Raw genomic sequence first — 253,168 nt, forward strand, 5'->3', positions numbered from 1 at the left:
ACTAAGCATGCGCGCGACAAACCAAGTCTGCGCTCTAGAGTCCACCAGCCTCAACTACTGAAGCCCATACACCTAGAGCTTGTGCTGCAATAAGAGAAGCTCGTACACCCCAACAAAGAGTAGCTCCTGCTCACCGCAACTAGAGAAAGCCTGCACGCAGCAATGAAAATCCAGGGCAACCAAAAATAACAAATAAATAAATAAAATTTTACAATAATAAAAATTAAAACAAAACCTGGAAGTGTTAATTAAATTTAAAACAAACAAACAAACAAAAACAATGTACATAAAGCAGTTTATAGGTGCCTGGCATATTGAATACATGGTGCCTAGAATATCTAGCCTGCTTAATAAATGTTTACTTTTCAGGCAAGAATACTGGAGTGGGTTGTCATTTCCTCCTCCAGGGGATCTTCCCGACCCAGGGATCAAACCCCCGTCTCCTGTATCTCCTGAACTACAGGTGTATTCTTTACCTGCTGAGCAATCAGGGAAGCCCTTTAATAAGTGTTAGCTGCTATTATTAGTAATAAAAATATAGTGGCAAGATTTTGGTAAGTCAAGTCACAGTTTAAATGTTTTAAAGAAACTCAGAGAAAATCTGAAGGAAATTCTTTATGAAGAGAAAACCTTTATCATGTGAATAGATGCCCTCCACATCCATAGACTCATAAGGCTTTAGCATCCCTTCTTAAACCATCTAGTCCCTCCTCCTATTTTATATACAGAGAAATTGAAAACCAAGGAGGGGAAGGATTCACCTGTCCTAAAGTTTCTTACTTATTGCTGTCAGCACATCTTACTGATTATAAGGTGGGTCATCTTGTCATGTTTGATCTTACCTGAGTAGGAAAATGTATGTGTGATGTGAACATATGAGAGAAGCAAGCTTCTTAAACACAGAGAATTCTATAACAAGCACTCCAGGACTTACCACCAAAACTTAATGTGGAATTTAATGACCAGATTCTAAGCTCTAGCTTTAAGTTTCTTGGTTCTGCAGACTTTCTCATAAGTAAATCTCTACCTAAAAACTCAGACAGCTTCAGGGAGTCCCTATTTCAAGAAGTCCTAAAGGAAATGCAAAGTGTGATTTGTAATTTATCTCACGGTAATTTTTAAATTTTCAGATACGGGTTTTAAAAACTCAAATACAGGTTTAAATAACTTTGAAAATTATAAAATAAGAGTGTTTTATAATTTAAACAGGGATTTTAAATACTAGTGGCCTTATTTGAGATGTTTTAATTCTGACTGATTAGGTTATTTCTTATGATAATGAAATAAGATAAACTTTTAGAATACTTTTGGGGCACCTTACAGAAGATGCAAAATTACTTCTTAAATACAGTTATCCTTAAAGCTTCTAAGACCCAGTTCAGTGATTCAGCAAACCTTACTGAATGTCTCCTCTGTGCCATGTACTGAGCAAGCTGTCAGGCTGCAGAGGTGAACAGATGTTTGTCTCTGGGTCCTGTGTACTGTGGGCCCATAGAGATATGCACATCTTTATTGGAGGGAAATAACATTTAGACTCTCTACACCCTGCTGCAGCCTCCCCAGGCTGATTCCACCCCTGCTTCATGTTCTGATATCTAGAAGCAGAATGTGGAGGGACTATGTGAAGGTGGGGTCTCAAGTTAACAGTAAAATTAGGCAGCAATATTGGGTGGAGGGAGCTGGTGGAGGGAGTTTGGAGCAAACAGATTGGAAGTCAGGCAAGGTGTCTCTGGTGTGATAAGCAGGCCACAGCATGAACTTGTCTGGAACAGAAATAGCCACATAGTAAGTTCACAAGCCATAGTTCATTGTCCTTTCCCTCTGCAGTGAAGTCTAGAGTAGTTAGCGGAATGTATCACAGAATGTTAGGCATTAAAGACTGAATATTTTTAACGAATGCTGCCTCTTTCTAGAGTTATTTATATATCTACAAGATACCTCTCTCTAGGCCACAAATTCTCTGAGGGTGGAGACCACTCCCGATTCACCTTTCTATTCCCAAGGTATAATACAGTAGGAGTCTTGGCCCAGAGCAGGCCCCATAAATGCCCTCACTGCTGTATGCAGTGCCAGCTTCATGGGCGTGCAGCCTGTGCAAGTACTTTACACACTCAGAGGGGCTGACGCTGCTGTGACTTAATTATAGTAACACCATCATTTGTTCCAGAGTTCTTTCTACTGTCAGTCACTCACTGGCCCTGACCCATGTGCTGAAGACATAGCAGTTAAAAGATAAGTCTCTGCCCTTACAAAGCCTACATACTAATGGGAAGAAATCAACAATATGCATATAAATAAAAAGATGTATTATTATCAGATGGTGGTGAGAGCTTTGGAGAAAAGTGAGCAGGGAATAGGAATGAGGATAGGATAAGGATAGGATAAGGAATGAGGGAGAAAAGCTGCTGGTAGTTGCTATTTTAAACAAGGTAACAGTTGAGCAGAACTGGAGGAGACTGAGGAGCCAGCTAGGCAGCCCTCTTGGAGAACATATCAGCAGAGAGGCACTGGTGAATGGCCCAAGGTGAGGGAGTGGCAGGAGGTAGGTTCTGAGAGGGAGCTTATTGCCCCTTGTAGGGATTTTGACTCTGAGAGATGGATGATCATGGGATGGTTCTGAACAGAGGACTGATGCCATCTGATATATATATATATATATATATATATATATATATATATATATATATATATATATATATATTTGGCTGTGCCACCCAGCATGTAGGATCTTAGTTCCCTGACCAGGGACAAAACCCAGGCCCCCTGCAGTGGAAGTGTGGAGTTTTAACCAGGGAAGTCCTTGACATATTTTTAAAGGATTATTCTGTCTATTGTGTGAAGAACAGACCATGGGGACAGGGTGAGGAGTTGGAAGCAGGGAGACCAATTATAAGGATCACACATAATCTAGACGACAAGGCTTGGACTGTAATGGGAGTGGTGAAGAAGTGGTCAGACTCTGGAGTAGCTTACAAACTGGATATGGAATGAGCGATAAAGAGGCAAAGACAAGGTTTTGGTCTGATCGACCAGAAGGATGGAGTTACCATTAACAGATGAGGAAGACTGGGAGGAACAGGGTTGCAGGAGATGATCAGGAGTTTAGTCTGGGACATGCTGATAGACTAAGGAGAAAACAGCAAAGGAGCAGCCAGTGTGGGTGAGAATAACCAGGGAAGTGCAGTGTTCTGGAAGTCAAATGGAAAAACTGTTTCCAGGAGGGAGTGATCAACCATATCAAACTGTGGTAATAGGAAGGTAGAAGAATTGAGAATTGTCCTAAGAATTTAATTAATTGTGGACTGGAGCCCAGAAAAGTTAAGTGACTTGGCCAAGGACACACGGGCAGGACCAGTGACATAATTTACAGGGCCCAGTTCAAAATGAAGATACAGACCTCCTCCTTCAAAAAGCGTTAAAAATTTCAAGACAGCTACAGCAGAATATCAAATGCATCACAGGGTCCTACTTCCATATGTGCTTGCCTGAATCTTTGCAGCAAACTTATAAAAGAGCTGTTAGTATCCTCATTTTCCAGAGTATGGCACTGGTGCTCAGAGTGTTGAGTGGCAGTCTCCGTGTGAAACCTGAGCCTGCAGCCTCCAAGTCTGGCCTTCTTCCTACTCAGACACTAGATATTGAGGGAAAGAACTGCTTTCCTGTCTCCTGACCCGCGCGGAGCAGGCTTAAGTATTGAGGCCCTATTCATGCACGTCAGAGGTCTGGTTGAACTGGGCAGATGTGTAAAGAGGGAAACATGCTGCTAAGAACTTCTGCCCTCGGACTCTTTATGACATGGATGAAAAGGGAGCATTGGATACTACTCAGTGAGAAACAGGACTTGATAAAAAAGTACCCCCGAACTCATGTAGTTTTAGGTCACATTGATAGAAATACAGAAATGAGGATGGTCACTTCACGTTGGCTTGTCATCCCATACATGGAGGGTTATACTGTGAAGACTGCATGAATGGGATTTGAAAGCATGTAGGAAAAAAAAGCAAGGGATTTGGGGCTCTACCATTTCCTGCTGTGTAACTTGAAGGGAAATTGCTCGATTCTTTCTGGTCCTCAATTTCTTCCCTTATAAAACAGAGGAAAAGTAATACCTCTCAGGGATTCTGGGAAGACAGAAGAAATCGTGAGAGCTTTCTATAAAATGAAAAGCAGTGCACAGACAGACATGCCATAAACGCAGGCAGCATTAATAGTATTATTAGAGAGTTCTTATGATGCACCTGGGCATTTTCCTGAAGTGCTTTTGGGTAGAAAAAAGGAAAGAAAGGGAAGCTATCATATGCCTTTTTCCCCTTAGTGTTCTTTCCTTGCTAAAATACTTTTTCAAAGCTTTTAAATTCTTTTCTAAGAGTTGATCAAGTTTTGTTTTCCTGAGTGGAGAGGGAGAATTTCTCAGTTTCCTCTTGTCTCATAGCCTGTTGATATGTGATAAATAAGTCCCCTGTCTCTGCTGAAACAGATGCTGCCGTACACATACAGATAACATGGTCTCAGACTTTAGAATGGTTGTAACCTGACTTTCAGTCTAGTTTGTTTCGAATTCCCTCCTCTGGCCTCCTCCACCAATATTGCTTTCTACTTCTTAATGTATAGACGGTGAGCATCTCTGGATAAACACTGATGTGTGGTCATTTAACTGGGGAAGAACAATACTGCTCCCACCTTGATCCCCTATCACATCGCTGTCCTTACATTCCTGAACTTTCAGAACTAACAGTACACACTCATGTCTACTGCTTCCTTTTCCCCACATCACTTCTTCTTTCCTTTGCATCTGTAATCTAGTTTTCCCTTATACACATTGTTCACTCATAAGTCAGCAATGACTTCCAAATGGCCAACTCTGGTGGTCCCTTCTCAATTCTCTCTATGACCTCACTGTAACTCACAATTCCTCTGAACACTTCTGTCACTCTCTTCTTGGTTTTGGTAGTGATGCTCTTCATCCCCCGCTCCTCCCCGTCGTCTTCCTCCACACACTTCTCTTCCACTCTTCTAGCTGCGAGAAGTACTACTCAAGGATGACTCCTGGAGTCTCTTCTCTCTCACTCTTAGACAGTCAATCCAACTGTATACCTTTAGTTATTCTCTCTATGCAGATATCTTCTAAATAATTATCAGTCTGAGTTCTAAGATCACATTTTCAAGTGTCTCTTGAATATCATTCTTTACCTGAATATCCCACTGCACCTTAAACTTAGCATATCAAAAAGCAAATATATTTTCCCCCTAAAGCCAGGCTCTCCTGTGCTTTCTTTCTGCCATTCTTAACTATTCTGCTACAGAAGAATAAAGAGCAGCACCACGTTCCTCGCTGTCCTGTTCTAACTGGCGATCCAGTTCAGAATTGTCTTTGCCTCTGCCCCTTCACTTAGCTTTTCACATCCAGCTGGACACCGTTCTGTGAGTTCATTCTTCTCAGTGTCCCACACGCCCATTGCTTTCTTCATTCCCCAAGCCATCATCCCAGTGGGGGATCTCAACTTTTCCTTGGAAGTACTGGAGAAGCTTCTTAAGTAGTTAATTTCCTTCTATCTCTCCTCACCTTCCCCAGATTGTCCTGCACAAACAGCCAAAACATTCCCCATAAAATAAAGCTGGCTCTGAGGGCTTCCTGGGTGGCTCAGTAGTGAAGAATCCACCTGCCAGTGCAGGAGACATGGGTTTGATCCCTGATCCAGGAAGATCCCACATGCCAGGAAGCAATGAAACCCATGTGCCATAACTATTGAGCCTGTGCTGTAGAGTTCCAGAACTGCAATTACTGAGCCCATGTGCCACAACTACTGAAGGCTGAGTGCCCTAAAACCCATGCTCTGCAACAAGAGAAGCCACTGCAATGAGAAGCCTGTGTATGACGATGAAGAGTAGCCCCTGATCACCACAACTGGAGAAAAGCCCAAGCAGCTATGAAGACCCAGCACAGTCGAAAATAAATGAATAAAATTTAAAAAAAAGAAACTTTGGCTCTGAACTGGTCATTACCCTGCTTAGAAGCCTGTAAAGTCTCAGTATTACCTGTAAAATAAAGACTAAGTTTGTCAGCCTGGTATTTAAAGTCAGTTTCCCAATCCTCTCTCCCATTACTTTCCTGAAAATACCCAATGATCCAGTCAAATAGTGCCACTTGCCCTCCCATTTTGGCTTTGACTCTATCTAACACCCACAGCACCTTTACTCACACCTCCTGGCTGTTCAGTGCTCCTCCCTTGTGTCTGCGCATCCATATAGTGAGTGCCTCTATCACAAAGCCCTTGATGATGATAATGATGATGGCGTGCTGGTTACTCTACAAACCATAATAGGCAGCGACATGTTACAATATGTTACAAACACTTGAGATCACTTAATTCTTCTAAGGAGTATTATCCCCATTCCTCTGATGAGGAAATTATGGTTTAAAGAATTTAGATTACATGTCAAGGTCACATAAGCTCATAAATGCTGTAGTTAGGACTCAAGACCAAAGCAGTCTTGACTCCAAAGCTCACAGATTTAACCATTCATTCTTGTCTACTACCTCTCCTACATAGAGGTGATTTCTCCTTTCTGAGCTGAAGCGTCACTTGATCTGAGCCTCTTTATTATAAATATCATGTAATGTTTTTCATCTTACTGTTCACGTACACATATCTTTTCTATAATATTCATTCAGTAAACATTTATTGAACACTTACTTCATGCCATCCCCTTTACTAAGAACTGGAGAAGAAACAAACAGGAGTCCTTTCCTCCAAGGAACTCAGGCTAGTTGAGGGTGGTAGACCACAAGTAACTAAATTTAGAATATAATTCAGTGTGATAATTTCAATATCAGTATTTCAGGATGTTCTGAGAGTAGAGATAGAGTCTTTAATTTTGCTGTCATAGAAGTGGAAAGATAAAGATATTAAATAGTGCATCCTCTAAGCTGTAATTCTCTTTAATTGTAACTTCTTTGGAATGACTCTACACTGGTCAACAAGTAGAATTGGGAAAATGATGAGGTTCTATGTGTGTAATAGTACTACGTGTTTTCTTCACTTTACAATATTATTAACCCTTTCCCCTTTTATTACGGAAATAATAATAGCCAATATTTATTGAGTACCTGCTTGTCTTATCCCAGGCAGTCTCCTAGGTATGATATCTTTACATATGATAATTCATTTAGTCTTCACAACAGCTTTTAAGGCAGGTGCTATTGATATCTCTATTCTGTAGATGAAGAAACCGAAGCACAGGTATTGAACCTGTGCCCTAAGTCACACATCTAGTAAGTGCAAAATTGGGTGGTTTGGATCTGGGAGGCCATTTGCTTAACCACCTTACTGAACTGCCTCTCAATTCTACTCCTTTCATATTTAATAGAACAAGGCAAAAATATATTTTATTTTTCAGTCCCTTCTCTCTTTCTTTCCCTTCTCCCTGTCCCTCGTCCTCTCCCTCTTTCTGCAATTTGTTGACTATGTAATCTGTGCCCCCAAAGTATGTAGGGTGCTGGGAATACAAATCCAAATAGAAACCTCCATAGAAAATTAAGGGAACACAGAGGTGGGACATCCAATCAAGATGAAGAGATGAGGTCAAAGGAGTCTTCCCGGAATATGTGATCTTGAGCTTAGTTTTGAGAGTGAATAGGAATTTGCTACTATGACACAGCCAGGCTCAGAGGAACAAACACAGGCTCCAGAGTCAGATCTAAGTTCATTCAAACCAGGTTCTGTGCAGCCAAGATATTCCAGCATCAATTCCCTCATATATGAAATGGGTATTACTACACTTACCTTCCATGACTATTATGAGAATTAAGAATGATGACTCTTGAGGACTTCCCCCGCCATTCAGTGGTTAAGGCTCCACCTTCCAATACAGGGGTGCAGATTCAATTCCTGCTAAGGGAATTAAGATCCCACATGCTATGCAGTGCGGCCAAAAACAAACAAATAAATAATTTTATAAAAAGAATGATGACTGTTGGAAAGCATCTGGCACATAGCAGACTTTCCTGCTCTGGCTGTCATTATGATTGTTCATAATCTCAATAACAGTAAGTGAAATAGAACCATTAAATAATAAAGCTAAGTCAGGCATGAGAGTTATTTTATAGAGGGAGCCAATGTCATACAGGCCTAGTGGCAGCTGGAACCGGAATCCAGATCCTCTGAGAATTCTACCATTTTCCCTTTACCTGACTGCTATTCCGAACCCTTCTGTCTACAAGTCAATCTACCGTATCCCCTGGTTTGATGAAGTATTTCCCAAACTTTCCAATTGTTACATTCTCTCTTCATGATTTTTGCCATATTCTTGTCATAACATCTTCTGTATTATTATTTATTTAATGATTTCTTCAAATAAACTTATTTTTACTGAAAGTGTTTAAAATGAAAATTTCATATCACCAATGTCAATGGAAAACCAACAATATCACCTGTGAAGTGACAGGTTTGTGCTAGAACAAATTCTTCTAAGGTACATTCAAATAAACACTAAACTATTAAAGTAAAAGATATTTCATCTGAAATTTTCTGTACTACCCCAAGTGGAATGAGTGCATAGCACCTCTTGAGAAATCCTAGCTTATGCAATTAATCACTAAATTCTTTTTATTTCACAGAATTTCTAGATCATGTCCAAATTATCCTAGAACCAAACTTCCCTTTACAGTAACTCATTTATAATTCAAAAAGGACAGAACAAAAGACTCAAAATCATTCCCTGTCCTGCCACTGACCCACTGTTATTCATATCAGCTACTCTCCCCAGGGTTTCTAGTTGAACATTAACCTCTCCCATTTTTGCTCTTTCTTCATCCCTTGGAGTTTTAGCTACTCTGGCATAGAATATGTACTAGTACCTAACACGATGCTTTCATCTTTTAAAAAATATTTTTTCATAATTTAAAAATATTAATTAACTTGGCTGTGCTGGGTCTTCATTGAGGCGAGCGGGGGCTATTCTCTAGTTGCAGTGCGTGGGCTTCTCATTGCAATGGCTTCTCTTGCTGTGGAGTACAAGCTCTAGGTGCACAGCTTCAGTAGTTGCAGCATGCAGTCTCAGTAGCTATGGTACATGATCTTAGTTGTCCCGCCTGAAGCATGTGGGATCTTCCTGTATCAGGGATCAAACCCATGTCCCCCGCATTAGCAGGCAGATTCCTAACCACTAGACCACCAGGGAAGCCCCACATTAGTCTTCTTTATTTGGAAACTTCACCTCCCTGCTTCCAGCAGATTACATCCCCTGGGCTTGATGTTTAGAGTTAGAATAACCTAGACGAGTCCTTGAACTCGGCTGATGAATTGCAACCTTCCAAATGGTTCAGACCCAGTGCCTGCTGAGGGCCCAGCCCAAGGTATACATTCAAGTAAACGGTCATCACCTGAACCAGTTGAGGTAGAGGGGACTCTAGCTAGAACTGCTGCCACTAGATGGACATAAAAGGCAATTGCACCATTCTCACCTGTCAACTAGGCTCTGGCATTTCCCCTTAGAGGCAGCCGACCTTGCTCCCTTATTCTCTTGACACTTTCTGTTCCCCCTCCCTACAAGTCCTCCTCTGAATGAATTAGCAACAAGGATGTTTGCATACTGAACACTAAGCTAACTGATATTCTGCCACAATCTGTTCAACAAATGTTAGGCTTTTTTGTATTTTGTGTGTGTGTGTGTGTGTGTGTGTGTTTTAGTGACACTTTGGTTGTATTTTTAGCCAGGTTGGAGAGGGAAGAGAGGGAATTACTTGGGCAGGTAGAAAACATATTTCCAGGTCTTTCCTCGTTGGTATTCTCCTAAGCGGCTCTGAACACTCTCAACAGATGGAGCTCAAGATGTAATCAGATCTGATTTTATCAGCATGTATCCTGGGCAAGTTCAACGTGAGGATGAAGACTTCCTTTGTGCTTCTTTATGTTCTGTATTGTCACCCTCTATTGTTAATACTCTCATCTCATTTTAGGAAAGCCAGCCTTTCTCAGCTGTGATAGACACCAGTGTGGGAGTCATGCAGCAAAGTCTGATATTCCACTGGAAGAGAAAAGCAAGCAGTTCTGGCCCAGCGCTTTGTAAAGATTTTTTTACTATTATTAATTTTAAATTTTCTCATATTTATTTTTTTATATATGGTTGCACTGGGTCTTTGTTACTGTGAGCAGGCTTTCTCTCTAGTGTGGTGAGAGGGGGCTACTGTTGGCTGTGGTGCAAGGGCCTTTCACTGAGGTGGCTTCTCTTGCTATGGAGCATGGACTCTAGGTGCCCGGGCTTCAGTGGCTGCACCACGAGAGCTCAGTAGTTGTGGCGCATGGGCTTAGTTGCTCCAAGACATGTGGAATCTTTCCGAATCGAACCCATATCCCCTACACTGGCAGGCAGATTCTTATCCATTGCGCCACCAGGGAAGTCCTGGCCCCGTGCTTTGTGACGAGCCCTCCCCTCCCCATCAGCAACAAGAACATCTTATTTTTAAGTGTCAGAATGTCCTTGGTAGTCAAGAGAGAAATTAAAACAAACCCCCACAGGACAGCCATCTTCAGAGATATCCAGCAATATACCCCAAATTACCCATAGTTCTTCTATCTGATGGACTTGGTCTTCTTGATGAAAATAAAATAGGCTGTTACATGTTATTATTGCTATAGCCTTCATTACTGAAATTGGATACCATACTTCACTCCTCAGGAAACACTAACTAATGGGAGCAATTATCACCCTGAAGAGTATGTGGTGCAGCAGATAGAGCCTGGACTCTTGGATTAGAAGATAAGCAGGGTATCTATTTCCACAGAGCTGCTATTAACTTCTGTTTTTATCCAGTTCAGATGGGTGTACAATACTTTGTTCTCAAGCAAGGAGACTGGACAGAATTATCAGGCAGAATTTAAATAACTTGGTTCATCCAACCAAGACAGACTTTCCTTTCTAGAAAAATCCTACTCCTACCCTGATCTATGTAAAACTCCATTCCTATATCCCTCTACCAAATATGGCACCCGCAAGGGTTCAGACATCTCTCTGAGGAGGAATGAGTACCACAGAAAGTGAAAGAAAGTGCAGTTGCTCAGTCGCGTCTGACTCTTTGCGACCCCATGGACTGTAGCCTACCAGGCTCCTCTGTCCATGGGATTTTCCAGGCAAGGGTACTGGAGTAGGTTGCCATTTCCCCCTTCAGGGGATCTTCCCAACCCAGGGGTCGAACCTGGGTCTCCTGCATTGCAGGCAGATGCTTTACCATCTGAGCCACCGGTGAAGCCAATGAGTACCATGAACCTTCACTAATCTAGTCACTTCAATTCCCCTTTAGTGGAAATTAAATTAAGATCTCAGTAATACATGGTGACAGTTCTGCTTTCTAGTCTTACATAGAAATTATACCTTTAGCTCTATATTCCAGTTATCTCTGACAGAGGAAGTGAACAACTGGCCAAGTAATAGAGTTGCCACAGAGTAGGGAGTTACAGTGGAAAGAATAGATTGATGGCTAGGTGATACACTAAGTAAGAAATGGGCTTGAGACTTTTTGGTAAGTCAGACAGGGATGCTTAAATGGGCAGGAGAGCTATTTGTTTTGGAAATTACTTGCAAACTTATAATTGTACTATATGGAGTTATGTGAACCTGGGACAGAGTAAAAAACAGTTCATAGAATTTCAGAGCTGAAAGAAATCTTTCATGTCATCTAGCCAAATTTCCCAAGAGATGTCTGAAAACCCTGTACAGACTCAATTTACTAGAAAATGTTTCTCATTTCAAAAATTTTCTCAAAGAAAACTCCACAGAGACTTCTACAAATAACCCCATGAATTATAGTTCTGATTATTACTTCACAACCAACCCTGGGAAAGTCGCTTCATTTTTGTGGGTCTTTGCTCAAAACATGCCCTTGGGCAAGTCACTTCCCCTCTCTGGATATTAGTTTCCTTATCTATAAACAACAACCCAGTTCTGTCTTGCCTGCCCCTCAGGGTGGATAATGGGCTCAAGAAGATGATAGAAGTGCAAAGTCTTGGTAACCACTGGATAAGCTGTATTTCCTAAAACATAAGAAGCCTTGCTCCCAGCACCTTCACTCCCCTGCCAGTGACCTCCCCTTGCTAAGCAAGAGTAGCAATGTGTCATCCCTCTCCATTCTATTAAGATGTTTCTCCCCCTTGCCCATAATTCTTCCCCATAGAGTTTACCCACAGATATGTCCCTTCAAGAACATTCTCTAAGGGGCCCTGTGTCTTTTTCGTGAAAGACAATGATTGGACTTGTGCAGGTCACGGAGTCTGCGAGGGAACAAGTCGCATGCATACAGGGAGGCTTTCAGTGGGAGCAACTGCAGGCCTCCTGCTTTTCCACCCATCCTCAACTACCAGTGCCTCTTGGCCCTCAGCCTCTACGAGTGTGGGTGAACCCTGAGGAGCGAGGCAGCAAACCACACAGAGGATCCTCATAGCAGAACCTCATAATGGCACAGATGGTTGTTCTTTCTAGCAGGCATTTAGTGTTTGTTATGAGTCAGGTCCTGTGCTTGCCGCCAGGGGTAAAAGAAGAGTCAGACATGCTGCCCGCCCTTGAGACCTCACAGTTTAGCGGGAGAAACAGACTCAGGAGGGTTATGTACAGGCTATGTTATGACCAATGCCCCCACAGTGTTTGGGAACAACTGATGGATCCCTTGAGTCTGTCTGAGGGGAGGGTGGGCTTCTCAGAGGCTGTAAGATTAACATCTAAATAAGGGTGTAGACATTCTCCAGGGGGATTAAAGGTGGTAGTGGTAAGGGCAGCATTTCAGACAGGAAGAGCTGTGAGGATACAAAGGCAGCAGAGGGATGTGAGAGGGCAACTTGGTTCTGGGTGCAGTAACAGAGGAGCCGGCATGTGTGCTACACATCAGAGATTGAAAGGACCTGAAACCCAAGGGCTAGCTGGGGGCCCAAGGAGGAGCTTTATGACATTGTGGGGTTTCAGGAAGGAGAATGTCATGGTCAGCTAAAGTTTTTAGGGCATTATGGGGGCTGGGTGAGAAAAGACAGAGAAGATAAATTTACTGAGGGTATTAGAGGAAGGGAGGATTCTAGACAGATTTAGAGGGTAGAATCGATAGATCTTATGAGAAATTCCAAGAGCAACAGCACAGGAAATTAAAAGAGAAAGAAGGCAGACTGAAAATTTTGTGAGGGCCCACAGGTAAGATGACAAGATATCTTGCATCAAGCAAATAACACTCCCTGATTTCCATTTCTTGACTGCCTGGCTGAGATGGCCTATGTAATGTTTATGGACAGGAGGTCAAAAGCTTTCATCACAAATTATTTTTAAAGCTACAGTGGTGGAGTCAGCAGTCCTGGCTGACTACGCCAGAGTTCCTCATCCTTCCCTTCCTGTCCCATGAGTCTTAGCCCCAAAGCTAATTATTTTGTCCAGGAAGATGCCTTCCCCAGATAGAGAAAGGCCACGTTTTGGTTGCGCTGTGCTGTGCTTAGTCGGTCAGTCATGCCCGACTCTTTGTAACCCCATGGACTGTAGCCCACCAGGCTCCTTTGTCCATGGGGATTTTCCAGGCAAGAACACTGGAGTGGGTTGCCATGCCCTCCTCCAGGGGATCTTCCCAACCCAGGGATTGAATCCAGGTCTCCCGCATTGCAGGCGGATTCTTTACCATCTGAGCCACCAGAGAAGCCCATGAATACTGGAGTGGATAGCCTATCCCTTCTCCAGGGAATCTTCCAAACCCAGGAATCGAACCAAGGTCTCCTGCATGGCAGGTGGATTCTTTGCCAGCTGAGCTACCAGGGAAGACACACATTTTGGTTAAGGATTGACAAAAAACTGTGCCGGGATCACCATACTAAGTCCTGCCTAGACCTATGCATGACCACTAACTGTGTAACTCAGAATGCTTGGCAGTCTATAGCATACACTCACAGATCATACATGTGGTGAATTCCCAGAAGAAGTGATGTTTGAGCTGGGTTATGAAGGGGAAAGCAAAGAGAATATAAGTACATTACAATGATATCCTATCTGTCTTGGCCCTTATTTATTTATTTATTGGCCACATCATGAAGCATGTGGATTCTTTGTTCTCCAGTCAGGGATCAAACCAGCACCGTCTGCGTTAGAAGCACAGAGTCTTAACCTCTGAACCACCAGGGAAGTCCCTAGCCCTTTTTAAGAAGTATATCTAGAATGTTCTAGACCAGAACTGTCCAATAGGAATTTCTACAATGTTGGGAATGTTCTTCTGTATGATCCAATATGGTAGCCATGAGTCACATGTGGCTTTTGAACACTCAAAATATGGCTCATGTGACTAAAGAACTGATATTTTAAATTTAATTTTTATGAATGGTAATTTAAATAGCCACCTGTAGCTAGTGGCTATTAAGTTGGACAGCACAGCTCTGGAGCCCACTTAGCAAGCTGAGATTCTGTTTCATGTGGTCTTTCTTTGCTTCACTCCTTATGCTCGTCTCTGTTCTCTTCTGCCTAGTCCCTCCAGTTTGATGTACTAATTGACTAACTCCTAACTTCTAACTTTGGTCCTGTTTCCTGGTTATTGATTTCCTCCCATCACAGCAGAGCCCTGGACTATCTTCCATGTGACTCATACCTTAATACCCACCCCAGCCTGTGTTGGTGTGTTGGCCCAGAGAAAATAGCTTCAGAGAACCTGTTTTCCCATGCTGGGCCCTTCACCAGGCCTTATCCACTCCCTCCTGTCTTTTTCTGTTTCTTTTCTAAGTCGCTTTAATCGGCCAGCTAGTAACCTGGAATATCCTTCGGTGTTTTCCCTCCCTGCCAGCTTGAGTTAGAGTTGAATTGAGGTGTGCATATTTGGATGGGAAGGGAGAGAGACATAACTGGTTGAATGAATACTTTGATTTCAGGTCTCTGAAAAAAGGTGAAGAGCTCCATCCTGAGACCTCTCCTGTCAGGCATTTTAAGCTTTCATTTATAAACAGATAGCAATATCGATAGGTTGATTACACATGTTGATGGAAAGGATTGATTCAGGACACAAAAAAGGTTCTTGATAAACCAAAGCACTGGGCCAAATTTAACAAGATGTAACGTAATGGTGATAAATCTCAGATCCTGTTCTGGGGTCTAAATGGATAATTGCCTAAGTACCAATATATGGCTTAAAAGATTTGGTAGTTTTAACTAATCAGGAATCAGTGATGGATAATGAGAGAGATAATATACTCTGGGAAGCACTAATGGAATCATATCCAACAAGAGCATTCACATCCGACAGAGACCTACTGATTTCCACCCTGACCAGAGCACGCCGGGATCGTTGCTTCAGGCTCTGAGCGTCTCACCGTTTTTATTTCAAGAGGGGACACTGACAAGTTAAATCACCGCAGTGGTAAAGGGGCTGGTGACCTGTCCCATAAGGACCTGGGGCAATTGAGCCTTACAAGAGCAGACCGTGGGGACAGTGTCACCGTCCTAAGTCTCTACAGGATAGTCACAGGACAGAAAGCAGACATGTTTTACATTGCTCCAGAGGGCAGAGCAAAAACAGATACGTGAAAACTCGAGCAGATTTCAGCTCAGAATGAGGAAAATGTTTCCAATTGACAAAACTGTGATTCGGGTGGTTTAACCTCTGCAGACGCGAAGTTTGTTACAGACCCTGGAGAAACGATGTTAAACAGGCCCCAAAGCCAGTCTGCTCAAATATTGATCGTCTCCGCAGTTATGGATAACTAATTCAAAATGTGTAGGCCCTGTATGTGCTAACCCATTTAGCTTTCAGGTTCTATATTAAGTGTCACTTCTCTCATTCTAGCTCAGCATTCTCAGTAAATAACCTTGGCTCCTTGTATGTGGGAAACAGGTTTCAAGCACGGAGTCTCTAGCACCAAGCAAAATGGCAACATAATTTTAGCTCCTGAGCAAAATGGGTCTCACAATAGCATCAGTTTGGTGTGCACATTAACATTTGAATATGCTGTATAATAAGCGTGCTAATTACTCTGAGAAGAACACTTGAAGAATAAAATAAGCTTTGATCATTAGGGGAGAAAGGGGCTAGCAATTTACGGCATGGCTGCTGCTTGATATTCAAAAGTACATGACAGCTCTCATCGCAGGTAACAGGTAATTACTGTGATTATAAAATGTAATGACAGTGGCAGGAAGTGATCAGAAGTTTATTGGAAATCAGTTTGTGGTACAGTTTTTTAAAATCACATTTAGATTTATTACTCATAAAAATGTGTCCTCATTTGATGGTTTGGTTCCTTCAAGCAGTTTGAACATGAATCCACTGCTGTTACTAATCTCAGCTTTGCAGGAAGTAGCCAAGTTTTCCTTGTGAAGCTGAGGTGGGGAGGCCTCAGGTTGGATATGGAGACATGACCATCACTTTGTGCTGGGACAGAAGCTGTCATGGGGAGCTGGCTGACACCCCACACCCTGGATGACCTAGACCAGCAGTTCTCAGAGTCTGCTCTGCAGACCTCTGGGGAATCCTGATACCCTTTCAGGGGGTCCGTAAGGTCAAAATTATTTTCATAATAATCTTAAGATGTTAGTTGGCTTTTTCACCATATTGAAAGACTTCAAATTATATGACTCAACTTATATAAAATCTGTGTGTGTGTGTGTGTGTGTGTGTGTGTGTGTTAGTCGCTCAGTCATGTCCAACTCTTTGCGATCCCATGGACTGTAGCCCGCCAGGCTCTCATGGGACAAGCCCATGGGATTGTCCATGGGATTCTCCAGGCAAGAATACTGGAGTGGGTTCCATTTCCTGAGAGGCATCTATAGAGACTTCTCTGTTACTAGTCTCAGCTTTGTAGGAAGTGGCCGAGTTTTCATTGGAAATGAGAAGCTGAGGCGGGAGGCCTCAGGTTGGATATGGAGACATGACCATCACTTTGTCCTGGTAAGGAGTTTCCAGGGGTTAGGGGAGGCCAGAAGGGGGAGTGACTGCTTAATGGGTATGGGGTTTCCTTCAGGGGGGAATGAAAATGTTCTGGATCTGAGTAGTGGTGGTGGTTGCACAACTAAATGCTACTAAATTGTCTCTTTTTATACGGTTAAAATGGTGAATTTTGTTATATTTTACAACAATTAAAAAAGAAAAAAAAAAAAAGGAAAGGTTGCACATTAAAGGAAACATGAGGGGAGTTCCCTGGCAGTCCAGTGGTTAAGGCCTCTGGAGCTTCCACTGCAGGAGGAATGGGTTTGATCCCTGGTCAGGGAACTAAAATCCCACATGCCACATGGCACAGCCCCCCAAAATAAAATTTAAAAAAATAAAAGAATCATGAGAGCTTCTTTCCATCCAGAATATTAAAGCTGCTGGAGGGTTTTCTAACCCTGGAAATTCTCTTTGCTAGGTCTTTCAATAGCTGTAACTCTGAAAGTATGAAACATTTGTCCTTATTTCCCTAACATGCTAAGCCCTTCAAAACTACTTCTTTGAACTTTGCCTAATGCTAGTCTATACTTGAAATATCCTTTCTCTCAACCTAGAAGGCTACTACCTGTTGTTTGAAGTCCATTTAAAATGACATTCCCTTCAACTGATGAAGCCTGCATGCCCTAAAGCCCATGTTCCACAACAAGAGAATCCACTGCAGTGAGAAGCCTTCACAGTGCAGCAGAGTAACTACCGCCAAACCCCATGCAGCAGCAAAGACCAAGCAAAGCCATAAATACATAAAATTATTATTTTTTAAATGCCATTCTCTTGATGAAATCTTCCTGGGCCTCCACCCCTAACCCCACCCACCCCAGAAAATTTGGTCCCTTCCCCCAGTCTAGGTTCTTACAGAGCTTTGTTCCTGTTCGTTATGTGGTACTCCTGACATAAGATCTTTTCACCTTGTATCACAGTTACAATACATAACGTCACTTTTTGTCTCTCTTAAAAGGTATTTCTTAACAGTATCTTCTTCTTGTCTCTGAAGCCCAGTACACACACACACACACACACACACACAGAGCGCTCTCCAAATGTACTAATTAATAACTTTATGTTAAGTACTTTTCAAAAGGCTTTATAAACATTGACTAATTTAATTCTTATAACTTTACATACATTTTATAGATGGTTAAACTGAGGAAAGAAATACTTTTGGACATGAAGAGATGTTAAAACAGCAAAACGGTGTGATAGCAAAACCACATGCTGGTATTTGGTGTCACACGTGGCTCTTGGTTGGTGCTCAGTAAATGGCTGTTTCATTTGACTGTGAGTAAAAAAGTGTTGCCTGCCACATCAGCAAACAAAGGATGTTGCAGCCATCAAGTTAGCACCTTACAGCACCCCAGTGGTGAGCCCTGAGGGAGCTCAGGATACAAACCAGATGCCAGCTATCAAGCCAGCAGCCTCTGCAGCCGCTCGCAATCGTCTGCCCTGAGGAGACTCAGGATAGGAAACCCCAGGGCACTGGTCGCAGGAAAGCTGGGGTGCCTATCAAAGGAATTATTTCACTGAGCCCAGACTTCTGCATCTTCCCACACACAGAGAAGTATTAAATTCATTAACTTGAGTTGTCTGGTTTTCTTTAGTTAACAATAATATTTTGGACTTCCCTGGAGGTCCAGTGGTCAAGACTCTATGATTCCACTGCAGAGGGCATGGGTTCCATCCCTGAACATGAGTTTGAGCAAATTCTGGGAGATAGTGAAGGACAGGGAATCCTGGCATGCTGCAGCTCATGGGGTTGCAAAGAGTTGGTCACGACTTAGTGACTGCACAACAAATCTTTTGAAGTTCCGACTACCTGCCCTTTGTTGCAAATACTCCTATATATCCTAGCTCCTCCTCCCTTACCTCCTCAGAGCAATCTCAGTGATATCTGAGAGGCTGTGTCTTGGGCTTAAAGCTCTGTTTTGAAAGAAAGCATAATTCTTTTCTTTTTTTTTTTTAGTTGCTCAGGTGTGTCCAACTCTTTTACGACCCCCATGAACTGTAGCCCGCCAGGCTCCTCTGTTCATGGGATTTCCCAGGCAAGAATACTGGAGTGAGTTGCCATTTCCTTCTCCATGAAACATAATTCTTGACTTTTACGTTGTGTATATTTTTCAGTTGACATGACAAAAGAAAAAAATGGCTAATAATATTAAGTAAATGAAAGAGATTCATTCTTGTGACTTGTTAAATATTTCCATATATTTTTTAGACCTCATAGCATGTGAGACCTGGGAGAGAACTTGGTTGTCTCCTCATGCAAGTTGGAGATGGGGCAGGGGGAACTCCAAGGTGATCCGGTGGAAGAAATATAGATCTGGAGCCTAAGAGGAGAGATCAGGAGTAGTAGAGCAGAGTGCTCAAAATAATAAAGAGAGAAAGGGCAGCTTTAAATTATTATCAACTAGCATTTAAGAAACCCCCTACCCAGAAGAAAGAGAAAGGCCAGAGAACTAGGAGATGGGAGAGTCCCAGAGCAGTGCAAGCTGCCCCAAGATATGCATTATCAACGGGTGATACACAGAGTTTCAAATTAAAGAGCACTTCAAGGCTTCCCAACAAAACCAGCTGCCTTGTCTTGTCCCATCCCACCCTGATGGGTCTCCCCAGAGGCAACTACTGCCAACGTTTTTAGCTATTTCTTCTGATGTTTACCTCGTATTTATAGACACATGCTTCTGTTCTATGCTTTTGTTTTTTCCACTTTAGATATTATCTATTGACTATTATTAGAAGATTAGGATTTAGTTCTCTTTTAGCACCTCTAAAAGCTGAGTGGGCACTAGTAAGCTGGAAACAAAGTGACCCGTCTTAAAGAGAGGCAACTGCTACTCAGCAGATTGTTGCCAGAGAATGCAGCTCCCCATTGGCAGAATGTACCAAAGTAACACTGACACTTATGTTCATATACACATAATTAAAACACAGCCAGAAAACTGACTTAATGAAGTTCACATCAAAGTACCACATCCAAGTGTGTAGTGTTATTCACTCAGTCATGTCCAACTGTTTGCAACCCCATGGACTGTAGTCCGCCAATCTTCTCTGTCCATGGAATTCTCAGGCAAGAATACTGGCGTGGGTTGCCATTCCCTTCTCCAGGGGATCTTCCTGACCCAGGGATAAAACCCGGGTCTCCCACACTGCAGGAAGATTCTTTAATGTCTGAGCCACCAGGGAAGCCCATAGTGTTGTTTTGACTCAGCCTAGCATCCACGTCATCAAAGCTGACCTCCATGTGAGATGGTTCCAGACAAGCCCCAGAGCTCCTCGACCATATCCAGATAGATACAGGTCACTTCTGGAAGCCTTTCTCTCAGCGGTCCTAGCAAATCTCTGTGGACTTGTACCTGTAGGAGACACAATGGGGGTTTGCCCTGATCCCCTCTTCAGGGGAACACATCTGTCCCTCAGCAGCTGGAAATAGTCTTGCTCTCAGCCTCAGGAAACCATGCCCCCAAAGTTTTACACCCCCTCCCAGGGTGCAGCCTAAGGCCCATGACTGTCTGATGTGGGAACTCAAACGTCCAGCCCCCTCACTTCAATCTGTGACAACTCTGAAGGGTCATCCGCATCCTTGAGTTCTTGGGGTCAGTTGAGACTTGGGTTGTAACTGCCACCGCACCTACTTTGCTGGTCAGTTTCTCTCCACACCCACCTCTGTCTTCTTCGCATCCCGATCGGTAACCTTCTCTCTCAGTAAACCTTCAGCATCCAAGTCTCATCTCAGATTCTGTTCCCAAGGAACCCAATCTTACAACAGTGCTTGTTTCTGAATCAATAAAGATAACAAAGGTAGGATTATGCTGATGAATTCAGGTAAGTTTGCATGCCTGTTCTAGAACCAGGGATGGGATCCACCTCTCCAATCCACATAAGCTGAACAAGAGGAGATAGAGACTTTACTAAAGGGCGGAACTTTAGTAAACTTTTGTTTACTAAGGGAAGAATCATTGGTGAGGCAGCTACACAGATCTTTGGATCTATCAGGAGAAGTCAGAAACAGTTTATGTTAAAAAAACAAAACAGGGACTTCCCTGGTGGTCCAGTGGCTAAGACTCTGAGCTCCCAGTGCAGGGGGCCCAGGTTCGATCCCTGGTCAGGGAGCTAGATCCCACATGCTACAACTAAGACCCAGAGCAGCCAAATAAATACATAAAATTTAAAACAAAACATGCCTTTCTTTAAAGTTTTTTTTAATGTAGACTGTTCAAAAAGTCTTTATTGAATTTGATACAATATTGTTTCTGTGTTTATGTTTTGGGTTTTGGGCCAAGAGGCATGTGGGACCCTAGTTCCCTTACTAAGGATTGAACCTGCACTCCCTGCATTGGAAATCGAAATCTTAACCACTAGACCGCCAGGAAAGTTCCCCTCATGATGTTTTGATGTCAAAATATAATTGAAATATTTTGAAACATGGTCTAATACTGGCCCACGTTTCAGCAGTTTGTGATCCTGGCCAGAGAGAACATAGGTGTATTTTGCAGCCCAGAGAGCTAAGTTGGCACTAATGGCGATCATGAAGTCAAGATTTCAGCTCAATCCAAAAGGTTTCCTATGCAATGAAGCACCTCAGGAGGTAGCGAGTTCCTTGGCACCAAAGGCCATTTTTTGAGTCTAGTTAGAATTTGAATTATATGATTTTTGAATTCCTATTCATTGATATCCATATAAAGTGCTGTATATACATATCACCCATATACTCCAGCTAACATCAATAGCAAACAGCAATGGGATTGCACCAATGGTTCTACTGAAACACAACTCAATTTCCTTTTCCTAGAAAACACGCTCCACTTGACTCATGGCTTCTGGATACTTCAGCATCAAAGGAAATAAAAGGTGAAAAGAGAAGCATGTGTTTCATTGCCCTATTCTAGTCTTAGATACAAAAATGTCACCAGCAAATCCATTATGAGACCCTCTGTTGCTTAGAAATTAGCATTATATTCTAGATATCAGAGCTGGAAGCATCTGAAAGGTCATGCAGTCTTGCTTTCTCATTCAATAGGAGAAACCACAGAAAAGAGAAGGAACCCACCTGAAAGACACAGAAAAGCCAGGACTAGGACCCAGATCTCTTTACCCTTGAAGGTGAGTTCTTGCTACAACGCCAAACCCATTTTTTATTTTTTTTGTCATTAAGTTGCTATCAGCAAGTTATCCTGGAGTGATAGGACTTCTGGGCTAATGGATCTCAAGAGTCTCACAGACAGGAGGTAGCCAGACTCTGTCTTTTTCAGAGGTCTAGAATGCCTAACCATTTATAGAGACAGTTTATTTGATTCTGTTTAGAATTTTTTGTAAAAGGTAATATGCTCACATGGTTTAAAAAAAAGAGGTATACACTAAAAGTTTCACTCCCACTTCTTCCCCCAATACCTCTTCCCCTTCCTATAGGTGATCTTTCTTATTAGTTTCTTGTGAATCATTATAAGAAATTTGAAATTACTTCCCCTGATTCTCAAAACCATCTTGGTAGGGTGGGGATATGCACTCGTCTTCATTTTACCTATGAGGAAACCAAGACTTAGGGAGCCTCAGTGAATGAAAGAATGAAAAACTAACCAAATCCAAACTCAGTGTTTTTTCCAAAATGTCACTATGACTTTCAATAGCCCCAGCATGTATGGTAAGAGCTTAGCTACTAGGCGCAGGATGAAAGTACAAGTGGGCCCAAAAGGCAGGTTGAGCTGCTGACCAGAACCTCCTTACGTTTCCTAACACAACAGAGCTTGCAAAGGGAGTGATCAACCCAGGTCCTTCTTAAAGAAAAGAAGGACATACCAGGCAAATGACTCCCTGGAAACAGCACTTGTTTCATCCTGCTCCTTCATCCCATACATGTCACAAAGCCGTGTCAAGCTTTCCTGTGAAATATTTAATCCATTTGTCCCTCCCTTTCTCTTTTTACAGCAAAAACACTGGTGTAGGCTTCAGTTACCTTACATGTGGGTTGCTGTCACAGGCTTTTAATTGGTCTCCTAGTGCACAAATAGTTTTAACTTAAATGAGCATGCTGCTGCTGCTGCTAAGTTGCTTCAGTCGTGTCCGACTCTGTGCGACGCCATAGACGGCAGTCCACAAGGCTCCCCCGTCCCAGTGGCACCCCACTCCAGTACTCTTGCCTGGAAAATTAGCATATATTACACCTAATTTCCATTTGTAACATGGGTGTAAATTCTGCTGGTCCTTTAAAAAGTCTATTTTGTAATCTTTCAACTCCATGCTGTGGAAACGAGCCCATTAGTATGTTAGTCGGGGAAAAAAAAAAGGTCATGTAAAGAAGACTTGCTCCAGCTCAGAAATAAAGTTAGTCATAAGAGAGAAGAGACTTGTTTAGAAAATGGATAACTAAATCACAATGTATCCATATGCTGGAATAGTACTCATAAATAAAGAGAAATGAGCTACTATTTTACTCAACAATCCAGATGAATCTCAAAAATATGTTGAGTGAAAGAAGTCAGACACACAAGAGTACAGGTAGTATGATTTCACTCATATGAAGCCTAAAAACAGGCAAAATTGCCTCTTGGGGATATAATTGAAAACAAGGGTTGCCTCTGATGGGGCACTGGAAGGAGTACACGGGGATGCTACAGCAATGTTTTCTGTCTTGACTGGGGTGCCAGTTACACAGTTGAACACCTTTGTTATAAGTAGCCAACTGAAGATTTTCCTGGTGGTCCAGTGGCTGAGACTCTGTGCTCCCAATGCAGAGGGCACAGGTTTAATCCCTGGTTGGGAAACTATGATCCCACATGCCGTGCAGCACAGCCAAACAAAAAAATTTTTTTTCAAATTTTTAAAAGTTACCCCAGCTTACACCAATTGTAAGTTTAACATCTGTGCATTGTACTGTAATTATTCTTCAATTTAAGAGAGAAAGATAGGAGAAAAAGCAAGCGAGAAGGAGGCTGACCTTATTAGGCTTTTGCAGAAAGGAGAACCGGATGTCCAAATACAGTGGCTTCAGAGTAATCCCTGCCCTCTCTCAACTTCTCTATAAAACACATTTGAAGAAATTGGGAAATTAGAGATCTCCCAACACTGTACAAAACCTGAAAGAAATGTCATGCCAGAAACTTAGCAACATCTCTGCTCTTACAAAGTGTGTGTTGCACCTGGATGGAGCAAATCTGACCCAATTTTGAGCTCCTATCACGCCCACCTCTATTCCAGAAGCAGACCGCCTCAGAAAGGGTGGAGAGGCCCTTGGTCCCTCCCACACCATCTGTCCTCTATGCTCTGGGGTCTTCCAGCCCTCTTGGAATAGATCTCAGGCAGACAGAGCACCTTTTCCCACCATCCATACCCACAGTCAGGAGCCACCTCTGCCAGCTTGCATGCTTTTTTTTTTTTTAAGGAGACTCTACTCACCCTTTTTATTTATTTATGATATGTACACACTGCTTTATTTATGTATTTAGTTTGGCTACACTGGGTCTTCATTACTGTGAGCGGGCTTTTCTCTAGTTGCAGAGAGCAGGGGCTGCTCTCTAGCTGCAATGCACAGCTTCTCACCGTGGTTACGGAGCCCAGGCTCTAGGTGCATGGGCTTCAGTACTTGCAGTACAGCGGCTCATCGGTTGTGACTTGTGGCCCTAGGGCGTGCAGGCTTTAGTAGTTGTGGCAGGTGGGCTCAGTAGTCGCTCCACTACATGCGGGATCTTCCAGGGTCAGGGGTTGAACCCATGTCCCCTGCACATTCTAAGAGGTGAATCCTTTTCCTCAGAATTTCCTCAGGAGGCATCAAATGCTCCACTGTCTTCTAGTTACCCATGTTCTATTAAGTCTCATGCGTTTTGATTTTTGAGCTTTTCATTATAACTTTTTTCTCTCTTAAGACATTTGCATTTGTTGTTTCATTACAATATGCCTTGATGGGCCATTTCAGTCTGGAAATCCAAAGGAACTGTGTTGTATTATTGCTTGATAATTTCATCCTTTACAACTATAGGTACTGAAAATACTGGCATTTAGAGGTCTCTCCATGGAAATGCCAGCTTGCTTCCTGATCACCATGGAGTGATACCCACTAGTCTCTAAGACCTACCAGCACGTCAGAGTTTCTGATCGTCTTTTAAGTCCCTCTCTTGTAAATGTGAATGGATATTCAAGGATGTCCACATACTCAGGGAAGACTTGTGAATATTAACAAAGAGAAACCGCACTAAAACAGAGTTGGGAGGCCAGAAGGGGAGCTCTCATGTATGTACTACACAACATCAATATAGAGCCCCACAGGTAGAGACCTCTTTTGCATCTCTGGGAGGAAGTGACACTATTATACTACCTTGGGAGGAAGAAAAATTTCTCCTTGCCTGGTAACATTTCAGCCAGTTTCCTCCAATGGACTTTTTGCTCTTAACAGCGCATCCCAGTTTCTCCTCCTCTTCTGTAAAAGAGTTTCCTCTCTTTTTCTTAACTGGGCTGGCCGGTGGGTCACCACAGCTGTGTGTCCCAAGCTGCTGTTCTTTTCTGGCCCCCAGTAAATTCACTTTGCTGGTAAAATAACTGGCCGTTATTGTTGCCGGTTAACAGACTCTAACACAAGAGCCAGAAATCTGAGCTAGTAAAAAGGAACTTGGAGGGGACTTCCTGGTAGTCCAGTGGTTAAGAATCCACCTTGTAATGCAGGGGACATGGGTTCAATCCCTGGTCAGGGAACTAAGATCCCACATTCCATGAAGCAACTAAGCCTAAGTGTCACAACTAGAGAGTCCCTGTGCCACAATGAAAGATCCTGAGTGATACAATAAAGACCCTTTGTGCTGCAAATAAAACCCAACACAGCCAAATAACTACAATTTTTAAAAAAAGGAACTTGGAGAAAATGGAGACAATTCAGATATCAGAATAAAACTTATCTCCTCAAAGATAAGTGGTGTTACATCAATGAAATAAAAACAAGATGCTATAAAAATAATTATAAAGACAAAAAAAAAGGGCCCTCCCTTGGAAATTACAGCAAAAAACAAAATTTGGTTATCTTAGATGTTTACTCTTAAACCAGTCACTTTCCTCAGAAAAGAATCCTCCAATCTCCTGCCTTTGGAGATAGCTATTAGCATTCTGGAATTAAGTGGGGAAAGGGGAGTCAGAGGGGTACCTATATTTGGGATGTGGATCCATTTTATCTTGTTTCTATTTCTTGAATTCTGATTAGTCAGATATTGGACCTTCTAGACTGATCCTTTGGTTTTATTTGTCCTTTAGTATATTTCATTATCTTTTTGTTCAGTTTCTGGGAAAATTTTCCCAACTTTATCTTTAAAGCCTTTTGAGGATTTGGGAGAGTGTGGTGATAAGCGTATGAGTTAAATTCAATACTGTTTTTGTTCACTAAGTTGTGTCTCTTTGCAACCCCAGGGACTGTAGCACTCCAGGAATCCACCATGACTAACCAGAAATCCTTCTGATACCATTTTACATCTTGTCTAATTATCCAGTTGACTCTTGAACAACACAGGGGTTAGGGTTGCCTATCCTTCCTAAAGTTGAAAATCCGTGTAAAACTTTAGAGTCAGCCTTCCATATCCAATTTGCATCCATGGATTCAGTGAACCTTATATTGTATACAAATGTAATTCATATTTATTGAAAAAAATTCACATATAAGTGGTCCCACACAGTACAAACCCGCACTGTTCAAGGGTCAAGTGTGTATTCTTTGGGGGACGAATGATAAGAATTAGGAAGGGAGAAATATGATGGGAGCATAGGACTAGTGGTGTCACTGTGCATTCTGAAAGGTGTGTTCTCCATCTTTTACATGGTTAGTGGAGATGCACTCTCACCTGGGCCTGATGTCCCCAAGTCCAGGGCCACTCCAAGCCCACGTCTCCAGAGAATAAATTTCTGGTCTTCTGCCATTTGTCCACTGGCTTCCCATTTGCTAAACTGTCCCAGAGGGTATAGACAGAAAAATAAGTGAATAGAGAAGGAGGTCCAGAAATAGACTTAAGAATATGAAGAATTTAGTATGTGGTACAGGTTACATTTCATATTCATTGAGGGAAAGATGGTTATTTAACACATAGCTAATCATTAAAAATAAAGAAAATTAGACCTTTACTTCAAGCCATACATTAAAATATTAATCAATATAGATTTCACATAAAAATGAAACCAGAAGTATCAGATGAAAATATATGTGAATACTGATATAATCTTGGGATGGGAAAAGCTCTTATGACATGAGAGCAATAAATACATAAATTAATTTTATCTTAAAAATTAAAAAATTTTCATCACCCTTACCAGTGTGTGTATGTATATGTTTATTAATACATACATACATAAAATTTTAAAAGCAAACAACAAGTGGGGAAAAATAGCTTGAACATGAATATCAGGCTAAGTGTTAATATTCTTAACATATATGGAGCACAGGACATAAACATGTAACTTACAAAAGAAAGCAAACAGCCTTAAATACTTGAAAAAAAAATTCAGCCCCATTAGTTATACACATAAGTACAAATTAAAGTAAAGATGATATATCAATGTCAACTTGCCTAATTGATTAAAATTTTTTACAGTTTTATTGAGATATAATTCAGATACCATAAAGTTCACTTCTAAAGATGACAATTTAGTAGTTTTTAGTGTATGTTTAGAGTAGTGCAACCATCAGTATCAAATTTCAGAGCATTCCTGGGGACTTACCTGGTGGTCCAGTGGCTGAGACTCTGCACTCCCAATGAGGGAGCCTAAGTTGGATCCCTGGTCAGGGAACTAGATCTCACATGCATGCAGCAACTAAGACCCAGCACAGCCAAATAAATAAATACATTTTTTCCCTAAATTCCAGAGCATTCCTGCTACACCAAAAGAAACCCCACACTCAGTTCTGTCTGACTTTGCGCGAAGCTATGGACTGTAGCCCACCAGGCTCCTGTCCATGGTGTTCTCTAGGCAAGAATACTGGAGTAAGTTGCCATGTCTTCCTCCAGGGGATATTCCTGACCCAGGAATCGAACCTGCATCTCTTCCATCTCCTGCATTGGCAGGCAGGGTCTTTACTGGGAAGCCCTCTTTGTACACGGGTGCCAAATCAAATCTTGCAGACAGTTTTGGGTGAAGTAGCAAAGGATAGCTTTAGTGCTTTGCCAGACAAAGGTAGACACACCAGGTTTCTCCCTCAAAAACTATGTGTCCCACTCCCAGAGAACTTGATTCTTGCTTTTTGTAACAGTGGGTCAAAGGCGGGGTCTCTGACAAGATTAGGGTGTAAGCTGGTCTTGCACTCCCTGTCTCAGTCTCCTCTCAGGTGGTGGATCTCCTAGTCCTAAAGAGTTTCTCCGGTCCCTTTAATCTTGCCTCAGGTGATTCCTTGGCTTGATTAGCAACTGTTCAAATCTGCCCTTTGGAACTCACGGAAGGTCACTCAGACTCATGGCTGGAGTCTTGACTATAAGAAATGGGAGACAGAAAGGCCTTTGTGCTTGGGAGCCCCACAGGGCCCCACTCAGATTCATTAGCAGTCACTCCCGATTACTCCCAGCCCTTGCTGACCACTAATCTATTTTCTGCCTCTATGAAAAAGTGAAAGTGTTATTTGCTCAGTCGTGTAGGATTCTTTGGGATTCTGTGGACTGTAACCCACCAGGCTTGTTTGTCCTCATGTAACCCATGCACGCTCCTCTTGCATGGAATTCTCCAGGCAAGAATACTGGAGTGGGTAGCCATTCCCTTCTCCAGGGGATCTTCTTGACCCAGGGATCGAACATGGGTCTCCTGCATTGTAGGTAGATTCTTTACCGTCTGAGCCACCAAGGAAGTCTGCATGGATTTTCCTATTTTAGATACTCCATATAAGCGGAATCACACAGTCATCTTGTCAAAGTTCTTTCAGTTAGCATAATATTTTTACAGTTCATCCATGTTGTAGCACATATCAGTACTTCATTCCTTCTAATAACTGAAAAAATAATCCCATTGTATGTATATACTGCATTTTGTTTATCCATTCATCAGCTTATGGACATTCGCGTTGTTTCCAGTTTATGACAATTATGAATAATGCTGTTATGAACATTCATGCACAAATTTTGTAAGGACATATATTTTTATTCTGTTGGGTATATACCTAGAGGTGATATTGCTGCCTCTATGTTTAACTTTATGAGGCACCTCCAAGCTATTTTCCATAGCAGCTGCATCATTTTACATTCTCCCCAGCAATGCACAAGGGTTCCAATTTTTCCACATCCTCACCAACACTCATTGTCCATCATTTTAATTACAGCCATCCTAGTGGGTATGAAGTGGTATCTCATTGTAGTTTTGACTTTCATTTCCCAAATGCCTAATGATGTTAAGCTTCTTTTTGTGCTTATTGGCCATTTGTATATTTTCTTTGGAGAAATGTCTACTCAAACTTTTCTGTCCATTTTCAATTGGGTTTTCATTTTGTCATTGAGTTCTAATAGTTCTTTATTCTGGATACAAATCCCTTATTAGATGTATGATTTACAAATATTTTCCCTCATTCTATGCATAGTCTTCTCATTTTCTTGATGGTGTCATTTGAAGCACAGAAGTTTCAAATTTTGATTAAGTCAAATTTATTTCTTGTTTCCTTTGGTTTGTTGTGCTTTTACTGTCTTATCTAAGAAAGCTTTGCCTAATCCAAGGTCATGAAGATTTACTTGGTTTCCTCTGAGTCTTATAGTTTATATCTGTGTGTGTGCTCAGTTGCTCAGTTATGCCTGACTCTTTTCAACCCCTTGGACTGTAGCCCACAAGGCTCCTCTGTCCATGGAATTTTCCAGGCAAGAATTCTGGAGCATGTTGCCATTTCCTACTCCAGGGGATTTTTCTGACCCACAGAGTAAACCCTCACTTCTTGCATCTCCTGCATTGGCAGGCAGATTCTTTACCACTACACCACCTGAGAAGCCTCTTATAGTTTTAGCTTTCGTATTTAAGTCTATGGTCCATTTTGAGTTAATTTTTGTATTTGCTCAACTTCATTCTTTTGCATATGGATATAAGAGAATTGATGCTTTTGAACTGTGGTGTTGGAGAAGACTCTTCAGAGTCCCTTGGACTGCAAGGAGATCCAAGCAGTCCATACTAAAGGAAATCAGTCCTGAATATTCAATGGGAAGATTGATGCTGAAGCTGAAACTTCAATACTTTGGGCACCTGATGCGAAGAACTGACTCATTGGAAAAGACTCTGATGCTGGGAAAGATTGAAGGCAGGAGGAGAAGGGGACAACAGAGGATGAGATGGTTGGATGGCATCATCAACTCTATCAACATGAGTTTGAGTAAGCTCCAGGAGTTGGTGATGGACAGGGAAGCCTGTCGTGCTGCAGTCCATGGGATTGCAGAGTAGGACACGACTGAGCGGCTGAACTGATATCAGTCCAGGCACATTTTGTTAAAAGACTATTCTTTCATGTTGAATTGTCTTGGTACCCTTAGGTCTTCCACCCTGTCATTAGGTGAAAAATGATAAAGATTTTTAAAGATAATATCCAATTTAGGCAAGAATGAGGGGAAGCATTACACACTGTTGAGGAACAGCCTCTGAAGGGTGATTTGCCATGTATATCGGATTTGAAAAATATATACTGATTCAGGAGTTGTACTTCTAGGAATTTATTTCGAGGAGATAACTGTAAAAGGATGTATGAATCAACTGTTGCTCAGTTGTGTCTGACTTTGTGACCTCATGGACTATAGCCTGCCAGGCTCCTCTGTTCATGGGACCCTCCAAGCAAGAATACTGTTTTGGGTAGCCATTCCCTTCTCCAGGGTATCCAATGGTAAACAACTGAAGTAACATAAATGTCTATCAGAAGATGAGGTGAATAAATTGTGTTACAGCTGTACAATGAAATATGATGCAGACTTTAAAATGAAAAAATGATTTATTGACTTGGAGCAATAACTGTGAGTTACTGCTAAGTGAAAAATAAAAGCATGTTACAAAGCACCCTTTCTAGTAGTATTCCACTTATCTATTTTACATATGCATCTACATTCATAGAAACAGCTCACTGTTAACAAGAAATGTTAACAGTGGTTGCTGCTAGGTAATGGGATTTTAGCTAGCTTGTATTTTCTTCTTTGTACTTTTGGTGCTTTTTATGCATTTGCACCATGAATATGTATTGTCTTTATATTCAGAAAGAGAAAAGCTATTTTCATTTTGCAGAAGAATGTCCTCAAGGAATATATATTGTAGAAGATTATTCAGTGGCATGGAAATATGTTCATAATATGTTAACTGAAAAAAGCAGGTTATAGTACCATCCCACTTAAATTTTTAAAATGTAATGTACACAGTATTTCCTAGGTACTATGATATCTTTTTTCACCACTATTTCTGAAATAAAAATGTCTCTTGCAATCAATATGAATATTTAATGTAGTGGTTTCCCCCCTCCCTGCCTGTCTGCAAAGCTGTTATTAATGAGATGATCCTTCTGGCAATCTGAGACCTGAGAAAGTGCCATATGTGTGTAGAGAAAAGACTGGAGGAATAGACACCAAAACGTGAGCAACGCTTAGCCCTGAACTGAGATTTTAATTTTTTTGTTCAGCATACTTTCCAAGTTTTCTGTAGTATGTGCATAAACAAACATAAAAGAAATCAGGAAACTGGCTGCTCCACTTTTCAAAGAAGCAGAGTGTGAGGGTATTTGGGACTTTGGGCCTTTATGAAATAAGAGACTAGCAAATTAGGGTCACACGCACCACCTCAGTAGTGTCAGAGTCTGAAGTAAGGGAGGACTACCTTGCGCCCATCAAGGGGCCCGGGCTGGGCAGGAGCTGCTGTTCTAAAGCAAACTTTAGAACAGATGTTAGAGCTCAGTGAGCAAGAGCAGGGCTCTTGGGTCAATCTTAGTTCTGTGTGGACAAGGAAATCCCTAAGAGGTAGGAGAGAGTCCAGATGGTGGGGACGCTGGCTAATTATGGATGAGGGTGCCCAACACTATGAAGCCACACAGATATTTTCCAAGAGTATGTTCCCAGTCACTCAAGAGAGACCAAGGCTGCATGAAAGAGAACATGAGTCCACCCATCTTAAAAGTCAAAACTTACACTGGTTAGGGAATTCCCTTGGTGGCCCAATGGCTAGGACTTGTCATTTTAACTATGGTGGCTCAGGTTCAATTCCTGATGGGGGAACTAAGATTCCACAAGCTCTGCAGCACAGCCCCCTAAAAACAAAACAAAACAAAAAATACCTTATATTGTTTTGAGGTGAGCCCTTCCCTCAGCCAAAGGGGCAGAGTAAATACAGGAGATGAAGGGCATGGGGCAGAAGAGGAAGATTAATGGTCAGAGTAGAACTTCAATAGCCCCTCAGGAGGCCAGCAAGCTCTGGGCCTCTGCTAAGGAGAAGGGAGGGGTGAGTATTAACTCATTGCTGCTGCTGCTGCTAAGTCGCTTCAGTCGTGTCCGACTCTGTGCGACCCCATAGATGGCAGCCCACCAGCCTCCTCCGTCCCTGGGATTCTCCAGGCAAGAACACTGGAGTGGGTTGCCATTTCCTTCCCCAATGGCTCAGCTGGTAAAGAATCCTCTTTCAATGCAGAAGACAGAAGACATGGGTTCGATCCCTGGGTAAGAAAGATCCCCTGGAGAAAGAAATGGCAACTCATTCCAGTATTTGTGCCTGGGAAATCCCATAGACAAAGGACCCTGGTGGGCTACAATCCATGCAGTTGCAAAGAGTCAGACATGACTGGGCACATAAAGTCATCACGTATCACAGTAGGTGAAAAAACAAGTATCTAATGTCAATATTGTTTTAAAAATATGTATAATAATATAAAAAAGTTACAAGGATATACATCTTAATGGTGGATATGTCTCAATAGCAGGAATCTAATTTTAAAATTTTTTCTTTAGTTTTTTTTTTTAACTTCCTCTCCACCTCCTCCTTGAGCATGTAAATCTTCTTAAAATAGAGAAAACAAAAAGGATTTTCTAAAGCAGTTGTAAAGACTAGTGGATCAAAGTAATGAGAATGAATACAGTGAGATTTTAATTACATAGAAATCCAGGTTCTTACTAGCTATGTGAGCTCTACTTGGCTTTGCTAAGCCTGTTTCCTAAACAATGAAATGGGATTATAAAGTCTTGTCCCAGCCAGCCCGTTGCCAGGATGAACTGAGATGCAATGTACACGAAAAGTCCCAAGCACAGTACTTGGCATAAAGATAGTGCTTAATAAATATTAAACTCGACTCTTGGTGGTTAAAGCTCTCCCTTGCTGCCCCCGGAAGGCCAAGCACCTACAGCTGTTTCAGAGAGCAAAACGGAATCTGGCTCTCTTGGCAGGGCCCCTTACTGGACCTGCAGCTGCCTGCACACCTGACACTCTCCCATCTTCTTTTTCTTGCCATCTGGAGATGAACAGGATCTCATTCCTTAACCCATTTTCACCCATTTGCCTTCCTTCTCTGTCTCAGTGTCTCAGCTGTCTTTCGATAGTATTTTTGAGTACACATGACATTATGTCAACGTAACACACAATTGCAGGGCACCTATGTTCTAAAGATGGCCCCAGGCTCCTGCTCTCCATTCATATCGTCCAGAAATATTTGTATGAGCTCATAGTCTCGCTGAGAATTTAGATCCTTCAACAGCTCCCACGTGTTGCCTAACTGCTATAAAAGGCACACACACCATGCTGTAGAGACTGAGGGTAGACTTACCAGTGCATGCACATGTGTATGGGAGAGGAGGGAAAGATTGGAAGTATTTAGGATTTAAGGAGTAATGATCTCTTCACCCACATCTGTTTCATATACTGTCTTTCCTAAAGAGAAAAGGTGTCCCTTCTGCTAAACTAGTTTCAAGGCCAGTTAAGCCAATGCCTATGTGGGGCTCTTTCCTCTCATCTTCAGATTTGTTAAAGTCTGTACATATACTTACAGTTTGTGGAAGGCTCTGGTCATCTGATGATGTTGCTGGGATGGAGAGCAGGTCCAAGGAGTTACAAACTAGCTCAGAGTGTTCTCAGACATTTTGGAGATAGTTGGAATACATACATTCTGATTAACAAGCAGTTTTAAGACTCAACGGAGTGCCCAAACAAGGTGTTGTTTGATATCTGTATTACTTATTGGACAAACATTAACATCAATAGAAATAAAAAGAGATTTACCCATAGTTCAGATTCCCTCACAAACTAAGATTTTTTCTCTTTTCCTTATTCCCTTCTAGTCATTTCAAATCACAAATTCATGGTCATGATAATAATTGGGCCTTAGATGCAGTTTAACATTCTACTTCTTTCTCACAGCCAGATGCATACGCAGAATGATGTTAAGTACAGCAATATCCAAAACCAGGGCAGTGTGACAACAGCCCCTTCAGGCCCGTGGACGGACAGTCCAGTGGAAGATGTTGGCAGGGCAGTGAGACACACCCTGTTCTGCCTGCGTTATTTATGCCTCTGGCAGTGAAGCCCCTGACAAAGAAGCATGTCACTGGAACACATGCTCTTTGTTCACAGAGGTGCATGCCAGCACCGGCTGTGTCGGAAGGGACAGTACTGGGTCTGTAGTCTCTCCTTTGGCTCGTTTGCTTTCTTTTTATTTGCTGCACATTGTGGCTATGTTTATTAATTACTTTGTAGCTTAATCTCATAAAACACACATTTATCTTTTGAGTCCTCATACCCTTCAGTTGGGCTTCCCTTGTGGCTCAGCTGGTAAAGAATCTGCCTTCAATGCAGGAGACCTAGGTTCAATCCCTGGGTTGGGAAGATCCCCTGGAGTAGGGAACGGCTACCCAATCCAGTACTCTGGCCTGGAGAATTCTATGGGCTGTGTAGTCCATGAGGTCGCAAAGAGTCAGACGTGACTGAGTGACTTTCACTCACTTCACTTCACCCTTGAGCTGCCCATAAGGAGAGGATAAGGACCCCAAGATTTTGCCCTCTTTCTGTAAGGATTGATATCACCTCTCCCATGAGCTACCCAGGTTCTACTCTAGCACAGAGCTGCCACTTCTCCTTCAGCATCTCCCCTTTACCTACAAGATGGCACCTGCGGCCTCTGTTTGATATTAAAGGCTCTCTACAGATTGTACCCTACCTACTATTCCAAAGCAGACTCCCACGCTATATGACTTCACTCCAGACTGATGGTGTACCAGAAGAGATGACGCCTTGGAGTCAGGCCCATCCAAGTTCAAACCCTGGCTCCGCCTCTTGTTGGCCACTTCTGCATCTGTAAAAATGAATAAAATACAATCTACTCGACAGGGTAATCTGAGGCTTAAATTAGAAAGAACAGTATTAAGCCCTAAAAGTGGATGCTCAACCATTGCTTGTCAACACATGTAACTAATTTGCCACCTCATCTCACCGGCCCTGTGGTTCTCATAAGCTTACAGTTACAGACTTCCTGTGACATCCTGAACAGCACTTCCCTCATTTCCCTCACTCAGAGATGTCTCTAAGGCTAACATTTTAAAGACTTAGGAAACAACATACTGGAATTTTTTTTTTTTTTTTGCTTTTTTCCATAATCCTTGTAAAGTTTTTTTGCTTTGGCACTTTAATGCATCTGATGTTTTTAAAATTGATACAGTTTTGTTTGCCACTAAATGAATTTAGGTTAAATGGAAGAGCGCAGTCTTTCTTAACATTAAGAAAAACTGAGGTTAACGCACAGAATTATGCTTTTCTCTATTCATAAGTTGTTCTCAATCTTGGAGGCCCTCGTCTATACTAGAATTAAGATGGTATCTGATCTGACATGTGACGTATTTACTTATTTTAAGCAGAATGTAACCTTACATTACTTCCTGGAGGTCTGCAAAGCCGGCCTAGGGCTCTAACCCTGTCTCTCAGGGAGCTCTCAGAGGCAGCCCATTACAAAGGCTACCTGCCAAGCTTCCCTGAAATGGAGCCCATCAAGAATTCACACATCACAGGGGTGCCCTTAAAGATAAAAGTATTCGGGGAAACTCTGTAACTCCGAGGCCCCATTAGAAATGCTAATTGCTGCCTTTGTTAGCCCATATTTATTTTTTTACAAACAATACAAATATTTATTAGAGAATTATCTAGCTTACTTTCAATATACTAACATTAAAAGAAAAGAGAAATAGAAAGCAGAGAAAACATCACCAAATTGGGTTTTGACCAACATCCTGACTTAAATAGTACTGAGAAGTCTCATGTCGCAGTACATCTGGAATCCCAACTGGGAAAAGGTCCCAGGCAGCAAGTCTGCTCTATGGGTAAAACTTTAAAGATTGCAGTTCAGGGTTCCCATTTATAATCCCAGGAGGGCTGCAAACTGACATTATCATCAATCTGTGACCAAATCTGGTTTCATGTTAATACTGTTGGTTTTGTCATGTAAAACTTGGAATGTTGCTAAGCCTGGGGCTTGGCTGGCCAGGCCCCGTCCAGGGGCTCAACAATCTCAAGATCCCTCCCCCATTTTATCTACGGTGCTGCAAGTCTTGCTTTCACAGCAGGCAGTCACTCATAGTCACTCACTGTCAGGACAGTGTCCAGAAGGTTGGAAGCAATGTCAGAGGCCTGCTTTGTCTCTGAAGCCTAAACAAGACTATTTATTTAATTTCCCAGCAGATGCAAAGATTGCTCAGACTCATCAACTGATCCTATTCATCTCAAACTTGAAATATGATTATAATGATGATGATGACTTTCACCATTTCCATTATATTCACAAACATCTGCTCTGTTGATTTCTTTCAAATTGAATGATGAAATTGTCACGCGAGTGTATGTTCCTCGGTTCTTTGTCTCGTCACAACAAAGATTTGGAGCGACGGACATTAAAGTCCCCCCTCAAGAGATGGGAGGCCCAATTCTTTGGGAATAGGGGTGTCGAGGTCTTTCTGGCTACTTCCTGCTGAAATGGGACGGCGAGGGGTATTGGGCCTCCCCCTCTTGCTAGTCTCAAGCCTCAGAGTCCTTATAGCAGTGTCCATCTAAGGGTGTGTGATATTTTCCGTGGTCGGCTGTAGTTTTATATCTTTGTTGAACTGGCACTGTATGTTGTAGCTTGTTGACCTTAACTGGAGGTCTTCTGGGATCTGAGACTGGGCCACCTGAGCTTTCTGCTGAGTTTGTTTTTCACTGTCCCGGTTTCCAGCACGATGGGCATTCCCCTGCACTGGATTTTCTTCACGTTCTGCCTCTACCACGGGAGCTTCGCTGAATTGGGCTCCTGCTGTACCCGGCCTCTTCCTCATGGAAGTTGTTTCAGCCAGGTTATATCCGAGTCACAGCACCATAGATGTCTCGTGAGTGTATGTTCCCTGGTTCTTCGTCTCATCACAACAAAGATTTGGAGCGACAGACATTAAAGCCCTCGGCGTGTCACAACTCTCAGGTCTTGGACAAACTGTGTTATAGCTTTTAGGCAAATCAGTGTTACAGCTCTATTTTATTTAGAAGATAGCAGGAGAGTCCATCCTCCAAGCGTGAGGGGATGCCAACCCAAAGACTTGAAGACAGTGGAGGAGCGTGTGGGGGAGGGAGGGGGGGGAGAGACCCCACGCACGCGGGAGATAAAGAGAGAAGCCTATATTTAAATGTTAGAAAACCCAGGGAGATCCTCCAGGACTGGGGGACTCTCGGCTCCTCTGTGGTTTGGGCAAGCGGCCCGGGCTACCCGGTCCCGCGGGCTGCGAAGGTCGACTCCGCCCGGTGCCACGCGGTACAGCACCAGACCGCAGCGCTCCAGCCGCCGACTGGGGTCTTCGCAGCACTTTCAGACCCATCCGCCCAAACAGACGCGCGGCTCGGGCTGCTGGCCGCACACGGTGCGGAGGCGCGGAAGGTGAACCCGAAAGCCCTTGGCCCAGGCTCGCTACACCTTTCCCGCCTTCGCGGGTGTCGGGCTGGCCTGGTCGAGTCTTCGAGGAAGAACTTGGTCTTAGGGACCCCCAAAGCCGGGCAGTAATTTACTGCCCCCAACCCTCCCAGCAAACGTCCAAGCGAGGGGGTGGAGACCCGCCTCCGGACGCGTGGAGGAGGGACCCCCACGGTCTCAACTCGGCAGCAGGCGGGGAAGCCCCCAGGCGGGTCTTACATCAGCCACCCCACGTACGATCCGAGGGCGGGAGTAAGTCGCTCCAGTCCCCGGGGCTGCGCCTTTCTCCCTCTCCCACCCCCAGCCTCCGCCCCTCCCGCCGCGCCTCTTCCCCGCCCCGTCCTTGGTGCACAGCGGCTGCCGAGCCGAGCGGCGCCGCGCGGGGCCGAGTCGAGCCGAGCAGCCACCCGCGCCGCGTCGCCGGTTTAAGCGCAGTGCGGGGCCGCGGCCGGGGGCGGCGGTAGTGAGACCAGAGCTGCGCTCCAGCCCTCTTTTCCCTCCATGGTTTCTCTCCGCTCCCGCGAGTAACTTGGCTCCGGGGGCTCCGCTCGCCTGCCCGCACGCCACCCGCCACCCAGGACCGCGCCGTCGGCCTGTGCCTCGAGCAGACCCCTTCCGACGGCCCTCGCTGCGCAGGCTGGGACGCCTCTCCCCCCTCCGCCCCCGCCGCGGAAAGTTAAGTTTGAAGAGGGGGGAAGAGAGAGAAACATGGACATGAAGAGGAGGATCCACCTGGAGCTGAGGAACCGGACCCCGGCAGCTGTAAGCAGACCCCCTTCGGGCGCCCTCTTCCCCCGATGACTTGCATGTAATGGTGGCCACCTGCGGGGCCCGGACCGCGGGTCTGCCGGCCCCGGCGCGGGGAAGAGCGCAGCTCGCGGGCTCGGACGGGGAAGGCGGGCGGGCGATGAGGGGGGAGCCAGCGCGCGGGGATTAACTCTTTGGCGCCCGCGGGTGCCCGCGGCCGTCTGGGGAAGGCAGTGGGGTAGGGGAAAGCAAACTTTGAGCTCCTCGCCCGCCGGGGTCCTTTCCCTGAGGAGCGCGTGTGCGTGTGGCCGGCAGCGAGGGAGGGAGGAGGGGATTGTGTAACGCTGGGAGCCATGTTTGCAGCCTCCCGGGATGCGCGGCCGGGCGGAGGTCGGGCCTGCCGAGGAGCCGCGCGGCCAGCCGGAGCCGGGCCCGCTGCGGGCCAGGTTGGGCTCCGCGCGCCCCAGGCCGGCGGGGGACGGGGCTCGAGGTGGGGTGGGGAGGGAGGGTCTCCTCCGGCCAGGCCTCGCGGTTGGCGCCGGCCGGACTCGGGCAGGGGCCGAAGGGCAAGTAGGGGGCTCCTCGCCTCTACAGGGGACGGGAAGCCCCCCTCGGGCGCTAGGGGGCTTGAGCGGGTGCGGCTGGGCGCGCGCGGAGCGGGGGAGGGGCGAGTCCGGGCGGCGTAGGTGGCGCAACCGCCGCCCTTCCCCGGGCTAAGTTTGAAAAAAGGACGCGGTTCCCGCCATTTTTCAAGCCTAAAAATAAAACTTTCTCCCCCATTTCTCTCGCTCCCTTTCCGCCCCCCGGCCTTCCGCGGTCCCAGCCTCCCAAGGCGGGCGTCGCTCGGCCGAGCCGGCCGTTGTGGCGTAGACGGCTTCTCCCTCCCCCCGCGCCGCGGCGGCGGAGTCCGGGGGCCCCTGCCCGGGAGGTTGGCCCCTCGGTGTGGGCGGGCGGCGGCTCCTCGCGTCAGCCCGGCGCGCCACGAGCCGACACAGCGCCATGTTGGCTAGCACTCGTCTCCCTCCGCCGCGTGAGCCAACATGCTGGCTCGGCCTGCCAGGCCCCGCTCGTCTGTCCCGGCGGTGGCTGTGGGCCGCCGCTCGCCGGGCCGAGCTTGCGGCTTGTTTGGCGCCCGCCTCGCCAGGGCTCTGCTCGTTCTGGCGGGAGCTGCGCGCTCCGGCCGCCGCCGACTCATCTCTTGGGCTCACTGCCGTCCCCTCCCCCCTTCTTAAAAGGGCAACGCCAGGCGGCCGCCTCCGCCCGAGTCGGGCGTCTAGGGGGTACTGACGGGTTTCGGCTGGGCTTGCGGGCCGGGAGGCCTCTGCCCCCGCACGTGCTACAGGCCGTCGACCGAGGCCAGCACTCGCCTGCCGCGGTGGGTGGGCCTTTTAAGAACCGTCTTTCTTCTCTTCCCCGGGCCCTCCTCGCGAACTAGGGCAGCTTCTGCGGCCCTCGCCGGGGGGCCGCGCCTCTGCCAAACCCCCTTTTCGGGTGAGTGGCGTCCTCTGTTCCTAGGGCAGCCCAAGGGAAGTCCTTCCATCTCCGCTCGGGCTGACGATGGGCTCGCTTCGTGCAACCGGAGAGTTGTGGGTAACAAGTTGCCCACTTGTGGAAATTTGTCAACCCGACCTTCCCTTGTGCGCACGAGGTTTTGAATCCGAGGTCCCCACAAATGAAGTGTGGGGTTGTGGTACCTCGTGGCCTCCCCACTCGACCCTGGAGGACCTCGAGGGGTGAGCGTCTCGACTCGGTCCTCCGAGTTTTAAGGTTGAGGTTTGACCACGGTCGTCCCCTCCGTCCATCAGTCAGACATTTTGTTTCGGCCACGTGCTAGTATCCTGAACTGTTAAGCTTCTTCACACCGTAAAACTTGCAGAATTGTGATCTCATTTTGAGGCGTTGTTAATTTAAGATGTTTGAATTATTACTGCGTAGTTCCAAGTCAGTAGAATATGGAGGTATTTGATTTAGCCAAATTTCCAAAAGAAAATACACAAGAATCTTCACAGTGCCTTAAAATGTGGAAAAAAAAAAACACAACCATTTGAATTCTTCAAGTGTGCATAAAGCGCTGTTAAAATACTCAGCTAAGAGCACCGTTGTTCCTTCTGGGAAACACAATTGGGCTGGTTGTATATGGATTTTTTTGAATTTGAAATAACTACTTACTGCTTTTAAAAATACATATACATGTGCATGTGTTAATTTCTCAAGAAATCAACTTAAGCCTTGCCCTTTTGCCAAAAACTGCCTAAAGTGGCGTGGCTATTTAACTTAAAAGGTTAATTTGTCAGTTGCACTGTTCACATATCAGGTACTCAAGCCACAAGTGACTATTGGCTACCTTATTGGACTTCACTCTCCTACTGTAATCCATTGGTTTTATTAAATAAATACTTGTGTACCAACAGTATGGCAGGGCCTGGAAAAGCAGTGTGAACAAGGCAGAGAGCAGCCTCTTCCCTCCTGAAGCCCTCAGAACCCGGTGGGGCCCGTTGCATTGTGCAAGTTAGGGGCCTTGGGAGAGTGTCATGGGAGCCAACCAGGATTGTGGGGTAAGAATGGCTCCCCTAAGGACTTAAGGGAGACTGAGTAAGCCTTAGATTTTTTAAAACATCAATTTAAAAATGTTTTTTGCACAAAAGCATCACCCTTAAGGTAAGTGAGAAGTTACAAAATGATTCTAAGTCAGCTAGTCACGTGGCTCCATGTCTTGTGGAGCCAGCTGTTAGAGTAGGCTTGACCTCTGGGATCCTGTAGACTCTTTTCATCTGGGAAAAGAGGAAGAATTCTGTCTCTTGTAAACCTATTGGTATAGGACAAGAGGCTCTTAAATGCGCATCAGTATATTCCTTGGTTGACCTTGATGTCATCGAGTGAGATAAAAGACTGGGGAGGGTAAGTGGAGTTTGATCTGCAGTGTTTTTGTTTGAAGATCAGATGAGCTTTTTTTTCCTATGAGTACGGCTTCTTTGTTTTAATTTTTTTATTTGGAAGTTTGAAGATGACCCTGGTAACACTTTACTGTCTTGTGTTCTTTAACTAAAATACATATGACAGACCAAGAGAATAGGTTCCATTTCACCTGTTACTAACAGGTGTGCTGTTTACCTAAGGGAGTGACTCATAAAGAAGTACATAATTGAGTTTTATCTGAGTCCAAAACACCTCTTTATATCAGAAGTTTGTTCTCATAGTGCAAAAATGGCTTAAAATGGCATTATAAAGTAATCTTCAAAAAGAATAGTGATCAGTATTTTAAAATACAGGCAAAGAGTAAGAATTATTTTATATAAAATATTGGTGTCGTCAGTTGTTTCATTGAGAGCAAATTGTATAGCACTAGAACATACCAGGTACACCACAGAAATTGATGGTACTGTCAGAAGTGGAAGGAGACACATGCAGTAATGAGATATTGATACAGTCTGTATCTAGATCTGGAATTTAGATATATTCCAGAATTGGAGGAAAAATGTCTTTATGTGAGGCTATCATTTTCCTATTATGCCAGACATGCACCTCATTACCAATGAATCTAGGGACATCTGTCCTTGATCTTCTAGTCTGTTCAGAGTTAGAAAGTCATGCAGTTACCGTGGTTTACAGTCTGTGCGCCTGGTGGGAACACTGGTAGCCTGTATGTGAGGGAACTTCCCTGATGGTCCAGTGGTTAATACTCCATGCTTCCAATGCAGGGAGCATGGGTTTGAACCCTGGTCAGGGAAGTAGATCCTGCATGCCGCATGGCAGTGGCCTTTTAAAGAAAAAAAAAATCTATAACATGGGAAAAACCTTTCGCCCAACTTGTGGCATTTATTGTGTCTGTCGTGATTTTAAACTCAAGGGCTTATTCAGATTTGCTGCATAGCAGCCAATTGGATTCTTTTTCTTGTATTATATAGAATATATATTTCTTGTATTCTTTAGTTTACAGCTTCATTGAATGAAAAATTAGATACAGATAAGCTAAAAAAAATAGATATAGGTTAAAAACCTAAAAAAAAACAGAAAAACAGGAATCTCACACACACGCATTCTACCAACAAGATATTCTGGTACAGTCCACAGGAAAAGTTTTTTCCAAACTTGGATCTTGCTATTAGTGAATATAATATCTTGTTAAAGTATAGTACACATTTATCTTGCATTGTTAATGTCTGCACAGATCATAATTTAACCATTCTCATTAGGTGGTTAGAAAGTTTTTGCTGTTTTAATTAGTATTGTAACAAACATTTTGTAATGTGAATCTCTGCCAAATTGCTTTTTAGAATGATTCTCTTTTTTACCTACCCAGTAGTAGGATGAGTGTTTCCTTCCTTCATATAGGCAGTTTTGCCACTCAAACATATTTCAGTACTACTGATGTTCTATTGTCATTTTGCAGACATTCTTTTTAAAATAGTAGCAGGGTGGAAGGTCTGAAGGTTGTTTAACTCAGAAGGATGGGAATTGTCCAGGGTGGCAAGAGTTACTTTCCATGTGTTTGGATTATTTCACTCACTAAATAATTGATAACTTAATGATCTTTAATTCTCCAGATTGTCTTTCCCCCTCTTAATAACTGTTGTAACTGATAATTGGGGAAGGTCACTCCAAGAGTAGCTAGGTGGCTTGTTCAGTAAAGAACCAGCCTGCAGTGCTGGAGAGGCGGGTTTGATCCCTTGGTCAGGAAGATCCCCTGGAGAAGGAATCGGCAACCCACTCCAGTATTCTTGCTTGGGAAATCCCATGGACAGAGGAGCCTGGTGGGTTACAAATCCATGGGCTCCCAAGAGTCAGACACAACTTATCGACTAAACCACCACCAGCCAGGGAAATAGGAAATGAGACTTAAGTGGGGAGGATGAAAGGAAAATTCCTTAATCTCCTCTGTGGCTCCTAGCCCCAATCTCTGTAATTTGGCTACCATCTATTTCAAATTTTTCATGGGAAAACTAGAGTATTAGCTTTGCTGATAGCTATAGAAAACTTAACAAGTTGCATAGGAAATAGTGTGGATTTTTGTTTTTAATTCTTAAGTGTTTACCTTAAATTCGTGTTTGAGGAAAAAGAACTAATTTAGTTGGAAAATAAGGGATGAGGAAGAGTGAATTTGGCCCCCAAAGTTGTCATGTATCTTCGAGCAGAAGACCAAATAACTGTGCCTTAGATCAAATAGTGGTAAGTGGTACACACAGATGTACAAGTGCCTGCCAACATTCCCTCCTGGGAGGGTTTGGGACATGAGGAAAACTAGGGCTGTTTATCCTTGATTCGAACCTCCCATTTATTCTCGGTCTATATCAGGAGGCAGTGACGACATATGTCTCCCATCCTGTACACCCTCCCTTGAAAGGTATTCTCGATCCTGTCACACTCAGGAAGGACTTCAGGGAGAGGGAAGGCCTAATCTCATATGCTGCTGACATAATGCCTGAGAACAGACACCTTTTCCCCAAAGTCCTGTTTAGAACTTTAGGCTGGCTAGAAGGGTGCTTATGGCAGGCTTTCCAGGCCTGTCATCCTTGGGCACAGCCCTAAGTGAACCCTCCTTTGGTCTCTGCTTTCTGCAGTAATTTCCACTCTGCTGTGTGCTTTTTTGTGGCTCATCTTCTTGCTGTGACTCTGGACTTTGTTCTGGGGTTAACACATTTTTTTTACTACATCCTTAGCCTTGCTGGAAAAGTTCAGAGACATGACTTAACTGCTGAGCCATACAGCCCTTCCCTGTAACTCACCCCAATAAATTGTTTCCTCCTACTCATGGAGAAAATTAAAGGTCTCAGGTATGTATTCCCTGACTTCTTTTCACTCCCCACTTGTAAACTTACCAGCTCCTTTTCTTAATCCTATCTCTTCTCCATCCTCAAGAGAGTGGAATGACATCTCATTTTTAATCCGTCTCTTTTATGATTTGTTGTAAACAACTGAGTTTGTTTACTGATTACCTTTTATGACTTGTCTGCTTTTTTGTCAGTATTTCTTTTGGGGTGTTTGTTTTTTTTCCTCAGGGTAAAACCAATATGCTCAAGAAAAAGGTAACTATATGCATATACCTAGAATTTCCATATATCAAGAAAGGTAACAGAAAAATCTTGAGAGAGGTTGATTGTCATTTTAAGATAAAGAACTTGTAACTCAAAAGATTCTGATATTTGTTTTTTTCACCTAGCAATAGATTGTGAGGAGATAATTCTTATTACAAAAGAAATTTCATATAAAAAGATAGCATGGCACTATTTATAATAGTGGAAGTTGGGCAACATGTTCAGTAGGGAGTATGGTAATTTATTTTACATCATACCTTTTAATTTCTTTAGCCATTAAAAAGTATAGTTGTTAAGTAATATTGTTCCATGTTACTGTATTTAAAATATACAAAGACTGAAAAAAAAAACCCACAATATTAAGTGACAAATCACATGCTTTGCATGTGATTATGCCTATCATCAGAAAGTAGTTTCTATATCCAGGTTTCCTGTTTCATCATTTCCTCAGTCCCCTACAATCCTGACACAAGCTCCTATGCCAGTTTTTCTGTGTTGGACTGTTGTAAATACTCTTTCATATTGGAATATCCAGTTCAGTTGCTCAGTTGTGTCCGACTCTGCGATTCCATGAACCGCAGCACGCCAGGCCTCCCTGACCATCACCAGCTCCCAGAATATGATGGTAACTAAAATAGGCATGACCCTGCTATCGTGATGCTTGATGAAATTTAAAATCCAGCACTGACTCTTTTTAACCTTAATTTTTTTTAATAGATCAATAATCTCATTGTAAAAGCGTTAGATAAGATTATGGGAAAGTTCTCAGGACAGTCACTTTTACTCCCTGAGAAGAATATAAGAAAGTGAATGTGTGACAGGTAGGTTACATGAATGAAAGCATTTTATGTATTCATCCCCCAGTGTCTCCTGGAGATGTCTCTCCTTGATGGACAAATGACCTAATTTTTTAAATCCTCCCCCTTGCCCCAGTTACTTTTTTTTTTTTGCCCCAGTAACTTCTTATGCCTAATTTCATAAGCCTTTCTACGTATTTGAAACTAATGCTTCACCTTTGGGTACTACCACTACTAATTCTTCTCAGGTTTCCTTCGCAGGATCCCCAGGATTCCATCCTTGATTCTCTTCGTAGGAATTCCATCCTTCCACTACTCTCTGCTCTGATTACTTCCAAATACAGAACTTAAACCTTGAGCTCCAAATTCTCTTGTCCAACTCCTTGGGGATACTTTGACCTGGACTTTTCATGAGAACCTTAAACTTGATATCCTTTGTAGTATTCATTACATACCTGCTCCCCTCTCCGTGCCCAAAGCTGTTCCTTCTTATTTCCATCCAGTTGCATAGTTCCCATGTCTTTAAACCAGAACCTTAATTCCTCTCCATCTTCTTTCAGACCCAACAATTCAGTTTGCAGATTTGGACCACTTTAAGATCTTTTTTCCCCCTACCAGTTTCTCTTTCTTGATTCCTATTCTGCTGTTTGCTTCAGCAGACTTGTTCTCTTTGACTCTAATTAAAGTGGAATTTTACCAGTTGAGAAAAACGTCCAAGAGGTGATTTCACCCATGAGCTGGGAGGCAAAATGGCCATTTAAATTGCTCCTTATTTGGCTTTTGGCATATTGGTGTCATTCTGTATAACATTTTTGGATTCTTTGTCAGATATAGTCATAGAAAACCCCCAAATCAAATGGAAACATTTAGTTATATTGCAATATACTGCTTAGGTTGGTGGGTAGTTACAGTTGGCTTTTTTTTTTTTTAATGATTTGTTGGTTTTCCTTTTTTTTAATGCAAAAGAGATACATGTTTTTAGAAGATTTAGCACAGGCAGGAATAAAGTAAGTCACAAAGGTCCTTGTCATTCTTCTACACCTTTTCTCAGAGGTTATTTTCTCAGCTTTCACTGTGTCTAAAGCACTACTTTCTACAACAGTTCTACTTCACCTTGAGGAAACTGAGGCACAGATAGGTTAAGTGACTTGCCTAAGGTCACAGAGGTTGTAAATGGCAGGGCTAGAAATTGACCCTGAGCATCTGTCTCTGGTGCCCAGCTCTCCTCAGTTTACCTTAAGTTTTCAGATAGGCTAATTTTAATCAGAAGAGGGGAAGACTGTCCATAAAGAGAAAAGTGGAAGGAAGGGAAGAAAGAAACAAAAAGATGTAATGGGCCTGTGTGCATCTTGAGAGCAAGGCTTCTGAAGAGGAAGTAGAGTAATAGCGAGTGAGAAGTTGTGGCGTTGTGGGTATCCCTGACTCTCTTAAATCTGTTTCCTTCTCTTTAATTGGGGGGAGGGGGGTATGGTGGTAAAAAGAATAATGAGTTAATTCTCCATAAATGTTAGCAATTACTAGAGTAGTATCTTTGAATTGTGTATGGGAGGATAAAGATACTAACTCCTATTTTCATTTTAGAGCTATCAGCATCTCATACATGTTTAATTGCTCATTAATGCCATTAAATGTGTTAGATTCACTGCAAGAATGCCTTTGGCAGTTAAAACTTATTTGCATCCGTGTAAATTTATCAAAACGTGTTTAAAACTGGGAAGTGTCAGAGTCAACCACAGAGCAAGAATGGCAATAGAGATTAGCATGGTAGATATTTACACAGTAGACTTTATTAAATAATCAGTGTTCAGAATTTTCACATGTGATACTCTTGGATGGGTTTGAATTCTGAATTTCAGGACCTCTAAAGGAGGAGATTTTATGGCCTGAAAAAGGAATCTAATAGCTAACTGTTCTCTTCCCTAGAAATATCTTTTTTACATATAAAACAAAATGATCTTGGCTTTGAATTAAAGAGTTCTTGCATCTTGGTCTTTTCTTAGTGTCAAGATAATCTTAGTAAGGATTAATAAGACCAGAGGTAGAAGTGTTAGTCCAGAAACCTGTAGCCACAATCTCTTAGTGACCTTGCTGGAAAAGTGAAGTTTTCGTCCTCTTGTGTCAGTCTCCTGGGCCTTGTGGCCTAAAGGAGTTTATGGGTGGGATGGACCAAGAAGGGGGTGGGTATTTTCTCCTGTACTTGTAGTTAAAGCGCCTCTTGGAACAGACTTGGGAAAAGGACTAAGGGGTGGGGGGTATTGTTTCTTCACTTAACATCTTAAGAGCTGTAGTTTCTGTCTGGAAAGTAGAGTTAAAATCTTTATTTGTAACCATGGTGTGACATTTCACCCTTGATATCTATTAGATTATTGTTATTAAGGGCTTAATCATTTTTTTCATTTATTTATAACTGATCTGGGTCTAAGTAGAGGCTGCCCCATATGTGAGTGATTTGTTGGGTATTTATGGTTGGAGGTTTTGCATTGTTCTTTGTTTTCCGTATGTTTTTTAAAGTTTTTCTTCCCTGCTTTGTCACCCACAGGTTCGAGAACTTGTCCTGGACAATTGCAAATCAAATGATGGGAAAATTGAGGGCTTAACAGCTGAATTTGTGAACTTAGAGTTCCTCAGTTTAATAAATGTAGGCTTGATTTCAGTTTCAAATCTTCCCAAACTACCTAAATTGAAAAAGGTAAGTGCTTTTTCTTTTAACAATAGAAGAGAACCATTCTGGGCAAGGGAAAAATAAACAATTCTATCTGTAAGGAAGCATTTAGTGTAGCAGAGACCACATGGCCTTTGTAACTGGGCAGATCTGGAACTCACCATTCCATCCAGCTCTATCATTTCCCTGATGGTGAATCTTCTAAGACTCAGTTTCCTCACCCGTAAACTGGTAACACCACCTGATCTTGCAGAATTGCTATGATGTTTGGAAATAATACATGTTGGATGCTCAATAAATAGTTATGATGAATAATTTAGTACTCAATAATTGTTATGGATTTGTTGCTATAATGTCACTACATTTTGTTTTTAGTATGCTCTGGTTTAGGAACCATGGGTTCCTCCTGCTTTTCATGTTTAATGTAGATTAAGGGAAGATTTAAGTAAAGACCTTTCAGATTTGTAGCCTATGATATTTCAAATCCATTATGTAATTCTTAATGACTAGGGAATTTAAAATGTGTTGTGACTGACTGAGAATCCATTTAAACAAAACTGCTATATTTCCCTTGCCTAGTTAATGGTCCATTGTTAGGGCTTTATTGGTCTAATTATAAACCAATCACTATCCTGTCTAACACTGTCTACCCACCCCCCTGCCCGCAAATAGCCACACACACCCATCCCTGCCACGCACCAAGAAAAAAAAATTCCCAAGAAAAATGTTTTTTTGTGTCTTTGCACGTTAACCTGTCACAAAGCCTCTGCCAGAACTGAAAGAAACTAAAGATCTTCTAGCCTTGTTTATAGGCACAGACCCAGCAGTAGACCCAGACAGGTACAGTAATTTCCCTAAAGCCACCCACAGAAGCGGTATAGTACTAGAGCCAAAACTAGAACCATCTCTCTTATTTGCTAACCCACTACCTTTTCCATTACATATGAAAATGTGTGTGGTCTTGGCGGTGTTGCAGAATTCTCCACCGTTTACCTAATCTCTTTATTAGGGAGTTTAAGTTGAAGCTTCATCTAAGAAAGATACACATAGAAAACCGAAATGAAATTTAGGCAACAGATAGGTAGGCTGTTCCTATATGCTTGCTTGAATCTTGAGAGGGACTTGTTTTTTGGTTAAATACATGAATTAAAATCCAGAAGTGCTATGTGTTTTAAATGCTTAAGCAGTCCTCATGAGTTTCAGGGCAAGTCTGCTATTAAAAAGAATTCTGTTAAATTTGTAAATTTCTTTTCTTTTTTCTGATAGGTATCTGCTTTAGAGGTTTAAGTGTAATCCATTTTTGTTTATGTAGATTGTCATGACATTGGAAACTCTTAACTTGGCGTTTTACCCTGTATCTCCATAAACTTGATACTAGCAGATCCCTACTAGGTGTTCTGTGTTCTCTTCTGCTTTTCTAGCACCCTGGTACATTGTCCTGAATTACTGTGGTCTCTGTACTGTCATACTTAATTCAGAAAGCCACAAGAAGCAGGTTCTGAAAGAAATGTCACGAGTTTCCTAAATTACACATTGATTTCATTGCAAAACAAATACGCCACTAACTGTTTTGGCAGATTGCCTTGTTATCTCTCCTCCCTAAGATACTCATGTTGAAAGGTTGTGAATATTATATATGTCGATATTCCAACCACCCAAGAGAAATTTTAGGTATTTTACTGGACTGCCCATCAGAACGGGAAAAAAATGTATTGAAATGTTGTATTTTTCTCTTCTGAAATGCTTAAAAACACCTAAACAGACTTCTTGTCTTTAAAACTCTTCCTTTCAGTGAATATTTAAAATTTTAAGAGTTCTGCTCTGCATCGTATACTTCATTTCATTGCATGCCAGACTAAATTACAGAAGTTTTCATTCTATTCTAGGTACCTAGCATAGGGAGGAGCACACTGAAGCTAGGCTCCCGGCTGCAAAGCATAGGCTCACCACTGTAACAGCTGTGTAATCTTGGGCATGTTGCATGGTCTGTTCTTAGTTCATTTTCCTCATCTGTAAATGGGGGTAATAATTCTACTTACCCATAGGGTGATTGTGAGATCAAATGAGTTCATGGATTTCTAGTTCTTTGAGCAATGCTGTAAGAACTTGGGTACTTAACACTTAAGTACTATGTAAGGATTAGATACAGTTACCATTGTTGTTGGCAGTTAAAGTAGAATTAAAACCAGCCGTCTGGCCTTAGTTCTCTCATCTGCGAAATAGAGTTTGAATTAGATGCTCTCGATGGTCTTTACTTTTCCAGGCTCCAATTTCTTTCCCTGTAATATTCCACGGTGAAGGCTCATTCCTTTGTTGGCATACCACTTACCACTCAACTTGACCTGCAGCAAAGAAATTAGAATTCTTGTAAAGGCTAGTGATAGATCTGTAAGAAGTGTCCTCTGGGGAACTGGTTTCCCCAGCCCTGAAGCTATTGCCCCATTCCCTTTCTTGAAGTCACGGAACTTCTTTAAAGGCTTGTACCATTCCTGTAGCCTTCAGGGCAGCATTCCGTGGTGGCTTCCAGATGTAGAACCCCATGGCAAGTCAGCACTGTATAGAAACAGATGAGGTTTCAAGTGGGCATCACGAGTTTTGACACAGAGAATAGCTGCTTAGAATGCATTTACCTTTCCTGCCACATATAGCGTATGGCAACTTCACAAAGAATTCTAATTTGTTTTGACCCACTTCTTAGGTTAGAAAATGTATTCGTTGATGTTAGGGGCCAAACTGTTAAAATTGGCAGCTGATTAAGAGAATGCAACTCTCTCATCCTTACATGTCTCTCCTTCTCTGAAGTGTTCCTAGGATCTGTAATTTGGGTTTAATCAAACAAAATGAACATACGTGCCCTAATAAAAAAGAGGTCATTTGATTTTGGTAAGTGTTTGAGAACTGTCTTTGTTATTTCTAACACTTTAATGATACCTGTTTCTCTGTGTGTTTGTGTGCTGTGTGGGTTTTCTCTTAACAGCTTGAGCTCAGTGACAATAGAATCTGTGGAGGTCTGGATATGTTAGCAGAAAAACTTCCAAATCTTACACATCTAAACTTAAGTGGAAATAAACTGAAAGATATCAGCACCCTGGAACCTTTGGTAAGTAATTGAGAATTTGGAAACCAGGACTTATTGGTCATTTTCATTTTCATATTTCTTTATTGTGAGGGAAATAACTGGAAATAATAATTGAGAAGGTGGTGGTTTTTTAATAATACTTTTTATAGAAGGAGTCCAGAGTAAAAGATCAGAACCTTTAGTTACATGTGTTCCTGTGACTTCCTCCCTCCCTGTTAATTGTGGCTGCTAACTTCAAAGGGGAATTCTTTTCTTTTTTGATCTTTTTAAATGTCATATATTGACTATAGCCTTAAACATTTATCTTAAAAAATTTTCCCCAGACTGGCTGGGCTATTCTATACTTTTATAGAAAAGGCTGTCTATATTGGGTTGGGCATCTGATCTGCTGGAACAGGCCAAAGGCAGCTCCAGTGAGTTTTAGGTCTTCTGATTCACAATTTTGAGCTCCAGCTGGCTCTCTTTGCATGGGAACCCCCAAATTCTCCTCCTCTTACATGCTGGGATAAATTATGGAAAGTTACATTTAAGTGCCAGTTGGGTTATAGACTTTGTTGTGTGACCTTGGGCAAGTTGCTTCTTCTCTCTGGGCCTCAGTTTCCTCCCTTAAGAAGCAGGAAGGATAGTGATCCCTGCCTTACTTACCTCACTTAGGAGTTCTGAGAATAAGGTAATGTACTTACTTTGTGAAGCTGTGCTGATGGGGGTCTAGTTAAGTGGAAGTTATAGTGACCAGAAAAGAGCTTACGAAGCAACGCCGGGGGCCTGTTGCTCTCCTTTGCTCCAGGAATTTTGCCTCCCCCTTTTTCCCCGTCATAGGTACACTCAGATACTTGGGCTCCTTCCTTTCTCACTAATTCTGTTTTCTTCCCAGTTAATGGCAGGTGGGGGGATGGCCCCACAGACTCTTTTCTTTTGATGCCACCTGGAAATTCCTATGATTTCAAGATTGTTAACTGACTTTTTCCCCTAAACACAACATTCTATTCACAGACATAGAATTCAATTTTAATGAGGCTGATGAAACTCAGACTTGTTTCATATCACCCAAAGAAGCCTGTGGCAGCTCTCTTTTTTTCTGTTTTACGTAAAGTCAGTATTTCCATTGGAGTTAACTTGTGGACATTAATTGGGAGAGGGGCTAGTCAGGAGATAGGAGCTGTCTTTTAGGATCCAGCAGAGCAGAACTCAAGAGGAGAAGGCATCCTTCTGCTGTCTCTTATCTTTTCTGACATCACGATATATTAAAATATTTGAACTTCTTATCATTTGCATAGAATATTGATATTTCAAGGGAAGATAAGAGTTAAATTATGACTTCCTTTAATGAAGATTTCCTGATGGAACTAATAGAGTTTTTTTCTCTCCTAATCCGTAATCGAGGCTGTATTCCAGTGTAAATTTAATCACTGTTTACCAAGACCCTTTGTTTTTATGTTTCGTTAAGTGGACCGCATTTAGCTTATTTCTCATAAATGTTGGGAGCTTGTTGCTCACCTTTACTCCATTTTTTGCCCCTTTTTTTCTATTAGGTACACTCAAGACACCTGGGCGTCTTCCTTTTTCACTGTTGTTTTCCTCCGAGTCAATTCCCATTTCTTGTGTATAAGCAGATTTTTATTGCAGTTTTCCTTATTCAGAGATGTTAACATTTGCCCTTTGTATCCTCATGTAATGCAGAGCAGAGAGAATATCATTTTAGAAATGAGGAGACTGCGTTTAATTACACAGCATCTTTAGAATAAATGGTGAGCAGAAATTCAAGTCCAAGGCCATTCTTTCCACTGCCCTTGGAACCTGTTCTCTTTTTAACCTGTAAATTTACTCCATACCCCAAAAGATCTAAACTGGAATTTCCAGTGTTAAATTAAGCCCTGATGGTCTCCCTTCAGTCCCATGGGCTATACTAAACCTTTGTGTGTGTTTAATGACAGCCCTGTCAATTCACAGTAACTGTAAGCATAGGAACCCCTTTTCCCTAGAACAGAGTACCAGGCCATACCTTTCCATGCTAGATCACTGGCCATGGCCTAATTCTCATGGCAGCCTTAGTCTTCTTTGATGTTTCATCAGAAGCATTTATCAGTGTCCTAGCATTCAGAGGCAGAGCAGAAGCAAACATTGTGTAGGAATCGTTTGCATGAGTATTCCTGACCTGATAAGTGATTTATATAGTAGGACCCTTCGGCAGTGAAAGTCTTAATCCCCTGAAACAGTGAAATATGAAAAATAATCATTATATAATATTTACCATTTTTGGAGGATCTACTGTGTGCCATACATGGTAGTGGATGCTTTATGTACGTTATCCATTAATAATCTTCAACATTTCTACAAAACGGATAGAAATAACATGGCCCTTATTTTACACATGAGGAAGCTGAGGCTTAGGAGAGGCTGAATCCCTTGTCCAGAGTCACATACTTGGCCTGCCAGTGACAGAGCCATGGCACCGCACACCCAGGACTGTCTGGAGACGGCAGAGCTCCTGCTATTCTCCTGAACTTGCTGTTCCAATTCCTGGGGGTGCTAGGTGGGTCTCCTGAAGTTATAACTTCAGGATAAATAAAACTGTAGGAGGAGGTGAAGGGGGGAAGTGTTGGGTCCATTTTAACTTCTGAAAGTGTTCTTCAGTGGGGAAAACACCATCTCATCCTCATCAACCACATGCATTTTGAACACCGTCTACGTTGAGCCCAGTTCTTACAGTCAATGCAATGATTGTAAATGCCTCTGCTTACTACAGGGACATTAATCGAGAGACAAAGAAGGCATCAATTCAAACTTCCTTGGACACCTTTTTTAAGAGACCTGGGCCATCCAAACCATCCCCCAAAGCCCTTCTAAATTCTAAGAAGGCAAGCAAAATTATTGTTAATAAAATGTTTACTGTTTATTATGGCTAGCCTATTAGTTTTAGGCCAAATTTCTGAAGTGGTAGAGTTGTGATTTTTTTTTTTTTTTAAGCAGTATTTGCATATTACATTGGGATCCTGAGTAACCTGTGTGTAGTGTATTTGGGGTCTTAAAGCACAATTTTAGAGCTTTAAAGTTCTAGAGTACTCCAGTTATTTAGGGTTTTGTTGTTTATTTGGTTTCACTTCATTTCTAGCATACTGTTCGACATGTCCAGGTTATTCATAATGGTTCTGTTCTGAAGAAGTAGCAAAAAGTGTTATAGATTCAGAGTTTCAGAAACTGGAAAACCTTGGAGGCCCTGTGTGCTAGGCTAGTCAAAGGAGTTAGAAAACGGGCTTGGAACACTGTTGAGCATGATCAGGAGTTGTATGTATTTTTGCACGTCCATTCCTAGGAAATAATGTTGACCAGTAAATGGCTTGTTCCTTTGAGCGAAGAATTTTATACTGAGCCTCTGTGGGAAAGCTACCAGATTTACTCATGGTTCTATCTTAAGGGGTATAGTGGCAACATATTTGTGAAGAGAAAAGTTTCCCCAGTTACCAGGTGTGCTATTTCAGCATTTTTTTCCTCTTTGGCAAGAAGTCATACCTGGACTTCTGGGGCTCGGGCTGTCCAGTAGGGAGCCTATTCTGAAAGCTACATGTTTCTAAAAGTCATTCTCCCTACAATTAGGACTGGGGACAACTTTCTTAAGACTTCAGGTACTAACTTAATAAGCACATTATTGGATCCACAAACTCTTGGATAACTGCACATTGGTGTTTTGAGAAATACATTTTCCTGTTGCTATAACCCTGTTCTGTGTTCCCTGCCTGGCTCTATGTTCCCAAGGGCAGTTCAGTGAGAATAAAGCCAGTGTGGGAACCTTTTTGATAAGGAATATGAAGGTTTGTGAGTGCAGGGGTCAGCAACCCTTGCCACTACAGAACCAGGTAGTAGGTCTTCTAGGCTTTGTAGGCCGTATAGTGTCACAACTTCTCCACTTTGCCATTTTAAACATAAGAAGCCGTACATAATACATAAACAAGTGAGCGTGCTGTGTTCCAGTAAGACTTAGTTTACAAACACAAGAGGCAGGCCAGAGTGGGTCAGCCAACTGTCATTTGCCAAGGTCGGCTTTAGAGCAAAGATTTTTAAGTCATTTTGTAACTCCCAGCAATTACACAGATACTTCAAGTCCTGAAGACAGAGTTTTGTTTGATTTCTGTGTCTTCCCAGGTGCTTGTGAACGTTGAAGTAGATTTCCCAATAAAGCATCAGTCTTTCAATAACATTTATTTTTTGTAATTTACTTCATAAAGAGATCCTCTTAGTAATATTTAGAGAATGCCAACCTTTTTGTATTGACTCGGAGCCATTAAAAAATTAAGTTTATGAATCCATATATCTGTGTTCCCCAACCCCACTCCCTGTTTTAAAAGGCACCAAGCCATATAGTTGTCCCCATTTTGTGTTTACTGTATCAATTTGCTCCTTTGTTTCCTCCCTGTGAGGGTCTGTTGTCACTTTCTGTTGCTATCTGCTTACTTGCCTGTGATACTACCTCTGCCCTCCCGATCTCTTAATTTACCCTTAATCTAAACTTAATAGACCTGGTATTGAAATACTATATACTGAGGTAATAACAAATGATCTGAGTAGAATACCCAGTTATTTTCCTATCAGTCTGGCTGCTCAGAAAACTTCCTGGGCCAAGTTTTTAGGTCTTAACTATTTTAGATAATGAAACAGATTTCAAACAAATGAAGTATTGCAACAAAACTTTAAGGTATGGTAAAATCAGAAGAATTTTGTATCAGGAAGGTCTGGTAATAGTATCAGTCTTTGCCCCCAAAACTAAAAAAAAAGACAAGAGTTTCTCTACTTTCCAAGTTTCAACTCTGAGTTCCCCTTGTTTTCCCCCAGCTTGCATTAACTCCTGTCTTCCCGGAAAATACTTACATCCCCACACCTTGTGCTTTACTTTGTTCCGTTCTCGAGTGCTTTTTTGCATCTGTGTCCCCAAGTAGAAATGTCAGGGACCTTGATGCTGACTGAATTGGTATGACTGAGAAAAATGTTTCCCCGATTATCCTACCACCCCAAAAGTACTGATTACTTGATAACCCAGCATGGTCTTATTGGTCATTTGATTACTCAAGTCTCTGATTTGCCTCATACTGTATTAATTCATAGTGCCAAAAGGAAACAGCTCTCTGAGAGGATAGAGGTAGAAGGGAAGACTAGTTAAAAATCTAGTGACCAGTCATAAAGGTTGCGATGGACTTGAGATGTTTTCCTAGGTACAAGGCTGAATAGGTAGTAGCTTATTGAATTCAGAGCCTAGAATTTTACCTCTTTAGGAGATGGTTTTTGTTGCTTATGTTCCTTTGGTTTAGGAGGTATGTTTCTTGATCCTTTTCTTCAGAAAAAGTTGGAATGTCTAAAGAGCCTGGATCTGTTTAACTGTGAGGTTACTAACCTGAATGACTACCGAGAGAGTGTCTTCAAGCTCCTGCCCCAGCTGACCTATCTGGATGGCTATGACCGAGAGGATCGTGAAGCCCCAGATTCAGATGCCGAGGTGGATGGTGTGGATGAAGAAGAGGATGATGAAGGTGAGTCAGGGTCCTGAACGCTCTTGCTATCAAGAAAAATAATCCATGCACGTAAGCCTTCTGTTAAATTTGGGGTTCTTAGGACGTTGAATCTGCCTGCAATGCAGGAGATCCAGGTTCAATCCCTGGGGCGGGAAGATCCACTGGAGAAGGAAATGGCAACCCACTCCAGTATTCTTGCCTGGAGTTTCCCATGGACAGAGGAGCCTGGCAGGCTACAGTCCATGGTATTGCAAGAGTTGGACATGACTTAGTGACTAAACTACCAGGACTTTGAAGTCTTCAAATGATTCAAAATAGACAATGATTTGTTAGCTAATTAGTTTTGAATTTGGAGCCTAGAGATCATAAACTGTGCTCCAACCCATTGAAGTGGTTTATGGTTTACTAGAAGGACCATTGCCTCAAGCCTCTTGCCTTTCTCCTAGCAGTTCCCCTTTCTTGACTACTGCCTATTTATCCTTGCCATCTCACCTTTGTCAGCACTTCCGGGAAGCGTTTTGTGACGCTGGAGTTTCTGTGTATGCCCGAGCATTCCCTCGCTTACCTTTCTCATACACTTGTTGCTCTGCTATTCTTGTCTGTTCTGACTTTGCTATGATTATCTTCTTATCTGTTTATTCACAGGCCCTTGCACTTAGTGGGTACTTCATACATGATTTTTATATTCGAATATAAATATCTTTCCTACTTTTGATATATAGCTAGAGTTTTAAAAGGTAATGATTTGAAAGCACTGTATGTTGAATTCCATTTTCTCTTTGATAAAGGAGATAATCTCTGGCTATAAAATGGAATTAGAATGTACTTTTTACTTTTGACATTTGATCAAGGTTTTTCATCCTGTTACCTTTAAGGATCTTAATATATTTTGTACCCAAACTAATCCTCCTGCTTAGCTTGTGCTTTCCTTACACAGTGACTTATTTAGTAAGAGTCACTCTTAGCATAAAGGTTTTTCACCTGAGAGGCTTAGAGGAAGCAGAGCTATTAGTTATCACATCAGTCAGCATGAAGAAAATTTACTTTCCTAGAATTCCTCATGTTGCTGGAATTCTCAATATTACTATATTTGAAGTATTATTTTTGATATCTCTTTAAAGATAGAAGTTTATAAGGCAGAAATAATCAAGAAAAATGAAGAACACCATCAGGAACCTTGGTTACAATCAGTGGCATAGTACTCAGGAAACGTTTTACAGTTTTGTTTTGCAGCAGATTTGAGACAAGGCAAAAAGACATGGGATGTTAGATGGTAAAGTGAATAGGACACTGAATAGGATGCTTCAGCTTGTTCCAAATGTTCATTTCACTTAGTGCCTTCACTGCTGGTTCTCTGTTTCTCTTACGCATCAGTCTGGTTATCTATTTAAGTTCACCCTAAATGGGTAGAGCAGCCACTTGTATGCAGAAACCTGAAGGGTGAAAGGCAATTCTTAAGAGCAGGATCAGTGAGGTGAGTATTTGAGAGTTTCCTGCATGCCAGGCTGTAGGAAATAGTTTTAAGAAAAAACAAACATGGTTCCTGTCCCCTTGGAGCTTACTGTCTATGCTGCTGCTGCTGCTAAGTCGCTTCAGTCATGTCCGACTCTGTGTGACCCCATAGACGGCAGCCCACCAGGCTCCCCCGTCCCTGGGATTCTCCAGGCAAGAACACTGTGGAGTGGGTTGCCATTTCCTTCTCCAGTGCATGAAAGTGAAGTCGCTTAGTTGTGTCCCGACTCTGTGCCACCCCATGGACTGCAGCCTACCAGGCTCCTCTGTCCATGGGATTTTCCAGGCAAGAGTACTGGAGTGGGGTGCCATTGCCTTCTCCAGAAATGTTAAGCAATCATAATAAATAATCATAAGTGAGCAAAGTTTGTGGTAATGGAGAAGGACCCAGGTATTTGTATGAGAGCATATGAGCTGAGATTGCGGATCTGGCCTGAGGAAGTGATGTTTAACTGAGACTTGAAGGCTGAGCCAGTGTTAGTCATACAGGAAGGAAAGGGAAGAGGCAGGAGAAAGCACAGTGAGCTCCAGGACCTGGAGAGGTAAGAACTGCTTGACTAGGGGCCTGCACCAAATGCAGTAAAGATACAGGACACGGGTGCCTGGCCACCACCACATCACCATCGTGGAGTTGTTATGGGTGTTCTCCAGGTTCCTGATTTGCACGGCTGGTTTGTGGTGGAATGGGTTAACGCCAGAGAAGGAGGTTGGTGGGGGTTTTTTGGTTGTTTGGGGTTTTTGTGACTTTGTTCTATGGAGAATTCGAGACATAGACAAAGGTAGAAATAACAGTAAAACTATTACGTTCCCATTACTGAGTTTCAGCTGTGATTGCTTCATGCCTGATCTTATTTTATACACATGCACTCCTACCCACTTCTCCCCTTCCTTATTTTGAAGCAAATTCTAGACACTGTATCATTTCATCAGTAAGTATTATAATGTACATAGGACTCCTGGCCTCTGGATTTTATGGATCTCAGGTCAGAAGAACTGAGCCTCAGCAGCTTTTGAGGAAGGAGGTGACTGTGGTTCATGGTTTTTGCTGGTACTGGTGTGGCCCAGCATTTGTCCATGGGCCAACCCACAGCTCTCTGCCACCTCAGTAGGTATACCTTGTGAGACACACAGGGTGTTTGATGTGTTCCTTTTGGACTGTTTTCAGAAGGAGAAGATGAGGATAAGGAGGAGGATGAAGATGGTGAGGAAGAAGAGTTTGATGATGAAGAGGATGATGATGAAGACGAAGATGTAGAAGGGGAGGAGGATGAAGATGAAGTCAGTGGGGAGGTCAGTGCACCTCTTGGCTGCCCTGCTTTTCTCTCGTAATTAAAATGTGGGTTGTTTAAAAAAGAAAAGTCTGAAGAAATTAGTATACTTGTAAATAGACTAATAGTGGTCTGACTAGTTTAGCTTTTGTCCCCCTTTTAGTAAATATTAATACTAAATGGAATACTTACCGAGTGCCAAACTAGACAGTGCTTGGCTCTGCAGAGTAAGTTTTAACCCTTTAACTTTGGGAGGCAGTAACAAGTTGAGTATTCATTCATTAGGGTGAGAAAGCTGGGAACATTGAGAACTGATGAGATGTCCTTCCTTTTGTTGTATTGAAATGAAAGGTATCTTTACCAAGTCTAAACTTCTTGTATATCCAGCTTAATGAAATAAATACATTATGTACCTTCTGTGATAAACAGTTAAGGATGCAAAGTTGAATAAAAATGTGGTCATACTCTGAAGGAGCAGGGAAAGGGGTCTAATTTATGGGATATGTAGTAATAACAGAATCTCTGAGGAGCTGAAGAAGCAGCCATAGCTATCCTTCTAACCATAGCAGGATAGGAGAAAGGAGTGACTTTGATCCTAATGGGGATTTGTAAAAACAGGCCAAGAAAATTAGATGTCATCAAAAAAAAATGTGCTTTTATAGTACAAATATAAGACTGAGCATTTGTATAGTCTTGCAGGTGGCTAATGAAATTAAGTTTCTGAAAGAAGCATTTTATTTAAAAAAGGTGGGGGGTAGATATAGAAATATTTGTCCAGGGACTCCTGGTGGTCCAGTGGCTAAGAATCCACCTGCCAATGCAGAGAACATGGGTTCAGTTCCTGGTCTGGGAAGATCCCACATGCCTGGGAGCAACTAAGCCTCTGCGCCATAACTACTGAAGCCCACAAGCTCTGGAGCTCATGCCCCACAAGAGAAGCCACTCAGTGAGAAACCCGGTGTGCCGCAACTGGAGAAGAAAAGGAAGCTCTGTCCAAACCTGCTTTGAAGTTGAAGGTTTTAAAATTAATTCTAGAGTTATCCATTGTAAGTTGTATACTAATGAAAAACGTCTGGCAAATAAAATGCTTTTGAAAAGCAGTTTAAGAAATTTTTTAAAGAAAAACCAGCAGCTCTCAGTATCTTAAATAGATAAAAGTAACATTACAGTTTTCTCCTTGAATGAACTGTTAAGTTTATTGACAATTCTTATTTTTCTTTGTACTTCTCAGCTGGGCAGAATTAATCTAATGGTATGCTGTTCACCATTCTTTAGGAAGAAGAATTTGGACATGATGGAGAAGTTGATGAAGATGATGAAGATGAGGATGAGGACGAAGATGAAGATGAAGGTGGGTTAAGGCATGCTCTTTGGTCCCCCTCAGTTAAAGGTCAAGGGAAGTGTTCATTAATACAGAATTTGAAATCATGGAGAAGAAAATAAAATACCTTTGGCCCTGGTGGTCTTCAGAGGCACGGATAAAAGGCCTGTTTGTGTGTGTGTGGCTCATCCCTGCTCTACAGCAGTTAGTAATGCCTGTGAGGGAAGGAGGCCCTGGCCTCACTCCCTGCATGTTGTGTTTTTAGACCCCATCATTTGTGTTACTGTTAGGCATGAGATTCCTATGTTCAGAATTTATTCATTAAAGAAAAAAATTTTTGTAATTGAAATGTAATCTTTGTAGGATAAATAGCATCGTTCCAGTTTTCCTTTCCCCACCACAATTAAAACCAAAGAAATCCTTGTTTATTAAAAAGTAGATTTTAACACTTGTGTAAGTTTCAGAGCGCTGGATTGTTTGCTGCACTTGAGTTTATATTTTCCAGCAGCATCTTTGCTCTGTGCTCATCTCAGAACTAAATTTACTTTGGATACAGCAGTGATCCGGGCCTGGTCTCTGCCTTCAGGGAGATTTTAAAAACACAGTTTAGTGCAGATTTAGTTAACTTCATAAAAATAATCATATGAGTGTACTAGTTAAAAAGAACGATATGAAAGTCTCTGTGTCTCAAATACCTAAAGTCTAAGAAATCTCTTAAGTTAATATGAACTACAGTTTGAGGCTTGCCATATTCTAGGCTAAGTACTTTGCACTGGTTCACTTAATCCTCAGAATAACCCTATGGAGTCAATGCTATTGTCCCCATTTTACTAGTGAGAAAATAGGCTTAAGGAGCTCATCTCCTAACCATTAAATTCATTGTTGTTGCTTCCATTTGCAACAATTAGGCAGACTATATATGCCTTTCCAATTGTCTCAAAGTGAATTTTTGTTCTCGTACAGAAGAGGAAGAAAGCGGGAAAGGTGAAAAGAGGAAGAGAGAAACAGATGATGAAGGAGAAGATGATTAATAAGACCCCAATAACCTGCAAAAAAAAGAACTGTTCAGTATTGGTTGGACTGCTGACATGGATTTGGTAGCTTTTTTTTTTTTTTTTTTAAGAAAAATAAAAGGGTAGCTGTGATACAAACCCCAGGACACCCACCCACCCAAAGAGCCAAAGAATAGTTCCTGTGACATTCCACCTTCCTCCATTTAGTCCCTCTTGGAAATCCACCACCAAGCTTGGGGACTTCACCCCAACAAAATTGTAAGCGTTGTTAGGTTTTTGTGTAAGACTTGCTGTAGCGTGTGTAGCTGTGATTGGTGAGGCAACTGTCCGTGGCTACCAGTTACACCAAGATTGTAACAGCATTTTTACTTTCTGTACAACAAAGAAGCTTTGTAAATAAAATCTTAACATTTTGGGTCTGTTTTTTCATGCTTTTCTTTTCAAAGACTTTTTTTTACATTAGGACATTGTGACAACTGGCAAAAAAATATTTTTAAGAATTTAAGTGAAATAAACACATTCCTCTTTGATAAAGCCTAGTTGTATGCTTACATTTGTAAATTAAGACTTTGTAAGCCTATGTTTAAACACACTAAAGAACTGGTTTCTTTGGTGTTTTTTTTTATTGGTGGTTGTTGAGAAATACACAAGTGTGTAGGATCTGTGAGCATTTAAACCTAATCCTCATTCTTGATGACTCTGGGAGTGAATGAGGTAGACTTCTGCAAATGATGTTTGAACTTCAGTGCTGTGGAACCCCCAAAAGGCAGTGAAAAATCACATTAGGTTCAGATAATAGATGAGTTAAGGAAAGGAGGGCTGTATAACGGAGGAGAGTCCCAGGCAATCTGAGTTGTAGCTCTGGCTCTGCTGCTGGTTTCCTGTGTGACCTTACGTTGCCCTCTGGATTACCTCCCAGTCTATAAAAGCGAGGGGGTGTGACCAAGTGGCTTCTGAAAGTCTTTTGCAGCACTGATGGTCTCTGACCCTCACTGACAGGAAGGTCTGAAGGAAAAAATGAGCTTTGTGCTAAGGCTGAAACACGTAGGGGTTGACTGACAGGTGAACAGAGTACGGTTTGTTATCAAGACAGGCGTGCTAAGGAGGAATGACATGTGAAAAGCTTGGCTGGGAGTGGGTAGGCACTGCCTGAGGTCAGCTCAGCTTTTTTTTTTCCTTTGCAGAAAGATGGAAATTTGCTCTCTTACAGATCTTAAAAGGATTTGGAGGAGGAGTGAAATACTCTGCAGTCTGTGTGCACTGGTTCAATACACGAGTGACTGTGTTGTCAGTAATTTTTGTAGTGCAAGATCTGAGGATTATTTTGGTAACTCTTAGCTGTAAGCTCCCGGATGAGTGGGTTTTTACACATGTAAAAGCAGTGTTAAAGATTGGAACCTAATCTGAATTTAGTTGTAGCAGAAGTTACATAGTGTCAGTGGAGCCCCCTGATACTGGGAAAGATTGAGGGCAGGAGGAGAAGGGGGCGACAGGACGAGATGGTTGAATGGCATCACTGACTCAATGGACATGAGTTAGAGCAAGCTCCCAGGGATGGTGAAGGACAGGGAAGCCTGGCGTGCTGTAGTTCATGGGATCACAAAGAGCTGGACATGACTGAGCGACTGAGCAACAACTAGGCTTTAGAGTGGAAGTTGCTTTTTACAAAGGAATATCAGGAAAATTAATTTCTGATTTGACATTTTCCCCAAACACAAGGTCTTAATCCGTGCCCTGTGGCATACCTTCAATACATTATGAAGTGATATGTACCACCTAAGCGTCCTTAGGTTTTGCATATATTGTCAAATAACAAACAGTAACTTCGGATGACTTTTGTTTTCCTGCTTTTTCAAGTTTATGGAACTTTTTGATATCTTTCAAGCTCCTGGGATATGCCAGGCTCTCCTTGGCTGGGCAAGAGGGAGGGGATTGGGATAGAGACAAGCCAGCCCTTTTATGCTCACCAGAAATGTAAGGAAGAAAAGACACATGGGAGTGATGCTTACCAAGACTTAGAACAAGTGGTCCAGTAAGAGGGTCAGTCAGAGATAGGAAGGGTAGCTTTCAACTGGGAGGATTAGGGAAGTTCCCTAGAGAGGGAAGTATTTGAGCCACACATGCGGATATGAGTGACTAGAAATACGAATGGAGAAAGGAGGGAAGAACGTGATGGACAGAGGTCACAGGTAGGGAGTTGTGTACGCTTGGCTTCAAATAGGCAAGTTGGACTAGAGAATGAAGAAGAGAGGAGTGGCAGGTGAGACAGGAGCAGTGATTTGGGACCTTATCCCAGGGGGGCTTGAACGGCAGAGCTTTTCTGTGCGTTCACTTTACAAAATGTCATTTTGACCTATGACCTGTGGCCAGTGAGGATTTCTAGGGAACTATCAGACTTGCTTTTCCTTGTCTTAAAATGAAATTTTCCAGAAGCTTGTAACGTGCAGACCTCTGAGGGCCTTGAGGCCCAGGTACTCTCAAATAAAGACTTAAACTTCTTGAGAAACAGGCTTTTTGGTGATGAGGTCACAGAGCAAACCCTGTTACTGGAGTTCTCTCCTCTGAAGGAGACGTTCATGGAGTGGACTTGCTCCCAGCTTTTGCAGTGAATGTTTTAAACATCTGAGCTGGGTGGGAGCTGTGATGGGCTGGATAACTGGTCCTTAACCTGTTCCTGCAGGGTAGGGAGAGGGGTCTCTCCCACACACAGCTGCCCTCCAACCAGAGTAACGACCCTATTCTGTGTGACATGGAATGTCATGATTGCATTTGTCTTTTAAAAACAAAGGAAGGGTTAGGGACTTCCCTGGTGGTCCAGTGGTTAAGAATCAGCTTTGCAATGCAGGGGGCGCGGATTCAATCCCTGGTCAGGGAACTAAGATCCAACATGCTGCAGAGCAGCGAAGCCCACATGCCACAGCTACTGAGTGAGCCTGTGTCCCATCAGTGGGAGATCTCACATGATGCAGCTAAGACCTGAAGCCAAATAAGTATTTGGAAAACAAAGTATTGCTCCTTGTATAGACAGGGAAACCGGCGCAGGAAAGCATCAAGGCCTGGCCCAAGGTTTCCTGATGAAGTAGTGAAAGAACCTGGCCCTGTTCTCAACTCTGCTCTTCCCTTTAGTTTACTCCTGCTGTAGGAATCCAGGCCCTAAAGAGTGAATGACACTTCTGAGGGAAATGCAGAGCAGTTTGTGTAAAATGTTAGCCCACGCTGCTCATCACCACCGCTGGGGCCTCCACCCAGTATTCATGCGAGCAGAGTTAGAGCCGTTTTCATTTCTGGCATCCTATTTGGGCTGCATCACCCTCCCATCAGAGAAAGATGAGACAGAACCACGTGGCTCTGTCCCTAGGCTATGACCTTCCCTTTTCTCCAGTCCTGTCAAGTTGTGCTGACATTAATTTTAATGAGACTGGTGATACCACTGTGTTGACAGTTTAAAAAGGGAGTCAAGTTACCAACTGACTTAAGCTTCACCTGCCAAACAGTTGCTCTGCAGGAAAACCACCAAGATTGAAGCAAGTGTAGAAGTTCTTTCTAGAGCCAATTAGGTCAGCCTCGTAATCTCCAAGTATATTACAACTTGTCCCAGAGGTGTCAGAAGGGCATTACAAAGAAAATGACCCTGACTCTGTCTTGTTAAGGGGACTTGACCCAGACCAGCTTGTGTATGTTTGTTAGAACACTGCCTCAGCCCAGCCCTGGAGAAGAGAAGTGGAGATGTGGTGAGGGAAGCCTCAAAGAGAACCCAGAGATCTGTTCTAGCCCCAGCCTGGCCACTAGCTGGTATTTGACTCTCCTGAGTCATTTCCCTTCTGGGAACCTTCAGTTCCTTGACTGGAAATATGGAGCCCAAGCTTAAGTGAGTTTGCAGCCCTGACATAGCTATGTACATCAGAACGAGGTATATATATATATACTCCAAAGTTCTAACCAGCAATAGACATGATAGTAGTTACTCAAGCTGTTACTCCCACCTTACCCTGCTTTCTTGAGCAGGTAAGGATTTGGGCTGGTGGAAGATAAGAAAGCTGTGCCTTAGGCTGATGGAGTAGAAGGGGATAGACCTGTAGCAAGAGGTCAGTGAGGAGGTGGTTACAGTTATCTGGACAAGTGTGTATGAGGGCTGCACCGCTAAGACTGATGGTGAATGAGGTGTCTTCCAAAAACTGCAATAGGGATACTAGTAAATCCATTTTACTACTGTGGTGTTGGAGAAGACTCTTGAGTCCCTTTGGACTGCAAGGAAATCAATCCAGTCAATCCTGAAGGAAATCAACCCTGAATATTCCTTAAAAGAACTGATGCTGAAGCTCTAATACTTTGGCCACCTGATGCGAAGAGCCAACTCATTAAAAAAAGACCCTGATGCTGGAAAAGATTGAAGGCAGGAGAAGGGGATGACAGAGGCCAAGATGGTTGGATGGCATCACTGACTCGATGGACTTGAGTTTGAGCAAGCTCCAGGAGATGGTGAAGGACAGGGAAGCCTGGTGTGGTGCAGTCCATGGGGTCACAATGAGTCTGACACGACTGAGCGACTGAACAAGTCAGACTAGTTGGTCTGGGGAGTATCTGGCATTATAGACTCACCTTAGCATGTGCAGGATGTGTATCTGCCCCTGGGGGGCACTAATGTTCTGAGTTGGAGGGAGGGAAACTGTTTTCACAGCTGTGCAAACTCCAGGATTTAGAGGTGAAGAGCCTCCAAAGTCAAGTAGCCAGTAAATAGCCAGCCTGGCTGGAGTTCCAACCCAGCTCTGCCCAAATACACAGCTTCTGCTGATGGCTACATGCTCCTCCTTAGGGCTGTCTGGCTCCTGACTCTGTTCTAATGAGAAAGTTAGTGGACCTGTTTCTTCTCAGTCTGGAGCAAAGTAGATGCAGGCTAACATGAGGTTCAGGGCAGAGTAAGAACAGAGCTAGCTTTCAAAATTGGGACCAGGAAATGCTTTAGGGGTGCGGGCAAACTGAACAATCTACAAATGCAACTACCACTCTCAATCATAACACTTCCACACTGAGAGGCAGCCCTGCCATATACCAACTCAGTGAGCCAGCCAAAGACGCTCTGCTTCTGGGAACTCAGTTTTCCATTCCTAAATTGGGGCTGCCCTGCATACTCTCTGCGTTAAGTTAATGAGTGTGAAAGTGCTGGACACCAGGAGGGGTAATGTGGAGAACTGCTGGGAACAGCCTACACCGTGGGCTTCTCTCAGTGGCAGACTAGGCTGGCCTACACGCAGCCAGGGTTCTGCACAGCAGTGCACCAAGGAGCTGCTGCAGCAGCAGCAAGCGGGTGAGACGTGGGCATCCTCGGGCACTGGAGGAGTCGGAGTGGGTGACAGGACCCTGGGGAAGCAAGTAGTCCTCAGGATCCCAGCCAGCCCCCAAGGAAGGGAATTCCTTGACTTTGCCCATTCCAGTGCTAGGTCAGGACCCTGCCTTGTCCCTGACCTGTCATTTCATTCCCTGCCTGCTGGGACACCAATCCATTGTTACCCTGTTTCTGTAGCCACCTGGTGCTCCCTGCCTGTCGACATCCTATTCTACAACCTCTCTGCCAAGCTCAGGCCTGACTTGTCCTAAGCCCCACTTCTGACACAAGGATGATGGTCCCAGGTTTTCCATAGTATGCTGCCGTTTGCAGAGCTCACATCCATTATCTTGTTCCAGAGAGTCAGTGTGAGGATTCCCACCCCATCTTTCAACTGAGGAAACAGTCAGGGTGACTGTTGCAAGGCCCCCAAGTGCAGAGCACTTGTACTTCTTTCCTTGCCTTGGACTAATCGAGAGGAAAAGGCCAAGGGTGAGCCAGTAACTAGACTACAGGACCCAGTCCACTGAGCTTGGGTGAGCTCATCTCAGAGGATCCCTTACGTGGGTGGGAACTTCTGAAACTTAGAGCGCTCCAAAATACAGGTGCTTCAGCAGGAGGAAGATAGAGGGAGATGGAAGAAATGAGGCTGAGGAAATCCAAGTTCCCACATCACGGGCCACTTGGGGTCTCTCAGTGTCCCACCCAGGACCCATCCTCTCCAGGCTGCTCAAGGGACCTCAGCACAGTTGCGCTCTCCTGACGCCACTTGGGCACTTTCAGTGACTTTCTGGCACCACACCCTAGTTCTCCTTCCCAGCCTTCCCTTCCCTGGTCCCCACACACCCTGCTAGCCAGCTGAACACTCCTGTGTGTTTCGCCTTGCTTGTGCCGCCTCCTCTGTCTGCACTCTTCCTCCATCTGCATAAGCAAACTGATCCCAGGAGCTTCCCTGGTGGTCCAGCGGTTAGTCTGTCTACCAGTGCAGGGGACACAGGTTCCATCTCTGGTCCTGGAACTAAGATCCCCCATGCCGTGGGGCAACTAAGACCATGCACAGCAACCACTGAGTCCTTGTGCCTCAGCTAGAGGGAAGCCCACGTGCCCCAGCAAAGATCCTGCATACTGCAACTAAGACCCGATGCGGCCAAAAATAAATATTAAGCAGACAATACAAGCCAAAGAAGACCCATCCCAGTTTCAAGAGCCAGTGCAAAGGCATTAGCCTCCCCAGTGACCTCCCTGCGTTCCTTGTTCAGTGACTCTGATGGCCTCGTTCTCACTGCCCTGACTCCCTCCCCTGCCAGGAAGTGAGAGCTCTGGGCTGTAGGCCTGAGTCCCTTTGCTGTGCCTCCCACACCGGCACTCAGTGCACATCTCCTCAGTGATTTTTACCCACGTGTATTAGCTTCCTGGGCCCTCCGTAACCACATACCAGAGCCTGGGCGATATAAACAGCGGACATGTGTCATCTCACAGTTCTGGAGGCTGGAAGTCCAAGGTCAAGGTGTCGGCAGGGTTGGTTCCTCCTGAGGGCTGTGAGGGAAGGATCTGTTCCAGGCCTCTCTCCCTGGCTGGTAGATGGCCATCTTCTCCCTGTGTCTCTTCAAGTGGTGTTCTTGTGTATGCGTTTGTGCACAAATTTCCCCTTTCTATAAGGACATTTATCTTGGATTACAGCCCACTCCAATGAACTCAATTCATCTGCAATGACCCTTTTTCCATGTAAAAGGTCACATTCTGAGGGACTGGGCATGAGGACTTCAACATATGCATTTAGGGGAGGGATCATAATTCAACTCAGAACACCAAACACAAGAACTGTGAAAACCTCTGGGCAGAGAATGGCAGTCACGTGCTGAAAAGCCCCCACTTGGGTATTTGGACTTATAAGCAATGCGATTAAAAGGTGGACCTGGGTGCTCAGGTTTGGAGAGGAGAGTCAAATACAAATTTTTTGTGGACACATTTTTTTATTTCTCTTGGGAATATATTTAGGAGTAGACTTGCTGGGTCATATGGTAATGAGATGATTAACCTTTTGAAGAACCACCAGACTGTTTCCCAAAGTGGCTGCACCATTGTACATTCCATCAGCAGTGTATGAAAGTTCCAGTCTCTCCACACTTTTATTTGTCTTTCTGATTCTAGACATCCTACTGAGTCTGAGGTGGTATTTCACTGTGCCTTTGATTTACATTTTCCTAATAGTTAATGACATTGAGCAACTTTGCATGTGCTTGAAATATTGGAATATTATCTTTTAACACATTAGGATCAATCTGGTTGGGCTTGAGTTGGCAGTATCACATAGTTGAGACCGGGTTGCTATAGGGTGTTCTGATATACTGGGGCTGTTTCTAGAGATGGTTGTGAATTGAGCAGGCAACCACGTAAGCAGTCAGACTGGGGTTGGTGATGAATATCTGGGAGTTACCCATGAGGGTGTACATCCTGAAGCCCTGTAAATGGATGATATTCTCAAGGACAGCATGAGGGAGAAGGAGTGAAAGTTGTTAAAGTTTTGGGGACTCTTGGAAGTTAAGAGTGAGAGGACGAAGGGGAAACAACAGATTCATTTTTTTTTTTTTTTTTTTTTTGGCTGCTCTGCACAGCTTGCAGGATCTTAGTTCCCTGACCAAGGATTGAAACTGGGCCACCACAGTAAGAGTACCTAGTTTAATCACTGGACTGCCAGGGATTTCCCTAGACCCACTGCCCTTAACTGGGGTGGTAAGGGGGTAGGACCTTCCAGACAGTGGGGTATGGTGAAGGGTGAGGAGGAGAGGAGGCTGGTGACAGGCACAGACTGTCAAGATGAGATATGAGGACGAGGATGGTCCTCCAGGCCACAGGCAGTGGAAGCAGGCCAGGGGGCAGGAGCTCAGGACGAGACTTCTTTCTCTCGAAGTCTCTGGGGCGAGAACTCTGGGCAAGCAGGTTTCACACGGTTCTCACCACTGCTCTCTGGTGGTGGTGGTGGTTTTCATTCAGCAGGAAGTTGAGAAGGAACAGGGCTGGGAGTAGAACCCCGGCTTCGCTTATTCCGAACACTGCGATTTTTTTTCCAGGACACTATACTGTTTCAACCTCCTGTGGGGGCCAAGCTTGCAAATAGATTATTATCATGTGGGAGGAATTTGGGGTGGGGTCTGAGCTTCAGTGTTGATCCTTCAGACAGACCCTTGCTGACAACCTGTGTGAAAAATGTCCCCCGGTTAGTCACATACAGCGCTCAAGTGCTTTCCTTCATGCCCTCCTTATGACAGTTCATGATTTTATAGCTATGTGTGAATATAGTTTACTCTTATCATAAACTACATTTACTGTAAAATGCAGTTTATAGGAAGAGGCCCCACGCTCTTTGTTCCCCATTCTATTCCTGGTTCTTGGCATGGTGCCTGGCATGCAGCAATCCAAGAATCATTTGTTGGACGGGTGAGTGAGGTAGCAATTTGGAAAGTGGAGGCAGGTATGGTGTGTACCCCAGGTCAAAATCCTTCCAACAGAGATAGTGTGAAGTGACTTCCACCTCCCATACTGCCCCAGGTGTGACAGTGGGCTTGTTTGCTCAAGGACAGTATAAAAATGATGCTTCTGTTCCAGGTACAAGGACCAAGGTTGAGGAAGCAGGAACTGGGTGTAAGTCAGGGGGTGTCCATCAATGGTGCCTATAAATGGAGCAACTGAGAGAACCTTGGGAGAAGCAGACTTTGGCCATTTGACACCAGGGTGGCTGGGGGTTGGGGAGCTTGGGTGGATTAATACTTCACGTCTTCCTCAGAAGAACTTTCCAGAAAGCTGACTTCAGGGAACGGTCGTGCTCACCTAAGAGGCTGAATGCAGCTTGAAGAGTAAATATGTGAAGTCGATTATGCCTCAGTCTTCACTGTCGTATTTCCTTTCCTGTGCTTAGCCATTCAGAAAATGTTTATCAGCACCTATGAATTGCTAAGTTCTGTGTTTGGTGCTACGGATATAAGAGGAAACAGCTGAGGCCCTGCTCTCAAGGAGCTCTTTGTCCTGGAGGACTCAGTTATAATACAAGGCTCCAAGCCACATAAGGGCAGAGGCCTGGTCTGTCTTGTTTGTTCAACATAGTGTCCGTAGAACTTTGCCCTGGGTTTAGCACTGGCTAGGCGCTCCAGATAGTTCCAACCCAAAGGAGCTCGCACTCTATAGAGAGAAAGACAGACAAGAGGCAGTTCTATAAAGGGGGGAATAAAGAGGGTCTTGCAGGAACGTAGAGAAGGCTGTTGGGGAGATCAGAGAAGGTCCTGAGAGGAAGTGACTTCTACCCTGAAGGACTTGCAGAAGGGCCTGCAGAAAGCAGGGGCTCAGCATGGTGGGTGTAGGGAAAGAGGGAGTGTGCAGGTTCAGGAAACCACCTGTGTCAAGGGCTGGAGGAGAGAACACGATCCTTTAGAGGAACTCAGAATAGTCCACTGTAACTAGAACATGGAGCGGTGACAAAAAATTAATCAGAGTTCTAGGTTGGAGGAGACTTTGCAGGAATCAACTTCAGGAGGGGGCCAAGCACAGCTGAACTAGCTACTGAGGTCCCAGGCCCCAGCATCTCAGTTCTAGGAACTATAGCCAATCCTTGACCTTGACCCTTATGACCCAGCACTCTGGGTGCCCTAGTTTCTCCAAAGCTAAGTTCTTCCTTGCCCTTTCCTGCAAAAAAAATAAAAAATAAATCCCTCATTGGTTTTGTTTTTAAGACCTTCCCACATGTCCTCATCCATTTCAACAGACTGAACATTGACTCATTACCCAAGCATGGAAACTGGCTTTAAAAACAAGAACAAGAGTAAAATAAAAATTGCATCTTTTCCTCCTTATTTGTGGTAGGTACCAAATAAGTGTGTATTTTAATGTATTGAAAGTTTTTATTTAACCACAAGTAACATTAGCCCAACTTCCTTTCATGGTATCATATTTCTAAATGTGACATCACCTTTTTTTCTTTAAACTTAACTTCCACTTATATATGAATTATGCAAAACCATAATGGTTTTCCAAGTCAAGTGACTGAGTTACTTTAGTGCTGGGTTTAATTTTCTCTGTAACCAAGGCCTGTTGCTCAACCTCACCCAGCTGTGAAAGGCCATTTAAACTTGAGAGACCTAAAGCACGTGGCCTCTAGTCTAGACATATTGCAGATGAATGAACCCCGCTGAAATCTCCTTGTTCCTTGGTTACTTTCTTGCTGTCCATCCAAGCTCCTCAACCCCAGCCACTGAAGACCTGCTCTGGTGTCAAGTGGCCAAAGAGCCTGCTTCTCTCAAGGTTCTCAGTTACTCCATTTATAGGCACCCTTGATGGTCACACTCTGACCCACACCCACTTCCTGCTTCCAAATGTGCACTTCTTTGGAACCCCTTAACTTTAGGACAGCTGCCCCCACCCGCAGCCCATTTTCCAGCTGCTTTTTAAAAAATATAAAATTGTATTTACTTATGTGTGGCTGTGCTGGGTCTTCACTGCTGTGCAGGCTTTTCTTTAATTGCAGCGAGTGGGCTTCTCGTTGCAGTGGCTTCTCTTGTTGCAGAACACAGCATCTAGGGTGCATGGACTTCAGTAGCTTTGGGTCATGGGCTCAGGAGCTGTGGTTCCTGGGCTGTAGAGCATAGGCGCAGGAGTTGTGGCCTATGGGCTTAGTTGCTCTGAGGAATGTGGGATCTTCCCAGACCAGAGATTGAACCTGTGTCTCCTTCACTGGCAGGCAGATTCTTTACCACTGAGCCACCAGGGAAGCCCCTTCCATCTCTTTTAACAACTGAACTTTTTCAAGAAAACATCTATTTTGCCTCCTCTGTTTTTCCATCGTCCCTTGGCCACCAAATCTGTTTTCTCTAGCATTCCCCCTGCTCCCATGTTCCCCACTGAGTTCTTGCTCCTCATTCTCATGCACTGCTCTGGGCCTTCAGCTCTGTGGGTCTCTCCTCCTCAGGACACACCCTGCTTCTCTGTCCTTCCAGGGCAGCTGCACAATGCTCAGTCCTCCACTGCTCAGTCCTCTGCACACTCTCTCCTTCAGGAGTCTACCTAGTCAGTCTTTCCTCACTCAGAATGGCTTCTGGATTTCTATCTCCAGCCCAGACCCACACTGAGCCTCAGAACTGCCTCTTCTCCTACCTAATGAACAGTTTCACCTGTATATTTATTTTTTAATATTTATTTACTTTGTCTATGCCTTGTGGGACCTTCAATCTTCTGTTGAAGCATGTGGGATCTTTAGTTGCAGTGTGTGGTATCTAGTTCCCTAACCAGGAATTGAACCTGGGGCCCCTGCATTAGAAGCCTGGTCTTAGCCATTGGACCACCAGGGAAGTCCCTCACCTGCATATTTATACCAAGTGTCCCAAACCTACCCTTCTCTCTTCCATCCAGAAGTGCCTCTTCCTCTCCCTTCCGTTGTTGTTACTTTGCTCATTAGTTCTGGAAGTCAAGCGGAGAATCAAGTTTGCTTTTTCCTTCAAACTTATTTCTCAGTTTTGTTTGCAACTCAGTATAGGGTATTGCAATACATGAACCATGAACTTCCAGATGTTCAAGCTGGTTTTAGAAAAGGCAGAGGAACCGGAGATCAAATTGCCAACATCCGCTGGATCACTGAAAAAGCTAGAGAGTTCCAGAAAAACATCTGTTTCTGCTTTATTGACTATGCCAAAGCCTTTGACTATGTGGATCACAATAAACTGGAAAATTCTGAAAGAGATGGGAATACCAGACCACCTGACCTGCTTCTTGAGAAACTTATATGCAGGTCAGAAAGCAACAGTTAGAACTGGACATGGAACAACAGACTGGTTCCAAATAGGAAAAGGAGTAGGTCAAGGCTGTATATTGTCACCCTGCTTATTTAACTTATATGCAGGGTACATCATGAGAAATGCTGGGCTGGAAGAAACACAAGCTGGAATCAAGATTCCCGGGAGAAATATCAATAACCTCAGATATGCAGATGACACCACCCTTATGGCAGAAAGTGAAGAGGAACTCAAAAGCCTCTTGATGAAAGTGAAAGAGGAGAGCGAAAAAGTTGGCTTAAAGCTCAACATTTGGAAAACTAAGATCATGGCATCTGGTCCCATCACTTCATGGGAAATAGATGGGGAAACAGTGGAAACAGTGTCAGACTTTATTTTGGGGGGCTCCAAAATCACTGCAGATGGTGATTGTAGCCATGAAATTAAAAGACTTACTCCTTGGAAGGAAAGTTATGACCAACCTAGATAGCATATTCAAAGCAGAGACATTACTTGCGAACAAAGGTCTGTCTAGTCAAGGCTATGGTTTTTCCTGTGGTCATGTATGGATGTGAGAGTTGGACTGTGAAGAAAGCTGGGCGCCAAAGAATTGATGCTTTTGAAGTGTGGTGTTGGAGAAGACTCTTGAGAGTCCCTTGGATTGCAAGGAGATCCAACCAGTCCATCCTAAAGGAGATCAGCCTTGGGTGTTCATTGGAAAGACTGATGCTGAAGCTGAAACTTCAATACTTTGGCCACCTGATGTGAAGAGTTGACTCATTGGAAAAGACCCTGATGCTGGGAGGGATTGGGGGCAGGAGGAGAAGGGGACGACAGAGGATGAGATGGCTGGATGGCATCACCGACTCAATGGACATGAGTTTGGGTAGACTCCTGGAGTTGGTGATGGACAGGGAGGCCTGCGATTCATGGGGTTGCAAGGAGTCGGACAGGACTGAGCGACTGAACTGATAGAGTATTGCAAGAGCCCTAGGCTGGAAGGCAACCCAGGGTCCTAATCCCAGCTCCACCGCCGCTTTCTGGATAGCTTGTGGACAAGTCAGTGAACTTTTTGAACTTGTTGCCTCTCATATAATAGGATCAGCAACCACTTATAGAAAGCTTACAGGCCAAGTACTGTGATCATGGTGATCTATACGCTATGTCACGAACCTTAGGATGTAGAGTCTATAATTTTTCCAGTTCAGAGAAAGAGGAAAATAAAGCTCAGAAGGGTAAGGTATTCATGATCAAGAGCAGGGGTGGGCGCTAACCAGCTCTGTAATTATAACTCCAGAATTCATTCTTTCCATCACACCGTAGGGCGCATTCTCTTCACGCCCAAGGAAGCCAGCCTTCAGCCTCCTTAGGGAAATGTTTGCTCACCGATGCACGCACCCTACGACCGTCAGAGGTTACGCTCGCGGCTGTAAGCCATACTCCAAGCTCCAGGCAAGGCTGCTGGACTTCCTCTTTCCGCCGCACCGCTCTCCTAGAGGGTGGCTCCGCCCCCTAATCTGATTGGCTGTCGGGAGCGAGGCCGTGCTTGGGGGTTGGCTGCCCGGCGGCCAAGGACTGACGTGGCGGGGCCGGTGTGTGGGTCCCGCTGGGCTGCGGACCTAACCCACCGAGGAGGTGGCGGGCCCCTGACTGCTGGTGCAGCAGGGAAGCGTGAGCCGCCACCATGCCGCTGGAGCTGGAGCTGTGTCCTGGGCGCTGGGTGGGCGGGCAGCATCCATGTTTTATCATTGCCGAGATCGGCCAGAACCACCAGGGCGATCTGGAAGTGGCCAAGCGCATGATCCGCATGGCTAAGGTGAGGGGGACAGTCTAGACAACTCGGGCACTAGCCCGGGGGCGGGGGGCGGGGTAGGGAAGGGCCTGGAGGAAGAGCGGCCTGGGCAGGGGTGGGGCGGGGCTGCGCAGAGCCCGAATCATCCTCGCTCTGCCTCTCGGTGCCCTGCATCCGGCCTGGCGTCCAGCTCTCCAGGTTCACTTCCAAATGTTTCGAATCCTGTTCTTCATCTCTTTGCCACCCTCCTGATTTGTTTGCATTACTACAGTTGCCCCCTAACCCGACCTCTCTCGCCCCTTTCTGGTGGCAGAATGATCTTTCTGAAACACAGATTTGATGAGCCTTCAGTGGCTATGCACTGCCACTGTAGAGTCGAAACCCTTTAATAAAGTCTTCAAGACTTTAATGACCTGACCTCTTTCAGCCTATCATTTTTTAAATCTCTGACATTTTCTGCGACAGAGAATTACTTCAAGGAAGTTCCTGAAAGATGCCGTTGTCTCTCTCATTCCTTGTAATTACTTCATAGAATTTTGAGAATAAAGTAAAGATGTAAAGCTCTTAGTACAGTACTTGGCAAATAGGACTCAATGCATGTTAGCTACTAGAGATACGATGTTAATGAACGCTCATGCCCCCTCTTGGATGCTCTCTCCAACTCCTCCTTTCAGAGTTGGGTTCCTGTAATTTTTCCCATGGGATTGCATTGTCAGGGTCTGTTTAAACTCTCTTTGTTAAACTGTGAGTGCTCTGAAGGGGGGACCTGTCACATTCTTTATTGTAAACGGGCAGTCCCCAGCATAAGATCTGCACTGATTCCTTGGTTTAGAGGTAGTTCACTAAATCTTTTTTTTCCTTTCACTTCTCTTCAGCCAGAGCTGTTCTGTCATTCGTAATTAGGTTTTCTTTTACTCTTTCAGGACTAACTCTGCTTTTATGGAACCCTACAGAATCATAAAGATACTTTATTTTGGGACTTCACTGGCAGTCCAGTGGTTAAGACTCTGCTTCTATTGTAGGGGATGTGGATTTGATCCCTGGTTGGAAAACTAAGATCCTCGGTGCCACGTGGCCAAAAAAAGAAATACTTTTATTTTAAATTTTTATTTATCTTTTCATTGAAGTATAATTGATTTGCAATAATATTAGTTTCAGGTATAGAACATAGTGATTCAATATTTTTATAGATTATACTCCTCCATTTAAAGTTATTGTAAAACAATAGTTGTATTTCCCTCTGCTGTACAGTATATCCTCGTTGCTCATTTATTTTATACATAGTAGATGGTACTTCTCAATCCCACACCCCTTTCTTGCCCATCACTCCTTCCCTCTCCCCACTGGTATCCATTTGTTTGTTCTCTAGATCTGTGAGTCTGTTTGAAACCTAAGTGTCCATCAACAAATGAATGGATAAAGATATAGTATGTATGCACAATGGAATATTATTCAGCCATAAAAAAGAATGATATTCTGTCATTTACAACGATGTGAATGGACCAGGAGGATATTATGCTTAGTGAAACAAGTCAGAGAAAAACAAATACTGTATGTTATCACTTATGGGTGAAATCTAAAAAGTAAAATATACTTTTAAAGAGTAACAATTGCTAACATTTTTTAATGCTTACTGGGTCAAGTGCCTTAAATGCATCACCTAACTTTCAAATTTGATGCAAAGGGTGTGTTACACCTTGACTTATTTGGCAGTTTGCTTTTTTGCCAGTAGAGAAGCAATAAAAGCTTGAACAAAGAAACAAAAAGGTCACTTTCAGTCTAATGTTCTTTGAATTTCTTTCTAGCGTCAAGTTCTGACCGTGCCATTTTGTGGCTTTTCCAGGAGTGAAAGTGACACTCTGAGCACAGACATTTCTGGAGCCCAGGTTTCCAGCAACGTGAAGACCTGGGTGTCTACAGCAGTGTCAGTGAGCTGAGACTTGAGAGAGTTTTCCTTATCTTTCTACTGAGTGGCTTTACAAAAAACAATTTTGAGAGCTTGGAGGCTAACTGGCAATAAAATTACAGCTTTTATAGTCAGACAATCCAGCTTTTATATTACAGCTTCTGTTCAGTAAAGCTGGGGCATTTTTCAATTTTTTTGCTTGCCTTTGCCCCAGAACCTCTTGTTCAAACAAGATGCCATACAGAAACCACATGGGCAAAACAGCTAACCCCACCCCCATCAGGGGCTCCGCAGAAAGTTACAGGCCTTGGAGCTGTTCCACACGGCCATTTGTACAGACAGAGAAACTGAGGCCAGAGATAGGGAGTGACTTATCCAGGAGAGTCAGAGTTAAGGCAGATTCTTTTCCCCCTAAATTCTGGTCCAGTGCTCATATCCTTTGCTGAGTTATACAACTTAAAATCTTGATTGTTTAATTAATTATTCTAAATATTATAATGTAAAGCAAAGTCCCCCCTGCTTTTTTTTTTTAATTGCATTTTAAGAGGAAAAAACAGAGGGGAACCCCTCTCCGCACCCTTCTTCTTTTGAGACTTCCTTGCTTCTGTTTCTCTTCTTTGGGAGTTCTTAAGAACTCTGTCACTCGATGTTGGCATTTGTTTGTTTGTTAAATATTTGTTTATTTACTTATTTGTTTGGCTGCATCAGGTTGTAGTTGCTGAGCCTGAGTGAGAGAGTGAGTGGTCTTAGTTGTGGCATGCAGGATCTTTTAGTTTTGAGGTATGCGGAATCTTTAGTTGCGGTATGTGGGATCTGGTTCCCTGACTGGGGATTGAACCCTGGTTCCCTGCATCTGGAGCAAGGAATCTTAGCCACTGGACCGGCAGGGAAGTCCCCTTGATGTTATTTTTAAAGATAATGGTTCAATAGCAGTTGCCCCAACATTTCTCTTCTCTCTGAGAGCCCGTGACCGAAAATTAAAGGAATCCTAATATGTGTTGCAGGAGTGTGGGGCCGACTGTGCCAAGTTCCAGAAGAGTGAGCTGGAGTATAAGTTTAATCGGAAAGCCTTGGAGAGGCCGTACACCTCGAAGCATTCCTGGGGGAAGACATACGGGGAGCACAAACGCCACCTGGAGTTCAGCCACGCCCAGTACAAGGAGCTGCAGAAATATGCCGAGGAGGTTGGCATCTTCTTCACTGCCTCTGGAATGGATGAGGTGAGCCCTCTGCCATTTTAGCAGACCTAGGGGACAACAGGTGGCCTGGTGTCTTGGAGTCTTTGACTTCAAGCCAGCTGCAGTCCTTGTTCACTTTACACTGTTCTGTGTTTTCTGAGCTAGAGTTCCCCATAACGTTGACCAGGTAAATGTCCAACTAAACAGGAGGCCAGGGGGATTGGAGGCCCAGTGAGATTTGGAGGAAAGAGAACTATGGTTTTCAAAACAGGCTGACTCTGGGAGTAGGGGGCAACTACCCTGGCAACCCAGAGTCCCTCAAGCCCTTGGGAGATCCCACTGGGCCAGTTTGCTCCCAGTGGCCTAGACTCAGAATCAGGAAACTGCAGTCCTAACAGGGTCCTCCTGCTGGGGCGACACTGCATCTTTCGGAAGGGAGTGGCTCCCAGGATGGCCGTGCCCACATCCTGGAAGAGTCCAGCTGGTGCCAGGTCTCAGGTTCCATCTGCTCTGTGACCTGCCTCAAGACTCCTTCATGGGCTCTTTTTTCAAATATAAAAAAATTTAGTTATAAAAATAATGTCACAGAAAGTTTAGAAAACAGGAAAAAAGGAAGAAAAACTGACTCATAATCTCTACCCGGCAGCTCCTTGTACATATTTCCTCCTGAACTTGTTTTATATACCTGGTTGTTATATTTGTAAATGTTTAGTTCTGTGTTTGCTTCTTCCGGTTAATATTATACCACAGCTTTTACCCATATCCTGGTTTTCTTTCTCAGCTTTATTGAGCTATAATTGACATGTAACTCTCCATATCTTTTGCTGAAAGTTATTAATGGTGGTGTAGTATTTCTTTTGAGGATTTATAATATATGTGACCATTTCTTTATGTTTGAACATGAGGTTACTTTCAGCTTTTTGTGCTTTTAAATGATGCTGAGATGACCATCTTTCCGTGTTTTGAGTTTCCTTAGGATAACTTTGCAGAAACGGATCAGTAGACAAAACTTAACATTTTTAAGGCTTTTGGCTTGTGATTCTTTTAGTCAGCTAGGGTATTTGAAGAGACTCCAGTTCCTTCTGTAGGCCTCTGACCTCTTGTGTTACTGTTCCAACCCTAGGCTGTGTCTGTAAATTAAGTCAAAAGAAGCATCACTCTAGTCTAGACCATTAGTAGATTAAAAAAGGAGGGGAAGCAAAGAACCTAGATGTCTGGGAAACTTGACAAGTTCAGGGATCAGTTCTGTAGCCCAGATTCATTCTTTAATTGACAGCACATTCATAAGCATGACATTCTTCAGATCTAGTTGTTCATCTAATAATCATAATTTCCTACATCTGAATTCGATGTTATAGTTTATGAAGCATCTTCGCTTACAGTAACATATTTTATCCCGGCTATGTCCCATTTTACAGATGAAGAAACGGAGGCTCCAGGGGCTAGAAAGTCTATGCGATGTCGCACAGTTGGGAAATGGGTCTTGAGGGCAGATCTGACACCTTTCTGGGGTTCCCCAGCAGCCACCCAGGTGCCGGTCCAGGCATGTACGGCTTCCCAGAGCTCAGCAGAGCCTTTGGGCATCCCCCTGTTCTTCACCGCCCTCCATGTTGGTGGCTGGAGAGTCTTGGACCCAAGTTGCCCCCAGGACAAGGGGACTGATTTTTTCTTTTTTCTTTTTGGCCTCATCATGTGGCTTGCAGGATCTCATTTCCCACCAGGGACTGAACCCGAGCCAAGGCAGTGAAAGCGCCAAATTCTAATCACTAGACTACCAGGGAATTCCCAGGGATAGATTTTTTTTTAAATAACAGCTTTATTGACGCATCATACAATTCACTCAATTAATTTTAGAGCATTTTTATCGCCCAAAACGAAGCCCTGTGCCCGTTAGCAGTCATCCCTCAATTCCTTCAATTCTCCCAGCCCCAGGCAACTTCTAATCTGCTGTCTGTCTCTATAGATTTGCCTTTTCTGGACATTGTATATAAAAAGAATCAGACAGTATGTGGTCCTTTGGGTATATATATATTTTTATGGTAACTCAGTGTTTAACTTCTTTGAAGAACTGCCAGACATTTTGAAAGTGGCTACACCATTTTACGTTCCACCAGCAATGTATGAGGTTTTGGCCTCTCATTCCTGGTAAGTCCGGGTGGAGGTTATGTACCTTCTTTGTGCTTCTGTGTCTTCAGCTGAACTCACCTCGCAGGGTTGTCGTGAGGATTAAATGTGATCACCTGCAGGAGGCGCAGCACACAGCCAGCGCTCAGCGACATTAGTTGCAGTTGAGGAAGCAGCCCAGGCTGAGGGTCAGGAAATCCAGGTCCTTGCCCTGCTCTGCTGAGTTCATCTCCATGTGAGCTTTTCGGGTCGCTTCCCTGCTCTGGGGCCTCCATTTCCCTTCGCGTGTGAAGACGCTGCCCTCCAAAGGCTCTCCCTACTCCTTTGTCCCGAGTCAGCATAGACTCTGGCAGGGTCACTAAGGTGACTTGGACCTGGAATGAGGACTTTCCTGTTCAGACTGTTTCCAGACACCTGAGCTACCGGATGTGGGCTCTGAAGGGAGTGCCTGGCGTCTGCTTGCAGCTGGGCAGCCGCTGCTCAGGAAGTCACTTCTTTAGGTCTTTCGCTGCCAGGTGGCTTTGAGGTTAAGAGTCAGGAGCACACAGGGGAAGGAGAGGAGTCTGGGTGTTGGTGGCTGGGGCTGCCTGGTTTCCCAGGGAGCAGTTTGGTGTGTAAATTTGAGCTCTGCAGCCACACTCAGGTGCTGACACTGTCACTTACTCTGTGAGCTTGGGCTGGTCACATAACCTTTGAGCCACAGGTGTCCATCTGTGACAATGAGGTAATCAAGATGCCCACCCCACAGCTACAGTGAGGACCTGGTGAGATGAACCTGGGGGCTTGCAAGATTTGTATCCACTGACTGACAGCTGTTCTGTTGCTTAGAATCCTTTTCTCTGCTTCACACTTAACGGGGCAGGGAGTCTTCTCTGTCTTAGGAATGCCATTTGCTCCCCACTGGTGTCCTGACAGACCAAGGCACAGCCAGTGAGGAGAAATGTATTCTTTTTTTTTTTTTAGATTTATTTATTTTTGCTGTGCTGGGTCTTTGTTGATGTGCATGGGCTTTCTCTAGTTGCGGAAAGCAGGGGCTACTCTTCAAGGGCTTCCCATTGCGGCATTCTTAAGAGCCTTTGCAAGAGTGCCACTTGCTTTGCCCGCCAGGTCCCTTTTTGCTGAACCAGCAAGTCCCGTCTACCCGGCTGTTCGAGGTGGGTTGGTCGCTTGTTCCGTGTTTGTCTAGCAAGCAGCTCTGAGAACTCACCCCCCTGACTTCCTCTGGGCAGTAGGCATGTACTGAGTGCCAGCTTTCTCCTCTGTGTGTGCTCTCCTAGGGCGTTCTTTGTGTGCTGAGGAAAGGTTAAGGCATGGTGGAACTTTATGAAGACCAAGAAAATACCAGGGCACCTGGTCAAAAGCTGCACAGAGGCCTGTGGAACTCGACTGAAATGAGCAGAGTGCCTTTGGTCGAAATGGAGTTTTGTTGAGAAAGCAAATGGGAGCCATGACGTAGAGGCGGCCTTTGGAGGACCCATTCCAGCAGAGCCACCCTTCCCTCCTCGTGCCTGCCTCCACAGTGCCTGCCCTCGTTCCTCCAACACCCCTGCTCCAGAGCACCCCTGCCTGTGTTGTGGTATACTCTGACTGGACTGAGGGCAGGCCAGGCCTTTTTGGCTCCATGCATCCTCGCCCTCCATCCTTTCCTCAGCCTGAGCAAGCCCTACGACACCTGTTCTCCCAGCTCATTGTCATAGATCCGGAAATCAAGGGGAGTGGAAGCAGCTTTAGAAAAACCCCATCCCCACTCCTGTCTTTTCTGTTACCCCTTAGATCAGCAGGCTCCCAGATTTCTCATGGGATACATTGTGGAAAGGGGGTTCCTCATTAATTCATTAATTTAGAGTCAAAGTCCCTTCCCCAAATAAACAAGGGTTCTGTGCTGAATACGTGTGGGAAACACTAGGAGTGAAACAGCTAGAGGAGTGTATTCACTAGGACCCTCCAAGGTGAGGTCTTACAGTGCAGTGTTTCACCCAAACCAGTTTGCTGGTAGGACCCTTTGCTCTGTGTGTAACCCCTGGATGCCTAGGGAGGGCCATACTCGATTGAGTTCCTTTCAGACAGGCTCAGAAAGCCTTTGTGATGTGGGGCAGAGGAGAGGAGAAGTTATGAGGCTGCCTGGCTGCGTTGTATCGATATCCCATAGATGGAAGGGGGACTGAAAGCAGCATAGAGAGAGGAAGCCAGGAAGTCCACAGAGAGAAAAGCAGCCACTGGCGCTGACCCAGCCTGAGGACGCCTGGGCCCAGTAATACTGCCTCAGCATGGAAAGCGAGCATCTTCCAGATAACTACTGAAACCAGCACCCTTTGCAGAAATTAATCCAAAATGGCAGTTTTCTAAGTGGCCACTAGGTGGGGCTGGCTCCCTAGGAAGGTTGCAAGAAACCAGCTGCACCTTTCTCTGCCAACAGGAATTTACCCCTTTGCTCGCTTCAAAATTATAGAGCTCCATGCATATTTTCCTGGAGAAGGAAATGGCAACCCACTCCAGTATTTTTGCCTGGAAAGTCCCATGGACAGAGGAGCCTGGCAGGCTGCAGCCTACGGGGTCGCAAAGAGTCGGACACAACTGAGTGACTTCACTTTATGTAGATTTTACAATCAGCATAGGCAAGCTTTTCCAAAGCATTTTTCCTACATTTGGCCCCTCCTTGCCCCATGTGCCCTGCGCCTCTCCTGATTGGGCTCATTCATCTCTTTATGCCCCTGGGGACTCTGATCATGAGCCATGCTCTCTCAAAGTGGAGTATTAGAGATGAAATTTTGCATAGGATTTTCCCTCTTAAAATAGAAAACACTCTCTTCATCTGCTAGATAGAGTGGGGAGGGTGGAGACACTAGACTTTATTCAATAAATATGTTTAAAACAAATGCTTTTCAGTTTCATCTTAGGGCTGGTTAATAGTATGAGAGACACATACACAGGAGAGAATGACATAGAAAACTGTGGAAGGGGAGAGAGAGACAAGGAAGACATAAAACAGAGGGGAGGAGGAGGCGGCGGCTTAGCACCTTGGAGGTGAGTGGTGCTTTGGCCATCCTGAAAGGTGTCTCCTAGACTGAGGAGAGTGCCATCTGCCTTTGGCCTGTTCACTGGCTGGTTAGTCACTGTATGTCTCTCCAGCAGCTCTGCTGCTGCTAAGTCACTTCAGTCGTGTCCGACTCTGTGCGACCCCATAGACGGCAGCCCACCAGGCTCCCCCATCCCTGGGATTCTCCAGGCAAGAACACTGGAGTGGGTTTCCATTTCCTTCTCCAATGCATGAAAGTGAAAAGTGAAAGTGAAGTCACTCAGTCATGTCCAACTCTTTGTGACCCCATGGACTGCAGCCTACCAGGCTCCTCCATCCATGGGATTCCCCAGGCAAGAGTACTGGAGTGGGTTGCCATTGCTAGCAGCTCTAACCCCTACCACTTACTAGAGGAAAGTGATTCTCTGAGTGAGGAAAGTGATTCTCTGAGTGAGGCCAGTGATTAGAGTAGCTCATCATCTGCTGGGAAGATGGGAGAAAGCTCAGGCAGTACTGGTTTGATTCAAAGAATCTGCTGGCAAGAACTTCCCTGCTGGTCCAGTGGTTAAGACTCACCACTTCCAATGTAGGGAGCACCAGTTTGATTCAATCCCTTGCTTGGGAACTAAGATCCCACGTGCTGCATGGTAAGGCCAAAAAAAGAAAAGAAATAAAAAAATAAAGAACCTGCTGGCAGAATGACCTCATACTATTCCTTACCACCCCCGAACCCTTTGGATTTCCATGCCAGTAACCTTGCTCCTTGCTAATCTAAATATGTTTCACAGAGCAGTAACAGTGGTATTACTGAGGAGCTTACAAGAAATGCAGACTCTTAGGCCCCACTCTAGATCAACAGAATCAGAACTTGTATTTCATTCGTCCAAGATCCATGGCGGGTTCGTGTGCCTGTATTAAAATGTGAGAAGCACCGACCTAGCTAACTTCCAAACTTACTTCTGAGACTTGGCCAGCATTTTAAGATAGATGGAACTTAGATACTTGGAAATATTCCAAGGCATTGACTCTCCCTACTTCTGATTTTCAACTTCAATTAAAAAAAAATTGTAATGAAAAGTAATTCGGGAAGTTTTGGTAATTGTACAGCAAATTGAGATTTTACTCTTAAAATTTGTGGTCCACTAATTCCTTCAGCAGGCATTTGCTGACATTTGCGTTTCCTGAGGGTTATTGATGAATCCCAGATAAGGATGGTGAAGGGCCCTAGAGAGGTAGCCTCAAACAGTCAGATTGGTTTTTTTCTGTGGGCAGCATTATTTGAGGTCTGAAAGGGCTTGGGTTTGATGAGCCCTGCCAGCTGTGGATCAATGTGTCAGGGCTGGGCCTTGAAACACTTCATTTCTTCTACTTTTGGCAGGGATTGAAATGGCCTCTTTTCCTGGCTGTTCGGTCCTGAGGCAAGGATAAGGCCTTTGAGGGACACTCACTTTCTCAGTGCCTACTTGTCTGAGTCAAGATTAGGTCATGACCCTTTCTTGTGTGTTCACTGGGCCCCAGGCCACCAGGGAAGGACGGTCTGGCCAGGGGTCTGATTCTTTCCCAGATTCTCATAGACAGTGTGCACCAGGGCGCAGTCTTTGTTGGATGAGTGGATGGGTGGCTATGAGTGAAGGAATGTCTGAATTTGAATGAAATGACTGCTAACGAATCTGTGTCTGCTTTCAAGCTGCTGGGCAAGAGAAGGGGTGTTTCTCTTTGTAGGTGGCTCCTCGCCTGTCTTAAGGACCATGATTTTGAACTGTGGTGAATGTGAGCTCCCCCTTTGATTTTTGTAGATGGCAGTTGAGTTTCTGCATGAACTGAATGTTCCCTTTTTCAAAGTTGGATCTGGGGACACCAACAATTTCCCGTATCTGGAAAAGACAGCCAAAAAAGGTGAGTGTTTAATTTTCGTCATACAGTCTGAGTCCAGACTTTTTGTGTTTTTACACCATTGGTAATAACCCACTAAAGGAGTCTCCTGAAGACAGATTTTCCAATCAGCATACACTCCCACTTTTTCCTGTGCTGAGTTGAAAGAAATTAAAGATATACAGTTTCTATAGGAATTTTTAAAGATTTCTTTTTTTGATATGGACTATTAAAAAAAATCTTTATTGAATTTGTTGCAGCATTGTTTCTTTTTTATGTTTCAGTTTTTGGGCCATGAGGCATGTGGGATCTTACCTCCCTGACCAGAGACTGAACCCATATGCCCTGCATAGGAAGGCGAAATCTTAAGCCCTGGACCACTAGGGAAGTCTTCATAAGAATTTTAAAATGAAAATTATTTTTTAATTTCTAATAAAATATTTATATAAAATGAAGGATATTGACAGTATAAATAAAACTCCTTAGAGGCAGCTCTGACTTTGAGAAGTACTCTCTAGGTATATTAGAACATCCAGCCTCTGCACATCAGAGCTTGTACAGTGGTTCTACAACATGAGTGATCTCATATGGTCCTCATGTCAGTACCGGGACTGAAGCAGGTCATATGATGCTGATGCTTTCTACTTAGCTCATAGCCAAGAATCTGAGACCATACAGGTAGGACTTGGCAGCTCAAGGCCTCACCCTCTTGTATCTGGGGCATGCTCACCCTACCACGCTGTGCAACCTCTTAATACAATGAGATGCTCATCTTTCTCTAAAGAGTGTCAGATTCCTCTTAATTTGGTTCACTTTGCCGCACAATAATGTTGTGGGGTTAACGGAGTCTATGTTTCCTGTGGTTGAGGACAGAAACCCACCAACCTCACCTGTGTTCCCCCACTGTGTAAGAGTTGTTTGAATGATGAGACCAACAGCAGGGGTGTGTTTAAGGGAGAGTTAGAACCCCTGAAAGTAGAGTGATGATGGTACTGGTGTTGGGTCCTTCAGGCCGCCCAATGGTGATCTCTAGTGGGATGCAGTCCATGGATACCATGAAGCAAGTCTATCAGATTGTGAAGCCCCTCAACCCCAACTTCTGCTTCCTCCAGTGCACCAGTGCCTACCCGCTCCAGCCTGAGGACGTCAACCTGCGTGTCATCTCGGTGAGCACAAGGGAGGGCCCTTGTCTGACTGGCTCATTGGCTGTGGGAAAGATGCAGCCAAAATTTTAACCAGCCTTGACATGCTTTGTAATTGGGACATCCTTCCAGTGTCCTGGCCTGGAGAATTCCATGGACTGTATAGTCCATGGGGTCGCAAAGAGTTGGACATGACTGTGCGACTTACCCTTCCACTTGATAGTCTTGCTGTTCCAGAATCAAATTAGAACCAACTATGGAGTTAAGCAGTCAGATACATTCTAAAGATTATAAATTAAATTTTCTTAATACCAATCTTAATTTCTTTCATTATAAAATTTAAGGTGGAGTCTTTCGGGGGTTTTTTTGTTTGTTTTTTTATTTGTTTTTTGTCGTTTTAAGGTGGAGTCTTTGTAATTGGCCATATACATTTTCTTTACCTGTGTGTTTTGGTCATTAGGGGTCCCTTTTCTGTGAATTGCTGGCTTTTATCTTTTCTTAATGAGTTATGGATTTGTTTTTGTAAAATATACATAAAATTTGCCATCTTAGCCATTTTTTAGTGTCTAGTTCAGTGGCACTAAGTACGTTCACATTGTTATGCTACCATTGTTATGTCCATCTGAAGAACTTTTTCTCATCTCAGAGTCATATCATATTCTATACTCTTTAACACTGAGTGCCATCTCCCCCACCCTGTCAGCCCCTGGCAGCTGTCATTTTATTTTCTGTCTCTATGAACATGACTACCCTAGGTTTCTCAAATAAATGGAATCATACAGTATTTGTCCTTCTGTGTCCATCTGCTTTCACTTAGCATAACGTCGTCAAGGCTCATCCATGTTGTAGCATGTATTAGCATCTCATTGCTTTTTAAGGCTGAATATTTCATTGTATGTGTATACCACTTATGGTTTTTCTGTTCATCTGTTGAGGGGCATCTGGGATGGTTCCACCTTTTGGCTAGTGTGAATAATGCTGATATGAATGTTGGTGAGCAAATATTCATTTTTCTTCATATTGAATTGTAGGAGACCTTCTTGAAACTTCTGGTTTTTCCTGTTCTGTTATTTACCAGCTCTCTGATATTTTAAGTACAGTATTTGACATTCTGAGGTTTTCTCCCCCTGATTATGTAAGCTCTTATACATTTTTCTAGAGAGTCTTTCCTATTTAACTTTTTAAAAAGTAGTCTTTTTTCGAAATGACATGGCTGTCTTTTTAACTAAAGTTTTAGTCCCTCCCAGTTTTGTAGTCTTTTCTCCATTGCTCGCTCATCTCTAAATCATATTATTTTTAAAATTAAAACATGATTTAAAAAAAAAAACTCAGCCTTGACGTATATAACATAGAAAGTGAACATCGTCTATAATCCCATCCCACAGAGATTACCATAATTGACAATTTAGTGTGTATGATGCCAAATATTTTCCTCAGTTTTCTTCCTTTGTAAAGCATGGTCCTGTTTCCCTTCCACTGTCCCCGCCCCTACCCCTCACCTCCCTGGTATGCTCATGTCCTTTATTCTGAGAGCAGGCCATGATCAGAGTTAAACTGCCAGCCTGCCCCCAGCCCCTACCAGCCCAGCCCACCCCATCACGGCAGGGTGAGTATTCTGACCCACAACCTGCACTTCCTTGTCCATCACACACCCTGAAGCCTGGTTTCTGAGGCCATTGCCACTTAGCCGTCCTAACCTTCTGTTAACTCCCATCTGGGTCTTTCTGCTGTACTTAAGCCTCTGGTCGCCCTCCCTGACAAGGCTCACTCGACTTAGCATGCCTTTTGTTGCATCCAGTGAATTATAGATAACCAATTAATTAATTATTTAACATTTCCACCGAAGGATTGAGATTGGGCTGTTTGTATTATTGATGGTGATCTTCGTGCATATAGCACATTTGCTTTCAGTAGCTCAGCCTAATTAAATGTGACAGATGCTTTCTGAGTGAGTCTGGGCATTCGGTTATAATTCTGGTGTTATTCCTGGTGGTTTGCACAGTGTGACACATTCCTCAGACGTGTTCCTGATAAGAGCAGCCATTAGTTTTGAGACTTCACAGTGTGCTGAGTGCCCTCCACATGCTTACAGCAGCTCCCACCAGCTACCGTCATCCCCAGAAGGAGAGGCTCCAAGAGCCTCAGAGACTTCCTGGAGCATCACAGATAGTGAGCGGCTGAATGGGGCCTCAGATCCATCAGCCTGACTCTGGATTGTATGCGGAAAGCACCACACTATTTAACTTTCTTTTCCTTTTTCTATTTTAAAGGAATACCAGAAGCTCTTTCCTGACATCCCCATAGGGTATTCTGGGCATGAAACTGGCATAGCGATATCTGTGGCTGCAGTGGCTCTGGGGGCCAAGGTCTTGGAGCGTCACATAACTCTGGACAAGACCTGGAAAGGGAGTGACCACTCGGCCTCGCTGGAGCCTGGAGAGCTGGCCGAGCTGGTGCGGTCCGTGCGCCTCGTGGAGAGGGCGCTGGGCTCCCCGACCAAGCAGCTGCTGCCCTGTGAGATGGCCTGCAACGAGAAGGTGGGTTCTCCTGGCCTGCCAGGTGCCAGTGTTGAGAGGAGCCATGTGGGCTTACCTGAGAGGTAGTGGGAACCAGCCCTACCTGAGCCCAGAACAGTGGGGTGATGCAGGGATGTTGCTGTGAGCCCCTGAGGTTTTTGGAGTTCATGTGAGCCGTGGGAGGAACTTTTTGAAGGAACTTAAGCTTTTCCTCTGGTTCGCTGGCATCATATTATGGTTTTCCATTAAGCCTGTGGCCCCAGCACTGAAGACCCTGCTGGTGTCTGGGGCCTTATGAGGCATGCGGAGAGGTAGAGTCTGGGGTCCCATGTTGTAGGTAATCCTAGAGGCATGTTCAGGTGGAGGGATTCCATGAGGCGAGGGGAGGAGGGCTGTGAGAAGCCAAGGAATCCCTAAGCGCGGGGAGACACTGGAAGCATGGGGCAAGGGTTCTCATGGGCTTGCTGGAGGATGATGCACACATTCCCTTGGGAGCCCTTGGAGCGAGCTGTGCAGCATTAACCTTCAGAGTGGACGGGGGGAGGCCAGCAAACTCTGCCTGGCACAGGGGCCATCAGGCCTTCCTGGAAGCCATGGCCTAGACCTGGCTCAGCCTGTGTGTTGGGGCTGCCAGGGGAGCAGGCACTCACTCCTCTGATGCTGCAGGCTGTTTGGGCCGAAGCCAAGATGCCACACCAGGCCTGCTCCAGGAGGGTTGTCTTTTATTCCAGTGGGGCCTACTTGCTGCTCTCAAAGATGTATATACACTGGAAAATTAAAATAACAGTAAAAAGAAATTTACTGCCTTATAGAAGAGAGGAGAAAGCTGGCTCAGAAACTGGAATAAGTTTCAGCAGCTGAGCACTGAATTGGTTCTGAGCATCCTGGCTTTGTGGGTAGACAATGAGACACCACAAGACGCAACATCTGATACTCATCTGCCAACAAGACCTTGTGTCCTGACATAAATTCCAGAATGGATTCCTTGGCCCTCACCTGGAAGATGCAGAGTTAGATAATTTGTGGAACAGCATTTATAGACCAGACCTTAGAAATGCTGGTTCTGAGCTCCAGGTTTCCTTCATTCCCCTCATTGCCCAGCCTGTCTACCCCTTCCATGCTTGTGAGCCCTCCGTATTCCTGTTGTACTGAACGAGGAGGCCGTAAGGTTTGTGCCTGTTGAGCCACGGGCCAGGGGTCAGGGATCCCAGGTTCTCCTCCTGACTCCTTGCGACCTTGGCTAGCTTACCTGCCCTCCATACACCTCCGTTTCCATGTGTTTAAAATGTGATACTGAACTGGATGATGACAAAAGTAATCACCATTTTTATTTACCAAGTCTGTGTTCTAGGTAGATTACGGGCATTATCATCACTAATCCTTACAGTCCTCCGACAGGATAGAGGCACTGATAGTTCCCATTTTACAGAGACTCTCAGCCTCACCTTGTCCCCAGCTGCCTGGGATTCGGGTCTTGCTCTCTTTGGCTACATAACCTGAGTCCTTTATTGTAAAGGCCACCCCTCTGAGTCTGAGTCCACCCCGCACTGGCCAAGACCCTGCTGTGTGTGAGCTATTGTTCTAGGCACCGAAGGGGAAAACAGACTCCCTGCCTTCCCAGTACCTTGTGTGAGAAAACTGATCAGGGACCCAGGGGATAGAACAACATGCACTAGTTATTTGTGTGGCTGGCACTGAATCTTAAATTTTATTCACAGCTGGGCAAGTCTGTGGTGGCCAAAGTGAGAATTCCAGAAGGCAGCATTCTGACACTGGACATGCTCACTGTGAAGGTGGGTGAGCCCAAAGGTTACCCTCCTGAAGACATCTTTAGCCTGGTGGGCAAGAAGGTCCTGGTCACTGTGGAAGAAGACGACACCATCATGGAAGAATTGGTAGAGAATCATGGGAAAAAAATCAGATCTTAAAATAAAGTGCCATTCTCTGAATTCTGAATTGCCTTGCTGGTACCATCAGGTGCATTTGGGTGAGGTGGGGCAGGATTGCTGGTCTCTGGGGATCCCAAGACACCAGACATTTTGGGGCTAGGCCTGGGGTCAAGCCCGTTGGAGGGATACAAAGAGCAAATATAGGCAGCCTCTGCGTCAGGTTGGAGAAGGCAATGGCACCCCACTCCAGTACTCTTGCCTGGAAAATCCCATGGACAGGGGAGCCTGGTAGCCTGCAGTCCATGGGGTCGCTACGAGTCGGACACGACTGAGCGACTTCACTTTCCCTTTTCACTTTCACACATTGGAGAAAGAAATGCCGACCCACTCCAGTGTTCTTGCCTGGAGAATCCCAGGGACGGCGGAGCCTGATGGGCTGCTGTCTATGGGGTCGCACAGAGTCGGACACGACTGAAGCGATTAGCAGCAGCAGCAGCAGCAGCCTCAGGTTGGCTGGTCCAGAAGGGGCAGTGGGCTCAGAAGCTTCTCATCATTGCCCATTGCAGAGGGGTGAATGCTAGCTGTATGGGCCCTTCCTTTCAGCCTGCCTTCTTCTGGCCTGCAAAGCCAACCCTAATGACCCCAAATGTCCCTTCCTTCCGGCTCTCTCCCCTTATCTCCAGCCTGCCCCCGGGGTTGAATCCAATTAGCTGTATAGTGATCACTTGGCATTAGAGAAGAGGGGGTTGGTCAGTGTCTTACCGGCAGAGGAATGAGCAAAGAGAGGGAAACGGCATTTACTCCTTCTTTCAACAAGTGCAGAGGGCTTGCCACGTGCCAGGCCCTGCTCTGTGGCCTGAGGAGGCAGGACTTCCGTTCTGATGGGGATGAATGCCTCATAAACCAGGAGCACGGGAAGTAAACCACAGTGTGTTAGAAGGTGACGTGCAGTGAGGCATGTGAGGGAGATGGCGAACGTGGGGCTTGGCGTGTTTGCAGCTTCTGGTGACTTTTACGTATGCCAGTGATGCTAAAATCAGCCTTCCCATGCTCTGCAGTGAAATTACACCCAGCTAACAAAATAGCCTCACTGCCGGACTTCCTTGAACTACAGCATGAACCTTTCACAGACATTCCGTATCATATTCCTCTTTGTTCTTTTGAACCAATACTGAGATTATTTTCAGATTTTTAATCTTTGTTCGTATTTATTTGACCTGGTTACTGTAACTCGTGTTTCAGAGTGTGTCTTGGAGTCTCCCTTCAAATGTGTGAATTTGCCTTCTGAAGATTCTTTACTTGTGAAGATAGGGCCTCCCTCTCCTGTGGGTCCCAAAACAGTTTCTGGAAAGGCACCTACCTGCGTGTGTATGTGTGGGTGGGGTGGGGTGGGACTCTGGGGTCATATGAGAATCCATAAATTGATATGCTAAGAGCTATAGTGTGACAGCATCCATTTCTGGCTGCTGTTTACTCCTTTCACTTCTCCCTATAAACTATCATGAGTAGAAAATCAAATTCTCTGATTCCATAACCTTTTTTTCTACAAGAGTAGAGATGACATTAAACTAAATATCTGAGACTTCCTAGTAAGAGATTTGACATGGCAGCAGACAGATGTGTTCCAGGGCCTGGAAACAGGATATGGGTCTGAAAGGAAAGGAGGGAAGAGCCTCGCTGGGGCTCCAGCTGAGAATGTGCAGCAGGCGGTCTCTGGGCAGCTACCTCCAGGTCCTGTCAGACTGGAATGTTAGTTCCCAGGCTGCTCTGCAGACCTCAGAGGGCAGAAGCCAGGGAGCCTGACACTTTGAAGAGCAACTGAGGGCATAGGTCTTTGGGTAACACGCTGGAGAGGAGGAGGGCCATTACCTAGAACATGCTTCCCACTGGCACATAGAGAAAATGACAGCCTGTGTACGATGTGTGTGGGTAAAGTATGGGGCTGCCTGCATACTCTGCCAGGAGGGCTGCCGCCTCACGCTGTGCCAGGCCCTGAGGTCAGGAGGATGGATATCTGGGCACAGCTCTGGTCCATTTGCATGTCCTCAAGTTCCTGCCAGGTGGGAGGATTCAGTGCTGGGCGTACAGTGTGGCAGCAGAGTCCCTGTCTGCTGGCACTTCCACAAGCAGGCCCTGCATGTGTGAACTGCTGAATGTTTTCCAAGTCACGGGAGCTGTAAGAGTGGGCCTAGGAGACGAGGCGTTGGCCAGGGAAGCTCTCCTGGAGTTTGTGGCACTCTTAGATCAGTCTTGCAGGTTCACAACTGACTGAGGGAGGAACTGTGGGATCTGAGGCATGGGAGGGGCTGTGGGTGTCCAGGTGATAGCTGGGCAGGGATGGCCACATGGAGAGGAAGGAAAATATTTGGAAGGTGGTCAGGAAGCAAGCAAGGGCTTAAAGCCTGCTGACTTGGAACTGCATTCTATAAGCAATGGGAAGCCATGGAAGGCATCAGAGCAGGACATGGGGAACTCAACCTTGGGCCTCTCACTCTTAATGCTCATCCACCCCACCCGTATGCAGCCTGGCTTCTTGGGCAGGCGGTCTCCTCCTCATGGTTTGGGCTCCTGTCCACCAGGCCTGGCTGCGCCCTCTGCTAGGCTGCCTCCCGCAGGCTATCATCACTGTCCCCTTCTCCCTGACAAGGAACAACTGCAGAAACAGGAGAGATGAGGGAGGGTCCCTGAAATCTCTAAATATTAGTAAGTGACCACAGATGGCTTCAGTCTCAATCAAAAATTACAAATATTATCTTGGATAGGAACAGCTGGAAGGCAGGATTTATTTCCACATGAGTGAGAACTCAGTGAACTACCTTTAGAAATAGTGACCTCCTCCTGCTATTAGAGATACTCCATCAGGGACCAACTGAATGCAACAAGGAATTTGTGGAGGGGGTAGATGAGAAAGGCCCCATCCAGGCCTAGGTGCCGGGTACTTGAAGCAACACAAACTGCCAATGAAGAACATGGTTAAAAAGGATGGTATTCGTGTTTTATTAAAACAAACCACATCTGCAAGCCATCTGCTCTTATTAAGAAAAAAAAATTTCTACACATTTAAGTCTGCAAAGAGAGTAAGTGATGGGTACCGTTTCAGACCTGGATCCCAAGAAAGCTCAGTCCTGTGCTGAATGCTGCCGGAGGCGCCTGCTCCTGTCAGATGGCAGCTAGGAGTATCGGCTGTCTTAGCACTGCCATGCCCAACAGGAACCCACTGGCATGCCAACAGGTCCTGGCATGGCACAGCACTGTAGTTTTCAGGATAGTTCACGTCCTCTGGGCTCATTTGAGCCTCACAGCGCTGCTAGGTAGGGTCATTAATCCCACTTTACAGATGATCTCCCATCAAGTACAGCGTCTCGCCTGAGGTCACAAATGATTGTGGACAAAAACTGCAGTTTTTGTCCTTTATAGTTCAGCTCTGACTCTTGCTACAATACATGATTCCCAAAACCTCATATCTCCCTCGGGGTGTAAGACTTCCTCTAAGAGCCCATGGAAGGTAATCCAAAGGTAGACTCAATCCCACAGAGTAACCAGGCAAAAACAGGGCATCACAGGCCCCGTAAGAGAGGGGCCAGAGCAAGCAGGCACTGGCTAGACTGGCTGCATTCACCTGAACACGGTGGAAGAGCACAGGCCCCAGCCCCACCACTGGCTGTGAGATACTGGGCATGTTACTCATTCTCTTAAGTTCTGCCGTGTGTACAACTGCCAAACTATCTTTCTCCTAGGGGTGATGTAAGGATCAAATGAGTTAATAGTTGTAAAGCATTAGAACAGTGCCTGGCAAAATAGCAAGGATTTTTACTTGGACCCTGTGGCTGTGAGTCTTGGAATAAGTCATGCAGAGATGAACAGAGATATGGGGTCAAGCGTACCCATCTCCCTTTGTCAGGAATGCCCTCTGCCTGTCAGAATTCAGCTCTGGGCCATCCCCGGTAGAATTAATTTCCCTTTTCCTGAAGTGTAGTGTTTAAAACATCTAGCCAAGCTAGAGTTTTAAACGAATTGATTAGGACTAAAGAAGTTCCTTCTGCCTTGTATTCTACTTGTATTACACTGCCTCATATGAAATTACTGTTTTTAGGTAAAAAAAAAAAAAACCAACACTGGATATGGACAGTTTTATATGGTTCAAACTAATTAATGCACTGAGAGTCTGTTTAAACCACGAGGGAGATTCAGCCTTGCATTTTCCTCATCCTACCACTGCCCTCCTGCCAAGCACCTAAGAAGATAACTTAAGACAGTATAACTTCAAAACCACATAAGGAATTTGACAAACAGAATGGTGAACGTTCAGAACCGAGGCATAGACCCTAGAAAGAGGCCTATCCCTCCCTCCTGGAGGAGCTGACTTTCCTGGAAGTCCTGCTGATTTAACCTTCTCTATTGACAACATCACTACTTTCTGGAAAGCAGGGGCTCTCCGCATTTCCTTGGCAACATTTTGGACCTGAGGAAAACAGGGATGCCTGAGCTGTCCAAACCCCACTCATGCTAAGTTCCTCTCCTTTTGATTCCAAGACAGTTGGGAAAACTGCCTGTGGTTGCTTAGCAACAGTCATCTGCTGATTTCTTCCCAACATCCCGTAAGAAATGAATAAGCAGTCAAATCTTCCAGGCTGAAAGCTAGGCTGGAAGGGCTGGGCCAGAGACACATGGCTGGGTGCTGCTGGGTGGCCCAGTCCTTAATCTCTGTGGGTGACTTGCGGCAACTTTCTTTCACGACCTTATTCTCCCCAAATGTACAATGAGGTCAGGCTGGGTGATCTGTGAGGCTCTCCCAACTCAGCTGTTCTGATTCACTAGAAGTCAGCTAGTGGTCATCGACTCACTGCCTTGGAGGGAAGGGACCTTTTGAATTTTTCAGGGTGAGGAGGGCGTAGGACACGGCTGCCCTTAGAAATCTTCCAATCTAATTGGAAAGACAGGTCCCAGACTGTGGATTTCTTGTAGTTTGGGGAGATTTCCTGGGGCAGTTAAGCCTGGGGAAGACAGACAGGCAAAAAGAAGAAAGGGCTTTCCTGTATAAATGTGTGTGTATGGGAAACGGCAAAGGCAAGGGTATACAGGTGGAACTATGTGACCCAGTTCTGATTGAAGGGTCTCTGAAAAGAGCAGTAGGAGCTAGATGAGGGTACATACTTTGGGGCAGACTAGAAAAGCCTTGAATGCTAGGGTAAAGTGATTCCCCAGCCCCCCTCCCCACTGTAGTCCTTGTGAAGCTTTGATAGTTCTAAGAAATTAAGTGAGGTTACAGGCAGATCACTCTGGCTGTAAGGTAGAAGATGAGCTTGGGAAAGTGTTCAGGCCAGGAGGTGACAGGCCAAGAACCTATTGCAGCTGCTCGTAAGGAAGGTGACATGGACAAGCTGAAGTAGAGTGAAGAGGAGGAAGCAGATCCAAGGGACATTAAGGCATAGAAGAGTCCTAGGGACTCTCACTCAGTCACATATTTATCTTGCACCTACTATGTGCCAGGCAGTTCTGGGTGCTATGTGAGCTGATGCTGGGGATCATGTTCACTGACATGGTCAGGGTGCTTAAGGCTCACCTGTGGGCGTGTGCTTTCAGGAACCTGAACTAAAAGGCAGTGTAGTATGAGTGTCCTGGTGGCGGTGGCGGGGCCGCACGAGAGAGCAGCAGGAGAGGACCTGCAGGTTTAGGGCTCGTTTGAAACTCGCCTACTAGGAGAGGAACTATACAAACCACAGGGCAGGACTGGTCGGGGAGACGATGGGAATGCTTACAGAGGAGGTCGTAGACCAGCTCCGTCTGGATGCGGCAGAGTAGAGCCGCGGAGAGCCTAAGGCGGTCACTAGGGTCTCGGCCACTAGGGCAGCCGGGAGATGCTGATGGCCCCTTCCCAGAGCCGCAGGGCCGGGTAGAGCGGCTCCTGGAAGGCGGCCCGGAAGGTGTGTAGGTGGCTCATGCCGTCCGTCACATCGTAGAAGGCCAGGACGCCGGCCTCGTAATCCAGGAAGACACCGAGCCGGTCAGGGTCGTGGCGGGGCCGCAGGCGGCTGCGCTGGCAGTCGTGGAAGGCCCAGTACTCGAGGTCATAGCGTTTGAGGCACCAGGACTGGCGGTTGCAGCCCAGGCGGGCGGCGTCCGAGGCCCCGTGGCGGCGCAGGGAGCCGTAGGCCGCGCCCACCCACCAGCCGACGCCCGCCTCCTGCACATCCACTTCCCAGTAGTGGCGGCCGGCGGCGAAGCAGTCGCGGCTCAGCACCTGCCACAGCGCGTCGAAACGCAGCGCGGCAGTGGGTCCCAGGCGTCCGAGGAGGCCGCAGCGTACCGTCAAGAGGTCAGCAGAAAGGCGCAAGCGCGCGTGCATCGTGTCGGGCTCCAGACAGGGCGTGCGCGCGTCTGTAGAGGGCGGGGACACCGGGCCTAGCCTGAGGGGCGGGGCCAGCGACCCGGGCGCGCCCCGCCCCGCCCCGCCCCCGGGAGAACGACCGAGCGTGCGCAGGCTGTCCTGCGCTTGTTTACTGTAGAAAACTGGCAACACGCAAATCATCAGTGGGGAGGTGATCGGGGAACACGGGGAGGAGACAGCATTTTAATGCACATCCGTTGTACAGCTTGAATTTTGTACAGTAGAATTTGTTGCCAATTTCTAAAAATTTAAAAATAACGCTATTCACTATTTTAACACTTGGGGGTGTCCTTCTAAATTTTTTTACTTGCCCCTTTATGGTTTTTTTCTTAACATTGGTGTCATACCATACAGACTCTTGGTAATTTGTTTTTTTAATGTATTGATGTATTTATGAACATTTTACCACGTTGTATAATATTCTTTTATAAGAGCATTTTAATGGCAACGTTAAGATTTGATGTATAGATGAATTCGAATTTAACCTATACCTTCCCCCTGCTTTAAAAAAATATTTAAGCTTTTAAGAAGACTTTTAAAAACACTAATGAATACATCTTTATATATCTGATTATTTAGGCTATATGCCTAAAAGAATTGCTGGGTCCATGGCGATGATTGCATTTTTAAGGCTTTTGCCAAATTGTCCTCCAGAAAAGTGGTGGTGATTTGAACTCCCAGTTACAGTTCTTGTTGCATTATACACATTTGGAGACATGAAGTTAGAGAAAAATCTAGGTCTTAGGGCATGTGCATGTTCAACTTTAGTAGATAGTACCAGATAATTTTCTTGGTAATATTTTGGAGTTTTCTGGAGAGTGGTTTTAGGTATCTTTGTTAGATTTATTCCTAAGTTTTCAGAAAGTGTTACTAAAAATAATGTTTTTAACATTTCATTTTCTAATTGTTTATTACCAGTACATGACCTAAATCAAATCCCTTATGATTATACAGTGGAAGTGAGAAATAGATTTAAGGGACTAGATCTGATAGAGTGCCTGATGAACTATGGACGGAGGTTCGTGACATTGTACAGGAGACTGGGATCAAGACCATCCCCATGGAAAAGAAATGCAAAAGAGCAAAATGGCTGTCTGGGGAGGGCTTACAAATAGCTGTGAAAAGAAGAGAGGCGAAAAGCAAAGGAGAAAAGGAAAGATATAAGCATCTGAATGCAGAGTTCCAAAGAATAGCAAGAAGAGATAAGAAAGCCTTCCTCAGCGATCAATGCAAAGAAATAGAGGAAAACAACAGAATAGGAAAGACTAGAGATCATTTCAAGAAAATCAGAGATACCAAGGGAACGTATCATGCAAAGATGGGCTCGATAAAGGACAGAAATGGTATGGATCTAACAGAAGCAGAAGATATTAAGAAAAGGTGGCAAGAGTACACAGAAGAACTGTACCAAAAAAGATCTTCAAGACCAAGATAATCACAGTGGTGTGATCACTCACCTAGAGCCAGACATCCTGGAATGTGAAGTCAAGTGGGCCTTAGAAAGCATCACTATGAACAAAGCTAGTGGAGGTGATGGAATTCCAGTGGAGCTTTTTCAAATCCTGAAAGATGATGCTGTGAAAGTGCTGCACTCAATATGCCAGCAAATTTGGAAAACTCAGCAGTGGCCACAGGACTGGAAAAGGTCAGTTTTCATTCCAATCCCAAAGAAAGGCAATGCCAAAGAATGCTCAAACTACCGCACAATTGCACTCATCTCACACGCTAGTCAAGTAATGCTCAAAATTCTCCAAGGCAGGCTTCAGCGATACATGAACCGTGAACTTCCGGATGTTCAAGCTGGTTCTAGAAAAGGCAGAGGAATCAGAGTGCAAATTGCCAACATCCACTGGATCATGGAAAAAGCAAGAGAGTTCCAGAAAAACATCTATTTATTTCTGCTTTATTGACTATGCCAAAGCCTTTGACTGTGTAGATCACAATAAACTGGAAAATTCTGAAAGAGATAGGAATACCAGCCTACTTGACCTGCCTCTTGAGAAACCTATATGCAGGTCAAGAAGCAACAGTTAGAACTGGACATGGAACAACAGACTGGTTCCAAATAGGAAAAGGAGTACGTCAAGGCTGTATATTGTCACCCTGCTTATTTAACTTATATGCAGGGTACATCATGAGAAACACTGGGCTGGAAGAAGCACAAGCTGGAATCAAGATTGCCGGGAGAAATATCAATAACCTCAGATATGCAGATGACACCACCCTTATGGCAGAAAGTGAAGAACTAAAAAGCCTCTTGATGAAAGTGAAAGAGGAGAGTGAAAAAGTTGGCTTAAAGCTCAACATTCAGAAAACTAAGATCATGGCATCTGATCTCATCACTTCATGGGAAATAGGTTGGGGAAACAGTGGAAACAGTGTCAGACTTTATTTTGGGGGGCTCCAAAATCACTGCAGATGGTGACTGCAGCCATGAAATTAAAAGATGCTTACTCCCTGGAAGGAAAGTTATGACCAACCTAGACAGCATATTCAAAAGCAGAGACATTACTTTGCCAACAAAGGTCTGTCTAGTCAAGGCTATGGTTTTTCCAGTGGTCATGTATGGATGTGAGAGTTGGACTGTGAAGAAAGCTGAGCGCCGAAGAATTGATGCTTTTGGACTTGGTGTTGGAGAAGACTCTTGAGAGTCCCTTGGACTGCAAGGAGATCTAACCAGTCCATTCTAAAGGAGATCAGCCCTGGGATTTCTTTGGCAGGAATGATGCTAAAGCTGAAACTCCAGTACTTTGGCCACCTGATGTGAAGAGTTGACTCATTGGAAAAGACTCTGATGCTGGGAGGGATTGGGGGCAGGAGGAGAAGGGGACGACCGAGGATGAGATGGCTGGATGGCATCACGGACTCGATGGACGTGAGTTTGAGTGAACTCTAGGAGTTGGTGGACAGGGAGGCCTGAAGTGAAGTGAAGTCGCTCAGTCGTGTCTGACTCTTTGTGACCCCATGGACACCAGGCTCCTCCGCCCATGGGATTTTCTAGGCAAGAGTACTGGAGTGGGTTGCCATTTCCTTCTCCAGGGAACTTCCCAACCCAGGAATCGAACCCAGGTCTCCCACATTGTAGACAGACACTTTACCATCTGAGCCACCAGGGAAGTCACTTGGCATGCTGCAATTCATGGGGTCGCAAAGAGCTGGACATGACTGAGCGACTGAACAGAACTGATCTGAACAATTGATTTCTGTATGCTGACATTACATCTGGCAGCTTTTCTAATTCCTTCGTTAACTAATTTATAGCTTAAATTGGATTTCTGTAAAGAATCATGTCACCTTTGCATAAGGATCTCTTTTTACTCTTTTCCTGTCCTTAGAGCTTGCATTTCTTTTTCTTGCCTCAAGGCACTCTCTAGGACATCTAGAACGATATTGCATACTAGTGGTTATACTGGACATCCTTTTCTCCTATTCCTGGGTAAATATCCAACAGAAATGCATATAGTTGCATCAAAAGATATGTACAAGGATGTCATAGCAATGTTATTCAGTATAGGCCAAAGCTGAAACAATCCATAATGTCCATCAATAGGCACTAGGTGTGCTATGTTCAAACGATGGACTACTACACCACAGTGAAAATCAACAAGCTACTGCTACACACGATCATATGGCTAAGTCTCACAGATGTTATGTTGTTCTGTCGAAGAAGACACAAGAGTACAGCCTGAGTGATTTAAGTATATGAAAGCCAAGGACAGGCAAAAGTAATCTATATTGTTAGAAGTCAAGAGAGTAGTTACCCTTTGAGGATAGTGAACTGGCATGAAGAAGGGTTCTGGGGAGCTGGAAATTTCCATTTCATGGTCTGAAGGAAGTTATTAAATGTGTTCACTTTTTAAAATCATTGAGCTGTAACCTTTGATTTGTATTCTTTTATGTATTTTGTATCTGTTAATGATTAGTTTAAAAAAATACATGCCCAGTAATTCCACTTTGAGAAATTACTCTTAAAAAATAATTCAAAAATGAGTTAAGGTGTATTCAATCACTTATTAATTCAACAAAGAAGTACAGGAATGGATCGTTATTGCAGCATTGTTTACAGAAATGAAAGTGTAAAGCTGCCTAGATGTCCAAAATGTATGAGATTGATTTAAATATGGCATATTCAATGGAATGCCATGTATCCTGTAAAAAAAATGATATCTGTATTTATTGAAGTAGGAAATTGTTCAACCTATACTATTAAATTTTTTAAATTACACAAGAATATCTATAATATGATTCCATTTTTAAAAATCTGTATACACATGTACTTTTAAAATGTCTGGAAGAACATATGCCAAAATATTAACATTTATCTCTGGGGGAGGCAATTGTTTTCTTTTCATATAAGTAATTTGTAATTCTCTACAAGAAGCATGCATTACTTGTATAATTTTTTAAAAACAAAGATATCCATAATATATCAATAAATGAAAACACAAATTGCAAAACAGAATGTATAGCATGACACCATGTTTGTAAAATATATATATATTAAATATTTATCATTGTATGTATATATAGATATGCCAAAGAAAGTTAAAAGGGTAAATAGTAGCAGTTATCTACTACTACTTGTCTGCTTGGTAGGTAAGCAGAAAAATTTCCGAAGCTCTTCAGTGATTTATGAGTTATTTTCTTTTAAAAAATTTTGTTTTCTACAGTGAACATGTATTATTTCTGTATTTAAAAAAAGAAACTGATAATAAGGGTTGGAAAAAACCAAAGGTGTGTCTCTCAGGAAAAAAGGGAGGCCCCTCTACTTCAGTGACCCTCCTTCCCCACCATTACACCCCGCCCTCTTCCCCCTCTCCCCACACCTGGGGTCTTACATTTTAAGAAGAGTGATCGCTCTGGTGAGGGGCTTGTTTTCAACAAGGAACCGGGCTGGACGCAGGAGGAGCCCGAGAGCTGACAGTTCCTACCTGTAATGAATTGTGAGAAATCAGTGCCTGGCGTCTAGGCAAGCAGCACAAACTACAAAACATTACTAAAAATATTACAGAACTGGAGATTCACATAATCTCTCCCCCAAGAATGGCATGCAAATTTAAGTAGCAAATGCAAATTCACAGTAACAGGAAAACTCCAGGACAAGTCTCAGATCTACAGAGAAAAACATACTTTCTAAGATTGGAAGCAAATTAAGCACTGGCAGGGCAGTGTGAGTGAGCCCTGGACATGGGGAGGAAACTGCAGGCTCCAGGACCATGCAGAGAATCAACCATGTATTCAATGGTCAAGGAAGGGGCAATTTCATGGCAGACATGCAAATTCTAGGATAAAGATAGAAAACAGGAACTTAAAGCTAAGCCCTCAGCAAGGTCATATTCATCCAGGTCAAAGGGAGTTCAGGTAAAAGGTCCTACTCCTTTCATATTCATCCAGGTAAAAGGTCATACTCATCCAGGTAAAAGAGAATTCAGGGGAAACCCAGGTCACAATCCCTGTCTCTAACAATTCAGTCAGGTAAATGAGGAGAGAAATGGGCATGCTTGAACTATACCACAAGGCAGAAAGTGCTCTGGATCCAAGAAGTGACATGAAAGGGCTCCAGGGCTTAGAGGGGTCAGTGAAGGCTTCCTGGAGGAGGAAGCACCTCAGCCGGCCCTTAAAGATTGGGGGAAGGTTTGGACACCCAGAAAAAGGATGGGAGGCTTTCCCAAGAATATAGCAGGAGCAAAGACAAGTGCTTGGAGTATTATATAAAGTGAGGAGCCAAGGAAGGTGTTTGAAGGAGCGTAGACATGAGCAGAAGAATTTCTAAGGCTCCCTCTGATGGGGAATGGACGGGAGAGGGTGAGAGTAGAGACAACCTGTGGGTAGGCTCAGGGCTGACCTGGGGCAGCAGGAATGGAAAAGGAGCCAGGTTCAGGACATACTGCAGTGGTACAAGTCCCAAGGCTTGACTCTACTGGGAGCGGGGAATGAAGAGTAGATTGGAGGCAAGCAGCAGTGGTTTGGGGGTTAGTGGGTGGAAGATGCTGGATTCCATTTCGGCCTGTTGAATCTGCAGTGTCTGTGGAACTCACAGGGAGGACGGTGACGCGGGATACTGGAAGGGCAGTGGGGGCTGCAAGACCCCATCTCCTTGGAGCCTTCCTGGGAGGCAGTACCTCTCGGTATTACCTGTGACAGTGAGAATGATGGCCTCATCTGGAGGTGGATGAGGGTGATGGCCTGGGAGGAAACAGACTCCAGGGGAAGGGAACACAATTGCTGGGACCAGAGTCTGTCTTAATTCTGCCTCGACTCCTACCAGCTGTGTGACCTAGGGCAAGTCAATTGGCCTCTCTGACTCTCAGCTCCCTCATCTGTAAAACGGGGGATAACGCAGGCGTCTACCACATACATGGGGTGGTGCTGCTTGTTGTGCTTTTTTAGCAAAGCGCAGAGAATACATGGAGCAAATGACCGTTGGTAATCTCGCCATCAACGTGCGCTTCAATCATTGTCTGCCATTTTTTGATCATGGAGCGTATTTTGACATGGATAAGATCCAAACCATGAAAGGCAGTTTTTGCCCTTAACATCTTCGGGAATTAGCTTTAATTCTCTAAACGCAGCTTCATCATTCTACAGATCAGCAAGACTCACTTCAAAAAGTGACCTTCAGGGCCATCAGATGCAATTTGGGTTGCTACAGTTCTTGTGACTAGGGTTTTTCCAGAATTTCTTATTTGGAACATAGCTGCTGGTTTCACAACCTTTCTTAGAAAACGGATCAACCACTCACGGATCAACCCAACCACTGGGTTTCTTCTTGGCTTCCTTTTTGCTGCCTTTTGTCAAGCACTTGCTCTTGCAAATCCCTATAGTGCTACTCAGACAGCCAAAAGGGCTGTTCCTTCCAATTAATTCTAAGTGCTCTTTTTTCATCTCTGAATATGACAACTTCTTTCTAGTTGTTCAGTTCAAAATCTTTGGAGTTTCCTTGGTATCTCTCTCTCTTCTTCCCTTCTTGTGCCCACATCTACTCCAATTGACTGCTTCCACCCCCTGCCCTTTGCTCTTCCTCCAGCAAGTCAAACTCACAATTGCCTTGTGCCTCAGGACCTTTGCAGTTGCTTTCCCCTCTACCTAGAAGACATTTTCCCCCAGATGTAACAGCAGCAGTAACAATAATAGCTAGTGCTCACAGGTGCTTATAACGCCTGAGCACTATTCTGAGCACTTTACATGCTCACTTAATCCTTACAACAACTCTATGAGACGGGACTATGTTATCTTCATTCTATGGATGCAGAAACTGCTGCTGCTGCTGCTACTGCTAAGTCACTTCAGTCGTGTCAGACTCTGTGCAACCCCATAGACCGCAGCCCACCAGGCTCCCCCGTCCCTGGGTTCTCCAGGCAAGAACACTGGAGTGGGTTGCCATTTCCTTCTCCAGTGCATGAAAGTGAAAAGTGAAAGTGGAGTCGCTCAGTTGTGTCCGACTCTTAGCGACCCCATAGACTGCAGCCTACCAGGCTCCTCTGCACATGGGATTTTCCAGGCAAGAGTACTGGACTGGGGTGCCATTGCCTTCTCCGGCGGATACAGAAGCAGAGGCATAGAAAAGTTAGGTGTGCCATCTGTTCCAGATGGCAGGGTTAGGAAGTGGTGGGCCTGGGATAGGAGCCCAGGCAGTGTGGCTCCAGAGTCCATGCCTGTGACCACTAAGCTCTCTGGCCCATGCTTCAAGCCACCTCCCCTTCTCAGAGACGCCTTCCCCACTTCCCCATAGAAAATAGCTCTTTCTCCTGGTCACCCTCTATTCTCCTTACTCAGCATTATTTTTTCAAGGCACTTCTTACTGCTGATACGTATTCATTAGTTGACTGTCTTCCCCTTAAAAGACTGAGCACCACAAAGGCAGGGTCACTGTTTTGTGCCCTGCCATGCCCAGCACATACAGGGGCTCAATAGCTGTTCTGAACGAATCCTAATAACAGAGATGAAGGGATGGATATTTCTGAGCACTTGCCTTGTGTCAGGCCCTATGGTGACCTCAGAGATGGACCCAAAGTGGTTCCTGCCCTCCAGGCATTTAAGAGAGGCAGAGAAGGGCCCATATATCCAGCTTACAAACACCCCCAGGCAGGAGATGGAGCGGGCCCAGGGCAGACGGGCGGATGGCTGAGAGAGCAAGGGAGCCCATGGAGGCGCTTCCCAAGTAAGTGCAGCTGTGGGCCTTGACCTGGCGGAGGAGGTTGGGGGAGTTGGTCTGTCCAGCTGGGAGCTGAGTGCAGGCAAAGCTGAGGTGAGGCAGGAGCCCAGGAGTGACTGAGGGGCAGGAGTAGAGCAGAGAGGCTGTGAGAGACAGGACCTATCTCGGGATGAGTAGGAGGTGAGGTTGGCAGGGAGGGTTGGGCCCAGCCTTGGGCCTCTGTGCGGGAGAGACATGATTCAGATATGACTGCACCATCTCTAACGACGGCACTAGGGAGTGAAGGACCCAAGCTTGGTCACACAGTGACTTACTTTCCTTAAGGCGGACATCCAGTGGCGTCTGCAGCAGGCTCTGCATGGCTTCCACGAGGTCCTTAAAGAAGCTCTTGACGGGCTCGAATGAGTGGGGCACAGGGTGGCACAGCTCCCCCAGGCTCATCTGCTGCTTTATCTGCGGCTCAGCGGCTGTGTACTCCTGCGAGGGCATGCGGGGCTCAGGATAGCTTGGGGCCATGTTCTAGTCTCCACCATCACGCCCAGGAACAAACCCAGCCAGCGAGCATAGGCCCCACCTGGCCCTGACACCTGCTGCCAGCCCGGACCCCCACCCCCAGTGCTGGGGGGCTGTTGGTTCTTCTCTCCATCCCTGCGGTGTGCACTGAGGTCCACTCTGTGCATTAGGGGCCGAGGGAGGAGGCAGGCTGATTGCCCTTGCCTTTAGCTCACCGCCTTGAAAGGGACCGCAAAGCTTTACAGACACTGTGACAGGGATTGGTCTGAGGTACAGGGGAACAAAAAGAGTGAGGGGCCAGCTTTCCTGGGGGGGAGGTGCTCCTGGGGCATGTCCAAAATGGGCAACAGAAAACCACATCCCCAAAAATGAAAGCCAATGATTCTGGAAGCTCAACTGGAAAGCTGACTGAGGGGGCGTGCCCACCAGAGTGGCGGGCTGTCCTGTTTTCTATCTGGACAGTACCTTTTATTAAATACCCTTCCTGTGTTAAGTGTGGCTTTGCTAAGTAGAAGCTTGAACACGGTCCTGGTCCCCCTTGCACCCACAGCATCTTCACTCCAAGTTCTGGATGTGGAAGTGAGGGTGGGTGGTGACAGTGGCGTGTGGCTGTCAGGGACACCAGTGGTGAGGTTCCGGGAGGCGGCCTTGGGTTGGTGGTGTGAGCCACGACATCTTGCCCGGAGGAGAAGCAGTAGAGTCTACACTGGAGCAAGCCTGTGCCACAGCCTTGGCTTCACTCCTGTGGCTGGCCTGGTCTTTATCCCGACTTTCTGGCCCTCCTACAGATCCTGTGTGATACCGAATACTTTCATAAACTGCTTTCTTGCTTAAAACAGTTACAGAAAATTCTCTTGTTCGCACCTAAGATTCCCTGTCCGCACTTTCTGGAGAGTTGTCCCAGGCAAGGATTTAGAAGACAGCAGATTGCCTTAGGCGAGCAGGCCCTGGCTGGTTGGCAGAGCTGCCCAAGATGGGAGGGGCAGATGGATTCCTCAGGAAGGAAGGAAGGTGGCTGAGCACTTGGCAGGAGGGACGCTGGGCCTTGGGAGGGGTTGTGGGTACTCTCTAAGCCCTGTCTACCTAGCAAGCTACAAGTCTAGAGCCCATCTTCATCTGGGTGGGGAGAAGGGAATTTGTGGGGAAAGAGGGCTAAGGTCATACACAGAGGGCTGGACAGGGAGTCAGAGCACTAGCAGAGAGGGCAGGGAGCAGCTCGGGGTAGCAAGAGGGTGACCAAGAGGGTAGATGGGTGCGGTGCGGCTGGGAAGGGGAATGAGGGACAAATGGGACCACCTGGTAACACCAAACTGCAGCATTTAGCATAGGGCCTGACACATAGAAGGTTCTTGCTAAACGTTCATAATGGAATAAATGAATGAAACCAAGCATATCTACTTCTTGCCTTGGCAAACTCAAAGAACAGCCATATAGCCACGTATCTCTCTGCCAGAAACCAGCTGTCATCTTGGATTCCCCTAATCACCAAGCCTGTCACATCTCTCAAACCTGCTTGCTTCTCCGCATCCCCACTACCCCTTCACTGGTCCAGCCCCTCATCATCTCTCTCCTGGATACCTGTGGTCTCCTCCCCACTTCCCTTCCATCCTCCAACCTGTCACAGTGATCTTTCTAAACCATTGATCCGACCATGTCATCCCTCAGTCCCAAACATTCCCCTGACCCCTTTTCTCTTTACAAGACAAAGTCTAAACTCCATGACTAGGCATATAAGATCCTGCATCAACTAACCCTGGCCTCCTTATCCAGTTGCATCTCCTAACAACCCCTCCCCTCTCGTAACCCTGCCCTGCCTCCAGCCAGGCTGAACCCAAATGCTTCCCCAGCCTGCCAAGCTCTCGCAGGCACACGGTTCCTTCTGCCTGGTATGTCCTCTCTGCTCCATCCCTCTGTATATACCCAGTGAGCTCCTCCTTATCCCCTCACACCAGCTCCACCGTCACCTCCTCCTGGAAGCCTTCCCTGATTCCCCATACAGAACCGGACTTTTTTGGACACACCTTTACTTGCTAATTTGAAATGGCCAAGGCCACATAAAGGTATAAGAGTGGAAATATCCTCCAGGGACTGGCTTGACTAGTTTTGTACTGACTTATTTGCCTGCCTTATTTTGCAGCCAGAGCCCATGCTCATCTGTGGTTATTCTCAGTACCATCTTCACTTAGTTGTACTCTGTCTCATCCTACAAATCTTTAAAGCATCTTACAGAAGTTATCCAATGCTGCACAATTTGCCTTTACTGAGAAAAGTGAAGCCAAGAGAGAACCAGGGTAAGAATGTAAGCTAGAAGCCAGTGAGATGAGGCACAAACCATATGTACAAAGTCTATCCCAGCTATATGAAGCATATTTGGCTCTGAGCTTCCCAGAAGCCATGCCAAAGAGAAAAAGGAAGAGTCAGATGAGTAGAAAAGCAATCCAAGAGCACAGGTGACCGCACAGGAGCCTGGTGGATCAGATGGTAAAGAATCTGTCTGCAGTGCAGGAAACCCGGGTGTGCTCCCTGGGTTGGGAAGATCCCCTGGAGGCGGGCATGGCAGCCCACTCTTGGAGAATCCCATGGACGGAGGAGCCTGGTGGGCTACAGTCCGTGGGATCTCAAAGAGTCGGACACTGAGCGACTACACTTTCACTTTCACTGACAGAAGAGTTTCTCCTCTGGCTCCCTGAAGACAGGAACTCCACCCTCAACAGCAGGCTTTCACTCAGTGTAGCAGTGAATCTCACAGGACTAGTTTTTAGACTCTCCTTCAGTATAACAGCCTCCAACAGAGCCCAGTGGCCAAGGAGTCCCGTCCTTCTCTCCCCTTTAAGCAAACTGTGACTCAGCTCTTGAAGTCTGCTTAGTAGATTTTGCAAGGATACCTGATTTTCCAAGAGTGATGTTTCCATTAAGACTGTATAGTCAGAGGACCGGGCAGAGATGTCTTGTGGCTTTAGATTCAGACAGACCTGATCCCTGATCTACCATCTACCAGCTGCATAATCTTGGATGAGTTCCTGCATCTCCTGGAGCCTCAATTTCTCCTTAGTAAAATGACATGAGAATATCTAATTTGCAGAGTTCTTAGTAAATATTAGAGCTAAGATAACTAAAGTGCTTGAAACACAGAGGCCCTCAAAAATGGTGATTGATAATATCATTTAACTAGTCCAAGATGTATATTATCTTCCTAACAATGTATATTTTCTGACTTGTGTGGGGGCAAGGGAGTCTACATGCTGGCAAAGAAATTCTCTGTGTATTTACTCAATGTATGAACACTGTGTTCAGTGCCGCATTAGCCAAGATGAAATATGATGGCCAGTGTCCACTGTGGAGCAGAAACCCAGCATTACCTGCAGCAGCTGTACAGGATTGGTTTCTTGGCTGATAGTCCAGACCCTGTTGGACAGAGTGTTCATGACATCAATTTGTTCCCCACAAGACTTGATTTGCTCCGTGTACGCCTGCAGGGCAAGCTGTGTGTTTTTATCAATGAATTTCTTGGCCAGAGCTTCCTCTTCTTCAAGTAGTAATCTGAGTTCAGTAAATTTTCCGGTCAGCCAGGTTTTACTTGACTCTGCATGAGCCTAAAAAAAACGAATAATACGAAACCAGTTGTAGATGATATAATTGCCAACCAGGAAATCTAAAATAATCAACATGAAAAGAAACTATTACAACTTCTATAAAGAGAGTTCATCACTTTAGCTTTTTTATAAAAAGCTTTCCTAAGTACTAGCTATAACCAACTGGAAAATGTATGGAGAAATAAAGATCATTTTTAAAGCAGCAGAAAAAACAGCAAAATATTTAAAATTAAACCCAACAAAAACTGTAAAGGCCTAGATAAATAAAAGCATAACATTGTATGGAAAGACAAAATCTGAATGCATGGAAGAAAAACCATGTCTTGTCTGGAAAGACTGATTACTATAAAAATGTCATTTGTCTCCAAATTGGTGTATAAATTGGATACAATCCCAATCGAAGTCTTAACATGCATATTAACCAACTGTTAAATTATTGTGAGAGAGAATAAGTATAGGAAAAGTCAAAAACTGTTTTTTAAAGGATCAATGAAGGGGAATTCTCTGGCAGTCCAATGGTTAGGATGCCATGTTTTCACTATTAAGGGCCGCATTTGATTCCTGGTCAGGGAACTAAGATCCCGCAAGCCTCATGGCATAGACAAAAAATAAAGATCAATGAAGGATGAGCTGCCTTGTTGGTGTTTAATCGCTAAGTCGTGTCTGACTCTTTGCGACCCCACGGACTTGTAGCCCAATCAGGCTCCTCTACCCATGGGATTTCCCAGACAAGAATACTGGAGTGGGTTGTTATTTCCTTCTACAGGGGATCTTCCCGACCCAGGGATGGAACTCGGGTCTCCTGCTTTGCAGGCAGACTCGTTACTGTCTGAGCCACCAGGGAAGTCAAAACGAACTGTAAAGATACAGGATTTAAAACTATGTGGTTCAGGCATAGGCAAAAAGATCAAGAGAAAGAATAGCTTAGAAAAGTTCAGTTAAGTTCAGTCGCTCAGTTGTGTCTGACTCTTTGCGACCCCATGAATCACAGCACGCCAGGCCTCCCTGTCCATCACCAACTCCCGGAGTTCACTCAGACTCGCGTCCATCCAGTCAGTGATGCCATCCAGCCATCTCATCCTCTGTCGTCCCCTTCTCCTCCTGCCCGCAATCCCTCCCAGCATCAAAGTCTTTTCCAATGAGTCAACTCTTCACATGAGGTGGTCAGAGTACTGGAGTTTCAGCTTTAGCATCATTCCTTCCAAAGAAATCCCAGGGCTGATCTCCTTCAGAATGGACTGGTTGGATCTCTTTGCAGTCCAAGGGACTCTCAAGAGTCTTCTCCAACACCACAGTTCAAAAGTATCAATTTTTTGGTGCTCAGCCTTCTTCACAGTCCAACTCTCACATCCATACATGACTACTGGAAAAACCATAGCCTTGACTAGACGGACCTTAGTCGGCAAAGCAATGTCTCTGCTTTTGAATATACTATCTAGGTTGGTCATAACTTTTCTTTCAAGGAACAAGCGTCTTTTGATTTCATGGCTGCAATCACCATCTGTAGTGATTTTGGAGCCCCCCAAAATAAAGTCTGACACTGTTTCCACTGTTTCCCCAACCTATTTCCCATGAAGTGATGGGACCGGATGCCATGATCTTCGTTTTCTGAATGTTGAGCTTTAAGCCAACTTTTTCACTCTCCTCTTTCACTTTCATCAAGAGGCTTTTTAGCTCCTCTTCGCATATCTGAGGTTATTGATATTTCTCCTGGCAATCTTGATTCCAGCTTGTGCTTCTTCCAGTCCAGCGTTTTCTCATGATGTACTCTGCATATAAGTTAAATAAGCAGGGTGACAATATACAGCCTTGACGCACTCCTTTCCCTATTGGGAACCAGTCTGTTGTTCCATGTCCAGTTCTAACTGTTGCTTCCTGGCCTGCATGCAGATTTCTCAAGAGGCAAGTCAGGTGGTCTGGTATTCCCATCTCTTTCAGAATTTTCCACAGTTTATTGTGATACACACAGTCAAAGGCTAGAAAAGTATAAATAAATATATTTGTTGAATTATATATAATTATATATTTATATTTGTTTATATAATTATATATTAATATTTAATTATATATAATTCAAGAGATGGTGTTGGTACAGCATGCAATTAATCATCTATTTGATAAAACTGTTAGATACTTACTTTATTCTGTATACAAACATAAAGTCAGACAGAATCCCACCTGTGAAGTACTCTTGTGAAAAACGTAAATCTGAATCTGATTAAGCCTCTAGCTCTAACTTATAATTTAGAAGACATGTAGAGGACAGAGGAGCATGTTTACCATCAACTTAAGAAATACATCAATCAACTGCATTTTGAAAACTTTATTTCACTCGTAATTCAAATGAACAAAATATGACATTTATAAAACAACTGGGAATGTGACTACTGGTTGGATAGTTGATGATATTAAGGAGCCATTGTTAATATGGTGATATTAATATGATATTATGATGATGCTACCTGATTTAAAATACTTTTTATGTATTTAAAATTGATACTTGATTTTTTTCTTTTTTTTAATTTTAATTTATTTATTTTTTAATCTTTAATTCTTACATGTGTTCCCAAACATGAACCCCCCTCCCACCCCCGTCCCCATAACATCTCTGTGGGTCATCCCCATGCACCAGCCCCAAGCATGCTGTATCCTGCGTCAGACATAGACTGGTGATTCAATTCTTACATGATAGTATACATGTTAGAATGCCATTCTCCCAAATCATCCCACCCTCTCCCTCTCCCTCTGAGTCCAAAAGTCCGTTATACACAGCTGTGTCTTTTTCCTGTCTTGCATACAGGGTCGTCATTGCCATCTTTCTAAATTCCATATATATGTGTTAGTATACTGTATTGGTGTTTTTCTTTCTGGCTTACTTCACTCTGTATAATCGGCTCCAGTTTCATCCATCTCATCAGAACTGATTCAAATGAATTCTTTTTAACGGCTGAGTAATACTCCATTGTGTATATGTACCACAGCTTTCTTATCCATTCATCTGCTGATGGACATCTAGGTTGTTTCCATGTCCTGGCTATTATAAACAGTGCTGCGATGAACATTGGGGTACGATACTTGATTTTAAAAATGAGTCCTTATCTTATAGATAAAATATGCTCAGAGTTTTACCAATGAAATTATATGTCTAGATGACATGTATGTACGCTTGAGGTTTTCCACAATAAAAGCCAAACAGACAATTCTAAATAAATTAAAGCACTATACATTAAAAAATAATAAACCTATCAAAATGAAATATAGAACAATTTTTTTTTTAAAAACTTGGGAAGGGAGGACCTCCATAAGACTCAGATAGCAAAAAGGGGGTCATGACAAGTTGAATCACATGAAAAAAGAAACTCTTCATGAGAGGTAAGACACTATAAACAAAGCTACATGACAGGTGACAAACTACACAGCTTACTGTCCATAACATATCGTGCAAAATAAATCATTCCATTGAAAAATGGACCAGAGGTATACAAGCGTCAATAGACATAGGAAGAGGTGCCTCAGCATCCCGAACAATCAAGATCAAGGAAGTGAGCAGCACTATATATATATATACCGGCCATCAGACTGGAAAAAATGCTAACTGATAGATAACACCAAGAATCCCTAAGGGTGTGTGGAATAGGCATTTACATACATCGTGAGTGGCAGTGTCTATTAATAGCTATTACAATTTGTAGAGGGTGATATAACATCGAAATTTTAAATGTTAAATCCTTTGATGCAGCAACTCCTCTTGCAGGAATTGATCCTAGAAAATGTTTTCACATGTGCATAGAGATTTGTGTAACAAGACACTCACTACAGCACTGTTGGTGACAGAGAAAAGTTGGATAAAAGTTTCAATATGAGAAGTATATGTATGTTCATGGTACAAATTATGCCGCATTCACACGCTGAAATAACATACAGTGATTAAAACGAATTCAGTGTTTTGATATGTGCTATAATTCGGATGAGTCTTGAAGATATGATGTTAAGTGAAATAAGCCAGACACAGAAGAACAAATGTTGTATGATTCCACTGATATGAAATATCTAGAATAGTCAAATTCATAGAGACAGGAGGTAGACTAGAGGTTACCAGGAGCTAGTGGGAGGGGAATCAGAGAAGGCCATGGCACCCCACTCCAGTACTCTTGCCTGGAAAACCCCATGGACGGAAGAGCCTGGTAGGCTGCGGTCCATGGGGTTGCTAAGAGTTGGACACGACTGACCAACTTCGCTTTCACTTTTCACTTTCATGCACTGGAGAAGAAAATGGCAACACACTCCAGTGTTCTTGCCTGGAAAATCCCAGGGACGGGAGACCCTGGTGGGCTGCCATCTATGGGGTTGCACAGAGTTGGACACGACTGAAGCGACTTAGCAGCAGCAGGAGCAATGGGAGGGGAATGGGAAGTACTTGCTTAGTGATTACAGAGTTATGTTTAGGGTAGTGAAAAAGTTTTGAAAACAGTGCTGATGGTTGCACAATACTGTGAATGTAATTAATGCCACTGACTTATACACTTAAAAATGGTTAAAATGGTAATTTTTGTGTGTATTTTGCCACACACACACAAAGAATGCAGTGGACCTATATATCCTGTCCTGGAAAGCTCTTCAAGACATCATGTCAAAAGGGGCAAGCTGCAGAATAATACATACAGGATGGTCTCATTTATGTAAAAAATCACAAAATAAAAACCATATATGGATATCTGCATCTGTATGTCTGCACGTGCATTTAAAATATCTGTCTGGTCATGTTTGGGGAGAGGTGTAGGGTTGGGGAAGATGGTCAAGAGGGATTCTTACTTTGTACTTTCCAAAGATCTACACTATATTCTAATACACTATTTAAATTTCAAAAACTGAAATGTGTTTATGCATTATTACTGCAATTAAAAACTAAAATCATTAAAAAAATTAGGCTAGAATCTTTCCTCAGACCAAACATTTATACAACCCACAAGCAGGAAGATCCTTGGTATCCAGGCAGGCGTGGGGGTGAGCAGGCTCCCCTGTGGTGCCAAGCAGTGTCCCCGGTGGTGCCATGTTCTCTCCTTAGTTGGGCAAGAATGTGTGGTTTGTCAGGATCTAGGGGATGAGTTCCCAAAGTCTGTGTTTCCCATACAATGTTCTACGCAGTGGTCAAGCTCTGAGTCTAACTTATACCACCACATGCCGTAGAGATAGTAAACAGTTTTTGGCTGCCTTGGGAATTAGTCTACAATATGGTTTCTATGAGTCACCAAGCCTGGAAAGTACATCTTTGTTGAATGACTAAGTGAAGGAAAGAAAATGTATTCTAAACCTTTGATTTATCAACACATTTTGGAGGCAACGTATGTACATGGAGAACCTTTTTCTAGAAACTGAGAGCAAATATCTTCTCCCAACAAACCTGTACTCCAAGCAGTTTCTACAGATCCACTTTTTAAAGAAGAATATACAAAATAAACTTAATGACACTACACAATGTTATAAATCTCAACATAGAAAACTTAAGGTATAAGCAACCTGAGACTGATTATGCAATATGGTTTAAAAAAAAATTGAGCGAATTCTGCCAATGAAACAGAGAAGTACACTGGTTTGGGCCACATCAGTTCAAAGTGAACCAATATACTATATATATATTATATATATTGTTGTTTAGTTGCTAAGTCATGTCCGACTCTTTGCAACCCCATGGACTATAGCCCCCCAGGCTTCTCTGTCCATGGATTTCCCAGGCAAGAACACTGGAGTGGGTTGCCATTTCTTTTTCCAGGGGATATTCCCAACCCAGGTGTCAAATCCAAGTCTCCGGCTTGGCAGGAAGATTCTATACACTGTGTATTTATATACTTTGTTTGTTGTCATTTACAAAAGTATCAAAAGCTCACTGTAGAAAATTTGGAAGATTTGAAAGACTATAACCACTCTGACATATGGTCATCTTATCCCAGTTTGAGTAAAAAGTTAGGGCAGCAGGTAAGTGCTGATTTTCCCTACGCCTGGATGTATCAGCCCCCACAGAGCCGTGATGGGGAAGCTAAGAGCCTATTAATGAAAAATCATTCACAGGGTATTGGGTGGGGACTCAAGATCAAGCCCTTCTTGATTGCTCTCTGGAAAGGTGTGGTTGGGTAGGCCTGGTTGTTGGCTTCTGATCAGTAGACTTTGGCCAATTATGAACTTTATTGATTTTAATTTGTTTACCAAGCTGTTTCATGGGTTAATTTCCAAGCAGATGATCTTTGCCCTAGTACTGCCTCTGAGAAAGCAAGGATGGAGAAGCATGGTTGCCCCAGACCTCTCTGCCACAACTAGGCCTGCTGCATTTCGGTACAATGCACCAGAGTCCCCACAAACGTCTGCGCCTGTTGAGCCAGGTGACTCACTCTAGGAACGTATTCCAAAGGAAATAAATCAAGGTGCCAAATATCACTGCAGTGTTGTTTCACCTGAGTGAAAAACTGGAAGGGATCTAAATGTTCAGCATTAGGAAAATGGCTTCATGAATCATGGTCGAGCCATATAATGGCACATACAGACTCTAATACCAACACTGATAAACAACTTTTAATGACATAGGAAAGGGTTAGTGTCTTAAAAAACAACCACAACACCCTACCCCAGTAATGACATATGTGCTGTGCTTAGTCACTCAGTTGTGTCTGACTCTTTGTGACCCCATGGATTGTAGTCCTCCTGTCTAAGCCACCAGGGAAGCCCAAGAATACTGGAGTGCGTAGCCTATCCCTTTCTCCAGGATCTTCCCGACCCAGGAATCGAACCAGGGTCTCCTGAATTGCAGGTGGATTCTTTACCAGCTGAGCTAACAGGGAAGCCCAAAATGACGTGTGTGTGTGTGTGTGTGTGTGTGTGTGTGTGTGTGTGTGTTAGTCGCCCAGTCGTGTCCGACTCTTTGTGACCCCATGGACTGTAGCCCACCAGGCTTCTTTGTCTATGGGATTCTCCAGGCAAGAATACGGAGTGGGTTGCCATTTCCTTCTCCAAAATGACATAGTTTAGTCAAAAAAGGGAGAAGGAGCAGACATGGGAAATCTTCCTTCCTACTGCTTTCAAACACATGGAAATGCAGAGCAAATTTTAAAGTTACATGACCAGATTTAAAAAAAAAAAAAAAAAAACCTATAATCAAACAAACAACAAAAAGGAAATCCCCAGGTTCCCCAAACAAAGAAGGAATTTGGTGTCAGAACGACGGTGAGTGACCTGGGTGGCATGGAGGGGAAGGGGCGTGAGAGAGCCACACCATGCAGGAGCCTGGGTCATCTAGGAGGGTGCTCTGGGCAGCTGGCATCATTCCAGTTGGGAGGGGGAACAGGGCCATCTGACCCGAATCGAACCAGATTCACAGAGGGCAGCTCCATCCATGAACTAGGCACCAGTAAAAGTCTATCCCACTGGCCTGGGGAAGGGGCAAGGAGTCTTGTCAGCTACCCAGGGTCATGCACTACTTTTCCAACTTCCCATAAATCTGGTAATTACTTCAAAATAAAGTTTTAAGTTGGGTGAGTGAGTGTGTTAGTCGTTCAGTTGTGTCCAACTCTTTGCGACCCAATGGATTGGGGCTCACCAGGCTCCTGCATCCACGGGATTTTCCAGGCAAGAAGACTGGAGTGGGTTGCCATTCCCTTCTCCAGGGGATCTTCCCGACCCAGGGATCAAATCCGGGTCCCCTACATCGCTGGCACTCTTTACTGTCTGAGCCACTAGGGAAAACTAAACTTGGGGAAACCTTCAAAGAAAACCATTCTTTAGATTAAGCTGAAACCTGCCCCCCCTTAAGACTTTCCACACGGATCCTAACTTTTTCCTCGGGAGCCTCCAGACTATGTCTGCTCAGAGATTTAGCCTCAGACAGTCAGCCTGTTCTTGGGGCTACACATCCCCAAGCACCTCCGCTATCCCTTTGGGTGTGCCAACTTTTAATTCCCATATTGTCTTAGTTGCCAGTTGCCTGAGCCCAGAGCCGTGCTCTTGAAGACGACATGATTATTAAGCCAGGGCCACAGGTGTAAGACATCTGTCCTCAGTAAACTGGGGCAGGCTGTCACTCAAAAGATAATGGACGCTGGACAAACAGGGGGCCAATTCTGTGACCTAGTCTGGGTACTAACTATTCTCACGGTCAGAGGCAGTCTCACTGCCTGACTTGAGGTAGCCAGTCCGGGTTCACAGAGCCCTCAGTGAGACAGGGCTTGGGAGGGCATCCCACCCCAGCCCTCACTTTGAGGAGGCAGCAGCAGTGGCTGAGAAGGGAAGGGACTAGCCAAGTTCACCTGCTGCTGCTGCTGGTGCTAAGTCGCTTCAGTCGTGTCCAACTCTGTGCGACCCCATAGACGGCAGCCCACCAGGCTCCCCCGTCCCTGGGATTCTCCAGGCAAGAACACTGGAGTGGGTTGCCATTTCCTTCTCCAATGCATGAAAGTGAAAGTGAAGTCGCTCAGTCGTGTCCGACCCTCAGCGACCCCATGGACTGCAGCCTTCCAGGCTCCTTCATCCATGGGATTTTCCAGGCAAGAGTACTGGAGTGGGGTGCCATTGCCTTCTCCAGCCAAGTTCACCTAAAAGGCTCCTAAAGAGCAATAATACCATTCTCACAGTTAAAACAGCAGCTAGGATCATGTCAGTCCCAACTTCCTACTTAAAACTCACAGAAGAATCCACTTAAGTAAACATTGTTATGATAGGATAAGCCTGAAGAACATGTCATGAAATATATTTAAACCTATTTGCTTTGTTTCAGCAGTGAAACTGAAAGTGTGATTTGCATGTTCCTTACCTTATATTTTCTTTGCTTAAGGCAACTCGGGGTGCAGGGGGTGGAGGACTAGTCTGTCTAAGAATATGGCCTTGGTGATGGAGGGAGAAAAGACCATTCCTCCACTGTGTCAGGTGTTTCGGGACAAGGCTAGGGCTCCGGGTGGAGGCAGATTCAGTGCAAAGCCAATGACAGAGAAGCCCCAGGCCACTCTCTAGCATGACCCCTTCATGGTCTTGCAACTAATTTTGTGCTCTTTTTCTTCAAAAGGGTCCCCTAAATTACAGAAACTCCAGGCCCCACCAAACCCCCCTTTGAGGTTGGTTTTCATTTTCCCTGGCTCCATATTGGGGAGAACCCTGTGTCGGCGCGGAGAAGTGGATATCTCGACTCGGATCAGGAAGAATCCCCCACTTGCCTTGAGCTTCTCAGCAGCATCTTCTATTTGGGTTATGTTGCCAACTTCCTGCTGCTTCTTGGTTGCCAAATGCTTTAAACATTCTTGGGTGAATTTCTGTATGTGAAAAAGTTAGGACAAAAATCTTAATGTTGTCACTTTTGAGATAACAAGTCACTCCAGGGGTCATCTCCTCTCACCCCTGTATATTTTTCAGTGGCGCTATCTGGAACTCAGAAGGTATGGCGACTTGCCCAAAGTCATGAGGCAAGTTGGAAGCTGAGCTGGGACTAGAGCCCCTCTGATCCTCAGAGGCCCACATCAGGTATTCTCCGAACCTTGAGGTGCTCCCTTCTTTCTAGAACAGTCCTACTTGTGACCTGCTTTTCCAGGCCCTCTAACAGGATTTTAGGGAAGCAGCTTGGGGTTAGTGGAAGAACATTCACTTCTAGAGTGAATCCTGAGTACTGTTAGTGCTGGGCCTATTCTAGGAGCTGCCTTCATGGAACCTCCCTCCAGGGTTGGTCTGTGGTCCTCTGGCCTGGATTGGTGTTCAGAGGACCTGCATGTGGAAGAGGTCCCCTCTCCCACCTACATGGCACCCAACTCCCTTCCATATCTCTGCTTTTTGCAAATGCCGTTTCTTCAAAGACCTGCTCTGTGGTCTCCCCTACAGCTGTGACCTTACCTCCACCTTACCTTCTTACGGCTCACATTACGTTCATCTGCTGGACCAACTATGAACTTTCTGAGGGCAGATCTGCTCCATTCTTGGCTCCTGCTCCCCCACAGAGACAAGAGGGTGTCCCTAAAGTGTTTGCTGAATTGAACAGAACTACCAGGGGCTGCCAGCTTCAGGTGGAGAGCTGGAGCAAGCTCTGTATGAGCCCAAGTCCCAGAGTCGGACAGGACCTGTTAGGTCTGAGTCCTAGCTCTCCTTCCATATGACCTAGGCAAGTGGCCTCATCTTTCTAAGCCTCGGTTTCCTCAGCTGCAAAAAAAAAAAAAAAAGGTGTGTGTTGGGGGGACAACCCCACAGAGTTGCTGTAAAGAATGAGGACACAAAATGCTTGGTGTAGTGCCTGGCACACAAAATGCTCAGTAGGTGTAGCTTATATGGGGGATTGGGAGTGAGCGGTGGGGGTGGGAACACAATAGTAACCCAAGGATAAGCCATAGCCTCACCTTCCACCTTCCAGGAGCACATCCTCCATCCCCCCCACCCACCCCCACCACTGCCTTGAATCTTCTGGTCAAGCTCCTGTCTGTCAGCCAAGGATAACGTGGCAGCCCTCCAGTCACAGGGTGCCTCTCCTGTCTAGGTGCTTGGTGAAGCTCCACTTACTCTTCATGGCCAATTTCAATGGCACCCCCTCACCCAGGAACTCTTCCTGGGCTTCCTGTCCCTGGTTCATATATCTTCTCTTTGGCTCCCACTGACTACTGCCTCAGGCTCCCCAATTACAATACTTATCATACTGTGTTGCCACTTGTTTGTTCTTCCCCTACTAGCCAAGGAATGCCTCCAGGTTGGGGAAGAATTGGTCTGTTCCTTGATCTTCCCTGGTGGTTCAGAAGTTAAAGCGTCTGCCTCCAATGCGGGAGACCCGGGTTCGATCCCTGGGTTGGGAAGATCCCCTGGAGAAGGAAATGGCAATCCACTCCAGCATTCTTGCCTGGAGAATCCCATGGACGGAGAAGCCTAGTAGGTTACAGTCCACGGGGTCGCAAAGAGTCGGACACGACTGAGCGACTTCACCTCACCTCACCCTGACTCATGGCACAGGTATAAGCTGAATGGATGTCTAATGAATGAATGGGTGTGTGGATACAAGAGGTAGGTGGACCTACCTCTTAGAAGATGTTATCTCTGAAAGTAGCCTTGTTAACTCTGAAAACAGCATTTTGAGGAACTACTGTTATTATTAACTATTTTATAGATAAGAAAAAGAAGATCTTGGAGGCAGAGGAAAGCCTTGAATCCTGGGCTCCACCTGCTAGATTAGCCCAAGGTGGCCCATTCTCACCTTGGAGCTTCAAAGTCACAATGGCTAAGTCAAGTGCAGGGAATGGCTGTAAGGCTGGATTAATCACAGGAGGCTTCCTGAAGGTAGAGTGGTAGAATCAAATCTGTCAGGGGAGCATCTGTCTAGCCCAAAGAGGGCTTTGCAGGGATTTGGCCAGTCACTGGACAAGTTGGCCACTAGGCTGGAACAGGAGTCCAGAGCCCCCTTTCACTATTAGGATTAAGCATGGATGAGAGCTCCAAAGTGAGACTGGGCCCGTGGGGAGGAGTCCTGGGTTCAAGGCCCAGCCTCTGCCTCCAGAAGCCTCTTTTTGTCGGCGAAGCGGTTGACCTCTCTCCCACTGGCTGTTAGGCGCCTGGAATGGAGCATAGGGAGGTCGAGGGGCGGGGTTGGGCAGACTGGCCCAACCCCAGGGCCATGGGGACCCACAGCGCCTCCCAGGAACTCCAGGAGGAAAAACCAGAGGAGTGTGTGTGTGTGTGTGTGTGTGTGTGTGTGTGTCCAGGAGGAAAAACCAGAGGAGTGTGTGTGTGTGTGTGTGTGTGTGTGTGTCCAGGAGGAAAAACCAGAGGAGTGTGTGTGTGTGTGTGTGTGTGTGTGTGTGTGTCCAGGAGGAAAAACCAGAGGAGTGTGTGTGTGTGTGTGTGTGTGTGTGTCCAGGAGGAAAAACCAGAGGAGTGTGTGTGTGTGTGTGTGTGTGTGTGTCCAGGAGGAAAAACCAGAGGAGTGTGTGTGTGTGTGTGTGTGTGTGTCCAGGAGGAAAAACCAGAGGAGTGTGTGTGTGTGTGTGTGTGTGTGTGTGTCCAGGAGGAAAAACCAGAGGAGTGTGTGTGTGTGTGTGTGTGTGTGTGTGTCCAGGAGGAAAAACCAGAGGAGTGTGTGTGTGTGTGTGTGTGTGTGTGTGTGTCCAGGAGGAAAAACCAGAGGAATGTGTGTGTGTGTGTGTGTGTGTGTGTGTGTCCAGGAGGAAAAACCAGAGGATGTGTGTGTGTGTGTGTGTGTGTGTGTGTGGAGGGGGGTGTGTGTGTGTGTGTGTGTGTGTGGCTTTCCTGAAACACAGTTGTTTTCTAAGCGGGAGGGATTTTTTCATCTTTGTTAACGGCAGCTTTTCTTTAGGTCCAAACGCCGTGGGGTGGACCCACCGTGGTGGATGAGGTCCAGGATACCCGGCCAACTGGGTGCCCAAGTTCTTACTCCCAAACCCACCTCTTCTGATGCTTAAATGATGGACTTGGCTCGCCGGTGCCCTTCCTCAGTCTCTTTCTGAACAACAGGTCGGCCTCCGAGATGGTCCCCGGGCCGCCTTGCCGGTCCTGGTCCCAACCGGGAACTGCCAGTGGGACCCGGCACGCCCCTCCCCGCCCGTTGCTGAGGGGCTCGCGCCCCAGCGTCCCCACCTGCACGCGCGCCGCCTCGTCCAGCGCCAAACCGATCGGGTGGCCGCGGTGCGAGCCCAGCACCGGGCAAAGCGCGCACACGCAGCGGCGGCAGCGGCGACAGAAGAGCTCAACCACGCGGTCGCTGTGCTCTGAGCAGGGCCAACCGCGCGCGCCTTCGGGCTCCGCGGGGCCAAACCCCCCAGGAGTCCCCTTGAGCACCGCCGAGCCCGCCATTCACCCTCCAAGTTTCTGGGCCGCGGCCGAGCAGCAGCGAGAGGCCCGTGGCGAATCGAAAGCTGGGCGCTGGGGCGGGGCGCGCCCAGTTCCGGCGGGGAAAGGCGGGTAGCAAGGCGCCGCACGCAGGCCGGCTGGAGGCGTGGGATGGTGGGGGCGGTGGCGGGTACGGCCGCAGCATCAGCACCGTGAGGACTGCGCAGTGCTGTCCAGCCCGGCTGCCCCGCAGTGAATGAATGCTCAGGCCTGGGCTCCCGGCTCAGTGTCTGGCCCAGAGGCAGCCACAGCAGAAACGAGGGTCACATCGAATGGGCTACCCGGAAGGAGGTGGGCTTCCCCGCTAAGTGACCCTTGTCTTGATCAGGAAAACTGCAGCCCTGTGGGTGGGACCAAAGTTGGCTGTGGCCTTCTGGGATGTTGCGCATTACCTACACTTTTCATTTGCCCATAATTCTCTCTTGCCCTTTCCCCAGTAGAATTAACCATTCCTGCAATTGTGAGAAACCGTTCTGGAAACTCCAATTGCCCCCACGCTAAAGTCTCAGCTTCTATGGAATGTCAGTTGGCATTATGGAAGTTCCTCAAAAAATTAAAAATAGGACTATGGTATGATCCAGCAATCCCACTTCCGGGTGTGTATCCAAAGAATATGAAGTCAGAATCTGAGGTATCTGCACTCCCACAGTCACAGCGGCACTATTTACAATAGCCAAAATATGGAAACAACCCAGGTGTCCATCAATGGATCACTGGAGAAAGAAGATGTGGTATATGTATGTATGCTGCTGCTAAGTCACTTCAGTCGTGTCCGACTCTGTGCGACCCCACAGACGGCAGCCCACCAGGCTCCTGTCCCTGGGATTCTCCAGGTAAGAACACTGGAGTGGGTTGCCATTTCCTTCTCCAATGCATGAAAGTAAAGTGAAAGTGAAGTCACTCAGTGGTGCGCGACTCTTAGCGACCCCATGGACTGCAGCCCACCAGGCTCCTTCATCCATGGGATTTTCCAGGCAAGAGTACTGGAGTGGGGTGCCATTGCCTTCTCCATATGTATGTATAGTGAAATGTTATTCAGACTTAGAAAGGGAAATCTTACCATTTTCTAAATAAATGAGCCTAGAAGACATTATGCTAAGTGAAATAAGCCAGATGGAGAAAGACAAATACTGTACCATATCTAAATATGTGGAATCTAAGGGAAAAAAAAGTCAAACCCATAGGAACAGAGAGTAGAAAAGTGGTTGCCAGGGGCTGACAGAAAAAGGTAGGGTGGGGGAAAAAGGTACAAACTTTAAGTTACAGAACCCATAAGTTCTGGGGACTTAATGTACAGCATGGTGACTGCCATTAATAACACTATATTGTATACTTGAAATGTGTTGAGATTGGCTCTCAAATGTTCTTCAGTTCAGTTCAGTTCAGTTGCTCAGTCGTGTCCGACTCTTTGCGATCCCATGAATTGTAGCATGCCAGGCCTCGTTGTCCATCACCAACTCCCAGAGTTCACTCAAACTCACGTCCATTGAGTCGGTGATGCCATCCAGCCATCTCATCCTCTGTCGTCCCCTTCTCCTCCTGCCCCCAATCCCTCCCAGCATCAGAGTCTTTTCCAATAAGTCAACTCTTCGCATGAGGTAGCCAAAGTATTGGAGTTTCAGCTTTAAGCATCAGTCCTTCCAAAGAACACCCAGGACTGATCTCCTTCAGAATGGACTGGTTGGATCTCTTTGCAGTCCAAGGGACTCTCCAGAGTCTTCTCCAACACTACACTTCAAAAGCATCAGTTCTTTGGCACTCAGCTTTCTTCACAGTCCAACCCTCACATCCATACATGACCACTGGAAAAACCATAGCATTGACTAGACAGACCTTTGTTGGCAAAGTAATGTCTCTGCTTTTTAATATGCTATCTAGGTTGGTCATAACTTTCCTTCCAAGGAGTAAGCGTCTTTTAATTTCATGGCTACAATCACCATCTATAGTGATTTTGGAGCCCCCCAAAATAAAGTCTGACACTCTTTCCCCATCTATTTGCCATGAAGTGATGGAACAAGATGCCATGATCTTAGTTTTCTAAATGTTGAGCTTTAAGCCAACTTTTTCACTCTCCTCTTTCACTTTCATCAAGAGGCTTTTGAGTTCCTCTTCACTTTCTGCCATAAGGGTGGTGTCATCTGCATATCTGAGGTTATTGATATTTCTCCCGGTAATCTTGATTCCAGCTTGTGTTTCTTCCAGCTCAGCGTTTCTCATGATGTACTCTGCAAATAAGTTAAATAAGCAGGGTGACAATATGCAGCCTTGATGTACTCCTTGTCCTATTTGGAACCAGTCTGTTGTTCTATGTCCAGTTCTAACTGTTGCTTTCTGACCTGCATATAGGTTTCTCAAGAGTCAGGTCAGGTGGTCTGGTATTCCCATCTCTTTCAGAATTTTCCAGTTTATTGTTCTTACCATGCACAAAAATGGTAATGTGAGGTGATGGGTGTGTTAATTAACTTGATAGTGATGACCATTTCACAGTATATTTATATATTAAGTCATTACCTTGTTCACCTCAAGAAATCACAAGCAACATAAATATATACAATTTTTGTCAATCACACCTCAATAAAGCTACAGGAAAAAAGTCTCAGCTCCTGCCTACAAGGTCCTTGCCTCTTTAAAATTTTTATTATTTATTTGGTTGTTCTGGGTCCTCGTTACTGCACATAGGCTTCTCTTGCTGTGGCTTCTCTTGCTGTGGAGCACAGGCTCTAGGGCACATGGGCTCAGCAGTTGTGGCACGTGGGTTTAGTTGCCCCATGGCATGTGAGAATCTTCCAGGAACAGGACTGAACCTATGCCAGGCAGATTCTTACCCTCTGGACCACTAGGGAAGTCCCTCTTGGCTCTTAATACCCATGAACTCTGCCCTGTCTATGCTACCCTTTTCTTGTTTCCAGACCAGGAAGTAGGTAGTTTTCTCTGTGTGGAACACTGTTTTCCTCAAATGCCCTTTGCCTTGTTTACTCCTATTTATCCTTCAGGTTTCTGCCTAAATATCGTTTCCTCCAGGAAGCCTTCCTTGCTTCCCCTCCAAGAGCAGCCTGCAATGTCCCCTACCTTGGCCTCCCTTTCCTTCCAACCACAACAGTGGACTCTTTGGAGGCCAGGAACCAAATCTGTCTTGCCTGTTTCCCAGGCTGGTTTCTGGCCCAAACAAGTAGGTATTGTTGTTGTTGTTGTTTAGTTGTTAAGTCGGGTCTGACTCTTTGCAAATCCCATGGACTATAGTCCACCAGCCTCCCCTGTCCAGGGGATTTCCCAAGCAAGAATGCTGGAGTGGATTGCCACTTCCTCCTCCAGGGGGATCTTCCTGACCCAGGGATTGAACCTACGTACTTCCCTGGTGGCTCAGATGGTAAAGTGTCTGCCTACAGTGTGGGAGACCTGAGTTCGATCCCTGGGTTGGGAAGATCCTCTGGAGAAGGAAATGGCAACCCACTCCAGTACTCTTGCCTGGAAAATTCTGTCGATGGAGGAGCCTGGTAGTCTACAATCCATGGGGTCAGAAAGAGTTGGACACAACTGAGCGACTAAACTTTCCAAACTTTCTCCTGCATTAGCAGACGGATTCTTTACCTCTGAGCCACCAGGGAAGTCCCACCTGTCCTCTAGTCTCCCATAATTCCTCATCTACCAGTCTCAATAACACAACATGGTTAACACACAAGGATTCTCTACATAACCTTGCACTTGGTTCCTGGAAGGCCAAGATCACATTTCTTCATTTCTGCACCTCTAAGTCCTTGTGCATGCAGATGGCTCTCAGCAAAAGTTGGTTGTTTGAAAGAATGAAAGGATTTATTTTGGCTGAATGAAATAGCTCAGTTTCTGAGGCTGTTGGCTTAGCTGATTCTAAACTCTGAGAAAGCAGTGACTGTCTTGCTTACCTGATATTATTCCTAGCACTTTGCCTGGAACCTGGCACTTGTGGGTAAGTACAAGGGCAGATGAGAATTCCAGGGAGAGCCCATTCAGTATAAGGAGAAGCACTTCAAGTTGCTAGAAGTGGGTGAACCTCACTGGTCGTCTTTCCCCTGGACTGTGGGGGGCAACTGGTACTACTCATCACATCTCCCTGAAACACACTTTTCTCTGACCTTCCAAGATCCCACATCCCCTGGATTTCCTTGCACCCATACTCACTCTTCTGATGTCATCTCATTCTCCTCGATCTCAAACTGTCCAAAGAGCTCTTAACCATCTCTGCAGGACACTCCCTAGGCCCTGCACCTCTCCATCCAACTGCTTTCCTGGCTTTTCGAAACAGATCTCTCCTGCATCTGTCCCTACAAAATATCCTCCTCTCCCAAGCTCCCTCCAAAAGTTCACTGTATGCCATCTTGCTTTCACAAAAGACCTACATTAGTATTTGTTTTCACTGACAGAAAACTGAAGCGGATTTTCGGTTTTATTAAAAAAAAAAAAAAGGTAAAAAAGCAATAAAGAGAAATTCAGCATTTGTTTTGTGGAGTTATTATAGAGGCATCAGGCACCTCCTAGCACCCCAGGCAGTTAGAGTGGCACTGTCAAACTCCTTCTGCAGGAATGACACTCAGCATTCTTAACATTAAGCTGTCTTAGCTTTGAACAGTGTCTGTGAGCATCTTGCTTCACCTTGACTTATTTTGCATTAAGATAATTGCTTCTTCACTTTTTAGCCACTTTGGCTTATGAAAGGTTTCATGAGCACCTTCTACTTTCAGATAGCGCGGGAAACTTGTATTTGTGAAACAAATCAAGGAAAACTCCATGTATTAAAATGTCTAGGCAGATGTTTATTATTTTGTTACCTTCTTTTCATTGCACAATTCCACATCTATTTATTTTTACTTTTAGTTATTTTTTTTAATAAAGATACAAGGAATTTCAGAAACAATATTAAAACAATCAAAGGATTTCAGGCACGGTTTTGTATTAAAAGTATAGCTCGATTTCTGACTTCCTGCTTCCCTCTATGATACAATCTCAAATGACTGTAGATACACCCCAGAGCTCATCTCCCAGTGCTGTCTTCACTCTCAGAAAGTTCCTGAGTCAATAGTCAGGGGGTTCTTAGGGTATGGAGTAAGGAGATGAGTACATAGTCTGCTTGTCCTGAGCCTGAGGCCCTGCAAATGCTGGGCAAGTCCTACTTCATCAGCCAAGAACAAAAACAATTTTTAAAAAATGGCTTAAAAAAATATCTGATAAAAATTACCTATCCCTCTCCCTTGCTGTGAAATAATTTAAATAATTTATTGTAAATGTAAAAAAAAAAGGAAAAGAAGTTTGTTCATGGATGCCTTCGTATTGTTTTTAAGCATGAGGTACGGGTCCCTTAGGGGTGGGGAGAGCTTGAGCAGGAAGGCTCCGTGTGGAAGAGGCATGTGGGCAGCTCCCCAGATAGGACCTCACCTTCCTGCCTTTCAGCTTGTGCCTTTGGGCTTGATGATTCTTCATTCTCTTCAGGCTAGGTATTCCCTTTGAACTTGGGGATAACAGAGCCTAGCTCACCTGTTTAGAGTAGGACGGGTCAGTGAGTGGGGCTGAGAGGGCTTTGTAAACTGTGAAGAGCTGGTCACAGATGAGGTGGGGGGAGATAACCCCATTCAGTGGAGCTCTGCTTCCCCAACAATGCCTGAGATTCGGCCTTTGGCAAGCTTGGCAGGACCCAGCAACTTAGTAAACACGACAGGGAATGTGGGCATCTGGTGTGTGTGTGGGCAAATGAGGCGACTCAGCCATGGCAAGGGGAGGGGGCCATCAGGAGCACAGAGCCTTCATCGTGCTGTAGTCAGGGGTCCCAGAGACCCCCAGGATGATGTTTCCTACTATATAGGAGCTTTCAGCCTGGACTTAGAAGATGGGGTTGGAGTCCCAGATCCTGTCTGGCGCTCACTATCCTCATCTTCACTGAAAATAGGTACAGATGAACCAGTCCACTGGTTCTCTGTCCTGACTGTATTGCAGAATCATCTGGGAACTTAAAAAACATATACCAGGCCAGGCCCTACTTTGGAGATTCTGCATCAATGGTCTGGGGTTGGGCCTATACATCTGTGGTTCCTGAAGTCTCCCAAAGGAATTCAAAGGTACAGCCTGGGTTGAAACATACCAGGCCTGAGTGGCCTCTGAAGTTCCCATCTTAGTTCCAGGATCACCCTGTGCTTTGGGCAAAACTCATGGCTGGCACAGCCTTGGTAAGGAGGGGCACATTTAACTTCCAGCATTCCCTGCCTCTAGCTGGGCTGTTGTACTGACCACTGTGAGAGAGAGCACCTTAGAGAAAGGGCTTAGAATATACAATAGAGAGACACAGAAAAACTGTCAGTCTGGAAGGGAAGTCAGGGTCATCTGGTCCCATTTCCTTGCCCACTACAATCATCCTTCTCCAGAAGCCCTACTGGGTGGGTGCCCATGGGGCTCTGCTGCCACACTTCCAGAGCTGGGGCTCCCCACCTCCTGGGGACCTCTCCTGTTACCTTGGGCTGAAATCTACCTGCGTCATCCTGGAGGAGGCAGGCTCTATGACCTCGGGGCTTTGGTGGTGGCAGTCAGTGGTCGCGGGCACCACTCTGCTGTCTGCATCCCCACCTAAGGGACAGTGTTTACACATATTTGGCTGATTCTGGCTGAAGGGAGAGAGGATGGCCTTCTGTCTGTGTTCCATCATTAGGCGGAAACTTGACTTACTTCTTGGAAGTTAAACTTCCTCTGCCCTTTTGTCAATGTCTTTTGAGTTCCTGCAGCAAACCCAGATCATCACCCTGCAAAGTAGCTTTCCTCAGGTCAAGGCCAGTGTTTTTTCATCTCAGGTGGCAGATCCTCTAAAGGACAGCACATTCCAGGGGCCTCCTTGCTCAGATGGAGAAAGTGAGACCAGAGAGTGAATGACCTCCAAGAGGTCACAGAGCAAGTCAGGGACACAGATGAGGCCAGAACCAACGTATTCCTGCCCTGTGGGCTGAGAACCGCACACGTGCTGCCTCACAAACAGAAGATAGACCCAGGAGACCAGGAGCTCAGTCCAGCCCAGCCATGGACTCTCTGGAGACCTTGATTACTTGCCCTTCTCTCTGGGCCTCAGTTTCCCCACCTATGAAATAAAGAAGCTGGACCATGCCACTTCTTCGCAAACTTCTAATTTTTAGTAGGAGAATTATGTATTCCATAGAAGCCAATATTACAAAACAAAACAGCCCTCCTGGCTTAATCTTCCCCACCCTGCCTTGCTATGAACCACAGCTTGAAAATCAGAGGCAGCTTCACTTCCTAGGTCCTTCCAGCTCTAACTTTGTACAGCATTGTTTTCCCCTTGAGAAATTATTGTGGACCCTTCAAAACAAGTAAACCGAAGGCAAGATATCATCTAAAAAGAGTCAGTTCAGACACCATTGTTTTAAGAAGGCAAATGGAAAATCGGCAGCAGGTCCCACTGGAATCTTTCAGCGACCAAGAGTTTCATTTCTGGTAAAAAATATAGAAACAGTAGCTATTCTTGGAGGACCTGTGGTTTGGTTCTGGACCTCCTCATGGAGCCGACTGGTGTCCCTGAGGGCGAGGAGGACAGAGGACTCTGCTCAGAGCCTCGGTGAGCTCATACGCAAGTTTCTGATCTCCAGTTCCAACTGTTTGGCCTGGACCTCGCGCTGGGTCACCAGCTCCCGGAGCCTTCGGATCTCATCTTGTTGCCGATAGAACATCTGCAGCAGCTGGGAGAGCACAGAGCAGAGCGGAGGGTCACTGGGCTGTCCTGGGATGCAAGGGGGCAGGACACCAGCAGAAAGCATTGACATTGCCCTTTGTCACTCAGAAAGGGGGGTGATGATATTAACATGGATGAGAATTGAGGGGGCAGCCATGGTAGATTTTTTTTTAACAAAAATCTTGTTTTCTTCACCCAATAAATGAAATTCAAAAAAGAACTGACATTTCAGATATTTCTTGTCTCCTTAGATTTCCCCATGGGTAGAGAAAAGGATACTTGACCCTGAAGTCCTGGAGACTGGAGTTTTCACCACCACTAAACTGTGTGACCTTGGACAGGTTACTTACCCCTTCTGAATTTCAGTTTCTTCCCCTAGAAACTGGGGATCAGAAAACTAACCTCAGCATTATTACAATTGCTGCCAGTATACATGATGGCACTAGATGTTAGGTATTTCCCTTAAGGATCTCCGTTATTCCGCTGAATGCTATAACACCCCATGAGGGCGGGAAGTAGTATTAATGCTCCCAGGTCACCACTGTGGAAACTGAGGCTGGGGGAGATTCAGCCCCTGAGTCCCAGAATTAGTGCTCAGGAGAGCCAGACTCAGAATCCCTCCATGAGACACCAGCCCTTGTATCTGTTAGCTGCTACTTACTCCCCGGGCTGTTGAGAAAATACAATCAGATGATATGAGTGCCTATCTAACTGGGACCTGGCACACAGTAGGCACTTAACCAAAGTTGACTCTGAAAGCACAGAAAATCCTAGAGAGTCAGAACTGGAAGGGAGTTTAATACCCAAGTCAGACCCTTGTCTTTTTACAGATGGTTCCTCACCATCTGTAAGTAAACCCACCATATCTTGGCATGTGGATGGCACTCATGACCTGCTTGTTAAGTGAACCAGCAAGGTGAGTTAAGTGGCCAGGCCAGGCCACATCGCAGGTCATTTTTCTCACCCTTTCTCCCTCGCCACCCCAGCTGCTCCCCTCCCCTGGTGGACCCAGCCCTGCCACATTCGCACCTCGTTCTCTGTCTTTGGTGGGGGGCATTCGAAGATGTCAAAGCCATCTGAGAGCCAGGTTTTCTTCTCCTCCTGTCTGTATTCTGCCGACCACCTGGGCGCCTTCTCCTCTAGCAGGGAGAAGGGCCTCCGGCCATCCTCTGCAACCAGCCTTTCTGTCTGGTTGAAGAGATGAGGCGAGGTGGGGGCCGTGGGCACGGAGAGGGTTCTCTCTGAGGGCAGAGGCTGTGGGCTCAAAGGCTCGGCACCAGGCCTAAGGGACATCAGGACGGGCTCTGGGAGGGAAGCAGAGGGCTGTGAGAGGCTGGAGAGCTCCTGAACAGACGGGCCCGAGGGGCGCTGACACACACGGAGCTACACACAGACATGCCACACATGCGGCCCCATGCAGACAGGCACAAGCCCACAGGCTAGAGCAGAGTGCAAATGCACACTCATGTGATTAAGCGAGGCTTGAGTTGCAGGGGCTGCCCCAGAACACCATGAGCTCCTCCCGCCTGTGCTGCACTCTGCTTTCTACTAGTTCATGAATTCTCCCAACACCCGCCTCCCACTGTGCAGGCCCTTGTGTTGACAGACCCAGGAGGGAGGGTCAGGGCAGGGGCCACTGCCTACAGGGTCTCTGGGGTCAAAAAGTAATTGCAGAAGTGGTGGGAGGATGGGCAGGGGATCCAGCTAAGACTGTCCAGTCACTCTGCACAGCCCAGAGTTTAAAAACATTTTTCATGGAGCAAAATTCCTTGAACTGGGGGGAATTTCCTGAGCCACTTGGCGCAAGCCCGAATCCACGTGTATACATCCTAATGGCTGGAGTCTCACCCACTGGACCCCCAGGAAAGGCCCCTGGCTGCTTTTAACCAACTGTCAACCACCAATCCTCTGGGGTCATGGGTTACGGGAAGACACAAATATCAGCCAGACCCTCTCAGTCACTTGGGGCCACTGGACACTCCAGTGTCCCTCACATTCACCTGAGCCTTTTCTCTGCCTTCCTCACCTTTATTCATCCCACTGAGCCACTCCTGGGCTGTCAGAGAGGGCTGGGCACTGGCCGTGGGCGGGTAGATGTCCTCTTGGTAGGATTCTGACTGCGGAAGCAATCAGGACAGTGAGAATGGGGATGGTTGGGGGAACCTCTTAGAGAGCCTGGGGTGCAGACTCTCCCCCAACCCCTGTGAGTGGAGGAAACTGAGGCCCAGAGCAAAGGGAAGTGCCCCAGGTCACGGAATAACTCAAGAGCAGCAGTGGGAGGGAGCACACTGACCATGAGAAAGGCTTCCCTTTGAGGAGGGGCCATCAGCCTCCCGGTGGCTCCCCCAGGGGCCTGGGCTCCAGGCTCCAGGTCCCAGGCTCCTTCTCCAGGAGGGGTTTCCTCCCTCCCTTGGAGATGGCTCCCACCACCCTTACCCGTCGGGGTACAATCATGGATACGGGCTCGATGAGGCTTTTGGTTGTGATCAACTTGTAGAAACGGAAGATCTCACAAGAGGACACGTCAAGACCTCTCTTTGGCATAACACCTGTGGGTAGATGACAGAGGAGGGCCAAGAGATTCCTCAGCTGGGGCCTGGGGCAGCAGGGCCCCAGGGTGAGTGGCAAAGCCAGACTGCACACCTGGATGTGAACAGAGACCACCCTCCTCCCACTGTTCTTCCCTCAACAAAGAGTCCTACATTGGGTCAGGCCCTGTGCTGGGGAGATGGGGTTGGAACCATCAGACTTTGCCTCCCATCTTCAAGGATTTTAGCCAGACTTTTACAGGAAGTGTGCTCTGCTCAAGGCCCTCCATCACTATGCCCACAGCTCCCAACCCAGATGGTCTTTAAAAAAAAAAAATTTATTTAGGTTGTGTTACTTAAAAACAAAAAAATTTAGGTTGCACTCAGTCTCAATTGCAGCATGTGGACACTTAGTTGCAGCATGCGGGGATCTAGTTCCCTGATCAAGGATTGAACCCAGGCCCCCTGCATTGGGAGTGTGGAGCGTGACCTGCTGGACCACCAGGGAATTCCCCCAGATGCCCTTAATACAGCGACTCCAGCTTCCCTCTGATTAATGTCAGCACGCTATCTTATCTTTCTCCATTTACTTTTAATCTAGCTGTGTCTTTATGTGTAAGTGGCTTTCTTGCAGAGGGCACAGAATTGCATCCTGTCTTGTTTTGTTTCTTACCCCTAAACATGCTTAAAACTAGCGATCTAGGTCAGTGTCCCCCATCTTCTTGCTACTGTTGTAACTGCTCATCTTTCAGCTACAACACCTTCATACTCTCCCCATGCCTTGCTCTGCTCCCCTTTTGGCTCCTCAGGTCTTGCCTCCTCCAGGAAGCCCTCCCTGGCTTCTTCCTGTGTGCTCCCAGAGAACCTCCCACATAACTCAAGTAGAGCTCCCATCGACTCAGAGTGTTGACCCGCCCTGCTTTTAGGGCAGGACCTGCAGCTGACTCATCCCTGTCTCCCCAGGCCCCACGTGGCCTCCGTGTCCCACACTCACCGATCCCCTTCTGTGGATTATAGGAGTGGTATTCCGTCAGGTAGTTCAGGTGAGGTTTGTTGGCACTGATCTCATAGTAGTGGATGTTCCTGTCTCCCTGTGGAAGAGAGGGCACCATTCAGAGCCGGGTGCCCCAAACCCCGCTCCTGGCCCCACTGCCACACAGCAGAAACCTGATGCTCACTATGAGTGACGAGTTGGCAGAGCCACCTCACACAAGGGCACACCAGGGAATGGTCACCAAGGCAGCAGGGGGCCCTCACTTCAACACTCAGTCCCTTCAACCATGACCCAGAGTCCACCCATGTGCCTCCAAGGCAGAGGCTTGGGGAGCAGAGGCCTGAACCCCACTCCATCCAAGAGCTGCACACAAAGGTCAAAAGTGCAGTGTCCTGAGACCATCCAGTGGGTCTTACCCCTGGGGTGCTTCAAGTTGTCATTGTCATAATGACTGGGTGGGGAGGTGGCTGCTGTCCCTGACACTGGGGGGAGGGGCCAGGGATGCGGAGTACAGGACAGTCCTACCCGGTGAAGACCCCCCTCTGCCCCAAATTCGAAGGTGCCCCTGCCAAGAAACACCAACTGGTCCCTCCTCATCTGGACCCAGAACTGGCGGGGGCGTCAACTAGCTCAGGGCGTCCAGCCAAAGCCCTGGCCCCAGGTGTTCCGGTGGAGCCAGGAAGGTGGGAGAGGACTGGGGGCTCCCCACAGGGGTAGAGGACCCAGCCACTCTTGCCTGGCCCTGCCCCTGCCTTGCACTCCAAGGGCCCTAGGCCAGTGGGACCAGGCAGCGCCTCCCTCCTGTGCCAGACTGACCTTCCCCACCACGTAGAGCATGTTGGTGTCCGCATCATAGAAGGGAAATAGCACACCTGAGGAGCCATCGAGGTCCACCTCTGTGACAGGCACAGAGAGGTCATCCTGCAAAGGAAGGAAGACCAGGAAGGCCTGTGGGTCGCTCACGGAGGACCTTGGTGGTGCTAAGATAAGAATCCCTGCCCCAGGGCTCTGTGTGTGTGTATGTGTGTATGTGTGTGTGAGAGACAGACCACCTCCTTTTGCCTTGCTGGCATTTTGCCTTTAACAAATCACTTCTCATACGCATGACATCACTCCAGCCTTCCTCCTCCTGTATTATATCTACTATGAAGCAAGGAGATTCAGAGATAGAGAAGAAGCAGTCTGTTCAACTCTGGACAAGAGCTCCTTGAAATCAATACTACTTGGCCCGGTCCTCACCCCCTTCCTCACCCCCACCCGCGTTGAACTGGCAGCTCTTCTTGCTCACATAATGCCTCTCTATTTCATCCTAAGTTCTTGCTCCATCCTAAGTCCTGGCATCCTAAGTCTGGATGGCCACCCCCCATCCAGAAGGCCTTTTCCTTCTCCCACCCAACCCTGAGTCCTGGTCCAAGGCCCAGCCACCTCCCCTCTCTGACACTGAGGCTTCTTCTAAGTCCTAACCCCTCCCCCTCCTTGAATGACAAGATGCACAAGGTCTGGGTGAGTGCCATCAGGCTGCTGGCACCTCCCTGTTGTCATCAATCAGTTTGGTCAGTGAGTGAATGCGTGAATGAACAGATGAAGCCAGCACTCGGCTAAGGGGTGCTGGCGGCGGGGGTGGGGGGTGCAGAGAGGGGCGCTGGTAGGGCTGCTCTGGTGACTCACCTGGTCCCAGAGGGCCATCTGACGGTTGTTCCACCGGGATGTGCCTGTGGACAGCAGCTTCTTCAGGTTCCCCAGAAATAGCACTTTGTTGGCCCGGTGCCCTTTATAGTTGGCTTCCTGGAGTGACATGTGTGGTCAGGGACTCCTTGTCTTCCACTCAAAATGCCTTCTTTTCTCATCCCAGCTCTGCCTGGGGAATCCTTCCAGAGGCACCACCTCCAAGAAGCCTTCCTGGTTCTTTTCTATCCACATAAAGTCTCTCCCACTATTTTTGTTGCGGGTTCTTTTTTAAATTAAGACAGAGGCAGACTTCAGCCCAGCTCCACGTTTTTGCTAAGATTATTATTGAACATCCATTACATGCAAGCGGGTACTGTCACCTGGGTTATTTCATTTAAACTTCCCAGAGGAAGGACTAATGTCCTATTGTTGCAGATGAGAAAAAGGCTCAGAGAGCAGCAAGCGCTTGTCTAAGGTCACACAGTGGATAACAGTGGTACCTTATGGTCTCCTGACTCCATGTCATGCCTCTTGACAGAGCCGAGGCATATTGACAGCTTTGGAGTTAGACCAGGTTCAAGTCTCAGCTTTCAGTGTGGGCAAGTCCGTTAGCCTTTCTTAAGTCTCACTTTTCTCATCTGAAAAATGGGTATGATATATTCAACACCTCCCAACAGATGGGGATAGCATGCATAAAGACTTTGGCTAGAACACTGACAGCATCACTGCTCTGTTCTCAGAAGCCCCGATGCTCCCCCCATGCCCACTCCACTCCTTGCTCCTCCGACCCCAAGCCAGACCACAGCCGAGCACTAACCTGGAGGATGGTCCCTGCTCGGGGGTCTAGAACCCGAATCTTGCGGTCTTTACACGCGGTGGCCAGCAGGCTGCCGTTGGTGTTGAAGGACATGGAGAGGATCACGTCTTGGTGGCAGCTAATTGTCTTCACGGGGCTCATGATTACAGACTCCTTTGAATCCAGGTTCCAGACCATCACCTGCACAGCAGAGAGCCAGCTCTGAACCCAGCCCCACCCCCAGCCCTGTCCCAGTCCCCACAGTCACACGCCAGCCAGGCTGCAGTGAAACATGGTATCCCCGGAGGGAAGCCACAGATGGCAGTCTGGCCAAAAGGCCGCGGGTGAGAGGATGGATCTGCCCACTGAAGTGGCCACGTGGTAGGAGGGGGAAGTCAGCAGTCAGGCTGTCTAGCAGTGAAAAGAAAACACCATCTGCTTGGAGCAATGAAACATCCATGCTGGGAGGACCCCAGGGAACCAGCTAATCCAGGGGGTTTCAAGCAGTCATTAGCAACAGTTTCCACCACATAGTTAATAAGGGATGCCATGTTTAGCTGCACAGGCTGTGCAGTGCACAGCTGCAGGGCAACCCATTCCCAAAGTCCAAGATGTGAACAGAGCCCCCTGGAGTCGTGTACAGATAAAACTGTACAACCATAAGCAGTGAAGTGAAAGTCGCTCAGTCATGCCTGACTCTTGGCACCCTATGGACTATAAGTCCATGGAATTCTTCAGGCCAGGATACTGGAGTGGGTAGCCTTTCCCTTCTCCAGGGGATCTTCCCAACCCAGGTCTCTCGCATTGCAGGCAGATTCTTTACCAGCTGAGCCACAAGGGAAGCCCATAAGCAGCAGCACACCCTACCTAAACAGATAACAGAGCACTTCTGATCAGAATGGGGTAGAGGACCTTTCAACCACTCCCATCCCACCCTCTTATCCATCACAGAGGCTTCTGAGGTGCCTCTGTAAAGCCTTATAGAGTTGTGAAAGGAAGAGTTTAGAAGTTACGATGGCATCAACCCCATTTGTGTACAGACTGAGGCCCAGAGGAGAACAGGGACTTTCCCAGGTAATGCTGCAGGTCAGAGACTGAGTGGAGACAGAATCAAGATAGCCTGTGCTGTGAGCTTTCCCATTCCACGGGGCCCACAGCTTGCTATCCTGGCAGTCAATGAAGGAGGCTGAGGCATCTTTGAGCAGGGGCCAGCTCACCCCCGCCAGCAAGACTAATGGACTGAGCAGTGTCCCACACCAAAACTTATGTCTACCCGAAACCTCAGAATATGACCTTATTTGGATATAGGGTTTTCACAGATGTAATGAGGTCTTGATAAATCTGTATGCAGGTCAGGAAGCAACAGTTAGAACCGGACATGGAACAACAGACTGGTTCCAAATAGGAAAAGGAATACATCAAGGCTGTATATTGTCACCCTGCTTATTTAACTTATATGCAGAGTACATCATGAGAAATGCTGGACTAGAAGAAACACAAGCGGGAATCAAGATTGCCGGGAGAAATATCAATAACCTCAGATATGCAGATGACACCACCCTTATGGCAGAAAGTGAAGAGGAACTCAAAAGCCTCTTGATGAAAGTGAAAGAGGAACGTGAAAAAGTTGGCTTAAAGCTCAACATTCAGAAAACTAAAATCATGGCATCTTGTCCCATCACTTCATGGGAAATAGATGGGGAAACAGTGGAAACAGTGTCAGACTTTATTTTGGGGAGCTCCAAAATCACTGCAGATGGTGATTGCAGCCACGAAATTATAAGACGCTTACTCCTTGGAAGGAAAGTTATGACCAACCTAGATAGCATATTAAAAAGCACAGACATTACTTTGCCAACAAAGGTCCATCTAGTCAAGGCTATGGTTTTTCCAGTGGTCATGTATGGATGTGAGGGTTGGACTGTGAAGAAAGCTGAGCGCCAAAGAATTGATGCTTTTGAACTGTGGTGTTGGAGGAGACTCTTGAGAGTCCCTTGGACTGCAGGGAGATCCAACCAGTCCATTCTAAAGGAGATCAGTCCTGGATGTTCTTTGGAAGGAATAATGCTTAAAGCTGAAACTCCAATACTTTGGCCACCTGATGCAAAGAGCTGACTCATTGGAAAAGACTGATGCTGGGAGGGATTGCGGGCAGGAGGAGAAGGGGACGACAGAGGATGAGATGGCTGGATGGCATCACCGACTCGATGGACGTGAGTTTGAGTGAATTCCAGGAGTTGGTGATGGACAGGGAGGCCTGGCGTGCTGCAATTCATGTGGTCCAAAGAGTTGGACACGACTGAGTGACTGAACTGGACTGAACTGAATGAGGTATCAATACAATGAGGCTATACTGGATTTGGGTGGACCCTACAATGACTGATGTCCTTATAAGAAGAGAAGACACATAGATACACAGAGAAGAAGGCAGAAGATGGAGGCAGAATGCAGTGATGCAGCTATAAACCAAGGAATGCTTGGAGCCCCTAGAAGCTAGAAGAAGCACAGAAGGACTCTTCCCTATAGCTTTTGGAGAAAGCATGGCCCTCCTAACATCTTGACTTTGGATTTCTGGCCTTCAGAACTGTGGGAATGCATTTCTGTTGTCTTTACCCACCCAGTGTGCTTCTATGTCAGGGGAGCCCCAGGAGATTAAATAGACAAACCCACCTTGTAGTCATAGCCGGAGCTGAAGAGGATGTTGGCAGCTGTGGGGTGCCACTCCACCAGGCCCACTTTGCGGGCATGGCCCACCAGCTCTTTCCTGAAGGCTGTGAGGTTCTTGGTCAGCAGCTGCTTGGGGATGTCCCAGATTTTAATCTGTCAGGAGAGACACGGCCCAAGGGGAGTGTTAGCTGGCATCCTCTTGCAACCCTGAGCAACAAAACTGGCAGTGCCCCACAGAAGGGCCAGGGCAAGTCTCTCTGTATCTACCTGTCATTCAGTGGAGAGGCAGCTGGGGCTCCTCAGAGGGACAGGGGCTTTCCCAAGGTCCTCCAGCCCAAGCAGAGGCTGGAGATGAGCCCAGGCTTCTGGGAATCTGTGCCATCCTAACCTGTAGGTGAGTGGATGGGCCATAGGCCTGGTTCCCAGGCTCGAGATCACAGCAAGTCCACCTCTTAGCCTAGAATATCCCTCAGAGTACTGTGGTCCCAAAGGCTCAGGGGAGAGCTCCGAATGCCAAAAAGAAGGATTTACGCTATATCCTCAGGGTACTGGGAAGCCAGCGCAGTCTCTGGAGCAGGACAGGGCAGGGACAACCCCCAACCCCTTCTGTGAGAGGGGCCCCCTTGGATGGCCCAGAAGAGGAAGACTAAAGGTGAGAAGGTAGGCATTTAATGCTCCCAGTCTTATCCTTTTAAATCTTCCCTCTAAGCAAGATCTTCCCTCCCCACTGTCTATGAGATTATATGGCATAATATTTTCAAGCCACAGTAAAAATGCCCTTCACAGCATTTTTTTCCCCCCTTCACAGCATGTTATAGTTTCCCCGGAAGATGTGCATTCCCATCAGGAAATGACACCTATCCACATTGGATGGTTGGGAGCTATTAGGCCCATTTTATAGATGGGGAGACCGAGGCCCATAGAGAGGAGGGGCGGCACCCCAAGTTCCAAGGAGCCCAGAACTTCTATCTAACTCACGCCCTCCTCACACAGTGACCTCACCTTGTCAAGGATGGAGAAGTCAGGAGTGTCAGAGCTGCGTCCAGATTCCATTCTGTCTCCCTCCACCCCAGCCCCACTCCTCTCAGGAAAGGGGCACTCACCGTGGCATCTTCAGAACAGGAGGCGATCTCAAAATCATTGAAAGGGTTCCATTTGACATCTAAGACATTCCCTCTGTGCCCGCAGACCTTCGGGTAGTGGGGGTCCAACTTTCCTGTCTGTAAAACAGTACCCAGGGAGGTTGATGAGAGGATGCAGCCAATTCCACTTTAGCATCTGGAGGAGGGTCACTCGGGCAGCCAGCAGTCACTGAGTGGACAGGAAGACGTAGAGGGCAGAGCTAGTAGTGAATCCAGGACTTACCACTAATCCCTGTGGGATCCTGGGGGAGTCTCGACACCTCTCAGAGCCTCAGGAAAATGGAGGCAGTAATAGATATTTCAGAGAGTTCGAGTGAGGGTCATAGGAGGTGAGGTATGGGGAGGGTCTAGCTCAAGTGTCTAGCACATGCTAGGTGTTTAATAAAAGGACGTTTCTCTTCGTATACTGCTAGCAGGAATGCAGAAATGGTGCAGCCATGGAGGAAAACAGGCTGGCAGCTCCTCAAAAGGTTAGACAGAGTTACTGTATGACCCCATAATTCTACTCCTAGGTATAGACCCGAGAGAAATAAAAACATAGGTCTACAAAAAAATGGTACACCAATGTTCACAGCAGCATTATTCAAAATAGCCAAAAGGTGGAAACAACCCAAATGTCCATAAATGGATATCTAAAACCATATTCATACATAGTGTATTCATACAATGCAATATTTTCCAAAAAGGGAACGAAGTCATGTCCAACTCTTTCCAACCCCGTGGACTATAGCCCACCAGGCTCCTCTGTCCATGGGAGTGGGTTGCCATTTCCTCCTCCAGGGGATCTTCCCAACCCAGGGATAAGAACCCGTGTCTCCTGCATTGCAGGCAGATTCTTTTATCGCTGAGCCACCCAGGAAGCCCCAGTATATTCATAAAATGAAACACGTTCAAAAAAGGGAAGGAAGTACGGACACATGATCCAATGTGGGTGAACACTGAAAACATCGTGCTAGCTGAAACACACCAGACATAAAAAGCCACGTACTGCATGATCTGCTTAGATGATCTACCAGATGTGGTTCTGCTGCGTGAGCAAAGGAGCACACCCCCTGGTACCTAGAATTCTGAACCCTGACTGATGCATGTGAGAAGTCCAGGACAGGGGTAATTCCCTGGCTGTCCAGTGGGCAGGACTCTGTGCTTTCACTGCTGGGGGCCTGGGCATGTCTCAAGTTGGGGAACTAAGATCCCAGAAGCTTCTAGGTGTGGCAACAACAACAAAAATCCAAAATAGTTACATCCATAGAGACTGAAAGCAGACTAGTGGTTGCCTAGGGCTGGGGGGAGAGGGGCATGGGGAGTGACTGCTAACGGGTATGCGGTTTCTGGGGGTGATGAAGTTACTTTCAAATTAGTGGTGATGGTTACCCAACATGTGAATATCTAAAACCCACTGAATTACACACTTAAATGGTGAATTTTACAGTATGTGAGTTATAAAAGTGAAAGTCACTTAGTCATGTCCAACTCTTTGTGACCCCATGGACTATACAGTCCATGGAGTTCTCTAGGCCAGAATACTGGAGTGGGTACCCTTTCCCTTCTACAGGGGATCTTCCCAACCCAGGGATGGAACCCAGATCTCCCAGATTGCAGGTGGATTCTTTACCAGCTGAGCCACAGGAAAAGCATGTGAGTCATACTTCAATTAAAAAGAAAGGGTGGGTTTTTCCTGGGACACAGTGGATAAGAATCCACCTGCCAGTGGAGGAGAAACAGGTTCAATCCCTGATCCAGGAAGATCCCACATGCCATGGAGCAACTGAGCCCGTGCACAGCAACTACTGAGCCGGTGCGCTAGGGCCAGGGAGCTCCAGCTACTGAAGCCTGTGCACCCTTAGAGCCTGTGCTCCGCAGCCAGAGAAGCCACCACAAGGAGACGCCTGCGTACCGCAACTAGAGAGTAACCCCCATTCACCGCAGAACAGCCTGCGCAGCAACGAAGGCCCTGCACAGCTGAAAATAAATAAATCAAAAAAGAAAAAGGAAAGGGCATTTCCTCCCTTCCCCTCTTTCCTGCTGAGAATTCCTGTCTAGGGGCTGGGAGGACATACAGGTTTCACAGCCCTGCAGCTGAGAACTGCTGGGTCATAAGAAAACTACACCAGTTCAAGCACAGAAGCTGGCAGCTGGCAGGGACCAACACACTGATTTTACACATCACACTGCATGGCCCTGGCAGTACAGGGCCCAGAACGCCCTCTGCCTGCCAATGCAGACACCGCCCACATCCGCTCCCCAGCCTCAGGTTCTAGAGCCCACCCACCGGCAGGCTCCACCCTTATATCTAAGTGAAGGAGACGGGAGAAGAAAACTGGCTGACACTTACCCATCTGGCAGACCATTTCAAGAAGCCTCGAGGACAAGCCCGATGCCAAGTGCTGGGTGAACATGAGACGCAGTACTTGACCTCACATAACTAATAGTCTCGAGGATATTTAAAACCGTATTTTCAAGGACAGAGTGAACTCAGGGAACACCCACGGGCTCTTCTTCCCTCACCTGCCCGACTCTGCAGAGCCCCCTGCACTCTTGTGGAATGTCCTGAGACCATGCCCAAGGGAGAACAAGCAAAGACCAGGGACGCTCTACAGCCTTGCCTCCTAGGGCTACAGAGAGGGCAGCTGCCATGACTACAGGCATAGGACATCCCATTACCTCTGGCAAACTAGGAGATAGACACCTGAGCCTCTGGTTCATGCATCTTAGCTCTGAAAACAGGCCATGGTCCCAGGCTCCCCTTCAGAAATCCTCTGCCCAATTCTGATCTCATTCCTTGGGAAAGGGTCTTAGACATCTCTCCCTAGACTGGATCCCTTCCAGGAGGGGGAACCCTATAAAGCACATTATTTGACAAATTGGGATGTGAATGGTAGATAAAAGTACTGTAAAGCTCAGTGGAGTGAATTTGACAATGTACTGTGGGTACGTAAGAAAAAATTCCTATTTTTAGGAAACATACTAGTATTTAGGGATAATTGAAAAGCAGAGACATTACTTTGCCAACAAAGGTCTGTCTAGTCAAGGCTATGGTTTTTCCAGTGATCATGCATGGATGTGAGAGTTGGACTGTGATGAAAGCTGAGTGCCGAAGAATTGATGTTTTTGAACTGTGGCATTGGAGAAGACTCTTGAGAGTCCCTTGGACTGCAAGGAGATCCAACCACTCCATTCTTTTTTTTTTTTTTTTTTAATCACGTTTTCCTTTTAATAAGGCTTTTTACTCAAAAGTGTAGCTTTGAAAATCTCTAGCTTGTTGTGACAACCAGAGAAGCCGGGAGCGGCCTCGCCTGAACTCGGCCGTGGTGCTCTCCTCACCAGGGTGGAGGGCGAGCGCACCGCTTCACAATCAGAGCCAACGCGGAAGTTTAGGAGCAGGATACGCATATCCTACTTTGATTCCAGGAGAAAGGACACGTTCTTAACACAGTAAAACAAAACACAAAGTAAACAAATCTTTAGAAATCACTAGGGGTGTGTGTGTGTGTGTGTGTGTCCGCGTGTTTATATCATTAGGATTATCATCAACATTTTAAACTATTAAAAATAAGGTTGCCACCTTTCCTTTTCTTTTGGTACTGGGGCATTTCTTTTTTTTTTAGGAAAAAAAAAAAAAAAAAAAAGGATTTCATCTTTTTCGCCCAGACTCCCAGGTTTCCTAACCTCGAGCCCGTTTTCCGCTGGGCATCCGCGGAGCGCCCTCATCAGGCAGGAGGCGGGGCGGGCCTGCCCCCTGGCTGTGGAGAGGCGAGGCCCACAGCAGCACCGCGGACGGGGAGCTGCATTCTTTCCCAGGCAGAAAAGGTGTCTGCCCGCAGAGGGCCTGCAGAACCTTCCGAGGCGCCTCTCCCCTCTGTGTGCTGCTTGGTCAACTGGTTGGTTTGGCCTAGAAGCAAGATGGCAATCATAATCAGAAAGGGAAGCTAGATTTTTTAAATAACTTAAAAAAATCATTTTTATATAAAGCAGCAAAAACATATTTTTCTCTCAGCAGAAAGAAAACCGTGAACAGGGAAACAGCGATGTAAACGGGCCCGTTCATAAACCTCGGCCGAAGCCGGGGCTACTGTGCAACGTCCTCGGCGCTGTCGGAAGAAGGTTCTTTGGCGTCTCCAGTCGCTCTTTTACTTTCCTCTTGAGTTAAAGTTTCCTTCTCTGACCTGGTCCCGTTGGGGATAGCGCTTTCGCCATTGACGAGCCCGTGCTCGGCGGCCTGGGCCCTGCGGACGGCCTCGCTGAGGGTCAAGGCCTCCTGCGCGCCCGCCTCCCCCTCCAGGCTCCTCAGCACCAGCGGCAGCCTCGAGTCCGCCACGCCCTCCAGCAGCCCCGCGCCGCCCTCCTCGTACTTGGGCAGCGGCGCCCGCTCCTCCATCTGCCGCCGGTAGAACTCCCGGTTCGCGGCCGCGCTCTTGACCGCTCTCTCCAGGATCTCCTTCTCACCTAAGCGCAGCTTGATGGCCATGGTGGCACGGGCGGAAAGGTCGTGGTTTTTCAAGAAGGACTTATCTTCCTCGATGGTTGTCTTGTATGTTTTTAGAAGAAGCGAGGCTCGGTCTTCAAGAAACGCCCACAGCCTGACCTCGTTGTCCCAGCTGACAGGGTACTCAGAGTTCCCCAAGGTGAAGATTCTGTCAATGGCACTGTCTCCCAGCAAGTGTTCTTTCAGCTCCTCTTCGGTCATGCAGAAAACTCGGAGAAAAGCCAGCAGCTGGGCGGAGATGGGCGGCTCGGTGAAATGCAGGGCAAAGACGCTGGAGGTTGGGATGCCAGCGCGAGCCAGGACCTCGGCCTTCATGGCGTAGAGCCGGTCACCTCTACTCACTCCAAGCTTTATTTTCACTCTGTCGTGTGAATTATTGTCAAAGAAAAAACCACTGTGGATCACAAACTCTGCATTTGACCGAGTGCCATAAAAAATGTAAATCTGCTCTCCGGCCCGGAAGTCCTGCTGGGCCACACACTCGCAGCGGTCATCCTCCAGGTTGTAGCCGGTGGTGATCAGGCCGCTGGTGTGGTTGCACATGTCCCACAGGGGGATAAGCGCGAGGGTCACCCGGGAGCCGTCCTCCGTGGGAATCTGGTTTTGTCGAGTCATAACGGAAGAGACCGCCCGCCTGTAGTCCTCGTAAGTGAAGGAGTCCTTCAAGGGCAGTTTGTGGGCATGAGGATGGGTCTGGATGACCTTGTAGAAGTAGGCGTACTGCCGCGCCGTGTTCTTGTACTGGCTAAAGACGTCGTGTATGGCCTGTGTGGACTGCAGGTAGCGAACCTCATCCTCCTCGAAGTAGAGGGGGGTGTCGTACTCGCTGGGGAGGGTCTGAATGTAGGGCTGCCAGAACGAGTTAGGGTCGGCCCGCTCACACAGCAGATGGAAGGCCAGTGTGATGTTTCCCATGGCTTGAAGAATCCGGTCTTGAGAATACAAGGGCCCCAACACTGAAGTTTTAGCAGATTCAACAGTCATTAGTAATTTTCGTGGAACCCATAAAAATAATTCTTCTGCCTTGATATCTCTTGTTGCTCTCAAACCGAAGCCCTCTTCTTTGAAGTTCACTATTTCAAAACCCTCAACAGAGGCTCCATTTTCAGAGGCCCATTTCATTAGATCAGGAAAGTAATCTTCTCTTTTTCCATCAAAAGTAACAGACAGACCTTTTTGCTTTTTTCGTATTTTCTCAACTAGAGACCGGATCTGCACATACTCTTCCCATTCTTTTCCAGGACCAGGGGCAGGGCTACTGCATTTCTGCAAAAGCTCGCTGGTCAGGTTCAAGGTTTCCTTCGGGGACACGCTTGCTGCAGCACCAGTGCCTGATTTCTGCGTTTTCACTCGGCTCTTCTTACCCATTTTCTGACTTACAGGAGCCATATTCCTGAAGTTTCCTTCCAGAAAAAGCAACGTGTAACAAACACTAGTGTTTGGAGGCACTCAAATGGGGGGGAAAATGCTGCTTTGTAGTCTCTGGAAGAAAAGTTCACTCCTGTTCACCTATAAAAACTGCCCACTTTTGCCCCGTCGCGCGGCGGCGGCGGCGCCACACTCCGCCGGGACCCACAAGCCACCTCAACCAAGCCCCAGGCAGCGGCGGCGGTGGCGGCGGCGGCGGCCGGACGGGAGGGGGCGGGACGGCTGCCTCAGACAGCCCCGCCGCCGCGGCCCAACCCCGCTCCGCCCGCCCCCGGGCCCCCCAACCACTCCATTCTAAAGGAGATTCCTGGGTGTTCTTTGGCAGGAATGATGCTAAAGCTGAAACTCCAGTACTTTGGCCACCTCCTGCAAAGAGTTGACTCATTGGAAAAGACTCTGATGCTGGGAGGGATTGGGGGCAGGAGGAGAAGGGGATGACAGAGGATGAGATGGCTGGATGGCATCACCGACTCGATGGACGTGAGTTTGGGTGAACTCTGGGAACTGGTGATGGACAGGGAGGCCTGGCGTGCTGCGATTCATGGGGTCACAAAGAGTCGGACACGACTGAGTGACTGAACTGAACTGAACTAATCATCAAAGCGTTTAGAAAATAAAAAAGTACTTTCACATACATTGGAAAAGACCCTGAGGCTGGGAAAGATTGAAGGCAATAGGAGAAAGGTGGCAGAGGATGAGATGGTTGGATAGCATCACCAACTCAGTGGACGTTAACCTGAGCAAACTCTGGGAGATAGTAAAAGAGAGAGGAGCCTGGCATGCTGCAGTCCATGGGGCTGCAAAGAAGTGGACATCGCTGAGCGACTAAACAGCAGCAGACATTCTGAGGGAGAGACAAAATAAAGACTTTGGATGTGTCATTTGACAGTGCTGTGTGAGGAGCCGAACAAAAGATCAGTTTCTTTCAGATGGTTTAGCCTTCTTCATGGATGAGGAAAACGGGCCCCTGGGCAGAGGGCAGCAAGGCAGCACCTGGAGTGAGGGCCCTGCAAAGAGATCACCACACCCACAGGCCCAGCTCAGGTCTCCATGGGACCATCGCTCCAGCCACCAGGCCATTCTCTACTCTCCTAAAATATGACCGATAATCTCTCCCTTGCAGGGCGATGAGGGTGAAATGACGTACTGTAGCTGAAAAGTCCAACAGTGATCTCCTATAGTAAGTGCTCAAAGAAGAGCTTTTATTATACGTACATTTGTGTGCAAACACACGTGCATGCGTGCTAAGTTGCTTCAGTCGTGTCCAATTCTTTGTGACCCTAGGCACTGTAGCCTGCCAGGCTACTCTGTCCATGGGATTCTCCAGGCAAGAATACTGGAGTGGGTTGCCAACATACACAAACATCTACATATGTGTATATATACATATATTTATATATATTTTTTTTTTTATAAAAGTTTTTGGTTGTGCTTCTTGGCATGAGGGATCTTAGTTCCTCCTTGACTAGGGATGGAACCCACATCCCCTGAATTGGAAACAGAGTCCTAACCATTGGATGGCCAGGGAAGTCCCACACATGTACCCTAAAGTTGAGGGAAAAAAGACTGGAAGGAAATGCATCAAAATGTTATTCATGGTTATCTCTACACGGTGAGTTAAATGGGTGTGGCTTTAAAAAAATCATCCTCTGTATCTTAAAAAGAATTTTTTTCTAAACTATAAAAACTGTAAAATTTTGCAATAAAAAAGGTATTTAAGAGGGAGGTTCAAGAGGGAGGGGACATGTATACCTATGGCTGATTCATGCTGATATATGGCAGAAACCAACACAACATTGTAAAGCAATTATCCTTCAATTAAAAATAAATAATTTTTTTTTAAAAAGGTATTTAAGACAAGACTTTCTGAAAAGATCGGGTCCTTGCAGGATTAGCTAAAAATTTCTGATAAAGCTGCAGAGCCTGAGGGGCTCTGCAATCAGGAATGGTAAAAAACACAGCAAAGCTCAACTAGCCTGCACCTGTGGCAGGCATTACTAATGGATCACTGACCACCCTCACCCCTCACCCCCCAGACTGGCGGAAGAACTTGCCCAGGGTCATGGGGAAGGGGAAGGGCAGAGTTGGGCTGGAGCCCAGGGTGAGCCTGTGGCATACTCACTGTGGTCTGAGGGAGCACCAGCCCTGTCTGAGTCAGTGTCCTGACCCCCTTCCTGCACACAGCCTTTCCCTTTTCTTGGATCATTTCCTGGGCCAAAGGGCCGAAGCAGTCAGCAGCACTGTCTTTGGCTGTGGCGTACCCAGGTGCTTTCAAGGTCTTGATCTTTGCACTCCGGCCCAGGGCCAAGCCCCAGTTTCTGCCCTAAGAAGGTTTCTCTAGAGAGCTGATTGTCCCTGGCCTTGGCTAACTGGAAGCAATGTGCCCAGGAGCCCCATTCAGACTCCAGCCTCCAGCTCTGTGAGCTTCAGACTCAGAGGTACCTGAGAGCCAGGCCTGGCTCTGGTGGGCACTCCTCCCAGGCCTCCAAGAGCAGAGGCCCCATCCCCACACAGCTTCTCTTACTTCTTAATGAACAAAGGATGGCAGGTGGTCCCCAGAGGCTGGTAGGCCCTGTGCCTAAGAGGGTTTCTGTGGGAGGACCCACATTAATAGACATTAGCCAGTCTGATGGGCTATTGACCGGGCTGCTAAAAGCCCTGTCAAGACAGGGATATTTATAATCCAGAGGCCACTGCTGCCTTTCAGCCCATTAGGCCAGCAGTCAGCCAAGGACAGGACTCTGATTTATGGATGTGTGTGTGTGTGTGTGTGTGTGGGTGCTCCAAATGGGGGCTTCCCAGGTGGTGCTAGGGGTAAAGAACCTACCCGCCAATGCAGGAGATGTAAGAGATTGGGTTCAATTCCTCAGGAAGATCCCCTGGAGGAGGGCATGGCAACCCACTCCAGTATTCTTGCCTAGAGAACCCCTATAGACAGAGGACCCTGGAGGGCTATGGTCCATAGGGTTGCAAAGAGTCGGACACAACTGAAGTGACTTAGCGCACACAGCACAGACTCTAAACCAGAGCAGACACACCTGTCTTCCTCCTAGACGCCAGGGAGCTGCTCAGCCTGGAGAGACAGCACCTCCAAGTCTCTGAGGAGCGGCTGTCCTGGGGCAGATGGAGTGGACGGGACTGTAGGACCCAGAAGGCAGGAGCCCGGTGGGGTGGGACAGGAGAGGCTGTGGGGTTACTGTCGTGACCTTAGGGCTCACAGGGAACCTGCCTCTTGGTCAGTTTCCTCATCTACAAAATGGCAACAGTAGTAGAATCTCAGGGTGGATATGAGGATTAAATGAGTTCATACACATACAGTGCTTAAGACTCTGTCTTGGGAATTCCCTGGTGGTCCAGTGGTTAGGACTCAGAGCTTTCATGGCCAAGGCCTGGGTTCGTTTCCTGGTCGGGAAACTGAGATCCCACAAGCTGTGTGGCACGACCAAATGAAAGAAAAAAAAAAAAGACTCTACTTGGTACATGGTGAGCTTTCAGGATATTCACTAATATAAGTTCATCAGAACTAATCACAGTTACCCAGCTTTATTGTTGCTCAGTACTTTGCAGGGGCCAGGATGTACTTAGTGAGGCCAAGGTGTCCTCAGTGAATGCACTCAAGCACATTATTACATCTATAAGGAACATGTTTGCAAGTATTTTTCTTTAGGAACCATACTTTCAGGAGTGATTTATGTGCCAGGCCCTGTGCTAGGGGCTCTGCTCAATTATTTAGTTATTTAATCATTCCAGCCACCCTAGGAAGCAGTGCAAGAATCCCCATTGAGAACATAGAAGCTGGAGATAGCAAGGGTTTATAATCAGAGCCACTTCAACCATGGCAGAGCCGTGAGAACTGGGAATGCTTTCTCTCACTTATGGTCTGCCTCTTGCTATCCCCACACCATAGTTATCATCAGCGTTATGCAGGCCTTTCAATGAGGACCTCCTATGTGCCAGATCTTATGTCCCATGCAAGTGGCAGCAGAAGATGGATTACTCATGATCTGTGCCCTCCAGGGGACGCCAACCTGTGGAGGAGGCAGGATATAGTGTACTCAGGGCTCAGAGGCAGAAGAAATGCCCTGGGGGATCAATCAAAGAAGGCTTCCTGGAGTAGGATGCCTTTGAATTGGGCCTTAAAGAAAGACTTTGACCAGACTAGGATGAAGGGGAGGCACTGCAAGCCAGAAGGGTTGGGCCATACACAGATAGGTTTCAAGTAGAGAGATCCTAAGGCAAGCAGGCAAAAAGGTAGACTGATGGGTAGGAAGATAGAGAAGTCCAGACAAGAGGGGACAGGTCACCTTGCATAGAGCGAGATGCACATGGAGAGATGGACAAGTGGACAGATGAGACATGTCCTAACTAGAGTCGGTGAGACTTAGCCAGAGGGCTGCCCAGAGGAAACAGCTGAGCAGGGAAAAGACAGGAGTGTCCCCTAATCTTGCAAATACACGTGCTGCTAAAATGCAAATCATGTTCCCAGGAGGATTTAGGGAACGTATCATTTACCAGCCCTCCTCTCACATGCACAGATGAGCCTGGGGAATGTCCACTGCAGAACCCCACACCCAGGGCTGGAAGTGGTGAACAGCGGAGGCTATCTGGTAACCTAGCTTGGTCACCTCCAGAGGGTGGGGAGCCCATGTCCCCACTAGGTGGCTTATTTCACTTTCAGACCTTGTTACAAACTGTGAGCAAACACTTCTTACTCGGAACCTAGTATAGCCTCCCTGTGGCCCTCCCCACTCCCTTTACTCTCCACTTCTGGTTCCAGCTCTGTACTTTGGACCCCAAAGGACACCTCCACCCCACGCCACCTCCCTGGTCCCAGGCCAGCTCCCTTCCAGGCTGAACAGACCCTTAGAACTGGAACAGACTTTCTCCCCTAAAGAAAAACAGTAAAACAGTCTAGCACACACCCTGCATCTCTACATTTCTAGCAGGGGAACCTGACTATGGAGGGAACAGGTGTAGGCTGTGGAGGGCTCTGAGGTTTACAGCGTCAGCTGGGATGTGGATGAAGAGTTCTGGTGAGAAAGGCAGGACTTTGTGTGCAGGCAATGGGAGAGGGGGTGGGTCCTAGGAGTGATGTGGCATGACACAGGCTTAGGCAGGGTCTGGCTGGCCTCCAAGAGCACAGCAGTGAAGTGCTCCCCTCCCCCTGCTCCCAGGCACCTGTTCACCATGCGTCCCTTTGGCCCCCCAAGCCCATGCCCTCCTCTGGCTTGGTCTACTCCCAGCGATGCTGCAGGGCTTGACCCCAGAGCTCTGCCTGTTCTTGCTGGCATTCCTCCCGACCTCCACACCTCACAGCAAAGTCCACCTCCCACCTGATCAGGTGGGTCTGCCGTAGGCCTGGTGCCAGGGTCCAAAGCCCAACCTGGCATGTCCCCCAGGCTCAGGGCGGGCGTGTCCCCAGACCTCCCCACTGAGCCTTTGTTCCCTGAGTGCAGCCCTTGGTTGCCTAGGCTGCCAGCGCCACCCTGCTGTGGGTTCACCCTGGGTCACAGGGTGGAAGAGAGAGACTGTGGAGTCACTCCCTTTGGGACACCTGACACCACATGGGGCAGCCTGGCCCTTCTGAGAATAAATCCCATACACGGTGGTAGAGCCAGGAATCTTCCAATCCTGCGCTAAAATAAAGAATTTGCTAGCTTGTCCCTTCCTTTCTTCCTTTACTGACATTCTGTGTGCCTGGATGGGACTTACACCCTGGTAACTGACAAGGAACCGATGTCAGCCAGAGCCAAAACTCAGAAGTGCAGGTCGGCTGAATGAAAGTGGGGCCCCAAGACCATGTCCAGGTCTGGGCCCACACCCTTCCTGTTCAGGGTCCTTCAGACAGTCAGCTCGGCATCCTTATCCATATAACGGGGCAATACCTCCCATAAAATGGTCTAATAAAGGTGCAGCGTAAGCCCTGGCCCTGCTGACCACATGGAAAAGGGCCTGCAGGCCTGTCTGCCCAGGTAAGCACTGCACCATGGGACCAGCAAGGGTCCTTTTCCTCTCTCCGCCTCTCCCTCCTGCTTCGTCACACTGGATGTGGTTACTTAGGAAAATGTCAACGAGATGCAACGTGTGGACCTTCTCGATGCTGTTTCAAACAAACAAGGAGCAAAGAGGCATTTATGAGGCAATCAAGGGCTTTTTCACATAATAGGAAATTGCTGTGATCCTGGCATTATGGTTATATCAGAATAAACACATTTGTTATGTCACATTCTGTTATGTCAATAACAGAAAATGTTATTATTTTATAGAATTGCAAACTGAACTCTGTGGGGGTAAAATGACAAACAGTCTGGGCTTTGCTTTAAGATATTTCAGGAAAAAAAAAGGGATGGATGAAGCAAGCATGGCAAAGTCTTCAAAATTCTTGAATCTGGGTGTGAAGAGGTCACGATATTGTTTTCACCTACCTTTGTGTTTGAAAATTCTTTTTGTAATGATAAAAAAAGAAGAACTAGAATAGAGCCTAGCTGCTGAAAAACAGCAGCATTGGCATCACCTGGGAAGCCAGATTTAACAAATAAAAAGAGGATACCTGGTAAAATTTGAATTTCAGATAAACAGCAAAGGACTTTTTAGAAGTTATGTTCCATGTAATACTTTACTTATGCTATAAAACTATTTGTGAAAATAGCTTGGCAGTTTCCTCTAAAATGGAACATGTAACTACTTTATGATCCAGAGATTGCACTCCTAGGCATTTATCCCAGAAAAATGGAATTTACTTATGTGCACACAGAAACCTGTACACAAATGTTTATAGCAGTTTCATTCCTAACAGCTCCAAACTGGAAACAGGCCAGATGGCCTTCAACAGCCAAGGGTTCAACAAACTGTGCAACCACACCACAGAATACTACTCAGCAATAAAAAAGAACAAGCAATTGATACAGACAACAACCTGGATGGATCTCCAGAGAATTCACTGAATGAAAAAAGTTAAGCCCGAAAGGCTACACACTGTATGGTTCCATTTGCGTGATATTCTTCAAAAGCAAATGTATAGGAACGGAGAACAGATTTGTTCAATCAATGAAAATGTATAAGTATCAACTGTGTCTGCCCACGTGATATGTGGGTAAGCAAAGTACTGGTTCTCCCCAACTCCTCCCACATTGCAAGTACATTAAGAAGTACTACCACAAGAACACAAGTGACTCTAATTCAAAGCACTCAGGGCATGGTATCCTAAGAAAGCAATGTACTATGGAATATATAATGAAAAGGAGAATGCTCTGGACATTTGGAGGAGGGGGAAAAAGTGACTAATCATGAACATGGCACACATTTCCATTTACTTAGGTCATCTTCATTATTAGCCTGTCAATGATGCTCTGCAATTTTCTCCTATTCAGTTTTGCTTATTAATTCCTGGGTATTTACTCTTTACATTCTACTGGAAATATTTACATTTTCTAAGCACTCTTGTTATGTAAAAATGCAATTCTGACTTGGATTCTGATTTTTCATCCAGTCACCTTCCAAACACTGATTATTTTTTCTAGTAATTTGACTCTAGTTCTTCCGATTTTCTATGTAGACAATCACATCAGTAAATAATATGGTTTTATCTCTTCCTTTTCAATCCTTATACCCTTAACTTATTTTTCTAGTCTTACTGTGCAGGCCAGCACCTTTCATATTCTTTTTTTGGGGGGTGGGGGTGTCAGTTCCCTGACCGTGGGTCAAACCTGGGCCACGCTATTGAGAGCTGAGTCCTAACCACTGGACAGCCAGGGAATTCCCTGAAGGGATGTTTCTTTTTCATAAGTGATGTTTGCACCATATTAACAAAGAGATTAAATACCACCAATATCAGCAATAATGGGACAAACTGACCTCATGTGTCATACGACATAATGAACTGAGGATACAACATCACTTATTTAATATTCTTGCCAAAAACATACAACATGAATCTAATCACAAGAAAACAATGGGTCAAGTTCAATTTTAGCAACATCCTTCAAAACAGCTGGGCTTTACAGCTGTAAAATGTCAATATTATGAGCTGAAGTAGACTATGTAGTCTAATGAGTAAAGTGACAACTGAATATAATGCATGATCCTGGGTTAGACTTGACCAGAGATAAAATTTTTTTCTACACACATTGTGAAAGATATGTAAAAACAGACAAAAGGTAAATTTGGCAGAATCTTAACAACCAGTGAATCTTGGTGAAGGATAATCATTTATTCAACTATTTTTGCAACTTTTCTGTAGGGTTGAGAGTCTTTCAAAACAAAAAGTTTAAAAAAGTCTGTTTCCTAGCAGACAGGAGCCAGGTGGGGTGGGACAGGAGAGGCTGTGGCGCTACTTCCCTAGTGGCTTAGCGGTAAAGAATCCACCTGCCAGGGCAGGAGATATGGGTTCGATCCCCGGTCTGGGAAGATCCCACATGCTGCAGAGCAGCTAAGCCCCTGCACCACAACCACTGAGCCTGTGCGCCTTAGAGCCTGTGCTCTGCAACAAGAGAAGCCACCGCAATGAGAAGTCCGAGCACCGCGACTAGAGAAAAGCCCCTGCACGGCAACCCAGCACAGCAGAAAATAAATATATTTTTTAAAATTCTGCTTCCTATGTTAGTGAGGATCCTTTTTCCTAGTTTGCAAAGAATTTTTATTTTGATCGTGAATGGGTCCTGAATTCTGTGTGTGTGCGTGCTCAGTTACTTTAGTCGTGTCTGACTCTTTGCGACCCCAAGGACTATAGCCCGCCAGGCTCCTCTGTCCGCGGGATTCTCCAGGCAAGAATACTGGAGTGGATTGCCATTTCCTCCTCCAGGGGAACTTCCCAACTCGGGGATCAAGCCCACGTCTCCTGCGACTCCTGCACTGGCAGGCAGGTTCTTTACCACTGAACTACCTGGGAAGCCCCACATAAGCATTAGTGCTGCAAATTTCCCTTGAAGCACCACTTCCCTGCATCCCCATAATTTTAGTGATATATTCCATTTTCATTCATGCGCAAGTATTTTTAAATTTCCATTTTGATTTCTTCTTGGATCTAGAAGTTATTTAGAAAGGTATTTTTATTTATTATTATTATTATTTTTTTGGCCAGGCTGATCGGCATGTGGAATCTTAGTTCCCTGACCAGTGATTGAACCTGTGCCCCCTGCAGCAGAAACATGGAGTCTTAACCCATGGACCACAAGGGAAGTCCCTAGAAAGGTGTTTTTAAACTTCTAAATGAATGAGAATTTAAAATTTCTCTCTTGTTATAGACTTCTAACTCAATTGCATTGGGATCAGAAAACCTGATCTGTGAATCTGTTTTGTGTGCGGTTTTAACTTCTAAAGGCCTCTAGGGCTCTAAGTCTGTTGTTGGTTTCTTCAGCTGATGCTTACTCAGGGGGGCTTACATGCTTGGTAGCTCTGTTTATGAACTTCCCTAGTCTTAATCTGTGGGAGTCCTGTTCACACTGAGATACTTTTCTCTGGAGAAACTTTCTACCTGCCTCCGCCACAAACCAGAGGCACTACCAAGCCCCTCCAGTCCCTTCGGAGATGCTGCCTCAAGGCAAAAACTCAGGATCCTGAAAAGATCCGCTGTTAAATTAATCTATGTGAAACTGCCATTTTGGGAATCAAAGTCTGTTAAATATCAGCAACTGCATATGTCCCAACTTCTGCTGTCAATGATTGCCACAAGACAAGCCTATTCTTCGTGTTCACTTGCTGCTTACCTCTCCTACTTAGATTTCGCCTCAAGGTCCTTTTCTCTCTTGGAGAGAGGAGCTGGCTTTGGAGACTTCCCCAATGCCTCGTGAGCCTGGCAATGCATTTAATGTTATTCAGGAATGAATTCCTTTGCAGTGGGGTCCTAAACATAGGACTCCTCATGGGAGCCCTAAACAACTGCAAGAAGCTGAAATCCCAGGAGAGGCAGACTTTTCCAGTGAAAAAACCAAGACGGAAAGGAGTGAAATGACTTATTTATGGTCACACAGCAGGGCTCGGACGTGAACCCATGTGTGGGATCCAAACTGAGGCTCTTTCTACTTCCCCTCTGTCCTGTGCTGCCTCCAGAGAGCTGTTTGGGTCTGGGCCTAGCAGGCTTCCTTACCTGGTGCAAGGGGATGACGAGGAAGGCACCCCCACCAGTACACTCAGTCACGACTGCAATGAAGTGGGGGTTCACAGCACAGAAATGATTGTCTTGGACGCTGTGGGTGATGGGCACAGAGTCGTAGCAGTTCTCCTTGCTGGCTGGTTTGCCAAAGACGTGGCGGAACTTGGAACTCCGGTACTGGGGGTTCCATGACATCTGTGAGAGACAAGTGGGACAGTAGAGACATGAGGTTCGCCAGCTGAGAATAGGACATACGGAGTCTCACCTCCTCTCAAGGTGAGGGTGTGCGCAGAACAGTGGTCAGTTCTATGAGGACAGTGGCGTGCTAGGAAATGTATCCAGGTGAAAAGGCTAGAATTGTGGCTATTTGAAAGGGCCTGGTGAGAGGGTGTACAAGTACTTCTGAACCGTTTGCTTTTCATTCCTTCGAGTGCAAACACAAAAAAGCAGAAAAACTGGAGAGAACTCACCCCACCCCTTTCCTTATTCAGCACCTCACCAGACAGCCCAGCCTCCAAGCCCAGCCCAGCCCAGCCCAGCCAAGTGGGTTAACACTGCATCCTCTGGGGCCAGCCTGCCCGGGGTTCCAATTCCAGTTCTGCGCTTACCAACTGGGTGGGCAAATAACAATTTCTGAAGCCTCGGTTTGCTTATTTATAAAATGGGGATAAAGAAAGTATCTGTCTCAGATGCATCAAGAGATTAAATGAGATGATACACTAAGATCCCTTGCTCAATAGTAATAATTACTACCACTATTATCATCCAGGCATCTTGACCTTCCCTCACTCCTCATCCAGCCTTCTATTTGTTCACTCAATATGTACTGAGCACCACAGTGCAACTAGGCCCTGTGCCAGACACTGGGGGTTTGGAGGAAGCAAGCCTGAGCCCAGCCTTACAGGAGAGAAGAGTCCCATGAGTGAGGCCCCTAGGGGAGTCTGAGCCACTGGGACCCAGTGTGTCATAGGTAATAATGGAGGTTTGTACATGGCAGCCAGGGAGGACTTGCTGCCCTCAGAGGAAGTGACATGTGAGCTGTGATTTGAAGGATGAGTAGGAATTGGCCATGTAAGCTAGACCAGGGTAAGCTGGGGAAAAGGTGTCCTAGGCAGATGGAACAGCCTGGGCAGAGGTCCTGAAACAGAGGCCAACATGGAATGTTTGGAGAACTATATATGTTATACATGTAAGATTGGAAAGATGCTAAAAAGAAAAATAAATACACACACAACACACGTATCCATGTAAACTGGATGATGTGAATGAGGAGAACAGAAGCTGGAGGGGTAAGCAGGGCTATATTGTGAATGGCCTGTAAGAGGACCCAGGGCTCATTAGTGGCCAAATCTACGGTGCCATGTGGCCTCCTCTTGTCCCTGCTGCTGCTCAGTTCAAACCCCTTCCTCTTGGTCTTGTTGACCCACTGGGCCCTCCCACCCTCTCTCCCCATGCAGCCAGGAGGACTGTTCTGCACAGCAAGCCTGGCTGTATTCCTCCCACCTACCCCCTACCTCGACCTCCCTCTGATGCTCCCCATTCACTGCTGCTTTATAGGATCAAGGCCAAACTCAGCTTGGGTCCCACCCCATATTCCAAGATTCCCTTTTCCTTGCTCATCTTCTAAACGGCACCTTCCAGATAAAGAACACCACCCAGTCTCCCTGGTACCTACTCCTGCATTTTCAGTCCTCTGGGTCTTCACCCTTGTCTTTCCCTCTGCTTGGCTTGCTCTTCCCAGGCCCTGGTTGTCTGTACTTGTCTCTCCTCTCCCCCAGCTCCCAGGTGGCCTCCACCAAAGCCAAACCGAGTAGCAGAGATCTCATTCTTCTGTCTCTCCTCCCTGCTCTGAACTGGAGTTTGGTGTCAGGGCTCCTCTACCAGCTTGCAGGTTCCTCAGCGGAAGGCCTGGGGCTGCCCCAGGAATGCCCGGCACAGTGCTTTGCCCACCCCATGCTCCCAGGCACTTCTCAGGGGAAGGCATGTTTGACTGAGAGGTCAAGACAGGGCTGGCTCTGGCCCAGTTTGGGTGGTCGCCCCTGAGGCTCTTCTCTGTGCTTAGTCCAAAGGCACAAAAATAGGCTGTTGATCTCAGGAGGTCACAGTGATCAGGGGCCTGACACATGAGCCAAGCCCCTTATACAGCACCAGGTAGCCCATCAGCCTCATGGTGGCAGGTCTGTCCTGTGAAGCTCAGACATTTCAACCTTCTTTTTGGGAGCTTTGCCCAAAACACTGGTGGCATTTGCCAGAGCTACAGGAAGCAGCACAGAATGCAGGGACTGCTTAATTAATGCCCATTTGATCTCAGAAAGGATTCGAGAAGCCTTACAGAAATAGAACACAGATAGAAGGAAATAAAAGGAAAAAGCCATGGTGAGGAAATAGGGACAGAGGGAAAATGCAGGAAAAAAGAGATCACTAGGAATGTAGGGGGAGCAAAGCTATGAATGTGGGCTGCCCGATCCTGTACACAGAGGAGGTGGGCCTGGGGGATCTGTGTCTGAGCTTCCTAGCTGTCAATTCGACATGGGAAACAGAATCAAAACGGGATTTATTTACTCAGTGCCTGTAAGACAAATGCCACCATTTGCTAAGGAGCCAAACGGCTCTTCTCTGCACTGAGTCCTGAGAGAAATAAGTCCTATAGATTGTCTTAGGAAAGAAGAGCAAAAATAATGGTCTCCCTTCAGTTCAGTTCAGTAGCTCAGTCATGTCCGACTCTTTGCGACCCCATGGACTGTAGCATGCCAGCCTTTCCTGTCCATCACCAACTCCTGGAGCTTGTGCAAACTCATGTCCATCAAGTTGGTGATGCCATCCAACCATCTCATCCTCTGTCATCCCCTTCTCCTCCCACCTTCAATTTTTCCCAGCATCAGGGTCTTTTCCAGTGAGTTAGTTCTTCACATCAGGTGGCCAAATTATTGGAGTTTCAGCTTCAGCATCAGTCCTTCCAATGAATATTTAGGACTGATTTCTTTTAGGATGGACTGGTTGGATCTCCTTGCTGTCCAAGGGACTCTCACGAATCTTCTCCAACACCACAGTTCAAAAGCATCAATGGATTCAAGGGATTAGATCTGATAGAGTGCCTGAAGAACTATGGACGGAGTTTCGTGACATTGTACAGGAGGCAGGGATCAAGACCATCTCCAAGAAAAAGAAATGCAAAAAAGCAAAATGGTTGTCTGAGGAGGCCTTACAGATAGTTGTGAAAAGAAGAGAAGTGAAAAGCAAAGGAGAAAAGGAAAGATATATCCATTTGAATGCAGAGTTCCAAAGAATAGCAAGGAGAGATAAGAAAACCTTCCTTAGTGATCAGTGCAAAGAAATAGAGATCTCTTCAAGAAAATCAGAGATACCAAGGGGACATTTCATGCAAAGATGGGCTCAATAAAGGACAGAGATGATATAGACCTAACAGAAGCAGAAGATATTAAAAAGAGGTGGCAAGAATACACAGAAGAACTATACAAAAAAGATCTTCATGACCCAGATAATCATGATGGTGTGATCACTCACCTAGAGCCAGACATCCTGGAATGCGAAGTCAAGTGGGCCTTAGGAAGCATCACTATGAACAAAGCTAGCGGAGGTGATGGAATTCCAGTTGAGTTATTTAAAATCCTAACAGATGATGCTGTGAAAGTGCTGCACTCAATATGCCAGCAAATTTGGAAAACAGCAGTAGTCACAGGACTGGAAAAGGTCAGTTTTCATTCCAATCCCAAAGAAAGGCAATGCCAAGGAATGCTCAAACTACCGCACAATTGCACTCATCTCATACATCAGTAAAGTAATGCTCAAAATTCTCCAAGCCAGGCTTCAACTGTACATGAACCATGAACTTCCAAATGTTCAAGCTGGATTTAGAAAAGGCAGAAGAACCACAGATCAAATTGCCAACATTCGTTGGCTCATCAAAAAAGCAAAAGACTTCCAGAAAAACATCTATTTCTGCTTTATTGACTATGCCAAAGCCTTTGACTGTGTGGATCACCACAAGCTGTGGAAAACTCTTAAAGAGACAGGAATACCAGACCACCTGACCTACTTCTTGAGAAATCTGTATGCAGGTCAGGAAGCAACAGTTAGAACTGGACGTAGAACAACAGACTGGTTCCAAATAGGAAAAGGAGTACATCAAGGCTGTATATTGTCCCCCTGCTTATTTAACTTGTATGCAGAGTACATCATGAGAAAACCTGGGCTGGAAGAAGCACAAGCCTGAATCAAGACTTCTGGGAGAAATATCAATAACCTCAGATATGCAGATGACACTACCCTTATGGCAGAAAGTGAAGAGGAACTAAAGAGCCTCTTGATGAAAGTGAAAGAGGAGAGTGAAAAAGTTAGCTTAAAGCTCAACATTCAAAAAACTAAGATCATGGCATCTGGTTCCATCAGTTCATGGCAAATAGATGGGGAAACAATGGAAACAGTGACAGACTTTATTTTGGGGGTCTCCAAAATCACTGCAGATGGTGACTGCAGCCATGAAATTAAGACGCTTGCTCCTTGGAAGAAAAGTTATGACCAACCTAGATAGCATATTAAAAGGCAGAGATATTACTTTGCCAACAAAGGTTCATCTAGTCAAAGCTATGGGTTTTCCAGTAGTCATGTATGGATGTGAGAGTTGGACTATAAAGAAAGCTGAGTGCTGAAGAATTGATGCTTTTGAACTGTGGTGTTGGAGAAGACTCTTGAAAGTCTCTTGGACTGCAAGGAGATCCAACCAGTCCATCCTAAAAGAAATCAGTCCTGAATATTCATTGGAAGGACTGATGCTAAAGCTGAAACTCCAATACTTTGGCCACCTGATGTGAAGAACTGGTTCATTGGAAAAGACCCTCATGCTAGGAAAAACTGAAGGTGGGAGGAGAAGGGGATGACAGAGGATGAGATGATTGGATGGCATCACCAACTTGATGGACATGAGTTTGTGCAAGCTCCGGGAGTTGGTGATGGCCAGGGAAGCCTGGCATGCTGCAGTCCGTGGGGTCACAAAGAGTTGGACATGACTAAGGGACTGAAATGAACTGAACTGAACTGATGAAATATTTCTCTTCACAGCATCGGACTTTACTTCCATCACCAGTCACATCTACAACCGGGTGTTGTTTTTGTTTTGGCTCTGTCTCTTCATTCTTTCTGGAGTTACTTCTCCACTGATCTACAGTAGCATATAGGCCACCTACCGACCTGGGGAGTTCATCTTTCAGTGTCCTATCTTTTTGCCCTTTCATACCATTCATGGGGTTCTCAAGCCAAGAATACTGAAATAGTTTGCCATTCCTTTCTCCAGTGGACCATGTTTTGTCAGACCTCTTCACCATGACCCTCTGTCTTGAGTGGCCCTACATGGCATGGCTCATAGTTTCATTGACTTAGATAAGGCTGTGGTCCATGTGATCAGATTGGTTAGTTTTCTGTGATTGTGGTTTTCATTCTGTCTACCCTCTGATGGAGAAGGATAAGAGGTTTATGGAAACTTTCTGATAGGAGAGACTGACTCAAGGGGAAACTGGGTCTTGTTCTAATGGGCGGGGTCATTCTCAGTAAATCTTTAATCCAATTTTCTGTTGATGGGCGGGGCTGTGTTCCCTCCCTGTTATTTGACCTGAGGCCAAACTATAGTGGAGGTGATGGCGACCTCCTTCACAAGGTCCCATGCACGCACTGCTGCCCTCTGTGCTCCCGACCCTTCGGCAGGCCACACCTCCACCAGGGACTCCTGGACACTTATGGGCAAGTCTGGGTCAGTCCCTCGTGGGGTCACTGCTCCTTTCTCCTAGGTCCTGGTGCGTACGAGGTTTGTGTCCTCCAAGAGTCTGTTTTCCCAGTCCTGTGTAAGTTCTGGGGGCTCTCTGGTGGGGTTAATTGTGACCTCCTCCTAGAGGGCTTATACCATACTCAGGTCTATTGCACCCAGTGCCCCTGCCCCTGCAGCAGTCTACTGCTGACCTGTGCCTCCGTAGGAGACACTCAAACACAGTTCTGTCTCAGTCTCTGTGGGGTCCCTGGGTCCTGGTGAGCACAAGGTTTGTTTGAGTCCTCTGAGCGTCTCTGACAGGTATGGGGTTTGATTCTAAATGTGATTTCGCCCCTCCTACCTTCTTGCTGGGGTTTCTCCTTTGCCCTGGAACCTGCGGTATCACCTTAAAGTTGCTCCAGCACCATGCAGCCACTGTTCCAGTGCCCCGAAGCCGCCACTTTGGCAACCCGCAGGTAATTAGTGGCAGCTGAGGAGTTGCCTGGGGCCTGGGCTGGGGGTAGCAAGTCAGCAGGCTCAGCTCCTGGCCCACACCCCTGTATTGAGCAGCAGTACCCACTCCAGTACTCTTGCCTGGAAAACCCCATGGACAGAGGAGCCTGGTAGGCTGCAGTCCATGGTGTCGCTAAGAGTTGGACACGACTGAGTGACTTCACTTTCACTTTTCACTTTCATGCATTGGAGAAGGAAATGGCAACCCCCTCCAGTGTTCTTGACTGGAGAATCCCAGGGACGGCGGAGTGGGCTGCCGTCTATGGTGTTGCACAGAGTCGGACACGACTGAAGTGACTTAGCAGCAGTAGCAGCAGCAGGGGAGGGAGGGGCATCCGTCTATGGCCCTGATGCTCACCAGACACTCCATCACTCCCCATATATCCCAGCCGCCCTGCAGTTAGTCCTATCCTGGGCTTCCCAGGTGGCTCAGTGGTAAAGAATCCGTCTGCCAGCGCAGGAGAGGCAAGAAACTCAGGTTCGATCCTTGGGTCAGGAAGATCCCCAGGAGAAGGGAATGGCAACCCACTACAGTACTCTTGCCTGGGAAATTCCATGGCCAGAGGAGCCTGGTGGGCTATAGTCCTTGGGGTGGCAAAGAGTCGGACGTGACTGAACACGTTAGTCCTAGCCAGTGGATCGTGGGCAGATGTGGTATATCACCTGCCTGTGACCCTCCAAAACTCTCGTCCTCGGCTGGAGGGATGAGCAGTCCACAGGTTCCGGGGATGGTGCAGATTCCCTTATCCTGAGTCCCCCGGGCACTCTGTGAACACAGTACCTCTTGCCAACTGACTCATGTTGGACACACAGCATGACAGAAAATTAAATTTGTATAGTGAACCACTGAGAAACAGCAGATAGGGATAATTTGTCACTGAGCATAGCCTACCCCTGGTGGCTATTGGGCTTCCCTGGTGGCTCGGCTGGGAAAGAATCCGCCTGCAATGCAGGAGACCTGGGTTCGATCCCTGGGTTGGGAAGATCCCCCGGAGAAGGGAAAGGCTACCCACTCCAGTATTCTGGCCTGGAGAATTCCACAGACTGTACAGTCCATGGGGTCAAAAGGAGCTGGACACAACTGAGTGACTTTCGCTTTCACTATAGCTTACCCCTCCTGACTAACACCAAGAGCTGGATATGACTTAGTGACCGAAGAACACTCACTGCTCCTGCGTGCATGTATTTATCAGTTCACGAGTGAGTTTCAGGGCTCAGCAATTCAGAAAGCAGAAGTTTCACTTTCCCCAGGAGCAGGTACTTGCCTGGAAATGAGTACTATAGCGGGTTCTTAGCACTGTGAGGCCCTTGCCCACAGGCTGGGCCAGAGCACAGATCTGGGCCAGGTCTACCCCATGTCACTTGTCCTGTCCTGCCTGGTCCCATCCAGCTGGGCCCACATCAAAGCCATGGCATGCCTTCTCAGGTGGAGCAGGCCAGCCCCCTGGGGCACAAAGCAGAGGGTGGCTCCTTCTGCTGCTACTATCCCAAGGGTGCTTAGCGGGCCAGATGCCACAGGATTAGGCTCTTTGGGCTGAAATTCCCTGCCCTGCAAAAAGATTAGTCATCACTGGGTTTAACATCCCACTGAGGTGTTTTTTTTTTTTTTTTTTTAATTTTTAGTTTTTGGCTGGCCACGCAGCATGCAGGATCTTAGTTCCCTGGCCAGGGATTGAACCCACACCCCCCGCATTGGGAGCACGGAGTCCTAACCATTGGACCACCCAGGAGTCTCCATTGAGTTTCTTTCTTAATGCCTGACAGTGAACTAGCTCGATGCCCCTACAACCCTCCTGAGGCCTGCTGTCTTCATTCGGTGCTGAGGGAGTGACTTGAGCAAGGTCACAGGAGTAGGAGCAGTGAAGTGGGTAAGCAGAAGCCTCTACCTGGTCTAGATGCCGCTCTTCCCAACTCCTGCTTCCCTGGGACTTTTGAGAGAGATGGAGACATAGATAGGGCACAGAGACCCAGAGATTGTCGTGCCTGGCCCCAGGGGCCTGTCTTCCCAGCCCAGCCCTGCATCATTTCGGGACAAGGGTTAGCTGCAGGGTGGCTGGGTGTGGTACAAAGCAGCAGAGCAGATTATTCATTAATGGTGCTGATCCTGGCTTCAGGGAGAGAATGAAATTACCTGATTTGGTCTTTGAATATCAGGGGTGGGGTTGGGTTATCCAGGCTACTATTGTCCTCTTAGTAAGCTTGTGTTCCACATTTAATATTTGGAATTACATTTTATTCTTTCCTTTAAAACCCAACCTTGTGGTCATCAAGCTGCCTCCAGACACACCTCCTGGGAGGGTATGAATCACCACACTTAACTTCAGCCACTGTTAATAGAAGGAGATTAGAATCAAAAGTTTCTTAGCTTCACAAAGTGAAAAAAGATGATCATAACTGTATTTGAAGGTGATCTACAAAGACCAAGAATTAATACAATATGAAGAATTAACAGCTGTTTCAAATCCTGAAAGATGATGCTGTGAAAGTGCTGCACTCAATATGCCAGCAAATTTGGAAAACTCAGCAGTGGCCACAGGACTGGAAAAGGTCAGTTTTCATTTCAGTCCCAAAGAAAGGCAATGCCAAAGAATGCTCAAACTACCGCACAATTGCACTCATCTCACATGCTAGTAAAGTAATGCTCAAAATTCTCCAAGCCAGGCTTCAGCAATACGTGAACCATGAACTCCCTGATGTTCAAGCTGGTTTTAGAAAAGGCAGAGGAACGAGAGATCAAATTGCCAACACCTGCTGGATCATGGAAAAAGCAAGAGAGTTCCAGAAAAACATCTATTTCTGCTTTATTGACTATGCCAAAGCCTTTGACTGTGTGGATCACCACAAGCTGTGGAAAACTCTTAAAGAGATGGGAATACTAGATCACCTGACCTGCCTCTTGAGAAATCTGTATGCAGGTCAGGAAGCAACAGTTAGAACTGGACATGGACCAACAGACTGGTTCCAAATAGGAAAAGGAGTCCGTCAAGGCTGTATATTGTCCCCCTGCTTATTTAACTTATATGCAGAGTACATCATGAGAAACGCTGGACTGGAAGAAACACAAGCTGGAATCAAGATTGCTGGGAGAAATATCAATAACCTCAGATATGCAGATGACACTACCCTTATGGCAGAAAGTGAAGAGGAGCTAAAGAGCCTCTTGATGAAAGTGAAAGAGGAGAGTGAAAAAGTTGGCTTAAAGCTCAACATTCAGAAAACGAAGATCATGGCATCCGGTCCCATCACTTCATGGGAAATAGATGGGGAAACAGTGGAAACAGTGTCAGATTTTATTTTTGGGGGCTCCAAAATCACTGCAGATGGTGACTGCAGCCATGAAATTAAAAGACGCTTGCTCCTTGGAAGGAAAGTTATGACCAACCTAGACAGTATATTCAAAAGCAGAGACATTACTTTGCCGACTAAGGTCCGTCTAGTCAAGGCTATGGTTTTTCCTGTGGTCATGTATGGATGTGAGAGCTGGACTGTGAAGAAGGCCGAGCGCCGAAGAATTGATGCTTTTGAACTGTGGTATTGGAAAAGCCTCTTGAGAGTCCCTTGGACTGCAAGGAGATCCAACCAGTCCATTCTGAAGGAGATCAGCCCTGGGATTTCTTTGGAAGGAATGATGCTAAAGCTGAAGCTCCAGTACTTTGGCCACCTCCTACAAAGAGCTGACTCATTGGAAAAGACTCTGATGCTGGGAGGGATTGGGGGCAGGAGGAGAAGGGGACAACAGAGGATGAGATGGCTGGATGGCATCATGGACTCGATGGACGTGAGTCTGAGTGAACTCTGGGAGATGGTGATGGACAGGGAGGCCTGGCGTGCTGCGATTCATGGGGTCACAAAGAGTCGGACATGACTGAGTGACTGAACTGAACTGATGGATAGGTCCCATATCTTGACTTCAATCCTGGGTTGACAGTTATGGAACAGGAAGGAAGAGGGGAAGATACAACCTTTGAAATTATGTCATAGCCCAAGGGCACAACATAAACTGATTAGAAGCAAATGGGTCCAAGATGGCAGACAAGTCAATCTGACTAGACCCTGATCCTCAGGATACTCTCACTAACACATCAGCAAGCTAGCTGACACACCCAGGGGTGCCAAGACAGTTCCAAGGTCAATCATTAAAGACCAAAGAGTGGGCAGTGGCCCAACCCCAGAAATCTACATCCTTTCCCCAAAATAGTTGGAATAATCCTCCCACTCACCAACCTATGAAATTACTCAGCCCATAAAACCTAACCGCACCGTATTTTGAGGCTGCACTCACTCTCTGCAACGGCCCACACTCTGTGGAGTGTGTTTCTCCCTGAATAAAAGCCACTTCTCACGTATCAGTTTGTCTCTCATGGAATTCTTTCTGAGATGAGACATCAAGAACCTGAGCTTCCTTTGGCTCTGAAACCAGGCCTGTGATCGCAGTTGGAAGACCATGGGTTTTGACTGGGTTCAGGTCCCATATATTGAGTTTTGGCTGGGTTGGAATCCCAGCACATGGGTTCAAGTCAGCTTTCCATCAGAGAGTTTATTTTGATCTGGGCTTTGACCTTAAACTTGACAGGAAGTTTCTAGTTCACTCTCTAATTCCTTTCTAATTCACCCTCTCAGATCCCCCACCCTCTTCCCCAGGACTGGGTAAGATATCTGGTTCAGGAAGCCAAGGCCCAGTTGAGGTCAAGACCCCCTCTTGCTGTCAAGACAGGTCTCTGCCTAACCATGGAGCCCTCCCTTTGTTACCAGGCAGAAAGAAGAAACCACAGGTCTCAGCTACTTCTGAAGTCAGGCCCTGGCTTAGCTGTCACTTCTTGGCACTAGGTGTCTTTATTTTTGCCTACAACAGGCCAGTGACAGGGTCTGAAGTGATGGGGGGTGGGGTGGGGGTGGGGCAGAATCCAGGGAACTGGGACCTCAGGGTCTCACCCCACAGGCTTAGTTTTCTTCCCTCTTTCGAAGCAAGGAGAGTCCTTGTTGCTCCCCACAGAAGCAGGGACAGCAATTGTTCTGGTTTGTCTAGGTTGGGGTGTGGGGTGGGTATTCCTGGGATGCAGGACTCTCAGTGCTAAAATCAGGAAACTTTTGGACAAACAGGGAAGTTGGTCACCTTGCCACCCTCCCTAGAGGCCTCCAGAAAACTTTTATCCTATTCACATGCAACAATTCTACATAAATCATGAGAAGCCTTGACTCTGACAACTTGCCTATGAGACAGAAGGCTCCAGAACAACTTCTTAAAGAGCCCATCATACTGAATTGAAGAACAGAACATCTCAAAGCAAAAAAAGCCAAGGTCTGTAAAGTGAAAGTGAAGTCGCTCAGTCGTGTCCGACTCTTTGCAACTCTATGGACTGTAGTCTACCAGGCTCCTCCATCCATGGGATTTTCCCGGCAAGAATACTGGAGTGGGTTGCCATTTCCTTCTCCAGGAGATCTTCCCAACCCAGGGATTGAACCCTGGTCTCCCGCATTGTAGGCAGATGCTTTACTGTCTGAGCCACCAGGTAAGTCCCAAGGTCTGTAAAGAGAGGTGAATATGCATACATGCTGTATACTCAGTTGTGTTCCCACTCTTTGGCACTCCTCTGTCCATGGGATTTCCCAGGCAAGAATACTGGAATGGGTTGCCATTTTCTTCTCCAGGGGATCTTTCCGACCCAGGGATAGAACCTGAGTCACCTGCATTGGCAGGCAGGTTCTTTACCACTGAGCATCAAGCAATAATTTAATTCAATCAGCAGATTTATCCGCTACTGACTTAGTGCTAATTCTGTGCCAGTCCAAGGGTTGAGGACTGGGGTAAGGGGGCAGTTCACTCACTGTTCTCCACCTATGTGTACTTCTCAGGGATGTGGCTGAGAGCAGGAAAGGATGAGATGCCACAATCTTAACAGGATGCGAAAGCACAGGGCAGTGGTTTGCAATTTTGAATGCACATCAGACTCACTTAAATCATCCATTAAGGGACCCAGGCACCAGCTCTGTCCAACATGGGAGTCTCTAATCACACATGGGTTCTAAATTAAAGTTAAAATCAATCAAAATAAAAATTGGCTCCTCAGTTGCACCAGCAACATTTCAATTGCTCAGCAGTCACACACGGCTACCAGGTACCCAACTGAACAATGTAACTACAGAACACGTCCACTGTGCCTTTGTGACCTGGGGCCAGTAACTTAAGATGTCTATTTCTCACTAGTAAAATCAAGGATAATAACAAATAACAGCTAACACATTACTTACTGTATGTGGAGTATGTTCCAGGTACTAACTTGATCCTCACCAGGTAAGTATAGCTGTTAGGGAGCTATTGACTGAAGCTGCCCTCCCTAGCCAGGCATAATATTGACCATTTGCAATAGTTATCTCACAACAGGAGGGCCCAATAAGGAACATGCTATCTCCAGACTGAAGAAATCAGGAGGGGCCAAAGGAGGGCACAGACGCCAGTCCCTAATATATCCTACCAACCTCCCAGAAACCTTTGGACATTTGGTTTCCATCTTGGCTGAGAGATGCACGTGACACCAGGAAGGACCTTGAGTCAGACCAAATATGGCCATAAGGAAGATGACTGCCCGGAGACAACCCAGAACGTAACCATTACCATAAAACCTGAGACTGCCGTCCGTGTGGCAGAGCAGTTCTCCTGGGTTCCCTCACCCCACCGCTCTCCCCTCAGGTGCCCCTTTCCAATACAGTCTTCTGCTTTCTCAGCACACGTGTTTGCTTGGACAATTAATTTTTGAGTGTTAGACAAGAGCCCACTCTCTTGGGCTCTGGAAGGGGACCTAGAGCAACATTATTATCACTACATTATTACAGATGAGAAAACTGGGGCACAGATAGGTTAAGTAACGTGCCCCAAATCATGCAGCAAGTAAACAGATGAGCTGGAATCCAGAACCTAGGAGTTTGGTCCTGGTCATACTCTCCTGCGGGGCTGCCCTGACAATTAGAAGAAATAATCCATAGAGTACATGGGCCAATGCCAGTGCACATTGTTCCCAACAGATGTTTGCTGTGAACGTTAGGGGAACAATTGACTGAAACCGCCCACACTGGCTGGGGACCATAGTAACCACTTGCATGAGTTGTCTTAAACAGGAGGTCCTGGTAAGGAACGTGGAACTAACAAACTACTACCAACTGGAAGAATTCGGGAAAGGTCAAAAGGAGAGAGGAGACGCCAGTCCTACCAACCTCCCAGAATTATTCTTACTGGAATTTATCTTGGCTGGCAGATGTGCAAATTGAGACTATTCACCTGACGCGAAGAACTGACTCATTGGAAAAGACTCTGATGCTGGGAAAGATCAAAAGCAGGAGGAGAAGGCGACGACAGAGGATGAGATGGTGGGATGGCATCACCGACTCAACGGACATGAACTTGGGCAAACTCCAGGAGATGGTGAAGGACAGGGAAGCCTGGCGCGCTGCAGTCCATGGAGTCACAAAGAGTCGGACACGACTGAGCGACTGAACAACAAAATGTGATTTAGTACATGACAGGGACTTGCTGAGGGCCCAGCATTTTGGGGATGTGAGTAAAAATCCCAAATCAGAAAGGGCAAAGCAGCCTGCTAGGTGCAGAATTCTGACCCTCAGTAATCATCACATTGATGAGCCACATAAAAAACTAACAGCCCCTGTGGATCCAGAAGAACCTGGAGAGGAAACGCATATATTCGCGCATGTCTCTGGCGGCACTCTCTAGGGTACAAAAGCCTGCAGCCTCCTAGACTTCCCCTTAGCTCCAAAGGGCAGATTCAAACACTTATTAATCTTGGAGGTGAGGAAATGCAGAAAGAAAGGAGAGGCAGTCAAACAATAGCACAGTGATAAAGCAGAGTTCTGGTGCATCCTTAAGGGATAGACGTAACAATATATCTTTGAGCTCTCCTACAGGAACTAAGGCTCCCCCACCTAGATGAACCAACTTTTAGGCTGAGCACAAGATTCCTGGAACACCACTCAATTGCCTCACCACCAACCAATCAGAAAAAAGTCACACACCCTGAAGCCCTCATCCTAAACGTTGCCTATAAAAACTCTTCCCCAAACATCACTAGGGAGTTTGGGTCTTTTGATCAAGGACCACCCATTCTCCTTGCTTGCCCCTTTCTCTGCTCCAAATTCTGACTTCTCGGTATGTCTGGCCTCACTGTGCACTGGGCACATCGACATGGGTCTGGTAGCAGAGGCCAGCAGCCTAGTTCGCCCCTGTGCTGAGGGGACCGAGGGTCTTGGTGGGAGTGGGAGAGGAGGGTGGAAGGGCAGAGGAAGCCCTTTGGTTCTCTCCATGGGCACAGCCAGGGCTTCCCTGATGTGGTTCAGCGGTAACGCATCTGCCTGCAGTGCAGGAGACCCAGGTTTGATCCCTAGGTAGGGAAGATCCCCTGGAGAAGGGAATGGCAACCCACCCCAGTATTCTTGCCAGGAGAATTCCATGGACAGAGGAACCTGGCAGGACTACAGTTCATGGGGCTGCAGAGTCAGACACCGAGTTACTAACACTTTCACTTTCACACGGGCACAGCCCAGGCCGGAAAGCTGAAAGATGCTGCCTGGGGACGATTCCCTCACCAGCTGCCTGGGTTCAACAGCAGCGGAGGCTGAGAAGCCCTGCAGCCAGCATGCAGACACAGTCCTGTCCCGGGTTCTCTCTGCCTCGACTACCCTCCCACCTGTCTTTGTCACCCCTCCTCCAGCTCTACGGTCCTTCTGGTCCACACAGATGCCTCCCTGCAGGCTCACAGGAAATACAGATTGAGTCCGAGAGAGCCAAGAATGCCTTTTTCCTTTTGATGAGATTATGCCTGAGCGAGTGCCTCCTCCGGACATCTGATACTGCCCAGAGCCAGGTCCCTGGGCCTGAGGAGGAGCAGGGTATCTCCTGAGATGACCCAGCCTCCTGGCCCCACAGGGCCCTTGCTCTTGACCCTTTGCTTAAGCTGTGCAAGGCCTGGTCAGCCTTTTTTCTCATTGACTCTGTTTCTCCTCCACCCCAGCCCAGGCCTCCTACTCTGCCCCGACCCTAACCCTGTCATCTCCCATAAGAGTTCCCCCTACCCCTGCCTCACAGATCACCTCCGTCCTCAGGATAAAGCCCTCTGCTAGACTTGCGTTTTGAGGCCCCTGCTCATTTCCTGATAGCGTTCCCCTCTGCTCCACACACTGCCCTTTGAGCCACACTGGTTTATCTGAGCTCCTCTCAAAGTGTTGGCTTTCCCAGACACCCTATCTTTGCTCACACCCCTTCTCTCGGCCTAGACCCAAGTCAGCCCAGGTAATGCCAAGGTTGGCCCTCAGCTGGGTTCCTAGGATGCCCCCTCCTCTCATTCCACCTTCCTGGGATGTCTCAAATAGGACTGCCCCCAGGGAGCCTCCCAAGCTCCAAGGCCTGGGCAGTCTCTCTAGCCCATGAGGTCCCCCATCCTGATACTCAGGGAGGGGAAGAGGAGGCACCTGGTTCAAATCCTGGATCCCCATTTGTCTCAGGGTCTGCCTGCAATGTGAGAGACTCTGGTTTGATCCCTGGTTTGGGAAGATCCCCTGGAGAAGGGAATGGCAACCCTCTCCAGTATTCTTGCCTGGAGAATTCTATGGACAGAGGAGCCTGGTGGGCCATAGTCAATGGGGTCACAAAGAGTTGGACATGACTGAGTGACTAACACACGTCTCCCTAACGGGGCCTTATCTAGGATTAAAGGAGGTAACAGATGTAAAATGCCTTGCCCATGTCTGGTACTGTAATTGGACACAAGTTCATGGTGAGGCCAAACCAATGCAAAGTACGGAAACACTGGAGTTTGGAAGAGAGAAAGTTCCACTGCAGGGCCAAGCAAGGTGCTCATGCTCAAAAATCCCAAACTCCCCGATGGTTTTGGGGGAGAAGTTTTTAATAGGAAAATTTTGGGGTGAGGGCTGAAAGGTGTGTGACTTTTTTCTGATTGACTGGTGGTGAGGTAACAGGGAGGTGTTCCAGGAATCTTGGGTCCAGCCTGAAGATTCCATCCTCCCCCTGGGTGGGGGCCTTTGTTCCCACAGAAGAGCACAAAGGCATTGTTATAGATATCCCTTGAGGAGGAACTCAGATCTTGCTTTAGCTACACGACAGCTAATTTTTCTGTTTGAAATATTTATTTATTTGGCTGTGGCAGGTCTTAATTACTGAACGCAGGATCTCCGATATTCGTTGTGGCTTGCGGGATTTGTAGGTGAGGCATGTGGCCCACGTGATCTAATTCCCTTACCAGGGATCGAACCCAGGCCCCCTGCATTGGGAGCTGGGAGTCTAAACCACTGCACTCTCGTTTCTTGATCGTTTCTCCTTTGTTTCTGAATTCCTTATTTCCCTAATTAATAGCTTTTTGCATCTGCCCTTTGGAACTCTGGGAAGATCTAGGAGACTGAAGCCTTTATCCTACAAAGAAGAAATGGGAGAGCCAGAAAGGCTTTTTGTGAGACGCGGGGGGGCCTCACAGGGTCCTGCTTGGTTTCAGTACTAAGTAGAAGCTCAGCTGATGGATGTTTCATTCCATTTCTCCTGTCCTGTTCCCTGTGTTCCTTCCTTCTTTCATCCAAGACATCCAAGCCCAGATGGTCCTCTCCCTTCAGCTTTGGCCATCCACAGGCCAGACCCCACAAGCAGGTACCCAGGAGGAGACTGCCCTAGCTGCTCTTCTGAACACAGGCCTCTCCTGAACACCCTCTCTCTGGGTACTAGGAGCCAGGGACTGGGCCTGTCATTTCCACAGGAGGTTTGCTGGTCAGGTTGGAGAGTCCTAATTCTGATGCCAATTTGCTACATGACCTTGGACAAACTTGTCCCCTCTTGGGTTCTGTTTGTCTACTCATAAAATGGTAATGCCTCTGCCCTACCCACCTGTTGGAACCATTCGTTGAGGGTTCTGCAGCCTGCAGGTGCCAGACCCCGGGGCTGCAAGGGCAGTGGGACTGTGAGCCTGGCAGCCACCCCAGCCCCCAGAGCTGTTCCTACCTTGACCTCTGGAGAAACAGAGCAGGGCTTCTTCCTGTCTATTCCCCCTGACCAGGCCCCGACCAAAACTCCACAAAGATTTATTGCCCCACAATTTCCTTATCTGGGAGTTTCGAGAGACAAGGGTCACAGAGACTTTTTAAAGATGCCTCCTGGAGGTTGAAAATCTGGTAGCTTCACTTCCTGCTCAACTATCTACTCTCTGGCACAGCCTCAGGATCTGTCTTTGGACAGAGGGGGACACTGAGACCCAGAGAGGGAAAATGCCTCATTCAGAGCCCCAGGGTGACCCTGGGGGAGGGCTGAAGCAGCCCTGGGATGGGCACCCAGCCAGGGGGCCTAACCTCTGTTGTCAGTGGACCCACACATCACCCTGCCCAGCTGCAGGGACCTGGGGCCCAGAGTGAGTCCAGGTAGCATCCCTGAGACCCTCTCTGAGCCCTGCCTGCACCAAATGCTGTAGGGCAGAGACAGGAATAATCCTTATCCCCTGGGAGCCCAGACTTGAAGGGAAAGGCCAGCAAGCTCAGTTCAGGGCAATAGGGAGACTGAAACCCAATGAGTGGGTGAAGACCACCAGGAGGCTCTGTTTGATCTTAGCCTTCAAGGCTGAGCAGAGTAAGCCCAGGACACAGCAGGGCCAGCACTGCAGGGGGAGGGCTAAGTGAAGGCAGAGCAAGGGGCTCACGGTAGGGGGATGGGCAGGCAAAGGCATTTTCTGGGCACCCAAGGGCCCAGTTCAGCTGGGGCCTGAGCAAATGCAGAGGAGCAATGAGGGCTGAGGGCTTCCTAGGTTGCGCGGTGGTGGAGAATCCGCCTGCTGACGCAGGAGATGAGGGCTTGATCCCCAGTTGGGAAGATCCCCAGGAGAAAGAAATGGGAACCCACTCCAGCACTCTTGCCTGGAGAATTCCATGGACAGAGGAGGAGCCTGGTGGGCTACAGTCCATGGGGTGACAAAGAGTCGGACATGACTGAGCGACCAACTGACTGAATGACGGCCAGAAGCTGGCTGGGTGAGGCGCTGAACACCCGCTGAGCTGGCACTTGAGTCCACGGGGTCAGGTGTCAAAGTCTGTAACCAAGGTGTGGCCTGTTGGGGCTGAGGCAGATTAGGAGGGCAAGAATTTTCTTTCTTCAACTACGGGCTGTGTTCAAGGAAGAAATAAGTGGGTTCGTTCCATGCCCAGCTCCTATCTGCTGGAGGGGCTGTGGAGCACGTTGAGATGAGGAGGATTCTGAGGCCTTCCTTATCTGGACTCAGGACGAGAGGAGCCTCACTGACCAGGGAAGAGCTGGCAGAAAGTTGACCAGGGGTCAAGACCTGACTGCCCCGCTGCCACCCCCTAGACCTCAAACACTGAGTCAGGAGACCCTGCCTCCAGGTCCATTCCTGGGCCACTTCTCAGCAGCTAGAGTTTTAAATCAGAAAAATAGCTTCCTTTCATCATTCAACCCATCTCCCTGTGGAAAGAGTCCCCAGGTATGACTGAGGGCTGCCTGCTCCTGCCTGAGCCTGGGCAGCCCAACATTTCATTTCTTGGTCAAGCCATACACACACAGGAGGGTGATGAGAAATTCCTACCTGCTTCTCCCCCACTTGCTTATCCACCTGGAGATAAATGCCCCTGCACAGCCTTAATCAATTCCCCAGGCACTGTCTGCAACAGACACCAGGAGAGGATGGTGAGGCCTTCTCCCCATTTCCAGCCTCCCTGGACTCTGCCCTCATCTGTTCAGGCTGGTCCTGCAGGCCAGGGTGGGAAGGAGGGTGGGAGATCCAGTGTAGGACAAAGAGTAGAGGAGAGATGTCATCACCTCTGGCTGAGGAGGCCCTTCTGCTCCCGGACTGACTCTGTGACAGTATCTCATTTACACTTTGTAAGAATCTCTCCGGAGAAGGAAATGCAACCCACTCCAGTGTTCTTGCCTGGAGAACCCCAGGGACGGGGGGAGCCTGGTGGGCTGCTGTCTCTGGGGTCGCACAGAGTCAGACACAACATTTCCCTGGTGGTCCAGTGGCTGAGAGTCCATCTGCCAGCACAGAGGACACAGGTTCAATCCCTGTTCCAGGAAGATCCCAAGGGCCACGGAGAAACTGAACCCACGTGCTACAGCTACTGAAGCCCAGAGGCCTAGAACCTGCGGGCCTGCAGTGAGAGAAGACGACATCGCAATGAGAAGCCCGAGCCCCGCATCAAAGACCGATCTCTCTTACAGTGGTTCTCAGACTTGAGAGCACATCAGGGTTTCCTGGAAAGCTGATTACTACCCAGACTGCTGGGCCCATCCTTGAGTTTCTGATTCAGCAAGTCTGGGGTGGATCCTGAGAATCCTGCATTTCTAGCAAGTTCCCAGGCAGCACTGATGCAGCTGGTTCAGGGACCACTGTGAGAACCACAGCTTCACAGCCCTGCTCTGTGATTTACAGAGCCCTTCCCATTCACTGTTTAATTCACTCCTCACAGCCAGCTTGGGGTGGGGAGAACTAGCCCCACTTCCTGGATGGAGCAAGCTGCACTCAGCTGGGTGTGATGGAGGCACTTTCCTGAGGTTACACAAGGAGGAGGGGACCTCCCTGGTGGTCCAGTGGTTGAAACTTGGCCTTCCAAGGCACAGGGTGCAGGTTTGATCCCTGGTTGGGGAGCTAAGATCCCACATGCCCTCTCGCCAAAAAACCAAGACATAAAACAGAAGCAATATTGTAACAAATCCAATAAAGATGTTAAAAAAAATGGTCCACAACAAAAAATTATTAAAAAAAAAATGGCGGGGGGAACCTGACCTCCAACGACTCTGTGAGCACACAGCCACATCCTAACTTGGGGCTACTGGAGGCCGTGGTCCTGGGCTTTCTTTCAATAAGGCCAGCATCAAGAATTGGACAGGTGTTCTCATGACAGCTTCCGAACAGCTATCTGAATAACAGGCATTGAGGGCAGGTGGTCAAGACACTGGCTTCAGAGTCAGAGACCTGGCCACCAACCCAACTCACCTTCCCTGTGTCTCGGCACTGCCCGGCACCTCCCAACAGCCAGGCTGCTGTGAGATGAGGCAAGCAGTGGGACGGAGACCCTAGCCTTGGCACACAGTGAGGCCTCAATGAACCAGTGGGCACAGACAAGAGCAGTGAGGGATGTAAGGAAGATCCAAAACCTCTCTGCGTTTCAGTTTCCTTAACTGCAGACTAGGGTCAAAACCAAAAACTACCTTATAGGGGAATCATAAGGATTCCATGCATTTATCCATTCATATTGCCTTAGAACAGTACCTGACCCAGGGCAAACTGCGTTAGTGCCCTACCTATGGTCCCTTTGCTAAGCATGATAGTTTGGCACCGAGCGCTCACTGTTCATCCTCACATGGAAGCAAACCATTCAAGAATAGAACACAAAACAAAAAAGAAAACATTAAATATAAAATCAAAACCAAACAAACGAATAGAGTAGGCTGTGAGTGCAGGCGTGCTAAGTTGCTTCAGTCGTGTCTGACTCTGTGGAACCCTATGGACTGTAAGCTCATCAAGCCCCTCTGTCCATGGGATTCTCCAGGCAGCAATACTGGAGTGGGTTGCCATGCCCTCCTCCAGGGGGATCTTCCCAACACAGGGATCGAACCTGCATCTCTTGTCTCCTGCATTAGCAGAGGGATTCTCTACCACCAGCGCCACCTGGGAAGCCCCAGAGCAGGCTGCTGCTGCTGCTGCTAAGTTGCTTCGGTCATGTCTGACTCTGTGCGACCCCATAGACAGCAGCCCACCAGGCTCTGCTGTCCCTGGGATCCTCCAGACAAGAACACTGGAGTGGGTTGCCATTTCCTTCTCCAATGCATGAAAGTGAAAAGTGAAAGTGAATTCGGTCAGTCGTGACCGACTCTTTGCGACCCCATGGACTGCAGCCCACCAGGCTCCTCTGTCCATGGGATTTTCCAGGCAAGAGTACCGGAGTGGGTTGCCACTGTCTTCTCTGCCAGAGCAGGCTACGGGCAGTCAAAATGAATGTGCTTCATGACACAGAACAGTACAGTTAAAAATGGTTAAAACGATACATTTGATGTTTTGTGTATTTTACCACAATAAAGAAAAAGATAAAAAGAAACAGCAGCCCCATACCAGAGTGCCCAGCTCTCCTGAACTCCTCCACTGTCTCTGCCCCCTGCTTCCATGCTTGTTTTCCCAGTGAGCTCCTGCTTCTTTCAACCCTCCCTGAACTCTATCCTTACAGTTGGTCCCTGGTGTGACATCGGGGGGTGCAGGACAGGTTGGGTCCCCCCTCACCCTTTCATTCCGGGCTAGTCAGGGCCTCCTCTGCCTAGGCCTCCGCAGAAGGGGCCCTGTGGGGGACGAGCCTCCCCACTCTACTAGGCAGGTGCCTTCAGGACAGCCTCGCCCTCCTCCCAGGGAGAAGGTGGATCTTCCACCGACCTCCCTCTGGCTTGCTGGCCCTCTCTGTGGAGCTGGCTCTGCTCCTCATGGTGAAGGAAGGGGCCCCTTGAGGGAGCAGTGCCCTCAGTGACCAGCACATCTCCCCCAGGGCTTCGGCTGGAGCCCTGCTCTGTGCAGGGAAGGTGCACAGTTACCGAGACCAGGGCTTGGGCTCCAGTCTGCTCTGCTGTCATTTGCTGTGTGACCCTGCTCAAGTCATCGTCCCTCTCTGGGCCCCAGTGCCCCAGCCATGAAATGCGAACGTGCATCCCTGCCTGAGACCCTCCTAAGACTTTAGGGAAGCACTGAAGGGAGAACAGAGGCAAAGGTGTTTGTTTCTTTCTTTATTATATGACATAACCATGTTGAGAGGTGGCAGAGCAGTGGTTACAGACATGGTCAGGAGCCCACCTACTGGGCTTGAACATCAGCACCTCCTCAAACCAGCTGGAAGACCTTGGACAGGTTAGTCAATCTCTCTAGACCCCAGGTTTTCCATCTATAAAACGGGGTGGTAATTAGTGAATGAATTCGTATCTGACAAGCACTTACAGTACTGCCTGGCACACGGTAGTTAGTCAGTCATTAAGTCGTGTCCAACTCTTTGAGACCCCATGGACTGTAGCCTGCCAGGCTCCTCTGTCCATGGAATTTCTCCAGGCAAGAATACTGGAGTGGGTTGCCATTTCCTACTCCAGGGGATCTTCCCAACCCAGGGATCGAACCTGGGCCTCCTTCATAGCAGGCAGTTTCTTTACCAGTAGTCTGAGCCACCAAAAAAGTGCTAGTTGCTCAGTTGAGTGCAAGATGAATTCAAAATAAGTAACAGCAGCTACACCGTGGGACAGATCGAGAGTACTATGCTAAAACCCAAGAATGTATATAACAAAACAGAAACAGATTCACAGACAGAGAGAACAAACTAATGATTTCCAGTGGGGAGAGAGAATGGGGAGGTGGGGCACGGGGTTAAGAGACACAAACCACTATGGATAACATAAATAAGCACCAGGGATATATTGCATAGCACAGGAAAATAGAGCCATTATTTTTTAATAGCTGGCCATTATTTTTTTATACTGGTGTATACTCTATATAAAGATATTGAATCACAATGTGGTACACTTGAAACTAATAAAATATTTTAAGATGCCTATACTCAATTAAAAAAAGTTTAAAAAATAAGTAATAACTTCTATTGACTACTCACCATGAGGAGGCATGGTTTTAAACTGTTTACCTGTATTAATGGATTGAAATGAACATTTAGCAAAAATGAGTCAGGACTTTGAACAGGGCTTACAGATTAAACCAGAAGCACAAACAGCCCATGTTCCTTTTCTCTTCAAAGAGGTGACAGCTAAAGACCTAAAGATCCAGGGATGGGAGGGGTCATCTGTGCTCAGAGCCAGGAAAATCTCCTTAACTGGAGGAAAACAGAGGAAGCCTTGCGCCCATCCCCCACCTTCAGCAAAGATTTCGAATCTAAAGCTCTAATTCTTATCTAATCTAATTCTTAGCCAGGCCCACTAACTCCCTCTGTCAAGTGATCTTATTACATCTGGAGGCAAGAAACAGCATCCCAGAACTGCCCAGGGGTCAGGGACCCAGAGGGGGCACGCAGCCCAGCTCTCTGCTCTCCTTTTCCACGTCATTCCATCTGAAAAGTCTGCAGATCTAGGCTTGCCCCATTCTACTGTAGAGAAGCTCACCCCTTCCGGGGACAGAAGAACTCAACAGTTAGACTTCCTCCTTTTACGGAGCGGAAATCTACAGTTTCCTCCGCGGCCCTGTCTCCATCCCTGGAGCCCCACCAACCACATCCGTTTCTCTGCCCCACAGTGGCCCTTCCAGAGATCACCTGTCCCCGGGGTGGCTCTGCTCCAGGTTGGGGAGTTTCTTGTGTGACTCAGTTTCCCATCTCCCCATTTTGGTTACCTCCCAGTACTGCTCCAAGCTGTCCCCATCTCTCACCCAGTTTGGAAGGATCATAGCCAAACCCTCCAGATGGAGGCTAAGAACCACTCAGCAGAGCAGGTTTCCAAAAATATTCCAGACTTTGCATCTCAGAGAAGCAGAACTGGCCAGACCCCACAGAGATGATGAGGTACAGACAGGGAAACTGACTCACTGTGCCCAGGGCCACCCACACAGGGCAGAATCAGGAACGGGATCCAGGTCTCCAGCCCTTAAGCCTAGGAGAGTCCTCTAAGATGCAGAACAAAGTTTCCTTTGATCCTGCGTCCGGATACAGTGTCAAATATTTTATTCCTTATCTGTGTTGCTGTTCTTGAAGGAGCAAATTCCAAGGATAGCTGGGGAAGAAGGTCTTCTAATTGTGAGGCCGAGGGTCATATCCCCTAGCTAGGGTCTCCCAAGGCTCAGCCCTTTGGAAGGTGGGCTGTCTTTCTCCAGAGTGAGGTTCAGACTGAGGGAGATGGGGCTCCTTGGGATAAGGAGAGGAGACAGACCCCAAGTCTTTGCTGCTAGGAAGTCCAGCAGAGCATGAAGAGTAAACTAAAGCACATCAACTCAACTCATATTTTCTAAGTTCCTAGTTGGAAACAGACCATTATGCTGGGCTCTGCAGGCCCAGAGGTAGTCTCGGAGTCTCTGCCCCTGGCACAGGAAGAAAAATGAAGAAATCGAATTCCACTCAAACAAAGGATGATCACAAACGTGGTGGTGTGTCAGAAGTGGCAGCAGCAATGAAAAGACCAGGAAGTTAGAGCAGTGGCACCCAAAATGTTTTGGTCATTTACTACTTTCAAAGGGAAAAAGATTGAGCTCACTCACCCAAATATATTACATACAAGTAAACATGGGCTTCCCTGTAACTCAGATGGTTAAGAATCTGCCTGCAATGTGGGAGATGCAGGTTCGACCCCTGGGTCAGGAAGATCCCCTGGAGAAGGGAATGGCTACTCACTCCAGTATTCTTGCCTGGAGAATTCCATGAACAGAGAAGGCTGGCAAGCTATAGTCCATGGGGTCCCAAACAGTTGGACATGACTGAATGACTAACACTTATCCACTTAACCATCACTAACAGACATAAGGTACAATCTATACAAGAGGCAAGATTTAATATTAACCAGAGTGACTAAATCTCTACTTCAAATAGTGTCCTCCCCCTCAAAAAATCTTGGACTAACTTCTTGTCTCATGGTTTTTTTTTTCCCCTTTCCTTGTGGGTGATGAAATGATTGTGCTAAAAATCCAATTCATTCTCCCATTCTCTTATCCTCATGCACTAGCATTATCAGAATTACTAACAATTCAGTGTCCTGGTAGGAATCTTTAAAAATCATTGCCCCTTTATTGAGGGTTAGTTTAGCTAAAACTAATCAATATAATCTACAAATCCAGTCTGGATTAATTAATGTAGATTGACCTGAATTGACGGACCAGGTTAATTAGTTGAGATAACTGCCTAAAATGAACTAAAGAGTAGGGTATCCTTATCACCCCTTTCTCAGGGACTTCTGGAGACATGAGACATGAGGCTGCCTGACCCCTTCCTGGAGAGGGGGTCAGTGTGTCTACACCTGGCAAATGACAGCAAACTTGAATCATCTTCTTGTTTAGATAATATTTTTTCCTGCACCGCACTGAGCATTTTGCGTACATTGTCTTGGATGCCACCAGAATAGAAAACAGGAAGATGCTCAGAGAAGATATTCAGGCTGCAAGGGATGGTCGAGATCAACCAGTTTAACTCCTCATTTTGCAGGTGAAGAGACAAAGACCCAGGAAGGGCTATAACTGGTCCAAGGTCACCAGGCTGGTCAGTGGCCAATCCCAGAGGGATTGCAAATCTCTAGTTCTTGATGCTAATACCTCTCTGTTCTGGCCACAGTCAGCCCCTTCCAGCCTCTCTTACTGGGCCATAGGCAGCTCCTTGACCTCTCACCCTTGGGGCTGCCTCTCTTGTGACGTAAGATCACCTGCTGGGCGGCAGGGAGATGTGCATCTCAGCAAAGGTTACAAGTGCTACCAGGATGGAGGACATGATGTCTCAGTAAGCCAAGGTTCTGAGAGTCACTCTGAAGCCTCAGTTTTGTTATCTGTGAAATGGGACTAATCAGGTTCAGCTGTTGTCTGAGTGATGTGGTCCTGGCAACATCTCTATACAAGGTAACCCCAAAAGGTATTACTACTGTCCTTATTACTCTGGAAGGCTCTGTTTAAGAGGGTGAGATCTGGGGTGCCCTTAGAGCTCAAGCATTCTGCCTCTGACCACCAACTGCAGCCCAGGACACCATAGGACCTGGAGTTCTGCAGCACAGTGGTCCCCAGGGTGTGCCAACCCAGGCCTGGTAAGGTGGTGGGCATTTGTAGGCATGTATCCTGGGCCTTCTGAGGCATTGGCTAGAATCCTGCTCCTGTCTCTAGGGCTCTCTTCCCTCCTGCTGTGAAGGGGAAGCCGGGGGTGGGGAGGGGGTCGGGGAGACAAAGGCAGTAGGGAGCTGAGCAGTCAGCTGGGTGCAGAAAGTAAGAGAACTTAAAAACAATAAAATCAACAAAAAGCCTGGCTTCATTATCATGATGTGCCTACAGTTCTAAACAATGTCAGTGATAAAACATTCCTTCCTGCCAGGGTAGGCTGCTCCCACCTCTCTGCCCTTGGTGTCTGGCCAGCATCTGATACTATTCCCTTTAGACTGAGCCAGACCAGACTGTATGTTCACCACATCCCCAACAGGCTCGGTGTGCTTCCCGCGCCGGCCCTTGGCTTCTGCTGTGCCTTTGCCAACATCTCCCTCCCTACCACTCTGTGTGTCCAGCTGCTACAAGGCCCGGCTTAGATGCTTTCTCTTCCAGGAAGTCTTCCCACATGCAGCGCCAGCCATCCCCCAGCTGGCTCTGACTATCCTCCCAAGATGCAGACTAAGTGGTGTCATGTTCTCAGCTCGAGAGCAAGATAAGTGAAAGGGATCACCCTCTGAAATCTGGGATCCACAGCACAGAAAACCACACCAGGGAGTCACTTCTCAGCTGTGTGACTTCAGACGAGCCCCACGACTGAACAGTCCGACCCGCTTCCAGAGTCACTAGTTCAAGCACCCCTTGCTGACCACGCCCTCCCCGCTTCCAGCTTACTGGCACTTCCAGATGTGACCCACCCTCTGTCATCACCCCTGATGGATCAATAAAAACAGGTTCAGGCTCAAGGAGAGAGCTTTGGACCAGAGACCCCTCTCCAGGACAACATAATCCCTCAGGCTTGGCTCCAGTTTTTCTGAAAGGCCAGCTTGTAGGATGGTGTCTGGGCCATGTGATATTTGCATACCGTGACGCCCATTCCTTGTCCCAGCAACCCGGTACAGCAGGCCAGGCTTCACTGGCTGAAGTTCCCCCCGTGAGAACTTCCATCACTGGCTTCCTCTACCTTCTCTCCCCAACCTGCCTATTCTCTCTTCACTCTCTCTTCCAGCCAGTTCTGTGGTCTGTCGTCTCACTCTTAAGAACACCATAAAATCTTTCTTCCTCCTGACTTCTCTCATTATCATCTGGCAAAACCCTGATGCTGGAAGAACCAGGATATCTAAACACTTTGGGGGAAAAAATAGACGAAAAACAGATGAAAACTCGCAGGGTGAGATCCTTTTCCGCTACTGCCTGTCTCCCCCAAGTACCCCTCCCTCTGTGAGTCAGGCCTTGCGAAAGGCACAGTGGGCAAGTGAGATCCCAGCGGTGTCCTACACGTGTGTGCGTGCGCAGTCGCTCAGTGGTGTATGACTCTCAGTGACTCTGTGGACTGTAGCTTGCTAGGCTCCTCTGCCCATGGGATTCTCCAGGCAGGAACACTGGAGTGGGTTGCTGTTTCCTCCTCCAGGGGATCATTCTGACCAGGGATCCAACCCACTTATCCTGCGTTGGCAGGTGGATTCTTTAACACTAAGCCATCTGGGAAGCCTCTTTCTCCTTGTATCTAAAGCCAATCCATCATTCACCCTTCCCTCCTCTATTTCCTAAACATCTCTTAAAACATCCACACTGGCTACCATCCCCACAGCTACCACCGTGTTCTTACCTGGTCACATAGTCTTGGATACCAAACACCTGGCCCCTGATCTTTTCAAAAGATGGAAATTCAAACTTCCCTGGTGATTCAGTGGTTTAAGAATCTGCCTTCCAATGCAAGGGACATGGGTTTGACCCCTGGTCAGGAAACTAAGATCCGATATGCCACAGGGCAAATAAAGCCCGCGTGACACAACTTAGAGAGCCTGTGTGCCACAACCAAGACAAGGCCCAACCGAAAAAACAAAAAAAAAGATGGGAATCTGCCCACGCCACTCCGTGGCCACCGTTGCGAGGCCTGAAGGGTCTGGCCCACTCTGCCTCTCCAGATTCACCTTGGTCAGGGATCTGAGCTACAGACACTTGGGGCTTTGAATTCCTCAACAGTCCATTTCCTTCAGCCTCAGGGCCTTTGCACAGGCTGTTTCTCTGATCTAGAATGTTCCATTCTCATGTTCCACCCTCACCTGGCTACTCCCCTGCTTATCTTTCAGATCTCAGCTCAAAAGTCCTTCCCTTAGAACAGCCTTCTGCAGTGATCCTGGACTAGGCACGTTTCTCCTCTCTGCTTGCTCCATCAACCCTCTCTTTTCCAGGTTTTGCGGGACTCTCTGGGTACTGCCAAACTCTCCTTAGATCTGTGAGCTCACTGGGGCAACCCCCAGGCTATCTGTTTGGCTCTGTTTGATATCCCTAGCACTGAGCTGTGTGATGTGGAAAGTGATCAATACATGAACAAAGGTCTTGTTCAACTAACTCAACTGAAGAATTACTTATTTAGGGAATGAATGAGTGGCCAGTCTAGGTGAGGTTGTAGCATTATCTGTGTGGGACAGGCCTCTGCAGTCTCTCTCCAGGGCAGGTCATGGGCCAACCTACACTTGGAAATGGTCATAACAAGGATGAGATTAATGACTCAGCCAGCAAGCTCTCAAGCCTCCTTCCTGTCCACGAGCTCCTCAGCCCTCCTCCAGGCCCCCCATTACTCACAGCACCTGGCATTTAACAGCCAGTCCACCAGGGTATTTCTGCACTGACATTACATTTACGCTGCTGAACATTATTCCCAAGAGTCAGAGCTCAGGAGCTGGTCTTTGTGGAGTTGGATTAGGAGAAAGTGGTGGAATCCAGTGAAAACAGGGTTCGAATGCTAGCTGGCTAGCTGGCTGACTGTGTGATCTTGCAAGCCACTTCGCTGGGCCCTGGTTTCCTCATCTGTAGAAAGAGGCCAAGAATATTTAGCTACAAGGTTGCTGCACGTATTAAATGAGTGGATATATAGTAAATTAAGAATCTGGGTAGGGGCTGGTCACATATTGTATTTAACTGATTCTAAGACACACAGTTTTTAACATCTCTGAAACTGGGATGAAGCTTATGGTTTAGTTGCTTGCCCTTTTTCTTCCTAATGGATTATGAAATAGTGGTATATCTTATAAGAGGAGGTGCTCTGCATTCCATGAAATAGCACTGCTGCTGCTGCTAAGTCGTTTCAGTCGTGTCCGACTCTGTGCGACCCCATAGATGGCAGCCCACCATGCTCTCCCATCCCTGGGATTCTCCAGGCAAGAACACTGGAGTGGGTTGCCATTTCCTTCTCCAATGCATGAAAATGAAAAGTGAAAGTGAAGTCATTCAGTTGTGTCTGACTCTTAGCGACCCCATGGACTGCAGCCCACCAGGCTCCTCTGTCCATGGGATTTTCCAGGCAGGAGTACTGGAGTGGGGTGCCATTGCCTTCTCCATGAAATAGCACAGTAGCTCGATTTTTCTATTCTCTTTGCAAAGAGGTGGGACAGTTTGTGAGAGTCCCAGGGACAAAGACTGAGAATGCACATCACTGAGGACGAAGGGTCTTCTGGGGTCTGGCACGCTGAGGCGGAAGCCTGAAGCATCACGGAATCTGAAAGCACAGGCTCCTCCCCAGGCTGGCGGCCTCTGAACCACTTGCAGCTGGCCCAGTCCCACTTGAAGGGGGGAAGTGGGGCCGGGGGGTGGCCCAAACTCCAGCAGGACCCTCACTTCTCTGGATCTGACTCTATGCTTCTGCTGATGTTGCCCGGGGTCCCTGGGTCTGGGCAGTTAGTCACAATGCTGACTCCTTACCTAAACTTTTAGTCTTTGTCCCAAAAGAGAGCCATGGGAACTACTCTGGAGACCCCCGGAGACCTCTCCTCCTGTGTGACACCTACATCAAGCCATCCCTGGCCCCTGCCCTCAATTGTTCTGGAAGACCAGCACTGAGGACCCATTCTCCAGGCTTTACCATACTGTGGGTGCCTCCTTAACCCTCCAGCCTGGCGACAGGAGCCTGGCTGGATGACTACACCATCGACATTCCATTTCAGCACACATTACATACAGCCACCTCTTCACAGAAACAAAACGTCTATCACAAAAAAATTCAAAATGCAGAAAAAAGGAAACAAAATTTTGCCATCTAGTGATAATCAACCAGCTTGATGTGTGTCGGTCTGAAAATTTTTCTGTAGTTATGAGTGTGTAGATCTAGTCTTTCTTCATATTCAAACCAAAATGGGCTCACTCTGTACACTGCTCTCTTCCTTGATTTTCCAGGTGAGACAAATTTGCAGACCTCTCACTACACAAGCTGGTTTCTTCCTGGTGACCTCACGGTGCCCCCCATCCTCTCCATCCCTTCACCTGGCAGGTCCCTACAGCACCCCTTGGTCAGGTCCCTGAGGCCTGGCCTGGGTGCCCAGCCTCTAGCAGGGTGCAGTGCTTATGGCCTGAGAGGTTCCGAGGGACACCTGCCCCCCCTTCCTCAGGACAGGACTGTGACTGGATCGCAGTCGCCCTCGGGGCCTCCTCAAAGCACAGCCACACCCCAGCACAGAAACACTCTAGAACTCTTAAATCAAGGGGTATGAGGTGAATGGTGGCTGTCTGTCCCTGCTGGGCTTGACCACAGAACTTTCAGAACAGACCGAATGTTCTCCTGGACTCAGATGCTGCCTTGATATTTCCCTAAGCCCTGGGGACTTAAGATAGCACAGTAAACAACAGAGAACAGGGGCCTGGCATTCATAGTTCATTGAGTGTTTGCATGCTCTCTGTCCAGTTTTGGAACTCATAACTACCGTACTCATTAAGCAAAGCAGGTGTTTATTATCCCCATTTTACAGATGAGGAGACTGAGGCTCAGAGGTGGGGCAATTTACCCATTGACCTTTCTTGCTTCTCTCCCCTTCAGAGTTTGGCCAACTTCAAATCCTACTAACAACCTGGCCCAAGCATCACTTCCTCCAGGCAGCCTCCCCACTCTACCGGCCTCCCCAGGCTGCATTAGATACTCCTCCTTGAGGGCCCATAGCTCTGGGGTTTCCCTATCTGAACTGAGCCCCTCATCAGAATGCGTGCCCTTGAAGGCACTGATGGGTCTGGTTTATTACCATTCTTACTCCCCAGACACAGTAAAACCTCAATAGTGGCTGCTGAAGGATAACAGATCTCAATAGATGGAATGACGATGGTTGCCATTATTAAGGCAGGAAATGCCCTCCCCACTTTACAGTAGAGGACAAGGGGTATAAAGAAGGGACAGGACCTGCCTACAGAGCATGTCACTGGCCAGGACAGGTCTGCCTCTTCAGAAGGCTCCTTTGCTCCACTGTGTTCCTTGCTGCTTTGCCATCTTAGACTCTAAGCCTCTGCTTGGGGTTCACTTCCATCTCCTCCTGCACTGGCTAGGCTTCCCTGGCCAAGCAGGTGTGAAGGGGAGCACTAGGAGGGGGCTCTGGCTGGGAAGACTTAGTCCCCTCGCCTGGGCCAACGCCCTGGGGTAGCCCTAGGAACAGCAAGAGCAGTTAGCTCTCCACTGAGCTCTTCCATGCGCTATGCCCTGTGCCAGAACTTTCCATCTCCATTTCCTTCGTCCTGCAGGTGGGGAGAGAAGGATCCCGGCCTGAAGCTCCCCCAGTGGCGGTGCTGGGTTGGGAAGCCAAGGCTGCATCCCTGGCAGCAGGCGGCCCGGGGAGTTTGCTGGCACCAGCGCCAGAAACAAATGCACAGTCAGAGTACCAGAGACAACTCCCAGGGGGCCTGCAGGCTTGGCAAGGTCCCAACTCTCCCTCCCTACTCCGGTCACCTCCCAGCAAGGCCTGCGGGAGGGCTGAGACTCTTGGGCGCAGGGAAGACAGGCTGCCCTGGAAATGCCCAGCACTCTGTATGCGAAGGTCATGGCACCTGCCAGCCCCCTGCAAGCTCTGGGCTCAAGGCCATGCTGGAAGCAGCTGTCACATCAACCCTACAAATCCTCAGCTCCCAGTTTCTTCTTAGAATGAGATTGCACATATCTGGCTTCCAGCTGGCTGAGAGATGCTAATCAAACAAGGCCTCACCTTTCACTGGGCCTTAACTTCCCTGTCTGTGAAAAGATGCTGGGGGTGGGGTGAGTGGGGGCCGTGTCTCTCAACAGAACTTACCAATGGACATTCAAGTTTGCCTACAGGCAACGTAGCTCAGTGATTAAGACCCTGAACACTGGAGTCAGATGATATGGGTCCAAATGTCTGACCCCAGTCAAGCTGCCCAACCACTCTGGGCCTTAGTGTCCTTATCTGCGAAATGGGGATGACAGTAGAAAAAGAGATGAAGTAGACACGACTAAAATATTTATATTGATTATCTGAGATAAAAAGAGAAGACTGAGTGATTTATTTTGTTTTTCCTCTCTTTTTTTTCTAAATTCTCTATTATCATCAAGTATTTATAACAGAAAAAACAAATATACTTTCTTGGCAAATTAACTTCATTGAGACATAATTCATATATAATATAATACACCCATTAAAAATAATAAGTAATAGTAACTATTCTATAGATTGTTTTGAAGATTGACTGGGCCAGTTAAAATCTTAGATGGTGCCTGAAACAAAAGAGGTGCTATTAAGTATTTGTTAACACCAAAATCAGATCTATTATATTCTTTGCAGCCAAAGATGGAGAAGCTCTATACAGTCAGCAAAAACAAGACTGGGAACTGACTGTGGCTCAGATCAGGAACTCCTTATTGCCAAATTCAGACTTAAACTGAAGAAAGTAGAGAAAATCACTAGACCATTCAGATATGACCTAAATCAAATCCCTTACGATATACAGTAGAAGTGAGAAATAGGTTCAAGGGATTAGATATGATAGACAGAGTACCTGAAGAACTATGGATGGAGGTTCGTGACAAAGAACTATTGACGGAGGGATCAAGACCGTCCCCAGGAAAAAGAAGTGTAAAAAGGCAAAATGCTTTCTGAGGAGGCCTTACAAATAGCTGCGAAAAGAAGAGAAGAGAAAGGCAAAGGAGAAAAGGAAAGATATACCCACATGAATGCAGAGTTCCAAAGAATAGCAAGGAGACAGAAGAAAGCCTTCCTTAGTGATCGGTGCAAAGAAATAGAGGAAAACAATAGAATGGGAAAGACTAGAGATCTCTTCAAGAAAATTAGAGATACCAAGGGAACATTTCATGCAAAGATGGGCTTAATAAAGGACAGAAATTGTATGGACCTAACAGGAGCAGAAGATATTAAAAAGAGGTGGCAAGAATACAAAGAAGAACTGTAAAAAGATCTTCACGACCCAGATAATCACGATGGTGTGATCACTCACTTAGAGCCAGACATCCTGGAATATGAAGCCATGTGGGCCTTAGGAAGCATCACTAGGAACAAAGATAGTGGAGGTTATAGAATTCCAGTTGAGTTATTTCGAATCCTAGAAGATGATGCTGTGAAAGTGCTGCACTCAATATGCCAGCAAATTTGGAAAACTCAGCAGTAGTCACAGGACTGAAAAAGGTCAGTTTTCATCCAATCCCAAAGAGAGGCAATGCCAAAGAATGTTCAAACTACTGCATAACTGCACTCATCTCACACGCTAGCAAAGTAATGCTCAAAATTCTCCAAGCCAGGCTTCAACTGTACATGAACCGTGAACTTCCAAATGTTCAAGCTGGATTTAGAAAAGGCAGAGGAACCAGAGATCCAATTGCCAACATTCACTGGCTCATTGAAAAAGCAAGAGAGTTCCAGAAAAACATCTACTTCTGCCTTATTGAATCTGCCAAAGCCTTAGACTGTGTGGATTACAACAAACTGTGGAAAATTCTTAAAGAGATGGGAATACCAGACCATGTGACCTGCCTCCTGAGAAATCTGTATGTAATTCAAGAAGCAACAGTTAGAACTGGACATGGAACAACAGACTGGTTCCAAATTGTCAAGGCTGTATATTGTCACCCTGCTTATTTGACTTATATGCAGAGTATATCATGAGAAATGCTGGACTGGATGAAGCACAAGCTAGAATTAAGATTGCCAGGAGAAATATCAATAACCTCAGATATGCAGATAACACCACCCTTATGGTAGAAAGTGAAGAGGAACTAAAGAGCCTCTTGATGAAAGTGAAAAGGAGAGTGAAAAAGTTGGCTTAAAGTTCAACATTCAGAAAACAAAGATCATGGCATTTGGTCCCATTACTTCATGGCAAATTGATGTGGAAGCAATGGAAACAGTGACAGACTTAATTTTGGGGGTCTCCAAAATCACTGCAGATGGTGACTGCAGCCATGAAATTAAAAGACGCTTGCTCCTTGGAAGAAAAGTTATGCAGCCATGAAATTAAGACGCTTGCTCCCTGGAAGAAAAGTTATGACCAACCTAGACAGCATATTGAAAAGCAGAGACATTACTTTGCCAATAAAGGTCCGTCTAGTCAAAGCTATGGGTTTTCCAGTAGTCATGTATGGATGTGAGAGTTGGACTATAAAGAAAGCTGAGTGCAGAAGATGAATACTTTTGAACTGTGGTGTTGGAGAAGACTCTTGAGAATCCCTTGGATTGCAAGGAGATTCAACCAGTCCATCCTAAAGGAAACCAGTCCTGAATATTCATTGGAAGGACTGATGCTGAAGCTGAAACTCCAATACTTTGGCCACCTTATGCCAAGAACCAACTCATTTGAAACGACCTCATGCTGGGAATGATTGAAGGCAGGAGGAGAAGGGGATGAGATGGTTGGATGGCATCACTGACTCAATGGACATGAGTTTGAGTAAACTCCGGGAGTTGGGAGGCCTGGTGTGCTGCAGTCCATGGGGTCACAAAGAGTCGGACATGACTGAGCGACTGAACTGAACTGACTGAAATAAAGAAGGCCCAAAGCCAGCATGGCTTCCTCCTCCTCTGGCTTGGATTCCTATTTCATCCCAAGGGCCAAGCTCGGCAGATCCTCTGCCCCCATGTTCAATGGTTCATGCTGCCCTGGTCTAGCTTCATCATTCCAGCCCTAGACTCTGTCCACAGCCTTTTCTCTGTACCCAAAAGAATCGCAGCAACACTCACATGTGGCCATGCTCTTTCCTTGTTCAAAGCTTTCCACGGCTCCTGCTGCTGCTGCTAAGCAGCGTCAGTTGTGTCCGACTCTGCGCGACCCCAGAGACGGCAGCCCACCAGGCTCCCCCGTCCCTGGGATTCTCCAGGCGAGAACACTGGAGTGGGTTGCCATTTCCTTCTCCAGTGCATGAAAGTGAAAAGTGAAAGTGAAGTCACTCAGTCGTGCCTGACCCTCAGCGACCCCATGGACTGCAGCCTTCCAGGCTCCTCCATCCATGGGATTCTCCAGGCAAGGCTCCTAACTAGGCTTGACAAAAAGCCCTAGCTCCTCTATGAAACAATGTTTCACCAAGTTACTGAAACTCTCTGTATCTCTGTTCTTTTAAATGAAAAAGAGAAAAATCGTACCTCCCTCAAACTTACCGAATACCATACTGCATGAGACGGGGTACACAATCTGACCATGGGCCTCCCTCACCTGTATCCTCTTCCTCTTACCACTACGCTAGTCTGCTCTTCCTGAAGGTGCCAAGCATGGTCCTACCTTAGGGCTTTTGCACTGGTCATTCCTTCCATCTGGATAGCACTTCCCCCAGGAATCAGCCAAGCCTTCTCCCAAAGGTCACCTTCTCAGTGATTCTCCCCACCAACTATTTGAAACCACAACTCTTCCCTTTCATTCTCCCTCACACACTTGAAATATCCTCTTATGTTTTATTTGCTCCATCTCATTTATCACCACCTATTTTATTGTTTGTCTTCTTTTCCTATCAGACTGTAAGCTCCTTTAAGACAGATTTTTTTTAGTTTATTTTGTTTACTGTCAAGAACCCCTCCTCACCATACCTAGAAAATAACCTAGTGCAGTGGAGGTGTTTAATAAATGAAAGGTTGAATGATCAAATGTGAAGCCCTTAGGACAATCAGGCAGGTGGTAGCTACTCAATGAATATTAGCTTATTATTATTGTTATTGATAATTCAAGGCAAGGCTCCCATGTTCTTCCTCCATGACTTCTCTGAGCTTACACAGTAATCTAATCACTCTTTCCCCCACCACACCCTGCCAATCTCTCAATTATATGGTAAGGAACACAGTGCTTTTTAATTATATCTTTTTCCATTTAGGCTGAACCAAATAAAATGGCCATTTCTTGTAAGTCAAAAGTAGCCAGATATTGGCCTTTTCACATAGTTTAACTTAATACATTTCCCATGGTGGCCTTCAGGCCCCTGGGAGGCACCTCAAGGGGTAGTACAAAGTAGGTTTCCAGTAAATGTTTGCTCCCCAACTCCTGGCCCTTCATAATAGGTGTGATTGCTAAACACATATAATCTGTTCTGAAGGAGGCAACATAAAATAATACATGGAGAATCTTGGTGAATTATTTTCTGATCCTCCTGGAAAATATCTGTCCCCTAAAATAATCCAGGTTCTGGCCATTTCAAGATAACAAAGCTCTAAGCCTGAGGGAAACCCCTTTCCTAGAAGAAAAATGCTAGCTAGTTGTTTGCCTCTAAGAGGATTTATTTAATGATGGGGTCATGGGGTAGGGAGGCTGGAACATTCTTTGGTTATCCTTGTGTTCCCTGCTCCTCCTAATAAAGGCTTTTGCTACAGAGATTTGCCAGTTTAGAACGTGAGTTGTCCAGAGCTCAAGGAAATTCAGCAATCACTGAATCTACCCCACTTCACAGGTAGGGGAAGTGAGGTACAGAAGAGGGCAGGAATTGACCTGAGATCACAGGATGGGGTGAGGAAGAACCTTCGCTGACTCTATGCTGACATGAGTCTTGTGGCTTTTCCTCTGGACCACACTGCTCCTGTGTTAGCCAGACTCTGGTAATGGAAACTTCAGTATCATTATTTTAAAAGCTGTACTTTTTAAAATAAATGCTTATTCAGCTGTAGTAAAACACCAAACACTTCTTTACCATAAGATAACTTCTTGTAAATAACAGCATTACACTCATCTCTCCTATAATTACTTCCTTAGGGGAAAGTCCTCGAAGTGGAAGGCTAGGGGCAAACGGAAGTTAGGACCATTTTCATGGACTTTTGGAACAAGCTGCCAGATTGCCCTGCAAAATTAAATGCTACTGGAGAATCCCTATAGCTTTACCAGCATAGAGTTTTATCCTTTTACATTTATTTCTGCTAATTTTGGAATAAATAGAGTACTTTCATTTACTATATGGTATGTGTTTTCAGACACACACAAAAGTCCTGGAATCAAGATCTCTGGGCTTGGTTGCTTGTCTGCTGTGTGATCTTTGACAAGTCACATCCCCTCCAGGGACAGAGGATATCTATCTATAAAATGACGGGGTTGAATGAGATGATTTTTTAAGATTCCTTTCAGCTTAGATATTTCATAATTCCATGGTGCATTTTAAAATTATTGGCCTAGGATGACTGTTTAATACCCAGGATCTGTCATACCTCTAAATCAAGGTCCAAACAGCTTGGACTAGTGGAACAGGAAAACAAAGCCCGGATTATACGCAGGTAGAGACGACAGGAGACACAGGGAGCACTTAAGCCTGTGCGAGGGAGCTACGCTTGAGTGACAGGACAGATACTTGGTCTGCTTTTACGAGGGAATAATAACACTCATCTGTGGTCTAGCCTCAAGTCCTGTGCAGCTCCACCATGGCCAGAAGGTAAGGTCGTGGTCACGCTACTTCAGCCTGAGAGTCCCAGACTTGCAGTCAAAGGTAGCTCACCCTCAGCAAGTGCTTGGCCAACCTCTGCTCACACACCTCTGCGGATCCAGCGGGCACCCCCTGCCCCAGCAGCCTCGCCCTTTTTTTGGCTGTAAGAAAGCTCCCAGGTGAGGGACAGGTCTCGTGGGAGGACAAGGGAGACCAGAAGGCCCAGGCCTGATGCTCTGAACCTGCTCCCTCAATCAGGGCGGGTGACAGGAGAGGATAAGGTCCGGAGAGAGGCTCCTCTGGCTCCTCTCACTCCAGACCTAAGGCAGCTGCTCACCTGCAGGTAAATCCTAAGGAAGTGGGTTGTGAACAAGCCCCAGGCTGACTACTGCCCCCTCTGGGGCAGACACCTCAGCTTCCTGGTCCCGCCTTGGCTCTCTTCAACTCCAACAGGAGAAACAATGCTGGATGTGGGGCTGTTTATCCCTGAGGTGAACTGACTTAAGGGTCCAGATGACTACCCCAGGTTGGGAGGCAGGGAGGAGTCAGATGTTGTCTGTGTGCTCAGAGCAGGACTAGCAGATCCTAGCTCTGTTTACAGCTAGTGAGATTCCCATAATAAGGGGTGTGCAACTGGGCAGTAAGACCTTCCAGAGGGGATCTGACCAAGGGGCTGGGCCAAATGCCAAGATTCTTCTTTACACAGAGAGTCTGGAGCCACACACAGTCCCTCCGACACCTGCTCTGTCCCAGACCCAACCCCACCCAGACATGGCTCTCCCGGTGCTGGAGCCCCTCTGGGGTCCATGCATGGACCTAGCCCTATCCCAGCAGGCTGGGACACCGAGCTGAGCGTCAGCACCTGGTGGGGAAAGGAAGGGAAGGGTATGGGGAGGGCAGGTTCCGCACCATTCCCTAAATCCAGGTGCTTGCACAGGTCTGGTCTAGGCAAGTCTGGGGCCAAGGCTCCCCACTACCTCCAGCCCAGGGCTCCCGCCGCCCCAGACCGCGAGGTAGACTTGGCTGGCAGACTCTGATGGCCCCACCCTGCATGCCCAGGCCGGCTCCACAGGGACCTGGGGGGTGTCCGCTCCCCCTGCCTATTTCTCGTGCCCGGAAGCTGAGGTCCAGCAGGTTTCTCAGCCAGGAGAGGGTCGAGTACCACACGGGTCCCGCGGGGCACCCAGGCCGCTAGCGGGGGGCGGGAAGGAGGCTGACGGGCACGGCCAGCCACACCCAGCATGAGCTGCGCTCACTCCGGGTGGGCTGCGCAGACAGTGCCCATGCGGGCCCCGCGCCGTCGGGAGGCTGGAGCCTGAGGCGGCCCCTACTCTAACAGTCAGGCGAGGAACGTACCACCACTGCGCCGGCTATTCCGATGGGGAAACTGAGGCCTGGAGAGGAGCAGTGCTTTGTGCAAGGTCACGCGGAGGGGCTGGAAGCCAGGTCCCCCGCGCCCCGCCGGGTCCCCCGCGGTGCGCCGAGCCCCAGCATCCCTCCCCATGCGCTGCAGCCCGGAGGCGCAGCGCGCACACATCGCACAAACCGGGAAGGTATGGCCGGCGGCCCGGGGCCGCCCTACCTTGATGACTGCCGCGCAGGTGGCGGTGGCGGTGGCGGCGGCGGCGGCGTCCAGCTCCGGCTCCGCGGTCTTAGCCGCCGCCGAGTCCCGGAGCCCAGCGCCGCCGCCTCCTCCTCCCCACCGAAGTCGGCGGGTGGGGCCGGTGGGCGGGGCAAGGGCTAGGCACATGCCCCGCCCTCGCGCCCCGAGAGTTCGGGGGCCACCCCTCTTTTCTCGAGCCCTTGTCCGCGCTCCTGGCCCCCGGGACTGGTCCCGGGGCGCGCACACGCGCGCAGAACGGGCGCGCACACCGGCGTGCACACGCCGCAGTGATTGGGGCGGGCTGCCCGGCTAACCGAGCCGAGGCTGGGGACAGTCATACTCGCCTACCTTCACGCCCCGCCGCTCCCTCGCCGAATGGCTTGGAACAAGGGACTCGACCTTCCGGGAGCCTCAGTTTCGCCCCTGATGAAAGGGAAGCAGTAAATGTGTCTGCCTCAGAGAGCTGTTTGAAAATTAGATGAGACGATCTAATTTACCTGCCTGGTGAAGTGCGTGCGCAGAGCCGACCTCGGGAGCAGCGCTCTGTGAACCTGGGCTGGTGGAGTAATTCCTTAGGCTTCTCAGTAAGCCTGCAGGAAGAGGGCGGGGAGGACCCGGAGGACGCCCTTCTTTCTCTCTGTGGCCAGGAGGGGGCGCTGCTGCCCGTTCCCGCCGGCTATGGGGTTTTGCAGCTAGGCACTGGGACAGAGATGGGGGTGGTCCAGCCTTTTAGGAATACCATCAGCTAGCTCTTAATGAGCCGGGCACAGTTCTAGGCACCTTCAATGCATCACCATAGTTTATGTCACACAAACTTATGAGGTTACCTGTTACTCATCTGTTTTACACATGAGGAAGCTAAGGCACAGAGAGGTTAAGTAGTTTGCCTAAGATCACACAGGTAGTAATTCAACCCTAGGTAGAGTGGCTCCCAACCCCAAGCTTATAACTACACTACCACACCACCTCTCTTGTGAAGAGCTCTTTGTTTAGTGGTGTATCTCTAGGAGCTAGAACAGTACGTGGCTCAGTAAGTGTTAATTCACCTCAGCGTCTTAATTCGCGTAGTGCCAGGGCCAGTAACTGGTGCACTCCCTTGCACTGTCACACATCTATGCCTTTGTTCACGCTGTCCCCTCTGCCTGGAGTTCTCTTCCCTCACCTCCTACTGTTCTTCCTTCCAAGGCCAGTACCAACGTCCCTCTCCGGGAAGTCTTCCCAGATTCCAGTGGGTGTGACCTCCCAGCCGTGTATCTGCCTCTTACCCCTCTGTGCCATGATAGTGGGTGGCTGGGACGGCGTTTGGGGACAGGCTGGTTGACAGAGGCCTTTCTGGGGGGCCTGGGCATATGGACCGGTGGGGAGGCCATTGGTGGGCTCTGCAATAGACACACCCTGGGACTCTCCCTAGAGATGCTGTGTAGGTGTGCTCCTCCTCCCCTGCCCCTTCCTTCCTCCTAACACTGATCCATCTGATGAAGACCGCCTGCCCAGTGGTCACGTTTGGTTGTGAGAGCTGAACTGTGAAGAAGGCAGAGCAGCAAAGAATTGATGGCTTCGAATGGTGGTGTTAGAGAAGACTCCTGAGAGTTACTTGGGCAGCAAGGAGAGCAAACCAGTCAATCTTAAGGGAAATCAACCCTGAATACTTGTTGGGAGGACTGATGCTGAAGCTGAGGCTCCAGTATTTTGGTCATCTGATGTGAACAGCTGACTCATTGGAAAAGTCCCTGATGCTGGGAAAGACTGAGGGCAGAAGGAGAGGGTGTTAGAGGATAAGATAGCTGGCTGGATAGCATCATGGATGCAATAGATGTGAGCTTGTGAGGGACAGGGCGGCCGGGCATGTTGCAGTCCATGGTGAAGCAGAGTCGGACGCAACTGGGCAACTGAACATCAACACCCGCTATCTGAAGTGCACACATGGGGAAACTGAGGCCAGAATGGGAATGACCTACGCAGGGGTCTCTAGCTAGGAAACACACAATAGGTCTGGTCCCAAAGTCTTCTATTGGGCCTTACTGCTGATTGAGATAGGCCAGAAATCCAATCCCTTCCTGTGTCAGCATGGCCTTTGTTCAATTTGCTGTGTGTTGGGACTTTCCTGGTGGTCCAGTGGTTAAGACTCTGTTCATCGAAGGCAGAGGGTGCAAGTTTCAACCGGTGGTTGGGGAACTAAGATCCTACCTGTTGTGCGGTGTAGCCCAAATTTCCTTTTTTAAAAATTAACCTGCCACATGTGGGTAAATGTCTTCTGGGTGACCAGAACCTGTGTATGTATGTGTGCAGTGTGTGAGAGAAAGTGGCAAGTTCTCCCCTATCTGCCCAGCATGGAGCTTTCTGTACAAGGTGGTCCTGTGCTCATGAGGAAGGAGGGGACATGTGCACCTCGGAGGATCAGGGTTAGGGGGAGGTTCTGAACACGCGGGAGAGCACCCTGAACATAGGCATCCTGTAGAAGTGAATGTGCATCTCCCACTTTAGGGTATGGATCTTCCACAGTGCCCCCCTGCTGTTTTGAGGAGCCCCTTTACTCTTAGGGATGTTGCCCCAGGAAGGTTCCCTGGGTAACTCCTTTCCCTCACCTGTAGAATGGAGCGTGTCCTGATTGCTGGGGGCCTCGTGTCTGGGAGAGGGATGCTCTGAGCTAGGGGGCCCAACCCTGGGTAGGGAGGTGGGGCTGTGAGGGATCAGATCCTCCAACCGGGAAGGCAGCAATCCCTGGGGGTGGTGGGGGTGACAGCTGTGGTGCGGGGCCAGGAACCTGACACTGGGGCTGGGCCCCAAATGCCTTTCAGAAGAGCTGAGGGAGGGTGGGCAGGCTCCCAAGGAGCAGCAGCCACCCCAGAGATTCTCGGAGTTCAACCCCACCCCCAACTCCCTGCTATAGCCTCCCTTGTCATGTAGATGGTTCCTCCTCCCATTTTCCTTTGCCTGGGGTATCCCCACCAGCCCTCACAGCTCAGGAAGCCACAGGCCAAGCTTGCCCTTTCTCCTGGGTTCTTGGGGGAGGTGTTCTAGCTTGGAGGAGCTCTCTCTGGATTTTCCAGTTAGCAGCCTCTAAGGCTTAAGGATGGCTTAAAACACTTGTGGCTTTTGTGACTTTGGGCAAGTTGGCTAACCTCTCTGAGCCGTCTCATCTGTAAATCAGGCTCTGTCTGGAGTGAGTGGGTGCCCTAGGACAGGCAGTTCACATTCCTGGCTCTCGCTCCAGCTCCCCGACACCGGGCTGGAGGCCCCACTACTCAGTCCTTGTTGCCTGTGGTCCCCAATCCTGTTGCTGCACCACAACACCCATGCCCCACAACCGGCTCTGACCCAGCACTCAGGTGGTACTGTGGTGCAGCCAGGTAGGAACCAGAGGTCACAGTGCTGGGTCAGTTGCATAGTACCACCCCTCCCAGTGAAGGAGGAGGAGGGGATAGACACTCTCAACTTTGGGCAGAACTTCTCTGCCCGGGCGTGGCGTGTGTGTGGCAGGGGCGGGTGGGGAGAGATGAAGCAGAGGGAAGACAAGTGAAGACAAAGGATGAGGGAAGGAGGAAAGGGAGGTGGGGGCAGAGGCGCGTGGCATACCGGAGGGGAGGGGTGGGGGTGTTTTATCCAGCAGCCCTGGTCTGAGCTGGGGTCACATGCTGTACTTTTGCCGAGGAGGGAATCTGGTTTTAAAGGCTGGAGTCAGAGGGACCAGCTGGACCCAGTCTCTCCAGGAACCGTGGGCCTTTTCTGGCCCCCAGGGCCCTCCTGGTGATGCCTTCTTTATGAAAAGGCCATTTACTGCCAAGGCTGTGTGCTTCACTCTGTGCCGGGTAAGCCGACTCAGCACCAGCGTCATCTCCTTTAACCCTCCCGGCGTTCCAGGAGGCCGGACCCCCAGTCTTCTCGGTGATGGCCCTGAGGGATACGGCCTGCAACCTGTTGGGGTGCAGCCAGGACCCACCCCCCCCAGGCTGCTCTCAGACCACCATCATGCTTCATAGTTACTGTCTGGTGGTGAAAGGACCTCAGCAGACAAAAAAAGTTTAGCAAATATGAAAAGGCCATCAAACCTTGGTGTAGAGTGTTCACAGGAAACTGAGCTGGGCAGCTGCCCTGATGGATGTGGGAGGAAAGGAACCCTGAGGGTCCCCTCCCTGGGGCTGGTGATGGGAGGGAACAAAGGGTCTGGTGCGCCAACCCCTCCAAGCGCACACTGGTGGGTGAGAGAAGGGCCTGTCCCTGTCCCCAACAATGGGTGTGGCCTCCCTCCCAAGCCTTGAAAAGAACCTTGGATCAGAGCAGAAGGCTTTTCTGTGAGAAGCCCTACCCTAGGCCCTCATAGCAAAGATTGCTGAGCCCAAGGCTAGCCTGGCAGACAGTCACAGGCTTTGCTGAGGAATGAGCTGCTCACATCACTTGTGCAGCCTCGACCCCCTGCACGGAGGGGGATGGGGGAAGCCTGTCTGCTGAGGAAGGGCCTGGAAGAGCCCAGAACTGGAGCTGAGTTCTGCACAAGCGAGCCCTGACCTGGCTGCAGGCTCTGTCTGTCTCACCACCTTTTTCTCTCTCTCCCAACCACCCAGTTTTCAAAGAGGTGACTCTTCTTGCCCCTGACTATGAAGTTGGTGGTGGGAGATCAGACTTTGGGCAGCTAATCAGGGCTCTCTGTTCAATCCTCGCACCAAGTTTCTCTTGGTGGTGGACAGGGGTTTCCCTAGAAACCCCCCAACACCCCAGATGGGCTGTGAGGAGAAAGGAGAGGGCAGATGCAAGGCTCAGGAAACGTGTAGGTGGGAAGCCCAACCAGTATTTGAGAGATGCTGTCGCCCACAAAGACAGGAGCTGTAAATGCATATGGACCCAGCTCCTCCGGGAACCAGGACTGGCCCTGCAGAGACACCATGAGAAACAGCAGCAACAGACGTCCTAGGCTGAGAAGGCCCTGTTGGTGCAACATCCTGGAGCCCCAGGCCCACCTAGGAACAACCAGTTACTGAGAACTGTTTAGGTTCCAGAGCTTGTGAACTATTTCCAGTATTTACACTGTTATACACAGATAAAGCTTAGAGAATGTTCAAGGTTAACCCTATTAAAGACAGCACTCTTGCTTGTCTGGGTGCTAAAGTGCTCTGCAGAGGAAATGAGAAGGGGTGCATCCTGGGTGTGCTCATGAGGAGAAAACCCAACCAGTGGCTTCAGAAGCCAACATTTCAATGGGGAGACTGAGTCCCAGAGAGGAGAAGGGACTTGCCCAGGGTCACATATCGCTGCATGGCTGTCCTTTTCTGGGCCTGCCAGCCCAGGGCGAGAAAGGGCTTGGGGAGGGCAGGCAGCCATGTCAGGGCTCTGCCTCCCCCTCATCCTCGCTGGGGCAACCCTCGGGCACTGAGGGGCCCTGGGCTGCCCGGGTCTCCAGGTACTCGGCCTTGAGCTGCTCCAGTTCATTCAGCTCGGCCTCCAGCCGCTCCCGGTGGGCCGCCCGCAGCTGGCGCAGCTGTTTCATGGGAAAGGGGTTCATGTCATTGAAGGCGATGTGCATCAGCTTCCTGGGGAGAAAGCAGAGTCAGAGTCAGCAGGCATCCTGGGCACCCCTGTGTTCACTCCGCTCAGGCAGCCGAGGCCCTTTCCTGAGAGGAAACAGTGACTGAGAAGACAGTTTCCACCTGAAGTGATAAGTACTGAGGCAGGAGGAAACTTAGGGCTGAGGGACCTCTAACCTTGGAAGAGCAAGTTGGTCAGGGAAGGCTTCCTGGAGGAGGGGACTGTGAGCTGAGTTTTGAGGAAAAAGCACAGGTGGGCGAGACAAACACGGTGCTGGTGGGAGTGCAGGGAGGCATTCTAAGCAGAAGAACCTGCAGGGCCAGAAGCCCAGAGATGGAGGCTGTCCTGGGAACTCAGATAGCTCTGTTGGGCAGGATCCTAGGGCATGGGTGTTGGGGGCTGGAGAAGGTGGGCAAGAAATGAAACTGCGTGCTGTCCTTGAACGCCATGTTAAGGGGACAGATTCGGAGGCAGTGGGATGTCCCTAAGATCTCCAAGCTGTGATGGAGGGTCAGTGTTGCTAATGAACCTGCACTGGGAACAGCAGCCGCCTCTCTGCTCTGTGTCCTGGGCTCGCACATGTGGGGGGGGGGTGGAAGGGTGGGGGCAGAAGCGGGTCTCACCGGCTGTCACAGATGGTCTTGGTGAAGAAATGCAGGTACTGGTAGATTTCCAGGCTATCCTGTAGCCTCAGGAGTGCCTCCTCATTGTACTTGAAGATGGCCAAGGCATAGCGGAACACTACCTGAGGGGCAGAGTGGGGTTCAGGGTGGGGATAGGGAGCCAGGGCAGGGAAGCCCCAGAACCCACACCCCCAGGCAGTGTGGACAGCCCTGGGCAGGCTGCAGAGATGGGAGGCTTGGAAGAAACATGTGGGGCAAAGCCAAGGTGGGGGTGGCTGGAAACCGCATGGGGAGCTCAGCTGGCAGTCGGGATTGGGAGCCTGACTGTCCTGGGAGCCTGGGCAAGGTGTTGCCTCTGTTGGATCTAATGAGGGTAACCCTGTCTTTACCTGGGGTGCCAGCAGGAATTGCATGGAGAGATGGATCTGAGGGTGCTTGGTGAACTGTGAGGTCCACCACCATGGGGAAATGTGGCGGAGGCCAGGGGAGGGCCTGCCAAGGGTTTCCTCGCGAGGAAAAGGGCAGAGCTGGGAGGAGCCGTCCCATCTAGGGCTCTGTCTGAACAGGAGGAGGGGAAGGCAGCAGTGGTGTGCCTTCTGAGCAGGCTGGAGCCCCCTGTCCAGGGGAAGGGAATCCTCCCAGCTCTAGCATGGTCTTCAGAGGCAGAAGCGCCATTTCCTCTCAGGGGTGCAGAGCACTTGAGCTGATGAAGCCAGGCTCCCTAGAGAGGTCCCCCAGAGCCCTGCTGGCTGGGCTCCATCCTCCCATCAGCCAGGGGCAGAGTCAAGACTCAAGAGGAGGCAGGGACTTGCTCAGGACCCTCCCGCTCACCCTCTGCAGTGCCCTACCTTGATGCCCTCGTAGAGGAAGGCGTCCCAGACCTGGAGGAGGATGTTGCTGATGAGACTGTCTGCAAAGACCACAAGGAACCAGTTGAAGGTGATGAAGGACAGGTCCACGCAGCGCTGCCCCAGGTGGGCCATCAGCCTGGGCAGCTTCTCCAAGAGGAGGTCCTGTAGCACCCGCTGGTCCACCTGCAGCCAAGAGAGGACCTGTTGGCTGCCACCCTGCAGGAGGGGCTGCCTGCTTCCCGTCTACCCGTCACACCCAGCCCTGGGGCTGCTCCCAGTGGGTCCTGCCCTGTCTTGGGGCACAGAGTGTCCGGAGGAGCTGGTGCCCAGCCTGACAGGGAGACACGTCACTCCATAGGTGAACAGCCTTCCAGGTTGGAGCTCTGATGCAGAGGTCTCTGTAGATCAGAAGTTCTTAGCCCATGGAGTTTGGGCCCCTTTATCCTGAACGCCAAGCCAAGCAGGAGCTGAGGCTTGGATCGGTTGACACCACAACCACGACTTTGCACCTATTTTGGGTTTGATGCACCAGATGCTCAGGGCAAGGTCATGGGGCCCAGAGGTGCTGCTGCTGAGCATGGTCACTGTCATGCCTCAGTCCTTGTTTCCCTGGACCTGGCTGATCACTTCCAGCACTGGCTCCTTCCCTGCCCTAGAATATGGTTGTTCTGTGGTTGCTCCTATCTCAGTGATGAGCTCATTTTAGGGTCCTCTTGCTCTTTCTTTCTTGGAACTGCTGGTTTCTCAGCCTTCTCCCCATTTAAGTCATCTTCCAGACTTAGCTCTCGGCTGTGGTGAACACCCTCTTCCTTCCTTCCTCACCCTGAACTCCAGGTCCGCTGTGGAGCTCAAAGCCTAGGGTAACTCACTAAATCTAAGATGCCACTGAACCCGCTGAAGGATGCATGGATGGACTGATGATGTCTGAGATTTACTTCAAGGTCATCAAAGTAGGGGGAGTGGTGTGAGTATAGGTGGGAATAGTACTAGCCTCCCTGTGTTGATAATTATTGAAGCTAGATAATGAATACGTGGAGGTTCATTACACTTTCTGTTTTTGTACATTTGAAATTTTCTGTATTTGAGAAAATACATGACCAGAGATGGTGTGGCCATCCTGTGATAAGGACAGCCAGAAAGAGCCTTTACCTTTCTCATTATCTGTGAAAAATAATCCTTCATTTAAGCCACTCAATGGCACCTCACTCCAGTACTCTTGCCTGGAAAATCCCATGGATGGAGGAGCCTGGTAGGCTGCAGTCCACGGGGTTGCTAAGTTGGACACGACTGAGCGACTTCACTTTCACTTTTCACTTTCATGCATTGGAGAAGGAAATGGCAACCCACTCCAGTGTTCTTACCTGGAGAATCCCAGGGACGGGGGAGCCTGGTGGGCTGCTGTCTATGGGGTTGCACAGAGTTGGACACGACTGAAGTGACTTAGCAGTAGCAGGAGAGATTAGCTCAAGTTGGAGGAGTAGAAGGAAGTGAACTCACCCCTTCTTATGAAAACCACAAAATCACAACTAACTGCTGAACAGCCATCATCAAAAAATCCCAGGAGCCTACCAAAAAAGGCACTATTAAGTTGGGCCTCCCTGCCACACAGCAAAACACAATCCTCACCTGATTCACCACCTATTTCCTGATGACTCCTAAGTCTTCATCTCCATCCCTGATCTCTCTCCTCATCTCTCCACCCAGAAGGAGAAAACAGTGTCGGGTGCTTGAAGTAGGAAAGGGGAACAGGATGGGGGGTGGGGGCGGTGCAGGTAATGGCTTGGTAGGTTTCAATGGGGAGTGAGAAGGCTCCCTCTGAGTAGCATCTGTCTCTTCATCAAGCAGAGGCACTGATGCAGCAAGAACAGGACAAGGGGTGAGGAGGGAGAGGCTGGAGGGAGGAAGTGTGAGACGGTCTCGCATTTGCACCTCTCAACAATCCCGGGAAGCAGTGCCACTCCCATTCAGAAGCAGGCAGGCCTGAGGTTCGGAGAGGTGATGCCACCTGCCAAGGGCACAAGGCTGTTTTCCGAGGGGCCGGTTCTGACCCTAGCTCTGCCTGACCCCATGGCTGGCCTGTGCTCAGAGGGCAGTGCAGGGGCTGTGAAAGGACAGAGGCAGCTGGTTCTTAGTAGGCGATTATGGGAGCCTATGAAGCACCCCAGTCGTCCCGCCCTCTCAAGTCCCAGCTTCCTTGTTACCTGACCTCTCTTTTGAAACTCTCAGCTGGCAAACACCAAGTGGCACTAGATTTCCCCCTCCTCCCTTCCCTAGGATATCTGCTGCCTCTCATAACACAATGTCCTCACTGGAGTAACAACAACCTATGGTGTGGGCAGGGCCCTGACAATTCTCAAGGCCATCAGCTCACTGGAATATCACAGCAGTCCCAGAGCAGGGTTTATTGGCCCACTGTACAGAGGGAGAAATGCAGATTCAGAAATTCATTGGCTCTTAGGAACAATTCAGTGGTACCAACCTGCGTGGCCCCCAATCCTCTCCCTGACCGGCTCACCTGGGATGCCAAGAGCGTCTTGCTGTAGTAGTCAGCGGGCATGATGGTCTCCACAATGGCCACCAGACACCAGAAGGCACTCTCCTCCTCATCCAGGACCAGCAGAGCGATGGCCGCCAGTCTGGAGTGGGAGGAAAGGAGGCCTGGAGTGATCCGTGGCAGTCATAATCGAGCAGCCTGGGGCAGGTGCGGCTCCCTGGGGTGTGTCCTCCCCACCACACTCCCTAACCAGGCTGGTGTTCCTGGGAACTGGGGCGAGATGAACATGCTTTTGAAGAGGACTACCCAGGAGATTTATGGAGCAATGGGGATCATCTTAGAGTAGGGCCTCTGGAGTCCTGTTGCCTGGGTATGAATGCCGGTCCTGTAGCTTCCTTGCTGGGTGACTGTGAGCAAGGCCCTTACCCTCTCTGAGCCTCAGCCTCACAATAATCCCAGGACTGTTTCAAGGACGAACGGAGTAAATACACACTAACTGCTTAGCACAGTGCCTAATGGGCTTCCCAAGTGGCGCTAGTGGTAAAGAACCCACCTGCCAACGTGGCAGACATGAGACGCGGGTTCGATCCTTGGGTTGGGAAGATCCCCTGGAGGAGGGCATGGCAACCCACCCCAGTATTCTTGCCTGGAGAATTCCATGGATGGCGGAGCCTGGTGGGCTGTAGTCCATGGGGTCGCGAAGAGTCTGACGCGACTGAAGTGACTTAGCGTGCGTGCACAGTGCTTAACATGCAGTGAGATTTCTTTATAAAGTTTAGCTGCCCTCATCTTAATATTCACAGGCTTTGAGACCTTGGCAAGCATGTTCGTCTCTCTCTGCCCCACTCTCATTACCTGTCAACTGGGGTTAACAATATCCCCCTCCCAGGCCTGAGACACGAAGGCGACAGACACACAGCATCTTGGTCACTGTCTGGCACCCACCAGGCGCTCAGTACTCAGAGTTCCTTTCCTCCTTTGCTTCCCCTCTCCCCCAGAGTTATCACGACGCTCTAGAGATCATGGATAAAAAAGAAAACCCCACAGTGCTGAGCAGGGATGTCTGCCTGGAAGAAGCACGATTTTCTCTCCTTCCCTGGCAGATTTCATCCAGGGTGCATCCTTTTTTTTTGGCTTTTTGGTCATGCCAAACAGCATTCAGGATCTTAGTTCCTGACCAAGGATCGAGCCTGTGTCCCCTGCAGTGGAAGCACAGAGTCTTAACCACTGGATCGCCAGGGAAGTCCCCAGGGTGAATCTGAGAATACATCGCCCAGGAATGTTCGTGGCATTATTCATAATAGCCAAAAGGTAGAAACAATCCAAATGCCCATCAGCTTGTTAGTGGATACTCAAAGTATGGCACATCCGTGCAGTGGAACGTAGCTCAGTAAAAAAAGAACAAAACATATGCTACGGCAAGGAGGAACCTCAAGAACATGCTAAGGGGAAGAAGCTCGATGCAAATGACCACACATCATATGACTGGCATATGAAATGTCCACAACAAGAGCACTCACAGAAACAGAAGCAAGATTTGTCGTCCAGGGCTGCAAGTGGGAATGGAGAGTGACTATGAATTGGTACAAGATGTCTTTTAGGGGCGATGGAAATGCTCTAAAGTTGAATTGTGGTGGTAGCCACACAACTCCGTGAATTTACTCCAGATCATTGAGTTGTACACTTAAAACTGGTTGGGAAAAAATGGTTAGTGATGAGAGGCTGCTGGCATTCACTAGGGGCCTATCAACCTCTTGGGGCTACAGCCAGACTCTAGCTGAATACATTCAGGCCTGAGAAGGTCTGCAAAGGAGGGTGATGTGGGAAAGAAAAAAACTATTAATACTTTAAATAACTCTACTTATATATTAGAGAGAAATGAATTTTAAAATTTTGCTGTGAATTAGTATTAAATCATTACTATGATATCTGTCTTGCTCCAAACAGGCTGGATTTGTTGCATAAAAGCAGGTTCTGTCCTCTTGAGACACCACACATGCAGTTCTAATGGCTGCCACTGGACGGCAGCACTCAGGCAAGTGAAAGGGGCTGGGTTTGAAGGGCCTTTGAAAGAATACAGTGCACTCTCCACATTTCAACAGGCTCTATTACAAATGTGTGTCCGTGCGCGCGTGTGTGTGTGCATGTGTGTGTGTGCATGCGCACTCAGTCATGCCCAACTCTTTGGGATCCCCTGGACTGTACAAATAACCTTGTATTTAAAGCAATAGTATGAATATCTGCCTAAATGCCAACAAATACAGCATTCAAAGAAGTAAAGAAATACCTCAGCTGTTCCTCTATAGCCCTCAGCAGTCTCTGTGCAGTCTCTTTCCACTCCGGGAGAAGCGTCTTTCCTTCTACAAGCCTTCCACAAGGCTTACCTCTAGACATTGTCTTGCTGTGGGAATTTCCCCCTGCTCCTTCAGCATAGATTAGACTCCAAAACTCATATGTGGCTAACCCCATTCTTGCTCTCAAAAAAGTTATATCTGATCAGGAAAAAAAGTTTCTGAGTGCTCTCAGCACACTCTCCACTATAGCTCCCCTTGTGAGCTTGTGAGTGTGTGGGCACACGGTAGGAAGGACCAGGTCTGGGGGCTGGAGACCAGGGTTAGCAGATGGCTTAGCCCCTGTGCATAGTGAGGTCCAGGTCAGGTTCCTTAGCTTCTCAGACACTCTGTTGTGTCAGCTGGGCAATGTGGGCACCAATGCCCACCTCTCACGGCTTTCCTGAGGATTAGATGACATCAGGTATGTACCTGGCATCCAGGAGGCTCCCCTTAAGTCTTAGCTCCTACCTGACCTTTGTGTGAAATGTACAAATCATTCACACTACTCTCATAGCTTTCAGTTCCCTTCAGATCTCATCTTAAAGAGGATTAAAAAGTTTTGTCCCTTCTGAATTTTAACATGTTCAAACAGATAAGTGTGCACGTTTCTGCTCAGCTGCTGAATGAATAAATGTATAAATTCCTATGGACATTCCTTATAGCAGATGTTTAGAGTAGTGTGAAATCTGAACAAATTTCCAAAGAGGCATAGACTGAGAGGCATTGTTGTTCAGGTTTAACTCTGAATTCCCAGAAACTGTACATGTACAGGGATTCCCTGATGGCTCAGTGGTAAAGAATTCGCCTGCCAATGCAGGAAATGCAGGTTCGATTCCTGGGTCGAGAAGATCCCATGGAAAAGGAAGTGGCAACCCATTCCAGTATTCTTGCCTGGGAAATCCCGTGGACAGAGGAGCCTGGTGGGCTACAGTCCATTGGGTCGCAAAGAGTGGGACGTGACTTAGCAACTAAACAACAAATGCTCAGCTTCACCCAATTTGAGCTGGGAAAAAGGTATTAAAAACAGCTACGTTTAGGAACCATTCCAATTTGAGTAGGGACACTCTGAATATTTATTCTGTGTTAGGTAAACGCCATATACTTCCTATTCTGAAAAAAAGAGCTTATATATGAATGGCTTATGTAAATTTTGTCTGAGTATATATGTGTTTAAATTAAGTTGAACCAAAACTTGCTTTGGGAAATATTTGCGATTAGGCCACCTCTATGGGGCAGCCTTGAGAGTTCCCCATAGTACTGGAAAGGCACCTCTCTATCTCTTTGGAGCCTCCCAAGAAGTCAGAGAGGTCAAACAGATGGAGACAAGCAGTCGAAAGGACATGTTGAAGACAGAGTTGGGCCGAGTCCCAGCCCTACCAAGTCACCCCATCCCAGCCCCGCCCTACCATCCCTTGTCTCCTGCTGTTGAACCAGAAGTAAAAATTAATCCAGGCTGGGCCAGACTCCTTCCTTGGGGAATTTAGGCCTGCAACATGAGGGTGTCGACAAGTGGGTTGCTGAAAGCCTTGACTCAGGGGCTAAGGTCTCTATTCTGACAGTCTGGATGGGCTGGAAATATCCACAGAATGGCAGTGGGGCTGGTCTGCTGAGAGAGAAGGAAGTGGCCATGTATTATGAGAGGTCAGAGACCTCCAGGGAGGGCTGTACAGTCTCAGAGAACAGCGTCTCCTTGGATGCAGCACGAATGGCACCTCCTGGGGTCGTGCTGTGGCCCCACTAGAGGCAGCAGTGGCCTCGGCTTGCAATGGCCATCTGCCCCCAGCCCTACTTCCTTCCCGACTTTCAGGAGCTTCCTCTGTCACAGTTACAAATTCTATCTTCCTAGGGCTCCTCCGAGTGGATTTTGTTTAAAGCAATGACCCCTGACCCAGGCAGCTGTGCAGTACTACGTGAGCCGGCAGAGGGCTACACGACCCCAGTGGCCCCCTCGTGTGCTCTCTGTGGGAGCGGCACCACCCTGAGGACATGTCACAGGGGAGGGGACGGGACGAGGAGCCTCGGGCTCTGGCCCAACTCTGTCTTCAATGTGTTCTTTCGCCTGCTTGTGCCCATCTGGTCGACCTCCCTGGCTTCTTGGGTGGCTGCAAAGGGGCAGAGAGGTGCCCTGAAAGGTCGAGGCTGTGTAGCTTACCTGTTTAGGCCCTGGCAGTAGCCAATGGTGGGGTTCTGCCAGGAGAAGGCCAGCAGCACCCGGCGGAGCTTGTCAGGGAAGCTGGAGGTGGGACAGGTGAAGTGCTTGTTGTTGGGAAAGGTCCGGTTCAGGTCCAGCTCGATCTGGCGGGCAGCAGGGTGCTTGCAGGCCTGGCCCTGGCTCAGCAGTGCCTGGTAGCAGCCAGGGGCCTGCAGGTGCTGGACGCGGAGGCGGATCAGCCATCTCCAAACACGCGGCCGGTGCTCGTGGGGCACGCCCGCCCGCAGCAGCTGCTTCAGTTCTGCTGAGGGGGCCAGCTCGCCCAGGGTGGCCCAGCGCTCCCGCAGTGGCCGCTCCACAGCCTCGTGGGCCAGCAGGTGGTGGGAGTGCACTTCCAGTGCCTGGATCTTGGCCAGCAGCCTCAGGTCCTCCACCTCATAGTTGGGCACCGTCAGGAAGCCGTACTCGTCGTACTCACTGCCAGCAAAAGTCCGTGTCAGCAACACTTTGCAAGGCCCTTCCCCAGATAAGGGGCAGTGAGGAGAGGGTGGGGCCTGGGCAGGGAGCCTGCGGGGCTTTATTGTAAGTTGGCCATGTGACTCCGGGCAGGTCACTTCAGTGCTCTGGACCTCAGTTTACTCTGTACAGTGGGTACAGGGGCTCCTGCACTGCCTCATGAAGACCCAGTGAGATCCTCAGATGTAAACTGCTGGGGGCTAGACTAGACAGCAAGTGCTAAAAGAGATATGCTCATTCATTCTGTGCAAATATAAAGGACCCTCGGGACTTCCCTGGTGGTCCAGTGGTTAAGAACTTGCCTTGTAATGCAGGGCACGTGGGTTCAATCCCTGCTTGGGAAACTAAGATCCCACAGGCTGTGGAACAACTAAGCCTATGCGCTACGGCTAATGAAGCCTGTGTGCTCTGGGGCATGTGGGCTACAACTAGAGTCTGGAGACACAATGCAAGATCCTGCATAACGCAACAAAGATCCTGCATGCTGCAACCAAGAGCTGATGCAGCCAAACAAATAAGTATTAAAAAAAACAGAACCCTCTTATTACTCCATGAAGCCTTAGGTCCGAGGAGGCCTGTACTACCATTGGACAGCCACACTTCCACAGCCAGGAAGCCCAAGGCCAGATGGGGAGCAGGCAGCGCCAAGAAGAAGCAGGACCGAGCAGTGGAGACCCATTCCACGCAGCCTTTCACCAGTCAGCATTCATTTGCCCCGATTATGTGCTCTGCCTGTGCTATCTCATTTAATCCTCATGATCCTGCGAAGCTGGTGATCTTAGCCTACGCCTTAGGGAGGCTGAGTAGGAGGCTCAGAAAGGTCAAGTGACTTGTCCAAGGTTACAGTGAGAAAGCCAAGTCCGCCTCCAAAGCTTGGGTGCCAGCCACTGGACCACCCAGCCTCTAGGGACCTTTGACCCCAGCCACAACCCATTCTGTTTAACTGCCCGGGTCCACTGTCCTCAGCAAAGGCTTGGCTCAGAGGAGGTAGGTGGCTTGTGTCCCCTCCTCCCCTCTCTGACAAACACCTCTGGAGACAGTCTGGGGTAGCGGGAAAAAAACAGAATTCGGGAAGCAGGTCCATGTTAGCTACACTAAGGTGCTGTGTGGTCTTGAGAAGGGGCCTGCCACGCCTCTCAGCTGTAAAATGGGTTTCATCCCAACCACATGCTCATCCGTCTGAAGGTACAAGGAGGTAGGGGATGGGCAGCGCTCACACCTGGTCAGCAGCACTGGCAGCAGGGTGGCTGGTGGCACCCGGGGCCTGCAGACCCAGCCCTGCTCTGGGCTCACCTGACGGTGCTGGGGCTGAGCACGATGCTGTCGGCCGAGGCCTCGCTGGCTTCCCACTGCAGTGCCTCCTGGATGAGCTGCCTCAGGAGCTCTGAGCACTCGCCGGCCTCCACCCCCAAGGCCTCCTGCAGCCTCCGCAGCCCTGCCAGGTACTTGCTCTCCACCTGACAGTTCTGGGCTTGGAGGTAGGCACACTGTGGGAGAGAGAGGTGGGGGATGGTCAGGCCACCTGGTTGGGCTTGGGCCAGAGGGCTGAACAGCTTTAGGCAGTCCAGCCCTTCTTCCAGCTCTCATCTCCCATCCCCCGGACCCCAGCCATTCATATGAAGAAAAGGAGAGGAGCCCCGAACCCAAGAGTTTACAGTAAGGCAGAAAGGGCTCCAGGCAAGAGAACCAGGCCCAGGGCTGGAGCTAGATTCAGAAACAAGAGGGGAGAGGTGGGCAGGGGCAGCACAGGCTCTTGCATGGCCTGCAGTCCCATGCTAGTTCAGCAACTACAGGCTGGGTGACCTACAGCAAAATTACTTAACCTCTCTGTGCTTTAATGTCTTCATCTGAACACTGGGGATAATAGAGTCTGCCTCAGAATTCTTGTGTGACTCAGATGAGCCAAGGTATCTAAAGCCCTTGCAGGGCACTTGGCCCAGAGCAAGCTCCCTATAGGGGGTATACCCGAGCAGTGCCCAGGGGATGGACGTGGAGCTCTGGACACTGCCCTTGTGCCTTCTAATGTCACCTGGGGGGCTTTTTCTGCTCCTCCAGCACACCACCTCTCTCCCACCTCGTGGGGCACACACTGCACATTCCCCATCTGCCTGCCCCCATATCTTCCTGTTTCTTTGTATGCCTCATGATACTTTGTTGAAAATGGAACATCTGAACCTAATAAGGTGGGGTGGAATTAATTAAAGAAAGCTCAGCGAAGAAGAGAGTCCGGTCAGGCCTGTATGGGGACCTCTCAGGTCCTGTCACCCGCAGTACTAATTGCTCCAAGCAGGAAGAAGTGTACACCTACATCTCTGATGGGACGGTGCCTCCACTTCAGGCTCCAGCAGGAAAAGCAAAGACCTCAGTAGTCCAACCAATGAGAAGCCTCCATACCTCTAGTGGACTTTCTGGTTATCACAGTCCCTCCTAACCCTTCCCTTTTCCCTATAAAAAGCAAGTTTCCCTTCCCTGTTCCTTGAATTTGCCTGTGGTTCACCACGGTTCATGGATCCCAAGTTGCAATTCCTCTGGTTAGTCCCGAATAAATTTGCTTTTGCCTGTAAAATAACTAGCCACTATGTTATTAAAACTGACAGTGGTAACTCTGGGAATCAGATTCTCCCGCTTACTCTAGGGTTTGCTGTTTTTGTTTTGATTGTTTATACCTCAAGGATAAACAATAAGGTATAAACTTGAGTTCTTAGGTCTTTTCTGTGCCTTTCCCTGGGCACGTGTGGTCACTTTCTAATTTCCCCCACATGTGCAGTTGTTTTGGAATAGATAGTTAATACCTGGCTCCCAAAAAGGGGGAAAAGAAGTATGAAGTTGGCAGGGGGTGGGGGGGAAGGGTGCTGGCCCTTTAAATCCCTGGGCAGTTACTTTAGACGGGGGCCAGGGCTTGCTACAAAGTGGGGAGGTAGGACAACAGTGGCTGCCTGCCTCTTCCTCTTACCCCTGTGATCAGAAGCAGCAGTCAGCAGAGCACAGATCTCTGACATGTGGATGAAGTTCACGAAGGGCACAGTCCGGAGGGTGAGCAGTTGGGTCAAGAGGAGAGAGTGAGACAGTGGTGAGGGGGTGAGTGGACTGGAAGGGTGGCTGGAGACTGAGATGGCCAGACCTGGGCTCCGCCCTCACCTTCATCAGGAGGGCCTTCTCCTTCTCAGCCACCTTCCTCCAGATCTTTGTGACCTGGTGGATCTCAGAGTTGAGAAAGCGGTTCTGGGTCCGGTATGCTTCCATGTCATCCTGAAGAAGAGAGCAAAGCATTTAATGGGCTGCACCAGAACCATCTCCCTGGTCCTCACTCTCAGATGTGCTGCCAACACTTCCTTCAGAAATTTCCAATAATTCCCAATATTGGCAAATAGAAAAGGAACTCTGAAAGAAAAAAACAATATTGATAGTCCCCTTCTCTAATCTTGATACCAGTGTGATATGGTAGAGAGAGCATTAAGCCTAGAGTTCAAATCCCGGCTCTGATTTCCTGGACGGGAGGCCCACTGAGTCACTCTGACTCTGTTTCCTCTTCTGCAAAAGGGGCAAGTTTCACCAAACTCACCTGGCAGCTGAGACTAAGTGAGCTAATGTGTACACTGCTACAAGGAGCAAAACAGAACCATTCCAGTAGTGTTTGTTTTTTAAATGAACATATTTTGTCACATACTGGTGATCATTTTGAGCAATTCTGGGTGAGAATTTTCTACTTAGTGTCACTTTGTAAATATTTTTCTGTTGTTTCTACAGAAGCTTCCTAAAGATGATTTTTGACGTCCGATGACTATTCTAGGAAGTGAATTTACCATAACTTAGATATAATCCTTCTCCTGTTGCTGTTTTTTCATTTGAGCCTTAGATGTTTTTGGTTTGCCTCTCTTATGAATAAATCTGTGAGGCCTATCTCTAAGCCTAGAGTTTTCCTTTTTGCAAGCTGTCCAGTGGAGGGAGCATGAATCCTCCCGCCTGGGGCAAGGAGAAGCTGACCACCCACTGAGGAGGGTTAAGCAGGAGCCTGAAAGAGTGACCACAGCCACCACCGCCACGGCTCCATCTTTATTCTGCTTGGAAGGACTCTGCAGAAGCAGTGGACAACACATGCTCACGTTGATTCCAGGGCATTTACTAGCTGAAACTCAATCCCTTTCTCTTGCATTCAAAAAATTGTACTGGGCTGGCTGTAGGTGAGTGTGAGAGACTGCTGCAGGTGTGACTAGATAGGACTGATAGGGGCAGAGTGAAGGGACATAGTAGGTGATTAAATAATTTGTAACTCAGGGAACTCACACTGGGGCTCTGTAACAACCTAGGGGGGTGGGAAAGGGTGGGAGGTGTGAGGGAGCTTTAACAGGGAGGGGACATATGTTCACCTATGGCTGATTTCGTACTGATGTATGGCAGAAATCAAACCAATACTGTAAAACAATCATCCTTCAATTAAAAATAAACAAATAAAAAAATAGCAAATCCCACTAGGGGATTATAAATAGAAAAATCATAGCAGACCCTTGTAAGTTAATGATTACTTGAAAAAGAAGGTTTGCTTAACCACAAAACCAAGCAGGCTTGCTTAGCAACCAATCCATGCAATAGAAGCACTAGACATGCCCCAGGTAATAAAACAACGGTGGCCTGAGACCACATCCTGCCCAGTGAGCTGAGTAAGCGAGGACACGTCTCTGCTCACATAAAAAACAATAATTTGCGGACCTAGCTTGACCATGGAAGGATAAGAAAACTCTCCTGCTCAACCTGGAGAAGCTGATGATGGAAGCAGGATGTCTACTAAAGAAAGACAAAGAAGGTCTTCTCCCTGTCCCTACTTTTCTTTTGATTATAAAACTGTAGCTCAGTAAGCTCTCGAGCCCAGCACTCTCTCACCTAGCCTCTTGTAAGCCTCACAAGTGTCCTATTTCAATAGATCACTCCTTATCTATCACTCTGCGTCTCGTTGAATTCTTTCTGTGCTGAGGCATAAAAGACTACGGTACTGGAGCTCCTCGGAACCCCCTGAAATGCCACCCATCTCCTTCAGGCCCTGATTAACAACAGCACACCTTGCCTGTGGCACTTCAACAACGGGGATGGGTCACTTGCGCACGGCTGACAGGCCATCCTGACCCTCTCCATTAGATCCCTCCCAGCCCAGAAGCTCCAGTTCACGTCCAGGGGCTCTCCAAGGCTTGGGACGTGTTGCACAGGGTGCCCTGCTTGCAGCCCAGACAAGGAGGGCAGGGACGAGTGCCCCGTGAGCAGCTGTGGGCCTGGTGGCGTCCGGGGGTGGCGTCCGGGCAGTGCCTTCCCATTCACTCACTGCCCTACCCTGAGTGTTCTTCTTGGCTCAGAACTGTAGGAAGGAAAAAGAGAGACCTCAGAGAAGAGAAAAGCCACGTGACTGTCACCAGGGAAGCAAATGAGGAAAACACAACTGGAGAGAGGGGACAGGGAAGAAGCGTCTGCCCACCTGCTCTCACAGGGACCAGGGAGCCGGGGACCGGCCCTGGTGCTAGTGGGGCAGGAGCAGATGGGACAAGGGGAAAGCCAGGGTCTGGCGGTGGCCCTGCCACTTCTGCTGTGTGACCCTGGATCAGTGCTTCCTCCTCTCCAGGACGTGCCTGGCCCTGCCAGCCAAGCTCTGTATTCAAGTGGTCAGTGATTCTGTTCTCACACTGACAGTTTGGACAGGGGGGGATTTCCTCAAAGCTGAGCATCCTCAACCACAAGGGCAAGCAGGAGATGTGAACACGTTCTGTCCCCAAACCTGCAGACAGCGGAGTTTTGATGGATCTTCTATTTTCTCCTGGATCAGAGACCCAGAGGCTAAAATTAAGGGAGTCTAGTACGTACAACTCTTTCTAGCACAGAACACCTCCACGGTGTCAGCTGAAGGACTGATGGCTTTCTAACAACCTTGGGGGAGCAGCCGTCAATGTCAGCATGGGTGAAGTGAATTGTACCCAGAGTCTCTTCATCTCTGAGCTCACTGACAAATTCCTGGACAGGCACATTCAGGGGCACATTCAGTCTCCTAGGTGAGTCCATGCTTGCACAAGTCCATTTCTCTCACCCCCATGCTGCTTCTCTGGGTTTTCAACAGTGGGTTCCAGCAGAATGGGCACAGAAAGGAGAAAGACACTTAGCAGGCAGAGCAGAGTAGGAAAGCAATCTGATGGAAGCGATTTTCACCACTTTGTGAGGGATTCAGGGCTTCCCTTATGGCTCAGCTGGTAAAGAATCCACCTGCAATTCGGGAGACCTGGGTTTGATGCCTGGGTTGGGAATACCCCTGGAAAAGGGAAAGGCTACCCACTCCAATATTCTGGCCTAGAGAATTCCATGGACTGTATAGTCCATGGGGTCAAAAAGAGTTGGACACAACTGAGCAACTTTCACTTCAGAGCTTTCTAACAACCTAGCTACATCTGCATTTGAAAGATTTTGTTTTCCTTTTGAACTCAAAAGCATTTCTGATTTTAGACCAAATAAGGGAAAAGGTTCAGAGAGTAGTTATGTGCTTTTTCCTTCTGAAAAAGAAAGGGAAAGAAATTTGGGTTTTGTGTCATTTTTTATCCTTCTAACAACTGTAGGACTGGCTAGGCCGTGTCATATAAAGGCGAGATAACTTGCCCAAGGTCACATAGCTAGCAAGAAGCAGTCTGCCTGACTTCAGAGCTTGGGGAGTGGCTACTGCACCACACTGCCCACTGGTTTCTCAAAAGCTCCTGAATTTCTTTAGTTCTTTTTTCTTTTCCCCTTCTTACCCCTGCCACCCACCCCCTCACCCCGATCCCCACCAATAGCAGTTCTTTGATATAGCGGTTTGGGATTCCCATGGTAATCTGAAGTATATTTATGTGGCTGTGAGTGCCAGGGTTGGGGCAGGACTGACTGGGGCTATATGGCTGCCTATAGGGACGGTGGGGGCTGAAAGCACCTGTCCCCAGCTCCTGTCACCACCCTCCAGGGAGGAGGTTGCAGACTGTGGCAGGCATCACACCTATAATAAAGTCCTCACTTCCTGAGTGGTAACTGGTCCCTGGGAGATGGGTGAGAGCCACGGCCTGCACGAGGGTGAGAAAGGGATGACAGTGGCGGCTAGAAGCACTGGGAAGGCAGCAAAGCAGACAGAATGGTCAGAGAAGGGAGCTGGAACCCGGGTCCAGTCCCCTCACTTCCTCCACACATAGCCCTGGGCAAGTAACTTCACCTTTCACAGCCCTGGCATCCTCATCTGTATGTGGGGAGCACGTAAGTGGCTGCCTTCCAGGGCTGGTGCGAGGATTAAATGAAGTGATATACAAAGAGCGCTTAGGATGGTGGACGCCTCACCATAAACAATCTGTATGTAGGGGTGCCGATTATTATCATCATCATGACCAAGTCACAGCAGCACAGGCCACCACTTGTGTGCAGGACTGCTGAAGAGGGCCACTGGACACCCCGGTGGCTTCCAAGGACACCAATGTGGCACTGAAGGAAGCTGACCAGGCCGGCCCCAGAGTGCTTAGGAGTTCTGACTCCATCTTGGGCTTTTCCATCTCTGCTCTGATAATTTAGAGATACATTCACTTTTCAGTTTAGGGTATCATGAAAACGTCAAGCTGCATTGGGTCCACTCGTTAAGAAAGTGAGGGAGGGTACAGCAACACTTCCACCAACATCTGTTTCAAATACAAATTCTCCAGTATTAAGGATCATCCCAGTTCTACCTAGAAAACCCCTGGGGTCAAGATCGGTGTCCTCCCCAAGGGCCCAGGGCCCCTACCTACCTTTAGGTGCTCCATCTTCTCCTGTTGGCTCAGGAAGTCCCTGTCGGCCTCCTCTGGGGCCTTCATGAAGTCCTGGGTGACCTTCTCGGAGAGCTTGCAGATGACCTCCTGCTTGGCCTGATTCTTGTCCAGGAGCAGCTGCACGTGCTGCTGCAGTTCCCGTATCTCCTGCTCCCGCAGGCTTGCTGTCTGCGCCAGGCTCTCCCGCTCCCGCTCCAGGGCCTCCACCCGCCGGCCCAACTCCGCAATCTGCCGCACTTTGTGACGCACCAGCTCCAGCCGGTCCTTGTCCTGGGCCGCTGCCAGGTATGCACTGGACACCCTCTTCTCCTGCTGGGCTGCCTCCAGTGCCTTGTGCAGGATCTTCACCAGCTCCTGTGTGGGAGAGGAGAAGCACCCAGTGAACTTGGGGAAGGCCTGTGAGGTGCCAGAGGCGAGGCGTACGCCATCATCAGTTCTCCTAAAAGCCCTGGGAGGTGATGGACATCATCTCCTGCATGCATGCCAAGTCACTTCAGTCGTGCCCGACTCTGTGCGACCCTGTGGACTGCAGCCCACCAGGCTCCTCAGTCCATGGGATTTTCCAGGAAAGAGTACTGGAGTGGACTGCCGTGCCCTCCTCCAGGGGATCATCCCGACACAGGGATCGAACCCGTGTCTTTTATATTTCCTGCACTGGCAGGCAGGTTCTTTACCACTAGAACAACCTGAGAAGACCATCATCTCCTGGGATATTTCATTCTAGCACCCACATCCTCTCTTTCTGTTTAAAAGAGCTTTAGGGACTTCCCTGCTGGTGCAGTGGCTAAGACTCTGAGCTCCCAATGGAGGTGTGATCCCTGGTCAGGAACTAGATCCTGCGAGGTGCAGCTAAAGATCCAGCAAGTCACAACAAAGATCCAAGATCCTGCAAGCTGCAACTAAGATCTGGTGCAGCCAAGTGAAAAAAATTAATGTACGCACGCGTGCGAGTGTGTGTGTGCTCAGTCGTGTCCGACCCTTTGCAACCCCAGAGAGGAATACTGGAGTGGGTTGCCATCCCCTTCTCCAGGAGATCTTCCCAACCCAGGGATCAAACCTGAGTCTCCCACACTGAAGGCATATTCTTTACCATCTGAGCCACCAGGGAAGCCATCAAAAAAAATAATAAATATTAAAAAAAAGAGAGTTTTAGACACGTGGATTCCCAGCAAAGGATTACATCGCCCAGCCAAGCTCACAGCTAGGTGTAGCCAAGTGATTATTCTGCCTAAATGGGATATGAGAAATGCAGTGGGCAGCTTTTGGGTCATACCTTCCAAACCACTGCACACACACTGCCCTGGCCCAGTTCCCTTTCCTTCTGCCTGGGAAATGACAAGAATTGAAGTAGCCACGCTGGGCTCACAAGCAGAACTTGCGTGTTGAAGATGACACAGTTGTCCTGCCAGCTCAGAACTGCGCACTTCATTCTGGATTCTTCGATGTCAGAGAGAAATGAAGTTCCAATATGTTTTAAGCCACAATACTTTAAGGCTTCTGCCCGTACTCTAATACATGTCTGTTTCAGAAATGAACAAATGGAGGCCCAGCAGAGTAGAATTTAATGCCAAGTCATTCAGCCACTGAGCCGCCTGTGTTTGGTCAGTATTGATGCTGGAGTGGCAGCGGTGTGGCACTTAGGCATGGCTCTTCCCTCTCTCTCCTGAGGCAGACGTTCATAATCAATCTCAGTATTCCTTCCTGCTAACCCTAGCTGAGGCCTCGGAACATGGCATCCACGCAGTCACTAACAATCGAGTTGAGGCGGCATTAGAGAGAAAACATGCTGGCAATCCTCACACCAAGCCACAACACCTGGGGCTTCATTCAGTCCATCTGTGTCCATGCCTCTGCCTACCAAACGATGCCTGTGAGGCTGGTGCAAGGCAGCAGCAGGGAGTTCAGAAGCAACAGACCTTGATTTAGTTCTTGGCAGGGCTACCTGATTCATTCACGTGAACTGAGCATTCAAGGTTTGGTTCCCTGTGCCTTTGAGCTTCCAACCTTCCCAGCACTGGGGACCTGTTCTGCCCCAAAGCAGAGATATGAATTCATCTGGGGCCAGGACCAGGATATCAGAAATCAGGCAGCTCAGCAGCCAGTCTCATGTGAACCTCAGACCTGCAGGTGGGGTCTTTAGGTCACACTGCCATGCTCCATGCCAGTCTCATCTGGAAAAATGTGGTTCCCTGGAGACACATTAACTGTATGTATGCCAAAGCATTAAAATAAATCATTGGCTGGATAGGGTGGTTTGCTAAGAACAATTCCATTTTGGAGGAGAACTGCCCCAAATCATAACTTCATTTGAGAAGCTAATGATAAGATCAAGTTAGCATACAACTTCTGAAACCTTGGTACTAGTGACTGTCCCTTCTCTGGTTCTCTCTCTTCTATCCATCCATCTAACCTGTATCAAGTGCTCACTCAGTGCCAGGTCCCATGCCAGGCCCTGGGACCCAGAGAGGGACTAGTCACTGTTCCCACCCTCAAGGGCCACAAAGGCTGGTGGGAGCAAAGGTGAACCACTGCTGTGAAGCGATTTACTGTGAGAGACGGAAGCAGGGGTGTCTGTTGAGGCACAGAGCAGTGGGCAATGACTTTCGTCTGGAGTGGAGGCAGGGGTGCCAGGGGGCGGGGCGACCAGTATACTTCATAGAAAGGTGGAGCAGCTTAAACTCATCCTGAAGAATGAGGAGGGCCAGAGATGGTCAAGCAGCAGGTGGGAGACATGGGGCAGATGGAGGGAGCTGAGGATTGGGAGGACTTTGCAGATGGGGCTGAGCCAACTGCTTAAGCAAAGGCTCAGTGGAGTGAAAGAATAGGTATGGAGCTGCAGGTTCTGGGTGTGCCGGGAAGGTGGGTGGGGAGGGCGGCTGCAAACCAAACTGGAATGTTAGGAATTTTTAGAACTCAGCTTCCCAGGGCTGTGCAAAGAGAGATTAGCATTCCTGTGGCTGCCGGTAACTGAGGATCCCAGACCATTTTCTGCTTCAGCTGAGATTTGGAGGCTACCCTGGGTAAACTGCCTGGTGAATTAACCCCACGCAGGCCACTGTTTGGACTTGTCCTAGCCTCAGAATTGGGTGGGTATCTGTCCCCCAGGTTTGGCAGAGTCAATTCTGAGGCCATTTCATTGCATCAGCTGTGTCCCCCTTCCCACATCTGGCTCTCAAAATCCAAGACCAAAACACCAGGCCAGGAGTCTGTCCTCTCATCCCAGGATCTGGGCACCAGAATGAGACAGGAAGAAAGGGACCAGGAGATAGTGGAGCCAGAGCAGAAAGTGAGAGGAGGAGCAGGAATGGATCATGGATTTGGGAAACCTGGAGGCTGGCTGGCCCCGGGAGACCACCTGGTCCAGTCACCCCACTGTCACATGGGGAGACTGAAGCTCAAGAAAGCAGAGAACTAAAGGGACCTGGTGGATCCCCATGAGTGGGGAAACTGCAGCAAGAGCAGAGGGCTCCCAACTCCAATCCTAAGACCTTTGACTTCTCCATGATGTGTAGTTAATGGGTTTTGCATAGAAATGCTTCTTTTGATTTCTTTAAAAATAGAAATAACCCATATTCATAGCAGCATTATTCACAAAACCCAATAGGTGGAAACAACCCAAGTGTCTATTGATGGTGCATGGATAAATGAAATGTGGCATACAATGGAATATTGTTCGCTCTTAAAAAGGAAGGAAATCCTATTACATGTTACAACATGGATGACCTTTGAGGACTTTATGCCAGGTGAAATAAGGCAGTCACCAAAACACATATATACATCAAACAGAAATACTAAAAACAAAAAGAAAAGCTAGAACATCCCATTTGAAGCTGCTTTTGTCCTTACAACACGTGAAAGCAGCTCTCCAAGTCAGTCATTATCGAACAACACTCATTTGCAACAGTTCAAGAGTATTCTTTGTTTGGAGCACACAGTACCCTTCATCCCATCCCCGAGGATGGACACCTGGCTTGTTTCCAGTTCCCACAATCCCCAGCAAGGCCTTAGGACCGAAGCTTAGAAGAGCTGGCTGAGTGATACTTTTAGTATTTCTTAATCGAATCATTGTTTGGCCCACCTTAGATTTTAACAATGGGTAATCAGTTGTCATTTTAGTAAGTATTTTAAAAGTCAATAAATCATTTATCTTACGAACGAGTTGATACCTTCATCACTCACTAAAATCAAGGTAGGTGGGTCCAACAGTGTGTGTGGGAAGAGCATTGGACTGGGCATCCTCTTACCCCTAAGGGGCTCAGGGCCAGCTGTGAGCAGGTAAAGGAGCATTGGGTTCAGAGTTACAGAGGCCTTGGTTCCCATTCCAGATCCATGAAGGTGGATCTAATGTGGGTGTTTCAGAAAATGGAATCTCAGCTTTCTTGTGTGTAAAATAGATAATGGTCCTATGCCACCAAGAGGCACCGAAAGGATGAGAGAAAGTGTGGCAAGCGTCCTTCCCCATGCTGAAATCCCCCTCTCAATCTCTCAGTGCTGAAGGGCCCTCTCAACCCTCCCTCTGTGACCCCAGGACCTGTATTCTTAAGTCTCTGGCTGCAGTTCCGGGAAGTGAAAGCTTGCACTTTGCTCCAACCAAGTGTCCTAAGTGAGTTACACACCTTCACCAAGTAATCCTGAGTGTGCTAAGCTGGCCCTAGGCAGGGCCCAGGAGGAGTTTGTCCTGCCTAGGGACCAACAGATGGCCAAAATTACCACAAAGGTCAGCCTTCCATCTGCTGGAGCAGACAGCCTTCAGGTTGGGTGCAAGGCTGTCGACTCTGAAAGCCTGATTCACTGGGCCAAAGCTGCCTGGTAAACTCTGGACACCTCCCAGAGTCCAGATCTCCTTTGGGGCCAGCACTGCAGGCGCCTAGGATGGGTAATGGTCTCATGGGTACTGGAATCACAGGAAGTACGTTCATTTCTCCTGAAGAGCAGTTGTGGTGCTTGTGACTGACATGGGCTATCCTGTGACACTATAGAGGAGGCGGCTGGGCTGTGAGGAGTCCTGGACTTGGGGAAGGATACCAGTGCCCAAGGCCTGGCTCTTTCAGCTGTGTGACCGTGAGCAAGTCACCCACCTCCTCTGAGCCCCTTGAACAGGGTGCACTGAAAAGGGCAGAAGCTCTGGAGGCAGACTCCAGAGCCTAATCCCTGGTTTGGTGCCCAGGAGGTCATGGGCATGCAGAACCTCCCAGAACTCTGGTGTCTGTCAGGAAAGGCGAGGATAACTGCTGTAAGTTAAGGAGACAGTCCACGGAGGGCGCCAGCCAGCACAGTGCCGGGGCCACTCCGCACGCCAGCAGTGACTTGTGCTCACATTTTCTCCATGTACCGGGCAGTGGAGTCCCCAGAGTACCTCTGTGCCCTCCAGAGCAGCCAACAGAGCTTGAGATACAAACTCTTTAACAATTGCCAAAGCTATTGGCAGTGTCTGCCTGGCTGACTGAGCCAGGACAAGACCCCCAGTTCCTGGGTCCTTTTACTGCCTAAGGCAGGAAGGTGGTATCTTCCCACTGAAGAGACACAAGTGGGTATCTTATAGCGCCAGGCGCAGGAAGTCCAGTGGACTCTTTCTGCAGCTGAAGAATTAGACCTAGATGGTCTCAGATGGAGAGCTGCTCTCTGACCAGCATTTCTGAGTGCCTGGGGTACCACTGGGCACCCCATGATGGTGCCAGCATCCTCTGTCTCTTCTCTGGGTCAAGAGTCTACCTCTTCTCCTTCTTCTCTTTGGTTTTGGTATTTGAGTTGAGGGCAAAACCCCAGAGTTGGTAAAACTGGGGTCCCTGTTCCAAATGTGGAATAAAGGTAAGGACAGCCTCTGTCCCACAAGTAGAATTCCCAGAGGCCCTCGGGGTGTGTGCGGGAAGGAGTCAACAGGGAGGGCAGGGAATGCCGAAGTCACAGCCACAATGACCACACCTGCATGTCTGGGGCAGCTGCTGGGTGCCAGGTACTGAGTTTTGCGAGTCTTGACACAGGCCCTTTCAGTAAAACATGATGATAGCTCTATTTGATGATAGCTCCATTTACAGAGGAGGAAGTGGAGGCTGAGAGAGGTTAGGGAACTTGCTCAGGGCCAGGACCGTCTTATTTAAAGGCCTGTGTGTTGAATCGCTCACTAGACTGAAGTGCATTTGGGAGATGGGTTGGACAGCAGGCGATTCACTCATTCCCTAAGGCAAACCTCAGCCCCAAGACAGTCTCTTCCCACTCTCTGTCCCAGGAAAGTGCACGTGTAAGAAAGTCCCGATTCTCTAATGCTTGAACAACTTCTCCCTGATGTTTTCAGGCTGACTGTAGGGGAGCTGTCAACAGCCTGGGTGGCCCTTACTAACGTCCAAGAGCTGGCCTCATTTACTGAGGATTGAAGAATCCTCCAGGGTTGCACAACCACTAGGGGCAACCACTAGGTCTCTCAGGGCTTCTTCACTTCACTTGACAATAACTAACGCCCTAAGAGGAAAGGCCACCCACACTTCCTAGAAAGAAGGGAGAAGATGCACAGAAAGGAGAGGAAGTGTCTGCATTCTACATTTCTCTTCCTCTCCAGGTCACGTTTGGGACTTCAGCTGTCCTGGTCCAGGAATCAGGAAACTGCTACAGCTCAGCTTAATGCCCTTGGTTCTCAGGAGTGGCCTCACGACACTCACGATGGGAACACAAAGGTGACGGGAGGCAAGAGTGATGGCTGGGCTGCTAGGTGGCATCAGAGGAGACTTCATGTGCTGAAGAATATAGTTGGGTGCTGTAAGGGCTGTGTCTTTTCTCACTGTTCTCCAGCGCCTGGAACACCGTGTCTGTAACAGGGCCTCAGAGAAGGCTGGGTGAATAAACAAATGAGTAGAGAACATAGGAATGGATGAATTTCCTCCTTTGAGGACTCTAGTCACCTGCTGCTTCATTAAATGTAACCCCTGACCTGCTAGGTGGGCTTCCCTGGTGGCTCAGAGGTTAAAGCGTCTGCCTCCAATGCGGGAGACCTGGGTTTGATCCCTGGGTCGGGACGATCCCCTGGAGAAGGAAATGGCAACCCACTCCAGTACTCTTGCTTGGAGAATCCCATGGACAGAGGAGCTTGGTGGGCTACAGTCCACCGGGTCGCAAAGAGTCGGACACGACTGAGCGACTAAGCGAGCGACCTGCCAGGTATGAAGGCTCTGCTGGTTCCCAAAATAACTGTTCAGGGGTGAGAAAGGCAGAGAAGGGGCAAAAACAAGGTAGGGAGAGTGCTTTTCTGGACTGCGTTCTCCAAAAACAGAACAGAAAGGAAAAGAAGAAACGAAGAAAGGAAAAGAAGAAACGAAGAAAGGAGAGACTATTTAGAAGTAAATACAATATACTCTTTACCGCCCCAGGAGCAAGAGCAGAAGCAAAGCAGAAAGAGACTCAGGGTTTCATAATAACTTTCGTGTTGGGTTTTCCTAGCCAAGGCTCAAACATGAGAGTGTAGGCCTTCCTCTCAGAGGAAAAGGAGCCTGGGACCTCAGTGGGGCCCATCTCTAGAGTACCACGGGCCCTAAGCTCAGGATTTGTGGTAGCAACTGTGCTGGTGTAGTCACTCTTACTGTGCTAAAGAGAGCCTACTCCCCCTGCTGCATCCCCCATCGCTGCTCTGCCACGTGACCCTGACTACTTCATGACGTCACTGCCAGACATGAACCTGATTTACTCTCTGGGTGGTAGGATTTTTGAAGGATTTGCATGTCTGTGTATGTGTGTGACCTGTTTTCTACAACGACCATGTAGCTCTTTCTTTTAACTGCTAGAATTAACTTCTCTCTCTAAAATGCTTGAATCTTCCTCCCTGTCCTCTGTGCTTAGCCCTAAGCACAGTCCTCTGTGCTTAGCCCTCGGACCACACACACAGACCTATCTGCTTTTTCTGTCCCATGACAGTCCTTCAGAAATCTGTACCCAGTTACCAGCTGCCAGCTCAAAGATCCCCCAGTTCCTTCAGTGGCCCCTCCCAGGACCTTGCATGCAGATCACTCTCCTCCAAACACTGTCCCTCTTCAGGTGTGGGGTCAGGTCATGCACAGTCTCCCAGGGGAGATCTGAGAGACCCTGTCCTTGGTGGCCTTCGGTCACCTAGTCTGAGTGACAGTGTAACATTCCCAGCCACCTGCAGTTTGACCTTTTAAAGACCTAGACTAGCGAACACATCATATCTGATTTGTCCAGGGATACCAGGCCCAGAGGGGAGCACCAGAGCCTGGGGCCTCTTTGGGGCCAGAGCTCACCTTCTGAGCCTTTAGCTCCTTGGTGAGCATCAGAACCTGCTGCTCCAAGGCCAGTACTTTCTCCTGGGCAGTTCGGTTCCGCATGAGCCCTTCGCTGAAGAGCGGGAAGGTGTTGCTCTGGCTCTTGGCTTTCTGAATGAGACTGGTGGTCAGAGAGGACTTGGGTGTAGGCTTCTGAGAATTCGCTGGATCCTTCCCTGCTCAAAAGGAGAAACACAGAGGTTGTGATCAGCGGGCTCAGTAGTTCTCAGCCTTGGGGTTGCCGCAGAAGCCCTGGAAGGCCTGGTAAAATGTAGATTGGGGACCCGACTCCCACAGTTTTTCCACCAATAGGCCTAGGGAGGGGCTTGAGAATTTGCATTTTTAACCGTTTCTAGGTGACACTGATACAACTTGTGCAGGGATCACATTCTGAGAATCAAGAAACTAAATCAACATTGTTTACACTGTGCTGGCTGGCTCATCCAGCCCATCCTCCAAACCGTGCCTGTTCCCTACTCTCCGATCTCAACCTGCAGGTGCTACCTCCTATGACCCTGCTGGTGTCTGCCAGGTGGCCATCTCCTCAGGCGCAGGCCCAGGCTGGAAGTACTTTTTCTTATTTCAGGATTCCTCCTCTACACTCTGGGCGATTTTCAAAGCACACAGATCTGTCCACTGATAGGAGCACAGAATATCCATACTCTACCTTCTTGTCCCAGTGAGTAATGGAAACCTTCATTTGAATCTAATTACAAGCTACATTAGGCGAGACATACTTTCCATAGCTGAATGTCTCGAGGCTATATCCTTTTATTTCCTCTAGAGCCTGGGTCAGCAACCAATGGCCCATAGGCCAGATCAGGCCCTGGCCTGCTTTTGTAAATAAAGTTTTATTGGAACTCAGCCCTGCTCATTTCTGTGTGTATTGTCTGCACTGCTCTCCCACCACAAAGGCAGAGTTGAGTACTTGCCATAGAGACTGCATGGCCTACAATGACTCAAATATTTGCTATTCTGGCTCTTCGCAGAAAATGTTTGCTGACCCGTGCTAAATTTTATTCTTAAATCAAATCTAGTGTTTGAAAAATCACTTGCCCAGACCTTGTCCCACCCTACTTCCAGCCTGTGCTTTAGGGCTCTGCCATCCACCTGCATGCAGGACCATGTAATGGTCTCAAGGTCAAGAGATCTTCAGAATTTTGAATGCATGGCATACACCATGTCTGTTATGAGGCCCCAATAGAAATTCTTCTCAGCTCTCAGCGCCAGAAAAATCTTTGCTTTTTTCAAGAAAATATGTGTTTATAGTCTTAGGGACACTGAAAAATATCTAACTGCTTACATTTCCCTCTTTGCCTTGGCTGCTGAAAAGCTCAGAGCCACATTTGCTGCCCACTTTGGTACAGTGTAGGATTTTTTTCTTGAGCCATCTAAATTTTCTAACTCAATTTACTCATTTATCTTCCCCCAATAGTACCTCTTAGTGAGTCATACCTAGTCCTTTTAGGACTATGATGTTAAAACTAAGGATGAGGTATGAGATCCCAGGGGAGAGGACAGATAGGACTCGCAAAATGAGCTGGATGGCTTTAGCAACTTTCTTCAGGGGCCAGGCCAAGGGACAACCAGATAGTCTGGAACAGACAAAAAACAACTCCTTGGCCTTGTTGAAGGTAGGAACAGAATGATCTTATTCCAGACTTAAACCTGATTGTTGTTGTTGAGTCGCTTGGTTGTGTTTGACTCTTTGTGAACCCATGGATTGTAGCTTGCCAGGCTCCTCTGTCCAGGGATTTCCCAGGCAAGAATACTGGAGTGGGCTGCCATTTCTTTCTCCAGGGGATCTTCCCAACCCAGGGATCGAACCCTCATCTCCCACTTTGTAGGCTGATTCTTTACCACTGAGCCACCAGGGAAGCCAGGGTTGCCATGGAAGCCCAAAAGAAATCCAGTTGGGCCAGGTACAAAGCAGCCTGCAGTGCTCAGATGAATGCAACGCTTCTCTCTCTTGCCATGGGGTCTAAGAGAGCAGGGAGGCTCCCTGGAGCCCTGCTGCCCTCTAATAACACTGCTGTCCAGCAGCCCTGAGGGCAGGCAGCGTAGCATCACTGTGCCTATCTTACAGTTGAGGAAAACCAGGCTTAAGACAGTGGTTTTCAATCATTGCCCTAGGATTTCACGGGAGTGCATCAAAGGCTGACTAGGGAGAGGCTCTGAGACAGCCTAGACTCCCAGTTCTGCTTTTATCTGCTTTGTGTATCAGATTTTGCTTGTGGGGACAAGGTTTCATGACAATAAAGAGGTAGATTGCAAAGGCAAAACTTAGAAATGAGGCTTCAGGCAGCAGTATGGGGCCTGATTGTTGGGCCTGAATCTTATTCTGTACTCATTGTGCAGCCATGAGCCAGTCACTCCACATACCCGTCCCCAGTCCACTCAGTTATTAAATGAGGGGAACAACAGTATTTACTGCTCAGGTCATTGTAAAGACTAAACGGATTAATGGAGTGTAAAGCCTTTTGTGCATGTGGATGAAACATAAAAAGATTCTACTTTAGTAAAAGACACCCATCACAAAGGACTACATGTGGTAGATTCCATTTCTATGCAATGTCCAGAAAAGGTAAATCTATAGAGGCAGAAAGAAGATTAATGCTTGCCTAGAGCCGGAGGAAGATGGAGACTGAGACTGATGACTAAGCAGTACAGGGTTCCTGCTGAGAGTAATAAAAATGTTTTAAGGATTTCTCAGTTCAGGGGCCCTGGGTTCAATCCTTGGTTAGGGAACCATATCCCACATGCCACAACTCAAGAATTCATAAGCTGCAACTAAAAGAGTCTGCATGCTGCAACTAAAACCTGGCACAGCCAAGTAAATAAAATAAGAAAAAAGAAAAGTTTTAAAATAGATTATGGTGATGGGTTGCACAACTCTGTGAACATACTGAAAGCCACTGGATTGTATGCTTCAAAGGAGTGAATTGCATGGTATGTGAATTACTGGCAATTTGATCTCTGGTTCTTCTGTCTTTTCTAAATTCAGCTGGTACACCTGAAAGTTCTTGGATATCTTAATGAAACTGTGACCACCAGCCCACTGCTCCCCCCACCCCCCTGCAAAAAGGAAAAACGTTTAGAGTAGCCCTGGCACAAAGAACCTGCTATTGATTCGATATAGTACTGATTTTTTCTTGGGCTGTTGGTTCACCAGACAGTGCTCTACAGCAGTGCTTTTTCTAAAGTCACTTCTGTGCAGCCCAGGGGTTCTCTCTACCATAAGACTTAGCTAGTTTTTTCCCAATTGTTTCCAAGTTAAAATATGTCCTAAGGGTATGAATGCCCATTTCAAAGATGCCAACCCACCCTGATGGGTCATTCATATTTTGAAAAAGAAATAATAAAGTGCCATATCATGGTAGGAAAGAATACTTTGAAGTCACTTGTTCTGCTTCTTCAGGCTGATCTGATTTTAATCATCCCAGAAAAGCATTTTCATATCCTTTCCTTACAAATTTAAAAAAAAAAAAAGGAAGAGAGAAAAAGTGAGAGATATTTTCCTTTATTACTTCAAGAATCATTGCTTGGTGTTTCAGTTTGGGAAAACGAAAGGTGTTCTGGAAATGGATGGTAGTGATGGAAAGTGATGGTAGCACAAGAAATGTGCAAGTACCCTACACTTAAAATTGGTTAAAGTGGTAAATTTTGTTACGTATTTTTAGCACAATTTAAAAATAAAAGGGGGGGACTTCCCTGGTGGTCCAGTCGCCAAGGCCTTGCATTCCCAATACAGGGGACCCAGGTTCAATCGCTGGTTGGGGAATTAGATCCCACATTTCGCAACCAACAGTTTGCATGCCACACCTAAAGATCCTGCCTGCCGCAAAGAAGATTCAGCACAGCTAAATAAATTCAATTAAGAAGAAAAAAAAAAAAAAGAATCGTTACTGCTGCTAGACCCATGGAAGCCCAGAAGGATGGATCTGGCGCGTTCCACCTTTGACACAAAAGCAGGGACGCCGGTTTAGGGGAAGACAGAGGACACCCACTTAGTCTCTGAAGGCAGCTCGGGCCTGGGCAGAGCTCACCTGGGGTGCCAGGGTCAGGGGGAGAGAGCTGCTCCTCTCTCTGCGTCTCCTCGCTCAGTGGAGAATCTTCTCCGGGGGGTCTGTGGCCTGCTCCTTGGGTCTGCTTGTTGCCCCGGATGCTGCACATTGTGTTTCTGAAAGGAAAATAGAGGGTCGCGAGGCTGATGGCCCTGCTGTGCTGCCCGCTGCCCTCCCCACTGCCACTGCTGGTGCTCAGGCTATGTCCCCAACCCCGATCACAGCCTGATCAGCCTGCCTGACTTCAGGCTCCCTGCAGGATGCATCCCATCTGAGCCTCTCCCAATACCCTCATCCTTCTCCTTTCCCCTTTTTCATCATACACATCACCTTCCGTACATAACATTCCTTGTAAGCAGCACAAGCTTGACTCCTCTGCTTCCAACTCCACAGCTGGAATGTAAGCTCCATGAGGGCCAGGGGTGTTTGTCTGCTTTGTTCACTGAAATAGACTTGTCAGATTAACTTTCCTGAAACCGTCACCTGGTCTTATAACGACTTGGCTTAAAAAGTACCAGTGGCTTCTGACTTCTGCTGAGAAGTTCTAAACAACTTCCGGCCTCCTGCCCCCTTTGCTTTCTTTCCCTGCTCAGACCTGTTCTCTCGGCAGCCTTCACTGATCACCTCACAGCCTCCAAAGAGCTTACTGCACATCAGGGATGGGCCTCCCTTTGACCAAGCACTTGCCCAGGCTAAGTACTGGTGTCTTTTCTTCAAGAACTGGGCACTAACCTACCTGTATGCCTGTGGGTACCTGGCACTGGGTCACATGCACCCAGAGTGCAGACTCAACAGATTTTTTTTAATGTGGGCCATTTTTTTAAAAGTCTCTATTCAATTTGTTACAGTATTGTTTCTGCTTTATGTTTTGGTTTTTTGGCCACTATGCATGTGGGATCTTAGCTCCCCAACCAGGCATCAAACCTGCGCTCCCTGCATTGGAAGGCGGAGTCTTAACCAGGGAAGTTCCCTCATCAGATGTTTGCTTTGCAGGAAGGAACTCAGTATCACCAAAAGCTGACCGGGCACTACAGACCACGGAGAAATTCACAGTGAGTTGAAATGGATGAAAAGGCAATTCAACTGAGTTTATTTTCCCTTTGCAAAGCGAGAAAAGCAGATACATTCCAAAATATAAACGAGGAAGAAAAAAAATGACTGAAGAGTTCACTACGTCCATGTTTTTTAAACAGGATATGAACCATTGTGCAAGCTGCTCACTTGTGTCTGACTCTTTGCGATCCCACGGACTGTAGCTCTCCAGGCTCCTCTGTCCATGGGACAAGAATACTGGAATACTGGAGTGGGACTGCCATTTCCTTCTCCAGGGGATCTTCCCGACCCAGGGATCGAACCCGGGTTTCCTGCATCACCGGCAGATTCTTTACCATTTGAGCACCAGGGAAGCCCATGGTAGACTGAAAAATCAGTTTGCTATCATGATAAACATCTAAAAAATGGAACAGAAAACATCAGAATGCACCCCACTTAGAAAGGGTTTTCTTTTGTGAATTACATATACGCATACTGAGCTATAAAATAAGATGGTCCTGTATGTGTCTAAGTTTTTGATAACTAATTCAATCTCTTTACTTGTTATAGGTCTTGGATTTTCTATTTTTGAGTCAGTTTTAGTAATTTGATTTACTTGGTATTTGTCCATTTCATCTGAGTTATCTAATTTGTTAGCATAGAATTGTTTATGGTATTTCCTAACAAACCTTTTTATTTTTGTAAGGTTGGTAGTAATATACCCTCTCTTGTTTCTGACTTTACTCATTTGAGTCTTTTATTTTCTTGGTCTTTCTAGATAAATGTTCATCAATTTTGTTAACCTTTTCAAAGGACTATCATTTGATCTTAAACTTGTTTTTAAAACAAAATCCAGTTTTTTGGTATAGTTGGGTCCAGAATAGGAAAACAATGAGATTGTTCTCTTATTGCAAGTACAGCTTACTGATGGAAGGTAAAATTAATCAATTAAATTAAGAACAGAGAAGAAATTAGAACTCAGCACTCCTAAACACCTGAACTTGAATAAGGTACCCTTGACTCCTTGGGCTAGACATTTCCTCTTCCTAGTTCTTACTTTGAAAGTATTAGTTGCTCAGTTGTGTCTGACTCTTTGCAACCCCATGAACTATATAGCCCGTCAGGCTCTTCCATCCATGGAATTCTCCAGGCAAGAATACTGGAGTGGGTAACCATTCCCTTCTCCAAGGGATCTTTGCAAACCAGGGATCGATCCTAGAGGAGCACTATCACTGACTCTCACTCTGTGCTGGTCTTGTACTGAGCCCCATCACATCAATCTCACGCATGATTTGGCGGAGACCCTGGGGAACATCCCTGTAGCCAGAGGCACGGTGTGGTGGGGTGACTGTACTTTTCCTTGCCCAGGGACTGCAGCCTCCCCACCATGTCCAAGGCCTCACAAGTAGTCACTCCTGGGGTATGGGAAGGCATAGAAATCCCAATTTCGTTCAGTAAAGATAGTTCTAAGCATGTCTCTGCTGGGGACAGGCGGCTCACTAACTACTGTTACAGACCACATGGCCACAACCCAGCCAAACTACTGTGCTTGGAAGAGGCATCTCCACTCTATTGACTTTGCTTAGAGCAGTTCGTAGATCATTTTCTGTGTAGGTTTAACTAGGTCTGAAAGGCCTAGTTGAGCATGGAAGCAGTGATCATAAAGCCTTGTTCTGGAAGGACAGATAACCCTGGGCAGGTCATTTATCCTCTCTGAGCCTGGGTTTTCTCATGTGCAATGAGACGAGGGATATATCCACAACCAACAATGACCTGGCCCTTGCATGGACCAGATCCAAGATAAATACTAGGAATTCACTCATCTCATCCTCACCTACACACATTCAACTCATTTACTCCTCACAGGAGCCCAGTGAGGTAAGTCCTGTTATAACCTCCACTAGACAGGAAGAATTGAGACTTGGAAAGGTTAAGGAATCAAAGCCACAGAGTGAGCAAGTGGTGGAACTGAGCCACAGATGTGCATGTCTAACCCATGTCTGAGAACTTAACCATTAGATGCCACATTGCAGGTTTGTCCAGACGCCTCAGTGAGAGCGTAAAACACCCAGCACAGTGTCCTTCCTCGAGTATGACCGGGGCTCACAGCATTGCCAAGAGCAAACACCAAGCCCAGTCAGGCAAGGGCGTGCAGGACACAAGGGTCTTTCCAGGCTGTGGGCAGACAGGGCACTTGCAATACCATTTCACATTTTCTGTGGGTTATTTCAAGTAACTGAGTGATCCTCGGAAACTTCCTTTTTTGCATGTTCTTGGTTCCGCTTCTGTTGTTTGGTGGCTGTCAGTAGGCATGATCCTGGTATGATCTTCGTGAGACCACTCTGGACACACACTGGCTGGGTGTTTGGGCTCCTCAGGCCCTCTCTCCCCACAGCAGACTCAACCCCTGTACCCAGCTCCCTCCTGCTTCACCCAACGGAAGATCCTCTGCAGGGCGCCCTCCTTGTCCACTCATCCTGGGGGGGCTCAATCATGCCATATACCCCCAAGTCTCTCTCTCCAGATCAGATCTAAATGCCTTGTTATTTTCCCTAAAATCTGTTTCTCTCCTGGGAACAGCACCACTCCCCTACTAGTTACCCAAGCAAATTCACACACTGAAGCCGACAGAGAGGAATGCTATGTTTGAGTCACACAGAACCAGGGTCTCTAATTTAAGTCCAGCAAACAATCTATTCTGCTTTCCAAGAGGCCCCAGCTCATCTAACGTCCACAGAGAAAACAAGCACCCAAACAGGATCATCTTAATTCCCCAAAGCTTCCATCCCTTCAATTAGAGCAACAATAAAAGCAGCAGATAATATTCAATATTTAAGTGCTCACTGATACCCAAGCACAATTCTAAAGCAGTTTACCTTTAAACTTCTTCTTGCCCCAAACACACACACGAGGCAAACATTACTGCATTTACATTTACTAACAATCTGAGCGAAGCACAGAGAAATCAAACATCTTGCCAAGGGTGGGACAGCCTATGACTGGTGGGGCCAGGATACAAATGCAGGCAGTGAAGTCTGAGAGCCAGGCTATAGTGCTGTCTTCTTATAAGCTGTTTAAAACAAAGCCTGCCAGTAGGAAATATAAATTATATATACCACACCTGAGTAAATGAAAAAGAAGCTGAGACATAATTGACATGCAGTAAATTACACATGCGAAAAGGGAATAATGATGCATCTGACATTTGTAGAATACTGCGAAGCTATCCCTCCGTTCCACTGAATAGATCTCAATTATGTTCATATGTATGGGTTTCCCTGGAGCTCAGTGGTAAAGAATCTGCCTGCCAATATAGGAGATAAGAGTTCTGTCCCTGGGTTGGGAAGATACCCTGGAGAAGGAAATGGCAACCCACTCCAGTATTCTTGCCTGAAAAAATCCCATGGACAGAGGAGCCTGGTGGGCTACAGTATCTAGGGGTCGCAAGAGAGTTGGACACGACTGAGCAACTTCTTGATGAAAGTGAAAGAGGAGAGCGAAAAAGTTGGCTTAAAGCTCAACATTCAGAAAACGAAGATCATGGCATCCGGTCCCATCACTTCATGGGAAATAGATGGGGAAACAGTGGAAACAGTGTCAGACTTTATTTTTGGGGGCTCCAAAATCACTGCAGATGGTGACTGCAGCCATGAAATTAAAAGACGCTTACTCCTTGGAAGAAAAGTTATGACCAACCTAGATAGTATATTCAAAAGCAGAGACATTACTTTGCCGACTAAGGTCTGTCTAGTCAAGGCTATGGTTTTTCCTGTGGTCATGTATGGATGTGAGAGTTGGACTGTGAAGAAGGCTAAGCGCCGAAGAATTGATGCGTTTGAACTGTGGTGTTGGAGAAGACTCTTGAGAGTCCCTTGGACTGCAAGGAGATCCAACCAGTCCATTCTGAAGGAGATTAACCTTGGGATTTCTTTGGAAGGAATGATGCTAAAGCTGAAGCTCCAGTACTTTGGCCACCTCATGTGAAGAGTTGACTCACTGGAAAAGACTTTGATGCTGGGAGGGATTGGGGGCAGGAGGAGAAGGGGACGACCGAGGATGAGATGGCTGGATGGCAACATGGACTCGATGGAAGTGAGTCTGAGTGAACTCTGGGAGTTGGTGATGGACAGGGAGGCCTGGCGTGCTGCAATTCATGGGGTCACAAAGAGTCAGACACGACTGAGTGACTGAACCGAACTGAAACTGAGCAACTAAACAACAACAATATGCACATGTAAATGGACAATGTGAGGAAGGAGATGCTAAGAATGCTTCCTGGGTAAAAGGACTATGGGTAATTTTAAAATTTATACCTTTCTGGGTGTTTCTTATTTCTTACAGAGAATGTATACTATTTTAAAAATTGGAACAAATGTAGTAATGATGTCATGAATTGAAAATAAAGAGCCTAGCCCCCAACCCAGGTCCACCTCCCCGCAGGGGAGTCGTACCAGATAGCTGTAAGCTCTGAAGGAGGGGATGCCTGCAGCTTGGCAGGCCGCTCAGCTGCGTGGCACTTACTGTATTTCAGTTCCCAGGTGCTTGAGGGAAATATTCTGAAGGGCTGAGGGCTTGGCATGGACTGGCTGCCAGGCAGCTCCCACGCCCACAAGCTCAGTGGGCGTTTTCACGGGACACAGCAACGCCTCCTGATCCTCCTCCTCTTGCTCTGGGGAAAAAAGAAAAGGGAAATCATCCATGCTCTAAGTCACTGCACTTAGGAAGACAAGCTGGGCAGTGTCATGACTGGGAGCAAGTGAGAGTCTATGAGCTGCACAGCAAGGCTTCCCTTCAGGTTAACAGCAGCCAGAGGCAGCAGGCTTTTCGCCAAAGGTTTTGCTAGGACAACCTTCCTGAAAACCCCTTAAAAATTTGCAGAATTGCAGGTATTTCTATCTGAGAATCCATCCCAAAGAAGTTGTTGGAAATGCAGACAAAGCTTTATGAGCCAGAAGGCTCATCCTGGCACTGGGGAGAGGTTAAACACATCATGATGCCTTTAGGCAATGGACTATCACTCAACCATTGAGAACAATGCTAATGAAGAATGCTTAGGAATATGGGGAACATCCACGGGATATAAAGTGGAAAAAGTTGGGATTCTAGTATGATCTCAACTGTCCAGAAAAAGTGTCAAAGAAGTACACTCTGCAATCTTAACAGAGGTCAGAACTGCATGATGGGGTTAGAAGTGGGCAGGTTATGCTCATTATAGTTTCCTTCTCCCCCTACTGCACCAAATTTTCTACAGTAAACATGGATTCTTTTCATAAACAGAAAATATATAGTCATCAAAAGCAGATGTTAATAACGAGATTTTACAACAGGGAAATTTTAGGGACACAATACTGAGTGCCAAAAATCTAAGTAGGGCCTTTTGTATTATTATATGATCAGAGATATATTTAAATAAAAGGCAGGCAGGAGTCCATGACATAACACTAACACTGGCTGTCTCTGGGTGATAGGCTTCTGGTTTCTTTTTCTTCTAGTTTTCCATGTTTCCAATATGTTCTGCTTCCTCCAAAATGTTTAATAGTAAGGAAGGTTTCAAGGCTAAGGAAGCATTAGTTGAAGTATAAGAGAGAGGGAGGCAAAATATTTCGAGGTCAGTTTTGAGTGTTACAAAAGTGGGAGAGAACTAAGGCCATGGGAGGGGTGGCAGGACCCTGATCAGGCAGCCCCTGAGGATGACAGGATAGCAGACACTCTTCGTTTGAAGCCCTCTCACTGAGAGAGTAAAAGATTGCAGGGGTAGAGAAAATTTATTTTTGCACTACATCTACACAGAGGGCATGGGTGCAAAAACATATAAAACACAGGCACACCTCTGAAGGGCTGAGGGCTTGGCATAGACTGTTTTACGGGTTCAGTTCCAGACAGATGCCCCCATAGAAAACAGAACTGATATAACCCAAGGCTCTGGTCTGGGGTCTCTGGGGCCCTCTCTGGCCTAGAGAAGGAGGTGTACATGACCTCAGGGAGGTGCCCACACAAAAAGCTTTCAGTAGCATTTACTTGTAATTCTCCATTTGCCTGAACTATAGGGGCTACCACATCACAAGTCTGAAGAAATCAGCACAATAAAATTGCCTAGCCAGAAGGTCGCTGCTTCCCCAAAGGGCCCTGAACACATGACCAGTTGCCCCCACAGTCTGAGGGGTGTCAGGGGGTGTGTGTGAGTCTGAAGATTAGGGTTCAAATTCCAGTGCTGACATTTTCTTGCTGTGTGACCTTGGACAGGTCTCTTGACCCCTTCAAGCCTCAGTTTCCTCCTCTGCAAAATGGGAATAACTACCCACCGAAGATCTCTGTGAGGATTAGGGAACTTAAGGCATGTAAAGTGTGAGAACGGAGTCAGTAAGTGGTATAGGTATTTCTATGATGATATACATAAAAGTCCTTTGTAAACTGTGTCCTACTTATTATTATTATAGATCTGCTGACACCCCCTTGATCCTCCATGGATCTTATAGAGACCAGTGTTTATGGCAACTATAAAATAAAGGTGTAAACACTTAAAAGTTGTGGAGAACATGCCTTGCAGATTGCTCAAGGACATGATTAGACACTTTTATAGAAGATGAGGTGTCCGTGACTCAAAGTCAGATGCGAGTCTGTTGGTTTTTGCTCCCCTAGAAGCATGCCTCCGCTTCCTCCCAGGAAGGGTGGAGGCTGGAGAGGTGGGGCAGTCTGCTTTAGATGGCTGATCTGGGGTCTGCCAACTTGCTCAAGACTCCGGAAATGTCTTTCTGGGGAAGGTTCCTCAGGGCCCTTGTGACCAGGAGGGTGGAGACTGCTGTGGGATGAGAAAGGCTTCAGAGGAGAAGCCTACATCCTGGCTTCCTGCATCTTACCCCCACCCTACCCCCCACCTCCAGTCCCCAGTCCCCCGCAGGAGACTGGCGCCTGGTCATTAAGGCAACCACTCCCCTCCTCCCACAGCCACTGCAGGGGCAGGCCCAGAAGAGGCCCACTGAGTGTGCTGAACCAAAGGCATTCTTCTGATAACCTGGTTCTTTGGATACTTGGGAATCCTGTCAACGGAAGGCTTCCTTGGTACTTCTAGTCTAAGGCTGATCTGGCAACTGCGTCATTCAGCCACAGGTTCTGGCATAGTCAGGGCTATTGGGTCTCCCAGAGATGGGAGAGGAGGGTGAGAAGTGCAGAAGCAAAAGCAAACACACCCTTTCCCAAAGAAAGTGCTTAGAAGCATGAAACACACAGAAGGTTCTCTGGGGAAATGATGAATGATTCTCATAAACCATTAAAAAGAAGCATTGACCATGACAGGGTGTACAGACACATTCGGTAACTGCATTACTAGGACAGTTCTCAAGCACTGAGCATTCACTATGTACCTGGCATTATGCTAAGGGCTATATATTCCTTTTCTCACATAATGATAAAATTCAATGTATTCACTCAGTGAATACATTCATTCAGTAGATACCCAATGTGCCTGGCAGGGCATCAGGTACTGAGGATACATGTGACAGAGACATGGAACCCACCTTTGGAGGGTAGAGGGCAGAGACTGACACTAATCACACTGTGATTAGAACATAATATTAACTGTCTGCAAAAAGCGTTGAGGGCTCACAGAATCCAGCTGGCAAAGTCCTGGAAAGCTGCCAAGAGGAAGTTAGCAAGGAGATGACAGTGGAGCATGGCCAGAGAATGTAAGCAGGAATGCGTCAGGTGGACAAAAGTAGGCAGGGACGCCTCTGGTGCTGCTGAGGTACACAGCACAAGGTGGGCACTGGGCGCACAGGCAGAGCTGAGACCAAGAAGGACAAGGCCTGAATCTGGTGCTAAAAAGCTGGGCCTGGGACATGGACGGCAGCCATGGAAGGGGGTGGGGCTCAGGCTCTCATTTGAGAAAGTTCACTTGGGCTGCAGTGAAGAGGTTGGGTCTGCGGCGGCAGGCTGGGACATGCGGACACCGGAGAGGAGGCTGCTGTGGTTGCCCAGCTAAAAGTGGAGGCCTGACCCAAGGCAATAGCAGTGGGGGCCTGGATCTGACGTGCAGGCCAGAAAGCAGACATTGCCGGCCTGGGCGACCGACTGGACTGGCTATCTGAGATTCAGGAAGGGGCAATTTTATAAATGAAGTAAATGAAGGGGCAAATGGTAAATGAAGGCCATTTGCTGGGGGAAGGAAAAGTGGGGAGGATAAAGGCAGATGAGCTCGGTCTGTAATGCATCTGAGTACCAGGGTCTAGGAGGCGGCTGGCCACAGGTCCCGCCTTCGCCCACGGGGGTCCCTGTCAACTGATGGTGAAGCATGTTAGACACGCTACAGCCTTGTGGGTGGTTTTCTGTCTCAGTTCTAAAACCTGCCAGTCACAGTCCTGGCTGCAATATGGGTGTGGCAGGGTATGAGCTCCAGGACTCCTCCATGCTGAGATGTTTTAGGATTTGGGTTCTTATGGGTCACCTGGGGGTAAAGGTTCTGCCCTACAGAAACATGGGATAAGATCACAGATCTACTCGACTCACAGTACAAAAGCATTTATGTCAGAAGCAACAATAATAACTGCATTTTCTCATTAACCTTCCTCACAGGTTGTGAAATTTCTTGTGAAATTGCCATCACCATAATATTAGCTGACGTCTACTGAACTCTGACAATGCTCAGACATCATTCCAACCACTTAAGCTGCGTAGATTCATTTAATCCTTATAATAACCCTAAGAAGTAGGTATAGTTTATTAACCTCATTTTACAGGGAAGGAAATCAAAGCTCAGAAAGGCTAAGTACCTTGCCTAAGACTGCACAGGATGAAGATTTAAAGCCAGCCAGCATGGCCTCAGCGCCTGTGTTCTTGCCATGGATGCTATACTGTTGCCCTAGCTGATCCTGAGTCACATCCCTGGCTCTCTGCTTCTTTAGCAGAGGACTCCTCCCATTCACTCCCAACAGGTGGGTAGAGGCTTGGTCACCAAAAGCCCTGGGTGTGTGGGTAGAAGGCAAGCCTGTTGGATACCTAGCTCAAGGCGCAGGGCAGGCCCATTCCCGGCCAGGGCAGCGTCGGGTGCAGCAGGAGGTGCAGGTAGGCTGTTGTGGAACTCCCAGCGCTTCATCTGCAGCTGCTGCAGCCAGTACAGCATCACTTGCTTGGTGGCAGCCTGAGAAGCACAAGGGTTAGTTGGCAAGGCCCTGTGCCCACACGGTGGGACTGGGTGAGGGATGTGAGAAGGTCATGGTTAGTTTGGCAACTCTCTCCTTCCTGAGAAAACAAAAAACAAAACAAAACACTGCCACTGTGGATAGGTGCCAATCTTTGAAACACCACATGCTCCTTGGTCATAGAAGATAACCAGGCTCTGATCTCCCACTCAGAGATATCTTAACCATCTGTGCTATGGTGATGATAACACTCGGTCCATAAGGTAGTTATGAGGGTGAAATGAGGGAAGGAAAGTGTCCAGTGGAGTTCCTGACATGCAGCAGGAGCTCAAAATGTGCTCACTGGTTAAAAGAGTTTGGAGGCGTTGAGAGAGAGTGAGAGAGCTTTGAAATTCTGACTTGGCTGGGGCCTGGGTAGCATCACTACCTTCTCGTGTGACATCTCAGTGTCCTAGTCAACTTTGTGGAATGAGGAGAATCCCTCCTTTCTGAGGATGATATGACTGGGACCTGGAAAGTCATATGCACTCAACAACAATACAGTGGCGCCTCCAGGCAGCCCACACAAGGTATGCCTGACGCTGGTCATCAGTCCCCCGGTACTAGATGGTCCACCCACCTACTCTCACATCCATTACGTTGCCTAATCCTCCACTGGGGAAGCAGGGCAGGAGTGCATGGCCCCTTCTATAAATGGAGAAACTTGGAGAAACTAAAGCTGTGAGGTGGCCCAGGCAGGTGGTGGTAGAGCTGGTCCCAGAACCTGGGTCTCCCACTTCTAAGCCAGAGACCTGTTATAATTTATCGCCAGGAGACTGTGACTTACAGAGAGAAGGCCTGGGATCAGATGGGCTGCAGAAGCTGGGCAGCTCGCTAGGATTAGAAGGTGAGCCTCACAGAGATGACCACAGTCAAGGCCATGTGAGAATATGAGCAAGCAACCAGGGCAAGCCCTCTTCTCAAGAGGGCCACTGGTGAGGTGTGCAGAAGGCTGGGGGGTCCATGAAAGGGGCCCTCAGCCTGCCATGGAGGGATCAAATCAGATAAAACGCTGCCTACCATTCTCTTTCTATATATCAGCGCTTTCCCTGAGAGACCTTAGCTTCTTTCAGGGCTTCACCATGACCTTGTGCTCACAAACTCCGACTCACACCCAAACATCCCATTTTATTAATTCTCTGGATATGTGTATATTGAGCATCTATGGTATGTGTCAGGGACTGCGGTAGGCAATGGAGATATTGGTGAGCCCACACGGCCCTTCTCCTCTTGAAACTTAAGAATCTATCAAGGGGACATAGACTGCATGTCCTGTTGTTTCCTCATCTGGGGTTCCCTCCCGTCAGTGACTGGCCCAACCAGGCAGTCAGCCAGTTACAAAAGCCATCCTTGACTCCTCTCTCATATCCATAGCCACCTGCATAAGTCTCCTTCCCCGATGCCCCAGCTCGGCCATCGTTTTCTCCTGATGGACTCTCCCCCACCCGCCACTGCAGCCTGATCACAAGACTGGCCTAGTCATTAAAGTGCAACTAAAAGCTGTGAGCTATATCCAGGGGGCTCAATAGATTCTCCATAGGCTGGAAGTGGGGGTGGGAGGGAAGCAATCCACTGGCACACTGCTCTCTGAGTGTGAATTCCAGAACTCCTAGCCCACACCAATCTTTCTTTCTAGTTAAGTTCTAGGCACTTTCACTTGACAAGAACTTTCTGACCTTGGTTCTGTCAGTTTGTGTGTTCAGTCAACAAATATGTATTGCACCCCCACTAGATGCCAGCAGTAGTCTAGGCTGAGATTAATTCAGTAACTTGCAGGGGCCTGTGATGTGCCAGGTGCTTACATACCTTGTTTTAGTCTCACAAACTATCTAGGTACTAAGAGGTTAACTTGCCCAGAGCCACACAGTTAGTAAGTAGCTGACGCAGAATTTGAATCCAAGCCTGTCTGATTTCAAAGCACATGGTCTTTGCAATGCTTCAGGCTTTTCCAGTTAAATATGATAATAAAACAGAACTTACTGATGAGAAAACAGGTTTGGATATGCTTCAATGACCAATGTAGGTTGATCAGTGGAACCTAAGTATTTATCTCCCAATCTCTGCCAATGTTTTCTCAGCATTCACTCCCCTTGGCTACAACATCAAGAAAAGTAATCCAGAATCCAGGCCTTGAAAGAGGATTGCAAAGCTCATATCTTGACTGTACTTCAGCCCTAAGTAAGAAAGTTATGGTAACTGCCTAGTTTTTTGTTGTTAAGCTGGTTAAGCCTTGTCTCACTGTTTTGGAACCCAATGGACTGTATCCTAAAAGTTTTGATAGGGTAGTGAGAGGTAGGAAAGCTATGAGATTCCAAGTGTGGGCTACACTACTTTTTAGTGGTGTGACTCAAACCAGTCCCTTTACCCCTTTATGACTCAGTTTTTTGATCCGTAATATAGGTCCATCATCCTGGCCTTTACTGCAGGAACCTAATGAGGAAATGGGTGTGAATGTGCTTTGAAAAGCACAAAACCCTGGGCACCCAGGGTTCACTGAGGTGATCGGGGTCGGTGATTATAATAAGTTTATTGTGACCACCCACCTGTGCTCGGCGGTGCCCTGGATCCCATCCCGGCCAAAAAGGGGAAAAAGTGCTCCATTTACCTTCAAGGTAATTATGCGGTTGGGAGTCTTGATTTCGAAAGTCCCCTCCTCGGCGTCCGCCTTGCAGTCAAAGACCGCACTGGAGAGGTCGATGCTGTCCAACGGATTCGCATCCTGCGCGGTCCGCGAATAATACAGGTGACATTTCCTCTCGTCGAAGAAGAACCAGCGGGACTTCCAGCCCCGGATGGGCCCCTTGCCACCAAACTTACTTAAATATCCACAGAGTTTTGGGGGGGCCGCCTCCAGGGGCCGGGTGCAGCCCTCCGACTCCTCAGAAAGCGACACCTCGGGGACCTTGGCCAAGCCAGCAGGCTCTTCGGACCACTGGACGGAGGAACCAGACTCCGCGGTGTTCTCCTGCGCGTCCTCCATCGCAGAGGGACTGGAGGTTAGTGGCCCAACCCAAGTCAAATCTTGAAAACTCAGGTGATAACCTTCCAAGAGGGAGTGATCCAACGGGGGCGAGGCCAGTGGTGACCCGCCTCCAGGAGACGACGGAGGGACTCGGTTGGCTGCAGCTTGTGAGCCTCATAGATCGAAAGCCCAGTAGGGACGGATGGCCACGCCCATTCGGGCCTCGCCCTTCACGACACGCCCCGGCACGCCTTCTGCCGGCTCCTCCTTTCCCGCCTACTTCAGGCTTTTCCTCGTTGCCTGTCCGCCATCTTTACTGGGGGCAGCTTCCGGCATGAGGCGGTCCACAGGTTGAAGGCGTGGTGTCTCTGAATTAGTTAACCCGCGGAAGGGAAACTGAAAGAGACGCGGGCCCTCCGATACACTGCTCTGGTAACTCGCGTAATGACGTGGAGGGGTGGTCCTTTCTCGCTCCTCATGGGCCTCCCGCCTTTTCTCCCCAGGTACCCCTCCGGTCACCGTCGTACGGCGGACCGCGCGGCCATTGGCTGAAAGGGACGCCCTGCTCAGTGTCGCCACATCCGGCACTGCTCACGGCGTGTGGGGCTCGTAGGCTGATTACCCGCGGCTGTTTAGTCGTGACTCACTCCTGACCGCGGCGGCCTTTACCCACTCTCTCCCAGCCTCCTTTTCTGTTTGCTTGCGTTACATGGGTCTGGCTGCTGCCCTGACAGAACCCGGTGTCTGACGAGGGTTGGACTCAGCAAATTGTGTACACAGACAAATGTGTACCGAGGCCCTGACTAACTCGCTCAACTTCATGTCTCATTCTACCACTTGACCTTAAGTTTTTCCCCTTCCCTCCTGCCTTAGGCGTATCCCTCCATTTGGGCTGTAGAGCCCATTTCTGTCCACCTCTTTCGAGCCATCACGGTGCCCTAGCCCTTTCTTAGCTCCTCTTTCTCTGCAGTCCTTAACAAAATTCTCATTTTTCCGGGTAAATTATGTTCAGAGACTGAGATTGTCTTTGCCAGTACAGTAATTTTTTTAAATAGAGGCTCACTGCAGAAATTAAAATTTATAATAACAGTATTTCCCAGGTCACTAGTATACGGGGTAATGTCTCTTAATAAACTAATGAAGAAGTAACATCCTCCGAACTGTAAAAGGGCCGAAAGGTTAAAACTGTTTTGATAGATGATTTCTAAAACTGTTTTTCCTGTCTTCCCTTTGCATTGCTGGGAACTAAGTTTGCATTTTTTGTTACTGATTAATGCTGGCAGGCCTTCTTGCTAGTTTTGCTTGTTCCTTTTAACCCCAGTCTCAAGACTTTCCTTAAATACTCTTGGTTTCTCCCCAGAAGGCAGGATGGTAATTTTCAGGAAGTTAGTCTGCTACTGTCCTCATTTGCTGTGAAATCAATAAATTTCGTTTTCCTTTATCCTCAGAACCTTCTCATTATCCTCAGTCTGCATTGGGAAGGAGGACCAAATTTTCAGTTACAAAATCAATAATATGTTAATTACACTGTTGTTCCAGCCAAAGCGGGGAATGAAAGCAATAAAATCCAAATTTAGTTCAGGTGTACCTTTCTATGAGTTGGTTCCTGGTATGGTTAGTAATTCCTTCCAGTTGGGTATCAGGCTTAGGTCCCATTACCAGCGTTGGTAGAGGTTGCTCCAGAGGTTATTCCTCCAGGGACCCTTACATGTCTTGTGCCACTGCCTACAAGGACTAGCACTGCCAGGTTAGGAACAGATTTCCCTTCTTTTCTGATTCAATTCAGTTTAGTCACTCAGTTGTGTCTGACTCTTTGTGACCCCATGAACCACAATATGCCAGGCCTCCCTGTCCATCACCAACTCCTGGAGTTCACCCAAACTCATGTCCATTGAGTTGGTGATGCCATCCAGCCATCTCATCCTCTGTCGTCCCTTTCTCCTCCTGCCTTCAATCTTTCCCAGCATCAGGGTCTTTTCAGATGGATCAACTTTTCACATCAGGTGGCCAAAGTATTGGAGTTTCAGCTTCAACATCAGTTCTTCCAATGAACACCCAGGACTGATCTCCTTTAGGATGGACTGGTTGGATCTCCTTGCAGTCCAAGGGACTCTCAAGAGTCTTCTCCAACACCACAGTTCAAAAGCATCAATTCTTCGGCGCTCTGTTTTCTTTATAGTCCACTGTGATATCCATATGTGACCACTGGAAAAACCATAGCCTGCACTAGACAGACCTTTGTTGGCAAAGGAATGTCTCTGCTTTTTAATATGCTATCTAGGTTGGTCATAACTTTCCTTCCAAGGAGTAAGTGTCTTTTAATTTCATAGCTGTAGTCACCATCTGCAGTGATTTTGGAGCCCAGAAAAATAAAGGCTGACACTGTTTCCACTGTTTCCCCATCTATTTCCCATGAAGTGATGGGACCGAATGCCATGGTCTTAGTTTTCTGAATGTTGAGCTTTAAGCCTACTTTTTCACTCTCCTCTTTCACTTTCATCAAGAGGCTCTTTAGTTCTTCTTCACTTTCTGCCATAAGGGTGGTGTCATCTGCATATCTGAAGTTATTGATATTACCCCCGGCAATCTGGATTCCAGCTTGTGCTTCCTCCAGCCCAGCATTTCTCATGATGTACTCTGTGTATAAGTTAAATAAGCAGGGTGACAATATACAGCCCTGACATACTCCTTTTCCTATTTGGAACCAGTCTGTTGTTCCATGTCCAGTTCTAACTGTTGCTTCCTGACCTGCATACAGATTTCTCAAGGGGCAGGTCAGGTGGTCTGGTATTCCTGTCTCTTTCAGAATTTTCCACAGTTTATTGTGATCCACACAGTCAAAGGCTTTGGCATAGTCAATAAGGCAGAAATAGATGTTTTTCTGGAACTCTCTTGCTTTTTCCATGATCCAGCAGATGTTTGCAATTTGATCTGTGGTTCCTCTGCCTTTTCTAAAACCAGCTTGAACATCTTGAATTTCACAGTTCATGTATTGCTGAAGCCTGGTTTGGAGAATTTTGAGTGTTACTTTACTAGCGTGTGAGATGAGTGCCATTGTGCGGTAGTTTTTGAGCATTCTTTGGCATTGCCTTTCTTTGGGGTTGGAATGAAAACTGACCTTTTCCAGTCCTGTGGCCACTGCTGAGTTTTCCAAATTTGTTGGCATATTGAGTGCAGCACTTTCATAGCGTTATCTTTCAGGATTTGGATTACCGTATTTTTCTTTTTGTATTGTCACCCTGCTTATTTATTTATTTTTAATATAAATTTATTTATTTTCATTGGAGGTTAATTACTTTACAGTATTGTATTAGTTTTGCCATACATCAACATGAATCTGTATTTTTCTTCAATACTGTATAAAGTCCAATTTCCATAAATCTGGATCCACATGATCAATATTGCTAGAGTTACTTTGGTTTTAAAGTAATTTGTGTGAAACTACAAGCACAGAGTATGGGACACAGTAAATGTTAACTGTAATTAAAACTCAGTAAGGAGGACCTCGAGGCAAAAGGCAGTAAACCACAGACAGGATGGTAGATTATATAGTAGAATTCATACCATTTAAAACTTGGAAATACTACGATTACCATTGGAGATTTCAGCACACCACTTTTAGCCTTTGTGAGATTTGCTGGAAAATAGCCACAAAAAAACAAAGATACAGAGATCAGAATGCAATGATAAGGTTGAATCAATTGGGATTACTTAGTTTTTTTATATTATGCTCCATGTCAAACAGACATTTTTGTTATCTAGAAAGATTTCGTGCCCTCAAATACCTTGTCATGAAAATTTGAAAGTAATAACAAAGTTAATGAAATAATCTAATCTCTTGGAAGTAAAAACAAATTTTCTAAATAGCTATTGGGTAAAAAGGAAAGTAGCTGCCATTATGAACTATTTGGTGGAGGAAGTTAAAGACAATAAAAGCTGTGCTTATCAATATTCAGCTTGAATGCTTAGTCACTGGTGTCATATGGACTTCCAGTATTTGAATTCTAGCACCAGTGATTATTACTCGTGTGATCTTGGGACATAGACTAGAGCACTGCCATTCTTGTGGGTAAAGAGTTGGAAGGGGTATTGCACGTTTCTCAACTTTTTCATCCTGTTACAGGTTGAATTGTCACCCTTAAATTCATATGTTGAAGTTCCAACCCCAGTATCTCAGAATGCAACAGTATTTGGAGATAGGGCCTTTAAAGAGATAGTTAAGGTAAAATGAAGTCAGTAAGGTGGGCCCTATCCCAGTTTGACTCATGTCTTTATAAGAAGAGATTAACACACACATGCACACCCACACATGCACGCGTGCTAAGATCTGGGGAAGACAGCCATCTACCAACCAAGAAGAGTGGCCTCAAAAGAAACCAGCCCTGTCGACACCTTGATGGTGGATTTCTAGCCTCCACAATTGTAAGAAAATTAATTTCTGTTGTTTAAAGCCCAGTGTTTCTTTAGGGCAACCCTAGCAAACTAATACATTCCCTGAACAACAGATAGTTTCTTTGGAAACCCATCACAGGCACAGTACATAATGAATTAGAGCAGCCATGAAAACCCTCTGAAACTTTATTTTATAAACATAAATAGCTGAAAATTCATATCAGTTTAATATAAAGTATTTTACATTAGTTTCTAAAAGGCTGAACAGTGGAACCCTAATCCCAAACACTTCCACGTGGAGGGATGGAGGAAAGGCAGGGTTACAGGCCCCAGCTGGGGTGGTGTGTGTCGGGAAACCTGGTCACTGGAATTTTCATTGGCCCATTATAAACTCTCTGGGTTTTGGTTTCCTCATCAGTAAAATAAGGATAACAATTCCTCCTCAGGGCATCCCATTGAGTGTGAAGACTAAAAAGTAACTATGGAAAATTTGGGGGTTGGTATCCCTAATCTGCAGTAATGTTAACATGCTCATGTTGGGAATTCCATGATGGGCCAGTGGTTGGGCTTCTGTGCTTCCACTGCAGTGGGCACTAGTTCCATCCCCAGTCAAGGAACTTGGATCCCTCAAGTTGCAAAAAACAAAAAAACATGCTCTGGGTTGCTCCAGGGGAAAAGAAGATGAAGACGGTAAAAATAAATTTAAGTTTTAGGTTTAGGGATATTAGAGGGAAACTTCTGTTAATCTGGATGCATTAATTGCTGTGTGTTCTAGTGGATGCACGTCTGCTTATTGCATCAAAATATAGTAACATCCTTCCTCTTCTTCCCCTTCAAAATTTAGTAACATTCTTCCCTTTGAAGAATAGTGTCTGCTGCAAAGCTAGAGGTTGTCAGAAAGCGACACCTTGTGGCCTTTGTGGTGTACTGTCCTGGGGTATATTAGGCTCTGAAAAAGTTGGCTTAAAACTCAACATTCAGAAAACTAAGATCATGGCATCTGGTCCCATCACTTCATGGCAAATAGATGGGGAAACAATGGAAACAGTGACAGACTATCTTTTTGGGCTCCAAAATCACTGCAGATGGTGATTGCAGCCATGAAATTAAAAGACGCTTGCTCCTTGAAAGAAAAGTTATGACCAACCTAGATAGCATATTAAAAAGCAGAGACATTACTTTGCCAACAAAGGTCCATCTAGTCAAGGCTATGGTTTTTCCAGTAGTCATGTATGGATGTGAGAGTTGGACAGTGAAGAAAGCTGATGCGTTTGAACTGTGGTGTTGGAGAAGCCTCTTGAGAGTCCCTTGGACAGCAAGGAGATCCAACCAGTCCATCCTACAGTCCATCCTAAAGGAAATCAGTCCTGAATATTCATTGGAAGGACTGATGTTGAAGCTGAAACTCCAATACTTTGGCCACCTGATGCAAAGACCTGACTCGTTTGAAAAGACCCTGATGCTGGGAAAGATTGAAGGCAAGAGGAGAAAGGGATGACAGAGGATGAGATGGTTGTATGGCATCACCAGCTCAATGGATGTGAATTTGAGTAAACTCTGGGAGTTGATGATGGACAGGGAGGCCTGGCGTGCTGCAGTCCATAGGGTTGCAAAGAGTCGGACACGACTGAGCAACTGAACTGAACAGGCTCTTTTGCTAAAGGGCTTAAAGTGAAGTAAAAGTCGCTCAGTGGTGTCCAACTCTTTGTGACCCCATGGACTGTACAGTCCATGGAATTCTCTAGGCCAGAATACTGGGGTGGGTAGACTTTCCCTTCCCCAGGGGATCTTCCCAACCCAGGGATCCAACCCAGGTCTCCCACATTGCAGGTGAATTCTACCAGCTGAGCCACAAGGGAAGCTCCAAAGGGCTTTAAAGAGATACTAAATAATGTTCCCTTCTCCCCACAATATATCCTAGACAGGACGGTTAATAATTTGACATCTTTAAAACATATATATTTTACATATTCCTTCAGCCTGTTTTTTAGTGAAGGATAGAGAAACGGATTTTCTATTAACAAAATCATGTATTTCTTTGTATAAAATATAAAGGTTTATTACATGCACTAATGAACATTTTTTCTTAAGTAATTTGGAGTTGCCTTCACTGTTGAGTTTTTTTTACTTATTAATACTTTGGGACAATTTCAGTTCTCTTATTAAGGAAGGAGTACAATCTTATTTAAAATATGATTTAAAAATTTTAGGCTTTCTGGTCAGGAAAACGTCAACATATAATGTCTAACATTTATTTTTGAGTAATATTTTCAATTGATAATAAGCCCAAAGAATTAATGTTTATTTGACAGTTTTTATTTTTAAATACATTTATGATTTTGTTCTTTCAGTGTTACTGAGATATAATTGACTTATAGCATAATAAATTAAAGGTGTATAGCATAATGATTTGAGTTACATACATCATGAAGTGATTATCACAATAAGTTTAGGAACATCCATTATCTCATGTAGTTACAGAATTAAATAGAAAATTTAATGGAAAAATATTCAGGATTTACTCTCTTAACTTTGATATATAACATACATACAGCAGTATTAATTATCTTCATCATGGACATTTTATCCCTAGTACCTATTTATCTTATAACTGGAGTTTTGTACCTTTGACTTCCTTCATCCATTCCCCCCCATACCCTACCTCTGATAACCATTAATCTAATCTCTCTTTATGAGTTTGTTTGTTTTTGAAGTATAATTGACTTAAGACACTGTGTTAGTTTCTTATACACAACGTAGGATTTGATATTTCAGTACATTTCAAAATGATCACTGCAGTAAATCTATTTATACTCTGTCCCCATACAAAGATTAAATAATTATTGATTATATCCCCCAGACTGTACATTGCATTCTTGTGACTCATTTATTTTGCAACTGGAAGTTTGTACCTCTTAATCTCCCTCACCTATTTCTCTCCTCCCTCAACCCCCTCTTCTCTCGCAACCACCCGTTTGTTCTTTGCATCTGTTTCAAAAACCCTGTTTCTGTTTTGTTATATTTGTTAATTTGTTTTATTTAGTTTATTTTTTTGGCCACACCGCCTGGCATGAAGGATCTTAGTTCCCTAACCATGGATCAAACCTGTGCCCCCTGTAGTGGAAGCTAGGAGACTTAACCACTGGATTGTCAGGGAAGTCCCACTTTTCTTTTTTTAGATTCTGCATATAAGTGAAATCATACAGTGTTTACTTTTCTCTGTCTGACTCTTTTTTACTTAGCATAATGGCTTAGCTTTATCTGTGTTGTCACTAATGGCAAGATTTCATTCTTTTTTGTGGCTGTGTAATATTCCATTGTGTGTATCTGCTAGATCTTTTTTATCCATTCATCTGTTGATGGGCAGTTAGCTTGCTTTCATATCTTAGCTATTATAAATAATGCTGCAGTGAGCATAGAGGTGCACGTATTTATTTCAAATTAGTGTTTGCCAGATTGTATGGTAGTTCTTTTTAATTTTTTGAGGAATCTCCTTACTGTTTGCCATAGTGGCTGCACCAATTTACATTCTCACCAACAGTGCATGAGGGTTCTCTCTTCTGCACAACTTTACCAACACTTTCTATTTTTTATCTTTTTGATAATAGCCATTCCTATGGGTGAGGTAATAGCTCATTGTGATTTTAATTTGTGTTTCCGTGATGATTATGATATTGGGCATCTTTTCATATGCTTGTTGGCCATCTATCTGTCTTATTTGGAAGAATGTTCAGATCTCTGCTGCCCGTTCATTAATTAGATTGCTTTTTAAAAAAATATTGAGTTGTATGAGTTATTTGTGTATTTTGAATCTTAACCCCTTATCATATAAGTTGCTTGTAAATATTTTCTTTCATTCAGTTGGCACCCTTTTTGTTTTGTTTATAGTGTCCTTCACTGTGCAAAAGTTTCTTGGTTTGAGGTAGTCTCATTTGTTTACTTTGGTTTTGTTTCCCTTGCCTGAGGAGACGTCCAAAAAAAAAAAAAAATGCTGCCAAGATTGATGTCAAAGAGCATACTGCCTATGTTTTTTTAAGTCTTTAATCCATTTTGAATTTATTCTTGTGCATGGTGTGAGAAAGTATTGCAGTTTGGTTCTTTTTGCATGTAGCTGTCTAGTTTTCCCAAATACATAATTTTAAGGGAATTTTATTTAAATTTATTTTTTAGTTTTATTTAAACACACAAGTCATTTTCAAATAGGATTCTCATTGACAGTTTTCCTATTAAAATATTGAAGTAGGCAGACAGAGAGACAATGTTTAGTTTTGCATGTATACTTCATAATGTCACATGATCTCAGAAGTTAAGATAGGCTTCCCAGCTCCCTGGCAGGGTCACTGTAACATAACAAAAGTCCACTACATCGATCAAATTTTGCATGATTGAACATACTGCAAACTCAGTTCCATGTGTCCAGCACACACAGCACAGCATTTAGTTGTAGACTCTTGAAAGAAATGACCTGACATTGAACAGTTTTATTTTATATTCCCTTTCGAATTGTGAATGTAAACCAGATTCTGGAAAAGGAACTTCAGTTCCAAGGAAACTTTCCTTTCTAATTGTTTTATATTTTAAAGAATCAAATAATGTGTGAGAGTATTTTTTGTTTAATTTTCACAGATTTGTAAACCAGAAAATCTGAACCTCTTGTGTTTTGTGTTCTTGGTGGGCTTGAAATGTAGCCGCATCAGTTAATGGGTAGGGAAAAGAAATTTCTATGGGAAATTAACTATCAAATCTTGGTGGCACTGTCATCATTTCTTCTTTAGCATCTCTAGAGTTAGACTGTCTGGATTTAAATTCTGGCCCTATCATCACTAGATGTGTGACTTTGGACAAGTTACTTAACCTCTCTGTGCCTGAGTTTCTTCTTCTGTATATCTGAGGATAATCTTTTTTAAGAAATTAAAAAGTATTTTTTTTTGTTTGAAGTACAGTTAATTTACAGTGTTGAGTTAGTTTCAAGTATACAGCAAAGTGATTCAGTTATAACTAAGGATAATCTTAATACCTATTCTGTAGTGTTATTACATGTGAGATAAACCACCTAAAGTGCTTATACAGTGTCTGGCCTATAGAAAGCATGTAGTAAGTGTTGGCTACTATTATTAGTATGAGTTTTAGGAATCATAGGTTTTTTGAGCTAGTAGGACTCTCAACATTCATTTGATCCAGATCATTGTCCAAAATATCTAATTTTTATTCCAGTCTAGCAGATAAGATAGTTTTTTTTATTTATTGCTGGTCATTAACAGGATGCTCTGAACTCTTTTAAAAGGTAGTCAACCTGATGGTAGTCTTCCTTCAAGGAGGAATAATGTTTCTTTAAAAATGTAAATGCTTTTGAACTGTGGTGTTGTAGAAGACTCTTGAGAGTCCTTTGGACTGCATGAGATAAAACCAGTCAATCCTAAAGGAAATCGGTCCTGAATACTATTGGAAGGGCTGATGCTGAAGCTGAAGCTC

The 253,168-nt window shown here is 46.9% G+C and overlaps 6 protein-coding genes and 1 long non-coding RNA gene across 13 annotated transcripts; 2 read left to right on the forward strand and 5 right to left on the reverse strand.

Moving 5' to 3' along the window:
* On the forward strand, positions 38,108-62,116 carry ANP32B (acidic nuclear phosphoprotein 32 family member B). Of its 2 annotated transcripts, none has more exons than XM_018052214.1 (7): positions 38,108-38,525; positions 47,879-48,028; positions 50,979-51,101; positions 56,410-56,599; positions 59,259-59,383; positions 60,637-60,712; positions 61,646-62,116. In XM_018052214.1, the coding sequence occupies exons 1-7, from the start codon at positions 38,472-38,474 to the stop codon at positions 61,711-61,713; spliced, it is 786 nt and encodes a 261-aa protein (XP_017907703.1). In that variant the 5' UTR covers positions 38,108-38,471; the 3' UTR covers positions 61,714-62,116. The 2 variants fall into 2 exon arrangements, with proteins under 2 accessions (XP_017907703.1, XP_017907701.1); XM_018052212.1 differs by lacking the exon at positions 38,108-38,525 and adding an exon at positions 38,849-38,956.
* On the reverse strand, positions 69,610-75,252 carry LOC108636642. The gene is made up of 4 exons (XR_001918504.1): positions 75,160-75,252; positions 73,396-73,462; positions 72,479-72,641; positions 69,610-70,214 (listed from the first exon to the last, which is right to left on the reverse strand). It is a non-coding gene; the product is annotated as an uncharacterized LOC108636642 (long non-coding RNA).
* On the forward strand, positions 75,317-91,275 carry NANS (N-acetylneuraminate synthase). The gene is made up of 6 exons (XM_005683905.3): positions 75,317-75,589; positions 78,476-78,691; positions 85,586-85,685; positions 86,673-86,827; positions 89,074-89,340; positions 91,038-91,275. The coding sequence occupies exons 1-6, from the start codon at positions 75,458-75,460 to the stop codon at positions 91,245-91,247; spliced, it is 1,080 nt and encodes a 359-aa protein (XP_005683962.2). The 5' UTR covers positions 75,317-75,457; the 3' UTR covers positions 91,248-91,275.
* TRIM14 (tripartite motif containing 14) lies at positions 94,182-122,778 on the reverse strand. Of its 2 annotated transcripts, XM_018052215.1 has the most exons (6): positions 122,452-122,778; positions 119,049-119,144; positions 109,624-109,857; positions 106,066-106,228; positions 102,435-102,527; positions 94,182-97,586 (listed from the first exon to the last, which is right to left on the reverse strand). In XM_018052215.1, the coding sequence occupies exons 1-6, from the start codon at positions 122,665-122,667 to the stop codon at positions 97,051-97,053; spliced, it is 1,338 nt and encodes a 445-aa protein (XP_017907704.1). In that variant the 5' UTR covers positions 122,668-122,778; the 3' UTR covers positions 94,182-97,050. The 2 variants fall into 2 exon arrangements, with proteins under 2 accessions (XP_017907704.1, XP_017907705.1); XM_018052216.1 differs by lacking the exon at positions 119,049-119,144.
* On the reverse strand, positions 127,470-196,121 carry CORO2A (coronin 2A). Of its 3 annotated transcripts, XM_018052219.1 has the most exons (13): positions 196,031-196,101; positions 195,882-195,956; positions 156,190-156,390; positions 140,156-140,272; positions 139,056-139,205; positions 136,407-136,586; positions 135,590-135,706; positions 134,738-134,842; positions 133,922-134,018; positions 132,836-132,948; positions 132,426-132,516; positions 131,429-131,703; positions 127,470-130,406 (listed from the first exon to the last, which is right to left on the reverse strand). In XM_018052219.1, exons 3-13 carry the CDS (start codon positions 156,388-156,390, stop codon positions 130,275-130,277), a joined length of 1,578 nt encoding a protein of 525 aa, XP_017907708.1. In that variant the 5' UTR covers positions 195,882-195,956; positions 196,031-196,101; the 3' UTR covers positions 127,470-130,274. The 3 variants fall into 3 exon arrangements, with proteins under 3 accessions (XP_017907708.1, XP_017907709.1, XP_017907707.1); XM_018052220.1 differs by lacking the exon at positions 195,882-195,956 and having other exon boundaries at positions 196,031-196,121; XM_018052218.1 differs by lacking the exons at positions 195,882-195,956; positions 196,031-196,101 and adding an exon at positions 195,513-195,592.
* On the reverse strand, positions 143,804-146,284 carry LOC108633232 (histone-lysine N-methyltransferase setd3-like). The gene is made up of 2 exons (XM_018052217.1): positions 146,196-146,284; positions 143,804-146,052 (listed from the first exon to the last, which is right to left on the reverse strand). The coding sequence occupies exon 2, from the start codon at positions 146,043-146,045 to the stop codon at positions 144,261-144,263; it is 1,785 nt and encodes a 594-aa protein (XP_017907706.1). The 5' UTR covers positions 146,046-146,052; positions 146,196-146,284; the 3' UTR covers positions 143,804-144,260.
* TBC1D2 (TBC1 domain family member 2) lies at positions 200,516-243,422 on the reverse strand. 3 transcript variants are annotated; one of them, XM_005683907.3, is made up of 13 exons: positions 242,948-243,422; positions 240,161-240,302; positions 235,691-235,838; positions 230,120-230,253; positions 226,053-226,249; positions 217,789-218,163; positions 213,161-213,271; positions 211,316-211,509; positions 209,507-209,983; positions 205,043-205,163; positions 202,525-202,710; positions 201,677-201,798; positions 200,516-201,058 (listed from the first exon to the last, which is right to left on the reverse strand). In XM_005683907.3, the coding sequence occupies exons 1-13, from the start codon at positions 243,320-243,322 to the stop codon at positions 200,851-200,853; spliced, it is 2,790 nt and encodes a 929-aa protein (XP_005683964.2). In that variant the 5' UTR covers positions 243,323-243,422; the 3' UTR covers positions 200,516-200,850. The 3 variants fall into 3 exon arrangements, with proteins under 3 accessions (XP_005683964.2, XP_005683967.2, XP_005683968.2); XM_005683910.3 differs by lacking the exon at positions 240,161-240,302 and having other exon boundaries at positions 242,948-243,056; XM_005683911.3 differs by lacking the exons at positions 217,789-218,163; positions 226,053-226,249; positions 230,120-230,253; ... (1 more) ...; positions 240,161-240,302; positions 242,948-243,422 and adding an exon at positions 215,077-215,362.

Source organism: Capra hircus, chromosome 8 (genome assembly GCF_001704415.2).
Source record: "Capra hircus breed San Clemente chromosome 8, ASM170441v1, whole genome shotgun sequence".
NCBI classification, from domain to species: Eukaryota; Metazoa; Chordata; class Mammalia; order Artiodactyla; family Bovidae; genus Capra; species Capra hircus.

Bases quoted from the DNA above. Each gene is read 5' to 3' on its own strand.
- ANP32B (XM_018052212.1), top strand. From the start codon at position 38,864: ATGTTTGCAGCCTCCCGGGATGCGCGGCCGGGCGGAGGTCGGGCCTGC. The intron at 38,957-47,878 runs GTTGGGCTCCGC...TGTCACCCACAG, and splicing joins CCGGGCCCGCTGCGGGCCAG to GTTCGAGAACTTGTCCTGGA. The intron at 56,600-59,258 runs GTGAGTCAGGGT...GACTGTTTTCAG, and splicing joins TGAAGAAGAGGATGATGAAG to AAGGAGAAGATGAGGATAAG.
- LOC108633232 (XM_018052217.1), bottom strand. From the start codon at position 146,045: ATGGGTAAGAAGAGCCGAGTGAAAACGCAGAAATCAGGCACTGGTGCT.
- TBC1D2 (XM_005683907.3), bottom strand. From the start codon at position 243,322: ATGGAGGACGCGCAGGAGAACACCGCGGAGTCTGGTTCCTCCGTCCAG. The intron at 226,250-230,119 runs GTGAGCTCTGCC...CCTTTTGAGCAG, and splicing joins CCCTGACCCTGGCACCCCAG to GGAAGGATCCAGCGAATTCT. The intron at 218,164-226,052 runs GTGAGCTCTGGC...TCTCCCACACAG, and splicing joins AGGAGCTAAAGGCTCAGAAG to GAGCTGGTGAAGATCCTGCA.
- CORO2A (XM_018052220.1), bottom strand. From the start codon at position 156,390: ATGTCATGGAACCCCCAGTACCGGAGTTCCAAGTTCCGCCACGTCTTT. The intron at 136,587-139,055 runs GTGGGTTTGTCT...TCTGCTGTGCAG, and splicing joins GCTCCGGCTATGACTACAAG to GTGATGGTCTGGAACCTGGA. The intron at 132,517-132,835 runs GTAAGGGTGGTG...TTGCTTCCGCAG, and splicing joins CCATGATTGTACCCCGACGG to TCAGAATCCTACCAAGAGGA.
- TRIM14 (XM_018052215.1), bottom strand. From the start codon at position 122,667: ATGGCGGGCTCGGCGGTGCTCAAGGGGACTCCTGGGGGGTTTGGCCCC. The intron at 109,858-119,048 runs GCAAGTGGGGGA...CGTTTTTTTTAG, and splicing joins ATGCTGCTGAGAAGCTCAAG to GCTCATGCAGAGTCAAGTAA. The intron at 106,229-109,623 runs GTAATGCTGGGT...ATGCCCTCGCAG, and splicing joins ATCCTGTACAGCTGCTGCAG to GAGTACACAGCCGCTGAGCC.
- NANS (XM_005683905.3), top strand. From the start codon at position 75,458: ATGCCGCTGGAGCTGGAGCTGTGTCCTGGGCGCTGGGTGGGCGGGCAG. The intron at 75,590-78,475 runs GTGAGGGGGACA...TATGTGTTGCAG, and splicing joins GCATGATCCGCATGGCTAAG to GAGTGTGGGGCCGACTGTGC. The intron at 86,828-89,073 runs GTGAGCACAAGG...TCTATTTTAAAG, and splicing joins TCAACCTGCGTGTCATCTCG to GAATACCAGAAGCTCTTTCC.